Below are 209,533 nucleotides of genomic sequence, written 5' to 3'. Positions count from 1 at the left end.
GGATGTTATTTAACTGTTAGCCAAACAGCCTTTTTTCCCCCATTCAATGTTTTTATATCTGGTAAAGAGAAATATTCAAAGAAAGTGACAAAAAATGTTTTTAATGTGCAGATGAGTTTTCCCCAGAGCTGCAAACATCAGTGTCCTGATTGATCTTCAATTCCTGGAGACCCCAGGCCAACCTTGGAGGGCTGACAACCCTCTGTTGCACTGAAATATTTATCACTTGGTGGTTTGTTAGATTTCCACGTGAGATGTAACCTTGCGTAATTATAAATTCAGAGTCTTGTTTATAGATTATAGGATTCTAGATTTCATGTCACCATTTTGCCAAGTGATTTAGAATTTAATGTTTGAAAGAAGTGCTTTGAACTTGATGTGTTTTATATATATATGTATATATCATTTCAATTTAATGCATGAATAATTCTGTCTCTTACCGTTGCATTATTAAAATTTAAACAATCTCATTTGACTGTTAAATTCTTTAGTTATGTTTGTGATTAATTGATACCAGTATTGTGCATCATCAGCATATGCACAAGTATCGGAAGATGTGTAAAATATAAAGACCATTAAGTGATGTATGCTTATTGAAATGAAATCTAAAAATATATTTGAATATTTTCTGATTCTAAGATCAGAACCTTTTTGGGGGGACATCAACGATCATACAAATCAATTTATTACTCTGGTAATCTTATGCCAGCCCAAATGAATTCAGAGTACCATTGAAAGAAATAAGTCCATTTCATTGTTCTTAATACTTTGCCGTGTTGTGCTGGGCTAAAGGAGATCATGGAAAGAGTGCGAAATGTCCTGCATAGGGAAGGGAGTGAGCCAGAAGTTGCATACATCCATACCAATGACACAGAGAGGGCAGGTATTGAGGTCCTACAGTCAGACTTTCAGGAGCTAGGGAGGAAGTTAAAAAGTAGAACCTTGCTGGTAGTCATCTCTGGATTATCCCCAGTGCCATGCACCAAGTGAAAGAGTAGGAAGATAAGGAGGATCAATGTGTGCTTCGAAATATGGTTCTGGAGGAAGGCTTCAGGTTCTTTGGGCAATGGGGCCAGTTCTGGGGCAGGCAGCACCTATTCAAGAGGGTCAGATTACACCTTAACAGAACTGGGATCAACGTCCTTGCAGGGAAGTTCATTAGTGTAGTTGGAGAGGGTTTATGCTAAATTTGAAATGGTTGGGATACAGTTCAGGTTGGGCACCAACTTATGGCAGTAGAAAAGAGGACTAAGGTACATAAAGAAGTGAAGATGTTGGATAAATAGTGAGTTTTTTTGCTCAGCATGTGGGTGCGCGCCCAACACGCTCATGCGTAAAATAGCGCATGATGACATCAGGTGAGCATCCCGACATCGTGCATTCGCGCAATATTTCGCTCGGCAGGCACACACAGGGGCTGGAGCCACGCCCACCATTAATTAAGAGGCCAGTTAAGGCCATTAGAAAGTCAATTGATGTTGATTTTTTTTGTTACCCATGTGATTGCGTGCTCGCCACACGGGCAACACGGGCAGGCAGCCAACCGACAATTTCAAAAGCCTCATCCATAGGCAGGATAAAAAGGGTCAGCAGCATCGCCAGTGTGAGCAGTGAATTTGGTAGATAGTTTGCTGCTGGTGCCTTAATGGTATATGGCAGCTACATCTCTGTTTGGGGCTTCATTTTTAGCATTTCCAGGCTTCATTTCAGGGTTTCTTGGTGTCTCCAATGCCCCTAGAGGATTCAGACCATGTGGACCCTTCCAGGTATCAGACAGCCTTCTGTTACCCTGGTAATGGTCTCCGCTGGTGGCACCTCCTCTGAGGAGGAAGAGAGGGGCAGAAGGGAGAGGAGGCCAGGAGTCCCAATGCAGCCTCCAGGGGAGCGATCTCTGGGAGGAGAGGCACAGGCACAAGGAGTGCAGGGCCAGCAGGAAGTCCAAGGCAGAAAGGGCCACATAAGACGCCACTATCCTGCCGCCAGGGTTTACAGGCGGCAAAGCAGCTACCTCAATATGTCTGAGGTGCAATGCCGAAGTAGGCTCTGCCTCTCAAGGGAGACTGTGACCCCTATCTGTCAGATGATTGGGCCTGAGATCATCAGTGACAATATGGGTGGACACCCCATGCCAGTGGCTCTGAAGTTCACAATGGCCTTCAACTTCTATGCCTCCGGCTCTTTCCAGGGCTCAGCGAGGGATTTGTGTGGAGTCTCCCAATCAGCTGTCCACAGTTGGGTCAAGTTTGTGACAGAAGCTCTTTTTAGGCGGGTATTGACTTTCATTCATTTCCATATGGATGAGGCCAGCCAGGCTGACTGAGCCTTGCAGCCATTGCTGGCTTCCCCTGCGTCCAGGGTGCTATAGCCTGCACACATATGGCCATCAAGGCGCCAGCAGGTGAGCCCAGTGCCTTCATCAACAGGAAGGGATTCCACTCCATGAACATGCAGATAGTGTGTGATCACAGGATGCTGATTCTACAAGTCTGTGCAAGGTACCCTGGCAGCTCCCACAACTCCTACATCCTCAGACACTCCCAGGCGCTGAATCTGTTCAGTGCTCCAGTCTGACTGGATGGATGGCTGCTGGGTGGCAAGGGTGATCCCTTGAAAAGGTGGCTTATAACGCCTCTCCGCCTCCCAGGAACAGAGGTGGAGCAGCTGTATAACAGAAGCCATGCCTCCTCAAGGGTAGTTATAAAGAAGACCAATGAAGACTCGCTACCAATGCCTGGGCTTGAACAATAGCCCCCAGAGTGGGTGTCACTGATAGTGGTTATATGTTGCGCTGTCCACAATCTGACACTGGCAAGGGGGGATCCACTGGAGGAAGAGGATTTTGACATAGCTCCACAGGCCACAAAGGATGAATCCAGTAGTGAGTCAGAGAAGGAGCATGGTGAGGAGAATGCTGAGGGTGTGGAGCCAGGCCTCGGTAACCTGTAGGCAGGCAGAGACACCAGGGACGTCTTGATCCAACGCTCTTTCAGCTAGGCTACCAAATAAGCACTACCATCTCATGCCAGGGCTGCCACCTCCATCCCAGATGTCTGAAATGGTCCTTTTCTTTGACCTCAGAGTCCACTCAGTGCCTGTGCAATACAGTTTTGAGCTACCCACATACAGCATTACATACTGGCGTACCCTGCACCACATTAAATAAAAAAGGTGAAGCATTCTCGGGCCAATCTCCGCCAGATCCTCCCACACATCTCGCTGGACATCTTGCATCTGCCACCTAATGGACGATTCCAGAGTCTCATCATCTGCCTTCGACTCAGCTTTGTCCTGGTCCCCAGCAGGCCTCTGACTGCTGGCACCCTGGGCACTCTCTGCCTCCGCCTGCACCTCAAGCATGTGGAAAGTGCCCTCAGCACTGTGCACTGACATTCTAGCCGAAGACTAAACACCGACTGAGGTGCTGGTATCTGCGCTGGTGCCTGGTTCAGAGAGTGGGTGTGACATAGGCTCATCTGGAGCCAGGCGGTCCTCTGGCATCAGGGGTAGGTTTTCAGGGTCCTGCGATTGGGTGCGTGGTAGCAAACTTATGCGAGAACAATGACATGTCATTAATTTCAGTCATCACACTGTCACTGTGCATATCAGGCACCCTGCTGAGACGATGGAGATCTGAATTATGGTGCCATCATCTATCAATGATCAATTCAGTTTTGAGACTACATCAATGATGAGACTACACTAGAGTGTTTGCACCATCAGAAACTCTCACCTCTGTGCACTTCACTCTTACCTTCGTCTGGCACCCCAGCCTCTCTGCAGCCGGTTGACCAAGGTACGTGATGCCTCTCCAGCTCAAGGGCGTCCTGCTCATATCTGGTTAGGATTAGGAGACTCAGGGGGTCTGTCCACAACCTTTCAATGTTGTTATGGGCCGTCTTCTCCTGAAAGGATAGAGGAGCATGGATTAGTTCATTCTCTACCTGCAGCGCCATTGTAGTCTGGCCAACCCCACCTGAGGAGCACCTTGCAGGGCTCACCCAAGTTGTGGCCCTTGAGCCACAAAACATTCAGTCCAAGCAGCCAGGGCTCACTCCCTTGGCCAGCTCCGGTGTGATTGACAATTGGCACTCAGACTCTATTGCTCCAGAGCTCCACGAAGGAACGGCCAGCCCTTAACACTTCAGCACACATGCCAACAAGTTACACACCCTTCCTGAGAGCAGCAGATCGTTGAAACTCTTGCGGCACTGACCCAGTTGCGCCACACCACATCACGGCTGCTGACCAGCACTGCCACCTCCTCCCAAGCTCTTTTTGTGAGGTGCAGTGGCCTCCTCCTTCCATCCATGGGGACAAGGGTGTCCCTCCTGGCAGCCACCTCCTCCAGGTGGACCGCAAGGCACTCATCAGAAAAATGTGGGGCAGAGTGCCCACACGACTGGCCTCCCCCCTGGCGCCTGCAGCCGCATTTGGATCCATGATTTTTAATCTCCTGCTGACGTCACCGAAGATGTCTTTGTCGCTGGCAGCCTTCCAGGGCTTGACTGCCGATTTTAAACCGTCCGCCCAGATGCCCTTGGACGCGGCAGCCGACAGGCCCCTGCCCCTGTCCACCCCTTCCCAACCATTGGGGAGCTGCCATTCATGCTTGGTGGGCCTCAATTTGCCCACCTGCATGAAATCCCAGTCAGAATTTTAAGCTCATCAGGCGGGCACACACCCGATAGAAACGAGTGTAAAACGTCATGCGATGACATCGTACATGTATCCTGACATCATCAGGCACTTGTATGATATTTTGGTCAGTGGGCACATGCGGGAGTCGGCAGCATGCCTGCCAACAATTAAAAGGCCTACTAAGGCCATTAAAGTGATAATTGAATTAAATTTTTCGCTGCCCGTCCAACCTTACAGTTGCGGGCAGGCGAAAAGGCCAAGCGGCCTTTGGATTTTTTAGGAAACCTCATTCACGGGTGGGATGAGGCTTCTAACAGCTATTAAAAATTAAATAAAAAGTTTAGCATTTCATTAATAACGTATCCCTGCTCATGTGACAGAGTTACATGAAGGGACATGCTTTATAACGTTTTAAAGTTCTTTATTTTTAATTTTTAAAATGTTCATCTCCCTGATGCAGTGCTGTGCCCAGGGAGCTTTTCATACGTGCGTGTGCAAAGTTCCCTGCTCACCCTCCTACCCAACTCTGCCACCCTCCCCCCGTCTCCCCCCCTGCCCCGCAAAGGCAGTGCTGAGCACTGCAGCATGCGTTTTGTGCTGAGCAAGCCTTAATTGGCCTGCCAGCGTGAAATCGCAGTCAGGCTCCAATCGTGGCTGGCAGTCACCTTCCCGACCATTCCCGCCTGCCCCCACCCAGCTCACCCATCGAGGGCAAAATCCAGGCCAATAGTTCTTTCCCCTTTGGTCTCTGTACTGTAAATCTTTCTTTTCTCTATCCCTCTCTTTACGATCTGAATATGAGGAGGATGTTATGAACCCTCTTTCGCGTTTTGAGTGTGTGCAAATAAACTAGCCTTTTGAGTTCATCCTACTTTGGGTTTTCTGTGGGGTTATCACTAGAAAATTGGATCACACAAAAACAGAGGGGTTGAGAAAATATCCCACTGCTTATAAAGAGGGAAACAAATCAAAACTCCTTTCTGCTTATAGACAGGTGTTGGGACGAGAAATTATGCTGTTTAAATTAACCCTCCTCCTGTCCATCACAATACTACAAGATATCTGTAGAAGCAGAAACGGTGGAAGTAATAGATGGGCTAAAAATTAATAGGCAGGGTATACTGGAAAGGCTGACTATGCTTAGGGTGGATATGTTACCTGCATCACTTGCATTTCAGGTTGCTAAGGGAAGGGGGATGGAGCTAATACAAGGGTTGGCCATAATCTTCCAATCTTCCCTAGGTCCAAGGGAAGTGTTAGAGAATTGGAAAGTGGCAAATGCCTTGTTAAGAAAAGGTGTAAGGACATGGCTAGTGTCTGCAGGCTGGTCAGTTTGACCTCAGTGGTAGGTAAGGTTAGAAACAGTAGTCAGAGTGTTATGTATAGTTATATTACCTGTAAATATCTGTAAAGAGCTAGGAGCGAATTAGCTAGGAACTAATTGTTATGTGTAAGTGTTCCAGGGGCCATAATTCATAGCTGCACTAAAGACTGATGTGATGTGTAACAGAACCAGTTCAAACTGGTCCTTCTAGTGTACAAGACAGCATGACAAGTTAAAGAGTTCTGATCTTTACAAGTTTAATGTGTGATTATGATCAACATCAGGGATCCAAAAGACAACAAGAACGCATAGCACAGGGGAAAAATGAAAAGGAATTTGAAAAGATTTGAGGTAAAAAGATCCAGCATGGGTTTTTAAAAGACAAGTTGTGTTTATTAATCTAATTGAATTTTTTGAAGAAGTAACACAGAAGGTTGATGAAGGGAAAGCATTGGATATTGTCTATATGGGTTTTAAAGAAAGTGTTTGACGAAGTACCACATAAAGCACTAGTTAACAAAATTGAGTCTTGTGAGATATTAAGGTCTGTGTCAGTTTGGAGAAAAAATTGGACTAATGTAAAGGAAAGGTCATTTTTTCCTAATATTACTGTGGGATACTTTAAAGCAGGCTTATTTGAACTGTGTATGTGTTTGTGTGTGTGTCTAGTTTAATTAAAATGCAGATAGTTAGATTGCAAGGTTTGAATCATCAAAAGTGATTAGGTATAAAATAGGCATTTGAAATGGAGTTAGGTAAGTTAAGATGAAGTCTCAGCAGATACAGGGTGAATGAAATTTGCATTTTTAGATAAGCTGAGAGGTTGTTTGAATTTCAAAGGGACATGATAAGATTTCTACAACTGGCAAGATAAATAAGACAAAGTTTAAAGTTTATTTTTCCCGAAATTGTTGGCCATAATGACAATATGAAAGATTTTTATATTCTAGGAAATGTAACTTCCAAAGAAGGGTTGAAACAATGGGATTTACAAATCAAAAGGGGGAAACATATTTAAAGAAAGATGGAAAGCTTTACCAGATGTAGCCATGTGAGATCTTGGAAGGTGAACTGTGTGAAATAGACCTGTGGGAAAAACCTGTAGCCACACTGGGAAAGTTTGCTGTTCCAGTAACCAAGTTTTTGTTAAAAGCCTTTGGAGTTCCATTGTCAAATGAGAGGAAGAAAGAAGCTGTGAAATATCTCCCTTACAGCAACAGTGGGTGCTGTGTTATTTTGCTGGATGTTTTATAGATTCAGGGTGGCATTTTCCCAAATTTGCACTAAATGTGGTAGTGGGCGGGTAAAATGGTGCCTTACCTGCCAGCCGCGATGGTAGGTTTACACGCCTTATCGTCCCGAACCCGCCTCATTATTAATGCACTCCCGAGAATCATGCCAGTTCCATGCCAGGTGGCTCTCATTCGCCCGCCCGCCAATACCCCACTGCTGCATCACGCCAGGCACCATGCTTAAAGTCTAGCCATAAGCACACATGTCAGTGCTTCCAGCTCACCACTGCTGCATGGAAGTCATGGCCCTAAAACTGAAAAAGACTGCAGCACCCAGGTTTAGTGACACACCTCTCGAGCGACCGTGTTGTCCTCTAACCCCGTTCTGGCCACAGGATGGGCAACAACAGCACCAACCAGGCTTGGGAGGCAGTGGTCAGTGCCAAATGCAAAAGATGACAGTCACCCAGTACCACAAGAAGATGAATGATTTCCTCTGTTCCGCCAGGTTAAGTCATTCATCTCATCACTCTCAACTCACACACTTACAAACCCATCACACATCCACAGGGCCCGCACTCACTGCCAGTTCAAGGGAGATGACCATTCACTCTCTCACACTCAACGTCATTGTTCTCATCCCGTTCATGGGGCCACTCAACACCCACACAGGCCAGGCATACTTATCATCTGACCTGGCTGACATCCTGCTTACATTCTCTCCATCTCTATCCATGCAGGACAAGCTGGCACACAACAAAAGAGAGAGGTCACAAACCAGTGGTGGAATGCCAGAAATCAAGGTCCCCATGTACTTGGAGAACAGAGCTACCCAGCTGGCCGGTGAGAATCCAGACCGGTCCTGTGCTGACAGTGAGGTCGGCCCTGCTCTACCAAGTGAGGATCCAGCAGTGCAACATCCATCAGACAACCACGGTATGAGTGATGTGTCCTGTTTCATAGGCCACTGCCGTGCACTAGTTATCACCCCTTGCTTTCGCAGGAACATCTGCCAAACAGCCAACAGAGTCCATGACCCAGGGCCTCCAAACAAGCCCCGAAGAAACCTCTGAAGAGGAGTCTGGAGGCACCCTCCCTGAAGCCCCGTCACAGCACTCACCCAAACCCTCAAAGGTTCCCTCAGAGGCAAGGCTGCACTTTCCCCCGATCCCTCCCCTGCCACCAGTCGGGAAGGGCGGCACTTAACCTCAGCCCCTGGGCGCCACTGAAACCTGCAAAGCAACAGATGACCCTGGTGAGCTCTGCAGAACATTGCTGTGCACTCACTCCAGTTCACCCAAAACACAGGCTGCCAAGTGCACATTGCCTCTGTGCTGTTGTGAAACATGTCAGCCTGCTTTCCCGCCGACTGAAGGTGGGAAACATGGTCTGCCGTTGGCAGGCTGAGCAGACAATCTCCATCTGCCTTCCCACCATCATGAAACCGATTATGCCATATTGTCCTGTCATGCCATCTATCACACCCGCTGCCAGCGGGCACAGAAAATTCTGCCCTAAGAATCTATTTGGAGTGTTGCCTGAGTGTTGGGAGCCTGGTTAAGTGGAAATCTTGTGAGAACTCTTATAAAACTAAATGTAACAGTGTAACTGTAATCTTGTGTGTTGAAATTTTCTTTTCTTTCATTAATAAATGTTTTAATTTAATCTTTAAAATTTCTAAAGGTGGTAGTGGACTCATTAGTCCTGACTTCTGTGCACAAACTTTCTTGTAGTAAGTATAAATTGCAAAATCATTGTGCTAACCTGACCAAGTTCCCCTTTGGGATTTGGACAGCCCGGCAAATACCATCTGCTGTATTATAACACTAAAGACAGAAAACAGAGAGTCGTGATAAATGATTATTTTTCAGACTGGAGGATGGTGAACAGTGGTGTCCCCACGGGTCAGTGCTAGGGCCACTGTTTTTCATGATAAATATAAATGAATTGGATATTGGAATATAGGGTAAAATTTCAAAATTTACCCAAGATACGAAGCTTGGAGATGTGGCAAAGGTGTGGAAAGGATGAGGTGGATATCAATCGACTGCAACAGAACATAGATAAGTTGGCAGAATGGGCAGACAAATTGCAGATGGAATTTAATACAGAGAAGTATAAACTGATGCATTTTGGTAGAAGGGATAAAAAGAGGCAAAATAGACTTAAGAGTACAGCTCTAAAGAGCTGGATTTTTCCAATGGAGCTGGGAAGCAGGAGCCAGGTCTGCTTTTGGGTCAGGGAGTCTCTTCTGGTGGGAAACTGATTAAAGTTCACATTTTCATGGGGATGAAAATCCCTCATTGATATAAGAGCCCTTTATTGAAATGGAGACAGGTTTCCTGACAATGTAGAATCAGAATGGAGTTGGGTCAGATGAAGCATGGAACTCATTTAAACAATCCACGGCAACCCTCACTGAGGCTGTTGGTTGTCCTGAGGGAGAGATCTTGGATTGTACCAAAACCTTCCATTTCACAGGGAAGCCTGAGGGCTGGCACTTAGGGCACAGCTGACCCTCGCTTCATCAATGCTCGCCTGGATCTAATGCTGGAGGCTCTGAGTGAGAGGAAAGAGGTTCTCTTCCCAGAGAGTGGCAGGATGAGGCCACCACATCATGCAGCAGGGGGCACATCTCTATTCATTGTTTTCTCCCTCCACCTCCAGTTCCTCCTCCTCTCTGACTTTCTGCTCCTCCCCTGATGAGATGTCTCCTTTCAGGGCCTTACCATTCTCAAAGTCCACGCTTCTTTGGAGGACAATGTTATGGAGAGCGCAGCAAACCACCCCAAGGTCCATAAGCCTTGCAGGAGGGCATGGAAGGGCACCATCCAAATAGTCCAGGCATTGGAATTGCATCCTCAAAAGCCCAATGGTCTGCTCAATAGTTGTCTTGCTGAGCAGGCGGCGTTGGTTGTATCACCTCTGTGTCTCTGTCTGAGGCTTCTGTAGAGGGATCAGTAGCCATATCGTCATGGGATTTCCTCCAACTCCTGGGATTCATCCACTCACTATAGGGTTTGGAGTAAAGGCCTGAGGTAGCCTGGACTGGCAGAGGATGAACGAATCATGGTAGCTGCCAGGAAAGTGAAAGCACTCATGAAGGAAACTCTTGTTGTGATCATAGACCAATTGCTTGAGGAAGCGGAAGCCCATCCTGTTGATGGATCTCATTGGCCATTCCCTCAGTGCCTTGATGGTCACATGGATGCAATTGATGATGCCTTGTACCTCACGGAATCCAGTGATGGGGGTAAAACACTATCCTCTGTCACTGTGAGGTTGTGTCTATTGTTAAATTAATGTGTTATCCAGCTCTGGCAAAGAGGGCACCAGTGACCTGCGAGATGCAGTGGCGTGCAACTGTTTTTGAGATGCTGCTAAGGCCACAGCTGATCCTTGTAAGGAGTCAGAAGCTCAGAAGTTCAAGGCCACACTGACTTTGACAGCTTCTGGAAAGGCATGGCGAGCAGTGTTGCAAGGTGCCAGGTGTTTGGTGATGAGGCACAGATGTTTCTGGCCATCTGCCAGGAGAGGCACAGTGCTGCACTGGTTCTTGGTCATCTTCAATAGCTGCGGTTGAGCCTGTGACAAGGTTTGGCCTCTTTCCTGATTTTCTTTCCTCTCCTGTGCCCTCCTGATGCCCAGGGTTCTGCACTTCCTGTGAAAGATGTTGCCCCTCATCGCCATAAGGCCCAGAATCTAACTGTTGTGCCATCTTTTGTTAGATGGAGGCTATCTTCTGGGCATGTTGGTTCCCAGTCGCCCTTAGCACCCTTGCCCCCTTGTCGTCTGTCCTGATGATGCCAGGGGGTTGCTGACAGCATTCAAAACCTGGGCTAAAAGCAAAAAACTGCACATGCCGGAAATCGAAAACAAAAACAAAAATACCTGGAAAAAATCAGCAGGTCTGGCAGCATCTGTGGAAGGTAGCACAGTTAACATTTCAAGTCTGCATGACTCTTCAACAGAACTAAGGAAAAATAGAAAAGGGGTGAAATATAAGCTGGTTTAAAGGCGGGGGGGTGGTTGGGACAAGAGAGCTGGATAGAGAGCCAGTGATAGGTGGAGATAACCAAAAGATGTCACAGACAAAAGGACAAAAAGGTGTTGAAGGTGGTGATATTATCTAAAGGAATGTGCTAATTAAGGGTAGAAAGCAGGATGAGCAAGATACAGATAGCCCTAGTGGGGGTGGGGTAGGGTGAAGGAATCGAACAAGGCTAAAAGGTAGAGATAAAATAATGGATGGAAATACATTTAAAAATAATGGAAATAGGTGGGAAATGAAAATTCTATATAAATTATTGGCAAAAACAAAAAGGAGGGGGAAAAATCAGAAAGTGGGTGGGGATGGAGGAGAGAGTTCATGATCTAAAACTGTTGAACTCAATATTCAGTCCGAAAGGCTGTAAAGTGCCTAGTCGGAAGATGAGCTGCTGTTCCTCCAGTTTGCGTTGATCTTCACTGGAACAATGCAGCAAGCCAAGGATGGACATGTGGGCATGAGAGCAGGGTGGAGTGTTGAAATGGCAAGCGACAGGGAGGTCTGGGTAATGCTTGCGGACAGAACGAAGGTGTTCTGCAAAGTGGTCACCCAGTCTGCGTTTGGTCTCTCCAATGTAGAGGAAACCGCATTGGGAGCAACAAATGCAGCAGACTAAGTTGAGGGAAGTGCAAGTGAAATGCTGCTTCACTTGGAATGAGTGTTTAGGCCCTTGGACGGTGAGGAGAGGGGAAGTAAAGGGGCAGGTGTTGCATCTTCTGCTGTTGCATGGGAAGATGCAGTGGGAGGCTATGGGAACCCGCATGGGCCCCAGCTATGCCTGTCTCTTTATGGGGTATGTGGAACATTCCATGTTCCAGTCCTACTCCGGCCCCCTGCCACAACTCTTTCTCCAGTACATCGATGATTATTTTGGTGCTGCTTCATGCTCTCATCTGGACCTGGAAAATTTTACTAACTTTGCTTCCAATTTCCACCCCTCCATCATTTTCACATGGTCTATCTCTGACACTTCTCTTCCCTTCCTTGACCTCTCTGTCTCAATTTCTGGTGATAGACTGTCTACTAATATCCATTACAAGCCTACCGACTCCCACAGCTACCTCGACTACAGCTCCTCACACCCCGCTTCCTGTAAGGACTCCATCCCATTCACTCAGTTCCTTCGCCTCCGTCGCATCTGTTCTGATGATGCCACTTTCTAAAACAGTTCCTCTGACATGTCCTCCTTCTTCCTTAATCGAGTTTTTCCACCCACGGTGGTTGACAGGGCCCTCAACCGTGTCCGGCCCATCTCCCGCGTATCCGCCCTCACACCTTCTCCTCCCTCCCAGAAACATGATAGGGTCCCCCTTGTCCTCACTTATCACCCCACCAGCCTCTGCATTCAAAGGATCATCCTCCACCATTTCCGCCAACTCCAGCATGATGACACCACCAAACACATCTTCCCTTCACCCCCCTGATGGCATTCCGTAGGGATCGTTCCCTCCATAACACCCTGGTCCACTCCTCCATCACCCCCTACACCTCAACCCCCTCCCATGGCACCTTCCCATGCAACCGCAGAAGATGCAACACCTGCCCCTTTACTTACCCTCTTCTCACCGTCCAAGGGCCCAAATACTCATTTCAAGTCAAGCAGCATTTCACCTGTACTTCCTTCAACTTAGTCTACCGCATTTGTTGCTCCCAATGCTGTTTCCTCTACATTAGAGAGACCAAACGCAGACTGGGTGACCGCTTTGCAGAACTTCTTCGGTCTGTCTGCAAGCATTACCCAGACCTCCCTGTCGCTTGCCATTTCAACACTCCACCCTGCTCTCATGCCCACATGTCCATCCTTGGCTTGCTGCATTGTTTCAGTGAAGCTCAACGCAAACTGGAGGAACAGCACCTTATCTTCTGACTAGGCACTTTACAGGCTTTCGGACTGAATATTGAGTTCAACAATTTTAGATCATGAACTCTCTCCTCCATCCCCACCCCCTTTCTGATTTTTCCCCCTCCTTTTTGTTTTTGCCAATAATTTATATAGAGTTTTCTTTTCCCACTTATTTCCATTATTTTTAAATGTATTTCCATCCATTGTTTTATCTCTACCTTTTAGCCTTGTTCGATTCCTTCACCCCACCCCCACTAGGGCTATCTGTACCTTGCTCATCCTGCTTTCTACCCTTAATTAGCACATTCCTTTAGATAATATCACCACCTTCAACACCTTTTTGTCCTTTTGTCTGTGACATCTTTTGGTTATCTCCACCTATCACTGGCCCTCTATCCAGCTCTCTTGTCCCAACCCCCCAGCCCTTAAACCAGCTTATATTTCACCCCTTTTCTATTTTTCCTTAGTTCTGTTGAAGAGTCATATGGACTCGAAACGTTAACTGTGCTCCCTTCCACAGATGCTGCCAGACCTGCTGAGTTTTTCCAGGTATTTTTGTTTTTACTTTCAAAACCTGGGCATTGAGTTCCCACCAACCTTGTCACCTGTACAGTGCCAAGAGGATCCCCTCACTAAATGTCCAGTTCCCCTTTGCCCGGCTGACTCTCTCATGAGGCTGGGGTGGTGCCTTGCAGCAGCCATGACTCCTTACTATTAGCTGCGTCCCCTTACCTGTTCTAAAACTGACAGCTTCTAAAACCCAATGGGCAAAACTTTTACCTTGGCAGGTGGGCGCACACCTTACCCACTCAAGCGTAAAATTACGTGCATTGACATGGGTGAGCGTCCCGACGTCAATGCGCAATTGTGCGATAATTCGGTTGGCTGGCACTCGCCGGAGTCCTCAGCGCACCCGCCGACAATTAAAAGGCCTATTAAAGCCATTAAAGGATCATGTTCTGTTGAAGAGTCATACAGACTCGCAATGCTAACTGTGTTCCTCTCCGCAGATGCCGCTAGACCTGCTGAGTTTTTCCAGGTATTTTTGTTTTTGTTTTGGATTTCCAGCATCTGCAGTTTTTTGCTTTTAACTTAAATTCTTCGCTACCCGTCCAACCTTATGGATGGTGGCGGGCAAAAAGGCCGAGCAGCCTTTGCACCTTTTTGGAAACCTCAACCATGGGCGGGATGAGGTTTTCAACATCAAATAAAAATAAAATAAAATTTTTCAAATTTCACTTATAACATGTCCCTGTTCCTGTGAGAGAGTCACATAAGGGGACATATTTCATTTCATTTTTCTAATCTTTATTATTATCTTTTAGAACTCTTCATCTCGCTGAGGCGCAGAGCAGCGCTCACTCGCGCACATGCGTGAAGTTCACGCTCGCACTCACCCCCCGCCCGCATAGGCAGTGCTGGGCGCTGCCACTCACCTTTCACGCTGGCGGGCTTTAATTGACCCACCAGCGTGAAATTGCCTGCCGGTCTTGATTGCAGGTGGCGGTCAGCTTCATAACCATCTCCACCCGCCCCGGCCAAGCCCGCTTGGCCGGACAAGGGCTAAATTCTGCCCGTGTGTCCCTTTAAATATCCCACCCTCCATCTTCAACAAACTCTAGATGAGCTTTTAAACAAGTTTAATAGCTTTCAATGGAGCGTACAGCATGATTCCTTTCCCGCCTTCTCAGCCCTGGTGATTATTGCCAGTACTGGGTTCAGTGCTTTAAAATTAGCGCACTGTCCTGTACTGGTATTTTTGGGTTTCCTCCCTCACCTTTGTTTCTGCTTTTGGGGGGATATTCAGTCCAATGAGTGTTCAGAAACAAAGGGACTTGGGGGTTCACGTGCATAGATCTTTGAAAATGGCAGGACGTATTGACAAAGTATATTGGATTTGGGCTCCATAATTTAGGGATTGAGCACAAACAAAGAAAGTAATGCTGAACCTTAATAAAGCTCTGGTGGGTCACAACTGGAGCATTGTATCCAGTTCTGGCCACTGCACTTTGGGAAGTTGTGTAGGTCCTTGAGAGGGTGCAAACAGACTTATGTAAATGGTTCCAGGCATGTGGGAATTTAGCTACAAGGTTAGGTTGGAGAGGCTGGGGTTGTTCTCCTTGGAGCAAAGGAGAGGAGATCTGTTAGATTACGACATGTTTAAGTAGGGTAGAGAAAGAAAAGTTGTTCAAATTAGCTGAGGGTACAAAGTCTAGGGGACATGGATTTAAGATTTTGGGCAAAAGATAGAGGAGGAATGTGAGGAAGAATTATTTTACTCGATGAGTGGTAATGACCTTGAACTCACTGCCAACAAGGGAGGGGGAAGTAGAGACGATCAATGATCTCAAAAGGAAATTGAGGGCACATGAGGGAAATAACCTTGCAGGGCTTCAGCAGAGATAGAGCTGGAGAATTGGACTACGCTCTATTGCACAAAGGAGAGTCGGCATGGTCTCATTGTGCTGAAAGGCCTCATTCTATGTCATCATAGCTCTATGATTACTGGCTGAATTTTCCATGGTCTGAGAAGGCAGGATGGAGGAGGGCGCGCAGGTAATTTGGTCCAACAGAACACCATGCCAGTTTGTTGGCATGCCTCCACCTCCAGCCTCCAGGCCAATTTGGAAGAGGCTGTGTTAAGGAGGGGGGGGCTGTGGGTGTGACAGCTATCTACTGGCAAGCAGCGAACAGCCAATTAGGCCACATAAAGGGCCTATTAAGGCAATTCTCCTGATGCCAACTGGAATCTACTAGTCAGTACGCAAGCCCCTCACTGAAGCCAAGACTCAGCAGGTGAATTAAGTGGCCTCCTGGCAGCAGACTGGGGAGGAGCATGTCATCATACAATTTAAATCCCACCTCCCCCCCCCCCGTCTTGCCAGCCATAATTGCTATAGGGTCACAGCTGCGGCCTCTTTGTGTTTGTAAAATTTGAAAATGCATCAGAAGGTCCCTCCATCTTGAGGTGCCCCCTCACTCTCCACCCTATATTGGCAACTCCATCTTCTGACAGTGGAACTGACAATCTTTCAGCGCTAGAGAGTCTTTTATTAACCTTCCAGCCTCGGGTGCCCGCCCGCCATCCTTAATTGTCTGGCAAATAGTGAAACGCATCATCTGGCCACTAATTGGCCATCCTCTTGAACACTGCATCAGGCAGCAGATACTGATGCAGTTCAGGATCTGGAAATGCTTCCGACATTGGTGTCCTGATTGAGAAATGAAAATTCGGCTCTAAGTGTCTCTGTATCTTAAAAAGGTGCTTTCCCCTGTGAAATTGTACGAAGGGCATCCTTTACTAATTCGTACTCTACGTATGTGACTGATCAGCCAAAAGAGACGTGCTGTAATTGGCTGTTGGGATTTAGCCCTTGCCTGTTAAGTTAGAGGTACTTCTGCAATTTCTGGAATCACTGGTGATGCTGTAGTGACTGCTTCCTGCACCCTATTTGGCACAAAACAAGTCACTCGAGCATGCCAGCTAGGTGGACAAATGTCACATCACCTGGGTGAGAACTCCACCATTTACATAAATCCCTGCTGCTGGACACTTTTTTACCATCCAGTGCTTTGCCTTCTAGGGTTTTCTCCTCCTGCATACTTACAGGATCAAAAGAAAAATCATGCATTACAATATAATCAGTAAAACAGCTCTGAAACCAGGTATTGTTTAGCAAGAAAATGTGCATTATGCTACTGAGGTACCAGTGCTTGACTATGTCAGTGAGTGAATAGGGGGAAGAAAAAATAAGCACTGGCCTGGAGTTCAGGATCGGCCGGACTTCCTCATCGTCTCCTACCTTCGCTATAGGTTTTTTCAATGATAAATATTTTTATTTTCAAATACAGCAATAAATGTAAGTGGGAGTAGAGCACAAAACATTCAGCCAGTTAGATCACACTTCATTAGGTTCAGTCAACGCAGAGTGAGCTTGTCAAACAGGTACTCTCCCATGCCATTCTCAGGGGCTCCTGGTCTCTTCAGGTTGATGATCTGATCCCCAAGCTTCCCAGCCACTTAATTTGCAGGGTACTCAATGGATGCAAATTGTGACAGTTGACCCCTCCCATCCCCCCAACACACAAGTGCTTTAAGAAACAACACCAAAGGTGAGAGTGACATTCTATTGATGCTCATCATTAACATTAAAATAGGCAGATTGTGCATAATTTTAATTTAGCAATCTTCAAAGGTTCAGATTTTTGTTTAAAATTTGCTCGCACAGTGTATGGACTTCGGAAACTGAGCTCCCTTGCTTGACCTCACCCACCCAGGCAATTTTAAAACAGGGCTCCGGAGCAGATGGTTCTTATCAGCAACAAAGAGGGCAAAGTTTCAAAGCAGTCTTACTTCTGGCTAGCCTTAATTCCATTCTCAATTGTCATTAATGTACAGTTCTGCTTCAATTGTAAGTAGCAGTCATTTTGAGATCTGCTTATTTCCTGGAAATCCAATATTATCTTCCCACAACCTCTCTGCAGCACAGTCATTACAAATAATTCAATGAGTGACCACATAATTAATAAGTTCATCTTGTGAAAGCTATGGTCAACAATTAAACTCAGCTTCGAGACAGTGGGGATTGCATAATCAACTATATAATTCTTCCCTTATAAAATAGATTTTCTAGATTTTATGGTGCATTTGCAACTTTAGAGCGTTTGCTGAAAGCATTCAATAATGCATTTCCACATTTAGAATGCAGTATAAGTAACCATCTCAGATGCAATGTGCCAATCTGCTTCTTGTCCAAGCAATGGCCCTCTATGGGCATCTGGATATAATATTTCAGTGTAGCAGTAGTGTAGGGAATGTATATTTAGAATTTGCCATTTAATAAATTGAACAAAGTTGTTAGAAGAATGTTCTAACTAGTCCAAGTTCTCCATTGTAGGCCACAAATCTATTAGAATCTGCTTGAGAACAGGTTCACACAATGTTTAAGAATACTTATTATATAGGACGGTTGAACCAAGGACAAGCTCGTATTTCTGTGTCACAAGGCCCTGTGAAGCTTATGAATAGTGTAGCGAACTCAGCGATTGTCAAATGTACTGATTATTGGATAATCTTATCTGTGTGATTGACCAAGTAGCTAATGGAATAGTGGGCTGTATTTTACTTGCCTCCACTGGGTGTGTTTTGGGCAAGGGGGGGCACGTAAAATAGGACAGGTGCCAACCTCACTATCTTCACACCCACCCCCGAGCACACCCCCATAGTAAGGTGGGAGTGGGCACCCCGATCCTCATATTGTGAGCAATTTTGGGCCCCGTATCTCAGGAAGGATGTGCTGGCCCTGGAGAGAGTCCAGAGGAGGTTCACGAGAACAATCCCAGGAATGAAAGGCTTAACATATGAGGAACGTTTGAGGACTCTGGGTCTATACTCGATGGAGTTTAGAAGGATGAGGGGGGATCTGATTGAAACTTACAGAATACTGAAAGGCCTGGATAGAGTGGATGTGGGGAAGATGTTTCCATTAGTAGGAGAGACTAGGACCCGAGGACACAGCCTCAGAATAAAGGGAAGACCTTTTAGAACAGAGATGAGGAGAAACTTCTTTAGCCAGAGAGTGGTGAATCTATGGAATTCATTGCCACAGAAGGAGTGTATTTAAGACCAAGATGGATAGGTTCCTGATTGGTAAGGGGATCAAAGGTTATGGGGAGAAGGCGGGAGAATGGGGTTGAGAAACTTATCAGCTATGATTGAATGGCGGAGCAGACTCGATGGGTCGAATGGCCTAATTTCTGCTCCTACGTCTTATGGTCTTATGGGTAGGAAGAAGGGTAGGTTCAATCTTCGGGTCTGCCTTTTGCCAGCTAGGGGTTGGCTCCCCTAATATCAAACCCCTCCTTTTTTTTTACCTGCCTGCAGCCTTAAAGCCACCCCCTACCCCCTACCCCCGTCCCTGCCCAGCCCAAACCCTCCCAGCCCATGACCCTGCACTTATCTGCTTCAGGGATCCATGGGCCTTTTTTCTCCTGCAGTCCCAGCAGCAGCCACTGACCTGTTCCTGACGCTACTGAGACTGATGGAGCTGCTGGCCGACCTAGTGAGTGGTGGAAGTCCCGCTTGGCACTCATTTGGCCTCCCCACAGAGCTTTATGACTGTGGGCAGGTTGGTGTGGAGCATGTTGGCTCCACATTGACATTGCTTCTTGGGATGGGGGAGCTGGGGCAAACCTGTTTCTTTCCCCCATATTATTCAGCCCAATGTTTGCTGCAAAGCTACATTCCACCTAACAAAGATCATGAAGATCTGGATGAGAACCTGATCTGTTGCAAGTGAAGAAGTTTGACAAATTGTTCTGATCAGAATAGATCCTGGTGAGAGCAACAGGCACGAAGGAACAGCATCACCTTCAACATAAGCCACATAAGCAAAGTCTTGCAATGCCGGAAATCTGAAGTAAAAACAGAAAATGCAAGAAATGCTCAGCTGGTCCGGCAGCATCAATTGAGAGTGAAACAGAGTTCATGGGCAGAACTTTGTTGAGGTGTCGGGGGTCCCGCCTGCCAACTGGAGTGCCGGCAAGAGACCGTGCTGCCTCTTTTTGGGAAGGCCCACCAAACCATATGTCAATCAGGCAGTGATCGTTCCCCTGGAATCATGACCTGAAAGCTGAAGTCTCGCCGACTGAGATCTGGGCCTGCAGTTCTTGTGCTCAGCAGCGCCACTGGGAGGCTGTGGCCGGAAGGGCAGGTACTGGAGTCCTAAGATCGCAGAGTGACCCAGGCCACAGGTAAGTAATGGGGTTGGGGGGTGGGGAGGCAGTGCTTTGCAGGGTGGAGGTCATGGGGAGAGGCATGCAGGGGGGGTCAGCAACAAGGACAGGGGTAGTCCCTAAGTGAGCCCCCCGCACCTTCTGGAGTCCCTCGAACAGCCTTTGATCAAGAGACCCTCCCCCATCCCCAGTGGTGACAAGCTGACTGCAGTTTTAGATGCCGTGCACACAGCATGGCAACAGATCTGCCTGCGACTGGGTTGATACCAGCAGCAGTGGGATGAGGCCCGTAAGTGGTCATAAATTAGCCACCTAATGTCTTCAATTGGTGGTTCGGCAGGAAAGTCGACCATTGGCCTTCCAGCCCAGAACTTAATTCTGGCGCAGCTGGGAAGGCAGCGTGGTTCTGTTACACCACCAGCCTGCTTAATTACATGCCCTTCCCGCCTCCAAGCTCGCCACCAGTGACAGCACAAGATTCTGGCCAACATTTCAGGACAACAACCTTTCATTGAAAATGGGAAAAGTTACAAATATATTCGGATTTAAGCAAGTGAAAGGGGATGTGGAGGGCAGGTGTGGAATGCAAGAGATTAAATGACAAATGAGTGGTGGTGCAGGGCCAAAAGGCATGAATGACAAGATGAGAGCAGGATGAAGAATCAAAATGACAGTCAACAGAGCCAAACTGATACTGGCAGAACCAAACAGAGCCAAACAGGGCTAAGCGGTCACCCTATCTGCATTTGGTCTCCCCTGAGTACAGCTGACCGCATTGTGAGCAGTGAACAGTATACTAAATTGAAAGAAATTCACATAAATCACTGTTTCACCTGGAAGGAGTGTTTGGGTCCTTAGCGAGGAGAGGGGAGTCAAAAGAAATGTGTTGCATTTCCTGCATTTGCATGGAAAGATGCCATGTGTGTTTGGGGGTGTGATTGAGGAGTCGACTAAGACGTCATAGAGAGAACAGTCCTTTCAGAATGCTAAAGGGGGAGAGGAAGGTGTGCTTGGTGGTGGCATTGCACTGGAAGTGGCAGAAATGGCAGAGGGTGATCCATTGAATACTGAAGCTAGTGAGGACAAGAGGAATCCTATAATGGTTCTTGGGGGGAGGGAAAAGAGGGAGAGCAGAAGTGCAGGAAATGGGACGCACATGGTCAAAGGCCCTGTCAACCATGGTGGACTGAATCCTTGGTTGAGGAAAAAGGAAGGCCTATTAGAAGTGCTGAAATGGAAGGTTGCATCATCTAAACAGATGTGGTAGAGATAGAGAAATTGGGAGAATAGAATGGAGTCCTTACAGGAAGCAAGGTGTGAGGAAGTGTGGTTGAGGTAGCTGCAGGAGTCAGTGGGTTTATAGTGAATTTTCAGAGATAGCCTACCCCTTAAGTGGAGACAGAGAAGTCAAGAAAGGGAGGGTGAGTTGGGATAAGTGTCAGATATGGCTCAGTTGGGAGCACTCTGAGTCACACGGTTCTGGGTTCAAGTTTCACTCCAGGGCTTGAGGACAAAAATCAGGATTGACACTAGTGCAGTACTGAGGGAGGACTGCACTGCTGGAGGTGTCATCTTTTGGATGAGACTTTAAACCAAGGCTCCATGTGCCTGCTCAGGTGGATGTAAAAGATCCCATGGCACTATTTTGAAGAATAGCAGAAGACTCAACCCTGGTGTCCTGGTCAATTTTTATCCCTCAATCAACATCATGGATTATCTGATCATTATCATATTGCTGTTTATGGAAGTTTGCTGAGAGCAAATTGGTGCTGTGTTTCCTACAAAGTGACTATTCTTAGAAGTACTTAATTGGCTGTAAAGCACTTTGAGACATCTGGTGGTTGTGAAAGGTGCTATATAAATACAAACTTTTTTAATGGACCATGTGAAGATGAGAGAAGGGCGTAAATTGAAAGTAAAGTTGATGAAATTTAACAGTTCAGGGCTAGAGGAAACTGCATAGATAAAGCCATCAATGCACTGGAAAAGAGATGAGCGAGGGAGGCAAGTAGAGAAATTGGGAGGGCCAATGTTATGCTGGCAGTTAGCAATGAAAAGATCAAGAGAGGGTAAGAGCATTAGCTTCAAGTTCCTTTCCAAGTCTCATAATGCCCCGAGTTGGAAATACATTGTTGTTCCTTCTTTTGTCAATTATGTCAAATCCCCATATCAACTGTGGAGATACATTCACCACACGGATTCCAGACATTCAAGAAAAAGAATCATCACCACCTTCATTTGGGCAACTAGAGATGTACAGTAAATGCTGGACTTGCTAGTGATGCCATATCCCAAGGGGAAAGAAGGCTGTACATTCAAATGATTTAAAGATCCAGGGGGAAGTATGGTCACTGGACTCTTACAATTCCAAAGCCAGCAACAATTCTTGATATCAGACATTGGATTCTATTATGTTTGTCTTTAGTATGCAAGGACTGTGTTTGCTGTTCGTGAGCAAGACATTTCCTTAGCTTCAATAGTAAAGCCAGGTCATGATCAAGGTAGTGGGTAGGCATCTAATTTAAGCTTTTGACAGAATCCTCTTTGGAACCTTTATGGATTAGGTTTGAATACTCTTCAGCCTGAATCAGCTAACAGAGCAATACATTGAACTTTACCTGGACTGAATTGGTGGAAGTGCTGATGTGGAATATTGAGCCATTTGAAGTCTTCCTACCTTACTCAGATCTCACATCTCAAAATGGACACAAATGTTTTATAACATTTATTGGTTTGGATAAGGAAATTTCTCACAAGGCCAGTATTTATGCCCATCCCAATGCTTTTTAGAAAGTGGTGGTGAACCACCCCTTCTTGAACTGCTGTAATCCATGTGGTCCAGGTACACCCATAGTGCTGTTCAGGAGGTAATTCAAGGATTTTGACTCAATGATGCCAATGGATTGGCAATATATCTCCAAATAAGGATGGTATGACTTGGAGGGGAACTTGGAGGTGATGGCATTTCCATTTGTCTGCTGCACTTTTCCTTCCAGGCGAGAGGTCACAGGTTTGAGATGTATTGAAGAAACATTGCCACAATTCTACAGTGTACCTTGTAGATATTATACAACATCTATGACATGCTGGTGGTGGCAGGGGTGAATATTTGAGGTGGCAGATGGGCTGTTGGTCAAATGGCTGCTTTGCCCTGGATGGTGTTGAGCTTCTTCAGAGTTGTTGCAGCTGCATCTATCCAAGTATGTGGAGAATGTTCCATTACACTCCTGACTTGTGTCTTGTAGGTGGTTGGGAGACTTTGGGGAGTCAGGTGCTGAGTCACTTGCCACAGGACACTCAGCCTCTGACCCGTTCTAATAGCTACTACATATATATGGCTTGTTCAGTTTATTTCCTGGTCAATAGTGACCCACAGAATATTGATGAGGGATTTGCCAATTGTAATGCCATTGAGCTTCAGGGGTGGTTAGGCTCTTGCGTATTGGAGATAGTCATTATCTCTTAAGTGGCACACAAGTAGCAGGCAATAATTGAATGTTGTCCAGGTCTTGCTGTTTGCAGGTACGAACTGTTTCATTATCTGTGGAGTTGTGAATGGAACTGAACACTGTGCAATTATCAGCAAATGGCCTCTCATCTGACCTTTTGATGGAGGGAAAGTCATTGAGGTAGTAGCTGAAGACAGTCAGTTAATGCTGCCCCAAGGGATTCTTATTGTGAAGCCCTGAAATCATTGGCCACCAACAATTATCTTCACAAGAAACAAGCCCAGCCAGTGGAGTTCTCCCCTGATCCCCATTTACTTCAGGTTTACTAGATGTCTTGATGCCAGACTTGGTCAAATGCTACCTGCTGTCAAAGGCAGCCACTCCCTCATCAACTCTTAAATTCAATTTTAAAAACGTATTCGTTCATGGGATCTGCGCATCGCTGCCTAAGCCAGCATTTATTGCCCATCCCTAATTGCTGCTGAGGTGGTGGCGAATTGCTTTCTTGAAGTGCTGCAGTCTGTGTTGTAGAAATACCCATAGTGCTGTTAGGAAGGAAATTCCAGGATTTTGACCCAGTAACAGTGAAGAAACAATTATATATTTTCAAGTCAGGATGATGTGTGACTTGGAGGAGAACCTACAAGTGCTGCTCTTGTTCTTCTAAGTGGTGGAGGTTGTGGGTTTGGAAGGTACTGCTGAAGAAGCCTTGGCGAGTTGCTGCAGTGCATCTTATAGATGATCAATACTGCTGTCACTGTGCATTGGTGGTGGCGGGAGTAGATGTTTAAGGTGGTGAATGAGATGCCAATTAGGTGGGCTGCTGTGTCCTGGATGCTATTGAGCTTCTCGATTGTTGTTGGAGTTGCACTCACCCAGTTAAGTTGAGAATATTGTTATGATGTGGCAGATGATGTGTGTCGGGCAGACCAAATCCACAAGGGAAACTTGGCCACACTATCACAACGGTTTTTCAATTTGTATTTATTATGAGGTGTGTGCTGAATTCAGGAGTAATGAGTCCACCAAGACCTTTAGAGATTTCTATATTTCTTAGTTCTGATGAAGTATCATTCAGACTCGAAACCTCAACTGTATTATCTCTATCTCTGCCTTTTAACCTATTTCGATCCCTTCCACCCACCCCACCCGGGCTATCTGTACCTTTATCATTACATTCCTTAGATAATATCACCAGCTTCAACACCTCTTTGTCCTTTTGTCTATGACATCTTTTAGTTATCTCCACCAATCACTGGCCCTCTATCCAGCTCTACCTGTCCCACCCTCCCTTAAACCAGCTTATATTTCACCTCTTTTCTCTTTTTCCTTAGTTCTGTTGAAGTCATATAGATTCGAAACGTTAACTGTGTTCCTCTCCACAGATACTGTCAGACATGCTGAGTTTTACCAGGTATTTTTGTTTTTGTTTTGGATTTCCAGCATCCGCAGTTTTTTGCTTTTACCTTAGTTTTGCTCATCTGGCTCGTTGTAAACAGACCAACATCCCTTTTAAATCCAAACAATCCCTTCACTTAACTAAAAATGCAAATTCCCATCACACCTTACATGCTAAGATAGCATCCATGTTTACTCATTAGCATTTCAAGTACATTTCTACACCTAGCTTCTTTTGATAATTTCAAGCTTGCAGTGTACCTGACTCAAAGTAATTAAATCACAGACAGAATCATACACCCACCCATAAACCTACTTGACAATAAACCAGAACAATATTATGAAAATTATACTTTTGTAACAATATTCCATCACAATTCTGAATTGTGCCTTGCAGATGATGGTCAGGTTTTAGGGATTCAGGTGAGTTAACCTCTACAGAATTCCCAGCCTCTGACCTGCTCTTGTAGCCATAATATTTACATGGCAGGCCTGATTCAGTTTCTGGCCCTGGATGCCACCACTCGATGGATTACCCCTCCAATCACCAGGGCCTGGTTGCGTGGTGCCAGCATGGCAACAAATTTTTTTACCTTCCCTTCGTGGGTGCCTCAAAATGGAGGTGCACTCTTACTTTCCATGCAGTCTCAGCAGTAGCCACCTCTCTGGATGGTGTTATTGAGGTTGCAGCCCAAGAGTGGGCTGGGCTGGGCTGGCAACAAGGGGAGCCAGCTTGCCATCCTTAATTGAACTGCAGCCCGATGGCAGCCTTTTAACTGCCACCACCTCCAAGATTGTTGCCCTGGTCCTGTTGACTGCTCGCAAGGGATTGGGACCTGCACATCGTCCCAATGTCAAGTCACACTGTGCTCTGGGGAAATCCTGGCTGAAATCTCAATCTTTCTCCTCAGCCAAGGTAGCTCCTTTTAAAATTGTTGAGGAGATAGTAGGCAGCTACTGAAGATGCTAATATCACTTTCTACCAGCCATGATTAGCATCTGGAAAGGCTGTGAAGGAAAAAGGCCTAATGCAATTCATGATTTGTTTAGTTTTTGCCAATGTTCTGCTATTTTATAAGAGATAGATGAAGAAGAAAAGACTGAAAATAAATGTTGTCAATTCAGATGTGATCAACTTTCCCCATTGTAGATAAGCTGCACCGACATGGAATCCCAAACAGCAACATAGATCATACAGGACAAAAAAGTGTTTAATAGAGGTAGGACAGGGGGTCACAGGACAATAAAGAAAATTAGACCTGGAATTCTTTCCTTTGATTATCTGGGTTTATGAAATTAAAAAACATTGCATTGTATGTACAAAACATGCTTCCAAAGTGTGGATACACATTATATGACATTAATACCTTTGATAAGACAGAAGCCTGATATTTTCAAATCCAGTTCAGAATGAACTAAGAGCAATGAATTTGGAAAAAAGGTTGACGCTGAAATTGTATTGCAAAGTTAATACAAAAATACTGTAATAATAGTGATTCTTAAATAACTGACAAATTAAAAAATGTAAAGAAATGATACATGAAATTCTGTGGATTTGTTATTTTTATTGGCAAGTTTAAAATACAGATTTATCTGACATATTGATAGATCAAAACTTTCACAAGCAATTACAATTATGAGGAAACACAAGGAAATCAATTACAAATTAAAATTATAACCACAAATTGAATTAAAATTATTTAAAAATCCCAATAATGAACCATCACCCCTCATGCAATCAAGCTACATTTAATTTTAGCATCTCTGGGGTTTCTTCCTAAATAACTGCCAAAAGAAGCTTGTATTTTATGAAAGAGGCTCTTTGAGTTCAAGTGGAAAGTCATCTGCTCTGTCATTTTTTGCTTGCAATAAGTTAGTTCAGCATCTGGAGAACTGAGGGAGTGGAATCAACACATTTTAAATCTTAAGTACAAGCATCAATAAACAACTTAAGACCAAAGTGTTTTCTTTAATTAAACATATTCTATAGATAAATATGTTTAATAAAACATGATATTTCATCATCCTCCACAAAGTAGAACTTCACAAAGCTATTCAGATGACAGAATGTTGTTTAATTGCCATCCATTTCCACATATTTCAAATCAACTTGGTACACAGAACTCTAATCTGTGCATTTTTTTTACACAAGGTCTAAAAGTAATTCACAAATCACAAAATACAGTTTTACAATTCTTTCATGAGATGACCTTTAACTAACCTTGACCTCAATTGTGGCAATATAAATAACATTTCAGGATTCCCCATGAAGTATCCTAACCTTGCTAAATTCTTAATTAGTGCTTAAATAAACACAGACAAAAAACTTCACTCTTTACAACTGAATTAGATTTTATTTGCCTTGGGCAATCAGATACACCAAAGACATTGTGCAAAGAAAGCAAGAATTAAGTACACTTAAGGAAAAGCTTATTACCAGCACTGGTTGCAAAACAATATTTTCAAAACAAATTGAACTAAAAAGGGATGTGCATAATGATACAAATTTTCCACTTGAATTATATTTGTCAGAATTTAAAGCTGTGGAGACATTGACCTTTAGGAACACAAAAAAAGCTATGACATGTTTTAATGTATATATAAACTGATACAATTCAAAAGCCTTTTTATTCAATTTGACAAGCATAAAGCAAATATATGGTGATGCAAACAGATGTATACTTAGGAAATTATTTTACTGCAGTCATGCCTACATAAAACTAAACTAAAGATTATACTGTTCTACTAACAGATTTACTTTTTTAGATAAAGGACAAGCTGGGAAGGGTAAAGGAGGAGGGGGAGGAATTATGGATAGTTGTGCAACAAAACAGTTGATAAAGTTACTGAAAGCATGAAGCAATTCACATTTTTTTTTCATTAAATCATTCATCTTCACTTCCACTGATATCAGATTGGTCCTGGGAAGGAAAGAAAATTAACAATTTACTGAAATTTGACAAAGCATTTTTGCAAGAGATTATGACACACAAATCTGGGGGCAAGACCTCGGTTGCAGCTTCATATCAGTTGTGGCAGCTTGATGTTGACACATTTGGCAAAACTTGCAATGTTTTTTCTAAATAAGATGAATCCTCATTAAATATCACATGCAGAACAACTGCTGTTGTTAGCTTCCATATCCTTTAAAGCAGTTTAGCTGGCATTACAGTTTTCATATTTAAAGCTAAATTATGTATAAAATATATGCAACATTTGAATTTTCCTGAATTGCAGCAGTCTGCTATATATATATATAGTACCACAGGCACAGACATTTAATGCACATATAGCTGATCTGGCAAAATGTACATTTCAGGAAACATTTGCATTCCACATAATCTTTGCTGGACTTTGAATCATTCCTGCTGATGTCAAGTCACAGCCAAAGTTAAAAATTGAAAGAGATGGGATGTCATGATTCATTTCATGTTTCATTTGAGAAAATCAAATTACTGAATACATAAATCCCAGGTATTGGAACTTCAGAACTAGAAGGAAAATAAGCTATTTTAAAAATGAACCATTTTGCAGAAAGATGACGTTTAGTTGTATGTAAAGGAAACTGGAGCATAAATAAGTCTATTTCCATATGTTTTATTACTGTGCAAGTTGCAATTAATGTGTTTAATATTTGATTCAGAGATCCAAGATGATGCCTTCCTCCAATTGAAAATTATAAGGAAAGGGATTAAGAACTGTGAACAGTATTTACAACCTGTAATGACATAAAATGTGATTTTGACGTAATATCTACAAACTATCCTTACAATAAGATTCCACAAAGACTCTGTCCTAGGTTTCCACTTAGCATGTGGACCTGCTATAAAGATGTGCTTGGACCCATTAGTTTTCTGGTATTGAGGGTAGGAGTTGGACCCTGGTGTAAATTAATGCAGTGTGATAGACAGCATCCTTGATGCTTCTTTAAACAAATAAAAATGTTTATTCAAATTTACGAGAATGGGACTGATGGTTCGAATCTTTTGGTCATTCACATTTTAAACAGTTCTTCTACCACCTATTGCAATCCTGGATGTCAGGACGAAATACGCGCCTTGTGTTGAGCACTGGAATGGCAGAAATTATGAGTGCTATTTGCATTTAATTACATCTGGCAATATCAGGATGGTTGTAATTTATGCTGCTCTGCCCATCACTCCCAGCCAAAACAAAGAGATGGAGCAGAATCTGACATGCATTGTTCTGAGCTTGACATCAGCAGAAAATCTAAGCCTGTTCTGTATATTTAAAACAGCTGGCTCTGGTACAACACTAATCCAGAGGGAATGAAAGGTGCAATATTGAGTTTAACAAACCTTTGAATCACATGAATGTGAATGAGTTGCGATGAAGATGCAAAGAGGCTCCAAGAAGATTTAGATTGACTAAATGAATGGGCAAGAACATGGCTAATGGAAAATAATATGGAAAAATGTGATGTTATCCACTTAACCAGGAAAACAAAAGTGCAGAGTATTTCTTTAATCGGGAGAGATTGGGAAAGGGCCCTGGGTGTTCTTAATCATTAGTCACTGAAAGCTAACATGCAGGTGCAACAAACAATTTGGAAGGCAAATGATATGTTAGTCATATTGCAAGGGGTTTGAATATAGGAGTAAGGAAGGCTTGCTGCAGTTCCATAGGGCCTTGGTGAAACCACACCTGGAGTAGTGTTTGCAGTTTTGGTCTCTTTATCTAAGGAACGATAAACTGGCTATAGAGAGGGTGCAATGAAAGTTTACCAGACTAACTCCTGGGATGGCAGGATTGATCTATGAGGAAAGAGTAGGGAGACTGGGCCTGTATTCTCTAGAGTTTAGAAGAATGAGAGGCAATCTCATTGAATTGTACAAAATTCTTAAAGGGCTTGAAGTGGTAGGTACAGGAAGGATGTTTCCCCTGGTTGGGGGAATCTGGAACCAGTGAACACAGTCTCAGAATAGGAGGTAGGCCATTTAGGACTGAGATGAGGAGGAATTTCTTCAGTCAGAACATGGTGAATTTTTGGAATTCTTTACCCCAGGAGTCTGTGGGGGCTCAGTCATTGAGTATTTTCAAATCAGAAGCCAATAGATTTCTAGCTACCAATGACATCCAGAGATACAGGGCTAGCATGGGAAGATGAAATTCAAATAGACGATCAGCCTTAATCTCCTAAATGGTGGAGCAGGCTCGAGGTGCCGAATGGCCTATTCCTGCTCCTATGTTCTTACATGCATTGTGTGAAACCAGGGTCAGCTGAATGATAATAAATATTACAACTTGGTAGCAGAATCTAAATTATTAGCATTTCTAACGTGAACAGAAATCCTATTCTTAATTTATTTACAGTCTAAAACAAGTCAGAATTTCAATGCTATTTCAGCTATTGTCCACTAACTAAATTGTTAGCAAACATATCAGAGCCCCGAACAGAAGTGTTTCTTGTATTGCAAGGAGCACTAAATGTTTAATGAGCCAAACAATGGGTACATAAATATTAAAGCGTACATGAACAAGAAGAAATGCATAGGCAATGGACTCCAAGCTCAGGTGCATTTTTCTCTTATTGGGATGTGAGGATCGATGGCAAGGCCAGCGTTTATTGCTCTTCCCTAATTATCCTCAGGAAGGTGGTGTTGATCCACCTTCTTGACCTGCTGCAGTTGTGGTGTACATGTGGTTTTAGGGAGAGAGCTCTGCGATTTTAACCAGTGAGTATGAGGAAATGGTGATATGGTTCCAAGTCAGGACGGAGGGGAATTTTGCAGGTGGTGGTGTTCCCATCTGTCGGTTGCCCTTGTTCTTCTAGTTAGTATAGTTCACAGGTTTAGAAAGTGGAGCTTTGGCGAGTTGCTGCACGGCATCTTGTAGATGGTGCGCACTGCTGCCACTGTGAACTGGTGGTGGATGGGCACCAATCCAGGTGATTCCTTTGTCCTGAATGGTGTTGAGCTTCTTGAGGATTGTTGGAGTTTTACTCATCCAAGCAAGTGGAGAGTATTCCATCAGACTCTTGACTTGTGCCTTGCAGATAGTGGAAAGGCTTTGGAGAGTCAAGAGGTGAGTTACTCTCTGCAGGATTTCCAACCTCTGACCTGCTCTTTAGCCACAGTACTTATATGGCGGGTCTAGTTAAGCTTCTGGTCAATGGTAATCTCCAGGATGTTTATGGTGGGGGATTCAGCAATGGTAATGCCATTGACTGTCAAGGGAAGATGATTATACTTTCTCTTGTTGAAGATGGTGGTGCCTGGCACTTGTGTGATCCAAAAGTTACTTGTCACTTATCAGCCCAAGTCTGAATGTTGTCCAGATCTTGTTGTATGCGGGATGGACTGCTTTATTATCTGATGAATTGCAAATGGTACTAAGCACTCTGCAATCATCAGCAAACCTCCTCATTTCTGACCTTATGTTAGAGGGAAGATCACTGAGGAAGCAGCTGAAGATGGTTGAGCCCAAGATGGAGATGACTGGCCTCCAACAACCACAATCATCTTTAATTGTGCTAGAAGTGACTCCAGAAGTGGAAATCAGGAATAAAAATCTAAATCTTGCTAGTGCTCTTTGGTGCCACACTCAGTCAAATGATGCCTTGATGCCAGGATAGTTATCCTCAACTCACCTCTGGAATTCAGCTCTTTGTTCCATGTTTGGACTGAGGCTGGAGTTGAATGGCTCAGGCGGAGCCCAAACCGAGCATCAGTGAGCATGTTATTGCTGACTAACTGCTGCTTTAAAAAAAAAATTCATGGGATGAGAGCATCGCTGACAAGGCCAGCATTTGTTGTCTATCCCTAATTGCCTTTGAACTATGTGGTTTGCCATGCCATTGCTGAGGGCAGTTAAGAATCAACCACATTGCTGTGGGTTTGGAGCTACATGTAGGCCAGGTCATGTAAGGATAGCACATTTCCTTCCCTAAAGGACGTTTGTGAACCAGATAGGTTTTTATAACAATCGACAATGGTTTCATGGTCTGAGATTAGCTTTTCAATTCTAGATTATAACTTGAATTCAAATTCCACCAGCTGCTGTGGCGGGATTTGAACCCTTATCTTCAGAACATTAGCCTGGTTTTCTGGATTACAAGTCCAGTGACATTGCCACTAAGCCACCATCTCCCCCTTGATAGCACTGTCAATAACACCTTACCTGAAACTATATTCAGGATGCAAGACTCAACAATGGATGAACTTGTAGGAGCATCTTAATTTAAAACTTTATATATATATATATATATATATATATATATACTTGTAAACAGATATCATGGCAGAGGGGAAGGGGAGCTAACAGTTCTTTCCCTTCATGAGTCACATGAATAGGGCATAGTAGAAACTCAGAGCAAAAAAAAAAATGGAGGAACAGCCATAAAATCAAATTCTTGATGAACTAACACCATAGATATGTAGAACATTCAGGGAAATTATTTCTGCTACACCATGTAAATGATCTAAAAAGCTACAAAAAGAAACTGCTCTAATTTGAATTCAAAGGCTCATAATGGTTTAAAGTAATGTAGCCAGGCTACACATAAAAATTACCTTTGCAAACTAAAGATTTTTGTATTCCAAACTGTCTTTCATGCAACTCTACAATAGTAAGTTACCTTAATTAAAAACTTACATTGTCATCTTGGTCATCATCGCTGTCATCGTCACTAATGACAGGCTTGATTTTAGTACGACTTAGTCGTTTCTTGCTTTTTCCTTTCTCACGGCTTTTGTCACTGTCCTTTCGACCAAGCTTTATTTTAACTTTGACTGATTTTGCTGCAGGTTATACAGAAAAAAATGTTTTTGAAAGCCTATTTATTGAACAGGTAAACATTATTACAAACATCTACAAAGAACTGCAGATTGGTAGGTGTGTGCTACAAGACTGTAACACATTCACAACTTCTGTAACAATATTTAATCTGTATGCTGTGCAAGCCAATTTTTTTTCAAACCAGTTATCAATCATAACTGCATTATTTTGCCTTATAGTTCTGTGCCGGATAACAAGGATAGAAGGTGCTTTACAAGCTTGGAGCACTATCCAATGCTACCATCTGATTTCTAACATAATCTAGACCAAAAACTAAAATATAATATAATTTCAATTAAATCTCCCCTTCTGCCTATATCGATTGAAGGGAATCTAAATTGCCAACCAGCAAATCAAAAACATATTGATGGCATTTCCATTGAAATGAGAGAAATAAGATCAGGTTATAATAGAATAAAAAGTAATTGGAGCCTGTTCAAAATGATGTCAAAAAACATATGAATTGGGTGAGGTAACTGAAATGGCCAAGATGGAATCTTCTTACAGGGGCGGCACCTCAAGCAATGTTTCCTTGTTTAACAACATTTATATTGTTATAAAGTCAATGTTTCATATCAAAAAATGATTATTTATTGGGCTGAAATATTGAACAGCAGCATATTTTAAAAATGGCTTAAACAGTAGCTAAGATGGCCAAACATATGCATAACTGTAGCCTACAAATTCCAAAGCCATTAAAACAGAGTCAGCCTGTCTAGAGATAGCCCATCCGAGACTATCACTTAGAGGAGTGTGAATGAACCATCTTCCAACCCATTCGCAAAACATCCAGACAACCTGTATATTCAACTGGATGTGGACCAAACCATCAAACACAATCACTTTGGACAATGGACCCTGACTAAGAAGGGAACTCCGCCAGCCATGGACCTGGAATCAACTTGCTATGACCATACCTGGGTAATTCAGTTTGTGAAGGGACCTCATGAGATGTGCTTTAAGGAACTGTTTTTTCTCCAAGCCAGTCATAAGAACAGATGCAAAAAGAAAATGACCCAGCAGGGGCACTCTTTCCCTCTCTCCCCAACCATATTGCAACATGAGCCCTGCCTGTTGTTCGACAAGTCATACTCTACAGACAGCGTCCAAGACATCAACCCAGCAGCTGCTGACTCCAGGAGACCAATTAGAAATCATGCGTCAACATCTTTAAATCTTCCCGTCGCAGGATTCGGAAAGCCCATTGAGCCCAGTATTAAACCATCCAAGTCAATCTACTAGATCCATATCCAAATAATTTTCTTCTGGACTCTTTGACCCACTTTGTAATTTGTGTGTGTACTTGTGAATTCTTGAATGCATGTGTGAGAGGGGGTTGGGGTGTTTTTATTATTTTTATTTAGATTGGGTGGTAAGTACAAAAATGTTATCCTCTTTTTTATAAACTTACAAGGAAACCCGTCAGTGTGTCCCCTTTATAGTCACAGCACTTAAACACTCACTGAATTGGAAAGAGCATTCTTTTAAAAAACCTGTTATGGTCAAACGAGGGGTGGAAAGGGGGGATCCATTCTGCCACTTCTCACCTGACCATAACACTACCTATATGTGTAAAATTAAACATAATTCAATTTTTCAAGATAAGTACTACTTCTTTTACCTCACATTTTCCACTTTTTTTGTACTGAAATTGGTTCTTCTACATTGATCTATATTGAAAAACATTTACAAATGTTGATCAAGAACTTGTGCACCTCAACATGTCGAACTGGAACCAAATTGGGATGCAGGGTTTATTCTATTAGCCTCAAACCAGGCTGGTCAAGGGCACTGCTTTGAAGTTAGCCAATGAAATACAGCTGACCAAGAGCTGTAAAAAAAAATGAAACAATGTTGCAAACATCTCATTTCAAAATAATGATGTTACATTAGCCAGTTAACCTTGGCTTCAACATTGTGGCGTGATACAAAGTATCTGTAAAGTATTTAAAACTAGCTGTGATCTGCAAAACATTTGCAGCCAAATTAGTATCTTTATTGCAACAGTACCTTAAATACAGGTTTTCTAGTTATTCTTTCAAAGACTTTAATAGCATCAAATCTTCTCACTCTGGAAATAGCTATGTAAAGCTTATCCATGTAATCCAATATAAAGCTTATCCAATATAAATACAAATTTTGTCGAGAGTCTGAGTTGAAGACAGGTTTATACCTGATGGGCTCAATATTGTTTGAAACAATATTTCAAATAGTTGTTTGGTACTACAGAACTTGAGTATTGCTGAAGAGATATGTCATAGCTTTTCATCTTGCACTCAACAGGACAGTTCGCAAGAATACCAATATGAACAACAATTTATATTGACTGTGAAAAGAGTGCTGATTGGTTGGCAAGTGGACTCTGATTGGTAGAGGTGTTGCCATGGATGGTTAACTGCCAAGCATTGTTTGAAATTTAAACCAGGCAGCTTGACATATAGAATAAATTGTTGTTTTCCCTTTATACTGGTACTCTTGTGAAGTGTCCTGATTAGTACAAGGTGAAAAGCTTCGACTTGTCTCTTTTTTCAGCAATAAACATCATTTCCTTGAAAACTGCCATTTTTAATTTCAGCATCTAGCATTGAAGAAAACAGTTTCCTAACTACCAATCTTGTTCCATGATAACTGCCTTGTTTAGGATTCAAGTAATGGAGCAAGATTTTAACTGCTTCTTCCTTGAGACTAAGTTTGTGTGGTGGCATGCCCATTGGCACCAAGCTATGTAGAAACTCCAACGGTACAGTCTGTTATCTTCTTCACCTATAGAATTAGCTTTAGCTCACCTCTCAGCTTTCTTCAGCTTTTTCATTCAAATTTCGTGAATCTTCATTTTCAGCACAAAGAAAAGCTTTTGAATAACAAGTTGTATCAAATGATTGTCTCTGTCAATTTGTACAGTTAATGTATACCAACCTTAACCCAACTCCCCACCTTTCAATGCCATTCCACCCCTCCCATGCCATTCCCATTCCTCATGGAAATAATCTCACCAGCTAGAATGACTTGGTTGTTCAGCTCCCCTTACTCCTGCTGTTTTTGTTCTCTACCAATCCCCACCGCTGCCACCACCAACCTTCTGCAGCTGCACATGTAACACATTCCTCCGTGCGCCTCTTGTGCCTCCAGGTGCACCAGGTTCCGCGCACCAAATTAACCCACCAACAAACTGACCAATCGACAGGCAAAAAAAAGACAGGCAAAATCTGACTATCATGACAATAAATACTAACATCAGAATAGTAGCATTGCAAGACTGTTTCTCTGACCCTTTTCCTTGACCTTGTTATCTCCAGTTACTCAAACTAGGTCCTGCTCAATATTTCCCAAGCTGCGCAGCTACCCAAAACCCACTGCGGAGGCTGCGTCCCTTTAAATTATCAAAAATTTAAATGGGCTGCACACTTAAACAAATAGTCTGTGTACTTCAAAACAAAATGGAGGGATTGTTGGTCCTGCCCATTGTCTGTCAGTTGGCTGCCCAATAATTGTACTAGTTCTGTGGTTAAAACCCTGTGAGATGAAACTCTTCAGGTAACTTTTTCTCCCCTCGTTCATGTGAATCACTTGAATGAAATACCATGTTGTCACATCAGCAGAATTCTACCCAAAATTGATGGCTTTGAATGAATTCTAACTAACAAAATAGCATATCAACAAAGGATGACTGAGGCAGCAAATGTATAGATTAACATTTATAGAATTTGGCAATTCATCAGACCGTTCTTTCCATTGAAAAGGTCAACTGTTGAAATTATATCAGTGCGGTTGAAGCCAGGATGTCTTTCAGTTGTATGGTGAATTTAATCTCTGCTATTTGCTTTCACTTTGTAATGGTTAATTGTTCATCTCCTGTTTCAGATATCATGTAATCTGTTTATACCTTCAAGGTCTAAACCTTCATGATGTTATATCCTCAACAAGAAATAAAATATTCACACACCATTGTTTTATTTTTGGATTGAATGAACGCTTCTAAACCTTATTTAACCTATATAATTTATGTTAGTTTGTTCTTCTATCCAAGAACTTTGTTTTGTGCAATACGTTTTCCGTAGTTGCAGCTTTTGGATCCAAAAATCAGATATTTAAATATGAAGTGCTGTGAAGAGTGAAAGGATTTTTTTAAACCCAAGATTTTCACATTGTAATTGCATTGTAACTTCATTAGAAAAACAATTTTCATTAGCGTGATGCAGCCGAAGAGTCACTCCTCAGAAGCTGATACCATGTTGCCTTTACTTTGGCTGGGTTTTATGTATGCAAATTCCCACCACACCCAGGCAAACTTAAAATGCAACGTGATGGGTCAGCAATTCCACATCATCATGCCGGTCTCAAATATTACACAAGGCAATTGGGCACGTAAATTGGAAGCCCGCCATTTTTGAATAATCGATTAACAAGCTGTTGAACTTGTTAAAAAACCAATTGTGTGGAGCTTTTTGTTGCCAATTGCATTTTTCAAGCCTTGAACAGGAAAAAAAATTGAGTGCGCTTTATGGTAACGAAGCAGTACAAGTGCGGAAGAAAGGCCTACCAACTGGACCATGACCACATGTGGCAGCTGATTCTGGTGACGAAGGTAGCAACATCTGCATGTTTTCTCAATTCATTTTTGAGTTGTCAAGAAAAAATAGGGAGGCTTTCAGAGAGCAAAGGACCTTTAAACTTTTAGCCATGACCAACTTCCTTTTCACGGCATTAATCCTCTGCTACATGACGTCCCAGCCTACAGCCCTGATTGGCCATCCAGCTGAAAGGAGGTCACAGACACTTGAGTGGATGAGTTGAGATGGCAGCAAGCAGAGTACTGAGTTTTCGTTCCACCACCCTCACCCCACTAAAAAAAAGCAAAATCCAGCTCTATTTCTGGGGATTAATTGGTTTTGAGCTCAGTGCGGTGCCTGCACACACATTTTAACAGGGATCACAGTTTAGTTATGAGAAACAGAAACTGTAAATAATTTTTGCTTCTCCCATTTTGGGAACATAGAGACCAATTTTTAATGGCCTACAGACAACATCAGTTTTAAAAAAAAATTTGTTCACAGGATGTGGGTGTTGCTGGCTAGGCCAGCATTTATTGCCATCGCTCATTGCCCTTGAGAACTTGCTGAGTCAATTTCTTGAGCCACTGTAGTCCGTGTGGTGTAGGAACACCCACAGTGCTGTTAGGACGGGAGTACCAAGATTTTAATCACTGACAATGAATGAATTGAGATATAGTTCCAAGTTAAGATGGTGTGTGGCTTGGAGGGAGCGCTTGCAGGTGGTGGCGTTCCCTTGCAACCTCTGCCCTTGTCTTTCTAGGTGCAAGAGGTCATGGGTTTGGAAGGAGCCATGGTGAGTTGCTGCAGTTCATCTTGCAGATGGTACACACTGCTGCCACTGTGCATTGGTGGTGGAGGGAGTGAATATTTAAGGTGGTGGATGGGGTAGAGTGACCAATCCTCCCTAATTTTACGGGACTGTCTCAGGTTATTTGATGCCAGGACGGTGTTTACCCATCATCACTTCAGAGACTGCACCTGACTCATCACTCCCTAGTTTCCAGAGTTCCTTGATTTGCATGCATGCGAACTGTACTCTCCTCACGGTGGCCTGCTGCTGCAGTCTGGACAGCACTCCCTTCTCTCACAGTGTGGACAACCATCCCTCCCAGGTTCGCCAAACAAAGTGTCCTTTATATCCCCCCCCTATGGGAGTTGGTCACCCTTTAAGGAGGTGTCAATCAAGTGGGCTGCTCTGTCTGGATGGTGCTGAGTTTCTTGAAGATTTTTTGAGTTAACTCATCCAGGTCTGACGCTCATGTGATATTCCCGTGACGTTATGAAAACAATGGTTTATTTTCTGAACGAACAGCATGGCATATGGACAATTTACCCTGACCAAAGATGGAGTCCGGGGATCAGGTGACTCCGTGATTTCTGCACAGACAGGAGCTAACTTATGTTTCTGGAAAGTCATCAAAATGTAAATGTCCGTGGGTGGAGGACCCTCCCTTAAAAAGACATTCAACTGTGAGACCACTTTTGGAACTTCCAGCTCCTACTGTCTGGGTATTTACAGATGCTCAAATAAAATAGTCTCCCAGATGCTGCAAACTAGAAACCTAACAAAGATATGAATAAACCAGTTTATCCCAAGCAGGTGCGAACGGCCATCTTCATCCCTCATTGTGTGGCAATGGCTTCTAACATTTAAAAAAATCCTTTCATGGGATATGGGTGTCGCTAACTAGGCCAACACTTATTGTCCATCCCTAATTGTCCTTGAGAAGGTGATGGTGAGCCATTTGTGTGGAAGATTGAGTAATTGATTTTGCAGTCACATGATCAAAACTGACTACAGATAACCTATTATTCCAAGGCCCGGCCAGCAGCAGGTCAGTCTGAACAAACATGCAGTGAGGGAGGGGCTATTTTGTCCCCACCAGCGAGAACATCTCGGCCACAACATTGTAAGAAAACCCAGAGACAGAGACATTCAGCCTCCACTTATCTTCAAAGAACTAAGAGAAGGAATCCATCAGGCATGCAACGTCTTCATCTTAAAGGACTCATTTAAACCAAGTGAGTGGTTTCTTGTTATTCTGTTAATAATCTAAGTGTATGTGTCATCCTTAGAACTCTTTTTTTGTGTGCCTGTGTTGGTATTTGAGGGAGTGAGCGTTTTCATTGTGTCTACATTCTGGGTTTTGCGTAAATAAACTTTTATTCCTGCTTTTTGATTTAAACTCACAAGAAAGCCTGTTTGCACCTATCCTATAAGTCACAAACCTCAAAGGGTTTAAAACATCCCCTCTGAAATACTGCGAACAACTGAGAGGTGGGAAAAAAAGGGGAAAAGTTTCCCACCACCTCGCCCCATCCATAACACAGGCAAGCGGAAAGTGCTCCATCACACTCCTGACTTGTGTCTTGTAGAAGGTGGACAGGCTTCAGGGAGTCAAGAGGTGTCACCACAGAATTCCCAGTCTCTAACCTGCTCTTGTAGCTAGTGTTGATATGGCTGGTTGAGTTCTGTCCCTGGTCAATGGAAGCCCCCAGAGTGTTGATAATGGGAGATTCAATGATGGTAACGCCATTGAATGAATTGAGATCAGCCAACAGCATAGATCACCACCATTCACACTAGATAATTAGTTAATAGGACAAACTACACTTAAAATGTATAAAGATAACATTTCAAACTCACACTCAGATCCTGACTCCTCATCATCATCATCGTCGTCATTACTTTCCTCCTCACTTTCTTCTTCTTTAGCAATTTTCTGCCTTGCACTTTTGAATACAGATTGAAGAACGATGGAATCTTCATAAATCTGTAACAAATCAATGTTTAAACAAAAGGAACAACATTTATTTACATATCAAATTGAGAAACAAAATGATTTCCCCTGTGCCTTTTCTCATTTTAGTGGGCCAATATTTGGTCACAATTCATTGTGAAGGATACTAATTCAAATATGTTCTTCAAATACTGTGCAATGTTACATTATGATATACAAGTATAATAACAGTGAAAGCTTCAAGAAACAAATTTTCCCAACTTTCCGGCGAATTCAATTAGTAATTATAAGCCTCTGATTAGTGGGTAACTATAAGGTGAATATACAACTATATAGGCCAACAGAAGCATTACCATAGAGACCTTGTCTGAATCACTCACTTTTCCAAACGTCTTAGAATTAAAAATCTCCTTTGATGATAAAGCAAAGTATAAGGGCTTGGGCAACATAAATCTTCAGTAATATCATTAGAGACAAAAAAACTGATTTTGATAGCACAGAGCTGAGAACTGGGACATAGCAGAGTTTAGGTAATTCTAAGTTAGAAACATATGTACTTATATAATACCATTATTTCCATAGTTTAATTTAAACTCAAAATGTGATTTGTAAACGTTTCCCCTCCTTAAACAGTATTGGCCATATATCAGAAAGGGTGAATATTCTAAAGAGGAATGCTATAATCAGATAATAGATATCTTAGAATCTCTAAAGAGATTAACAAGTTTGTACGGTACAAGAGCTAGGAACAAGACAAAAAAGACTTGTAAGTTCTGACTCTAGCAAGAACTGAAAAGAATAAATAAATAATGAGATCATCTGTTTTCAGGGTGGCTGAGGAATTGGTGCTGGAAAGAACATTGGGAGAACTACCTTCCTCTTCAAGCAGCACCGTGTGATCTTTTACATCTGCGAGAGGGGGCACAGAGTGTAAAGCACCTTGTCTAACATTTGAAGCAAGATGGCACCTCCAACAGTACAACTCTCCCTCAGTGCTGCATGGAATGCCAGCCTGATGATTATGGCCTCGAATTGTTGCTATGGGCAAAATTGGGAAATACACTGTACATGGGCAGGCTCTGCCAAGGTGGAGTTACAGCCAAATTTCCATTCAAACCTTTTTATACAAGCCCGAATATAAAATCTCCTATGACTCAGCACAATCGAGCAGGGTTATCAATCAGAACCAGCTCAAGAATATTCAGCTAAACCAAGTTAAAATGAAAATGTGTTCATACATTTACTGAAAAACTAGTCCAATTGGCGGTTTCAATTGATGGTTGGTTACAGATCTTATGTGCCAAGGGCAGATCAACTGAATGACTGCAAATTCAAAGTAACTGTAACATCCGAATGAGAAGCAGGCCTGATTGAGGCTTCAATTGACTATTGGTCACTGCAGCTGTAGGTCATTAACAATGGATTAAAGTAAGCACAGGCGTAATGTGATAATACATATCACAAATGGGCAAAACCAGAAGAAGCTTACCATGCTTGTCTGGGAGTGTAGTCAGATTGTGGGTGGGGATTGATAAGGTGAATTGATTAAAGAATCACCTAAAGGATTGCAGAAACTCCAGTGCAAGTGTTATAGTACTAATATCAAAGTTAATGAAGTGCAGTCTCTCCTTTTGTACTAGAAGTATGTCAAGGGAAATCAGCTGTGCTGATCTTTTGCTATTGTCTACTTGATTCCTGTAGCAAATCTAATTCGCAGTTTATAGCTCAAGTCACAAGGTCTAATAGTGTTTATCTCTCTGCTATCTTAAAATAATACGAACATGAAAGTGTGTCAATTCAGTAAGCAGATTACAGTAACAAACATTTCTTTGACTTGTACAATCTGATATTATATGTATCATCATACTTGAGTTTGCTTACAGGAGTAAGCCTTGGTCTCAAGCAGAGAAACATCGATAAAAATATATTTTATGATAATATAATGGTAAACATACAAAGTGAATGGGAGCTGCAACACTACATTCTGAAGTAATAACATTGGCAATTATTGGTATTGTCAATCTCAAATGCTTAAATCTAGAAACATACATTTCTACAGGCCTCAGTTAGAGTTACTTACTCATATAGAAGAAAAAAAATATAAACTTCATTATCTGTTACACTGTTGTAATTCTTGTCAATTTATAACAGGTTTTGAATACATTTTATGGGTCAGTCTCCATCAACTAGTCCTTTTCCTGCCAGCAGTTCAGATCACAGGATCAGCATATTTACACTTTACAGTACAACTTATTGACACAAAAGGTTCAGTAAATTCTAATATTAATTGAGTGAAACACTAACCTGTGATCCTTCCAGGTTAAATGTCTGAGCATTATGACATAACAACATTACATCCTTTTCTAGATCCCCCAGGCTCCGATACTTATGGTTGCGAATACGGTCCTATACAAATTTAACAGAATTGATATATTATTAGAATCAAAGAATCCCATAACACCTCAGGAGGAGATCATTTGGCCCATTGAGTCCATGTCACCGCTGCAAGGATAATCCAGCTTGACCCACTCTCCCACCCTTTGCCCACAGCCCTGCAAATTCTTCCTTCCAAAGTACTTACCTAATTTCCTCTTGGAAGCCATGATTGGCTTCATCACACTTTCAGGCACAGCATTACATATCATAACCATTTGCTGAGTAAAAAAATTCTTTCCTCATGTCACCCACCTTAAATTGGTGGCTTCGGATTCTGGACCCCTCTGCCAACGAGAAAGGTTTCTTTTATCTACTCTGTCTAGACCCCTCATTATTTGAAAACCTCCATCAAATCTCCTCTCAACCTTCTCTGCTCTAAGGAGAACAGCACCAGCTTCTCCAATCTATCCATGTAGCTCATCCTTGGAACCCATCTGTGCCCTCTCTAAGGCCTTTACATCCATTCCATAGTGTGGTACCTAGAATGGTTAAAAGCCTTGTGTGTGGTGCACATTCTCTATTTGTGAGGGGCTAAGACCTCACACTGTATTTTATATACCTATCTGTGACTCCAGAGCAAAATAAGCCCCTTTGTAGATTTGTGAAAATAAGTCCCTCTGCAGTTATCTCTGAGGAGCCACTAACCTGGGGACTGCATAGCCCAACTTCAAAGACAGCTATACAAAGGCCATTTGCATTTGATAACCCAGGATTACCAGCAGGAAACTGAGGGTCTGCTAAGACAAAGGCTCTTCCAACCTTCCTTTCAACTCATAATAGTTAGGATGTTTAGCAGAGACCCAGCTGAATTCCAGACAATGGATACACATATTTTGTTAAAGGCCTGATGGAAAGGTGGGGGGTCATGTGACATAGACCTCTGGCCTGTTGAACAGGTAATATTGCCTTGCTGGGCTGAAAAGCTCATTTTGCTGCTTTAACATCTGACTAGCAAGCCATACTGAAGGAGCTCTGGTCCAGGTTGGACACCTGGTCCCATCTATCCTGCTTCTGCTAGAGATTCTGTACCATTGTTTACAAAACTGATTCATCTTTGAGTTCCTATTTCATCATGTGAAGTCAACACCACCAGAAAAGTGCATTATATCACATCAGTTTTTAGCCAGCCGACCTCCATGAAGGAATACTGCAAAGGGTTTTGATTCTAGACTCTGAAACCCACGTGAAACAATATTTATTTTCTCTGTGGTCTCTGTACTGTTAATCCTCCTTTTCTCTATCCCTCTCTTCATTGTCTGACTGTGAAGGCTCCTCCCATATTTTGAGTGTATGAAACTAAACTAACCCTTGAGTTTGCTGTGGGATTACTAATAGAAAATTGGATATCACATACAAAAAAAGGGGTTGGGAAATACGCCACTGCTTATAAAGGGGGAAACAAATAAAAACATTTTTCTGTTTATGGACGAGTAGCGAAAGGAGGAATTCGTGCTGTTTAAGTTAAGCCCACGCCTGTCCGTAACAGGAACCTCAATTACTTTCTATTTGCATTTATTCTTGTGATTTTGGAAATATTACTCAGGCAGAAGTTATTGTTCATTCCAAGTTGCCCTGAGGGCAGCAAGTGAAACCATATGGTATATGCTGGACAAAAACAGAATTACCTGGAAAAACTCAGCAGGTCTGGCAGCATCGGCAGAGAAGAAAAGAGTTGACGTTTCGAGTCCTCATGAGCCTTCGACAGAACTAGGCGAATCCCAGGAAGGGGTGAAATATAAGCTGGTTTAAGGTGGTGGGGGGGGGGTGGGGGGAGAGAAGTGGAGGGGGTGGTGTGGTTGTAGGCAAAAGCAATGATAGAAGCAGATCATCAAAAGATGTCACAGACAGCAGAACAAAAGAACACATAGGTGTCGAAGTTGGTGATATTATCTAAACGAATGTGATAATTAAGAATGGATGGTAGGGCACTCAAGGTATAGCTCTAGTGGGGGTGGGGGGAGCATAAAAGATTTAAAAATATTGGAAATAGGTGGGAAAAAGAAAAATCTATATAATTTATTGGAAAAAAACAAAAGGAAGGGGGAAGAAACAGAAAGGGGGTGGGGATGGAGGGGGGAGGTCAAGACCTAAAGTTGTTGAATTCAATATTCAGTCCGGAAGGCTGTAAAGTGCCTAGTCGGAAGATGAGGTGTTGTTCCTCCAGTTTGCATTGGGCTTCACTGGAACAATGCAGCAAGCCAAGGACAGACATGTGGGCAAGAGAGCAGGGTGGAGTGTTGAAATGGCAAGCGACAGGGAGGTTTGGGTCATTCTTGCGGACAGACCGCAGGTGTTCTGCAAAGCGGTCGCCCAGTTTACGTTTGGTCTCTCCAATGTAGAGGAGACCGCAATGGGAGCAATGAATGCAGTAGACTAAGTTGGGGGAAATGCAAGTGAAATGTTGCTTCACTTGAAAGGAGTGTTTGGGCCCTTGGACGGTGAGGAGAGTGGAAGTGAAGGGGCAGGTGTTACATCTTTTGTGTGGGCATGGGGTGGTGCCATAGGTGGGGGTTGGGGAGTAGGGGGTGATGGAGGAGTGGACCAGGGTGTCCCGGTCTGTCCTTGGCTTGCTGCATTGTTCCAGTGAAGCGCAACGCAAACTGGAGGAACAACACCTCATCTTCCAACTAGGCACTTTACAGCCTTCCGGACTGAATATTGAATTCAACAACTTTAGGTCTTGACCTCCCCCCTCCATCCCCACCCCCTTTCTGTTTCTTCCCCCTTCCTTTTGTTTTTTTCCAATAAATTATATAGATTTTTCTTTTCCCACCTATTTCCATTATTTTTAAATCTTTTATGCTCCCCCCACCTCCACTAGAGCTATACCTTGAGTGCCCTCCCATCCATTCTTAATTAGCACATTCGTTTAGATAATATCACCAACTTTGACACCTATGTGTTCTTTTGTTCTGCTGTCTGTGACATCTTTTGATGATCTGCTTCTATCACTGCTTTTGCCTACAACCACACCACCCCCCTCCACTTCTCTCCCCCCACCCAACCCCACCCCCCCACCACCTTAAACCAGCTTATATTTCACCTCTTCCTGGGATTCGCCTAGTTCTGTCGAAGGGTCACGAGGACTCGAAACATCAACTCTTTTCTTTTCCGCCGATGCTGCCAGACCTGCTGAGTTTTTCCAGGTAATTCTGTTTTTGTTTTGGATTTCCAGCATCCGCAGTTTTTTGTTTTTGGTATATGCTGGAGTCAATTGTGGTTCAAATCAATGGGAGAAAGTTCCCTCAAGGACATGAATCAATCAGTTGTTTTTGTTAATCAGTTGCTGGTTTCTTAGTCATAATTCTGGAACTAAGCACAAATTACCAGATTTATTCAATTTTGCAGATTGTCACAATGGGATTTGAACTCTCATCTACTGGGCTGGTTCAGTGTAATAACTATTACACTACTTTATCCTTGTAATTCTTGTATCAACATTTAAAACAGAACCTCTGTCTATAACCTTACATATCTCACGACGGCTGGAGTACAAAGGGAAAAAAGTTATGTTATAGTTGTATAAGGTTCTGTAAGAACCCACGTGAAGTGCTTATTCAGTTCTGGGTATTGCAATTTAGGAAGAGTATATGGACTTGCAGGGGGTGCAGCACATATTCACACCAAGGCTAAATGGATTAAATTTCAGGAGTGGTTGCATTGTGTAGGCTTGTATTCCTTTGAGTGTAGAAGATTAAGGGGATGATCAATTGGAGGTGTTTGGGTAGATAAAGAGAAAGTATTTCCTTTAGAGCGAGAGTCCAGAACAAGGGGACATATCCTTGAAATTAGAGCTAGGCTGTTCAGGAGTGAGTCAGGGACCATTTCTTCACATAAAGTATAGAGGAAATCTGGAACATTCTTCCCAAAAAGCTGAGGCAGCTAAACCAAGTGAAAATTTCAAAACTGAGATTGACAGGTTTTGTAATCCCAGATTAGTAACAGTTACAAAACCAAGAGGGTAGATGGAATTAAGAAGTAGATTAGACATGATCTAATTGAATGGAGGAACCAGCTAAAAGGGTTAAATGATTTACACCTAAAACCTTTTTGGAATTTCCTGGCAGGTTTGCATCACCCTAATGCTGCAGTCACAATATAAATGCAGTTTGAATTTGTACCAGGGCATTTCTGAATCTTCACCAGGGCACAATTTACACCAAAACCAGCATGGAAGAGATAGAGCAATTCAGCTTAACTTCAGAGTTGGTTCAGATCTTGGTATCCAATCTACATCAGAAGTGGAACAATGGTTTAATAGTTTAAGTTTTCACTATTCACTTCTGGAATGTTAATGCAATCTAAAAGGAATTAAACAGCACCGAAGATATATGTAAATTTAGAAAAATGTAACACTAAATTCTATAATTAGTCTAATTTACACTTTCTATCTCATGCATTGGCGTTATCACAATCCAAAGCCAAATGACAGTATATTTTTGATCTCTCTCTCTCTAGCTATAGAATACACTAGTTGTACAATGTCTTCAACAACTTATGTAACCAAGCAATCAAAGCCAGGATTCTCAACAGCAACCTACCTCACAAATGGTATATACTAACCATACACCATTTCAAGAGCACAGAATGATTATACCTTCTGATCGCAATTATTTATTTTACATGGTATAATGGCTGTCCTTACAGAACAGTGTATCTACTAACTTAACATGATCAATCCCACTGTAGACTCACTGTATTTTAAATATGGAGCAAAACTACTGCACTTAGTTGCACAATATAGAATGTGTTAAATTAATTCTAAAAAGATCTCAACAATATGATACAACTGTGTTTATTTCACAGCAATGTGATGTAAGGTATCATTAATAGTACTATCAGCAGTATTTACTCAGCAATAAACTTGCTTACTAACACTCAGTTTGGGTTCTGCCAGGGCCACTCAGATCCAGACCTCGTTGGAGCCTTGGTCCAAATGTGGATTAAAGAGCTGAATTCGAGAGGTGAGGTGAGTTGAGCATGACTGCCCTTGACATCAAGGCAGCGTTTGACCAAGAATGGCATCAAGGAGCCCTAGCAAAACTGAAGTCAATGTTAATCAGGGAAAAAGCTCTACGCTGGTTGGAGTCATACCTGGCATAAAGAAAGACAGCAGTGATTGCTGAATACCAATCATCTCAGTCCCAGCATATCATTACAGGCGTTCCTCGGGGCAATTTCTTAGGCTCGCCCAACTTCAGCTACTTCATTAACGACCTTCTCTCCAACAAAAGGTCAAAGGTGGGGGGTGTTCGCTGATGATTGCAGAATGTTCATTACTATTTGCAACTCCTCAAATACAGAAGCAGTCTGTGCCGCATACAGCAAAACCTGGGCAACATTCGGGATTGGACTCAAGTGGCAAGCGACATTTACGTCACACGTGAGCCAGGAATGACCATCTCTAACTGGAGAGAATCTAACCATCTCCCTTCGAGGTTCAATGGCATTACCATAGTTAAACACCCAATCACCAACATCCTCAAGGTTACAGACCAGAAACTTAACTGAACCAGTCATATAAATACAGTAGTCACAAGAGTAGGTTGGAGGTTGGGAATTCTGTAGCATGCAACTCACTTCCCAATCCCCCAAAGCCTTTCCACCATCTGCAATGCACAAGTGTGATGGAGTAGCTCCCACTTGCCTGGATAAGTGCAGCTCCAAAAACACTCAAGACAATCAACACTATACAGGACAAACAGCCCACTTGATTAGTCCCACATCCACCACTTTATATATTTACTGCTTCCACCGCTGATGGATAGTGGCAGCAGTGTGTACCATTTACAAGATGCACTGCAAGAACTTGCCAATGCTCCTTCGACAGCACCTTCCAAATCTACCATATGGAAGGAAAAGGGCAGCAGATGCACAGAAATATTACCACCTGCAAGCTCCAATCCAAGTAACACACCATTCTGACTTAGAATTCTATCACCATTCCTTCCTTGTCACTGGGTCAAAATCCTGTAACTCTCTCCCTAACAGCACTGAGTGTACCTATACCACATGGAATACAGCAGTTCAAGAAGGCCACTCACCACAACTTTCTCAAGGGCAATAAACACTGACCGTGGCATCGATGCTCACATTCTTTGAAAGAATAACAAATAAAACCCAAAAAATCTAAGGCAGCCCAGTTACCAAGAGTTTATCTAATCGTTAAGAAGAGGAGTGGGACTTGCGTAAGGAAAAGGTTAATCATACTATCTGGAGGATGGCAATATTGATTAAGGATAACATTGTAGAGCTAGAGAAAGAGGAAGGGTCAAGAACAGAATCTATTTGGCTAGAGGAAGGAACAAAAAAGGTGCAATTACATTGATTGTGTAGTCTATAGACCATGAACTAGTGGGAAAGACGTAAAGGAAGATATTTGCAATGAAATTACAGAGAGGTGCAAGAGTTATAGAATACTATGGAGGAACTTAATTATCTGAATATAGATTTGGGTTAGATGTAGTATAAAGGGCAGAGGGGTGTGAAAAGGGTAGTCGGGTGGGGGTTTAGTTGTTGGACATTGTCTCAGCACACGACGAGTTACGGAGATGGCATAATGCCAGATGACCCTCACCTATAGCCAGTGGAAAAGGTTAACTCAAGACTATTTCAAAATGAGGAATGAGACAGTCAGAATAAAAGTTGAAAGCTCAGAATTCCTTGGTATAATTTCACCATCACTTTTGTTGTGTAATTCTTCTGTGACACAGCTCAATGTAACATCAATTCAGATACAAAAGGCGGCATAGCCTGTGCTGGCAGCACTCAAGGACTCCTAGGCTTTTGAGGGATTAAAAAATCTTTCATGCTGTCTTCACTGCTTTTGTTAAGTATATAAAACATCTTGCTTAATAAATTCTACTCGGTTCATAAATGTTGCTTGTTCATAATTGTTAGGTTAGGCACAATGGAAGACCCCATTGTTATAAATTTAGGATCTGGAACATAGATATGCGAATTGAAAGGGTTTCATACCTTAAAACCCATAAAATCTACAATGAGGGGTCTTTACAGAGTAGTCCTCCCAGTCCCCCCAGACTCCCCCACCTGCTTAGTCCGTCCCCCTTCAGACACCATTAGTCCTTCCTCCAGCCTTACTCCTTCCCCGACTCCCTCAGACACCCTTACTTCTTCCTCCACCCTTACTCCCTCCTCTCTCCACACACCTTCCTCTACCCCACTCCCTCCCCTTCTTTCTCCCGGACTACCTTCACTCTCAGCACTCCTTCCCCCCTCTGAACTCCTCCTCTTATACCTCCCACCTCTCTTACATCTACCTCCACAGTTGCCTTCTCCTCCCCATTACTCCCTCCCAATCTCACCCCGACATCTTCAATCTCTCCCTCTTAACCTCACCCCGCGACACCTTCATTCCGCCTTTCCCAACCTCACCCCCCTGACACCTTCATTCCCCCCTCCCAGCCTATCCCCACCTGACACCTCTTCCTCTCCAAGTCAATCTCAGACCTTTCTCTCCCACCCCTCGACCATCATCTGTCGTAAGCATCAATGGTGACTTTCTAACTTTTGTGAGCTGCTTTGCAGCAGAGCCATATCCATGAGAATCCACCCAGCATGCCATGCATGTTCCTCCATTGTGCCTTTGGTGTTGGGCTCCACCATCTTCTGCTCCTTGGATGTCTGCAATGTGAGCAAGGCCCTGTCAGATAAGTTCCAACTTCAGTACGTCACAGTTGTCAAGACATGTTCTGCACTGGCAGATTTGCCTGATGACGTGGGTGGACGTTCCAGCGGGCTGCCCTTATAACAATATGCTGATGTATTACAATGAGGTTCCCAACATCCGACGGCAGGGAATGTGGCCCGCCATCGACTGGCTGAGCAGACGATTTGTAAACTGGTTTCATGACATTGTGAAACCGATTTTTGGCCTCCTTGCCATACTGTCCGCTCACGCCACCAAACATGCCGGGTGCCAGCAGGCACGGACAATTCCACCCAGAGTCGGAATAAACGGGTCTTTTTTGGAGTGGCAGGCGGTGAAGAGTTGGGTACTGCAAGGACTAGTGCCCAGGCTCTTGCTATTCACAATATATGTCAATGATCTGGATGGGGGAGCCAAATATAACATTTAGAATAAGAAATAGGAACAGGTGTAGACCATTTGGCCCCTTGAGCCTGCTCCGTCATTCAATATGATCATGGCTGATCCTCTGTTGTTTCAATTTCCACATTCCCATCTAATCCCAATCACCTTTGATTCCCTTGCCTCACAAGAATCTATCTACCTCTGCCTTAAAAATATTCAATGACCCCGCCTCCACCACCTTCTGAGGCAGAGAATTCCAAAGTTGCACAACCCTCAGAAAGAAAAAATTTCTCCTCATCTCTGTCCTAAAAGGGCAACCCCTAAAAACAGCCCCCTAGTTCTGGACTCACCCACAAGAGGAAACATCCTTTCGACATCCACCTGGTCAACGCCGTTCAGGATCTTGTATACTTCAATCAAATTACCTCTCACTCTTCTAAACTCTAGTGGAAACAAACCCAGACGGTCCAACCTTTCCTCATAAGACAACCCACTCATTCGAGGTATCAATCTAATAAACCTCCTTTGAACTACCCCCGATGCATTTACATCCTTCCTTAAATAAGGAGACCAAAACCGCACACAGTATTCGAGACGCGAGCTCACCAATGCCTTGGAAAGCTGAAGCATAACATCCTTACTTTTACGTTCAATCCTTCTCGTAATAATAGCCTTCTTAATTACTTGTTGTACCTGCATACTAATTTTTTGTGACTCATGCTACAACATTTAGATCTCTCTGCACTGTTCTCCATTTTACAGCTGTTCTCCATTTAAGTAATACTCTGCTCTTTTGTTCTTCTTGCCAAAGTGAACAACTTCACATTTTCCCACGTTAAACTCCATTTCCCAGACCTTTGTCCACTCACTCAACCTATCTATATCTATCTGCAACCTCATGTCCTCTTCACAACATACTTTCCTACCTTTGTGTCATGTGCAAATTTAGCTACCACGTCTTCACTCCCCTCATCTAAGTCATTGATGTAAATCGTAAAAAATTGAGGCCCCAGTACAGACCCCTTTGGGACGCCACTCGTCACACCCTGCCAATCAGAAAAAGACTCATTTAAGGATACTCTTTGCTTTCTGCCAGCCAGCCAATCTTCTATCCATTCTAATATGTTATCCACTACACCATGCGCTTTTATTTTCCGTAATCATCTTTGATGTGGCACCTTATCAAATGCCTTCTGGAAATCCCAGTATGTCTACAGGCTCCCCTTTATCCACGGCATATGTCACTCCTTCAAAAAAAAACTTGAATACTTGGTTAAACATGACTTTCCTTTCACAAAACCATGCTGGCTCTTCTCTATTGCCATGAGCTCTTCTAAGTACCCTGGTATAACCTCCTTAAATGATCAATTCTAATAACTTCCCCAAGACAGACATCAAGCTAACTGGCCTATAGTTTCCCGTTTTCTGCCTCCCTCCCTTCTTGGATAGAAGGGTTAAACTTGCTATTTTCCAATCTGAAGGAACCTTTCCAGAATCTAGTGAATTTTGGAAAATTATCAGGGCATCGACTACCTCATTAGCCACCTCTTTTAAGACCCTAGGATGTAGTCCATTGGGACCTGGAGACTCGCCAGTCTGCAGCTCCAGCAATTTGTTCAGTACTGTTTCCCTGGTGATTTCAATTTCACCAAGTTCCTTTCTCCCGTTCACCTCCTGATTTGCAGCTATTACTGGAATTTTTTTTGTTTCCTCTATAGTGAACACAGAAGCAAAATATTTATTCATTTCTTCCATCATTTCCTTATTATCAAATATTGACTTCTCACTGTCACTCTCTAGAGGACCAACACTCACTCACTCACTCAAATTTCCAAGTTTGCTGACGACACAAAAATTGGGGGAATGTGAGCGATGAGGAGGGTATTAAGACACTTCAAAGCGATTTAGACAGGTTGAATGAGTGGGCAAATACAGTATAACGTGGATAAGTGTGAAGTTATCCACCTCGGTAGGAAAAACTGAAGGGCAGAGTATTATTTAAATGTGATCAATTGGGAAATGTTGATGTTCAAAGGGACCTGGTTCCAAGTGTCTATTGATAACCACTATTTAAAATAAAAACTCTATTCATAAAAACCCATTCAATAGATTTAAATTCCTTTAAGTGCTTAATTTGTTATGAAAACAAACATTGATATTCATAGCCCCACATCAAATACTTTATAACCACTTAAAGCTGTTAGTCAAACAGTAAGCTTACAGTAAGCCCCATGCTGTGATGATAGCTTGTGGAATGAGTTATGTAGCACTAATCCTATAATGATAACTCACAGGCTTATATCAATAGACAGCTAGTGAAATTGCAAACACTGATTTTGTTTTCTGCTACAGGCTTTTTTTCCCAAAACTTTAGAGAGCTTGGGGATTTAAATGCCTTGACAACTTGGCAGTTCCACTGAGTTTATCCACTTTTTACACAAATTCAGGTCTAATTTTAACAATCCCAAAGGACACCTGATCTCTCCCAAATAGGCAGCTGACCTCTCCCAAATGGGCACCCTACCTCTCAAAATAACTCCGGCAGCTTTAGACTTTTTGCTCAAATGCCTAAAGCCCACAAGTTGTGTTATGGGCATCCCACTAATAAAAATTGCATCTGCCTTGCAGCTGCCTCCGAGAATCACAGATGTGCAAACTATAACCCACCCCGGTTTCTCCCATAGTAAAAATGGTGGGTGCTGGGTTCGGGGGCTGAATTTCTGGAAACTGGGTTCTAGCACCATTTTGGCTGAGGCGTGGAGGCCTTCCGTCATTTATGAAAATTCGGGCCTTGGCCCTACAAAACTGGGTATACATCATCCAATTTAATTGTCCAGAGTCAAGACATTGACTGGTACTGAATGATGCATAATCAAAGACAGACTTATAATTATATGCTTCGGTGTGAAAAACAGAAAGGCAGAGTATTATTTAAATGGTGATATATAGACAAATGCGGATATGCAAAGGGACCTAGATGTCCTTGTACACCAGTCAATGAAAGTAAATAGGCAGGTGCAGCAAGCAATTAGGAAGGTAAATGGTATGTTGGCCTTCACTGCAACAGGATTTGATTTCAGAAGTATGGGTGTCTTACTGCAGATACACAGGGCCTTGGTGAGACCACACCTGGACTACTGCATGCAGTTTTGGTCTCCCTACCTAGGAAAGGATATACTTGCCATAAAGGAATGCAGCAAAGGTTCACTAGGCTAATAGCGGGGGTGGCAGGATTGTCGTATGAGGAGCTATTGGTTCGACTGGGCCTGTATTCACTAGAGATTAGAAGAGTGAGAGGGTATTGAAAGATATAAAATTCTAACAGGGCTAGACAGACTGGATGCATGGAGGATGCTTCCCCTGGTTGGGAAACCTAGAACTAGGGGCCACAGTCTCATGATAGAGGGCAGGCAATTTAGGATTAAGATGAGGAAAAATTTCTTCACTCAGAGGGTGGTCAACCTGTGGAATTCTCTACCAGAGAAGGCTGTGGAGGCTGGGTCACTGAGTATGTTCCAGAAAGAAACTGATAATTTTTCGGATATTAGGGGCATCAAGGGGTATTGAGAGAAAGTGGGAATATGGTATTGAGATAGAGGATCAGCCATGAATGGCTCGAAGGGCCAAATGGCCTACTCCTCCTCGTAGTTTCTATAAATAAAGGTTTCAGCTGGTAAAATAAAAATGATAAACAAGGAGGAAGCTACTGATAAGGTAAAAATTAAGGAAGTTAGAATAAGCTGATTAGCTCAATGGAAAATTAAGAAAGGAAATCAGTTTACAGATTGGAGTAATTGCTTAGGGAAAGGTTCAAATAAATTCTCCTCGTATGGAGTTGTATTTTAACTTCTGTATAACCACTGTGCAGAAATGGGTAGGTTGTCATGTAGTTAGGGTTAATATATAAAAAGTGAGTTTATATAGAGTATTTGGGCTTATAAAGACCCGAGTTCAGAACTGTGGCGTGTTTAGATTCTCAACTAAATCATCTTTTGCAGGTACTCTGCTAAGCACATGTTAAATGCTATTTCATGTACTGTATACTTAATTTATTATCTATGACAAATGACATAAATGATTAAAAACCTTATTGGTTTGAGTGGATAGAACATCTAAATCACAATTAAAACTATCCTGAAAACATTTCAGTCCGAATCTCGTGCAAGTGAAACATAAAGCAAACATAGGTAGCTATCAATAACATTATACAGAACTAATTTAAGCACTTTTAGTTTCAGTTCTTTGTGAGCACATGTCTTTCATAGTAGTTATGCAATCTCACTCACAGAGAACATTGCCAGAACTGGAAAGATGATGCTGGTGCAATCTGGAATAGGAGGATAGGGAAAGGAGAAAACAAACAAAATCCAGATCTTTGAACAGTGTAATAAAGTTCATGCAATATCCCGTCCCTCTTTGTCTTTAAAACAAAGAGGAAGATGGTGCCAAATTGGCAAAACTCCTCATTCAGGACATTCCTGCCTCCAAAAAAAAGCAATTCCATATTTCATTCTTGTAAACTTCTCTCCAAGGCCACTTGTATAACCATTTATTTTTAAATAGCATCTTTAAAATATCCTTGAAATATTTAATTTTGAATGCAATGTCCTACTCTACTTAAAATTTCTCATGTTATACTGGAAGGTGAAAATTTGCATGAGCTCCTCCCTTCAACTTATCAGAACACAATGGTGTTTCAAATCAGTTTTAAAGTAAAATCTGATTATTTGTAAGTTGTTTTAAAAAAAAAACACAAGTTAGAGAAGAGAAACATTTTAAAAAAATGTAACTTCTATATTGTGGCTATTTAACCTTGTTTATGGTCTATCCCACCTTAATTTTTTTGAAATCCACAGGTTTTCTGATTAGCTCGTAGTATTCAGGTAGCTCCTTTCGTGAAGGCAATTGGATAAAAACCTCACTCAACTGTCGGCTCAAGCTAGTTTCAAGGCAAAAGTAAATTAAAAAGGATCAGTTCTACACACACGTCACCAATACATTACAAAAACAATTTGTATGAATTCAATTTAAATTCCATTTGTACCTATATCAGACATTCACTTTCTTCCAACAATAAATTCACTTTGCACTGACTGTTACAGTAAAAGCAGCCCCAAATTCTATTTGATTGACCGGAAAATCTTCTCCCTCACCCAATCTACTGCTATTAGTCACAAAAAATGGTGGATGTATTCAGCAGATGAGACGGCATCTATGGTGGGAAAAACAAAGTTAAGGTTTTTAGGTTGATGGCCTTTCATCAAAATAGATGCTGCCTGATTGTTGAGTATTTCTAATATAAAAACAGAAAATGCTGGAAAACTCAGGTTTGGCAGCATCTGTGGAGAGAGAAACAAAGTTAACCTTGAGTCTGTATGACCCTCCTTTAGAGCTCTGGATGTATTGTGAACTGTGAGGAGGCCAGTGATAGACTTCAAAAGGACATTGAAACGCTGGTGGAACGGGTGCCCTTCATATCCCTGCTGCACTGAAAAAAATTGTACGGCTATGGGGAATGGGCAGGGAAATGGGATTAGCTGAGTTGCTCTTGCAGAGAGCTAACATGGACAAGACAGGCTAAATAGCCTCATTCAGTGCTGTAACCATACTATGATTCTATGACCTCATAATTGAAGGTTGCTGACCCAAGAACTGGCCTCTGAAAAGAACTACAATTAAGATCAGTTCTGAAGAAACAATTGTGCATTTTTGACTTATCTCTTATATAATTCAAAGATGGTTGCTGCTTTTTATATTTCATTTAACATTTTCACCAATGCAAGTTTGACATTGGAAACTAAGGCTTAACACCTTAAAATACCAATTTATATGCTGCTGGGAGGTTGAATTTTTGGAGCAATTGAAATGCAAATGAGGTGCTTTTATTTCAAAAGGTAAGAATCTAAATGTGGAACTGATCTTACCTGTCTCTGTAGTTAATAACTGTATCAATGATCACATTCATCTGTTTCGTGATCCTTGGTGGATTTGGAGACAATTTTTCAGCTGGAGGTCTACCTCTCTTTTTCTTCTTCTTTCCATCGTCTTTTGATGGATCTTTATCGACATTTCTTCTGCGCTTTCTAGCTTTCTTCTGACGTATTTCTTCTTCCATTTCTTCTAAATTGCCGTCTTCAATTGCCTAATTGAAAATGGTACAAGCTTACTGTCCTCTTCAAAATTTTGAAATTAAATTTTTATACAAGTTTACTATGAGAAGAGAGTTGATGGTTGCCCCTTTAGTATCTGGGCTTAGAAATTCCACTTTGTGGTAATTTCACTTTTTAAATCATCAGCTTCCTCCAATTATACAGTTCATTCATTATCTCTTATTTTTGTCACCATGTGTTTCAACCTAGGAGAAACAGCAAGAAATGCAGATCCGTCAGGACTCCCAATTATAGTCCAGACTTGATTCTGTTCTACTCCACAAAAATAAACTGTCAAAAGGTTATCCCACAAGGGATATTGGATCCCTGATAGTTCACAACAGGTTAATTTATTTCTACCAGCTCTATAACTAATAAATCAGTGAAAAATCCTCAAACCTTTAAAATGCAAGGTTGCACATCAGTGATATGATCCCTACATCATTCCACAAAGTTCAGGTCTTCAGTTTTAAACAAAGTTTGTAAGAAAATTCTACAGTTCATTCAATTTTTGGGTTTCCAAAAACAATGCTCTTCAAGGTCAAAGATGCAGCATAAATTAACTATTGAAAGGCACCATAATGAGCAATTTGTCACACATTTTCCAGATCCCAAGGCCTTAAACAGTAAATTCAGAGGTTCCCCTCAGGAAAATGGCCTTTTACCTGTCTAATTTCCACATCATACAATTTGTTCAGTTATCCCAAAGACAACCTGCATCTGGTCTCCTTTAGAAATTTGGTAAAGGTAAGGAAACCAGTGCTGTGTTTTCGGAGAATTATAGATGCGAAATAGGAGTGCCAAGGATAGATCTTTGGTAAAACCGGAGGTAACTGTGCAGGAGCAGGACGAGATGTCACTGCAGGTGATTCTCTGGCTGCAACTTGGCTGACAAGAATGGAACCAGGCGAGTATAGTCTCACCCAGTCCGCAGAGGAGAGGCAGTAGAGCAGAATTTTGTGATCAACTGTGTCAAAGCCTGGAGGAAAGTAGAGAAGGGTGAGGAAGGATAGTTTACCATGGTCAAAGCCACATAGGATACCATTTATGACTTTCATAGGGGTGTTTTTGGTACTATAGCGGGTTGAAACCCTGATTCTGGGGATTCAAATATGGAGTTCTGGGAAGATGGGCAAGGATTTGGGAGGCAAAAGAATGTTCAAGGACTTGACAGCAAAGGAAGATTGGAAATGCAATGGAAAACAAAGGGGATGCCTTCAACTACCTTGCTTTCCTCCACTACTCAATTATTACTCTTTGCCATTAACATTTTCTCACTTTAATTTTTCCCATTCCACTTTCTCCACAGCTACAGGATGGGAAAATCCCTAATAATGCAAAATTTTGACATCATAACCAGTGATCGGGCATCTAATGCATCACATGGGTTATACATTATTGTAATTTTATCCAAATATATTCGAAACTTTTGAATTTAACTATGGAAATTTCGAAATATACCCATATCATCTACTTTCCCTGAAACAAATTGCACCAAATCTATAGTTCAAACTAGATTCATACATTTCCTATTATTGTTCTTCAGTGTGTATGTGATTTACATCTATCAGTTGTGAGCTATGTGCAGTGAGATCAACTCTGCCAGTCAGCGCTATCAAAGAGCAGCCAAATCTGAAGAGGGTCACATTCTCAGGATTAAAGTGGCAGGCTTTGTGGGGAAGTATTTTGGCTTTTTGCTGTGTTTTTATTTGGAAACACATGAAACTATGTTGTTCAAATGCACCTCAAACTGTCATAATGAAACAGAATGTGACACCATTAGACTGAAATTACTTAAGTTTCACTGAACAAAATTACATTCCACACAACTGACCTTCATAAATCTTACTCAGGACAAAATTCAAAAGAAAAAAGGCAAATAAGTGTCCTAAATACACAACTTTCCTTGTTCATGAACCTTTTAACAAAAGTTCTTTGAACCATGCACATGCGATCACCCAGTCAAGCAGTAATTCTACAAGGATAATTAAATGCATCACCTACCCTTAGCCATTGCTTTTCTGTAAGAGCATCACTATAGTCCACATCCCTGCGCATACGGGAACCTCGCCCAAACATCTTCTCCTCCTCCTCTTCACAAGTCAACCGTTCAACCTCCGCATCATCTTTGACAATCCACGAAGGCAAGTCGTCTTCCTCCATCAGCCGTGGTTTACGTTTTGGATTGCGTGCGTCTTCTCTTCGCCGTTCCAGATCCATGCGCTAAGATTGACGGCAGGAGGGAATGTGGCAATTGTTAATTTTAAAACAACTCTGCAATGCCTTTCTTGTGATTAAATAAAACCAATACTTATACACTGTTTTTGCATTTATACTTTTTTTTAAAAGTGACTGAGGCATACTATAATCAGAATTTGTTATATGGGGTAGTTATTGGCAAACAATTTTGCTACTTGCTCCTCCTTCGATAATGTCAAAAATTTCATAAAATGCCAGAAGATATTTTTCACTAGATTTTTCACTAGTTAATTTAAAAAAGCACAGAAAATCAGAATGAGGTCACTTGAAGTCCAGAATGCAAAATGAAATAAAAAATGTCTACATTCTCTACCCTGAAACAAATTACACCAAATTTACAGTTCAAACTAGATTCATACATTGGAAAAACTCAGCAGGTCTGGCAGCATCGGCGGAGAAGAAAAGAGTTGACGTTTCGAGTCCTCATGACCCTTCGACAGAACTTGAGTTCGAGTCCAAGAAAGAGTTGAAATATAAGCTGGTTTAAGGTGTGTGTGTGGGGGGCGGAGAGATAGAGAGACAGAGAGGTGGGGGGGGGGGGGGTGTGGTTGTAGGAACAAACAAGCAGTGATAGAAGCAGATCATCAAAAGATGTCAACGACAATAGTACAATAGAACACATAGGTGTTAAAGTTAAAGTTGGTGATATTATCAAAACAAATGTGCTAATTAAGAATGGATGGTAGGGCACTCAAGGTATAGCTCTAGTGGGGGTTTTTTTATATAATGGAAATAGGTGGGAAAAGGAAAATCTTTATAATTTATTGGAAAAAAAAAGGAAGGGGGAAACAGAAAGGGGGTGGGGATGGGGGAGGGAGCTCACGACCTAAAGTTGTTGAATTCAATATTCAGTCCGGAAGGCTGTAAAGTCCCTAGTCGGAAGATGAGGTGTTGTTCCTCCAGTTTGCGTTGGGCTTCATTGGAACAATGCAGCAAGCCAAGGCCAGACATGTGGGCAAGAGAGCAGGGTGGAGTGTTAAAATGGCAAGCGACAGGGAGGTTTGGGTCATTCTTGCGGACAGACCGCAGGTGTTCTGCAAAGCGGTCGCCCAGTTTACATTTGGTCTCTCCAATGTAGAGGAGACTACATTGGGAGCAACGAATGCAGTAGACTAAGTTGGGGGAAATGCAAGTGAAATGCTGCTTCACTTGAAAGGAGTGTTTGGGTCCTTGGACGGTGAGGAGAGAGGAAGTAAAGGGGCAGGTGTTGCATCTTTTGCGTGTGCATGGGGTGGTGCCATAGGAGGGGGTTGAGGAGTAGGGGGTGATGGAGGAGTGGACCAGGGTGTCCCGGAGGGAGCGATCCCTATGGAATGCCGATAAGGGGGGTGAAGGGAAGATGGGTTTGGTGGTGGCATCATGCTGGAGTTGGCGGAAATGGCGGAGGATGATCCTTTGAATGCGGAGGCTGGTGGGGTGATAAGTGAGGACAAGGGGGACCCTATCATGTTTCTGGGAGGGAGGAGAAGGCGTGAGGGCAGATGCGCGGGAGATGGGCCGGACACGGTTGAGGGCCCTGTCAACGACCGTGGGTGGAAAACCTCGGTTAAGGAAGAAGGAGGACATGTCAGAGTAACTGTTTTTGAATGTAGTATCATCGGAACAGATGCGACGGAGGCGAAGGAACTGAATGGGATGGAGTCCTTACAGGAAGCGGGGTGTGAGGAGCTGTAGTCGAGATAGCTGTGGGAGTCGGTGGGTTTGTAATGGATATTGGTGGACAGTCTATCACCAGAGATTGAGACAGAGAGGTCAAGGAAGGGAAGGGAAGTGTCAGCCTTCCGGACTGAATACTGAATTCAACAACTTTAGGCCGTGAGCTCTCTCCTCCTTCCCCACCCCCTTTCTGTTTCCCCCTTCCTTTTTTTTTCCAATAAATTATAAAGATTTTCCTTTTCCCACCTATTTCCATTATAAAAAAAAACCCCCACTAGAGCTATACCTTGAGTGCCCTACCATCCATTCTTAATTAGCACATTCGTTTAGATAATATCACCAACTTTAACTTTAACACCTATGTGTTCTATTGTACTATTGTCGTTGACATCTTTTGATGATCTGCTTCTATCACTGCTTGTTTGTCGCTACAACCACACCACCCCCCTCCACCTCTCTGTCTCTCTATCTCTCCGCCCCCCACACACACACCTTAAACCAGCTTATATTTCAACTCTTTCTTGGACTCGAACTCAAGTTCTGTCGAAGGGTCATGAAGACTCGAAACGTCAACTTTTTTTCTTCTCCACCGATGCTGCCAGACCTGCTGAGTTTTTGCAGGTAATTCTGTTTTTGTTTTGGATTTCCAGCATCCGCAGTTTTTTTGTTTTTGTTTTTATTTTTTTAGATTCATACATTTCCTATTACTATTCTTAGTGTGAATGTGATTTACAGTGATCAGTTGTGAGCAACTTTTTCTTATTTATTCATTTATGAGGTGTGGGTTTCACTGGCTAGGCTAGCATTTATTTGCCATCCTTAACTGCCCTTGAGAAAGTGGTGGTGAGCTGCCTTCTTGAACCGCTGCAGTCCATGTGGTGTTAGTACACTCACAATGCTATTAGGGAGGGAGCTCCAGGATTTTGACTCAGTGAAAGTGATGGAACGGCTGTCTATTTCTAAGTCAGGATGGTGAATGACTTGGAGGGGAACTTTTAGCTGGTGGTGTTTCCATATGTTTACTGCCCTTGTCCTTCAAAATGATAGTGGTCGTGGGTTTGGAAGGTGCTGTCTAAGGAGGTTTGGTGAGTTTCTTGCAGTGCATCTTGTGGATGGTACACACTGCTGCCACTGTTCAGCAGTGGTTTAAGGAGTGAATGTTTGTGGATGGGATGCTAATCAAGCAGGCTGCTTTGTCCTGGATGGTGTCAAGCTTGAGTGTTGTTGGAGCTGCACTCATCCAGGTAAGTGTATTCCATCACACTCCTGACTTGTGCCATGTAGATGGCAGACAGGCTTTGGGGAGTCAGGAGGCAAGTTACTCATCGCAGGATTCCAAGTCTTTTGCCTGTTCTTGTAGCCACAGTATTTATATGGCTAGACCAGTTCAGTTTCTGGTCAATGGTAACCCCAGGATGTTGATCATGGGTGTTTCAGTGATGGTAATGCCTTTGAATGTAAAGGGGCAACTGTTAGATTCTCTCTTGTTGGAGATGGTCATTGCCTGGCACTTGGGCTGACAAGTGGCAAGTAACATCCATGCTACACAAGCCTGGATATTATCCAGGTCTTGCTGCATCTGGGCATGGACTGCAGTGAGATCAACTCTGCCAGTCAGCATTATCAAACAGCAGCCAAATCTCAAGAGCGTCAAATCTCAAGAGAGTCGCAGTCTATGTGTGGAAGCAGTTTGACTTTTTGCTGTGTTTCCATTTGGGAATGCATGAAACTGGGTCATTCAAATGCACCTCAGACGGTCAAGATAAGATGGTACGTGGGTCTATACACCATAGCCAGAAATTTAACTGTGTTGGACGGGCTGAGTGAGAGCGGGAGCGGAGCCGATCACCGCCTGCTGTCATTTTACATGGGCAGGCCAATTAAGGCCCGCCCAGCCTGACACATGGCCGATAGTGCTACCTGTTCTGGCGGGTGGAGGAGGAGGGAGAGTCAGGACCTGTGCTTTTTCGTGCATGTGTGCGAAAGAGCGTAGAAATCTCCCTGAGGCTCAGAGCTGCCTCAGGGAGATTAAGTTTATAAATAATAAAGTTAAAAATTATTTAGACGTGTCCCCTCATGTGACAGTGTCACATGAGCTGGGACATGTTTATGAATTTTCCAAAAATTAATCAATAGTTTTATAAAACCTTCAGGATACCTCATCCGGCCGTGGATGAGGTTTCCTGAAAAACACAAAGGCAGCTTGGGCTCTTCGCTTTCCCACCAACCTTAAGGTTGGACGGGCAGTGCTATTAATTGTCTAAATTACTTCACTAGTTGCCTTAATAGGCCTTTGACAGTTCGGCGGGCACACAGCCGCCTCTGGGGCGGGCTGAACGAAAGACCTAAATGATGCGCGATGAGGTTTATGAAGAGAAAATGATTGGTGAAGACAAATGTAGGTCCCTTACAGCCAGAAACAGGGGAATTTATAATGGGGAACAAAGAAATGGCTGACCAACTAAATACATACTTTGGTTCTGTCTTCACAAAGGAGGACACTAAGAACATACCAGAAATGTTGGGGAACACAGGGTTTAGTGAGAGGGAGGAACTGAAAGAAATCAGTATTAGTAGGGAAATGGTGTTGGGGAAATTGATGGGATTGAAGGCCAATAAATTCCCGGGGCTTGATAATCTACATCCCAGAGTACTTAAGGGAGTGGCCCTAGAAATAGTGGATGCATTGGTGGTCATCTTCCAAGATTCTATAGACCCTGGAACGGTTCCTACAGACTGGAGGGTAGTTAATGTAACCCCACTATTTAAAAAGATCAGTCAGCCTGATGTCGGTATTGGAGAAAATTCTAGAGTCCATTATAAAAGATTAAAAAGCTGAGCACATGGAAAACAGTGGCAGAATTGGACAGAGTCAGCACGGATTAATGAAAGGGAAATCGTGCTTGATAAATCTACTGGAACTTTTCGAGGATGTAACTAGTAGAGTTGATGAGGGGGAGCCAGTGGATGTGGTTTATTTGGACTTTCAGAAGGCTTTCGACAAAGTCCCACATAAGAGAGAGGCGTGTAAAATTAAAGCACATGGGATTGGGGGTAGTGTATTGAGATGGATAGAAAACTGGTTGGCAGACAGGAAATAAAGAGTAGGCATAAACGGGTCTTTTTCCAAATGACAGGCAGTGACTAGTGGTGTACCACAGGGATTGGTGCTGGGACCGCAGTTATTCACAATATATATCAATGATTTAGATGAGGGAATTAATTGTAATATCTCGAAACTTGCAGATGACACAAAGCTGTGTGGGAGTGTGAGCTGTGAGGAGGATGCAGAGATGCTTCAGTGTGGTTTGGACAAGCTGAGTGAGTGGGCAAATGCATGGCAGATGCAGTATAATGTGGATAAATGTGAGGTTATCCATTTTGGTAGCAAAAACAGAAAGGCAGATTATTATCTGAATGGCTATAAATTGAGAGAGGGGAATGTGCAACGAGACCTGGGTGTCCTTGTACACCAGTCGCTGAAGGTAAGCATGCAGGTGCAGCAGGTGGTAAAGAAGGCAAATGGTATATGTTGGTCTTCATAGCCAGAGGATTCGAGTACAGGAACAGGGATGTCTTGCTGCAATTGTACAGGGCCTTGGTGAGACCATACCTGGAATATTGTGTGCAATTTTGGTCTCCTTATCTGAGAAAGGACATACTTGCTATGGAGGGAGTGCAGCGAAGGTTTACCCAACTGATTCCTGGGATGGCGGGACTGACAAATGAGGAGAGATTGAGTTGATTAGGATTATATTCGCTGGAGTTCAGAAGAATGAGGGGGGATCTCGCAGAAACCTATAAAATTCTAACAGGACTAGAAGGGTAGATGCAGGAAGGAGGTTCCCGATGGTGGGGGAGTCCAGAACCAGCGGTCACAGTCTGAGGATATGGGGTAGACCATTTAGGACTGAGATGAGGAGAAATTTCTTCACCCAGAAAGTGGTGAGCCTGTGGAATTCGTTATCACAGAAAGTAGTTGAGACCAAAACATTGTATGCTTCCAAGAAGGAGTTGGATATGGCTCTTGGGGCGAAGGGGATCAAGGAGGTATGAGGAGAGGGCGGGAGCAGGCTACGGAGTTGGGTGATCAGCCATGATCATGATGAATGGCGGAGTAGGATTGAAGGGCTGAATGGTCTACTCCTGCTCCTAGTTGCTATGTTTCTATTTTGCGCGTTGGGCCTGCTCCTGATGGCAATATTCAGGCCCGTTAGTCTGAGATTACTCAAGTTTCACTCTTGCTGAGAATGGTGTTTGACTGAAGTGGTCTCACTGTACCGTACTTCATAACTGATCAGTGTAGATTCTAGACACAAAGAACACTAGACACAAAGGAGGACACTAATAACATACCAGAAATGTTGGGGAACACAGGGTTTAGTGAGAGGGAGGAACTGAAAGAAATCAGTATTAGTAGGGAAATGGTGTTGGGGAAATTGATGGGATTGAAGGCCAATAAATTCCCAGGGCTTGATAATCTACATCCCAGAGTACTTAAGGGAGTGGCCCTAGAAATAGTGGATGCATTGGTGGTCATCTTCCAAGATTCTATAGACCCTGGAACAGTTCTTACAGATTGGAGGGTAGTTAATGTAACCCCACTATTTAAAAAGACCAGTCAACCTGACGTCGGTATTGGGGAAAATTCTAGAGTCCATTATAAAAGATTTAATAGCTGAGCACGTGGAAAACAGTGGCAGAACTGGACAGAGTCAGCACGGATTAATGAAAGGGAAATCGTGCTTGACAAATCTACTGGAACTTTTCTAGGATGTAACTAGTAGAGTTGATGAGCAAGTTGATGAAGAACAGGAATAAGAAATACAAATAACACACTTTTTAAACTCAAGGTGTTTAGTCTTGCTAGATATTAGAGATTGTGCAAGTAAATTAATAATGACAACCACCTCCCGCTCCTCCCCCCCCACATCACCTGAACTCACTCATTCCCCTGCATCACCACAAAGTAACAGAGACATTGGATTACTAATGAATACCATACCTGCCTGATAGTGTTAGTAGCAGTTTCCAGTATACAGTTAAACTAAAATCATAGGATGTAGCAAATGCTTATACGTTTAAGTAGCAGCCAGTTTTTAACCAAGGAGGTGGGAATCAACAGAATTTCATTGTTATTTTTACTTAAAGGCTGCATGAGCAGTGTGTCTGGCTCTAAACTGTATCCACCAGATGGGAGCCTCTTCTGTAATTGGATGTTTTCCAGGGTCCAGTGCAAACAGGAGGTAGAAAAGCTGACTATTTGCTCTAAAAGAACTGGTTGGCAACTATGCCATTAGTATTTGGTCTTACATGTAGTTACAATTTGGAATAGTTGATTTCAGTATAACTTTAATACTTGTGAAATGCAAGTGACTAGCTATATACCTTTCCTCTCATGCATTTTAAGATTGTACAATTAGAGACAAAAATCTGAGCTTTTAACTTCTTCACATAATTTTATGTAATTACCATAAACAATTCAAATTCCTCTTCGTGCCGAGCAATCATCTGATTCAGTGTCTCATCATCTGGAACCTCGTCTTCTTCCTGTAAGTCAAGGAGTTAAGATGGCAATTAAATATTTTATTCGCCGTTGTAAGCCAACAGAACTAGATTCATTCTATTTACTGAAACAAAATTTTCTGGTTGATGGAAACATCAACTCTCTTCTAAGCTATAATTTTATTTGAAAACTTGTTTTGCAATTGTACTTTTTAAAAAAAACAATTAATTTAAGAGGCTAGGGCCACTCCACACTAATGAGTCCAGAAACAGGGACAGGGTACACAAAAATAGGATGCTGCTGTTATCTTAAATCTCAGAATCTTCAGTAAGCATTACGTGTAGCACAGCCAATTAGATATCAGAATGCAAACACATTTGAATTCCATGATTTATGAAAGGTTAACATAGCGATGCCCATCAAATTTAATGTGATATATGAATCAATAGCAGCAACAAGCTGAATACCGGGGAGATTGGATAGTTTAGCTAAATAACAATGCTTTAATAAAAAAAAAATGTTCTTCAGTTACCATACACTGACAAACGTGGTTTTTTTTGAAATAGAATACATGGCAGTGTGGGACACTAAATGTGTCTTTTGGGTGACTAACTAATAAATGGTACTTATATTTGAGAGCACACCCGTGACTCTCTGAAATATCGATTCATGTAGTTATGTTGCTACAGCTCTGCAAGTTAGGTATCACACGATTCAACAAACCATCCAATTGGCAACTGCCATGTTGATCTGTCGCTGGCAATAAGCCAAGTCCGGGAATCAGTTTCTGGAAAATTTCTCAATTCTGCTTTGATGAATACACGAATAGGTTTTCAGAAATTTCCCTTCGTCTTTCAACACGCAAACATCGAATTGGTGGGGATGGGATGCATTGCCAGGCTACAGCAAGAAGCCCAGAAACTTTCTTACATGGATACAAAGCAAGCACTATAGGTGGGTCAAGATGACAGTGTGCTGGGCAAATTTAAAAAAAAAACAGCACATTTGACAAGAGAATTGAATTGCTGGACACATTCAGAAAATAACAAGATTGTGCCTTCTCCTCCATAGCTTCTCCACTATTAAGTCAAAACTCCAGTGTTTACCATTTGTGCAGAAAGGAGTGGGCATGATATTTGACTTTTAGTTTATTGAAGATCAAAATTTGATGTTGGGTATGGGTTACTTAAACATTATCAGCGCGTATTTTCTAAGTACCAGAAATAAAGACTGTACATTCCTGTGAACTAGTTTGACTTTATAGGAGGAGAGGAATATTTCTAGCGCCGAGCAAGGTGCATTTATTTTGAGTTTTCCACCAAGTTTGAAAGACAAAATAATTATTTCAGCAAACACTTTTCTTTTTGTCTCCTGAAATTTGCCAAGTGTCAAAAGGACAAGAATATTTCAGAAATTCAGCTAAGAGGATAGGATTTCATAAAGTATATTGTTATGTAGCAATCAGCAAAACATGGAAGTAAAACTAAAATCCAATGAAAGGAAATTCCTGGTGGATACACAATTTTTCCCAAAAGTATCTAACTGACATCATATTCAGTATGGTCAAGACTTTGAGAGTACTGAAAATGCAACATGGTAGAAAGGCCTGAATTTCACAAACACTTAATTTTCAAAGCCAATGGATACAATGAAAGTAGTGCCTGTGTATGCTGCATTCGATGAAATTCAAAGATTTATCAAGTTATTCAAGAGGAAATGTAAAACAAAGGCATACATTTTGATAGTCACCAGAATTAAATTGCTTTCCTAGCCTTTTAGATACTCAAAATCAGCTCAGGATTGAAGTGACAACTATATCTCAGTTCCCTACTTCATTCTATCTTCAACTGTCTCCAGTGCATGGTACAGTGGACCTCCATTTGCAACTATCAGTGTTGATGTCAGGAGTGAGTGAGTAGGCAAATTTGTGTCAAACAATTAACAAAAATCATGTCTACAAGTCCACAAAGAACTTGTAGCATTGGTGAAACCACTAGAATAAAGTAGAGTACAAGATAAAAAGTCTACATTATTAAAATAAAACATCTTTTCATACAGAAATCACCAGCACACAAAAATTATATTTTTTTCATCATCTACGTTCATATTTCTGACGATTCAACTTAACGTCACTTTCATTTAACTCTACACAACTGGTGCTACATACCAAACATCAAATTCCAGGCACTATAATCAGTCTTTATTTTAAAAGAAAAGAATATCTTAACTCCAATGATGGGTTTTCACTCTAGACAATTCTGTACCACTTATAATACCACTATGTGATGATGCAGAAGTTTTTCCTTTACACTTCTAAAAAAGATCATGAAGTCAGAGACATGGCTGAGTAAATGCAGCATGGTTCCATTCAAACTCGTTATGCATCCCCCTTCCCTGGTCCATGATGTATTTTGAAACTGCAGCTTCCTTGATAGCCTACTGGCTAAATACTGTGGTGCGGTGCAAAGCCATAGAAATCAGGAAGGTTCCAGGCTTAATCCTTGCGGCTGAAAACTGGGGGCTACGATTGACTTCACCCTGGACTGAGTCAAGTCAAGGTCCCCTCTCCCGATTGCTATCCTGCTGGAAAGCATGAATGTTGATTGGGGTGAAATGGAATGGCATGGAGGAGAAAAACACGTGATCGTGCTCAGACACTCTTGCCTCCACATTCAAATAGCCTGTTGATTGTGTCCAGATTTGTATAGGAAAAGTGGCCGCTTAAGGGCTGCTCGTGCGAATGGAACTATATGCAAGCAAGAGTCAGCATATTCAGAGAAAACAGGTGAGAGCACTGGCCAAATTTAGAACAAAAGCTTTTGAAATATAATTTTAGGCCAATGGAGAAAATAAAAGGGAGGAAATGAAGCACATATCAAATCACACAAACATGCAAACACATAGTAATTAGGGCATCCTTGCAGAATATAACACAATTGCTATGTGTCAAGAGGCTTTTTAGATTTATTTGTTCATTTCATTAGTTACAGTGGCACCTCATTAGTGTGAGTGACCTATAAAAAGATCTTAAGTATAAATTTTCTGGATTATTAACATTCTTTTAAATTTTTGCAGATCTGATTAATTAGAGCTAGCCAATTTCATTGGTCATTATTTGTAAGAATTGAGATTCAATGCTGAAAAAAAAACTGTAATATCAGTATCTGCCAAAATTGGATTTAAATCTATATTGCAACAAAAAGGCAAATTGCATGATTCAAATGGTTACATGCTTGCATGTTTTTATTGGTTCTAATTTAAACAATCTTGAAATTATCCCTAGGATGGCCTAAATATTGTGTGGAAATTTAGAAACCAGTCATCATAATATGTCAGTGCAATTAAATTACATTGATCTGGTTTTTAAAAAAAAATACACTGACCTTTTGATTTTTCCTCATTATTTTATCTTACTAACGTCCTTACTGCAGATTTCTCATTTTGCATCTCTCTACCTGAATCTCTCACTTAAGCTCTTTGTTTCTCATTCCCCCAGTTTCTACAATTCGTGTTTTCTTTCCTCCCCATCTATAATTGGCTGGGAGGACAGCCATTAAATATTACAAATCCTGCCCATCCCCAAAAATTACATTTATTTCTACAACCCACAGTCAATAGCTTATAATTGCAGATATAAGAACATAACATTGTTGCCCAATCGCATTGCTAAATATCATGATATATGGTTCAAGCTTTTCAATAAGCTTCGAGGTAACAAATGTTATAAAAGACAAACTAACAAGGATTTCATAGTAAACATACTTTCTGGTTAACAGTACCATAGGATTAAGCCAATGTGTATTTTGTGCATAGCCATCCATTATTCAGAGTTGGGAGTTTTTCAGCATGTTTAATTAGATCTTTAACTATTTATCACTTTTGGTTACAAGACTGAATTGACAAAACGTAATTTTACTGAAAAACTCCAACTCCAATAGTTATTATGCTATTAAAACTAAATCAGCTGATTAAGTATAAAATACAGCGTATAAATAAGACACTGTTTGTAGCATATACTCATTTTTAAAGTTATTGAGCACAGCTATAGATCAAAAGCCGGCCAGTGATGTTATCCTACCCAGGTAGTACTGCAGGAAGGAGAAGCATTGGTGTCCCCCTGGTGGTGAAAGAATGCAATGTTACAAGATTGATTTCTCCAACAATACAGCAGAAGATGCTTCAGAACACTTGAGGAATGCACATGAGTAAACTGAAATTTTTCATTTTATGGGGAAATAATTGGTTATGACTGTTTTGCTGAATTCAGGCAACTTAAAACTTTGGACAATGGGAATGGTCACTCCACGTCACTTTAAAAATAGGAGCTATGTTAGCCGTCGGATTAATTTTAATCCTTTGCCTTTCAAGGAAAAATTTTAACCAAGACGCCACTCCAATGAAAAATATTTTGATGTTTGCAAACAGAGGATTACAGTCTCAGAGCAATTTACATGCATATTTGCAGCTATAACATCACTAGAGCATTGGTTCTCTTAAAAAAGGTGCTCTAAGAATAACATTAAAAAAAAATTAACTAAACTCAGGCCAATATTAGATATTAGCTTGATGAAATTCATTGCATTATAGGTGGCCTACTCAAAAAGAAATCCCATAAGAACTTGACTTTCTGGCATAGGTCAAGCACGGTAAGAATTAAAGTTTACCAAAACAAAAGCACATTTGTTTTATTACCAGAAACATCCCCGTAACACCTAAGTGCAGCACTTTGCTTATGGTCTCCATCCCTCCACAATTAGCTTCTACAATACAACTGAAGGAGAAAATACGCTTATTTATTGACTTTATGAATAGGGCCATTCTTTCATGAAAAAAATGCAAATTACTTTAAGTTTTATTTAAACCACGTCTATTTGTTTTTGTTCATCAGTATTAGCAGCACAATAAAACAGGTCTCCTTATTGTCGGGTTTGCAGCTAAAGCGAATGCAAATTCACTAAAGTGAAAACTTATTATCGCAAGTAAAATTGAAAATCACGATATAGGGAGACAACACTTTGACAAGAGAGATGTAGAACTCGAACACAACCAATCGCTGTTGTGCAAAATTGCTCACTGCAGCAAGTTTTCAGATTTGAATAAATCATCCCTCTGCCATCTTACCTGAAATTAGCAATCAAAATCTGAAAGCTGTGGCCCAATTTTAAACTCTGCACAGAAGTGCTGGTAATTGAACATAACACAGCTTCACATTAAAGATGTAACTGGATGGAAATCGAATAATCCACATTTCTGTCGCTAATTCATTTTAGCATATGCCTCAAAATCCATGATAAAGGCACATTCTACAAATATGCAGAAGGCAGATCTTTGTAACATTTTTTGAAGATTTCATGTCAATATTTGTGGCTTTGAGAGGCAAATAGATTAGTCCTAAAGATATTTGTTCAATTTTGATGGCAACAAATCACAGCTTTGTTTGCACAATCACTGAACAATTTGATCTAGTGTAATTTATATATGACATAATATACAAAGTCTTGCACTCACATTGACAGCCTGGAAATATTTACTTTACACATTCACTATAAACAAAGGACCGAATAGCAAGAGCCAAACTGATATTAAAAATAAGGTGTTTTGTACTTTAACGAGATTATTTTAAAAAACACATTAGGTCTCATAACATTTGTCACTGAATATGAATACATGTGGTTTTTAATTCTACAAAGCCTACATGCATGTTACTGAGATTTACAGATCTTTAACTTACAGAAGCCTTTCTCTCATTTCATAGACTAGTGAAGGTTTCCTCTAGCCATATGGGTGACAATAATTGAGTGTACTGCAGAAATTCATATTGTTCCATCTAGATCTTAGGATGCCTGCACATAGATGAACATAACTTTCGCCTTTGAAATTCTACTGTATACACTTTAAACTAAGATTTACTGTTGGAATGAAGAATATCTAATTTATATAAACTATCAGACCTTGTCACCTTAGATATAATGTGCTCCAACAATAACAGGACACATTGTCAAAAGTACACATGCAAAAATACTAGTTTGTTCTTTTCACTACTTTCATTTACCCAAGGTAATCTTTCAGTTCCAGGATCTTTTGATAACAGACAAGGACTATAGCTCAATCAAGAGAGATCCCCTTCCCTCATCTCAAAAAGTAAGGATGTTCTGCATGTATGATCAAGGCAAGCTAATAGCATCTTACAAAAGGCACAAAGCATCTAGTCCAAAGACATGGATGTATAATTCTTTAGCTAAAAAAAAGACATACATTATTGTTCCGCAGTTTACCATATGATTATCAAGTGCTTAATCTACTTGACTTGCTGGTTTAAAATAAACTAAAACTAGTTTTAAAACAGCAACACAATAGAATGCTGTCAATCACCTGCCACCACATAGGATCTATGGGTATTCTATAAGCAATGCTCTATTGATTGAAGTGATGTAATGAAGGCTGCATATAGCTAGAGGAACAAACCATGCTAAAATGAGAGTAAACCATGAAACATTTCAGTAAGGAAAAGCTAAATGGTACAAACTGATCAGATACTCTTTTCCTTCAAATAGTCTCCCGAACTCGGTTTATAGCTACAACTGGATCATGCAGTATATTTTATAATTGCGATAGCACTTCCTAGTTTGAAAGAATGCTATAATTTTCCATGCTGAAATACTAATGATGGCTTTAAATTAAATTCTAACAATTTAAATATTCTCTACTTATAGCAAGGTATTTAACACATATCTAATGTCTCTCATTCCTTTTATAAACATCAATTCTCATACCATTTAGTGAGGTGATGTTTTTTGAAAAAATAAAATTAAACGTATCCTGGTGCAAATCCTTGCAGATGTATAGACTTTGCTTCAAACAGATCTCAGATTTTAATCATTGTAAAAGGTTACACATACCTCATTCTGCTCCTCATGCTCCAGCAAAGCCTGCAGGAAAGCTCGGCGCTCATGACTTGAAGATTTTTGATCAAACATACCAGCCTGGATAACTTTCTGGTCCACATTAAGCTTGTATTTGGCAGCAGCAAGAATTTTCTCCTCCACACTGTTGACTGTGCAGAGACGCAAGACACGGACTTCATTCTGTTGCCCAATACGATGAGCCCTATCTTGGGCTTGTAAATCCTTGGGAGTGAGCAGGGGAAGGAGGAGAAAGGCAGATAAAGGAAAGAAAAGAAGTTTCAGCAAAATTTGAATCCAATAGCATTAGTCAGAGAATCTACAATTATCCTTAATATCCACAAATGCTGCTCTTAATTTTTTGAGATTTCTCTCCCTTTGGAGATGACCCAGCTCAACATAAAAGGATAGGATGATTTATGCTTTTGATGCTGCACAAGAGATAGCCAAGAGACAAGACAGAAGCAGCTTTGTTATTGCATAGAGTTGCAGAAGTCCACAGAGGATCAACAAAGTGGATTGGCAAAGAGGGTTGTTACACGAATAAGTATAATTTGATTTCTAGGTGCTTTAGGATCCAACTGTTTCAGGAACAAGCAACAGGTGGGTCCAAACTGCCAAATAATTTAAACCTACAATTTGTTATTCAATGATGAGCTGCAGTTGAAAATTCTGCAATGCTCTTATATAGTTCCTGGCAAACAGCTGGATTGAAGCTCTCAGAAAGGAGGTGCTTTTCAAACTCTCAACTAAAGTTTTAATGCAGTGAGAAAAATATCTTAAACAATTTACACTTGTGTAGTGTATTTAATATGGTAGAAACTCCTAAGTGAATAACTTGTTTAACAGGGGCGATAGTAATAATAAAAAAAAAATTGACACTGAGACATTGAGATAAAAATCAGGGTAGATAAAGAAAGCTTTACCAAAGAGGTAGGCTTCAAGAAGCATCTTAAAAGAGGAGAGAGAGGTACAAAGGTGGAGAGGTTTAGGGAGCATTCCAGATTTTAGGGCAAAGGCAGCTATAAGCAAAGCCTTATGGAGCAATGAAAATCAGTGATACTTGCAACTCCCACCATTTGTGGGATTTCCGCTCCTGTGAGATCTTGAGAAGGGCAGAATTGTGAACAGTGAACAGTTTATATTGGGACCGAATCAGATATTATCCAGCCATCCCCAAATTTCACATTTTGATATTAATGGAGTCGATAAACATGCACCATGGAGACTGCACATGCACAGTGAAGTGACATTTGCAATGCACATTTTCTTCAAGGAAGAGGACAAACAGCGTTTTTTTTTGGGCAGAATTTTGCCCTTGATGGGCGGGCCCCACCGGCTCGGCCGCCGAAACAGGCCCCGCCGCTATTTTAAGTGGGCGGGCCAATTAAGGCCCACCCAGCGGCCTGCCTGATGGGAAGTGCTATGTGCTTCCGGGGTGGGGGTGGGGGGAGGGATTCCCCAACTGTCAAAGCGGGTGCTTTCGCGCATGCGCACGAAAGAGCACTCATTTCCTTGAGGCAAAGTGCTGTCTCAGGGAGATCGCTGAAAGGCTGGCAAATATAAAAAAATAGAACAATAAAAAATTAATTAACATGTGCCCCACATGTGAAAATGTCACATGAGATGGGACATGTTAATGAAATAAACAAAAAATTTATTAAACGTTTTTAAAACTGCTTTCAAACCTCATCCCGCCACTGGATGAGGTTTGTAAAAAAATCACCTACCCACCTGCCCGTTGGGCCCGTGCGCCGAGCCGAAGTTCGCACAGGCCCCTCAAAATCGTAGACGATTGGCAAGTTAAGGGCCTTAACGAGGCCTTTAATTAATGGCGGGCGGGCGTCCTGCTGCACAGCGCGCCCACTGACTGAAATATCACGATACCGCACGCTGACACCCACACATCAGCCAGAAAATTCTGCCCTTATGGTTTCAAGAGAATTTTACTAAGTAAGCTCTTTATTAACCTTTCGGGACCACGTGTAGAAACTTGAGATGCTTGCTTCTGTAAGTGCTGTTTAGTTTGTGTTACAGTATTTTAATGGCTGGAGGGCAAGGGAGCAGCGACTCTTTGACGTTCAATGTTTCTAAGTGTGCAGTGACGCCAAAGCTTTAGGAGGGTTCCAAAATGTGGGATTTGACAACCCAGGTGTGTGCTGTTTAAATGTCACCGTGAATTTGTGGCTTTCTACTGGTTTGAAAGGCTGCATGAGCTTGAAGCACAGAAGCAACAAGTTTGTCAACAGCTCGAAGATCTGCAAAAAGAGGCAAGTTTGTGCCTCTCAAATGCCTGTAATAATTGGTGTCTTTTTATTTTTGGTTTGACTTTTTAAATTGCTTGCACCTGGATTGTTACATTTTTAATTGTAGATGAGCAAAGTTTCGGGGGTGTGAACTGCAAATGGATACACAAACAGATTCGCGAGGGTAAGCAAAATTGTGATGGGGGGGTGCACGAACAGTGAGAGTTGACTGTATTCAAGAGATCAGAATTGGAGTGCAGAGATCTCACAAACTTATAGGGCTGAGTTTTCCCATTGGGGGGGCAGTTGATGGGCGGGCATGCTTCTGATCGGCGCCCCCAATTGGAGGCATGCCTCCATTTTACGTGGGTGGGCCAATTAAGGCCCGCCCAGTGTGACGTCTGCACAGAAGCGCAACGTGCTCCCTGTGCACGTGCACGAAAAAGCACACTCATCTCCCTGAGGCTAAGTGCAGCCTCAGGGAGATAGGCTGTACATGTAAAAAAGACAAAAATAGAAAAATAATATTTCCCTTACATGTCCCCTCATGTGACAATGTTACGTGAGTTGGGACATGTCCATAATTTGTACAAAATCTTTATGAAAATTTTTTAAAGCCTACATGAAACCGCCCGTGGATGAGGTTTCATGTTTTTTCTAGTTCCCGCCGGGGCTCGTGGCATGCCCGCCAATGTTAAGGTTGGACGGAAAGGTCCTTTAATTACTTAATTGACCCTGTCAATGGTCTCAATTGGCCACTAACAGGTCGGCAGGCGTGCAGCTAATTTCACTGGGCTCCTGCCTTTCTGAAAATTTAAATTGGGCGTGGTGACATTGGGAGCTCCCCCTGATGTCACCGCGCATCATTTTATGTGTCGGCGAGCGGGCCCCACTCCCGCTCGTAAAATTCTGCCCATAGGCTAGAGGAGGCTACGCAGCTAGGGAAGGGTGAGGCCATTGAGGGATTTGAAAACAATGAGGACTTTGAAATTGAAGCAGTGTCACACAGGGAACCTGTGTAGCTCAGTAAGCACAAGGTGAATGAGATTTGGATCCAGTTAAGATATGGACAGCAAAGTTGAGCAAAAAACTATGTAGGGTGAAAGTTTAAGTGCAGCCAACATAGCAATGGAGTGGTTAAGTCTCGAAGTAACAACAACATAGATGAGGGTTTCAGCAACAGATGACCTAAGGCAGGGTTGGAGTTGAGTGAGGTTATAGAGGTGGAAGTAGCCAGTATTGGAGTTAATATAACAAAAGTCTTTGAATAAGTCTCCTGCAATTATATTTATGTACAACCACAACTTAAAAATGACAATTATTCTCCACAGGCATTACAAGATGAACAATTTTTTAAAATGGGCACACGTCATATTGATATAACATTAAACAGCCACTGATAATTTAAAAATTCTCATGCTTGCTGTTTTTAATACATATAAAGTTAAAAACAGCCAATCTCTTTGCATTAAAACAAACATCACACCTGATGTGGATTCCAGTCACTGTCAAAGATGATAACAGTATCAGCAGCTTGAAGATTCAAACCCAGACCACCAGCTCGGGTACTGAGCAAGAAAATGAAGTACTTGGAGTTTTCTTCATTGAACATTTTCAGCAAAGCACCACGGTCCTCTGCCTTAGTTGTTCCTACGTGTACAGGATAGAGAGATTGAGGGATCAAGACAAAACAGCTTGGGAATGCATACTTTACCACAAAAATAAGTCAATTCTCAGTTCTTGTGAAATTCACAGGTGTAAAATTCCAACCACATAAATCTAAAAATAATTTGTTTTCAGGTAATAAAAAATGTCCGAGCCAAGAAAAGATTATTCACTCTATCAAGAATTCATTTGTGGTTATTCCATCATGGATGTCTCTCCCACTTCACATGTTTACCCCCTCCCTTTCAGCGAATCTAATTTCTTCTACTATGTCCCATAGGGAAAACAAAATCAAGAGTCTGTAACAATTATGTTAGGCTTTTTTAAAAGAAAGATTATCAATCAAGCTCCTTTAAAAAAAAAACACAAATTGACCCAAATTAAATTGACTTTGCTTCCCACATTCTGTTTCTCCCGAGCAGGAAAATTCCTTATAGATTAAAAAATCCAAATAACCTGTCTCAGAACAAGATTCATTCTACATTTATATGCTATTAAACACATATCACAATGTGTCAATGTAAATGATTACAAGACAATTTTTGTTCTCTTAAATTGTACTCTGGCTATCCAAAAATATTTATTGTGCAGATTTCGGCATCAGTCAAGGTGTGAGTTTTGAAATGTGATCAGCATAGAATGCTCACATTTGTGCCTTTTGCAAATGTCTGCTGCAGGTCAGCAAATATATTCACAAGCCTCTAAATAGCTTGACACAATGACAACATGGGTTGAAACAAACTGGGCTTTTGAGTTTAATGTGACGTGTGTGGTGGGCTTGACTGGAGTAGGAGTCAGGGCAGCTTCCAGGAAACCTTGTGCACACATGCACTATGAACTATGGTGATTACAAACAATCTGCACACAGAGGATGAAATTCCTTCCTGGTGAATAAACAAGCCAGAATTATCTGATGGTGCCTTGATTGTTACAAGGTGCAGTCCATGATGCCTTGAACCTGTGGAAATCCAGCTACTGCAACATAGGCAAGAGCTCTCCATGTCAAACTGGCTTGAGTATCAAAATGCACACAATGGACAGTCTTGGCAAACATGGCCTCTGTTAATTGGGAGACAGAGTTGTGGGCTACAAATAGTGAGATTCTCATGTCCTCAGCTTGAGCATGAAAAGGAGCCAGAGATGAAGAAATTCAAGGTTCAGCGCCCCTGCTATTGTTGGTGTTGCTGGTCCTCCTGTTCCTCTTCAGAGGTTAATATAATGGCTGCATAAGTTGTTTCCATTCTGCAACGAAGGCTGAGAACAGTTTAGATTACACCAAGGTAAGTAAGGTGCAAGGGTAAGACAACTGACTTCCAAAAGGTTGTGTCTGTCTTGAAATGAATGAATGAACCAACACAAATGCTAAAAGTGCAAACCTTTATCATCAGCATAGCTGCAATTTCTCTATTTAAATGTTTTCTAGCATGTTAGTTTCAATGCTTAATAACTTCCTGCTGTGCTCTCACCTTGTACATTGTGGTGAGGTCCACACAGCACAGGAAATCCATGTGATGGGTGTTAATGCCAGAATAGGTTATACTGTCACTTAATCGGTATTTAACATATTTAAAATCTGACTCTTACACCTTCAGGGGGACTTCCCACTTGCTTCCTAGACTCCCATGTTCATAAAAAAAAGGAATAGGCCATTTGGCCTATCGAGCCTACTCTGCCATTCAATCAGACCATGACTGATTGGATTGTGGCCTTATCTCCACAAGCCTGCACCATAAGCTTGTAGGACAAAAGTCGGTCTAACTCAGCCTTGAATATATTATGACCCAGCCTCCACTGCTCTCTGTCGAAGAGAATTTTCATACGTTTGGTGATTTGAATACCAATGGGGAAAACTCAGTGGGCATGGGGGAGGGGGGCCATGCTGCAATTTTACCAGCAGGAGTAGGAAGGGCCGTTGAGTGGCCCGTGCACCCGTGGGTTAATTAGGAGGGCAGGGTCCCTCCTTAATGGGCTACTTTGGGCCCCATCAGAGGGCACCCCAACACCCTAGGTTATCCTACTCCACTCCCCGCCTTCCTAACCCAGCCTCCCAACCTCTTGCCTGGGCCTGCCATCCTGGCCCATGTGAGGTCCTCATACTTACCTCCAGTCCCAGCTCCAGCACAGCACTCTTCCTGCAGATCTTGCTGAAGTAAAAGCAGTGGCCACTGCTTCTCCCGACTTTTAGCCTAGGGTTGGGCTGGAGGATGAATAACTAGGTGCCCCACTAAATCCAGCCCTTTGTGTGGAAAAGGGTATGGGTGAATTGTGCCCATAATTAACAATCATGTGATGTGCCAACGTACCTCATGCTGGAAGCCTTAATCTCCAAATTGAATACTCAAGGTCAGAATGTAATCAATTATAAGCAAAGGTAAGTTTGCCCTGTGGATTCTGGTCTATCCAGGACTGATTGGAGAACACCAAACACATGCTGAAGTACTGAACTCATTTTCCAGTACGCATTTCTACTGGACAACTAGAATTTTGAAAGAATGCCTCATCATATGATTGAAAATATGAAACAGACGATGATTAATCAGTGCAATTTTAACAGGCATGCTTGTTTATAGGAAATACCTTATATTTAATGAAAAATGTCAGATTAAAAGATTTCATAAACAAATGAACACATAGCCAATAATAAACTGAGTTGTAGCAGCATTTGGGGAAATTTTGGTTTTGAATTAAGAACAATAGCTAATGATGCCCAAATTATAAATCTATTGCCCTAAGCACTAAATGTGTTATCTCATCTAGCTACAAATTAGTCATTTTCATTAATTACAACTGAGCGGTATCACAAGCATTATTTACCAGTTCATATTGGATTTTCTCTGTGTACACTTCTATATAATTCATCTCACAATGACTTTAATCATAATCCAAGGCTCTATTAGTGCAATTGAGATGCAGCCAAGTTCCCACGAGTGAAACATACCATCAAGTCGCAAGTACGGAAAACTTCTGAATGCAAAATAATCTTCCATAATGGTCATCAGTGAGGTCATTTGGCAGAACAGCAGTACTCTGTGGTTAGAAACTCGCAGTTTTGGCAAAATGCGGTCCAATAATTCAAATTTTCCTGAAGCCCGATATAGGTCAGGACTAAATGGAAATAACGGAAGCATCAGTATATTAAATTGTTGTATGGTTAGACAAATGCAATAACTTTGAACATTTATTTGCCCAACATTTAATCAACATAAAGACATAGTCTGTCTAACAGGGTAGGCAAAGGTACCAAATTTAGCTAATTACGGCATAAAACAATGAGCTAGAATAAATAGCATTGCTCCAGCCATCCTAAACCATTTTTCTCCTTTATTATTGCAATACATTCTACTGATCATATTTCAAGAGAAGTACATCAACTATAAGTAACTAAATACGGTGATCCATCTTACTTTTCCTGCAAAAGGACAAGGCATGAAACTGCACCATTAGGAAAATTTTGAAATTGAAACCAGTCTTCCTAATGATTACATGATGCAGCACAAGACAAAGTCAAATTCTGTTGTAAGCAAATATCCTTGCTCCAAGCTTCACCTAAAAGAGGGGTCCATTCCCACAATTCAAACATAAGTTTATAGGATTTGATCTCCATCCACACAATAAAAAAGTATTTCAAGTGCTTTTCTAAACATTTAAGTGTTAAAAGGTTGTGTCCTTTAAGCATTCTCTTATCTTCTCACCACGCGTACAAAAATAAAAAGCAGAGTAAAAATAAGCAGCCTTGTATTTTTTTTTCTCTTCGTCAAATATGAAAAACCTGATGATAGCAATATGGGTGGATGAAGGAGAAAACATTTCCCACATACCCTTTAACTTAGTGTAAAAGTCAATTAAGTTTATGCGTGAAGTACAAACAAACCAAAACTGGCTCTTAAACACAAACGCTACACGCCACGTTGAATTTAACTTTCAGCATTTGGGGTTACATCACAACTTTCAAAATCTGTACAACACAAAATGTTTTACCACTTACCCAGTAATAAGCCCGCCATTATAACCCAGGTGTTCAGCAAAAGATTCCTGCAACAGGAAAGCAAAAAAATGGTCACTGCAGTGTGTAGTTATTAAGAGCAGTGTAATTTTTTTTGAAGAATATTAGGAACATCAAACCTAAAAAAAATTACATAAAAGAGGCACTTAGAAAGGAATGAAAGAAATCAGTTTTCATTTGCCCTAATAAGTGTTATGCTATACGAGTGGGACTGGTGGAGGTAAATAACTGTTCTTTTACTAGGCTGGCAGATCAAAATATAATTAAGCTATCTTCAAAAAGCACACCATTGCATTAGCAAACTATTTAACAGCTAAATTATACAAAAATGGAAAGCTTCCTTGTTGCACTTTGTGAAAAAAAGTACTCCATTCAAAGCCAAGTCAATTTTTTTTGCCCATAAACATATGGGGGCACAGGTTTGGCGAAATGTATTTTTCAAAATAAAATAATTTTTCCTTTCTCTAGCTTTTTTTATCCTCCACCCCACTTAAAAATCAGGATTTCTTGCTGGAATACAATTCCACAAGTTGACATCCCTCAGTTCCCGATTCATGTCCAAAATCAGACATCAAATGTCAGGTCAGGTGGGAAGGAGAGGAAATTACATCCTCACCTCCTCCCATACTTCACACATTCTCACTTGTAACTCATTATATATCCTCCCTAATTGATAAAAAGCTTGCAAGGAAGAACACCAAAACCAAGGCAACATGTGCATTACAAGGATGAAGTGCTTTACTGTTTAATTGATGAATAGGAGCATGTAGAGTTAGTGAAATAAATTAAAAACAGCTTCTCCAAATGCGATACATGCTGTTTTTTGAGCCTTGCTCAATCCATAAAGTAAGTCTATTTAAGATCTTGGAAAGATCGTTGAAAGAGGACTTAATGCTGAAAGACATCAGTTGATCTATACTCAGTTCTGAAAATAAACTCGATATGAAATAGTAATGTGTTACAATTAAGGTTTACAAAAATAAGTTGTCATGGATAGTTCTGACTGAGTAACCAAGGAGAAATATGGCAGAAGGGCCAGTGGCCAGAGGACACAAATGGAAGGTTATTGGCAAAAGAATAGGAGGTAACATGAGGAAGCCATATTTTACACAAGGAGTTGTTATGATCTGAAATACACTGCCTGAAAAGGGTGGTGGAAGCAAGGTTCAATAATTATATTCAAAAGAAGTAGATAACTATGTGAAGGGGAAAAAATGCAGAGTTATGGGGAAAGAACAGGAGACTGGGACTAACTGGGTATCTCTACAAAAGAGATGGCACAGGCACAATGGGCTGAATGACACGTTAAAGAAGAAGGCCATTCTATAACAACCTCCAATCTTCCAGTCTATTAAGTCTAAGCTACATTTGCCCTTTCTGCCATTTATTATGGGTTTAAGCAAAAACAGTTTAGGAATAATCCTGTTAGATGGCATTGGGAACTTACCTCTATGTGCTGAAACATGAAGGGATGATTGCATATTTTTCTGAGCTGCATTATGGTATTCATGAGGGTTTTAGCACCACCTTTACCCTAAAGGAAAACAGAAGAAATTTTAAACATAAACAAGATAGCATAGAGGGACCACTCCCAAGTAACCTTTAAACATATATGTGAGCATTTGACTAGTGGAAGGATCAGCTCAGTTTGAAAAGTGGCTACTTGACTTTGACCCTGCAGGATAAGTTAGTTTATTGTTTATTATTTACCTTTAATAGGACACCACAGGTAAATTGGGAGCATCACAGCAAATATACATGAAGGAACAAACAAATCAGAAATAAGAACAGAAAATGCGGGAAACACTCAGCAGGTCAGGCAGCATCTGTGGAGAGAGCGAGAAAGCAGTTAATATTTCAGGCTGATGACCTTTCACGGAACAGGGCAGTTCCACAGCTGCTTTCTGACCTATTGAGTGTTTCCAGCATTTTCCCTTTTTATTTCAGATTTCCAGCAACTGTAGAATTCTGCTTTTAAACAAATTATCAGGTTTGTTACTTTAATCACATAGTAGAAGGGAGTGGGACTGATGGAAAATGCTGTAATATTAGCTAACCCATTATTAACTGATTGCTCATACATTTTAATTGCTTAATCCTATGTTAGAAGAAATGTGAAAATCGCAGCACATGGGTTTAAACAGAGTACATTCAACTTGCATACCAATAGGGGAAAAATTCGATTGCCCCCCAACAACTGGCATAGGAATTGTGATGCAGGATTGACCTGCGCTAACTGCCCCAATGCAGACAGCACGTGGACTTCATGCTGCCTGCTAAGTATAGCAAATTTCTATTTTAAGTTGTCCAATTTAAGTTGTTCTGCTTTAATGTCAGTTAGTAGGGCCGGTGTTTTGTGTCAGGAGTTTTGTTTTAATGTTGCTTCGTACTGGGTCTGGCATAGGTTCGTGTGACCCGATTGACACATTTTGGATCAGTTTCTCCCCCTCGCTGACCCTCCCAGTCGTTGCAGATCTTCCCTCATGCTGCCTCTCCTGCTTGCAGTTTACCTGTGTAACCCTGCAACTCAAAGCTGCTCTTACTCCAAAGCTGTTCTTCCTGCCTCTCACTGCTCATTTTGCAAGCCCTTGCTCACACCGAGGGTTCGGGAGGGGGAAACGGTAAGTGGGAGGGTTGGTGAGAGGGAGGGTCAGGGAGCAGGATGTATGGTGAGTGAGATGTTTGGCGAGCAAGATCGGCAGCGAGCTGGAATTAAGTAGGGAGTGTCAGCATATTTCTTTTATATTTTCTAATTTATTTTATTTTCAAAATTATTTCATTTGCAAATATAAGAATTTAGCAATGTTAAATGTTTCAACTTACAGGGTTGAATGTTTCAACTTTTTTTCCAATGAGAAAGGTCCTATAGAACCTGACTACAGCTTCTACAGTAGTTATAATAGGAAAATCTGGTTTGCTTAAATTTGTTTCACTTAAAGTTGCATTTTTCAGGAACATAATTACAATGTTAAGCGAGGACTTACTGGAACATGATTGCAGGGTCCAGAACGTGCTAACCACACTGCTGATTAGCTACACATCTCAGCAAGAAATCAAAAATCATGAAACGATAGCATCAGTTAAAGCTAGCCACACTACTTAAAGCTAGCTTGTATCTCTCAAAGCTTGCATTTTTACTGAAGCAGGTGATGGAAGTCATTTTGCAATTGATTCTGACCTGGGGAACACTCAATAATACCACAACATGTGAGACAGCAGACTCCAAGATTTTCCTTCTTGGAACTAGAGACCCTGATCGAGAAACTGCAGACACTGGAGGCCCTCTGGACAGTTATTGCAAAGGCAGTGAGAGCAGATAGCTACGGCAGCCAACACTGGAATCAAGCCTCGAGAACTTGGATGCAATGCTGAAACAAGTTCTATGGCTTCGCATGAGTGATCAAGGTCAGCGAATAATCTTTAAATGCCACATTCCACCAACTACACCATTAACCTCACACATTGCTCAATGAACCACATCTTCACTCAACTACCAAAAATGACTATTAATCAAGACTGAGACACAACAATTGTAGCTTCACCTCACCATCACACACAGCACTGCTGCAAGCTGCACTCAACTTATACACACTTTCAGCTATTCAACCGTGACAGCAGTATCACTCAAACACATTGCACCACACCCAATGGCACACTTCCCTCTTTCTTGCAGAGAAAGATGGCATAAGGGGCAGCAGATGCTAACTTGCAGGGCAAAGGCACAACTGCATGTCCTTTCCCCAAAGGAGGAGACAGTTTCTGCCATCACTGGAACCCAGGACTGAGGCTGTGGCCAGCAATGGTGCTGAAACCACAGAAAATGGCGTCATCCTCATATGCAATTCTCCTTCTCACACCCCATTTCCCCATATCCCATAATCTCTTCTGATTTAGGAGCTGCAGATGGTGTAAGCACTCCGCTCTTACTTTCCTCACATTCCCTCAACACAATCCACCCTTCTCTTTTCAGATATCCAAGAGTTACCACTGGCTAGGCAGTGATGGAAGAGAAACAGGAGGAAGCACAAGATAACAATGATGATGAAGAATCATCACTTGATCTCACTCACAGCACCTGCTCAGATACTGACTGTGCATCTAAATTAAAGGATAACTCAGTGGCAGGATCTGTAAGCAGTTAGGCAAGCATAGAGGCATGCAGCCAGAGCAGGGGATAAGGGAGTACAGATGCCAACTTATCAGATGGCGAGATTGTACATGAGGGTGAGATTGTATATGAGTTCTATAGCAGAGAGCACAGATGAGCATTTCGATGGGGTAGGCGACAAAAGAAGACTGATGGGTACACACAATGAAATGTTTGCCACACTGACAGCACTGTCAGAAAGCCTGAGTGCATGTCAAGAAGCATGGAAAAGTCTGGCACCATTTTTCATAGGCCTTTGCACAGGGCCTTTTCCAGCATGGAAGTGGCAGCCAATTTCATTAGCGCACTTGTGAACTCAACCATTAATAAGCGTCTCATATTCGATGTCTCAGCTTCCATTGCCACACAAGCGTAAATTTGCCCAACTATGTCCTATTCACAAAAAGCAGGACAAATCCAATCCAGCCAATTATAATCTCATCAGTCTATGCATCAGCAAAGTGATGGAATGTGTTATCGGCAGTGTTTTCAAAAGCCACCTATGCAGCAATGACCTGCTCACCAATGTTCAGTTTGGTTTTCGCCAAAACAACTTGGTTCCAGTCTCAGTCCAAAGGAAGACAAAAGAACTGAACTCAAAACTTGAGGCAAGAGTAATTGCCCTTGACATCAAGGCAGCATTTGACCCAGTTTAGCATCAAGGAAGCCTTACAAAATTGAAGTCAATAGGGATCCAGGACAATTCTTTATGGCTGGAGTCATATCCAGTACAAAAGGAAAATGGTCGTGGTGGTTGGAGGCCCATCATCTCAGTCCCAGGACATTGCTGCAGAAGTTCCTCAGGGCAGTGTCCCAGGCCTAATCATCTTCAGATACTTCATTAATGGCCTTTCCTTCATCATACAGCTGAGAAGTAGGGATGTTCGTTGATAACTGCAAAACGTTCAATAGCATTTACAACTTCTCAGGTACTAATGCACTCCGTGCGCACATACAGTAAGACATGGGCAACATTCAAGCTTGAGCTGATAAGCGGGAAGTAAAATGTGCGCCATGTGCCACATAATGGTCATCTCCTAGAAGAGTGTCTAACCATCTCTCCTCAACATTACAATGGCATTGCCATCCCTGAATTCCCTGCCATCAACAATCTGGTGTCACCAGCTTAACTGGACCAGCCACAAAAATACTGTAGCTACAAGAGCAGAGGCTGGGTATTTGTATGTTCATATTTTCCTGACTCCCGATCGCCTTTCTACCATTTACAAGGCAAAGTCAAAAGTGTGATGGAATGGTCTCCATTTACCTGGATGAATGAGCTCCAACAACAATCATTGAGCTTGACGCCATTCAGGACAAAGCAGTCCAGTTGATTAGTACCCCATTCACCCCTCCACTATGACCCACTGTGGCTGCAATGTATACCATCTACAAGATGCACCACAGCAAATTACCAAGATTTCTTTGACATGCAAGAATATAGGTAGCAGGTGCATGTGAACACCACCAGTAACTTTCCCTTTAAGACACACATCACCCTCACTTGGAAGTATATTTCCATTTTTGTTTCATTGCTCAGTGAAGTTCCTGGAACACCAACTTAACAGCACAACGTATATAGCTACACTACTCGTACTGCAGTAACTCAAGGTGGCGGTCACCATTGCCTTCTCTAGGGCAATTAATGTTACGAACACACTCATACCCCATTACTAAGACCACATATCCCACCACTACAATCGCTGACATTCACCTCCGTAATATTGTCAGATTCCATCCCTGGCTCAGCTCATCTGTTATCGTAACCACCCCCCATCTATGCCTGTGTTACCTCTAAACTTGGCTGTTCCAGCACATTCCTGGCTGGCCTCGCATGTTCTATCTTCTGTAAACTTGAGGTCATTCAAAACTCTGCTTCCCATGTCCTAACTCATACCAAGGCCTTTTCACCAGTCACCCTGTGCTAGCTGACCTACATTAGCACCTGTGAATCAATGCAGTGAATTCAAAATTCTCATCCTTATTTTCAAAGCCCTTTGAGTTCTCCCCCTTCCTAGGCTCTTTAGTCTCCGCCAGCCCTACAACGCTCCGAGATATCTGCACTCCTCCAATTCGATCCTCGAATATCCCCAATTTTGATTGCGCCATTGTAGGCAGCTGAAGGCCTGGCTACCAAAGCCATAAACCCTGGAATTCCCTTCCTCAGCCTCCCCAACTCATTTTTCCTCTTTAAAAGCTACATCTCTGGCCAAGGCCATTTGCCTGAATATATTGGACAGCTTGATGTAAATTTTGTTTGATAACACTCCTGTGAAGTGCCTTGGGACATTTTAATATGTTAAAGCTGCTAACACAAGTGTTGTTCTGGAATGCACTACCTGAAACTTCCCAAGTGATGGAAATGGAATCAATAGGGACTTTCAAAAGCAAATTAAATATATGTTGAGAAAGGAAAAAATTACAGGGATTTGGGAAAGGAGAAGAGTGAAACTAATGGATAGCTCTTTCAAAAAGCTGGCACGGGCACAATATGTATAAAGATCTGTAATTTTTTACATGATATATAGTTGTGCCAGAAGTGATAAAAGTAATACAGGACATAATCCAAGACAATGTTTTTAGTACATCATCTTTTGCATCCTTACCTTCTTGTCTTTCTCAGAACCATCTGTTAGAAGAATTCCCTTAGCTTGCATGTGACGGTATAGAATCTTCTGTAGAGAAGACATGTCACATTTGATGACGTACTCAACCTGAGAATAAAATTTAATTTGTTATTACACAGAAATAATACAAAACAATATAAAAGGTGAATAAAATAATTTTGAAAATGATATTAAAAATATTCATTAAGAAACACTGAAGCTAGCAGGCTAGAAGTAAATCTAAACTCTAGTTAGACCATTTTTTGCAAATTACGTCTTTGGGGGAGAAATTTGTTCATGCAGGGTCACTTCTAGCGATTCTATGTAGATTCCCCCAGGGCAGGCAGCACCATGGGCCACGCAGATAGCAGCCTGTGCGGCATTTTTAAATGATACCAATGAAGAAAGTAGGTGAACCATGGTGCTATTTCCCCCAAAGAATTGACTAGAAGCGGTGCTACACAAATGTATTTCCCCCACTATTATTTCTAATGGATTTTACATCTTTATAATGCATGGAGTGTTAGAAAAAATTGAATTAGTATAATTCAATTGTTTGTAATTAAAGCAGGCAAATAGACTTGGCAGAAAAAAAGATACTGAAAAATCAAATACGAACATTTAAACATAATACCCCAATACTTCCTTAGACTATTAATATAAATAGGTGAATGACAGCAGTTGATATTTAAATTTGATCGTTTAGCCAGTATTGGGCACACTAATGACAAATTTTCTTCATAGGAATAGGAGTGGCATTAATACGGTAATCAACCAGAAATCCGCTGATCGCTTGGGGTGGGGGTAATGGGAGTGAAAATTAAAAATGACAGATCAATTTCCTAGTTATGTGCCCGCTATTATTGCACTAAACACATTTGAGATCTAACCGGCAAGAATATTTAATGAGGTACAAGAATGATTATTTCTGGTGATAAAAGCAATCCATCATCTATTCCTGCTTTACTGTTTATTCTACCTTTTATTCTAAAAATGTAGCACCCTATTCAGACTGGTGTAAAATACCATGAGGAACATTTTTATTACAGTAAAATCTGCACTCCAGGAACTTTGAGTAGTTGCCGCCATAACGCTTTCAAAAACAGCATTACTTTGTTTAAACAGAGGAAAAGATTATGTAGGTTACTGCACATCATTAATGGAACAGCTTCCCAAATTCCACACACCACAAATCTCATTTGGTATCTTTTTGGCAATGCAACATGTTTTTAGATGCACGTTAACTAGTCATATAATTCAGAAATCAATAATAACTTGCACTTAAAAAGTCACATGGTGTTTCACAGAGATGTAATCAAAAATTGATGCCAAGCTAAAGGAGCAAATTAGGCAGAGCAAAGAAAGTTTGGCCAAATTGAAGGTTTTAATGGGGTGCGTGGGGGAAGTCTTATAATGGTTCAAAAGGCAGACGGAGTTAGAGAGAAAATAAGAGAGCATAAGGCCTTGACAGTGAAAGCCCAGTCGCTAATGGTAGGGCAAACGGAGTAGGGGATGCACAATAAGTATTAGTTGGAGCAACACCATGTTTCTAGAGGGTTGTAAGACTGGAGGAGGTTACAGATAGGGAGAGGAAGTGCCACAAAGGAAGTTAAATGAAAAGATGAGCATTTCAGGTTTCAGGAAATGGGGAAGACTTGAGATAATGCTGGCTAGCAAGGACAGAAGACAGAAGATGAGCAAAGCTTATAGAGGAAAAGGGTGCAGGCCACTTGGTTGTAAATGAGTTGAAGTTTCATCTTGGGGGAGGTTTGTGGCAAAGGATGGGAGGCCAGCAAGAGAGCAATGGAAAAATTGAGCCTGGAAGTGACAAAGCTGGACGAGAGTTTCGGCAGTAAATAGGGCAGGGATAGGCGACGTTAGAGGTGAAAAAAGGTAGTCCATATATGGAGGGGAAATGCGGTCAGAAGCACAGCACAGGTCAAACAGGATATCAAGCCTGCAGAGTCTGGTTCAACCAGAGGCAGTAACCGCAGAGGCGTATGATATCATTGGTGAGGATGCGCAATTCATGGCAGAGGCAGAACTATGGGCAGAATGAACGAGAATAAAATAGTGCGCAATGACGTCAGGCGAGCGTCCCGACATCATCACGCACTCTTGCGGTATTTTGCTCGGTGGGCTCGCACGCAAGGCAGCAGCACGCCCACCGACAATTGAGGCCTATTAAAGGCCCTTAATCAATTAATTAAATTGTATTTTTCACTGCTCGTCCAACTGTTCGGTTGGCACGCTGGCAAATAGGCCAAGCGGACTTTACATTTTTTATAAAACCTCATCCACGGGCAGGATGAGGTTTTAAACTACTAATTAAAAAAAACTTTTAAAACTCATTTTTAACATGTCCTTGCTTATGTGACAGTGTCGCATGAGGAGACATATTTTAAACCCTTTAACATTTTTTCTTTATGTTTTACAAAATCTTCAGCTCCCTGAGGCAGCTGTGTGCCTTCCAGGAGCTTTCAGTGCACCCTCCCGCAAGCATGCACAAACGTCCGCACTTGTGCTCCTCCTGTTCCCACCACCCCTCCCCCAGCAGTGCTGTGTTTCAGTGCACAATTCATGCCAGTTGGCTGTTAATTGGCCAGCCAGCGTAAAATCGCTGGCGGCAGTTAGTTTCACGCTCGCTCCCGCCTGTTGCCTCCGTCCGACGAGGGGTAAAAATCCTGCCCTATGGGTTTGATCTTCCCAATATTTAACTGGAGGAAATTGCAGCTCATCCATGACTAGAAATTGGAGAAACAGTCTAATAATGGAGGCAGTGGAGAGGTACTGGATGTGGGTAGGCCAGCATTTATTGCCCATTCCCTAATTGCCCTGGAGACGGTGGTGGTGAGCCATTTTCTTGAACCGCTGCAGTCCATGTTGTGTAGGTAAATCCACAGGTCTGTTAGAAAGGGAGTTCTACGATTTTGACCCAGGGACAATGAAAGAGCAGCAATATAGTTCCAAGTCAGGATAGTGTGTGGCTTGGAAAGGAACTTGCAAGAGGTACTGTTCCCATGCATCTGCTGCCCTTGTCCTTCTGGGTAGAGGTCACCGGTTTGAAAGGTACTGTGAAAAGAGCCTTGGGGAGTTGCTGCAGTGCATCTTGTAGATAGTACACACTGCTGCCACTGTGTAGCAATGGTGGAGGGAGTGAATGTTTAAGGTGGCGGATGGGTGCCAATCAAGTGAGCTGCTTTGTCCTGGATGGTGTTGAGCTTCTTGAGTGTTGTTGGAGCTGTACCCATCCAGGCAAGAAGAGAGCATTCCATTACACTCCTGACTTGTGCCTTGTAGATGGTGGACAGGCTTTGGGGAATCAGGTGGTGAGTTACTTGCCAAAGAATTCCCAGCCTCTAACCTGTTCTTGTAGCCACAGTATTTATATGGCTGGTCCAGTTTAGTTTCTGGTCAACTGTAATCCAGAGGATGTAGATAGTTAGGGATTCAGTGATGGTAAGGCCACTGACCTGACTTAATGTCGTTGAGTATTATTGTCTAGGTGCAGATGCAGATAGGGAAGAGGAAGGGGGGTCAAGAAAGATCTTTTGAGAGATTCCAAAGATGGCGGTGTGAGATGGAAAGAAAAGCCATTGCTGGAATACTCTGGCTAAATTGGATTGATAAGAATGGAACCAAGCAAGGGCAGTTCCACTGAGCTTGACAATGCTGCAGAGGCACTACAAAAGGATGGGTTGGCCAAGAATATCAAAGGCTGGAAAAAGTTTTGAATAGGATGAGGAGACATTGCATTACTAATATACAAAGGATGCCATTTGTGATTTTGATTAGGCCTGTTTCAGTGCTGTGGCAGGGAGGGCTGGACTACAAAGGGTTGGAAGTTATATTACAGCTGTACAGAGTGCTGGTTGGATTCCATCTGGAGTACAGCATTCAGATTTGAGTACCGCTCCCAAGGGACAATAGATTGGCCTTAGAAGGGGCACACCATACTTAGTAGAATGATACTGGGGTGAGAAAGTTTAAATTATGAAAGCAGGTTGCACAGATTACGCTCGGGGTGTTTAAGATGATTAAAAGATTTGATAGTTTCTCTCCATCTGCTCTACTTCATGGGCAATTCAGAACAAGGGGGCTTAAACCTTAAAATTAGAACCAAGCTATTTAGGGATTATATTAAAAAGGACTTCACAAAAAAGGTAGTGGAATTCTGGAACTCGCTCACCCAAAGACCTTTCCAGCTAGGTCAATTGAGAATTTCAATATTGAGAATGATAGATGAGCGGTAGGCAAGGGTATTCAGACTTAAGGAAACAAAGTGGATAGACAGAGTGGCAAAACAGATCAGACATGATCCAATTGAATGGCAGAATAGATTTGAGGGGTTGAATGGCCTATTCCTGTGTTCAAATGTGGAGTTGTGAAAAAGATTTGCAGCATTTGGGAAGAGACATGGTTAAAAACTTAGGAAGAAAAGGAGGTTGATGAAGGGGCAGTAGCATGCAAGGACAAATTATGGAGGTGACTTAACAAAGAAAACTTAGGTCAACAATCTTGTAGAAGCTCCATTATTGAAATAATTTTCCAGGTTAAATCCACATGTGCAAGTTTTACTTGAATTTACTCAATTCTGGATTTCTTGAAAGCTTTGCAGAAAGTATTACCTTTTCTGGTAACTGGGATTCTACTTCTTTTTTCAGCCTTCTCAGAAGGAAAGGGCGCAGCACTTTGTGAAGACGACGAATGATCAGGATTGTTTCCTCCTCATTTAGGTCCACCTGCAAAACAAAAATCCAAAACATATACCTCTGGTTACTTGCCCTCCTTAAAGGTTATATAATAAATTTTAAGTTAAAATCAAGTTTTAAAAAGCACACTAAGGCTTCCTCCATCTGGTGAAAAAATAGCCTTAAAAAGAAGATACACATCACCCAGTTGTATGGGCACCATGAAATTGGTTACTCTTATGTTAATTATAAAAAAATTAGGGTGAAAAAGAAGAGAGAGGCAATTGCCTAGCTTATAAAGTTTATTCTTATTTCTGTAAACTAAAGATTTTTTGTTGCTATTAACAGAGCACTCCCTTCAAGGAAATGTGTGTGTGCATGAAGGTGATCAAAAAAATATCCTGCATTCAATCTTTCATTTTAGGTTGGACAAATGAACTGCACAGTACATTAAGAACATAAACCAGACAGGCCAAGTTTAATCCCTGGTCTTTGCTCATTTAGCTGTTCTCGTCTGAGTTATTATAATTAGTTTCAACACACTAGCCTTGGGTGGAGAAAGGTATGTTTTCTCATTTCCAATGCTTATTCCCAATGCAGATATTGGATGAAACAGGATCAGGTTCAGCTTTGCTTTGTGAGTCATCAACGCCAAAGCTAATTGGACTCTTACATGACCAGTTGAGTGCAATACCAGAAGGCTGCCAAGTCTGTAGAATCATATTTAACCTAGATTCAGCACTTGAGATGACCAGGAAGAAGCGTTTGTTAAAAGACCCGCCAAATTCTGATTCTATCTAGCCTCTGCTTGAAAGAACTTCACAACTCAAATCACTCTGATTCAGTGTTTCCCTATTTCTTCTGTAATAAAATTGCTGCCTGTGATTTTATTAAAATTCTTCATTTTAATCCCATAACGATGAGACATGTGCTAATACAGCAAGTTTATTAAACTGAAGACAGTGTGAGGAATACTTGAGCAAATTCATTAGGTCAACCTTTACCGCACTCCCATGAATCCCTCCCCTACTTTGCACTTCAGAAATTGAAATAGAGTAGAAGTGTTATCAATGTTACAGTTGATTTCAAAACAGCAAACAAGGGTCCATCTGCCTCTGAAATCATACAGCAATATTTCAACAGAAAAAAATCACACCACTTCACAGTTGTGCTTTTTTCAGAATTTATAAGGATAGATGATATGCATATGCAGTATAAACTGAACTGAATATTTTTGAATGTTTATATTTGAGTATTGCTGGAAAAAAAGAGACATGCTGTCAAAGCTTTGAGTCATAGAGGTCTACAGCACAGAAAAAGGCCCTTCGGTCCATCGAGTCTGTGCCAGTCAAACAGGTACCTAACTATTCTAATCCCATTTTCCAGCACTAGGCCCATAACTTTGTATGCCATGATATTGCAAGTGCACATCCAAATACTTCTTAAACGTTATGAGGGTTTTTGCCTCTACCACCCTTTCAGGCAGCGAGTTCCAGATTCCCACCACCCTCTGGGTGAAAAAATTCTTCCTCTAAACCTCCTGCCCCTTACCTTAATTCTATGCCCCTGGATATTGATCCCTCCACCAAGGGGAAAAGTTCCTTCCTGTCTACCTTCTCTTTGCCCTTCAATTTTATACACCTCAATCATGTCCCCCCTCAATCTCCTCTGCTCCAGGGAAAATAACCACAGTCTATCCAATCTCGCCACATAATTAAAACTCCCCAGCCCAGGCAACATTCTGATAAATCTCCTCTGCACTCTCTCTGGTACAATCACATCCTTCCTATAATGCGGATTCCAGAACTGCACGCAATACTCTAGCTGTGGCCTAACCAGTGTTTTATACAGTTTCAGCATAACCTCCCTGTTCTTATATTCTATGCCTCAGCTAATAAAGACAAGTATCCCATATGCCTTTTTAACCACCTTATCTACCTGCCCCACTACCTTAAGGGACTAGTGGACATGTACTACCATTCATTGTGTCTTGTTTGTCTTGCCCAAGTGCATCACCTCACACTTGTCCGGATTAAGTTCCATTTGCCAGCCCATCTGACCAGCCCGTCTATATCCTTCTGCAATCTAAGGATATCCTCCTCACTACTTATCACCCCACCAATTTTCATGTCATCCACGAACCTACTGATCAACCCTCCTACATTCAAGTCTAAGTCGTTTATATATGCCACAAACAGCAAGGGACCCAACACTGATCCCTGTGGAGCCCCACTGGACACAGGCATCCAGTCACAAAAACAGCCCTCAACCATCACCCTTGGCTTCCTGCCACTCAGCCAATTCTGGATCCAATTTGCCAAATTGCCTTGGATTTCATGGGCTCTTACCTTCGTTAACAGTCTCCCATGTGGGACTTTATCAAAAGCCTCTCTGAAGTCCAAGTAGACTACATCAAATACATTGCCCTCATCTACACACCTGGTCACCTCTCTGAAAAATTCAATCAAATTGGTCAGACATGACCTCCCTTAACAAAACCATGCTGACTGTCTTTGTCCCTGCCTCTCCAAGTGTAGATTAATTCTGTCCCTCAGAATTTCTTCCAATAGTTTCCCCACCACTGAGGTTAGACTGACTGGCCTGTAGTTCCCTAGTTTATCCCTTCCTCCCTTCTTGAATAACGATGCCACAATGGTTGTCCTCCAGTCCTCTGGCACCTCTCCTGTGGCTAGAGAAGTATTGAAAGTTATTGCCAGTGCCCCTATTTCCTCCCTTGCCTCACTCAACAGTCTGGGATACATTTATCCGGGCCTGGAGATTTATCTACTTTTAAGCCTGCCAGACCACTTAGAACCTCCTCCCTTTCAATGCTAATTTCTTTAACTATATCAGTCTTTCTGCCTGATTTCGATATCCATGTCATCCTTCTCACTTGTGAACACCGACACAAAGTATTCATTTAGAACCCTACCTACATCTTCCGGCTCCACACACAAATTACCTTTACGGTCTTTAATGGGCCCTACTCTTTCCCTAGTTATCTTCTTACTCTTAATGTACTTGTAAAATAACTTTGGATTTTTCTTTATTTTACCTGCCAACGTTTTCTCATGCCCCCTTTTTGCTCTCTGAATTTCCTTTTTAAGTTCCCCCCTGCAATTTCATCTTGCACCATCAGGATAGATTCACAAGAACATCAAATCTCAAAGGGAACAACAATTTATACTGCATGAGAAGAAGGTGCTGATCCATTGGCAAGTAGACTCTTGATTGGTAGAAGCATTGCCATGGATGGATGGGTGGCAACACCGCTACCAATCAGAATCCACTTACCAACCAATCAGCACCCTCTTCTCATGTAAACTGTTGTTCCCTTTGAGGTTTGGTATTCTTGTGAATCTGTCCTGATGAGTGGAAGACAAAAAGCTTTGACAAACATGTCTCTTTTTTAAGCAATACTCAAGTTCTGTACTACCAAGCGACTATATGAATATATTTCTTAAAGTTATATTTTAAACCTGTAAATGCAACTGTAAAATACTAGTGACATTATCTTTACCCTTTCTCCAGTCATGGCAAATGGGGCATTAAACCACTGTTCAAAGGTGCTGCAGCTTTTGAAGATAGTAGGCAAAAGAAAGTTGAGAAGGGCCCAAAGTTCAGGAAGTTTGTTCTGTAGTGGAGTTCCAGTTAAAAGGACTCGACGAGGTGCAACATAGTGAGTATTCAACACCTGGGTCAATTTACAATGGTGATTCTTCATACGATGACCTTCATCTACAATCATGTATTTCCATCGAAGCTGTAACAGAGGGACATCTGGTGAATCAAAAGATCTGTCACAAATTCAACAAAAGGTTGAATTATGCAACTGGGAATGTACAACAAATTAAGATAGCTGCAGCATTCAATGGGAAAATCTTAATATGGTTAGCATCTTTCCTCTTACAGACAAAATCATCAAATAATTAAAGTTATCAAATGATTAAAGTTCTGATTTTGTTAGAAACCCTCATTCGTCATTTCTTTACTTGAAATTCCTAGTCAATGATGCATACAATTCTAAAACTGATTAAGTTTGGAATCTTGTCTGCAAAAGAAAATTAGCGTTATATAGTTAAACAAAAATAGAATTAAGGTTAATTTCTGACAGTAACCATCATAATAATCAAATGATAGCTCAAGATACCCTGTCACTTACAACTTGTGAATAGTTTGTCAAATATGCCGAAATCGGTCTTACCTTAGCAAGCACATGTTTGTCCTTAATAATATATTCGTATGTGGTTAGAAGAACATTGAATTTTCCACTACGCAATTGCGGAATAAATGACCGGCGGAGAGCTGGCGTACCCTTAGACATAATGAGAGCTATGTCACCATAACACACCAACAAATATTTACCAGTTTTTCTACTATAAGCTGTCAAATTTATATAATAGAGAAACTGTGCACTTAGTGCAAAATTACAACATATTTGCAGCTGCAGTAATACTAAGTTACTCTCCACTAATTGCTTTCTTCAGAAAAAAAAATACATTGATCACTACTAAAAGCTTTAAATACAGCTTTCCAGTTAAACTGTTCCATCATGTTTACTCATTGTAGTTCAGTCCGCACTTATCAGTACAATTTCTTCCCAGTGCCATGCTAGTGCTCAACCTGTTCACTGCAAAATATAAAAAAACTAACGTATAATAATGTTTTTAAATATGCCAATACACGATTGACTGTATTGCTCACACAAATGTGAATTCCAGTCAAAATTTTTATTATAATTAAATAAAAAAAGAACATCTTGATAAATAGTCAGTCCAATACTTATTTTTACTTGGATCTGAAAAGGAGCATGTAATATTCACCTGAAAATGCCAAATAGCTCACCACAGCATTAACTACTTCAGAGTAAACGAATAAAATAAAACTTGTATAGAGAACTGAAAGCAACAGGAAAATCACAGTACTACTTATACCAAAGGCAGATTTAAAAAAACTAACCTTGTAAGAAATCTTCACAACAGATGGGGCCCACTTATCAAACTCATATACCCAGTTGGATAAAGTTCTAAAAGGGAGGGAAAATGTCTAACTTAATATTACTTCCAAAACATAGTTATTCCATTTCTAAATATTACAGCAAGTTCAAATTGGAAACAAGCTTTAAATCACAGTCACATTGTCAATGTATATATTGTCCTAGCATTTTGAGGATTAAGATATTTCATGCACAGCATAATTTGATTATATATTCAGTTCCCAACAATTGGGAACATCAACAAATCCTCAATCAGACACTAATTACATCAACAATCAAGAGTAAAATCTGGAAGTTGGACTGGTAAAATGTACGTGAGAATTGAGCTTTATTCATTTCGCTGAGCAATTAGTTTGAAAATGCTCGTAACCTTTTTCCTGTTTTAAACTGACCAATTTTCATTGAAGATTGTTTGCAGAACACTCAGGACCTTTTTGTATTTAAGTTGCAAGCAAGGGTGCATATATATAAAAATAAAGTCAAAATTGAAGAAATAGCTGTGTGCTTAACAATATAAGACAGCTGCAAGTCAAAAAAGCAAAGCATGCAAGGCATGTTTCATATTTTAATTTTGGGAAAAGAACTGTGCAACCATGAGCCACAAAAGTAGAATATGCCTTCAGAGAGATAGGGCACTAGAGTTCTTAATATAAAATGTATCTATTATATAAAATGTATCTGTTAAGTTTCTTTAAAATTTCCTCAGCTTTATTTTGCAGGTTTATTTGCACAGGGGTCAGAAAAAGCATCCTTAAAATGATCTTAAAGAAATTATTTCAATATGCACAACTTCTAATTAAGGAAAAATATCTAATAATTCCTTAAGTTAGACATTTCTACACATGAGCAGTTAATCCATACACAACTATTTCCAAAGTCCTCAGGAATAGTCATTTTGCATCAAAAGCTAGAGTTAGTTTTCAGGCATGAAATGTTTTGATCTAATTTTATGTAAATAGTCTAATATAATTTCTTAATGTGTTATATACAGTCTGAACCTGATCTTGCAGTGAGTGTCAATTACAGTGGTCCAATTCAGCTTCTGGATCATGTGACCCCCCAAGATGCTCAGTGGCAGTTTGGTGATGGCTAAAGGCCATGAAGAGATGACTGGACTTTTTTTTTTGTTTGAGATGGGCATTTGACACTGGGTGGCAAAAATGTTACCTGCCATTTGTTAGACCAAGCTTGAATGTTATGGTTAGATGTAAGGTGACATGAGCTTCTTCATTATCAGAGGAATGAAGTCAAACATTGCAGCATTATGAGCAAAAAATCCCACCAGGAGGTCTGGCAACCATGCTTAGATCAAAGTTATGGTAACAGTGGTTCTGGCAAAACCCAAACTGAGCATCAAAAAAACTGATTACTGGTGGGGATATGTTGCTTCATTATAGTACTAAAGACTTTTTTTTTAAAAGATGATCGGGAGGAAGTAAACAGGGAAGTAAGGACACATTAAATTCATCTTGGAAGTTATGAATAGGAGAAATCTTGTGCATGTTTGGGTAGATGCCAGTGTTTTGGCTGTGCTGAAACAGGCTAACTAGGGGAGCAACTAACTCTGGCACAAGATCAAGTGGTTGGTTCCATCTGTCAGTGTGTCCCAAAGTCACTACTATCCAAGTAATTATTTTCTGATAAGCAATCAGACATGTAGATAAACACAGCCAAAAAATTGTACAGGGCTGTGGTTGCACAAACAGCAAAGAAAAAGGTATATCAATCAGTTTCTGGTCATGTTTGTTGGAGATAAATGTGGGTAAAGACAAGAGAAAAAAGCTGCTCTGCTCTCCTCTTAAAATAGTCCCCTGAGGTCTTTCACATGCCTGCAACAGTGGCTACATTTCAAAAGTGTTTCATTGGTTGTGAAACACTTTTGGATGCTCAGAAGTGAAAGGTACATGATGTATTTTTTTTTAAAAAACCCAACAAAATAGGCAGTCTAGCCCTCAGCTTTAATGTCGTGCCAAAAAGACAACATGACAAATGATACAACACATTTAGTACTGTACTCAAATATCAGCTTAGATAATATGCTTAAATCATGACCCAGAAACCTACGACACATAGCATGGTGCAGGGTGGCTATTCTAGTTTTATCCCATTTTTATATCATCGTGGTACTGGGAGAACTCATGCAGGCAATCACCACCTGTTCCAGATTTTCCTAGTAGTATGCTTATGTGGTTCCAACAAAGTACAGAAGTCTATGTTTGTAGTTAACTTGAAAGGCAGGGCTTGGAACTTATCCAAGTATTTATACTTGTCCACACAGAAAAGGTCCCCCGTGGCATATCTGATCAAGAAAAATCAACATGACAACCAGTGGGACAGATTAAGGACCTACTGAAAATATTAACCCAATAGAAATTCAGCAAGGAGTTTATAAGCATGCTAAAAAATTGTTAAAAGGCAGGAAGGCAGCAAAGGAATGATGGGGCAATCTAGTCACGATGGATGAAGATATGTTGTGAAGTATATGTACCTTTAAGGGTGCACATCTTAAACTGCTGTCAATCACCCTGTCATCACAGGGTGCGATGTATTAGTCCCATGACTTAAATTCAGTCTACAGCAGCAGATGGTTGGAGTCAAAAACATATACTTAGCCCCCTTATTATTATTTGGACGTAATCCTTTCTTTAAATAAAGAGCCCACATTATTGTTTCACTAATCCTTAATGTGTGATTGGTACATTTACATTGAAGAGAAGAACGTAACGGATATGACCAATAATTTGTATCAGTTTTCACACATGGTGGAAGACAGAAACAGATCTACAGGCTTTAGAAAAGTTTCAGAAGAAAGACATGAGCATGATATCCAGCTTAAAACACTGTTATTCATAAAGGCTGAAAAACAGGGTCTCGGTGCAACAGGTCATAAAGTTAGTTACAAAACGAAGACATTCAGCCCATTTATGGCTCTCCATAGAGTAATCCAGCCAGTCCCATTGTCCTGCTCTAACCCCATAGCCCTGCAAGTTTACTTCTTTCAAGCGCCTATCCAATTTCCTTTTGAAATCATTGATCATCTCTGCTTCCACCGCGCACTTGGACAGCGAGTTCCAGGTCATTACCACTTGCTGGGAAAAAAAGTTCTTCCTCACAATCACCTTGCATTCCTTACCCAAAACCTTAAATCTGTGCTCCCCAATCCTTCATTCCTCATCCCTGCAGCCATGCTGGTAAATCTCTGCACCCTCTCAAGGACCCTCACATCCTTCCTAAAGTATGATGACTTGAACTGAACAAAATACTCTAGCTGTGGCCTAATCAGAGCTTTAAGGTTCAGCATAACTTCCTGACTTTTATGCTCTATTTTACTTTTATACCCTATTTATGAAGCAAAAATCTCCACTTCTCATCTTAATGTTGAAGGGAAGGTCATTGATGAAGCATCTGAAAATGGTTGGGCTTAGCACACTATCCTGAGGAACTCATGCAGCAATCCTGGGACCATGAGTAAAGGTTACACAACCACAGGATTAGTTTAGATGTTTACAGGTTTGTCATTTTCCAAAGAGCAGCAAACCAATGCAACAAGTGCTAATTTGCAACACCCTTGGAAATAGAGCTAGATAACTTCTTGGCTGGGGCAGTGCTCACATGAGGTAATATATATATCATGGATAATGCAGGGCCCCAGGTTTGTTTTAGTTGCAATGGGGGAGAAAGAGGAAGTTCTCTTTCCCTAAATTGGTCTTGGATTTTTTAATATTTTGTTTTCCTCTCCCTGCAAATTGCCATAGCAGTTAGCGGGTGGGGACTTTGTGAATCATTATGTAGGGTAGGCTCAAGTGACCAGTTGGTCTTTTCCTGTCCATTACTTTCTTATGCTGATATGTAGGTGCACTAGAGGAGGATATGGAACTGTTGCTAGAGAGAAGCATTAGAGAACCTTAGAGGGAATTGGTTCTGAGAAAATTGGCAGAATTCCAAGTGATAAGTCACTAAGCAGTGATGCGATATATCTTGGCTGTTGAAGGGAGTCAGAGGAAAGCTGGCAATGTTTACAATTTTTCAATTCCCCTTGGATATGCAAATTGTGCAAGGGGACTGGAGGATAGCCACTGCAACTCCTCTGTATAAGAGAGAATGATAAGCCAAATGATTATTTAATTGTTAGTCTATTATCAGCTCTAGGGAAACATTTAAAATCCACAATATAAAATAAAATTAGTGAACACTTAAAAATGGATGGTTTATCAAGGGCAGCCAAAATGTATTTGTTAAAAGCAAATCATGATTGATAAATTTAGAAGCTTTTTACTGAAGTGACAAATTGAACACATGAAAGGAAGGCAGACAGTAAATGTCATGTGTATGGATTTTTAGCAGTTAAGATGTTTATAATGAGAATAATTGCAAAAAATTAAGCTTGCGGATTAAGAGGAAATGTAGCACTAGGGATGAAAAAGAATAGGTGACGGACAAGGGGGCCCTGAGGTTGGAGGAGTTCCGTACTATAAAGTTAGAAGTGGTTTTAATTCTAATTTTTTCTGAGTAACTACTGCTGTAAGACAGTCAAAACCATCTGAAGTTTGCGATTTAAATTGGAGTTTCGGACAGTTCCCATTAATGGAAGTTTGAACTTTCTGGGCAATTGCTGTGCAATCCTTATGTGGGGACTTCTGGGAGGGATGGAGATGAGGGTCCCAAGCACACCTTTAGGGTTCCCCCAGCCCAGTGGCAATGCTCCAAAGCTCGGAAGTTATGGGCGGTTGTCTAGGACAAAGGGAGCATGATATCAAATGTAAAGCATTTGGGATACAAAAAGATTTGTAAAAGACTTCTGAAGAATGTATATAGGTTAATGGAATGGACAGACAGGAAGCAGAAGTAACTTCATGTGGAGAAATATCAGATAATACATTTTAGGAGGTAGAACATGAAATGGAAAAGCTCCAGAGAAGCATATGGATGAATAGAGAAAGTCAAAGGTTCAAGTGTAAAACTCCAGAAAAGTGCAAGTCCAGGCAGATTTTTGTAAAAAATCATTCATGAAATGTAAGCATCAAGGGCAAGGGCAGAATTTACTGCCCATCCCCAACTGCTGTGAAAAGTAGGTGTGAACTGCTTTCTTGAACCACTGCAGTCAATCTGGTGTGGGTACTCCCTTAAGAAGCGAGACCCCAGATTTTGAACAGCAGCAGTTAAGGAGCAGTGATATACTTGCAAGTCAGGATGGTATGTGGCTTGGAGAGGAACTTGCAAGTGGTTGTACTTCCATGCACGTGCTTTCCTTGTTCTTCTAGCTGTTAGAGGTCAAGGGTTTGGAAGATGCTGACTGAGACGCCTTGGTGAGTTGCTGCAGTGCATCTCGTATATGGTACATACTGCTGACACTGTGCGCCATTTTTAACGTTGAAAGTAGTGGATAGGGTGCCAATCAAGCAGGCTGCTTTGTCCAGGATAGCACCGAGCTTGAGTGCTATTGGAGCTGCACTGGAGAGTGTTACATCACACTCTTGACTTGTGTTTTTAGATGGCTACTTGCTTTGGGGGAGTCAGGTGGTGAGTTATGCACCACAGAATTCCCAGCCTCTGACCTGGTCTTGCAGCTACAATATTTATATAACTGATCCAGTTCAATTTCTGGTCAATGGTAACCCCAGAATGTTGATGATGGGAAATTCAATGATGGTAACACCATTGAACATGAAAGAGAGATGGTTAGGTTCTTTTTGTTGGAGATGGTCATTGCCTGGCACATGTGTGGGACAAATGTCATTTGTCACTGATCAGCCCAATTCTGAATGTTGTCCTGGTCATGCTGCATGCAGGCGTGGACAGAGTATCTGAGGAGTTGAGATCACCATTGAACATCCCAGCTTCTGACTCTTGGGTCTAGAACACTACCCTGAGGAACTCCTGCAATGTTTGCCTGGGGCTGAGATAATTGACCTCCGACAACCACAATCATCTTCCTTTCTGCTAGATAGGATTCCAACCAGTGAAGTGCTTTCCCTTATTCTCATTGACTTCAATTTTATTCCTTGATGCCACAGTCAATCAAATGCTGCCTTGATGTCAAGGGCAGTCACTCTCACCTCACCTCTGGAATTCAACTCTTTTGTCTATGGTTGGGCCAAGGCTGTGTTGAGGTCTAGAGCTGAGTGGCCCTGGCAGAACTCAAACTGTGCATCAGTCAGCAGGTTGTTACTGAGTAAGTGCTGCTTGCTGGAACTATCAATGACACCTTCCATCACTTTGCAATGATTGAGAATAGACTGATGGGGCAGTAATTAGCCAGATTGATTGTTTTTGTTTTTTGTGGACTGGATATACCTGGGCAATTTTCCATATTGTTGGGTGGATGCCAAGATTATAACTGTGCTGGAACAGCTTTGCTACGTGCATGACTAGTTCTGGGCCACAAGTCTTCAAATATTACAACCGGGGTGTTGTCAGGGCCCATAGCCTTTGTTTTAATACAAAATAATGTAAAACAATGCTGTTTTGAAGTGGCTTTTGATGAACAGCACATGGATCTTGCCCAAGCACGTATTTATAGATTGGCAGAGATTTACAACTACCAGGTTCCTTTTTGTGAGCCTTAACAACCAACACAATTTTCCAAAACTGCACTTTGCTTCTTGAGAATTTGTTTTAAATTAAACTTAAAAAGCTGACGAAATGGGATGAAGTTTCCTTTACTTGCACCCCCACCAACCAACTCAAGAGAAAACAATTAACTCTTCTGAGTTTTTCTCCCTCCAAATAACTTGGGGTTGCAATCCACAGCCTTTTTCATAATGTATGTAAAATAAAATGATAAAAAAGCCAGGTTGCACATTTTGGGGTTTATAACCAGGGTCATTGTGTAAAGAGATGATAACTTGGTAAAAATGATTGTGTCAATTAGAGGGCAGTTATAATTCTGGAGATCCAATTTTGCCAGGCAGTGAAAAGACTGCAGTTTCACTGGGAAGAGCAAAAACAACTGAGAGTAGGTCAAGTCCCATATTACTCAATTACAACTCATGACCAACTGATCAGAAGTATGAATCAGCTCACACTTGCAAGAAAATAAATACTTGTAGCACAATGCTTTTAGTGACTTACGAGAGGGGTACAATAATGAGATAGGGTCCGTTGAGTCTCTTGTGTTCCATCAGGTAAGTAATGAGCCCAATAGTCTGGATCGTCTTTCCAAGTCCCATCTCATCAGCCAGAATTCCATTCAGATTGTTATTGTAAAGAGAAACCAGCCACTCTAGCCCTTGAAGCTAAAGGTTGCAGTAAAAGAACGATTATTTATCACATAGTACTTGGGATAGGACTAAATTTTCTTTTTGGAAAAGTTATAAATTAACATTTCAATTGTAATCAGAAACATTATACTTAACTATTGTCCATGTCTGTTTAAAAGTGGCTTCTGATGAGCAGCACATGGATTTTACTCAAGGATGTATTTATAGATTGGCATGAGAGATTTACAATTACAGACTTCTTTTTGCAGGCCTTAACCAATACAACTTTGCAAAACTTCAGTTTGCTTTTTGGGCATTGAGAATTTGTTTCAAACCAAATATAAAAAGATGAAATAGGGTGAAATTTCCTTTAACCCACCCCACCAACAACTCAAGGCAATTAACTCTTTTAAGCGCTCCTTCCTCCAAATCCCTGGGGGTTGCAGTCCACAGCCTCTTTCAACCAGGATCTGGATGACACTTAAGGGGTGTAGATTTTTGTTAACATCACAAAACCAAACCTTGATAAGCTGGATAGAGATATAAGAGAGTAGGTAATTGCAGTTCCACTTCCACTCAGTAAGGGATACACATTCTACAGTTAAGTTTAGAATGGGCAATTCTCATCAAAAGAGATGGATTTTGCATTCTTAAACATTACGCTCCAAATGTTTGTAACACATTCTTTTATAATTTACATTTCAAAAACTTCAGTAGGACCCAGAAAGCTATGAATCATTTCAAGTTGATTAACTTTAAGCCACAAAGCAATACTCTAATGTTGTGTATTTATTCACAGTAAAATGGCAGATGTAATGGAATAAATATTGTACTGTACTGCTAACTACTCTCCCTCAATTTTCATCTCTCTGATAATGCTGCCATCTGTTGCACCACACACTGAGTGCCTTGTACAGTAACCATTTCTGTCTTGTTTGAATAGTTATTGTTGACATGATGACCTAAACAATCAGTCCTGAGAGATTATTCAAGCACATGAGGGGCTTTCTCAACCATGTAAGTTCTGGCGAATAGCAGAAAATTTTCTGCTGAGCTCAATTCGTCAAGGTAATGTACATTTAATTTGGGCAAATAAAAACAGGACTCATTGTAATTGGGAGAACAAAAACTTCCAACATAATTACTTGCTGGAACTATTCACACATAATACTTATTCTCATCTCAGTACTTACCTGGTACTGTTTAAGTGATCCATTGATCAGCAAAGCTGATTGTTTTTCTACCCTCTCCGTGACAGCATGTGCCACTGCATAATATGACTGGGAACCTTTCATTCCTGCTCGCATGCTGTATTCATCATCAACATCTTGTTTAGCACACCTAAAATGAACAAGAAATAGTAATAAACAATCACGTCAGTCCATCAAATCAAAAAAATCCTCAAACAACAAACCAAATCATCTTATGGGGAAATCCAGAATTACTGTTCCACAAGTGAAATAGACCAAATGCCATATTTACAGAATACTGATCATTGCAAAAAGTGATCATGCATTTTTGCTGCCACTTTCAATTCTGTTTTTCTCCTGTGTCATTTTCTTACTACCCTTAAAAGATGCAGGCTCTGGAAAAGCTGTGGGGTTTAACTGATCGCCTTGGTGAGAAACCAGTGGAACCAAGGAAACACAGGTGCTCAGTTATGATCCTGCCAGTTGTCACAAATGATAGCTGTAGGTGGAGACTTCCTCAGCTTTTCCCACAGAGTCATGTCAGGGCCAGATAGTTCAATGGCAGACAGTACACCAAAAAAAAAGTGTGTGGCCCCCACATGGATCCTTGTATTCTTCACTGATGGAATTCTGGTCTAAAAGGACTTTTGCTTTTGGAGAGAGGGCTGGGCCTATAGGAATTGTCCCAGTCTCCTGATAACAGGCAAAGGAATTATTCCAAGTAGCACTATTGTCCCACTGGTCATGAGCTGCCTTCCCACTGATCTCAAAATCTGGCACTGTGCAGTGTTGGAATATGCCAACAGGTATGACCTGCGCTCAACCACCAGGATGGCTGTCTGGAGAATTCTGGAGCCAAAGTTTGCAAATGGAAGCTTACATCAGCTACGTACAAACCCAATATCATAATTCTACATATTAACCCTTCCTCTTGAACTGCACTATGGGCAGTCTGGGTTGGGCAGAGGGAAGGAAAGCATTTCATTAAGATGCAGTACAATACAGGAGATTTCTCTCTACTGACATCTCAACCACAACCCTAAGTGTCTCCTTCCAAAGCATACCAAATTGTACCCATATTCGTAGTAGAAGTGGAGAATAAGATCTTGCCTTTGTAAAGCACCGGTGGCATTGAAACATTTTCTAAAATGTTTCACAAGGGCATAATCAGACAAAATGGATGCTGAACCAGAGGAAGAAATAATAAGGAGCAATGACTAAAAGCCTGGTTAAAGAAAGAAAGAAAAAGAAAGGAGTTTGAGAGGCAGAAGTGTACAGGAAAAGGAATCCAATGCATGAGGGCCTTGGTGACTGAAGGCACGACCACCAGTGATTGATTAAAGGCAGGTATCAAACGTACATTTGGCCAAAGAAAAAGGAAGAACTTGGGAGGAATTTGAACACGATATTTTAGTTTTTGGAGAACCAGGAACCAATATAGGACTTCAAGGGCAGAAATGATAGGTGAGTAAGACCTAGTACAAGATACGGGCAACAGAATTATGGATGAACTGAGTTTGCACAAGGTGGTTAACGAGAGGTTGAGCAGGAGAGTAGATGAACAGCTAAATCTGGAGGTGACAAATGTTAGTTTTAATAGGCAAATGTGTTGATGCAAGGGCAGAGGCAGTACTTGTGACAAAGAAATGGGCCAGAATATAATGGCCATAATAGGGGACTGGTCCATTAGCTGGAAAACTGGTGACAACACAGCCACAGCTGTTTCGGAGAGGCCCAATGAGATTTAATACCAACCTGGCACCTACCTGATTGCTGGCTCGTATGAAGAGAATTACCTCCTCCCTACCCCATCCCACTGGAAATCCTGGCAGGGGGATGGATATCACGTTTCTGAGAGTTGCCAGCCTGAGGTCGGCAGCTCTCCAATACCTGCAGTGCCAGTGGGAGCAGTGGCCACTGCTGGTATTGCAGTGTGGCCTACACCAAGGATCAATGGTGCATCCCAAGGAAAAAGACTTTGCAAGGGGTGGACAGGAAAGCTCGGCAAGGGAGGTTGATTTAAAGGATGTTTTTGGTTGGTGGGTGGGTGGGTGGGTGCGGGTAGTGTGGGTCTTACTGGCCTCTGGACAGCAATGACATCTTTAAGCCTTCTCACGCTGGACTAAATCAGAATGAGTTGGGAAGGTGACGGGGTTTTCACCCTGCACCTAAGTTAGGGTTGAATAGAACAAGACTGTCAACAGTCTGGGTCATTCTGACACTGTTGCGAAGGAGGATGAATTGATGCCAAGACTATGGTGTTTGTGCCAGGAGCCAAAATTGATGACTTTGGTCTTACCAATGTTTAACTAATGAAAATAGCGGTTCACCCACAACTGGATACTGCTCAACAGCAGAGACAAAGTGGAGCAGGTGAGAAAGATAGTGAAGAGGTAGTGCTGGGTGTCATCAGCAATCATGAGAGAGCTGACCCCATGTCTGCAGATGATGTTACTAAGAGGAGACGTGGATGGAGGAGGACAAAGGATACATCCTTCGGAGACTCAAGATAACAGTGGCGGCTGAAACAGAAGCCATTGCTACTGATCTTGGATTTGATGGATGAATTACTTTTATGATTCTGTAAAGTGAGAGCAATCCCACTGATTTGGGCAATGGAAGATTGTGTGATCAGAAGTTTCAATGGCTGAAGAAAGGCCGAAGAGGGATAACGCCTCATCAGTCATAGGATGCCATTTCTGACTTTTATTAGTGCTATGGCAGGGATAGAAACTTAGCAATTTACCCACTTATTACGATTTTCCCCCATTTTAGACATTTCTGGATCAACCAGGAACTTGCCTTGAGTGCTCAAGTTTCCAAACAGAACAACTCCCTAACAGCAATCAAAACAGAGGAGTTTTAAATGTGTCTCTTGCTCAGTTTCAGGTATTACATTGAGAGTTTTCTTTTTAAGATGTGGTAAAAAGGTAGAAAAAGCTTCTACTGGGAGGACCCAACCCTATATTGTTCTCTTTTTTGAGTGTTGCATGCAATTGTTTGCATATATATTCTGTATATGTCTGGTTATAATAATAATTAAGTGAACAAATGCTGCTCACTACACATTAAATTTAGATGTTTTGATAAATTGATTCTGACCAACAAGAGAATCTAGTGGATTAGCAAAATAACACCACATATATTAGTGATATAAAGACAAACAGTATATGCTAGAGACCTCTTTTAAAAAAAAGTTATCCTGAAAATACACAGATTGGCATGCATCTCAGAAAGAGAACACAGATAGCACTTGGGGTAGAATTTTATAGACCCCATTTGCAGATTTGCAGCAGGTGTGGCGGGTGGGGGCTGCGGCTGGTCTGTAAAATTCCCCAGGTGGCCTTTCTGCCCCCCACCCGGCTGGTGCAGTCCCCCCTCACCCTAACTGAAATCCTTAAGTCGCCCATAAATGCTGCTTCCCACCCAACCTCAATTTTGAGGCTAGCGGAGGAGTCTTCAGGGGTGGGAGCGCCTTCCGCCACGGCCCCCTTTCCATATTGGATGCTTTCCCCACCGGTCTGTCCCCCATAGCTGTGCCCTCCTCCACAGCCTCTCCATCAAGACTGCCCCGCCCCCAAGTGGACCTCACCTTCCCCTCCATGCTGTGAGACCTCACCGCCCTCCCCCGACCCCAACACTTACCTGGTCCTATTGTTAGAATTTGGGAAGTGCGCCATTGTTGCTGCTGGCCAATTAGATCTGAATGAGGGCAGGAGTCCTGGCTCTAGCCAATTAACGCTTCTCTGAGCTTTGAATGGCTGTGGGGCTGCAGTGATCAGCAGCGATGTATTTCCTGCTGACTCTTCCGGTGGTGGGGTGGGAAAATAAAATCATGCCCTTGGCGTAGAGATTGAAATAATGTGAGAAAGGGTCTCAGTCTGAAAAATTTAATTTTCTTTCAGATGTGGAGGGATTTATACATGCACAGACAGGATAAGGAAAATTTCCCCTCAGTGCATTAGAGGGTTACAGGAGTTCTTATTTGGCAACATCATTCTTAGTCACACTTGCAGCTTCACACCTGTACCACTCGATGGCACTTACAGCTTACACAGATTTTCTGCTGTAGACAAATAAATATTTGAAGAATTCGTTTGGCTCACTTCTTTAATTGTTAGTGCTGGCTGCCCATTTTGGATCTGTAGTTTATTTTAAAGCTTGTGATTGGCCATTTTCACTCCTGTTAACTCCTTACAAATAAGATCATAAATAAATTGCAACAGGTTCAAGTTTTAATACATACTCAATTATCTGCTTTGCAAAGAAGTCAGATACATCTTCGATGTTAGGAACAATAATCTTCTTTTCTTCACTCTCTGGTGCAACTGGGGCTTCTTCATCTTCCTCCTCAAAACAAAAACCCAACAAACCTTATATTCAAACCAAATAACACATGGAGGCAGAATATCAATTAGAATTCATATAGTCTTTTTTTGCCTCGGTGCACAAGCACTGGGGTGAAATAAATTAAAAGGACATACTGAAGAATGACATCCAACAGATTTGATTCATCAAATGGGGATGTGTGTCTTTGACAATAAACTCTTGAACACAAAGGCACAAAACACATCTAATTTAATAGGTTGCAACATGACTTGACATGATGAATGTTCACATCCACAATCTCCTATCCAGAAGTTCCTGAACTCATACAAGCAATTTTCAGGAACCGGGAAAATGTCAATCAACCCAGGCTGTTCTTCCGTTCAGCATGCCACTGGATCATGTTTTACCAGGAGCAGGTCATTCAGCCCGTAGGCTGGTTCAGCATTCAACGAGATCTGTGTCGCAATCTCATTTATCTGACTTTGCTCCATATTCCTCAATACTCTTACCACACAAAAATCTATTAATGCTAAATCTTAAACATCTCAATTAATCCAGCACCCATAACCATTTAAGGTAAGAGCTTCAGATGTCTACCATCCTTTTTGTAAAAAAAAACTTGTTTGAATACATAATGTTGACCGGTTTTTTATACTATTAATGCAGACTCAAAATAATTAAAGCAATATTCCTCAATATCTTTAGAATTCCAAATGAGTTTGCTAACCATAAAGGAGGAGCAAAAAAAAAAACAACAAACCTTTTAGATGCTGAGATTTTGTAAAGCAGACTGGAAAAGCTCAATTTTTGTTTGTAACTGGCAATAAATCAAGATGGCAATTAGTGGTTCAGGTGCAATTTGTGCCAAAAACAGTGCTAGTTTTATGAAGTTCCTCTCAAACACACTGCACATCACCAAACACAAAACCTGCTATGCACTTATGCAATTGGGTACGTTTCAAAAGGTTTTTTTGGAAATGTTGCTTTAAAAAATATTTTTAAAAACTCAAAACAGTGTCCAACATTAAATGTGATTCCGCAATCGGACATTTGCTAAATAATCCTTAGCGTGCTAAGAATTACGCTGACAACCAATTTAAGATTGCCAGTTGGGCTAGCATTGTGGCGCATTTGTGTGTACTGGAAGCTTCATATATTAATACACAGGCCCTGATATTTGCAGACAGAAAGAACATGTACACATATTGCACCCGTTTCAGCTAGACAATGTAAGTGAAAGCCCTTTGCTGGTTCACTCCCCAGGGCAATGCCTTGGCCAGAGTTAAGCTGCTTGATTTAAATTTCAAACAATGCTTAGCTGTTAGCTGTCAGCCACCAACAGCTGGTGCATTTTGCATGGCAATGCTCCTAACAGGGTCCACTTGCCAACAAATCAGCACTCTCTTCTCATACAGTATAAATTTGTTGTTTCCTCTGACATTGGCATTTTCTTGTGAATTGTCATGAGTGCAAGATGAAAAGCTTCCACGAAAATGTCTTTCACCAAACAGCTATAAAAATATTCCTCAACATCTTTAGGAATTACTTGCAGTTTAATACAGCTGAAAATGGACTCATCGAAAAACATAACCACTTTTAATCACAGTTTAAATCCATTAGCTATAAGTAACAATTTTTAGAGTCTTCTTAAAGTCCAGCAAATGAATACAATTAGTGGAAATGCCCAACAGTGATTATTTCTTTCTGGGGAGGTACCAGTTTTATGGGCAGATCCAGCATTTAACATCTTTAAAAAAAAAACAAGCTCAAAAGATTGCAGAAACTAGACTTGTGCTGGATGTAATTAGCGCTAAAAATTCTGCAGTCTTTTACACTGGTTTTGCTAATTCAGGTGAACTAAGAGAAACTAGCAAAGCTCCAGGCCAGTAAATAAAAGCATTAGAAAGGAAAGTTCACAGCAGTGTTTCTTCATCTAGAAAAGTAAGCCATATTTTACTGTGTTTTAATGCATAAGTCAGGGTAACTGCTACTCAACTTAAATAGTATTAAGAACCTTGAGACCACTGTTTCAAAGTACTTTATAAAATCACTGTTTGAAACCATCTTCAGCCCATACAGTTGCTTCCAGCATGCTCAACCTAAATAAAGTTGGCAAGCAGCCAGAAAATAAATCTTTGGTCATAGCTGCTAGCTTTTTCAAGGGGCCTTGAAGAAGTACTAAGTGGACCTCCCATAGCATGCTGCCATATTTTTTCAAGCACAGATTTTGGATTTCTTTTTAAATGAAACTATTGTATCAACATGCACAACAGAACTTTTAAACACAAAACCAAACAGGCCGATTGATGCAAACCTTTAGTATGTTTTAAATTCGTTCATGGGATGTGGACATCACTGGCAAGGACAAAATATATTGCCCATCCCTAACTGCCCTTGAGATGGTGGTTATGAGCTGCCCCTTTGAACCCCGGCAGTCCTTGTGGTGTAGGTACACCCACAGTATGGAGAGACTGTGGAATGGTGGTAATGTTACTGGACTATTAATCCAGAGACCCAGGCTAATGCTCTGCGAGCATGGGTTCAAATCCCACCACGGCAGTTGGTGGCGTTTAAAACTTAATAAATAAATCTGGAATTGAAAGCCATGAAATTATCATCAATCATCTTAAAACCCATCTGATTTGCTAATGTCCTTTAAGGAAGGAAATCTGCCGCCCTCTAGATCCACAGCAATGTCGTTGACTCTCAACTGCCCTCCGAAATGGTTTAGCAAGCCACACAGTTCAAGAGCAATTAGGGATGGGTAACAAATTTGGTCATGTCAGTGACACCCACATCCCATGAAAGAATAAAGAAGAAACACAGTGCTGTTCCAGGATTTTGACCCAGTGGTAGCACAGGGTAAATCATGGGTCATTCCAAAGGCATCAAAAAAACAAACGCACGCTGTGGATCTACCTTCACAGGCAATTATTAAAACAAATCAAAAAGAGGACAGCTAAAAGTAAAGTCTTCTCAAAGACCATCTCAAATTAGTTAGCAGCCAATTTGAAAAGCTTAAAACTGTAATTAGAAATAGCACTAACAGGTTCCACCAACAATGGGCTTACAATAAAAAGCTAAGCCCAGCCTATTCTGAGTTAGCTGATGTCAAACAAGGGAGTACTATAATTAATCTCAGCGTTCCTGAGTTAGGAGGGGAAAGGATTCCTGTTTTTGACCATAATATAGTCATCCCTGCCGTCAATTCAAGCTTGCGGGTGTCAGTTGAGAACAGATCAGGCTTAGTCATGATGTCCCTGTAAGTCAACATAAGAAATAGGAACGGGGTAGACAATTCGGCCCTTCGAGCCTGCTCCATCATCCAATAAGATCATGGCTCATCTTGTGTTTCGATTTCCACATTCCTGTCTAACCCCAATAACCTCTGATTTCCTTGCCTAACAAGAATCTATACAGCTCTGCCTTAAAAACATTCCCTTAAAAAATGACCCACCTCAACCACCTTCTGAGGCAGAAAATTCCAAAGTCGCACAATCCTCAAGAGAAAATTTCTCATCTCTGTCCTAAAAGGGTGACCCTGGACTAGTTCTGGGCTCATCCGGAAGAGGAAATATCCTTTTGATGTCTACCTTGTCAAGACCGTTCAGGGTCTTGTATATTTCAATCAAATCACCCCTCGCTCTTCTAAACTCCAGTGGAAAGAAGGCCAGACGGTCCAACCTTTCCTCATAAGACAATCTTCTCATTTCAAGTATCAACCTAGTAAACCTCCTTTGAACCACCTCCAATGCAAATAGTCTATTGACACAGAGTACAAGGGCTCTCACAGGGATAATGGTCATTTCAGACAGGTACTGGAAAGCAACTGTACAGCAAAAGAGAAGAGATAAAGCTCTACTGTAACATAAAATTGAAAGAAAGCACATACCTCCTCCTCATATTCTGATCCACTCTCCTCACTGTCTGATCGTGGAGCTACTTCATACCTAAAGGAAGTTTTAAAAAATGTCAGGAAGTTATTACTACAATTAAAAGATTTAAAATGAAACAGCTAAAGGTTTATCACTATAAATACAAAATCATTAATAAGCTTAAAAAAATGATGAATTGTGGATAACCTGAACAAACATATTTTGGTTCTCACTGTAAAGCTTGAAAATTGTTTTTCATTTCATTAGTTATTATTTTTACATAATTGAAGGACGTGAGCTTCTGCTTACTAAATTAAATATTTTTTTCAGAATATATAACAAATTAAACCATTCTTGCCATAAATACTATAAGCATCTATTTGAGTTTCCTATTAAAAGAGTTATTGCCAGTTTTGTAGTTATTGTGGTTCATAATTTCAGATGACCAGTTCAAACAACTTGTCTGACTTGCACTTTTACTTAATCAATAAATTTGGAAATTTATGCCCTGGCAGATCTCTTCGGTAATCCTGGGTTTGAGTATAGTTATTATGCTCAACTTCTGACCTGATCTATCCATATGACGCCACTGTCCAAATATCCCCTGTGGGGATGTAATCTGAAAGAGATAAACTGCCCAGTTAACTGCCTTTATTTACAACTGCAGAAGTAAGGGGTAATTGTAATTGCTTGTAAATTTCCAGGTCACCGTCAGAAACACCTTTTGTGAAATGCTTCAAAGATTCGAAAACTAAAAAAAAACTGTTCGCCATTTGTAACAAAGTGTGACGCACGTACTAGATGCAATTAAAATAACTAGCCATCCTACCAGCATTGCACATGGTAAATCTGTTGATTCATAAACTTCTCCAATAGCATCTTGGCCTATTCCAAGCTGCACTCGTTGACTTGCATTGGCACCCTAACCCCAATGTGCTGAAATTAAAATCCTGAGACAAAACACGCCATAGTTTCATCCCACCCAATCACTGCAACCACCACTGCTTTAAACCTCCTCCTGCATCATTCCTGTTGATTTGTCTTCAACCTTCGCGCTATAAATGGCAGAGCTTCACTTTTTTAAATTCCATGGCCAAACTCTCGTAACTCTCCCACCTTCCTCTCCAGCTTTGGAAAGATATTCAAAAGGATATTTGACGAAGCTTATGGTCAAGTTTTCTAACCCTCCTATAATGTCTTGGCATCTTTTCCTTTCTCTTCTCCCCTTTAAAGTGTAGTGGGAAGGTATTTCTAAATTAAAGATGCTTTATAAATGCAAGTTAAGTACAAATATAGTTACAAGGCCATGGATTTGTAGTGTTTGAATAAATTATGGTGCTTTTATTAGAATATTGTAGGAGAGTTTTCATACTCAAATTACAAGATTATATGCATGTGTGTGTGTAAATTGTAAATAAACACCATTAATCAATATTAAATGGCAGCTTAACTGTGCTATTGTTATCTCAAGAATATTTTTCAAAAACTCAGGATACAAATTAGATATTATGCCCCCACGATCAAGTACATTAATCATGGGTGACTTTAATCTTCATGTAGATTGGGAAAATCAAACTGGCAGAGGTAGCCATGAGCAAGAATTCACAGAGTGTATTTGGGAATTTGGGAAAGTTTCTTAGAATAATATGTTGTGGATCCAACCAGGGATCAGAATATTTTGGATCTGGTAATGTGTAATGAGGCAGGTTTAACAAATGATCGTAGAGTAAAAGATCCCCTAGGCAACAGTGAATATAATATGGTAGAATTTAGCATTCAGTTTTAGTGAGAAACATGGATCAGAAACAACTGTGCTAAACTTAAATAAGGGTAATTACAAAAGAATGAAGGCAGAGTTGGTTGGAGTGGGCTGGGAAAGGAGCTTAGCAGAAAAAACAGTTGGTGAACAAAAGCAGACATTTAAGAAAACAGTTCATGACTCACAAAGATACGTCCTAGTGAGGACGAAGGATGCTAAGAGGATCAGCCAGCCATGGTTAATGAAGGTAGTTAAGGATAGTATCAAATTGAAAGAAAAAACATACAATGTGGCAAAGATTAGTGGTAAGCCAGAGGATTGGAAAAGTTTTTTTTAAAAAGCAAAAGACGACCAAAAAAATAATTGAAGGAGAAAATAAGCTTTGAGGGTAAACTAGCAAGTAATATAAAAACAGACAGTAAGAGCTTCTTTAATATATAAAAAGGAAGAGAGAGGCAAAGTGAACATAGACCCCTTAGAGAATGAGGCCAGGGAAATAATGGGAAACCAGGAAATGGCAGAGGAGTTAAATAAATACTTTGCACCAGTCTTCACAGTAGAAGACACTAATATCATTCCAAAAATACTAAATAAGCAAGGGGCAAAGGGGGAGGCGGAAAAATAAGGAAATAAATACGATAACTATCACTAGAGAAAAAGCACTAGGGGAGCTAAAGGCCGATAAGTCCCCTGGACCTGATGGGTTACACCTTAAGGTATTAAAGGAAGTAGCTACAGAGATAGTGGATGCACTGGTAGTGATCTTCCAAGAATCTTTAGATTCTGGAAAAGTCCCAGAATTTGGAAAGCTGCCAACCCTTATTCAAAAAGGGAGGCAAAGAAAAAACAGGTAACTATAAGCCAGTTAGCTTAACATCTGTCATTGGGAAAATGTTAGAGTCTATAATAAAGGATGTAATAGCAGAGCATTTAGAAATGCATAATATAATCAAGCAGAGTCAGCATGGCTTTATGAAGGGGAAATCATGCCTGGCAAATTTATTAGAATTCTTTGAGGAAGTAACAGGCAGGATAAAGCGGAACCAGTAGATGTAATATATTTGGATTCCCAGAAGGCATTTGATAAAGTACCACACATAAGGCAGCTTAATAAGATAAGAGCCCATGGTGTTGGGGGTAGTATATTAGCATGGATAGAGGATTGGCTAACTAATAGAAGACAGAGTTGGGATAAGGGGGTCATTTTCGGGATGGCAACCTGTAATTAGTGGAATGCCACAGGGATCAGTGCTATCTAGCTATTGTACTGCTATATGCTATATATTAATGACTTGGATGAGGGAAGCGAATGTATTATCATCAAGTCTGTGGATGACACAAAAATAGATGGGAAGTCAAGTGGTGAGGATGGCAGTCTACAGAGGGATATAGATAGGTTAAGTGAGTGGGCAAAAACTTGGCAGATAGAATATAATGTGGGAAAATGTGAGGTTATGCACTTTGGCAGGAAGGATAGAGGAGCTGAATATTATTTGAATGGAGAAAGACTGCAGAAAGCTGCAGCACAGAGGGTTTTAGGGGTCCTCGTGCATGATTCACAAAAAGCTAACATACGCTCAGCACATAATAGGGAAGGCAAATGGAATGTTGGCCTTTATGTCAAAGGGAATGGAGTATAAAAATAGGGAAGTCTTGCTAAAACTATACAAGTTACTGGATAGACCACACTTAGAATACTATGAACAGTTTTGGGCCCCTTCATCTGAGGAAAGATATACTGGCATTGGAGGCAGTCCAGAGAAGGTTCACTAGGTTGATTACGTATATGGAGGGATTTTCTTATGAGGAGAAATTGAGTAGGTTGGGCCTGTACCCATTGGAGTTTAGAAGAATGAGAGGAGGTGACCTTATTGAAACATAAGATTCTTAGGGGGTTTGACAGGGTGGATGCTGAGAAGTTGTTTCCCCTTGTGAGAGGGCCTAGGACCAGAGGGCATAATCTCAGAGTAAGGGTTTGCCCATTTAAGACAGAGATGAGGAAGAATTCTCTCAGAGGGTAGCGCATCTGTGGAATTCCTTACCGCAGAGGGCTGTAGAGGCTGGGTCGTTAAGTATATTCAAGGCTGAGATAGACCGATTTTTGATCAGTAATGAAATCAAGAGTTATGGGGAAAAGGCAGGAAAGTGGAGTTGGGGATTATCAGATCAGCCATGATCTCACTGAATAGCGGAGCAGACTTGATGGGCCGAATGGCCTACTTCTGCTCCTCCGCCTTATGGTCATAAGTCCAAATTACTTAAGAAAAAGCAATCATCCCTGCACTAATTTTGGAGGACACCACAATTTATAAATCTCTAACCCAAAAAACATTAGCTAGCTTATTGTTTCCAGTCATTTAGCCAACGTTCGACCCATACTACAATATCCCTGTTAATACTTCATGTTTAATCTTTATCAAGTCTCTTATGTGGCATCTTGTCAAATCTCTTTTTGGAAACCCAGAAAGATAACTTCTATTGCATTTCCTTTTATTCATACACTTCACTGACTTATCAGAAAAATCTCATATTTACAATGAATGATAAGTCTTTCACAAACCCACGTTACCTGTCCTTGAGTTAACCCATTCTCTCCTAAGTGAGCACTAATTTTACCTTATAGCCTTTAGAAGCTTACCTCATACCAATGTTAGACTGAATGGTCCATAGTTTGCCAATATACCATTCATATTTAAGAAATTATTAAATTGGCTATCTTCCAGTTCTCTGGTCCAATTTTCATATTGAAGAATAATGAAAGACTATAGTCAAAACATCTGCTATTTTCTCCCTGACATTTTGCAGCATTGTAGGATGCTTGAAATCAGGGTCATTTCCAGAGTTGTGCTGACTTTTTCATAACTAATTCCTTATCAATAGCTAGTTAATTGTTTCACCTCTTTTTTTAGTTCCTAACTTTCTATGAAAACAAAGGCAAAATACTCATTTTGCATTTCGACAAGGCTTTTTTTACAAATTACGAACCAGACACTTTAAAAATCTTTCACTTTTTATATTTACAAAATCCTAACTGCCCCTCTTACATTCCTGGTTATAAGATATAGGTGATCTCAAGGTCAGAGAAAATCAGAAATGTGTGGGGGCATTTCTGATGGTTAGGTACCTGGATCTGATGAAAAAAAGCTACCAGAAACTGGTAGAAGCGAGATTGAGCTGCAAGATAGGGTACTTAGACAATGGTCACTAGAAGGCAAGTGAAAAGGCAGATATAGGGTGTGGCAGCACAGAAGTGGCAGATGGGGGACCATGAGTGGTGCATTGTTAGGTGTGAGAGGACAAGAAGAATTGATGCCGTCGCCAAAAAAACAAAGTTGTTGATTGGGATTTTCTGGATGAGGAGAGCACCAAATGACAATAGGTGCAGGGAATGGAAGGTTCCAAATAGGTGCCCCCAGTGATTACTTGGAGAAAAGCTATTATTTAAAAATAGATACAGCTGGCTATGTGTTCATCCTTAATTCTCTCCCCAACCCTTTAGCCTACTGCTGGTGACCAGAGTCTCAGGAAGTCTCTAAATCACAAGAAATGGCAGCAAGAGGGAGGAGGAGTCACATAGCATCAGAAGGATGGTGTCTGGAGCTAGAAGGCAGATGCAACTATGACCAGCATAGCACTACCCATGTTGGTGACAAAGGGAGATCTCAGCAGTTTTTAAAAATTCATTCATGGGATGTGGGCATCGCTGGCTGGGCCAGCATTTATTGCTCATCCCTAATTGCCCTCAAGAAGGTGGGTGTGAGCCATCATCTTGAACTGCTGCAGTCAGTGTGATGTAGGTACAGCCACAGTGTTGTAGGGAGCGATACAGTTCCAAGTCAGGATGGTGTGTGGCTTGGAGGGGAATTTACAGGTGGTGGTGTTTCCCATGCATCTGCTGCCCTTGCCCTTCTAGATGGTGGCAGTTGTGGGTTTGGAAGGTACTGTCCAAGGAGACTTGGTGAGTTTCTGCAGTGCATCTTGCTGCCACTGTGCGTCAGTGATGAAGGAGTGATTGTTTGTGGATGTGGTGCCAATCAAGCGGGCTGCTTTGTCCTGGATGGTGTTGAGCTTCTTGAGTGTCGTTGGAGCTGCATTCATCCAGGCAAATGGAGAGTATTCCATCACACTCCTGACTTGTGTCTGGTGGACAGATTTTGAGGAGTCAGGAGGTGAGTTACTCCCTTCAGGATTCCAAGCCTGGGACCTGCTCATGTAGCCACAGACAGTATTTATATGGCTAGTCCAGTTCAGTTCTGGTCAATGGTAACCCCCAGGATGTTGATAGTGAGGGATTTAGCGACGTTAATGCCTTTGAATGTCAAGGTGCGATGGTTAGATTCTCTCTCGGAGATGGTCATTGCCTAGCACTTGCGTGGCATGAATGATACTTGCCACTTGTCAGCCCAATCCTGAATATTGTCTAGATCTTGCTGACAATAAGTAAGTATCTCTGCAGGCCAAGCTTGGAGGACTTGAATTTACAAATTCACTTTTATGTCAAATTGTGTCAGAATAGCATGAGAAGACAGCAGTGCCCCCACTCTCAAAGCACACTCTCAAAACTATTTTATTGCAGCTACACAAAATGCAAATAAGATTTACTTACCCAGGGTTCATTTCCAACCATGTATCCAGTTGGACAGCTTTTGGAGCATCAGCTCCCTGAAGGACTTTCCCAGTTTCAACATGAATAACTTTGACTGGCAAATCACTCATCTGGCTGCTTTCATCCAAAAGCTTAACAAATAAAGAAATTTTCTTTTGTAAATAAAAATCAATAAAAGAAACTGCACTACACCAGTTCAAGACATTATCAATAGATTTTCAATAAATTTCTGGTCATTTATTTTTGGGAAGGTGGAGAGAAGCTAAAATGTATGGATTAAAGTTAAAGTGTATGACACCCCAATTGGTCAAAGAAATGCATAAAATTCCACACAATATATTAAACTAATTAATACCTAAAAGCAAACAAAACTTTTAAAAAAATCCACAAAGCAGTCTTTCTGCTCTGAGGAAACATCCATTGCATCAATTTCGATTAGATTTAGCAGTGTGCTAACTGCAAAATCCTATAGGAAGAAATTTTAGACACAAGACAACAGCATAAATGTCAAAAATGGCCAATTTCATTAACAGAATGACTCCTGTAGAAAATGTTGTAACAGTGCGGCAAGAGAAGCTCTTGGAGGTTCGAATAGGAGTGCGAATGTGCTCAAAATTTTTTCTCTCTCTTTAACTAGCAAAGGTTAGTTCATTATCTCATGCAGAACATTTACAATAACTGAACCCATACTTCTTGGTTTAGCAAGTTTAAATATGCTGTGTAGACAGTAGGTGGGGCAATTATCCAGGAATCACTCCTTGCTCCAAAATTAAGGGAAGATCTGGCTGCTTCTCAAGTCTTTGGCAGCATAAAATCCAAGCTCCTCTTGGCCTATTGGCTGCTGTCAGAATAACAGGGCATCTTTTGGATGAATGGATGGAGGATAATAAAAAATTGACATGGCTTTGAAGCAGGTTGCTGAATATTTACTATAGATCCTCCAATAGAAAAGGTTGTCATACTTTGAGGTGGGGGGGCGCGGGTAGTGATTGGGGGAAAGAGCAAACATATGCCAGGGTCATTCCCCACCAACTCCCAAAAAAATGACATGGAGTGATGTCATAATGGTACATGCATTCACTTTAAAATTCACATTTTTCAGCTAAGACCTTCCCATCCATACCACCTATGATGTAGGAAACTGAATATTGCTGTAAAGAGAGCCATGTTGCTGAAATTTTACATCTTGCACTCATCAGGGCAAATGCAAGAATGCCAAATTTCAAACCATCACAACAATTTATATTACAGGAGAAGAGTGTGTCGATTGGTTGACAAGTGGACTCCAATTGGTGGAGGCATTGACATGTAGAAAGCAATGGGAACGACAGGCTCTCCAAGCTCCTGAGTAATTCAAAAAAGTCTCAAGGCTTGAACTTATTCCTTTTGTTTGCAGAGACCAGATCCATGTATGTCGCTTCTGGCAAGCAAAGCCGAGCCATGTTATGAGCTCGACTGATTATGGTAAATTGGTTGCTAGAATAGCCATCAGCTCACCGAGGATCAGCAAGTGCACCCAATCGCGGAATTGCATCAACAGTAGATGTTTTGTTTTGGGTTTTACAAATATGGGTTGAGTACAGTCTGTACTTTGCCTATCACAAACAAAGGAACATGCTGTTGCATTCGATTAGCCAATTGTTGGGACTTCAACCTAAATGTCTGGCATCGCACTGACATTAAATTCATACAGGACATTATTCAATTGTGTAGTATGCAGAACATCATTTTGGAAGCTCTTGTTAGTAGAAAATGCTACTTGCATAGCCACATAGTAGCAGCAATGAATTGTGTGCTTAACCTGTTGTTCACATCTTTCAGATATTTGTCCGTTCCAGGGTAATCTGAGGTGGACCAGATACTTTTCAGGTCTGAAAGTGGCAGCCTTCGGTCCATTTGCAAGTTTGCACGATACACAGCAAACAACGATCTGATCAGGATAACCACTGTCCCGCTGGATAGCTTTGATGCTTTCTGTTCTGTGTTAGGCTTGCAAGTGAGCAAATGGCAGGGCCCCATTTACAAGATTGCTGCTATACGAATCCCAGTGCGTATACTTGCCAGTGAAGATAGGCTTGCAGTAGACAGCAGTGGCGAACCCATCTGTGGATTTCTCAATTAACACAGAGGAAAGTGAGCGCGTTAGACTGTTCAGTCTTAAAAGTAAATTGGAGCATGGGATGGAGCATATTAAGGTGTGTAAGGAAAGCTGCGTGGCTGCAGATTCATAAATCACAAACATATCATCTACGTATTGGGAATATGCACAGGATAGAGCACGTTCCGTAAAAACAATGTGCTTCCGCGATTGGGCAGCACTTGCTGAACAATCCTGACTGTACTAATAGCTACCCTAACAACCAATTTAAGATAATCAGTCATGCTCACAATGTGGCTCATTTACGCTTGCTAGAAGTGACAAAGGACAGGATTTTACAGTTGGTGTGTGGGGGCAGGCCCAACACACCAGCGCATAAAATGACCCCCGATGACGTCGGGCTTGCCCTGACGTCATCGTGATGTTTCGTTCGGCGGGCGTATGCGGAATTGGCTAGACGCTTGCTGATAATTGATAGGCCAAGTAAGGCCATTAATGAAGTAATTAATGTCAAGTTAACAATGCCCGTCCAACCTTACGGTTGGCACACAGGCAGAAAGGCTAAGCAGCCTTTACGTTTTTAGGGAAAGCTCATCCAAGGTTTGAGCGGGATGAGGTTTCCTAAAGCCTTTATGAATTAAATAAAAGTTTTTCTGAAAAATAAAAACATGTCCCATCTCATGTGACACAGTCTCTTGAGAGAGTATGTTTCATTGAATTTTTATTTATTTTATTTATTGTTTTGAAAAGCGATTCAATCTCCCTGAGGTAGCTCCGTACCTCAGGCAGAATGAAGCGCTCTTTTGCGCATATGCGCGAAAAAAGCGCTGGCCCCGAATCTCCCTCCTCCTCCTCCTGCCCGCACAGGTAGCGTCGAACGCTCGCATATTACGCTGGGCGGGCCTTAGTTGGTCCGCCTGTGTAAAATGGCAGTGCGGAGCAGATCGCCGACAGCGGTTGACTCTTGAACTGTCCCCGCCCATTCCCGTCGAGCCCACCCGATGTGGGAAAAATTCAGGCCATACATTCAAACATAGGGCCTGTTCTCTGCACATATAAAGTTTTGCATCTTTACTGAATTACGTGGGAGCTTGGGGGGCATTTGGTTCCCCACTGTTTTCTCTATGGCAATGCCTCAGGCAGTGTCGAATTACCAACCAGCTAGCATCCTTTTCTCCTGTAGTATGAATTGTTGTGATGGTTCGGCCTGATAAGACTCAAAGTTTTGGCAACATGTCTCTCTTCAGCAATATCTAGGAAAAACTTGGTAAAGGTAAATAGGTTGGCAAGCTAATGGCGTGGGTAACCACATGTATTTCCTCTCCTGACTTACGAACTGACACTGGCAATCAAAAATAAAAAAAATTGCCCACTGGGTATTGAAAATAAAAAAAAAGTACTGCAAAGCTATTTTAATTTTTCATATATTATAGGCCACAAAAATCTCATTTCAAAGAAGTTTGCAAGCAGTGATGAAAGCAACTCACCTCTCCATCAGGAGCAAGGCTAGAACTTGCACCTTCTGCAGCTTCCTCAGTTTTCTGTTGATTTGGAAAAAGGATAAAAATATTACTTAGAATAGAAATGTTATTGTGAGGGGCAGCTTTTAAAGACAATTTTAATAACAACACCATAACATTTACATCAGCGGAAGAACAGAAGGGAACCAAGCCAAGTAAAATTCTTACAACATTTTCTTCAGGTCAACTATATCAAATGAGAAATGTATGGATTAAGAAGGTATTTGCTGCCACCATTACTAATTTCAAAGCAATAGCAAAATAAGAGCCAGACACAACTTAAGTAGCATGGAGAATACTTGTACTTTTGTGTTGTAATTGAAACTGTTTGGTGAAGTTATGTTTGGAGGTGTGGTGTCAAGAGAGAGCAAGAGTGAGACAACACAAAAACAATTTTGAAAAGACAGAACGGAGACAGACCAAAGGGACAGAGAAAGAATTTGCACAAATTTTGATGTGTGAATGCCAAAAGCACTTTGTAGCTAATTAAGTATTTATGAAATGTAGTCACTGTTGTAATTTAGGAAACATGACAGCCAAATTGCACACAGCCAGTTCCCACAGCAACGAGTTAATGACCAAGTATTCAATTTTATTGACTGAGCAATAAATATTGGTCACACCAAGGAGAACTTCCCTATTCTTCTTCAAGTAGGGCCATGGAATTTTTTACATGCACCCAAGATGGAAGACATGGCCTCGATATAACATCATTTGAAAGACAGTACTTTCATCAACATAGCAACTAAGTGCCAGCCTAGGGTGCTACTGAGTCAAGAGTAATACTATATGGAGGGGAGGAGCTGGAGATAAAAATACAACGGTCCAAATCTTCTGATCAGGATAGGAATGCCTATATCTGACCCTGATCAGACAAAATAAAAAGAACACACTTGCCTTCCTCAGATTTTTGTGGGCAATTTTCTGTTGGATGATCTTTCCAAACTGACTCAGCACAGGAAAGCTCAGAAGAAGCCACACCACTGCCACCTAATCCACCCCACCCTCTTTAATGGCACTAGCTACCATATTCTGGTAAGTAAAGAGTTTAAATGTCCTAAACTTTCTATGAAAAGCTATGGAGAGGACGTAATTGGGTAAGATAAGTGGGTAAGGTTGGCAAGGGTAGGGTAGATAAGGTAAGTGGGAAAGAAGATAGGTTGGTGAGGTTGGGTTGAGGAGGTAGTCATGTTGGTGAGGTCAGGTGGTGGAAGGAAGAGGAGTTTGGGGGTTTGCTGTAAGAGTGATTGAGGGAGGTCAGTTGTATAGTTACCCAAGAGTTAGACTACGATTTTTCTGTCTAACATTTCCTGGGTAACTATTCAGTTACATAAGTCGGAAGTCTCCAGTCTCAGGGTGCATGGGATGTGAGGTCAGGCCGTCCTTCAGGGAGCGGGGGGGGGCAAATCCCATGGGTCAAGAGGTCTTGTACATTGAGGGTGGTGGGAGTCCCATAGGTGTGGGGGGAAAAATAGGTGGTCAGAGGGTGGTGGGGTGGAGGGAGAGACCTGAGGATCGGGGGAGCAGGGTCATTGTGGGGCTATGCAATAGTTACCCAGGATTTAGAAGAGATTTTAATTCTTCTAACTTTTCCTGTGTAACTATTGATGTAACCCAGTGGGAACTATTCGAACTTTGTGATTTAAAAAAAAAAATCACATTTTCGGATGGTTCCCAACTTTGCGCTTCTGGGAAATTGCCACGCAAACCTTACCTGTAAACTTCCAAAGAGGATTCCCCAGTGCATCTTTGGGGTAACCCCCCAATACGACGCCCTGGAGTTCGGAAGTTACGGCTTAATGAAGAACAAAGGAATGGAGAGGAAGGAATGAAAATGGAAAATAAGAAATATTGATTATTACAAAAACAAAACTTGCAGCAGGTACACTTTCCAGATACCTAGAGAATCGTTGTCTAGCCGTTTCTGCCCAACATCAGAGATTAAACAGGGATGAGATCAATTTTATGTTTCCATTTAGATGACTGAGTAGCCAGAACAAAATTGTCCCTGGCCACTGCATATGTGCATTAATGTTTAAATGGAAAATACAAACCTTCTTTTTCTTCTTCTTTTTCTTCTTTTCTTTAGCAGCCTGAGCAGCTTTATGCTCATAGACCAGTTTAGTAAGACTTGCAACATATTCATCTGTTTGCTGAAGCAGGTATGCCAAGCGTTTATCCTTTTTCTGGTCAATTAGTTTACGATAGCCTTCTTCATCTTCAGCCTGTTTGCAGAAAATTAATAAATTAATTTACACAGTTCACATGGTATTTTCAAACAGAAAAAGGACATTCAGCCCAACAGGTTAGTGTTTATGGTCCATATGAGCCTTCTTCATCTAACCCCATCAACATACCCTTCTTTTCCTTTCGCCCTCATGTGCTAAGTGCACTTACACCAATCGTTTCAACAACCCTCGGCAGTAGTGAGTTCCACATTCTAACCGCTTTCTGAGTAAAGAAGTTTCTCCTTAATACCCTACTGGATCTCTTGGTGACTATCTTTCATTTATGGCTCCCAGTTCTGGTCTCCCTCTGCAAGTGGAAATATCTTCTCTACTCCCCTCAGCAAACTCATTCATAATCCAAGGATCTTTATCAGGTCACTTTTCTGTCTTTTTTACTAGAGAAAAGTCTCAAGCTGCTTTAATCTGTCCCGCAAGGTTTAAACCTCTTAGTTCTGGTATCACTAGTAAATTTTTTTTAGCCTTTGTGAGCACCTCTATCTCCTTTTTGTAATATGGAGACCAGAACTGCTCAGTGCTCCAAATTAGTTTTGTCTAATCAGTGTTCTATTTTATCATAACTTCTCTGTTTTTCAATTCTGTCCCTCTCGAAATGAACCCTAGTGTTTTGTTTGCTTTTTTTAATAAGTTCATTAGCCTGCTTCACTTCTTTTAGTGATTTGTGTAACTGTGTCCCCAGATCCCCACTTCTCCTCTATTTACTCTCCATGGAGTGTGTGGTGTGTGGCTGCTATATCCTTCCTACCATAATGCATCACCTCACACTAATCTATACTGAAGTTCATTTGCCACTTTAACAACTTGTAGAATGGATGTGTAATTTATGTCATCCTGCATTTTGTCACAGCCCTTTTTTATTAACTACAACCCCATTTGAAGTCATCTGCAAATTTTGAAATCGCATTTTGAATTCTAGAGTTCAAATCATTGACATAAATAGCATGGTGTTTTCAGCACCGATCTTTTGGCGGTATGAGGAAATAGCTTTAATCCTTACGCTCAGCTTTGCCATCAGCTTGCTATCCATTCAGCTATTTGTCCCCGGGCATCACATGTTCTGATCTTAGTCATAAGTCTACTATGTGGTACCTTATCGAAGGCCTTTTGAAAATACTAGTATATTATGTCTACTGCATTTCTCTGGTCAACGTTGATACTTTCAAAAGAATTCAATAGGTTGGTCAAGCATGATCTTCCCTTTTGAAATCTATGCCTAGTACTCCATTTTATTTTTAGTTTCTAAATGTTTGAGTGGGGGTCCGGTTAGCCCACTTGGCTAGTCACCAACATACGGGGTTCAATCTCCAATTTGGCTGAGTAGACTCAGAGTCAGCCTCCTCACCCAACCAGTAGTAAAAATTCATGGCACTTTGCTGCAGATTGGTAAATCATCACTAAGGACATCTCTTCGGGCAAAAAGTTCATGAAGAAGTGTTTGAGTAAAGGATTTCATGATCATTCCTACCACCCGCATTCAGCTAATTGGTCTTTGATTAAAATTGACATTAGGAATTGATGTGCAAACATTCCAACTCCAGAAGATGACTAAACCAACCGAATGTTTATTACAGGATAATAACTAAAGAAGCTACGATCAGTTATAAAGCAGGCATTGCCCAATTACCCATCATTTTATATAAACCAGATATTACAAGTACAATATTATAAATTGTAGCCACGGATGCTTCTGAATTTGGACTCCAGCGCTTGGTGTGTGCAATCTGGCTCTTATCACAGCCATTAAATCAAACTCCCATACCTGATTACAGAAACATCAACCAACAAAAAAACCACTCAGTCAAGGGAGCCAATTTTAAACAAAGCAAGGACAGCAAGTTTGCTTTTACACACTGTTCTTCCAGAATCCAAACTAAACAAATGCCAGTGTTGCCTTTAAATGCACGTGGTTCAATACTGCAACTAGTTCTACAGGCACAGCTTTTAGATAATAGTTCTATTCTCTATCTTTACAAAAGGTCATGAGAACACTGGTAAATGAACACTTTAAAAAAATGTATCAAAGTTGAATCCCTCACATTCTAATGAGCACATTATTTACCCAACAGGATTCAAAATTGCCAATTTCAGAATGATAATGCCCATAACCCAAATTACCATTACCTGGGCAGATTTGTTCACAATTGAAGTGTACAAATATGTTAGGCATTACATTCTTGGAACTAAATAATAAATAAAAATAACAGATAACAGTTTTTATTACTGGTGTACTTTGGGAATAGCCTTTTGTGCGTGTGTGTGAGAAGTAGCCCGTAACAGAACTTTGATTGCTAACACTTGTCAAGGAACTTAACTTCTTCAATTTCCAAATGCTAATAGTTCAGAAAAATGCAGCATCACAGAAACCAACAGCAAACTTCAAGCTAAGCAGTAAACCACTCAAAGTGGTGGTTCCTTTGGTAACTTTCAATTTGGTAACCGCCAGCCTATTTTCTATATGCAGCATGCGTATTTCACACAAGACTTCTGCTGCTCTGCATATGTTTTATTAAATAGAACCCTCTAAAATAGAATAATACAAGAACAACCAAAACAATTTATTCAACATTACCATCAGCCTCCTCATTCTTTCTTTCTCAATTCTCTCAGTTTCTTTCTTCTGCTCACGCTCTGTGTTGGCATGCCAAGTACCAATTGCTCTGGAAAGTTTCTGAATTTTTCCAGTGACTGAACGGTGATATTCCTTGAAGTCTTTTGCATGCTGCAGTATGCTGTTGAGATATTCCTAAAGCACAAATATATCAGTGAACAAAGAGTATTGAAGTATTGTGTCTTCATATCCTTTGACAATAAATTACTCTTGAAGTGCAGACACTTAGTGAAAGAGGTAAACAGCAAGGCCCTACCACAGCAAATAAGAAGAATGACCTCCTTTGCTTTATGGTGTTGGGCAATGCTCTCCCTAAAGTGCGTGCATGCACAACCATGCAGTAATCTGCAACGTACTGCGCACTGAAATAAAATCATAGAAAGTTTAGCACAGAAAGAGGGCACTTGACCGATCATGTCAGTACCAGCTGAAAAACGAGCCACCCAGCCTAATCCCACTTTCCAGCATCTGGTCCATAGCCCTGCAGTTTACAGCACTTGAGGTGCATATCCAGACACCTTTCAAATGAGTGGAGGGTTTCTGCCTTCACGACCTTTCAGGAAGTGGGTTCCAGACCCCCACAACCCACTAAGTGAAAAAAACTTTTCCTCATTGCCCCTCTAATCCTTCTAGCAATCAATTTAAATTTACGGCTCTGAGTCACTCACCTCTCTGCTAAAGTAAATAGGTCATTCCCATCAATTCTATCCAAGCCCTCTACAATTGTGTACATCTCAATCAAATCTTCCCTCAGTCTCCTCTGTTCAAAGGAGGCCAACACAAGCCTATCCAATCTTTTCTTATAGCTACAATTTTCCAATCCTGGCAACATCCTTGCAAATCTCCTCTGTACCCTCTCGAGTATAATTACATCCTTTCTGTAATGAGGTGACCAGAACTGCATGCAGTACTCAAGCTGTGGCCTAACTAATGTTTTATATAGTTCCAGCATGACCTCCACTGCTCTTATATTATATGCTTCCACTAACAAATGAAAGGATTCCATATGCCTTAACTACCTTTTCAACTACCTTTAGGGATCTGTGGACATTCATCCAAGGTCCATCACTTTCTTTACCTCTCTCAATGTCCTCCCATTTATTGTGTAATCCTGTGCTTTGTTTGACCTCCCCAAATATATCACGCCACATTTCCCTGGGTTAAATTCCATTTGCCACTTTTCTGCCCACCTGATCAGTCCACTAATATCTTCCTGCAGTCTACTCAATCCTTCTCTCCATCAACCGTGCTGCGAATTGCACTGTCTGCAAAATTTCTTGATCACTCCCATTACATTTATGCCCAAATCATTAATACATATCACAAAAAGCAGGGGGCCCAGTATCCCCACTGGAAACAGCCTCCCCGTCACAAAAAAATCCGTCAAAAATTACCTTGTTTCTTGTCACTGAGTCAATTTTGTATCCAGCTTGCTACATTCCCCTGGATCCCATGGGTTTTTATTTTTATAATTAGTATGCCATGTGGTACTTTGTCAAAAGCCTTGCTAAAATCCATGTAGACCACATCAACTGCACTACCCTCATCAATCCTCCTTGGTACTTCTTAAAAAATTCAATTAAATTAGTCAAGCATGACTTTCCCATAACAAATCCTTACTGACTATCCTTGATTAGTCCATGCCTTTCTAAATGACAGGTTATCTTCAGAATTGATTCCAATAATTTGTCCACTACCAAGGTCAGGCTGAATGGCCTGTAATTATTCGATCTATCCCTTCCTCCCTTTTTAAACAAAGGTACAACATTAGCAGACATCCAATCCTCTGGCACCTCACCTGTATCCAGTGAGTATTGGACAATGATGATCAGATCCTCTACAAGTTCCTCCCTGGCTTCTTTTAACAGCCTGGGGCACATTCCATCCAGCACTGATGATTTATTCACTTTCAAGGATGCTAACTGCCTTAATAATTCCTCTTAATGTTTATCACATCCAATAGATCACAATCCTCCTCCTTAACTACAACGTTTGCATTGTCCCCCTCTCCCCCTCTTTTGTGAAGACAGACGTAAAGCATTCAGGTGCAAATAAATGGGTCACTCACAACAATGAACTTGAGCAAGCGGTAGGGATGAGTTTCAAACTGCAAATGCAAAAGCATAAACAGTTGGAGAGAGGTTTTGGGACAAAGTGCAGCTGTAGTGGAGGAGCTGTCAGCACAGGAGATAAGAATCTATGATCTGAGGAGCAGTATATTTGAGTTAGTTGGGAGTGAGTGCTTGTCCAGAAGTGAGCAGTGCACAGGAAAAAGGGCAGGTGAGGGAGCCCTGGAAGAGACCGTGCTTCAGAAGGTGAAGGTGCTCCAAAATCATCAGTCCATGATTGTGGGAATGGGAGAGACTCAGAAATTTGCCAGTAGCCAAACACACTGTGATGGAGATTAAATTGGTCAGATGATTTAGTCTCAATGAGCACCCAATATCTTCTGATAGGCAAATTCCTGATGCAGATTAGGTTATTGATCATGTATATACATATGCAGCATTGTCAATGAAGGGCTACCTTTAGCATTGTCTGAGCTACATGCACCAAACTGGAAACTGTAACTCAATTTAAGGCTATTGGACTAAGGGATAATAATGACAGGTGCCATTATGTGATTTTTCTCTTCACTATCTGGTGAGGTGAATGGATGTTGAAGGTTGTTTATGATCCAAGTCCAGATTTCAAGCTACATGCATCCTCCCTGCTCCTGTTACATTTCATCTACTCTCATGAAATCAATAAGAGTTCAGTGACTTTTAAAGTGTATTCTGTCCGTGGACAAAAAAGTAGTGCTCAGAGGAGTTTGTAGCCTGTCCAGTACATCAGGGTTGGGTGAGGAAAGAATGATATTCAGAACTGCCTACTTCGGGTGTTCTACAAATTTCATGATTATACGTTTTAACACTATTTGGTTCAGTAGTTCATTGATTATAGAAGATTTACTGCATTCAGTGATGAATTACTTTTCCTTTTATAAACAAGAGCTAGGACTATCCGGATTGCGAATTTTTTTTTAAAACTACAAGTAGGGTGGTACAGATCGCAGAGAAGGGGTATTCAGCAGCTTTTTTTTTTATAAAAATACATCTGAATTGAAGACAGAGACAATTTTCCTCTACTTACTTATTCTGAACGGCTGGCCCAATCATAATTTCAAGAAAGACTATGAGCATACCTGATGTTTCTGCCTGCGCTTGCGCTCTTGTTCGATCTTCTGTTGCTTCTCCAACTTTTCTGTGATACGAGCCTCTCTCAATGACTGCCGTTTACTACGTTTGTAGGCCTTCACATTGAGTGCTGTCTCCAGAGTTGTGTCACGGCGCATACAGGCAACCACTTCTTGCCTCAGCTGTGTTGTTTTAAAAAACAAAAATTCCAACTTTTTTATGCAGTCTGTTATGAAACATTGAGATTATTTGCATTCTAGTTAATTTTACCTTCTGCAGTTCTACTTAGTCAGTCAGTAGGGAAATATAAAATTATAATTAATATGTTTACACATTAAAACAAACAATTATGTGAATTATGCTACTGTTTACACTCAGAGAAGCTTATAGATTACAATATAAATTTGAAAATTAAAATGGTTCAACATTCAGAAGGTACGAAAGATAAATGTTGTACATGAGTCAAGCCTCCAACATAGCTGTAGATTTGAAGCTTACGATGTGCTTAATCTGTATTGGGAATTAAAATTATTGGTGAATCTGAGCAGCACTGCAGCAGTTCCGCAAGGTCTGTTACATGCCAAGCCAGTTTAGTAGGGTTCGTGAGGTATTTTGGCATTGTAATGTAAAGGTTCATGATGAGTATCATGGTAGTTCAGTAGAAGTTAGCCGAATGCTTAAACTGCACAACTCACAGTAAATCTTTTAGGCTAATAAAGATTTGTGAAATTCTACTTCCTATTTCTGAACAAAACAAATTAATGCTACAATTTTAGAAACCATGCAGGAACAGAGACACCTAGGGTACATGCACACACCTAGAGGGTGGTGGTAATATCACTGTCTAGTAATCCAGAGCCCCAAGCTATGGGGGCATGGGTTCAAATCCCATCGCAGCAGCTGGTGGAATTTAAATTCAACCTAGAATTAAAAGCTAGTCTTAATCACCATGAAACCATTGTTAATTGTCATATCCTCCAGTTCACTAATGAATCTGCCACACTTACTTGGTCTGGCGTACCTGTGACTCTAGACCCACAGCAATGTGGTTGACTCTAAAGCACCCTCTGAAATGGCCTAGCAAGCCACTCAGTTGTATCAAATCACTACAAAGTCTAAAAGGAATAAAACCAGATCAACCTAGGCACCGAAAACAACAACAGCAAACCCACACCTGTTGACCCTGTAGAGTCCCCCTTACCAACATGGCGAAGCAACCAACAAGAGGGGAAATACTACATCCTCACCAATCTACTGGGTACAGATGCATTTGTCTATGGTAGGAATGACCACTGTGGAGACAAAGTCCCGTCTTCACACTGTTTTTGCTATGCTTTGTGGCATTACCACTGTGCTAATTGGGATAGCAACTCAAAGCTGGGCATTCATGAGGCGCTGTGGGACACCAGCAGCAGAACTGTATTCAACCACAATTAGTAACCTTAGGGCCCAGCATATTCTCCACGATACTATTAACATCAAGCCAGGGGATCAACCCTAGTTCAATGAAGACTGCAGAAGGGCATGCCAGGAGCAGCTCCAGGTATACCTAAAAACCTGTCAACCTGGTGAAGCTACAACACAGGACTATGTGCATGTCAAACAGCAGAAGCAACATGTAATAGGCAGAGCCACACGATCCAACAACAAATGGATCAAATCGAAGTTCTGCAGTCCTGCTACATCCAGTAGTGAACGGTAGTGGACAATTAAACAACTGACAGGAGGTGGCTCCACAAATATCTCTATCCTTAATGATGGGGAAGCCCAGCACATCAGTGCAAAAAAAACAAGGCTGAAGCATTTGCAGCCATCTTCAGCTAAAGTACCAAGTGGATGATCTATCTCGGCATCCTCCTGAGGACCCTAGCATCACCGATGCCAGTCTTTAGCCAATTCAATTCACTTCACGTGACATCAAAAAACAGCTGAAGGTACTTGATACTGCAAAGTCTATGGGCCCATCAACATTTTGGCAATAGAACTAAAGACTTTGCTCCAGAACAAGCTGCGCCCCTAACCGAGTTGTTCCAGTATAGCTATAACAAAGGCATCTACCCAGCAATGTGGATAATTACCAAGGTTATGCCCTGTCCACAAAAAGCAGGACAAATCCAACTCAGTCAATTACTTCCCATTAGTCTACTCTTGATCATCATCAGCAAAGTGATGGAAGGGGTTATCAACAGTGTTACCAAGCGCACTTACTCAGCAATAATATGCTCACTAGATGCTCAGTTTGGGTTCCAGTCAGAGCCACTCAGCTCCTGACCTCATTACAGCCATTGCCCAAACATTGACACAAGAGCTTGACTCAAGAGGCGAGGTGAGAGTGTCTGACCTTGACATCAAGGCAGCATTTAACCTAGTATGCACTACCAGCACACAGTATCATCAACAAGATGCACTGCAGCAACTCACCAAGGCTCCTTTGACAGCACCTTCCAAACCCACAACCTCTACCACCTAGAAGGACAAAAGCTGCAGATGCATACAAACACCACCAGCTCCAAGACATATATCATCCTGACTGGAAACTATATCAACTATATTCATTCACTGTCACTGGGACAAAATCCTGGATCTCCCTTGCTAACAGCTGTGTATGCATCTACAACACATGGACTGCTGTGGTTCAAGAAAGCAGCTCACCACCACCTTCTCAGGGCAATTAACGACAGGCAATAATGCTGGCTTAGCCAGCGATGCCACATCCCAGGAACGAATAAAAAAAAAAACTTTTGAAGGTGGCAGGACAAGTTGAGAAAGCCGTCAAAAATTTATAGTAGACCTGTGCTTTATAAACAAACAGAGGCACACAGTACAAAGACAAAGAAACATTTATAAATCAATGATTAGACCCCATCTCTCATATGGTGTGAGATTCTGGACAACACACCTCAGGAAGGATACTGAGGCCTTAGAGAGGGTGAAGAGATTTTAGAATGGCATCAGGGATGCAGTCCTTCAGTTTGTGGAAAATCTGAAGAATCTGGGATTGTTCTCTCTAGAGCTTAGAACATAAGAACGCAAGAACTTGGAGCAAGAGTAGACCATGTAGCCCATATGGACTGCTCTGGCATTCAATACATTTGTGGCTGATCCTTGGCTTCAACTCCACTTTTCTGCCCATATCCCTCATTTCCCAGAGGTCAAACATCAGTCTCAGGCTCGTTGGAAGTATCCACAGCCCTGTGGGGTAGAGAATTCTAAAGATTCATATCCTTTGAGCAAATAAATTTCTCATCTCAGTCCTAAATGATTGTCCCCTTACCCAGAGACTGTGTGCTTTTATTCTAGATTGCCCAGCCAGTGGAAACAACCTCGCACTATCTAACCCGCCAAGCTGCTTCATAATTCTGAATATTTCAATGAGATCACCTCTCATTGTTCTAAAATCCAGAGTATAGGCCCAATTTACTCAGCCCTTCATCATAGGACAACCCTCTCAGCCCAGAGACCAATCAAGTGAACCTTGGTTGTACTGCCTCCAATGCAAATATATTCTTCTCTAAATGTGAAGACCAAAACTGCACATAATGTTTCAGGTGTGGTTTCACCAAAGGCCCATAGAATTGTAACAAGACTTCTTTATTCCTGTACTTCAATCCTCTTGCAATAAAGGCCAATATGCCATTTACTTTCCTAAGTGCTTGCTGTATCTGCATGCTAACTTTGTGTTGCCTGTACAAGTGCACCCCGGTCTCTCCGAACAGCAACAAGTTTCACGTCTTTTAAAAAATATTTGGCTTTTGTTTCACCACATTATACTCCTTCTGGCACCTTGTTGCCCACTCACTTAACCTGTCTATATTTCTTTGCTGCCTCTTTGTGTCCTCCTCATATTTGTATCTTCAGCAAACTTAAATACATTACTGTCTCTTCATTTAATCATTAATATAGATTATAAATGGCTGAGGCCCCAGCACTGATCATTGTAGCACTCCACTAGTCACAGTTGTCAACTTGAAAATGCCCCATTTATCCCTACTCTCTGCTTTTTGTACACTAACTAATCCTCTCTCCATGCTAATGTATCACCCCTAACTCCATGAGCCCTGAGCTTGTGTATTAACCTTTTGAACTGCATCTTACGGAATGCCTTTTGGAAATTCAAGTATACTACATCTACTATTTCTTTATCTAGCCTACTAGTTATATCCTCAAAAACTAATAAATTTGTCAAACAGGATTTTCCTTTTGTAAAACCATGCTGAGTTGTTCTAATCATACTATGCTTTTCTAAGTGCATTGTTAAGACTTCCTTAATAACAGATTCCTGCACTTTAACAATGACTGATGTCAGGCTAACTGGCATCCAGTTCCCTGTTTTCTCTCTCCCTCCTTTCTTGAATAGGGGTGTTACACTTGCTACCTTCCAATCTGCTGGGATTGATCCAGAATCTAAGGAATTTTGGAAAATCAAAGCTGTAGAGATAGTGGTGAAGGTGGGCGGAGAAGAAAAGAGTTGATGTTTCGAGTCCTCATGACCCTTCAACAGAACTAGATGAATCCAAGGAAGGGGTGAAATATAAGTTGGTTTAAGGTATATGTGTGTGTGTGTGTGTGTGTGTGTGTGTGTGTGTGTGTGGGGGGGGGGGCGGGGGCGGGGGTGGGGGGGCGGGGGTGGTGGTTGTAGGGACAAACAAGCAGTGATAGAAGCAGATCATCAAAAGATGTCACAGACAACAGAACAAAAGAACACATAGGTGTTGAAGTTGGTGATATTATCTAAACGAATGTGCTAATTAAGAATGGATGGTAGAGCACTCAAGGTATAGCTCTAGTGGGGGTGGGGGGAGCATAAAAGATTTAAAAATATTTTAAAATAATGGAAATAGGTGGGAAAAGAAAAATCTATAAAATTTATTGGAAAAAACAAGAGGAAGGGGGAAGAAACAGAAAGGGGGTGGGGATGGAGGAGGGAGCTCAAGACCTAAAGTTGTTGAATTCAATATTCAGTCCGGAAGGCTGTAAAGTGCCTAGTTGGAAGATGAGGTGTTGTTCCTCCAGTTGTGGTCTCCTCTACATTGGAGAGACCAAACGTAAACTGGGCGACCGCTTTGCAGAACACCTGCGGTCTGTCCGCAAGAATGACCCAAACCTCCCTGTCGCTTGCCATTTTAACACTCTACCCTGCTCTCTTGCCCACATGTCTGTCCTTGGCTTGCTGCATTGTTCCAGTGAAGCCCAACGCAAACTGGAGGAACAACACCTCATCTTCCGACTAGGCACTTTACAGCCTTCCGGACTGAATATTGAATTCAACAACTTTGGGTCTTGAACTCCCTCCTCCATCCCCACCCCCTTTCTGTTTCTTCCCCCTTCCTTTTGTTTTTTCCAATAAATTATATAGATTTTTCTTTTCCCACCTATTTCCATTATTTTAAAATATTTTTAAATCTTTTATGCTCCCCCACCCCCACTAGAGCTATACCTTGAGCGCCCTACCATCCATTCTTAATTAGCACATTCGTTTAGATAATATCACCAACTTCAACACCTATGTGTTCTTTTGTTCTGTTGTCTGTGACATCTTTTGATGATCTGCTTCTATCACTGCTTGTTTGTCCCTACAACCACACCACCCCCCTCCACTTCTCTCCCCCGCCCCCCACACACCTTAAACCAGCTTATATTTCACCCCTTCCTTGGATTCACCTAGTTCTGTTGAAGGGTCATGAGGACTCGAAACGTCAACTCTTTTCTTCTCCGCCGATGCTGCCAGACCTGCTGAGTTTTTCCAGGTAGTTCTGTTTTTGCTGTAGAGATAGTGGATGCACAGGCTCTCTCTTTTAGAACAGTAGGATGTAGGCCATCAAGTCCCAGAGATTTTTCAGATTTTAGTCCCTCAAGTTTCTTCAGTACTTCGTCTCTGCTGATGTGTCTTCTACCAAGACGACAGACACAAGTTTCTGCTGTTTCCTCATTCCCAAGGGTAATTTCTCCTGCTTCTGCTTCTAAGGGACCAACATCTACTTTAGCTGCTCTCAGAGAAGGCCAAGGGAGTATTTAACTGAGGCGTTCAAAATCATGATGGGTTTCAATTGAGTGAGTAAGAAAAAACTGTTTCCCATGCTAAAATGATCAGTAACCAGAGGACACAAATTTGATTGGTCAAAAAACAGATGAGACAGGAAGGTTTTTTTTTTGAATGCAGTGATTTCTCATGACTTTGAATGCACAACCTGAAAGGTTGCTGAAAGCAGATTCAATAGTAACTTTCAAAAAGGAATTGAATGAACAGTTGAAGGGAAAAAGATTACAGGGCTGTGAAGAAAGGGTAGGGAATTGGGACTAATTGCATAGCTTTAAAGGCATGATTGGGTGAACAGTATTCTGTGCTATATCATTCTATGATTCTACGAATACAAACCTGCCGTTGGAAGTTCAGTAGTCGAAGAGCTTTTAATTCAACAGTAGCTTTATTGCGCAAATCCGGCGGCAAAGAACCAGGCAAATTTTCAAGCTCTTGAATACGATGAGCAATTCGAGCTTGAAGTCTTTGTGAAAAGAAAATTAAGATTAATCGTACTATTAAACTTGCAAAAGAGGTTCAGGTTCAAGTAACATAACTTAATATAAATGATTTTTAGAAGTTTAAAGAAGTTAAAACAGTATATTCTCAAATATTATGTAAGTGATTTCTACACCATTTTCTTCATCTAATACAATTAGATAGAACAGGCATCACATAAACAGGCAATTCAGCCCAATTAGCCTGTGCTGGTTGGTGTTTATTGTCCACGTCTCCTACCATTCCATCTCTCATCTCAACTTTTCAGTACATCTTTCCACTCCTCTTTCTATCATATACATGTCTAGTTTCCTTTCAAAAGCATTTAAGCTAACTGCCTCAATTACTACCTGTGGTAGTGAGTTTCACATTCTAACTACTTAGAGAAATTCCTATTTTCCTGTTTGTTTTATTGATAATTATCTTGTGCTTATGGCCCCTATAGTTTTGGATTCTCCCAAAAGTAGAATCAGTCTCTCCACATCTATGCTGTCCAACACATTCATAATTTTGAAGACTTTATCAGGCCATTTCTATGTCTTCTATAGTAAAAAGCCCACTTTGTTTAATCCTACCTGATACTTGTTTAACCATGATTGGACTTGCAAGGCCATTTTAAGAGAAACTACCTTAGGAAGTATAAATTAAATCAACATTATTAAAGTTGAATATCAATGGAGCTATTCATGCAAACAAAATTATGGAATTCTGTTCTTTTTCAACAGTGTGCATTAAACTAATTTAGCTTCTTCACACTGATGGATTTTTTCAACCCAGTTTGCAAAGAGAGATCACTAGCATTCAGCTTAAATAAACAAATGTGCAAATGAAGGGTATTGAATCGTTAGGAAAGTTCCCAAAACTCTCAAAAATTTTTGATGGTATTAGCACTATTCAAAGTGAAGTAAATACAAGGAGAAACAGTAAGTTTTTTACTACCAGTAAAACATCTAGGCAAGCATGCAGACTAAAACAAGCAAAAATTAGTCTTAGTAGTACACAATATATTCCTACATTAAAAAAAAGTTCTGCAGAACATCTGATTCATGTATCTAAACGAGATAATATTAAAAACAGGTGGACATGATGCCTGGTGAACAACAGTGATCCCAATAGTAACAATTCAACTCACCTGTACTCACGTTCTTGAAGAATTTCAACAGGATCCAACCCTTGTGGTTTCTGGATGGGTGTTATACGGTTTTGCTTCTGATGGAGTTGGATGGTTGGTGAAGGCTGGACAGCAGGCTGTTGCGACAGTGAGGCCCCAGGGCCAGATGGAGCTGCTTGTACAGCTGGTGCAGGAGAAGGTCTTCCACAAGTAGCTTGAGCAGGCATTTTCTGAGGCGTATTAGGAATGCCCATTTCATTAACTTGACCTCAAAAATTAAAGCCAAATGAAAGATGGTTTATTACTTTATCCATTTAAAATGCAGCGTGATAGAAAATGTATCTATTCTAACTTGAACTAATCATTGGCTTTCAAATTATTCAGCTCAAAACTTAAGCTATGTCTCAATTGGTTCACCTGGTACAGGAGTAAAAATAATCATGAAAAATCCATGGTGGCATGGATTGAAAATGAAGAGAAACGACCTTTCTATGCCTTATAATGCTGGAAGTAGGAATGATCAGTAGACTAGACTATCAAATTATCCTAACCTAGGATAACACAGATGTAAACTGAAGTATCACATATTTCCCCTTTTCATTGCATTTTACAACATACCAAGGCTGCTTTGCTTTCAGCAAATTGAGCAATTTAATTGGATCAATGTACACCTCTTATGGACTAATGGAAGGAGGAGGGTGGGAAGGGAGGGGGCAAAAACAATTAGACAAATGCATCCTATAATGATAAATTCTAACCCAGAAACTGAAGCACCACTACCCAAGTTTCCTAAAGCAGCTATATCAATATAACAATTAGAATACAACTAAAACTCATTTTCAGCTAAAATGTAGCATGCATTTATTTAGCAGGGCCATCAGTAAGCTTCTGTACTCTGCGTCTCAATGACATGACAGCTTATTCTGAATACCAGTTTGTTGCTAAAACCAATAGTTGCACCAATCAACCAATAGGTAAATTTAGGAAACTGACCTAATAATTGTTAATTTTAAATAGTAAAATATACATAGTTAACAAGGTTCAATTACAGCAGATATGCAGTACAAAAACATCAATTAGTCTGGAGGATTTACTTACCTTCTGTCCAAGGCTTGGGAACATTAGGAACATGTCCTGGCATTATTTGTGAGGGTCCTACAGCTTGGCCAGCCATTGCATGCATGCCCATGCCTAAAAATTTAGGAAATGTATATTAAGTCTTAACTCTAGATCAAAAAAAATCTAGTAAATCCACTTTTGGGGGAGGATAAAATACCACAAAAAGTTGGTATGCAGGTACAGCAAATGGTTAGGAAAACAAATGGTATGTTGTTGTTTATTGCAAGGGAAATGGAATGAAAAGTAGGGATGTTTTGCTACAACTGGACAGGGCATTGGTGAGACCACATCTGGTGTACCGTGTACAGTTTTCGTCTCCTTACTTAAGGAAGGATATAATTGCATTAACAGTTCAGAGAAGATTCACTCAACTGATTCCAGGGATGAAGGGGTTGTTTTATGAGGAAAGGTTGAACAGGTTGGGCCTATATCGATTAGAGTTAGAAGAATGAGAGGTGATCTTATTGAAACATAAGACCTTGAGGAGACTTGGCAGGGTAGATGCTGAAAGGACGGATGCATCCCCTTATAGGAGAGACTAGAACTAGGGGACACATTTTCAAGATAAGGGTCATTAGTCTGTGGAATTCTCTTCCCCAGAGTGCAGTGGAGGCACGGTCATTCAATATTTTTAAGGCCGAGTTAGACAGATTCTCGATTGATGAGGGAGTCAAAAGGTATTGGGGGTACACAGAAAATTAGATTTGAGGCCACAATCAGATCAGCCATGATCTTATCAAAGCAGGCTCGAAGGGCTGAATGGCCTAATCTTGGTTCTAATTCATATGTTCGTATTTATGAAGTAAACACATTTTAAACTGTAACCACCCCATGGTCACTAAAATACAAATTTCTCTATATTGATAAATAATACAATAATACAATGTGCTGTTAAATAAATTGTAAATTTTAGATATTCAACATAGATATGACTATCCTTCATATGTCAATTAGTGTTGGGGCGGTGACAGTTGGGGGTTTGGGGGGAGGTCACACCAGCAACTAATGGGACCATTGCTTTTAGGAAATTCATATTTATTGCAATGATTTTGCTCAACTGATGTTTTACAAACTGCCCTGCTTCATTGCATAGAAGGTTCCTTAGTTCATTAACCAACAATTCAAGAGATTAAAACAAAGAATGTGTAATTATATAGCATCTTCGTGACCACACAATGTTCCAAAGCAGTTTACAGCCAATGAAATGAAGCATAATCACTTGATTTTTAATCCATATGCAGCACCAACTTTGCACACAGCTAGATCCCACAAACAGCACTGAGATAAACAATCAGTTAATCTTTTTTATTTGACATCAGTTGAAGGATAAATGTTGGTTAGCGCACCAAGAGAATGGTCTTACTCTTTGAATAGTGACCTGTGGATTTGAATTTTCAATTGCCTTAAGGGCGAGTTTGGGTGTGGGCCAGCCAAAAAATCATGCGCCTGAAGGCATCACTGGATTCTGACACTTTCAATAGGTGGTGGTGAGGAGGGAGCCAGCAACCCAACTACCTTCAAATTAATTGCTTGTTGAACTCGTTAGTATGGGGAGCAACAGTTAGCAATTTTCAAAAGGCACGAGGAACAAGGAGGGTCTGGGACACATTTGGGCATAGCTGTCAGCAACACAGCTGGCAGCTATCAGTGCTCATGACTGCAGTGTGAAAAAGTTGTATAAAAAGGGAAGATTTAAACTCAGCTGCTCATGTAGCGGCACAGAGTTGCCACCTCTAGGGCTGAGAGGCTTGATTTTTGAGCAGAAAGTATTTGGGCTCCAGAAGAACACGAGGCTGCTGGAATTCTTGGCCATTTCCAGTCACGTCTGTTTGGTCTGGCTTGCTGGAACTCTTTTTCCAGATGGAAGGAAGAGTACAGCTCTTCTACCAGCCTCAACCAGGGCCTCAAGAGAAGCATCAGAAAAACATGGGGCTGTCCGAGGATGGCTGTCCAAAGCACCACTGGCCCTCTACTCTTCCAGCTCACCCATTTCCAAAGCCAATAGCAAGTCCATGCCTGTCATTTGCCTTTTAAAACCATACCTCAAGTGCTTTACTACTGTCAGCACCAGATACCTCCCCCAAGTAGCGCAAACACAGCTCTGGGCCAATTAGTGGCTGACACTTTGAAAATTGCATTGCATCACTGATGCAGTGTGGGGTCAGAAACCCAGAAATGTTCTGTGCAGAGATTTCCAAACCCAGGTGAAATTCTGCCCGGGAAAGCCTCAAGTTAACATTTCGTCTGAAGATAACGCCTCAGACGATTCAATACTCCCTCTCCAAGGCGTACGAGTCAGCCTAGATTATGTGCTCTAGTTCTAGAGTAAGGTTCGGCCCCAGAAACCTTTGTCTCAGAGATAGGAGATCCCCCAGTGACTGACACCTCATTGCAAAAAAAAAATCCTAATAGCTCCGAGAGGCTCTGTCAAGAGAGAATCAAAGAGCAGTTGGTTGGTAGCTTTACAGGTGGTTTGTCAACTTCCTCCAATGAACAAAGTTCATGACTAAGATTGATGATTAGTATTTGTCCTTATTTATTCACCTGCCAAATAAATAAACAGATGTATACTAAATTAGCCTGAAATTGATTTGGAGCACTGATGAGATAAATGTTCAAACTTGGGCTTCAGGACATCAATAAATGCTTCCAAGTGCGATCTTGCAGATGGCATCAACAGTAACCCTTCAAATGTTGGCTCATACTTTCCTCATCATTCTTCCCCAGCCAAGAAATTGAAGGCACTATCACAATTCTATCACAACTCTGCATCTCTGTTTCATGATTATGGACTATAACTTTCTCAAAGGACCACAGGCATCTCTCTCCATTAGAGGGAGACAATTGATTATATATAGCTTGAAGGGCAGTACACCACAACCATGGGGCAAAGCAAGGAGTCAGTCCTCCATGAACTACCATAGCTGGAATGAAGATTGAACCTAGTGCAAGATGAAGTAATGAAAATTTAGGCAAGATATGCTCTCAGGTTCAAATGGTTTAACATTTGATCAGAAAATTTCAAATCTCAGCTACAATTTAATTGTCAAATGAAGGACTTAACTTTCCAGGCTCCCTTCATAAATCATGGACCACGGAAAATTTTCCAACCAACAATGCATCAAAAACAGGCAATAAAAAGTAGCTGTAACATGAATTCTAACAAGAATATTTTTGATCTAAGATATTGATAATAAATTTCTGCAAACATTAAATGACCACAAACTACAGTTATAGTCATAATATCAGTTCAGAAATCTTTGTCATTTAGCATTCTGAAATATTCTGGTTGAGGCTTTCCACTTTAAAGCAAGATGTATTATAATTAAAAAGTGTTTAAAAAAACCCTTCATTGCTACAAAAGTTGTGTATAATAAAAAGCTTGCCAAGTTACATGCTAAATGCAAGAAGTTTGGTGCGAAGGTCACAAAAACTTATGCTTCAATCAATTGAAAATTAGGCACAGTTTCCACATGTTCATTGCTCCATAGACAGATAAGAACCTGACCCCATCTACAAAATTGGCTAAGATCACAGATCAAATTAATCACCATTGCAAATTTCTACTAATTGTGCCTTTTTTGGTTTTTGGTGCAAGGATACAAATAGGCACCTTTTAAAAGCTTTTAATTTAAGAAATGGACTTGCACACAAAAGTATCAAACAAATGTTTTTGTGTAACTTTTTATATTGATTCTCAATTTTTTAAAATAAGGTTACAAGTCGTAGACTCAACAACGATTAAAAATGCTTACTTTTATGATAAACCCATTTTCAGCTGTATTCATAAACTGTAAATGCTTCAAATAATTTTTTGATGCAACTTTTTAAATTGTGCTTGAAAAAATTGCCAGATTGCACTGATTCATGGATGATTTTAAACTTGTCTGCTATTGCTGAATGCTGGTAGAAACTTAGGCAAAACCAAAGGGACAATGGACAATTGTGAACTGAAAGAAGCTACAAACCGAGGACCAATTGATTTAAGTTTAAAGGTTAAAACGCCAAAGAATTATAGAAAAGGTGGAAAAAAGCATGCAATGTCTACAAAATAGTGAACGCATGGAAAACATTCACAACTGTAAAGCGTGCCTAATTCTCAACTAATTCAAACACAAGTTTTGTGACCTTTGAACCAAGTGTTAATATTTCTTATTTAACATGTACTTAGCAATTTTTTTTAGTCTACAAAATTTAATACATTTCAAATGTGTCAAGCCACAAACTATTTCTGTGCTTGAAATTTCAATGTCTAAATCACATAGGTGCTCATTGAAAGATTTAAGTTAAACATGATGATGTAAATGCATTACACATTTTTAAATGGAGGATTTGCAAGGTGATAATTATGCCTAGATAACTCTCATGTTCATGACTCTAAAAAAAACTAAAACAAAACTACTAGTGTGAGCTTAAACACACAAGTTTAAGCACATCTAATTAAGTACCGAAACATATGCCACCATTGCTCCATAGCTATCACTAATTGTAACACTCATATCAAAAGTATACTTGTTGGCAGATAGGATATTTAAATGTATTTTCGTCATTTTTTAAATGCACATATCAATATTCAAAAAAGCGTGTTCACACTTTGATAAAATGCAAAACTGAGGTATCAAACTCCATTTTCAAAAGTGCATACTTCTAAAGTACACATGAAAATGCTGCTCACAGCCACACAGCTCCCTGAAGACAGCATTTTTAGGTACCTGAATAAGCCACGAAAATACTGCAAAATCCAAATTTAGAATTTAGATCAATATGGACATGAAAAAACAAGGTAGAAATCTTAATTTCATCTAAAAATACTGGTTACCAACACTTCTATATATGTTAAAAAAACTACACAAATAGGTTTGCTGGCAAGTAGCCAAAAACAAGCACAAAAAAAATAGGTTACCTCAGGGAAACATACTCCGAGGTTCAGCTAAGATTCAATGACACTGGTTAATTTAGACAATTAGGATTTGACCCGCCTGAACTAAGCCTTTAATTACATTGTAGTAGACTCATGCTTACAGGAAAAAGTCCAGCTTCAAAGTATCATATATGATGCAGCATTTTGTAATTGGAACTGCCAAGTCCCATCAGCAACGATTCATGCCACCTCCTAGAGTGCCAAATATGTGTATCCCTTGCAACAGGGTTTCTCTTTGCTTTCCTGCAGATTGTGAGTGCATCTGTCAGTCTCCCTTCTCATTATGTATACAGACCTAGTCAAACAGTCACCACCTCAACATAATCCATCTCCAAACAGGATTTCTATCCCCTTCTCTCACCCCTGCTCAAAAAGGAACTCTCTCTTCTTCATATCACTTCCCAACAGACCATGTCAGGGCTTCGCTGCCTGCCCTTCTCCATTCCACCTTCCTCCGATGCAAGTCCCAACCTTTTCCTTCCTTTGTTGTTCCCAGAGTTGCAGCACAACCATAATGGCAGTCAGAAGTTTGTTCATTGCACACCAATTTCTCTGCATACTATTTCTCCCACTTTGCTCCCACTTTCCCTCTTTGCTCTTGTTATAGGAGAAAGAAGTGAAACAAAGTAACTTTTTGCAAAATTACCCCTACCCAAAAACACATTTCCTGCTGTGTTTTCATATTGCTGAGGAAAGTGGTCACAAACAAAAATACAAATTGGGAGGGTCAGGTCTGCAGCAGCTTTGTAGTCATGAAATCCACATATGCAGAGAGCAGATGATCAGCACATGGTTCCTTCTGGGAGTTTGCTGTTAAGACAGCACACTAAAAAACGTTAGTAGATAAATTTTTAGGGGTATTTACTGAAGGAAAGGGGAAAAAGTGGGTTGATCCTAGGAATTCTTCTGCTTAATAAAAAGCCTCCATGGAATGTAAACAACTGTTATACAGTAATTTGCCAGGAGATGTATTTAGATGTTCAGAAGCCTGGCAGGTTGCATCATGCTACTTATGAAAAACAGGGAGTCATTGGAGCCAAGTTTGGATTATGAATAAAATTTGTGTTAAGTATTTTTTTACTAGTTTGAACTGATGTGAGTGAAGGATTACCATAGTGCCTACATTTTGTAGAATGAGAATGTGCAGCCTTTGTTCTTGGAGGGATGCAATTGTTAAAGTTAAAATTGGAGAGAAAGGTCATGTATAATATGGTAATGAAGTAGAAAATAAATTAATTTGATTTGCTGCATAAATTATTTAAAAACTCAGATCAAATTTATTACGGGGCTGGTCCCTTAACTCCTAGTTTGATTTTCTCCAAGACAAAAGGAAAAAAAATAGAAATCTATCCTCAAAGTTACCTGCAATTGTTCATCTCTTTCAAGAAATTAACACCTGCAAGATCCACAATGGCAAGAAGATTATTGGCAATATCTTCAAATGTACAGTTTAACAGTACCTTATAGAAGTATCTAAGATGAAATTAATCAAATTTAATTGCCATATTATTAGTGAAATTTCTAAATCTACAGGCTTGGCAATATTTTGGTGTCCCTTTCCTAGAAATCATGGCTGTAAGCAACTACTCAAAGAAAAAAAGCTTTCGACATTTGCAGGAATTGGTGCTATATTAACTGGTAAAGAAAACAATGGCATATGCATCAAGGCCTCAATTCTCTAATTTTAAAAAAGTTAAAATTTGCTTTCAAAAACACCTTAATTGAGTTGTTCCAGTGTAGAACAAGAAATAGACCCCTACAATGCTCAGTAGTCATAACATAGCTTCCCTAAACCCTGAAATTTTACTACATCCTCTAGAAAAGTGAATGGAGACAATCCTTTAAAAGGAAAGGGAGCTTGTGAATAGATTATCAACCTTGTAATATTGACTGATAACTACACTCAATCCAATATATCCAAGTTATCCAAACATCACCTATTCAGATAGTTTCATCATTTGAATTCCGTTTAATTCCTGAATTTTAAAGCAAGTTATACATTTTTTTAAACATGTATTCTTTCATGGGTTGTGAGTGTCGCTGGCAAGGTCATTTGTTGTCCATCCCTAATTGCCCTTGAATTGAGTGGTTTGCTTGGCCATTTCAGAGGGCAGTTAAGAGTCACAGAATGGAGGATTTCTTTCTCTAAACAGCAATAGTGGAATAAATGGGTTTTTATGACAATCGATTATAGTTTCATGGGTTACTACAACTGGGACTAGCTTTCAATTCTAGATTTTTAACTAATTGAATTTAAATTCCAATTGCTGCTGTGGAGGGATTTGAACCCATGGCCCAAGGGCATTAGTCTGGGCCTCTGGGTTACTAGTCTTGTGACATTATCACTCCACCACCATCTCCTCGATGCCAAATACTCTCCCATTAGCAGTAACAACATGACATTAGCAAAGTTCTAAAAAAGTGTCATTGTTTGTATCAGGAGAGAGGAAACATGCAGCTATTTTGAAAGAAACTTGGATACTAAAGGCCCTCTATATTCATTGCAAACAATCAAAATTAAACACTAAACTTAAAATTATTTCCACAGCAAAATCATACAGGTATATTTGAATATCAAACTATGAAAATACTCTTCCATACAGTTTTGGACAGCTGGGCCATACAATATTTTATATGCAATCAGTAACAAATCACATAATCTCAACATTTTAAAAGAGGCCAATACTTCCAATAAGAGGTCAGTAATGCTATATGTAACAGAATAACATCCAGATTTTTAAACTGTTTGACCTTGAGAATTCTAAACTTCTTAGTGTATTATAATGGCCCATATCTACTGCGCTACCCAGCGTCAGATTTGAGGTGTACCCCAAAAATGGGCTGGGATATCCCTCTGGCAGGTTCGCAGGTATGGATTTGCATGGCAATTGCCCAGAAGCGCACACTTCCTCTGGACAATTGCGCTGCGCTGGCAACCATCCTAAAATGCAAATTAAATTGCAACCCAGATGGTTCCACCAGGGTTATACCAATAGTTCCCCAGAAAAAGTTAGAAGAATTAAAACCTCTTCTAACTTCTGAATAACTATTGTAAAGACCCATACCGACTCCTTGGACACCCCACCCAACCCCTAGGCTTTCAACACCCCCCCCCCCCCACCACAACCACCCCTAGGACCCCACCACCCAACACACCCCCGGCCACCCCACCCCACCCCAGCTCGTGCATTAAAAAGGGGCACGTGGCCTCCTTGAACACCCTGGAGCTAGACTTTGCTGGGGCCTCCAAGGATTCTTTTGATTCAGGCCCGAAGCAGCTCTGACGAACGGAAGTGTCAACGTTATTTTCAAGACAGTTAGGTAGGTATTTATTTCTAACTTCTACGGGCCAGCGATTTCTGATGCAAGTCAGAGGTTACGGCCCTGTATGTAAAATCCATGAATCTTTAATGAAAATCTCAATACAAAATATACATTTTTTTGTCTGGACAAGTTCAATTCCATGGAATTAAGAGCTAACTTACACAAATCCAGCCTCTCTAGCTGTTCATTTCAATGTTTCAATGGAATTGGCACAATTGCATCATTGCTGGCCTTAATTTCCTGAGATGGATGAGCAAGTTACATTTCAAGCATAAAAGTCTGCAAAATGTCCCAGCAGTTTAAGCAGCACCAAAAAATTGTTGGCAATTTAACATTGATCAACTTGATCAGTTACATTCTACACGTGACCTTACCATAGCCCCAACAATACAGCAACAATGGTATTCCAACAGCATCTGTTCTACATTTAAAATGAGGAGTGGTCTCATATTTTCAATGACTTTGGCAGCAGTTAAGCAGATGCAATATTACGTGACAAATTAAAAACAGTGGGACAAATCAAATGTTAAATGACAGTCCTAAGTAAAATCTTATGTCTTATTTACACTTCCCTGTATCCATTAAATGTAGCAGAGAATAATGCAATCAATAATTGTTTTGAATTAAGTTGAAAGTAAAGTTTATATGCGAATTGCATTAAACAGTCTTTGAAAAGCCAACAAATAAGGTGGCAGCTTGAAACAGAACAATGCAAACAGGAAATGAGAGGGATGAAATTGAAACCGAATGGAAACGGAGACCAAGTGATATTCAGTGAAAGCCATCATTCCCTCACTGATAGCTTCCCCCACATCAAGTTTCCCCCCCACTCCACCCCAACCCACCCTTTCTTTACTGCAGCCAAGAGTATATGTCTGCCATTCAAGAGCTAACACTACTCATTGCCCATCACTTTAACAGAAAGTCAAGGATCACAAAATTTTTTTCTGCATTGAATTAGAAATCATTCTGAATTCTCAGACCAATATTACCTCTTGCAGTTGTCTCTGGAATTGGAATTTGCTAGAACTTCCTTCTGAACAATGTTGGGATCTGGTGAAGGAAAAGGTATCTGTCTACACTACTCCCCCCATCCGATCCCAGCCACCCATAACACCAAATGGGTGGCAGAGGTATGGAAGGAGTACATCTTGCAACCCTTCTCCCATACTAAGCAAAAGTAAGATATTGTGGAGGAAAGGGACCTTTTCTGAAGAGTAGGAAGCCCAAGCAAGACTGGTGAAGTGAATAGCAGCAAACCTGACCCACCATTCAAGTTATACTTTGTGAGCCAATCCCGCTGAAATGGGAGGAAAGGCAACATTGCTCCCCACAAATTACAATTGCGAAACTTAACCCTGCTGAGAGTTTGAGGCCCTTCCAGTGCTGTCCCCCTATTTTTCGCTTGTATCCCTTCCCCATATTCTTGCACAGTTCCATGCCTTCTGAGTTTTGTTATGAAAACTTTACCTGCACTACCCCTATATACCATTACAAGAGCTGAGATTAGTAGGAATGTAGAAATTGCTAGGTGAGGAAAAAACTCATGGCCCATCTAGTTTCTAAATCACAAAGTACAATGAACGACACAATGAAAACCCTGGTGGTGAGCTTTGGGAATCATAGGTCCAAACCCAGCTTTTTCCTTCCAAGCATGCAACACTTACTAAATCATGTCTCAAAAATATTTATATACTGCATCTCAAAATTATGTTCACAAGAAATCTATCCAATTTGCATTAGAATGAATCAATGCCAACTGCTTCCAACATCCAACTTGAACACAACGTCTCTAGCTATCCAAACGTCAAATGTCTGAATAACTCAATTATAAGAACTCAAGATTTCAACTTTTAAGTCAGATAAGTAAAAAATATTTTCCTACTGCAAGTAAAACAACCCTCAATTCATTAACAACTTTACTGCCTGGATGCTAGACTAATTCAAACTGCTTTAGTTTTGAAAAATCTGATAATACATTTAGAATAAAGACACTTTGTTTTCCCTGATATGAAAGAAATAACAACATGCATACTTACTGGGTGGTCTGTTGTACGCAATGGGGGCTACTTGCTGTTGCATACTTGGTAGTGACCGCTTTCCTTGAACAGCAAGCTGCAGGTTATCCGGTAATGGTTGCCCTCTAGCGAGCATTTTATAAGCCAGAATTTGAGCCCTTAATTGATGAAGCTGAACTGGATTGAAAGGTGAAGGACCTCTGTTCTGCTGGCTCATAACCTGAGGATCTCCTTGCAACATTGGTGTAGCCTGGGCTGGTGGAATCTGAGGAGGAGTAGGGCCACCTGCTGACATTGGACTGGGAACATGCTCTGGTACGCTCATAGGAGATGGATGAGGAGATAGATAACCTGCACAGAAAAATATTTTTGTGACCAGATTCTAAATGCAAAGATGAACAGAAACTAATTGTACCATTAATTTTATATTACACTAGAAGATCTGTGATATTGTTCACAGGTTGTTAAGCTTGGAGTGCATTGTTCTGTATGCAACCCACAATAACTGAACTCACCAATCAAGGTCTTGCAGTTGTCTCAAAGGATTCAATTACTCACCAGAGATTAGAGCTAAGGGGTGGATTTTGGGCAAGCCAAGATATAACTTGTTCTATTTCTTAACCATTTCGTGATTTCTGGAAGAAATATTCAGGAACCCCAGGCTTGTAGGCCTCATCAAGAGGGTTTTTGGGGTACCTACGGTTGTATTGCTCTTTGTATTACTCTATGACAATCTAATTGTGTCTTTAATCTTTCTTTGCTAATCTGTTCCTATTTCTGGATTACTCTTTCCACCTGGTTCTATCAGTTATCTTCTTCCACATTTCTTTCTGCAGTTAATTGCTGGCTGTCACTTGCTCCTAGTACTTATATCTGTTTCCTCCAGTCATCCTCACAATGGGAATAGAGTTACAGGAATCAGAATCAAAATAGCAAAGCTGAAGAATTGAGAGAATTGGAGTGGACACCAAGAGAAAAGCTGTGAAACTAAAGAAGTAAGAGAGTATGGAGTAGTTGGAAGCTGCTTCGGAGTGGGAGGGGGGCGAGGGGAGAATTAATTGACAGCACATGTCTTTGGTCTGTTAAATGTCCATTTTCAGTTTGAGCCTTAGGTTTCAGGTTCACATTTAGCTAGACCATGGAAAGCAAGGGCAAAAATGTTGCTGTGCACGAACAGGGCCAAGGCTGCTGTTTTTGGATAGAGCTTGGATAAGGGACTAGAAAGGAAGAGCAAGTGGAGAAGTTAAATTAGCATGTCTGAGGGTTTTTATTCTGTATTACTGAATTGTGCATGTGCGTGTTTTTAGGGATATGTAATGGGATGGATGAGGAACCATCTTGGCAACTATATGAAATTTGATACATTGAAGGTGAACTGGCAACAGCTTACCTAAGCTAATCTCAGATAAGATAGTTAAAATACATTACGCAGAACACCAAAAATGTTGTGGAACTGAAAGCTAATCAGCCCCATTTGAAAGCTAATGAGTCAGCCAGAACTCAATTTCAATGCAGCCGAAAATCAAGTAGGGTGCAAACCAGACGTCCAGTGTGAATGCACCTGGTCTGCCAAGCACATTAAATTAAAACTAGGGTTCTGGTTAAACTATGTGATGGGCTGCAAGTACATTATAGAATCATACATTGAATCTTTGCGTTTTCCTCATAAACATTCTTTTGGGGATAATTTTTATTTGGCACATATCCAAATGATTACACACCTTATTTTGAAAATAAATGTTGTTAGAATTTCTTTTTATAACACTTTTTAAAATTGCAGCTTGTATTTTGCTAATTAATTCTAAATCAATAGAATTTTGCAATTTAAATAACATTCATAAAGAAGAAGAACTGCATTTATTTAGCACCTCATTGCAGTTCTCAGAAATACCTCTAAGCATTTAACATCAAACGAGAACTTAAAGGCAGTTTAAATAAACACTATACATGCTGATTTAAAAAAGAGATACTGCTCTTAGGATAAAGTAAAAATTAAGTAGGGGAAGAGAAAAAAAAAGTAGAATTCCAATCTATTTACAAGAGTGGGAACAGGAGTGGATATTATCATAGCAGATTGTGCAAAATCACAGGATATATCAGCGAAGATCATGCCATAACAAATTACTAGTCCTAATTATTATGCATGGCAGGTCACAGCCTCTCAACATGGCTGTCCAAAACCAGTGGAAAAAAATTAGTATTTTTAAACTAATTTTCTGACTCAAATCAGTCATTGAGGAAAACATAAAAATATCTGAGTGGTTTACAGAAAGCCACATGTGCTATGGCTGACATTAATTTATGATCACTACTCAGGAATCTTTATATCTACTAACAACCTGCCTTCAATTAGTGACTGACACATACCCACCCACCCCTCACACTGAAAAATATATTAGTTATCCTAGTCTTAGAAGAAGGATCACTGCAAATTCTGATACCAACATCATTTCTTTGTCTGGCAGTGGGGCAAGGAGGAAAGGATAAAAAGGAAGCAGAAAACTAAGAACTAATTAGAGAGTAGAACCATTTTATCCAGAAATATAACTGGGATAAATTTTGCAAACATGTTCAAAAACAAGGTGACTGTTGACACTGACAATTTATCAGAATATGATATTGTAATTACAAGCATTTAAAATTATCCCAAGGTAAGGATGCAACAGCAGTTCTCCTGTGGCACTTCTCCCAGCAAATTGATGGATACACTGTTTTACAGTAAGTGGGTATTTATGCCATTTGCAGCATAACATTAAGACCGAATTATGATGACTGAATTCCATGGTTCTCAGAGATTTTTTTGTCACAGCTTTGGGGATTGAATTCTGCATTTTGTCCATTATTCAGAGAAAACTCTAGAAGTGACATATTTCTTTATCACTGCATATTTAATTTTTAAAGCTGAGGATCCACAGCAAGATGGTATGCAAGATGTACCAGCTGGAGGTAGCTACCTGGTATTCAGCAGTACTTGGGCGATCCTGGGATTTGGCAGAACTGGGCTGAGATGATGGAATCCTGGCATCACAATGAAGGGAGAACCAAGCATTTGGCAGAACTGTAGAGCACAGAATGTGCGTTTTGGCTCATTCAAGTATATCTCCTCTATATCTCTCACACAACTGTCATACGAAGGCTTACATTTTCTAACTATCAACAGAACACAGCTGAGTACAATCAGAGACTGTTTGCTTGAGAAAATCCAAATATTAAACTCCATTTCTTAGAAGAGAATTCAAATTAGGGTGATGAGGAAATGATGGCATATAGCAGCTGGGTGCCTTTATTGAAGCAAAAAAAAAAGCTTTGATTTTAAGTTTAATTGAAATTTTACTTAAATTCACCATCCAGTTTGCATTCAAATCCTTTCCAAAAACATAAAAGTCAAATTGTGTCCATAGTAAATGAATTGTTTACAATTCAAACATAATGATACTGTGTGTAAGCATCATTTTATACATTAAGTGAGACCGTGCCATTACACAATGCAAAGTTTAGTTGCGTTGGCCTTCCGGTTGCTCACTATTTTAATTCACCATTTTGCTCTCGCGCTCACATTTCTGTCCTCGGCTTGTTGCAAGGTTCCAGTGAAGCTTGATGCAAGCTTGAGGAACAGCATCTCATTGTCCAATTAGACACTTTACAGCATTCTGGACCCAACACTGAGTTCAATAATTTCAGACCATGAACTCTGTCTTCTTATTTTGATTCTTATTTTTTGCCAAGTGCCAGCCCGTACCTTGTTTTCACGTTTTACTTTTGCATAGGGCTGTGCTTTATTCTGACACGAGCACTTACTCCAGGCTAATGCCTCGTTTCTTTACTACAATCATTATATCTCTCTTTGCCTTTTGTTCCATGACATCTTTCATTTAATCTCTCCCACCCTCTAATTTATCTGACCTTCCTTTTTGTTCTACTTGATCCTCTCCCTTTTTTTCTCCCCAATCGGCATAAAACCCATTACACTTCTACCTCTCTTCAGTTCTGAAAAAGAGTCATATTGGACTCAAAAGTTTCTCTTTCCACAGATGCCACCAGGCCTGAGTTTTTCCAGCACTCCTTTTATTTCAGATTTCCAGCATCTTTAGTATTTTGCTTTTATTCAGATTAACACAAATATGTATAAAACATACCTTGAGAATGCTGATCCATAGGACTCTGAGGTGGTCCCATTCCAGCATGAGCAGCCCTCATTCCCATGCCTTTCATCTGACCATAATGTATCTCGTCAGCCATTCCCTTGTCATGCATTGCATCTATAGGCTAAGGAAGAAAATAAGCCAAGTAAACAGACATTTAACATTTGCTTGATAAATATTACCATTTAGCAAATTATTTTGCGCAGCTTTAGGAAAAAATAGAATTAGATAATATTTCAATAATACGGTATTGTCTGTAAATGATTTAGCTTGAAGTTACAGTTAATTGTACAAATGGTAGTTTTCCAGACAAACAGGGACTACTATTGAGTACTATTCATGAACCATGAATATTCTTGAAGGTCCAGACACCATGTCCTAATGTAGTTATACCTTGTTCCCATTGCAAAATATTTGAGCCAAACGTGAAAAAAATCTAATAAACTTGATTCGTGGAAACTGGATACAAACAGTTAAACTAATTAATGGTTGAAATGTACTGTCCTGCAGATTCTTCTCCCCCATACCCCACAATTGCCACCTTGCACATACCAAAATCAACAGGATAGACAAGCAAGCAACCTCATATCAAGAGCTGGGTAAGAAGATGCCAGGAGTTACACAAAAACTCAAGGCTTCTCCCTTTCACTCTCCATCCCTTTGGGGAAGTGGTGGCATGTGTCCTGCATCTTTCCCTAATTACAAAAGGTCGAGAATAAAATATAATGTAGGTAATTAATTAATCAATGCAGGCCAATACACTCAAATACACTGTCCAATGTCGTTCATTTTAAAATGGAGCTGTGTTCAAAAATAAGACTATAAAGCTGTCAAGGCATTTGGGAGACCACTTTATAGAGAATACAGAAACAGAAGCAGAGTACTCAGCCCAACTAGCCCATGCTGGTTGTTTCTACTACACAAGGCTCCTGCCATTCTAGATGTCTTTTCTCAGCCTTTCAGTATATCATTCTATTCTCTTTCCTCTCATGTGCTCTTCTAGTTTCCTTTTGAAAGGATCCACTTAAAACTGTAGGCGTTTACATCATCAAAGCCTTTAATTAACTGGAGACCTTAACTGCAGTGAAGTTTCTCCAACACATTCCAAAATTATTCCCAGCATTGGTGGTGTGCAGCCATGTGGATGTTTTAACACATCACCTAGGCATTACATAAGACTTTAGGCTGCAGCAATGAGGTGCGTTAGGGCCTGCAAAAGCTTCAGAATCAATATTCACACTTGATCTTTGAGTGCCAGCTTGGTGTAACTCTCATCTCCAAGTCAAAAGTTGTAGGTTCAGGCTCTATTACTGTATTTCAAGCACATAACCTACATTGATACTTAAGTGCGGTAATGAGAAAGGATTCCTTTTTCCTAAGCACACCTCTACATCAGAAAAAGAATCAAGGACAGATTTCTGGAATCTTTAATTTATAGTGGTGATCCACTTCAGGTAGCAAAAGCAGAGTGAAAATACTAATGTTTTACAGGATTTGTACGACTTTCAACTCCCTTCTTCGCTCTTTCGCTCTCCATCCCTTTGGGGAAGTGGTGGCAATGTGCCCTGCACCTTTCCCTAATTACAAGGTTAAGAATAAACGATAATGTGGGTAATTACGGGTACAAACCTAAGATATGTGGGGCTCGATGTTTGCTGCACCTGACACTAACTAGAGAGAGAAAGTGAACTGAGTCAATGTTCCCAGTGATAATACAGACATGATGTCTATTGAAGATTAGACTTATGATGATATAACCACCAGTATACTGCAATCCTGCCATGTAATTTTTACAACCTTGCCGTGAACAAAATTTAAAGGAAATGACCTTGCTTAGTAGAATATACTGTTAAATACAAGTTTCATAAATGTGGAGAGAAATCATTTGCATGCATTTTCCAAAGCACATTCTTAAAAAAATGTCTTTGTCTGTTTCTCAACATATAGCAGGTTTTGTGGAGGTTGCAGTGCAAAAGCTTTGCCTTGATACCAATTCTAGTACCAATATCAATAACTTCTTGTCAGAGTTTTCCTAAATTGCTGCACTATATGAAACTAATGATCCAAAAAAATGGTCTCAAACACTAGAGGAGCCATATTCCTTCAGGAAACACTTAACCTCAATACTCATAAAATACAAAAGACACTAGTCAGTGATTATTGAATGTAGTTCCTGTATTTTTACCAAATTGGGGCTCTGTCTCTGACACTAGCAAAGATTCTGTTCTCAAATTATGCCATACATTTTTGTATTTTCATACACTTGAATTTTTTGAAAAATTCATTCTTGGGAGATGGCCATTTCTGGCAAGGCCAGCATTTATTATCTATCCTTAATTGCCCTCGAGAGGTAGTGGTAAGCTGCAACCCATATGGTTATAGGCATAACCTATACCTATAGCATGGTTAAATAGAGAATGCTGTTAAATAGGGAATTCCAGAATTTAGACCCAGAGGTGAGGAAGGGACAGTGGTGTATTTCCAAGTCAGGATAACGTGCAAATTGGAGTGGAACTTGGGAGGTGGTGTTCCTATGTACCTATTGCCCTTGCTCTTCTAGGCAGGAAAGGTCTCAGGATTGGGAAGTGCTTTTGAAGATGCCGTAGCATGTTGCTACACTGCATCTTTTAGGTGGCATTGTGTGCTGGTGTTGGAGGGAGTGAATATTTAATACAATGAATGGGGTGTCAATTAAGTGGAATGCTTTCCATTGGGTTAATAGTAATAGTCAAGTGAGGGATATGATAGGCCACGAGGTTAGACTGTGTTGAAACACACTTCTGCTGCTGCTGAAGACCCACAGTGGCTCATGGATGCCGTTCTGAGCTGCTAAATCTGTTCTGTACCTGTTCCAATTAGCATGAGTGATGCCATAGTACAATGGAGGGTGTCCTCAATGTGAAGACTCTACTTTGTTTACACAAGAACTGTGCAGTGATCACTCCTACCAGTGCTATCATGGATAAGTACATCAACAAGTAAATTTGTGAGGATGAGATCAAGTAAGTTTTTTCCTCATGCTAATTCTCTTACCACTGCTGCTGGCTCAGTCTGGCAACTGTGCCTTTCAGAGCTCAGTCACTAGTGGTACAAATGAATCACCCTTGGTGATGGACATTGAAGTTCCCAACCAGAGTATATTAAGTGCCTTGCTACCTCCAGTGCTTCCTCCAAGTGGTGTTCAACATAGGGGAGTACTGCTTCATCAGTTGAGGGCAATAGGCGATGATCAGTGGGGGATCTCCCTCCCTATGTTTCACCTAATGCCATGAGACTTTATGGGGTCCAGGGTCAATGTTGAGAAATCCTAGTGCTACTCCCACCCAAATGCATCACGACCTCTGGTGGATCTGTTCTGCAAGTGGAATGGTGCTGGAATCTGGAACATTGGCTGAAATATATTAATCTCCAAGTACAGCTAGGTTAGGCTGTTGCTCAACTAATCTATGGGACAGCTCTCCCAATTTTGGCAGAAGTCCCCAGATGTTAGCGAGGAGAACTTTGCTGGGTTTATTGGGCTGGGTGTACCTTTCTCCTGCCTGGTGCCTTGGTTGAGGTCAGGTTGTACATTTGATTTTATTCTTCAACTTTTCATAATGGCTTGATAGACCCAAGTGATTGCTTGGCAATTTCAGAGGAGTTAAGAGTCATCCACATAGCTGTCAGTCTGGAGTGGCACACAGATCAAACTAAATAAGGCCAACAGATGATATTCCCTACTAGGACATTACTGAACCAGATTGGTTCTTATGACATAAGAACAGGAGTAGGCCATTTGTCATGTCAAGCCTGCTCTGCCATTCAATAAGGTAATGGCTGATCCTTCTGTGTTTCGATTTCCACATTCCCATCTAACCCCGATAACCTTTGATTCCCCGCCTAACAAGAATCTATCTACGACTACCTTAAAAATATTTAATGACCCCCATTTCCACCACCTTCTGAGGCAGAGAGTTCCAAAGTCACACAGCCCTAAGAGAAAAAAATTCTCCCCATCCCTGTCCTAAAAGGGCGACCCATAATTTTAAACAGTGCCCCCTAGTTCTGGACCTGCCCACAAGAGGAAACATCCTTTCGACGTCCACCTTGTCAAGGCCGTTCAGGATCTTGTATACTTCAATCAAATCACCCCACTCTCTTCTAAATTCCAGTGGAAATAAGTCCAGTCTGTCCAACCTCATAAGACAACCCACTCATTCCAGGTATCAATCTGGTAAATCTCCTTTGAATCACCTCCAACGCATTTACATCCTTGGTTATATTTGCTACTTTCCAGGCTGATGGAACCTTTCCAGAATCTAGCAAATTTTGGAAAATTAACATCAGCACATCAACATTAGCCACCTCTTTTTAAGACTCTAGGATGTAATCCATCTGGACCCGGAGACTTGCCAGCCCGCAGCTCCATCAATTTGCTCAGTAGTTTCCCTAATGATTTCTATTTCACCAAGTTCCTCTCTCCTTTTCACCTCCTGATTTCCAGCTATTTTTGGAATGTTTTTTGTATCCTCTATAGTGAACACAGAAGCAAAATATTTGTTCATTTCTTCTGCCATTTCCTTATTATCTACTATTAACTCCCCACTGTCACTCTCTAAGAGGGCCAACACTCACTTTACTTGCTGCTTTCATTTTTAAATACCTGTAGAAACTATTACTACCCGTTTTTACACTTCTACTAGCTTCCTCTCATATTCTAACTTCTTCTTCCTAATTAATCTTTAAGTCATTCTCTGCCATTCTTTATATTCTATCCAATCATCCGTTTTGCTACTCATCTTTGTGGAGTTGTATGCTTTTTCCATAAGTTTGATGCTTTCCTTAACTTCTTTAGTTAACCACGAATGGTGGGTCCTCCCCTTAGAATTTTTCTTTATAATAGGACTGTATTTATTCTGGATACTCTGAAATATCCCCTTAAGTGTTTACCACTGCTTCTCTATTGATCTATCCTCTAGCCTATTTCCCAGTTCACTTCAGCTAGTTCAGCTTTCATCCCCACACAGTTGCCCTTATTTAAGTTTAAGATACTAGTCTTAGACCCACTCTTCTCCCTTTCAAACTGGATGTAAAATTCAATCACATTGTGGTCGCTGCTACCTAGGAGTGCCTTTATTCTGGAGGTCATTAATTAATCCTGTCACATTACACAATACGAAGTCTAATATAACCTGTTCACTTGTTGGTTCCAGAACATGCTGCTCGAAGAAACTCTCTTAAAAGCATTCTAAGAACTCATCTGGGCTACTATTGCCAATCTGATTTTTCCAGTTTTGTGTGTAAATTAAAACCACCTATGATTATTGCCGTCTCTTTATCACAAGCACACAATATTTTCTCTTGAATACTTTGTCCTACATTGTGGCTACGGTGAGGGGGCCTGTAGACCACTCGCACCAGTGACTTTTTTTCTGCATCAATGCCCTCTTTGTTTAACAGTGCTACTCCTCCACCTTTACCTAGCTTCCTATTCTTCTTGAATGTCATGTACCCCTAACAACCCAATCTTTGTTGTCCTGCAGCCACGTCTCCATAATTCCTATCAGATCATATTTATTTACTTCAATGTGGGCCATCAATTAATTTACTTTGTTATGAATGCTACATGCAGATAGAGAGCCTTCAGTTTTGTCTTTTTATTACTTTTGTAACATCAAGTCTTGACTGTTGATGTACTGTTAGGTTTTTTCTCTCTGTCCCTTCCTGCCATTCTCTGACCCTCATTTCTCATTTAACTGCTTTGCTCTCCTGTGTTGACTCTACACTTTGAATTACTACCTCTACCTAAGCTTGATCCCTCACACCTCGTTTAGTTTAAAGCCCTCTCTACTTCCCTATTTATACGATTTGCGAGGACACTTGTCCCAGTACAGTTCAGGTGTAAACCATCCCAATGGTACAGCCCCACTTTCTAATTTGATACCTAGCTCCTCATATTGACTTTTCAGAACCTCTTTCCTAGTTCTACCTATGTCATTGGTACCTACATGGACTACGACATCTGGCAGCTTCATGGTCACTATCACTCATACTAGCTTTTTAAATTTCCCAGCTGCTGTAGTGGGATTTGAACTTCTGTAGCTGAATTGTTACTGTGGTAAATACTGTTGATGTTAGTGAAAGGTCACCGAACTAAATTGTTAACTGTTTCTCTCTCCATAAATGCTGCCAGACTTGCTGCTTATTTCCAGCATTTGTTTTTATCTCTGGATTACTAGTTCAATAATATAATTGCTAAAATTGTTTGTGATTTACCACAAATGGAAGTTAATGAACACCTTTAGGACAATTACTCTTTATTCCTCATTTCAGAAAGTAGTCTAAATCTGATCTAAGCATTAAAATAAATCTTTGATCAGTTTAAGCTAGCTTTCTCTAAAGAAAATGGTTAACTGGAAACTTTGTTTGTTGTCAGTTCATTGAAATATGCAGTTCATATACTTTAATCCTAAGAGATATTCTGCATATGCGCATTTTGTGTAAAACTTGTGAAAATTCTTTAGTTACTGTGCTTCATTTGAAATGGACCACATTAAAAACAAATGCTGTTAAGTCCTTCTTTCAAAGTGTATTTCCTTAAGGCTGAACTTTAGATTTAAATAAATTTGCCTTTCAAAATGGAACCAAAGTTTGAGTCGAAAATAATAGTATGGATGTGAATTTAAAAATTAATATATGAATTTTAAACTGTGAACAAGGGATTGGCTTTCATATTTCTTTGATAGCACAAAAAAAATTATTGGTCATTATTTTCTTGGTTTCACAATTGCCCTGACAGCATACCATTGTACCGCATTAAAAATTAGTATTTTTAATCTTTGAGGAGTATACAGATATTTTCACACCGAGGGAGAAATGTATATCAATTCAGCTCAAATCTTGTGTCAATTGATGGCTACAAAATCATTTTGTGAGCATCTTACTTTATGATTAACAACTCTTAAAGTAAATAATTTCTGTTGAAGGGTCATGAGGACTCGAAACATCAACTGTACTCTTCTCCACCGATGCTGCCAGACCTGCTGAGTTTTTCCAGGTATTTCTGTAACTCAAAGTAATCTTGAAAGCGCTTCTTCTCTGTACATCAAGTTTCTGATCGTCTCTTTTCCCCTGCCTCTTGATTTTTTGAAGCAAATACACATTTATGTAGCAACTTCCATGTACTCAGTGCACCCCAAAGGACTTCTTAGCCAAAGAAATATTTCGAAATGCACTCAGTATTGTCACAAACATTAGTGAGAAAATGGCGAGTTAATCTATTTTCATGGTTTTGATTGAAGAATAAAAGTTGGCCAGGACAGCAGGAGAACCAAAGAAAATTGCAACAAATTAATAAATCTTTGAGTTGTAATCATGTGTTGCATGGGCAAACATGGCAGTCGATTTCTGCAAAACAGGGAATGAACCAATGGTCAGTTGAAGCAAGAATGGCCACCCGAACAACTGAGAGAACTCGCATGCTCTTCAATCTGTGCCATGGAATTCTTTATGCTCAACTGAGTAGATACTTTAAACATTTCATCTAAAAGACTGCAACAATGCAGCATCCATGGTATTCACTGCAGTAACAGCTAGATTAAATGAAGTCCAATGTGGTGCTTGAAATCATAACCTTGTGAGTCAGAGGGAAAAGTGCAAACAGTTAGACTAAATCAATATTCAAGGCTAAATTTTAAAAGACGCTGCTCATTGTGAATTTGGGGAAGTAGTCGTTGTAAACTCAAGAAAGTACATGGGTTTGTGTAATATTTTCATGTTCTCAAGACATTCCAAAGCACTTTACAGGCAATTTTTATTTTACATGAATCCATTACCCTGTTGACACACAAAGCAGCCAATTTACACTTAGTAAAGCACCACAAATGACAACGACATAGATAGCTATTTAATTTTGTTTGGTGGAATTGGCCGAGGAATAAACACGGATCAGGAATTCTTCATAGAGTGCCTGACAATGCAGGAATTCCCTAATGCTACACCGAAGTGTCACCCTAGGTAATTTTCCCAAGTTTTTTAGTGAGCACATGACCAACTATTTCAGAGGAGAAAATGCTACTGCTGAGCCAAAATGATACTGAGGATTTAACTGTGGGCAGTGGATATCTCAGAGAACCTGGAACACGCTTTAAACGTTGCTGACATTAAGCAATCAAACAATATTCAAACCAGAATAGAAAAACAGGTGTGAGCTGGAACTAAAGTTGTTTCAACCAGAAAAATACTCCACCGACTGAGTTGCAGCATTGATAACTTTTCTATAAAGTGAATAAAATTTAGTAAAATCAGCTGGAAAAAAACCACCCCCCTCCCCACTGCCCAAAATACCAAACCCTCGTAAGGATACAAATTTAACTGCACCAGAAAATCTCCAGTACCACTTCCAAGTCACTATTCTTCATAAATACTGCATAGTGACTATGAAGAAGATTTGAGGGCAAGCCGGCTGACTTTCTTAGTTCTCCCACCAAAAACTAAACACACACAACACTTTGCAACAGTAGTCAGTCACTAGATGATCAGTAATGGGAACACTAGCAGGTTTGCTACTTCCATAACCTAGGTGCCAATTGCTGCTCTGGTTGAAATCAGGAACTTTAACAGAGACCTACTGACACTGGCCTTTATCATGTGGACTGCTGCCCGAGCACATCTACAGAATTTTTCTAAAGTAAAAAACAAACAAGAAAAATAAAAATTAAATTAAAAAGTATAAAGAAGCATATATTTAAAGAAACAAAAATAAAAATAGCTGGAAAAACTCAGCAGGTCTGACAACGTCTGCGGAGAAGAATACAGTTAATGTTTCGCATCCATATGACGCTTCATCAGAACCAGTTCTGATGAAGAGTCATACGGACTCAAAATGTTAACTGTGTTCCTCTTCGCAGATGCGGTCAGACCTGCTGAGTTTTTCCAGCTATTTTTATTTTTGTTTTAGATTTCCAGCTTCCGAAGTATTTTGCTTTTATATATTTAAAGAATACTTGACTGGGCTAAAAAAAACTCAAGTGTTTCCTTGTACATAATAGTTCCTGTTAGAGATTGGAACAGGAAAATAGTGTGGTTCAGAAGAAAGGAAAAAGCACTGACTCAAGATACCCAATTAGCTATTTCTTTTCCCCTCTCGTCTCCCTTTTTTCTTTAAAAGGTCATTTTTATTGTACGAATGCTAAATATGTAGGGCACTGCCAACACTCGCTCCAAGTATTCCCACAAACAATGGGGCAGAGTTCCTGATTTTAGAGCATTTCGGGCACAAAATTGCTCAAAACTGGACTTCTTTCCCAAGAAATGATTTTGTTTTGCTCAGGTATCTGCTCAAATTCATTTGTATTTCGCCGAACATAAAATCCGGCATGAACCATCTTTTGGTTAGGAACATTACAGCCTTCCGGACTTAACATAGAGTTCAACAATTTCAGACTGTAATCTCTGCTTTCCTTTTTTTGTTTACTTTTCTTTGCATGTTTCAGTTTTTCGCTTATTTTTGCTTTCAGACAGTAGCACATCTACTCTCAGCATATCTTTTGTTTCTTATCATGTCCTATCACCATTCCCTTTGGCCCTGGAAGACTAACTCTTTAGTCATTCAATCTCTCCTGCCTTTTACCCAATCACAAAGCTTCCTTTTGCCCTTGTCCCAGCCACCCCTTGCTCAAAGCTTATTACATCTTTAACTTTTCCCAGTTAAGATGAAAGGCCATTGACCTGAAATATTAACTCTGCTCCTTTCTCCACAGGTGGGGCCTGACCTGAGTATTTCCAGCATTTTCTGTTTTTATTTTAGCATTTTAGAATTTTATTTTGCATTAAAAGAATATTCCTTGATTTATTTAAGAGTGATAACTTGGCACAGTTTGATTAATACAGCTGAAAAGGGTTTAACAAAAACAATTGTTTTAATCAGAATGACTAGTCCACCTCCTGTGACGAACCTGATTTATAACGGAAAATTATTTAAAAACTGTACAGAAATATTTACTAATTTCTTGAGTGTACAGTAATCAATTTTAGTAAATTAAAAATATTTCAAAGTTTTAAAAAAGGTGTCTAGTAATGCTTTTGCATGTAAAAATAATTTGAAGTCTCCTCAAAGGACTGCAAACAAGTGCAATGGTGAAGAATTCAATCTGAGGACATGGCCAGTTTTGTGGCTGAGCTTGCCCCCAGTACAATTACATTGTGCTGTATTTATAGCACAGAAGCAGGTCATTCGGTTCAACAGATCTATGTCAGCCTTTATACTGCATACAAGACACCTCCTACCCTTTTTCATCCAACTCACTGACGTATCCCTTTTTTCTCTTTTCCTTCATGTACTCATCTAGCTTCCCCTTAAATGCACCCATGCTAGTCACCTCATCTACTCCTTCTGGGAGTGAGTTCCACATTATAATCACTCTCTGGGTAAAGACATTTCTCCTGAATTTAGTATTGGATTTATTCATGACTCTCATATTTATGGCCCCTAGTTCTGGTCTCCCCCTCAAGTGAAATCATCACGACAACCACTCTATCAAATGTTTCTATAATCTTAAAAATCTTCATCTGGTCACCCCTCAATCTTCTCTAGTCAAGAGAAAAAAGCCCGTTCAATCTATCCAATAGACATAACTTCTAGCAAATCTTTGTACCACCTTTCCAATGCTTCTATGTCATTGGAATAATATGAAAACCAAAACTGTTCACAGTGCAAGGCTCTATGTAAATTTAACATATCTTCTCTGCTTTTCCAATTCTATTCCTCTAGAAATGAATGCCAGTGCTTGGTTCACTTTTTTTACAACAACTTATATAGCTCATTTAACGTAATGAAACCTCCCAAAGTGCTTCACAGGAGCATTTTAAAACAAAGTATGACACCGAGCTACATAGGGAGATATTAAGTAAAATGTTCAAAAGTTTGGTCAAAGAGGTCGGTTTAAAGAAGTGTCTTAAAAGAGAAGGCAAGGTAGAGAGGCAGAGAGGTGCCAGGAGGGAATTCTAGAGCTTAGGGCTTGGGCAACTGAAGGTACAGCTACCAATGGTGGAGCAATTATAATGTGCAATAAAAAAGTGGATTTATCAGCCTGCATTTTACAATAATAATGATGACAAAACTGTCACTGCTCACTGACATTACTTCTCTGAAACTGACAGCAACTTCTGCAGTCCATGCACGTACAGTTAAATGTTACAATCCAGAGGTTTGTGTCAGCAACACTACACTTTCCCACTAGGTTCACTGTTGAAGTCCTCACCAGACTGCAATCAAGTAGAAATCACTGGATGACAAGGATTTCCACCCTTACACTATTAAAAACGTAAAAACGCTTGAAAAAGTAAGAGCTAATTAAATGAGATGTAACTAGATTTTTTAATGGTTTATTAAGTTCATAACTGCTGCTAAGCAGCTTTACAGGGCCTGAAGAACCAATTTTTTAAGTTTTTGGAATGTCAAATTTCTCCATTGTGATATTAAAAAAAAATCACATTTCTAAAATAACTTGAAGTTTATGATACTCCCATGTGAAGATCCAATCATTCCTTTTGCTTTCTGAAAAAAATTAGTGCATTTTACTTCCTGGTTTGTTTTCTGTCAGAATGCATCAATCTGATTGGTTGCTTGCCTTACTTGATGGCATCACTGTTGTTGGATGCCTGGAGATCCCCTTGACTTGACACCAGATTCAAATGGGTGTCAGGAAAATGGAAAATTAATGTCACAAAGATCAATAAAACTTTGTGGATAACTTTCTTCAAGGTCAGCGGCAAGTGCAAATGGCAGTGAAATCTAGGCCAATAGCTTCTGTCGCTACTTTTAGTGATATATGTGATCCCTCTGCTCTTCTACCCATTTAGACAAATATTTTCCAAGAGTATGTGGCCTCCCTATTCTTCTCATCAAAACCTACCACCTCATATCTTTACTGAATTCAATTTGCCAATTACACACCCCTCTGCAAATTTGTTAATATCGTCTGTATGTTGTTGCCTTTCCCTATTAAGAGCCTCCTAATTTGGTGTCATCCACAAATTTTCAAATTGTGCATTTGATTCCAGGGTCCAAAGCATTTATGTAAATTGTGAACAATTGTGGCCCCAACACTGATCCCTATAGAACACCATTTCCTACCTTCTGCCAGTCTAAGGTACTAGCTTTAAACTTCCTGTTTTGTGTTTTATAACCAGTTTGCTATCCATTCTACTCGTTGCCTGCCTTCACACTTTCATCAAAGATTTACCTTGTGGCATCTTATTGAAGACCTTTTGAAATCCAAATATATTACCTCTATTACATCACACTTATCTACATTTCTGTTACTTCTTCATAGAATTCAATAAGGTTGATTAAGCATAACATTCCTTTTTGAAATACCTAGTGATTACTCACTATTGTACTTTGTTTCCAGATATTTTTATATTATATCTTTGGATTCTCTTGCCTTTTCTACCGCCGACATTAAAGTAATTGGTCAATTACTTATCTGGACTTCTCTCTTTTATATATAGGAATGATATTAATTGTCCACCAGTCCTCTGGCACTGAACCCTTCTGATGATTTTTTATATGTGTGATAATGCCTTTGCTACCTCTTCCTTAAGGTAGTTTTGAAAACACAGTTGCAATCCACTGGACCAGGAGGCTTATTCTTCTCCCACCCCGTTGAAGTTTGACAAGTTTATCAATTGTCTCCTGCCTTCCAACCATAAATGTCTTTAGAAGAATAAATCAGAAAGATATGGGCTGGGATTTTCCAGCCCCATTGCGGCGGGGCCGGAAGGTCCCAGAGGGGGGTGGATGCGGAAAATCCCGCCCATAATGTTATGTCCACCACGTTTGTCTTCCTGGCAAATACCAAGGTTCAATCCTTTAATACTTTTGCACTGCATTGTATTATCTGTGTTTACAGTGTGCATCTCCAATAGACCTTTCCCTATACGATTTTTCTTTTGCTGTTTAAGCACCTGCATGTTTTTTTTTCAAAACTAGCGCAAAAGTAGTCAATTTGTGCTTAATGAAATTTGCATTTGAAATTCCTCGATTGTTTGTGGTGGGTTGGGTTATTTCAGGCAAATTGTACTGAAAAAACACAGTGCAAAAATACAGCACAACCTAGCAGAAACTCTAGGTTGATAATTGAAAGATAGAATTCTTTTACTTTTAAGTGTACTCACCATCCAGAATGTGGTCAAGGTTCAAAAGAGCATACCTGCATATTGCATTCTGCAATATGCTGCATTATCAAATGCCCAAGCAACCTCAACAAAATTTAAACCTAAAAGCATGTTAAATAAGCATAAACACAGTACTGGGAATTGGAAATAAGAGAATTCTGGAAAAACACGTGTCAGAATCAAGAAAAAGAAAATCTAGCTTTTACACACTGGGTACAGTCCTTTGTCGGAATTGCATTGCTTAAAAATGTCAAATTTCAAGCTTATTCATGTACTATGTGCTTTAGTACATAGTTCATAAGTGATATTTTTGATTTTATTCAGACATTATTACCTTATGCATCTGATGCATGCTGTCCTGCTGGTACTCACTCGGACCCTGGGGTGGTATCGAATGGGTTACATTTGACGGCCCTGGACTGGGACCCATCATACTATGTACTGATCCTGGTGAAGGCCCCGGTCCTGGGCTTGGACCTAGAATAGGTCCAGGAGATGGACCTGGTCCTGGAGAAGGTCCAGGGTGAGGCATCCCACCAGAGGGATCTGTAGGAGTCGACATCTATGCCAGTTTTGCTCGTTATCTTGAAGAATTCTATTAGAAAAAACAAACATTAGAACACAAATTTCTTACTTGAGTTTATTTTACGAAACAATTTTCTTCTACCCCTAAACACAATGGTTTGAACGGCAAACACAATAATATTTTGAAAGTCCTTTCATTGTGCGATCTCAATTAAGAACCAAAAGGAAAATTGAAAAAATAAAGAGACATGTCTAAGCTTTTCATCTCGCAATCAGGATACTTGTAAGAATACCAATATAAGGGGAAAAACAACAATTTATACTGTATGTGAAGAGAGTGCTGATTGGTTGGCAAATGGGTTTGCCATGGAGAATGCACCACTGATGGTGACTGACAGTTTGCAACAATGCTTGGCAGTTAACTGTCAGTCACCATCAGTAGTGCATTCTCCATGGCAACCCCACTTGCCAACCAATCAGCACTCTCTTCACATTCAGTATAAATTGTTGTTTTCCCCTTATGTTGGTATTCTTGTGAGTGTCGTGATGAGAGCAAGAGAATAGCTTAGACATGTCTCTTTTTCAGCAATACTCAAGTTCTGTACTACCAAACGACTATTTAAAAATAAACATTCACACTTGCATGCAAAAGTACAGGAAGGTAGCAAAAACGATTTTGTACCCCCAGAATTGCTGCAAAGTAACAAATATCATGTAATAGCTAGCTTAGTCAAAAGAAATCTTAATATGAAAAATAGATGGTGGCAAAAACAATGTTACACCTGACATTTTACATGAACACTATCAGATTACATTTATCTAATGTGCCCATTATCTTACACGATGCAATATTCAATGGTGGCTTTTTTCTCCCCTATGCTAAGGTGCTATTTTTAGTCATTGAGATTTCCAAAAATTCACACTCAAACTGCAGAGTATAGAAGGCAGCGCAGCAGTTTACATACATAATGCAATTATGCATACCAACATCTGTGCTTTCATGCTAGACTACCCACAATCTCAGATCTCTGAAAAACAAAATAAAACACTGATGCTGGGATAATACTATATGCATAAGACATCAGGGCTGTCATTTTAGAAACTGTTTCTCTATGGCAAGCTCTGAAGCAGATCTAGAAAATGTCTTTATCCACCATATTCCTGATTACTGCCAGAGCCCCAAGGCCCTTAACTTATTGATGCCACCCCAAAAAATTGCTGTATTGTAAATGTGATTGACTGTCCACAGAAACAGGACAACCAATAAACAAAAATAAAAGGATTCAGCAAAATAAAGGCAAGGACTGATGCTGAATTTAACATTCTTTGCAGTACTACCGCACATAATATTGTCCATAGTATGAATATGAAATCAAAACATCCTCATTACAACAGCCTGACAATTGGATTGTTTAGAGAGGCTGCATCATTTTTGATGGCTCCAGTCTACAGATAACAGTTATTAATTGTCAATTATTTAGTAAAATCTCTGTTAAACCAAATAAACAGAAAGAACACACACTGCAAGTATCTGGTGGTTTCTATTCAGTCATTTTATTCAAGATTTGAAACTAGTAGCTGCCAATCAGAAAATGTCAATTAATGTTTGGACTTTCGTTTGAATTCCTGACCTTCCAGGAAGGGGAGGGGTGGTGTTGGGGGGAGAAGGGAGGAGAGAGAAAAAAAAAATACAGCAGCAAATCTCCAGTGAAAATTTTAAACAGTTCACAGTTTAATTTCACATTCATCAAAAACCATAATAAGGATGAAGTATTCCTTTCCCTGACAGTCATTACTGAAAATAGCTTATGCTAATTAAAAACGAAAAAAAAAACTGACAAAATCAACAACCTCACAAGGTGTATGTGAAAGGTTACATTACGCACAGTTGACTGGTTCTCAAGGTTTGGGTACATCATCTACAAACCCTAGAAAATCAAACTTGTGCCGTGAATATATTTGCTGCTGTCACCAAATGCCAAGTTTAAAATGGCTCAAAACTACTCTTCCAAAGGAAAACAAACAGAATATAAGAAATTAAACCTAATAAGCTCCAGGTGCATCAAGTAACAGGTAAAACAATTTGTTTGCATCTCTTTATTCACTCTGGAGGGAGCTCCACCAACAGGATAGCAACTTCCTGCAGTGTAAGAGATTGATGTGTCAGTTTACTTTTCTCCCTCAGGGTTCCCTAACACCTATTCCTGCACGACCAGCTGTTCCGTTGAGAAATTGTGCATGTACAGTAGTGGGTTTGAGTGACAGTCACTGGTGTGCCTCAAACCTAAGGCCACAACTGTTCAAAGCAACTGTCCTTAACTGCTTATATTAGGATAGTCTGGGCAAAATAGTTTCATGCATATCAGAATTCATCAGAAATTTATCCAAAAAATAAAGACTTCCATCAGGTTTCTGCTAATGAAGAAAGCCTTGGATTTCCACTTTCTTACTTCTTTCACAAACTTCTGAAGAATAAAATTGCATTTCTATAGTATCTCCCACATGCTAAATTAATCCCAATGTTTTACAGCCAATGATTTACGTAATGACAGTTGTCACAAAAGCAAACAACTAATTTGTATCCAAACTCTGACAAAATAAAATGAATTACCAATTAACCTGCTTTTGATAGTGTTCATTGATAGATAAATGTTGGCCAAGACACACAAAAACCCTGTGGCTCTAATTACCACCACTGGCATCCATCTGATAAGGTGATGGCATCAATTTAACCTCTCATCCAAAAAATGCCAATGTTGCATTTCCAAAGTATAGCACTTAAACACCAAGCTAGTTTATTTTCTCAAATCCTAAATCCTTGAATGTATGACCACCTAACTCAGAAGAAAATGAACTACCACAACACCATGATTAACACTTAAAAGAAAAAAAGTAAATGCTACATATTTTAAATATACTAACATGCAGATTTCAAATAAATGGTTTGGTAGTAAGTACTACAATATTGTGATCAGTAACACTGCAATGCAAATCACCAGCAAGAAATTACATAGATATTGCATCTTTAATTTAAGAAAACTTTCAGAGGCAAGAAAATTGATGCTCGAAGGAAAAATTAGCAGAAGTAGCCAGAAACTTGGTTGAAAAGGTGATTTTCAGGAGGATCTTTAAAAGAGGGAGAGCTTGAAAGTGGGGAATTAAGAGCAGAATCAACACAACTAGCAGACATTATGACAATAGGTACAAGAGAGGTGATGGAATGAATTAAAGACAAGGACAAGTACTTTACATTTGAGTCATTGAGACCTGAACCAATATAGATCAACAAGGCTCAGTGACAGGCAAGTAGAATCCATGCAGAACTTTTGAAAAGCTCTAGTTTATGAAGCATGTAGGTTGAGAGACCAGCGAGAACACTGGAGAAATCAACATCAAAGCTGATGAAGTCCTGTACGTGGGCTTCAATGGCAAATAAGCTGAGCATTACCTGTTTCTGCCATACCTAAGAGGTTAGTCACCGATGGAACCAACATGGGATTCAACAGAAAGCACAGGCAGTCTAGTTCAGCCCCAAAACCGTGACCAGAAAGGCAAATGAAGTCAATGGTAAGCAAGCAGAAGACAATGTCTTTATTTTTGTCCACTGTTCAACTGGAAGAGGTGAAGACTCATCCAAAACTAGATATCAGATAAGCAACCTAACACAGGCAGTTAAGGGGTTGTGAAAGCTGGTGGGAAGGCGAAGCTGGGTGTCACGAGCAATAATGTTGAAGCTGACCTTTTGGCTGTAGGTAATGTCATCAAGAGACTGCATATAAATAAAGAGAGGATTAAGGATGGAGCCTGGGGACATATTAGAATAACTGTGCAGGTATGGAAAGAGAAACCATTGCTATAAATCCTCCAATTAAGATCAGTTCAGCAAGAGTAGAATCAAGAATGGGCAGCTCCAAGAGCTAAGCAATGGAGGAAAGGCATTTGTATTCGACTTAAAGAATCAGTATGATGCCAAAAGACCCAGCCTGGCATTTATAATAAGAGAAGTAAGATAGGTTTTACACCTACTGTATTGTTACTATAAAATGTTTAGCATAGGTTTGCATAAATGTTTTTTGCTAGTACATACAATAGTTTTCCAGGTTTCCTCAGCAAGGAATATTGACAAAGGCTAGATTATGCAGACCTGAGCTAACCTTAGGCATGTATGCGCAAAGTAAATCAGATTTAGAATATGTCACGATTTTGTTTTAAAACTGAAGCTAAATGTCAAACTACAATATACAGATTACTGGAACAATTGTTTTCAAGTAACTAGTAGTCAGCTTTTAGACTTTCCCTTTTGAACACAAGAATGCAGGAACATATCTACCATATTTACCCCTTCTATCAGAAAGTGGTGATCAGATAACAATAGAAATTCCTAAAGATTTGAACAAAAACCATTCAGACACAAGTGCTACTCAACTGACTTTACGTTTGGTTCTCTGGGTGTAGCATTTCATTATTTGCCACATAGATTAAAGAAACACCACAGCCGAATGCTTTAATGGTCCTCAACAACAAGCTATGTTAGCGACAATAATCTCCAAGTTTGAACCAATTTTTACCACTACCTTTGGTTTGAAACTAACCAAACTAGACAACTGTAACAGGAAATCCTGGAACAGAATCTAGCATGTGTTTGGGTTTATTTCTTCAATCAAATTCCTTTTAAAAAGGTGAAGATAATATTGTACTAAGTTATAGGTAGAATAAAACTTGTCTGATAAGACTAGTGGGCATGCAGTAATACACAGTCTAAACCTCTTTGTGAGCATAGTAAGCTTCTTACACTTGTTGGAAGCTTATACAAAATAACAAGACATCAAAAAAATCTTAAAGGCACGAGTGCATTCTGCTTGTTAGTGCTAAAGGTTTGTCAACTTGATTCTGCCCTGCATGTTCTATGCAATTCCATGTTTGGAAGATTCCTCGGTAACATGATTTTCAAGTATGATAGCCATTTTATGACGAGGGATGTGGCATGATTTCATAAGAATCCAACTCTCCTTTAGTGACAGCTTCTGAAAATGAAGGTTACAGCCACATAGTAGTGAGAGCTGCTATATTTAAAAATTAATGGCATATCAGACCCAATTGCAATAATTAAAAAAAAAAACTGCTGGCTGAGATGTGTCAGATTCAACCCTCTCAGTGCTGAATTGCAGCCTCTGCACATCACGTTTTTAATCAAATGGTACAGCACCTCCAGTTTCTGAGCTGAGCATACTGGTCAATAAGGACCAGACAACTTAATTCTATAAGTATTTGCATTTCCTATTTACTGTTTTCTCCCACTTTTACTTTGTGGCACTGGAAGTTTTTTTAAAAACACAATTCTTAGCAATGTTGCCTCAGCAGTGGATACATCCTAAAGCAGAAGGGCAAAATCTGTTTGTATGAGCTATTTGAGATATATGCAAATTCATGGAAACATGAAACTAAACTTTATATCTAGTCCCCGAGGCTCCTTGGTATGCACATAAGTGGCCCACCTGGACAAACAGCAGGAAAGCAAGCCAAATAGTAAGTCCAGAGAAAAATAATGCTACGTCAGGTTACTAGCTACAGCATTGCAGTAAATTTCATCCGAAAGAATTAATTCCTTGACTATCGAGTACACATCAGTATATTTAAACAAACGGGATTACATTATCTTCCTTTTTCAGCACTGATCCATCAGTGGAATACAGAACTGTGTAACCAAACAACCAGTGAGCAGTACAAGCAACAGAAATAGACTCCAGTAATTTATGACCAACAGCCCTGAAAATTGAAATGTGAACTTGCTGCCAGTTTTTTTTTATTGTACTTAACATAGGTATCAATACGTGTACATAAATACATTTCTGAAATCTATTTTCACACAAATATGCAGTCGGCATATGTAACTGAAAAGGGAGTGCAGTGCGGCTGAAGAGGTAATAAAATGAGCGATGTGGCTGAGGGTGAAGTTATTCAACGCAATTCCTCCATCCCCCTACCTCCCCACATCGCCTTTAATCCACTTTGCAGCAAAATAGGTTATACAACACACCGCAACATGTTCAACAAAACTTTATAGTGACTTTTACCCTTAAATTACATTTTTCGGACGCAAAAGCGCCACCGTCAAAGACACTGCTCGCTGATTATTTGATCTTTTGTAGGTGGTTTACAAGCCTTTTTGGATTACGCTCAAACTTCCATTCATGCAGACCAATGAAACAAAAATGAACACAAAACAAATAATCTCCGGGGGGAGGGGATCATGGAGATGGGAGAGAAGCTGCATTAATGACCCAGGCGATTCACCAGGAGGAGCCCAGAGGCCGGGGACGGAGCTCACGGCACCCGGGCCTGCTTCAAACTCCAGGCTCGGCGAGAAATCCACCCACATCCCCGGCCTCAAAACAAAAGGCGGCGGGATGGCGGAGACCGGACCCTGTTTTGTCGAATAAAACGCAAGATAATCCCCGGCGCTGAGGAGCGGCCGGGCCTGCAGCCGCTCACAGACACTGAGGAGGGTAAACCGGCCCCGGGGCCCAAGGGAGAGAGGAGCCGCCGGAACCTTCCCTCGATCCCCGGGCTTTTGGGGCCTAAAGACTGAACCGCCCGGAGAGAAAATTAAACAAAAAAAACCCCAGACAACCCCCAGCGGAGCGTCGGGTTCTTCAGTTAAAGATTAATTCAATTCGCCTTCGCCATTCCTCGCCCGGACTCCAGTCCGGGGCCGGGAACCGGCTCCAACAAACCTGTAGCTTCAGTTTATCAAGGCGAGCGCGGCACAGGCCCGGCGAGGGAGGGAGGGAGGGCGGGCGGGAGGCCGAGGCCAGTCAGGACCCGCACACCGAACACGAGTTAGGACTGGAGGCGGAAACGAGTCGGAGAGAAGCAGCTGAGGGGAGGAGGAAAGGGTGGCGGCAGAAACCGGGCCCCGGCTGGGATAAAACATTCCATAAGCCCGGCCGTCCTTCCCTCCGCCTCCGAGTTCCCGGTCCCACCCCGGAGCCGTGGCTCCGATACCCCCCAGCCCCGTGCCGCCAGCTCCGGCTCCAGGGTCCCAATCCCGCCCCGGAGCCCCAGCTCCGAGCCCCCGGTGCCAACGCGAAGCTCCAGCCTTGTGCTCCCGCTCCAAGCTCCGGCCCCTGTTGCGGTGCTGAGCCGCTAAGTTAAACAAGTCGCCAGCTTCACAAACCACCACCGGCCCCGCCAAAAATAACATGCGCCCACCTCTGAAAGTGCAAAAAGGTTAAAACTGCAATAGTTTCAGATTTTTGAAAAAAGAAACACTACAGCAGAAAAATTAAACTGCATCGAACATGGAAATCTTACCCTTCAATATCGCATTCACTGACTCACTCCAGGGCATCGGAATTTGTGAAAACAGTTGGGGGCGCTTTTACTTATATATTTATTATTTTTTTATATATTGTAACCTTTTTTGAGGAGTTTTTTTAATTGAGTGGCAAAGAGTTGTTCTCATTGGTGAAGTGACAGCCATCAACTTCCTCTTTCCTTCAATCCTCTTCCTCCTCTTATTTCGTTATTTTCTCCAACTGGCCATCAACTCGCTTGGCAGGAAATCCCGCCTCTACACACCACGTTCATTGGATACTGTACTTACAACACCCATCATTTTATCAAATCCCACAAACCCTGCATTTGTTCAGAAAATACCAGAAGTTTTGTATGTAAAAAAATCAAATGTAAAGAAATCTGTCTGTTCCCTCTGCTTCAGTCCCATTCTTTTTCTCCTTACTTTCAATATCTTCATGTTTTCTTTTGCATTTCTACATCTGCAACAGGAGGAATAATGTATTAAATAGATAATCATGATACTAGATTGTGACCATGCACTTTTGGAAATGGGGAGAGGTTGCAAATCTGCAGAGAAGCTGGTCTCTATTTTGCCTGGGTCAGTGGAGAATCACTGAACATGAGTCAATGAATTAAAACAAAACATGGAGAGAAGCTGGCATCTGTGGAGTGGACTAAGGTTTCCAACACTTCAGGACTGTCCTGGAGTCTCCAAGAATTGAAGATTAATTTCCAGGGCATCCCTGGACAAAAATCAAAGATGCATTTTCTTTGAATACTTTTGATGATTAGTTTTTAAAATATTGGAAACTGAAAGACTAATAGTCAAGAATCATCCAATACACTTTTGAAGACAGTGGTAGTGAGGGTTATGGAACCAAGTCAGGTGGATGGAGTTAAAACTTGATGGCAGCACAAGTACTACCCTGTTTCTATTCTATGAATAGTCTGTTTGTGGAAACTAGATAGATAGATATAATTGGGTTTATTGAAAAATCATCATAATGCACACACTGAATTGTGATGACAATACAAAAAAATAAGTAATCATAATTCATAATAGTTATAGACAATAATTAAAATAATAATAAACAAATTAAATATAAAAGGATTGCCCAGTTGCAAACATTTAAGTATAAAAATGATTATAATACATTGAAAATGAAGGTGTCCTTAATTTATAGAATAAAAATTTTGTGTTATTGTCCATAAATCATAAAAATCAGATTGAGTGCATTAAATTCTCAATCATTTATATGCTTACTTTACAAATTGTGTGGGAAAATGTAATGCCATAATGATGGATGTTTGGAAGACCAATGATGGGAGTGAGGGGGTGATGTTTCTGGAAGTGGGAATACATCCAACCAGAATTGGTAACCCTAAAATAGATTAGGATTTTAAATTTCAGTTGATATATTTTGTGAATCACAGAATATTTACAAAGAATTTTAGGAGACTAAATTGGACAAAATCCACAATGCATTGCCTGAAAGCAGGTTCAATAATAACCGTTAAAAGGGAACTGAACCTCTGAATAGAAAGGAAACATGTCCTGGTCTATGGGGAAAGGGGGATTAATCAGTAGTTCTTTCAAAGAGTTGGCACAGTCACAGCGGGCTGGATGGTCTCCTTTAATAGGGTAGAATGTATATGGTCTACAGAAGGATGATGAAATTAGGGTTGCCCATATTTGATTGCACATTCAACAGCAATTTGCACTTATATTGCTGGAAGTATTTTTTTACTAGCTCATTGGATGTGATCATCACTAGCAAGGCCAACATTTATTACCCATCCTGAATTGCCCTTGAGAAAGTGGTGGTGAGACGCCTTTTTCATAGGTAAACCATAGGTATACCCACAATGCTGTTAAGGAGTTGCAGGATTTTGACTCAGTAACAGTGAAAAAATGGCCTAATAGTTCCAAGTCAGAATGATGTGTGGCTTGGAGGGGAACTTGCAGATAGTGGTGCTCCTTGTATCTGCTGCCCTTGTCCTTCTGGGTGGTAGAGGTTGCAGGTTTTGAAGATATTTTTGTAGGAGCCTTGTTGAGCGGCTGCACCATATAGATCATACACACACTACAGCCAAGGTGCACTAGTGGTGGAGAGGTTGATGCTAAAGGTGGCAGATAGGGTGCAGTTCAACAAGTTGCGGAGTTACAGAGTGTCAAATGTGGGAGGCCAACAGTTTCTGTTGGAATAGTCAAGCCTGGAGGTAACAAAGTCATGGAAGAACTAGGGCACGGGTAAAGATGGATGGTTTATAGAGATGAAGATAGACAGTCTTAGTGAAGAGGTCATTTCAGGGTCAATTATTGACATCCAGGTTGCAAACACTCAGCTCAGCCTCAGACACATGCCAGGTAGAGGGGTGAACTCGGTGAGGGAACAGAGTTTGTGGCAGGAAATGAAGATAATGGCATCAGTCTTCCCAATATTTAATTGAAAAAAATTCCTGCTCATGCAATACTTGATTTGAATAAACAGTCTGAGAATTGAAACCGTGGAGGGATCAAGTGAGATGGTGATAAGGTAGAGCTGGGTGTCATCAGCGTACATGTGAAAATGGACATATTTTTGGTTGATGTTGCTGAGGGGCAGTATATAGATGAAAATTAGGACGGGACCACGGATAAAGGACAATCCTTGTGGATTGGCAACCTTAAATGAAAGGCATAGCATTAAGTTCTAGATAAATAACATTTCATCAGTGTAGATGGAGAGCTAAGTAGCTCTTTCATGAGTCTCCCTGTACCACATGCTTTTAATGAGTATTTTTTTTAAATCAAAGGGAGGGCTTGAGCAAATGTGCTCAGTATGGCTAGGTTATTTGGAAAACAGACATGCCAACTTCCTCATAATCAATATAGAAAAGGTTTACTTACACTAAAACAAAGAGTAAAATACTGCACTTCTGAAAATTGGGTCTCCATATTATAAAAAAAAATGGTAATAGTGAAGGTCAATAAAAGATTCATATAGATGATAGCAGAACTGAGAGGATATACTCGGAAGAGTCTGAACAGCTTGGAGCTTGTTTCTCCAGAAAAAGTGAGGCTGAAGGGTAACCTGATGGAGGTTTTTTTTTAGGGTACAAGTGGAGTAAATTTTCCCACTTGTAGGGAAAGGAGAAAACTAGAGACTATGAGATAGTCCTGAATAATCCAATAGGATATTCAGGAGGAAGGTTTTTTAAATCTAAGAATGGTAAAAATGTGGAACCCACTATCAGAAGATGTAGTTAAGGTGAATAGCATGGATACATTTAAGGGAAAGATGGATAAGCAAATAAGAGAGGGAGAGGAATAGATGGGTCTGTTGTTGGGACTTGATGAGTAACAATGCTAGTATGATTATATGGAGTATAAACATTGCATAGACCAGTTGGGATGAATGAGTTTACAGCAAAGAAATTGACCAATGTAACCCAACAAAAGAACATAAGAAATAGGAGCAGGAGTAGACTACACAGCCCATTGAGCCTGCTCCACCATTCAATACGATCATGGCTGATCTTGGGCTTCAACTCCATTTTCTTGCTCGCTCCCCATGGAATTGAAGCCCAAAATCAGCCATGATAACATTAAAGGCTGGAAAAATTCAAGAGCTTATGCAACATTGGTAGGGAGACTTTTCATCATCAGACTGAAACATCTTTACCTCTGCTGGAGTTTAGAAGAGTAAGAGGTGATTTAATTGGAACATAAAAGATCCTGAGGGGCCTTGACATGGTGGATGTGACAAGGATGTTTCCTCTCATGTCAATCTCTCAAAGGGTAGTAAGTCTTCCTCAAAAGGCAGAGGAAAGAGAGCTTTTGAATATTTTTAAGGCAGAGGTAGATGGATTATTGATAAGAAAGGGGGTGAAGGTTTATTGGGGGTAAGCGAGAAGGCAGAGTTGAGGTTACAATCAGACTAGCCATGATCTTATTGAATGGCGGAGCAGGTTTGGTGGGCCGAGTGACCTACCCCTGGTCCTAATTCATTTATTCGTATGTTCCCTCTCTCTAGAAGTACTACCTGGCCTGCTGAGTATTTCCAGCATTTTAAAATTATATTTCATTTACAATAAAGTTAGTTAACAATGAAAAATTGGGCATTTAGTAGCAATTGTGCTTAACTTAATTTTTTTTTGATAACTTGCAGGGCAGTCAGCCAAGTTATCACCGATTGACACTATTCCTCATCCTGTTAGATCTGCATGGAATATATACTACTGATATGTCAAACTTATAACAAAAACTAAAACACTTAAATATGTCACTTGTAGTCACCATTAAAATGTATTTGCAATTTATGCACTGCTCAGTGGGCAATCTTACCTAAAGATGCCAAATTACACAAAATGTTCAAATTATTTGCAATGTTCTTTGCAGGTTACCTGTTGGCATCATAAATGCCAATTATTACTAGAGTATCACAGAATATTTACAGCACAGAAGGAGGCCATTCAGCCCATCGAGTCTCCACTGGCTCTCTGAAAGAGTATTCCACCTAGTCATACTCCCCTGCTTTATCGCGGTAACCTTGCACATTCTTTCTTTTCTGGTAGCTGTCCAATTCCCTTTTGAATACCTTGATCAAACCTGCCTCCACCGCCCTTTCAGGAAGTTTGTTCCAGACCCCAACCACCCTCTGGGTGAAAAGCCTTCTCACATCACATTTACTCCTTTTGCCAACTTATTTGATTCTGTGCCCTCTAGATCTTGATGTTCTTTTGAGTGGGAACAGTTTCTCACTACTTACCTTGTCCATACCCCTCAGGATCTTGAATACCTCTATCACATCTCCTCTCAGCCTTCTTCTCTCCAAGGGAAACAGCCCCAACCTCTCTAATCTATCCTCATAGCTACAGTTCTTCATCCCAGGAATTATTCTTGTGAATCTCATCTGTACTCTCTCAAATGCCTTCACATCATTCCTCAAGTATGGTGCCCAGAACTGGATGCAGTACTCCAGATGAGGCCTAACTAGAAGTTCAACATGACCTCCTTACTCTTGTACTCAATGGCCCTATTAATAAAGCCTAAGATACTATATGCTTTATTAACTGCTCTCTCAACATGTCCTGCCATCTTCAATGACCTATGTATGTATACTCCGAGGTCCCTCTGTTCCTGCACCTCCTTTAGAGGCTGTTTCTTTATTTTACACTGTCTCACCATATTCTTCTTTATTTTACACTGTCTCACCATATTCTACACTTCTCTGCATTGAGCTTCATCTGCCACCTGTCTGCCCAATCCACCAACATGTCTAGGTCCTTTTGAAGTTCAAGACTATCCACATCATAGTTGACAACATTTCCAATCTTTGTATCATCTATAAATTTTGAAATCATGCCCTGCACACCACAGCCTAGGTCATTAATATATATAAGGAAGAGCAAGGGTCCCAACACTGATCCCTGAGGAACCCCACTATAAACCTTCCTCCAATCTGAAAAACAACCATTCACCACTACTCTGTTTCCTGTCACTTAGCCAATTTCTTATCCAAGTGCCTACTTTTTCTTTTATTCCATGAGCTAGAACTTTGCTCAAGTCTTATGTGGCACTGCATCAAATGCTTTTTGAAAATCCATATACACCACATCAACAGCATTTCCCCTATCAACCTTCCCTGTTACCTCCTCAAAAAACGCCAGCAAGTTAGTTAAACATGATTTCCCCTTAATGAATCCATGCTGGCTTTCCTTAATTATCCTGCATTGTCTAAATGACTATTGATTTTGTCCCAAACTATAGTTTCCAGAAGTTTCCCCACCACCGAGATCAAACTGACTGGCCTGTAGTTGCCAGCTTTATCCTTGCACCCCTTTTTGAACAAGAGTGTAGCATTTGCAGTTCTCCAGTACTCTGGCACCTCTCCCATGTCCAAGTAAGACTGGAATATTTTCACTAGTGCCTCTGCAATTTCCAGTCTTATTTCCCTCAGTACCCTTGTACGCATCTCACCTGGTCCTGGTACCTTATTTATTTTAAGCAAGGATATATTTTGTAATGCCTCCTTCCTCTCAATTGTAAGTTATTCTTGTGGACCGGTTACCTCCCCTCTCACCTCAGCCTCGGTACAAGTTCTTCCTTTGTAGAGACAGATGCAAAGTATTTGTTCAACACCTTTGCTATTTCTCCAGCCACCACGTGCAAGTCCCCTTTTTTGTCCCTAATCAGCCCTACTCTTTCTTATACCACCCTTTTTTTTATTTACATTCTTTTAGAAGACCTTGAGATTCTCTTATATGTTCGCTGCCAACCTCTTTCCTTGCTTTTTTTTATTAGTTTCTTCATTTCCCCTCTGGTCCTTCTATATTCAGCCTGATTCTCCATTTTATTTTCTACCTGACATCTGCCGTATGTGCACTTCTTCCTTTTCAACTTTACCTCTATCTCTCGCGTCATCCAGGGCGCTCTGGATTTATTTATCCTACCTTCCTACCATCAGAAGCTGCCAGTCAAGCTTCAACCCATATGTCAGCTTGTTAGCATATCACAAGCAAAATTAGCTTTATCACTGGTTGGAGGTTATCAATATCAACCAATTCAATCTGTTAGAAAATGGGGTGAGAGGCTGTCAAATCCAGACTGGTTGGAAAGCAGTACTTGAGCTTGTCAGTTGGGAGCAGGATTGATGGCTGTTAGAACAAATCAGGTCAGTTGAAGTGCAGGACTTAAAGCTGTCAGAAACAGATTGGTCGAAGACAATCAATTCCAGGTTATTGCCTCCCATGTTATCAAAAGAAGAGCTGATGGTTATTGAGAGTCACAATTACAGATTTGTTAATTTAGTGTTAGTCCCAAAATAAACAATCTGCTATAAATATTTCTTCGAATGAACTTTCTGAGATGTGCAGCTCTTGACTGTAATGTGCATAGGTTTCCATAATCAGGATTTTATTATAGCGTACTGTAGTAACATATCAAGCAGACTTTTTGTCTGTTTGTGGATGATTTGCAACAGGTATTATGTTCTATAATTTGTAAAGCTATCTTCAGTTATGATTATGAATTGATGATTAAGTTTCATTTGTTATTATGTAAAAACCGGAGAGAACCCACATTATGCATATTAGATCAGGCAACAGCTGCCAGAAATGTAAAACATGAAATGAACCAAGAACAGTATGAGATTACAAAATTCATACTGAAAGCTCCCCATACCTGTTATTAAAAACCACATTTTACATCTTTTTTACTAATGATTACAATATACAATGATTGCTAGTTCCAGTCCATTTTGAATAGCATCAAAAGATCACTAAAGGCTTGAAATTATGATTGGTAATAATTGTGCACAAACTCTTATTGCATTCCACTGTTCAGTATTTTAACAGCTCTATGAAAGTGAATAGAGGAAGGTCCTACAGTGTGGTAAATATTTGTCCACTATTATCACCAACACTAAATTCTAAACTCATCAGGAAATGTTTAAAATCAAGAAATGTTTGAAATTCACAGCTGGTTGATGGACAACTTGCATTCATACAGCACCTTCAACATAGGTATACATCACAAAGCACTTCATAGGAGCATTATCAGACATAATTTGATGCTGCATCACATTATATTAAGACAAATAAAGAGGTCAGTTTTAAAGAGTATCTTAAAGGAAGACAGAAAAGTAGAGAGACAGAGATTTATGAAGGAAATTCCTGAGCTAAGGGCTGAGAGGTCTGAAAACAGCCACCAAGTGAAGAGACAAAGGGAATCTAGCTGCACAAAAGACCAGAATTAGGGAATGCAGATATCACAGAGGATTGTAGGAATGGAGGAGGTTGCAGAGATATGTAGGGAAAAAGCTGCTTTGCGTTTAAAGCAGCAGTGCTTCTCAGTGTCAGGACTTGATTGAACTAGTCTCAGTGTCAGGACTTGATTGAACTAGTCTCAAGATAGCAGCTTCCTGAGAGACGGCCTCATGGCATAGTGACATGACTATGGCAAGCCAGATAGGACAGGTAGAACAGATTGCATTTCAAACCCAAACATTCCCCATTTCATACCGAACAAAGATACAAACACCCTCCTTTTCCTAGCAAACAAAAGACAAATTTGCATGCACGATCATATGTAACTGTGAGTTACCCGAGCTACCCACTTTTCTCATGCAATAACAACTGTTTGTTCTACTAATCAGTCTCTGCTGGGCTGGGCCGATGACGTCCAGATCATGTTGGTAGCTCCTCATGTTTTTTCATGTCTATATATTGATTCTTCAAGGAATCTTTCAGGTAGCAACTTCTTTGCCTGTCTTTTCTGCCTGTCATTTTGCCTGGCTGTACATCTGGCTGAGCTTTCTCAAATCTCACTTTGTTTTTGCCAACTGTGGAATTGAGGGTCATTATTTCCTCCTCATACCTTTCTGTCTTTGAAATTTGTTTGTTCAGATCTTGCACAGCTTTGTTCATTGAAGACTTCAGTTTATTATGTGTTTTCAATGGTATATACTCAGCTTGAATCTTGTGCTTCAAATCACCCAGTTCAGCTCTGATGTGATTATTTTCCTGTAGAACTGCTTCACTTACCTTAGGCATTTCATTGCACTGACATCTTTGGCTACCATCTTGTGGTTTAGTTGAATGTTGTCTCCCTCTCTCTGGGGTTTTCTGTCACCTTCTCTCCAGGACCTTTTGTTGCCCTCCGTCTGCAGTCTTTTGCTGTCCATTCTCTGGGGTTCTTTGTTGTCCTTTCTCCGTTGGCACATTAAGTGTTACCAGTCCAAGTTTTAGACTTGCTTCAGCGGAGATGAGTGGCTGTTGTATCCCATCTATGACCTGAAATTCAGGACTTCCTTCTTGCCATTGCATTGGGATCTCAGACTAATTTGTCTTTTGGTATGAGTATCGTGCCATCATATAGCCTCAACCTTACTTTTGAGGGCTTCATTTTTGGATTGCCATGTTGAAGGTTTGTGAAGGTCATTATGTTGCATGATGCACCAGTGCCTATCTGACACTTCTTGTTCACTGGATACTCTCCTTTTGTGATCGTTATTGCAGCGGTCACAAACCATTTATCCCCAATCGACTTGATGGAACCAACCTTTTGGATCACGTATAGTTCTTCATCAGACTCTTATGTTGATATCTCTCCAGTGGCCTTCTGATTTTGTTTCTTTCTTGCCAAACATTTATGTGCGAAATGATTCTGCTTTTAGCTGTTAAAACATTACTTCCCCCAAGCTGGACAATCCTTCTTTTCCTTAGTATGATGTCAACCACAGTATGTGCATCCTGCCCTTTGTCTGCAATTACATCTCTCAACATTATGTATCTCCTGGTATGCTTTGCCATACATGTGCTCTAACTGATGTTTTACAACTTCTGCATCTATTGTTTTCTTGAGCATCAGTTTCTCATCTTTCAGTAGAGTTTCTCTCATCAAAGGTTCTTGCATGCCCAAGACTAATCTATCTTTAATTAGATCATCTTTTAGTTGTCTGAATTCACAGGATTCTGCAAGATGTTTACTGCAGTCACATACTGATCTATGGGTTCTGTTTCACCTTGAGCTCTCACGTTGAATACACAGCACAAATAAATTCACTCAGGGTTCCAAGCATTCATTAAAGGCTTTTGAAATCTATGCTGTCTGTTTTCTTTGCTTGTCAGTTAGATTGTGGGTGGTATACAACTTGTAGCAGTCTCTTCCCAGCAGTGTTAGAAGTATGGCTACTCGTATCAGTTCTAGCTTGTTAATTGAATCTGTTGCTAGCTCGTAGTTTTGCCATGGCAAGTGGAAAACAGCTAATTCTGCCACATATCGCCTTTCATTTTAACAGGAGCTGGGAGGGGAAAGTTTACAGCAGCTATGTTACTCACTCAGTATTTTACTTGCAGCCTTTGGTTTGTTTGCTTTACCTTATCCTTTTTCAGTAGCTTTTAACAGATTTGAACATTTCTATGTGCCTGGGTTTCCAGTGTCTTATTTGAAAGATTTCAAATCTCTATTTTATTTTCACTTCCTGACAGCAGTGCTTCTCAGTGACAGGTCTTTATTGAACTGATCTCAAGATGGCAGCCTCCAGAGAGACTGCATCACGGCATAGTCACTTAACTATGGCAAGCCAGATAGGACATGTAGAACTGATTGCATTTCAAACCCAAACAAAGGTTATGGAGGGATTAGAACACAAGGAAGTAAATTTTAAGTTTGAAGCATTTCTGAACTCAAAGCCAATATAGGTCAGTCATGATGAGTGAATGGAACTTAGTCCGAGTCAGTATACAGCCAACAAAACTTGGGATGAGCTCAAAGTTATAAAAAAGGACGATAAAAGGCTCAGCAGAAGAACACTGGGATAATTGAGTACTAAAAGCATGGTTGAGAGTTTCAGCAGCCCATGGGCTTTAGCAGGGGTGGAGACGGATGATATTATGGAGGTTAAAGTAGGTGGTTTTAGTGATGGATGGGATAAGGGATCAGAAGTGCAGGTCAGGGTTAATGAAGTTGAATTTTGATGTGACTTCTAATCAGAGCCTGGCCGTTCAGAATCTGATATCAAGTCACACCTTGCACTGGAAGGAAGTTAAATGAAACTTCTTGGAGAAGACACTATCAGCTGCATCTATGGATAGAAAAGCAGAGTTAATATTTCAGGTCAATGATAGTTCTTCAGAATTCAGTCATTGGTCAAAGTCAATGGCCTGAAATGTTAACTCTGCTTCTTTCCGCAGGTGATGCCCAACCAGCTGAGTATTTACAGAATTTTCTTTTCTTAGTATTAGTGCTCCAAAGTGCCTTTGTGTAATTTAGTTTTTTAACTCTGCAATTAAAAGTGATTGAACACTGGATAAGTCTGCAGTTTAGGATGTAAACTTTCAATATAACTTCTCCAGGCTTATTTTATAGTATTTATTATTTTTTAGTTACAAGGTTAGGTTGGAAAGGCTACAGTGTTCTCCTTAAAGCAAGGGAGAGAAGGGAGATTTGATAGAGGTGTACAAGATTATGACAGGCTTAGATAGGGAAGACAACGAAATATCTTTCCCATTTGCTGATAGTATAAGGACTAGGGGGCATAGATTTTGGTTTTGGGCAAGAGCTGCAGGAGGAATGTGAGTAAGCGCACAGTAAAGATCTGGAACTCACTGCTCTCAAGGGTGGTGGAAGTGGAAAAAATGAATGATTTTAAAAAGAAATTAGATGGGCACTTAAAGTAAATAAACTTGCAGGGCGACAGGGATAGACTGGTGGAGTCGAATTGACTGGTATAAATGACTCTACGGGAAATTTTATGGAGACCGTAAGAATGGGAAGTGTCGCGTGTGGGGTGACTGAATTAGGCCAGATGCGAAATTTCGATTTCCTTTTGGTGGGTTGAGATTCAGAAATAAAGTCAATGGTGTGTTAAGCCTCATGCTGGCCTCTGGAAGGTTTGTACTTGCAATACATTTGCATGCCATGGATACTTATTAGCGTAAAACAATTTTTAATAAAGTCCTGCCTTCAAGATAAAGTCAGCAGTGCGTGAGAACCTCGCCGCACCCCCAGTTCATGTTTGTTTAAAATTAGTCAGCTTTTTGCGATGTGTCTGAGGCCAGCTATTTACTTTGTTTAACTCTGTGGCATAAGGGAGAAGAGCAGGAGAATGGCAGCTTGCATGGAGGCTTGGGACAAACAAGGGTGAGTCAGTAGTGAGGGGGGTGGACTCTGTGCAGTTGGGTTGTTGGCATGGAGGAGTGAAAGAGGGATCCAAAGGAAGACAAAGAGTGGGGTCCAGGCACGGAGGAGTGATTTAGGAAGGGCTTGGCCTCCTGGGTGTCAGTCAGTAAGAAAATGAGGGGACTAAAGGGCAGTGTTAGTACTGTTCAAATGTGGGTCCATCTCAGGGTGTTGGCTTGCAGAATCCTTGCAGGGCTTTGACTTGACTTACAACATTTCAATTATCCCTGCTCGAGTGATCTTGGACAATGTCCTTTACAATGCAGAGAATGGAGGGCCAGATGAGCATGCAAATTCAGCCAGGTCCCACAGAGGGGCAAGTACAACACTAGACACTAGCATGAACATTCACTAAAGAGTGAACAGAAAAACACAGCATTGTTTCTTCCACAATAAAGGAAATGCCTCTTCCATCTATCCATCAATGTGTGTCAACCATGAGGTGTACCAGTACATTTAGCTCTCTGACTAAGCTAGTCTCAACAAATAACAATGCTACACATGAATAAAATGATACCAATGTAATTTAGTTATATACAAGTGAAATTTTAATTTGAAAAAACATCCATGCCACTGCTGTACTCTCAATAAGTCTTATGAGAATGGCAATGGAGTTGGACAAGAAAGTTTTGACTGTGATGCAGAGACTCCCTGTTTGACCAGGAGGCTATTTTATAGCCCACCTGTAGCTGCAGCATTGTCAGCTGACGATGGGTTTCAGCACTGCCTAACTTCCTCCACTGCGTGATCACATATGTCTCCCATGCCCAGCGCCAGCACTTTAAATTTTAATTGTAATTACATGGTAAATGAGAAAAAGTAAGACGGCAAAACTGGCGCACCCTTCTGTTACACCGTCAGGAACCGCCATTGACAAAATTCTGCCCTTTGATTCTATGAATCTATTTTTCAATTGTAAGTTTTTGGATCTTTGTAATCTTTTCCTCATGTTGTTGGTTAGCTTTTAACTGATTTTCTAGGTTGGTGTGCATTTAGTACTTACCAGGAATAGTAGCACTGAAGCAGTGACATATTTTGCATCTGGTGTTTGTAGTAACACTAACACTTTGAATGGAATAGTCAGTGATAGAATAGACAAAGAATGGCAGCAGTGGACTGCAGACAGCAGGGAAGCAGATCATAATGGATGTTTCATTAGGTATGAAAAAATGTTTTATTTGTACCTATAGCACCCTGAGTTTTTTTATATATGAGCTTCAACGGAACAGTGCTCATATTATTGTCAACGCTCACAATTCCTATGATATTTGGACTGCTTTAGATTCCATATCTGTCTAATCCACAACTGTTTTAATCATATATGACGCATGGATACAGCATCTTGTTCCAATAGATTGGTCATCTCTGCCTTATAGTAACAATGCAGAACAGCCATCTTCATATATGCCCAAAATTCTTATTAAATAAAGCATCATCAGCATAGGGCCTATCTATAGGTCAACATCTATGAGTGTCATATAATTTATCCCAATAATCTCTAACCAACAAGATAACTGTTATGGCACATTGCAGAATCAGCGAAAACAACTTTTATTAACACCTAGGTGTTTTGCCCGAGCATTTCCCTAAATGAAAATTTATGTTGCAAATTTTCTATTCCTTAACCACATTCTCTGACTAAGTGTATACCAAGTAGGATGAAGAAATGAGTTGGATGGCTGCTGGATGTCATTGTATGTATCTAGGAATGCAAATGGTACTGTACCTTCTTGTGTTTCATCAGTAAATGAAACTACTGCAGGTGGTGGGGTGACTGAAGCTGACTGAAAGCTTATGTTATATAACACATCTTCTTCTTCAGCTCTCTGCCCAAAGGCAGGTCCAACCTACAGTCCCACAATCTCCACCAAGGGCAGGGCAAGGAGGCAGGTCCCAAATTCACCCTAATCAGAATGGGGATCGAATCTTGTGCTGTTGGCATCAATCTGATCCATACCGCCCATCCAGCCAACTGAGCCAACCCAAGGAGTCAGAGTTGTGGCAACATGCACTTTTAAAAGCATGTTGTAGCCTGGAGCTATGAGTAGTGATGGTAGAGGCCCCAATTTCTTTCCATCACATAGTTAACCAGGAGTCCCTTCTGCTCTTACCACCTACCATTTGCATACGTTGGAAAGATTTACAAGTTGATACTCAACCTATTTGGCCACATTATGAACACACCTTCCTTTGGTTATCAAGTCCTGGAGTAGGGCTTGAACCCAGAGCTTCTTGCTCAGAAGCAGGGATGCTACTACCCCACAAGACCTCTGATGACATTTCCACCATCATTTAAGTGGCATCTGAATGTGAGGGATGTGGCTTCAGCCTGAGGGACCTCAACATTCATGTCAACTCTTGCCATTCCATTGCTGCTGGGAACTCCCTCAATGTGGTCAGAATGTATGAACAGAATTTTCAACTGATAGTTCCAGTTAAACGAGGAGACCTGTAATGGGTTGGGAAGCCAGTTGCTGCTGGAGTTGGTATTGGCATGTCTGTTTAACTCAATCACAACAATAGCATCGCACTTCTGGGTTTCACAACTAATCAGAGAGCAGAGGCCATGATGGAAGCATCGAGGTCCAGGACAGAAGTCCTTTTCTTTAAAGAAAATAGGAAAAGGCAGAAGTGGCAGAGTTTGTCACTAGAAGTAGTGTGGTAGTCAGGACCTGGAATTGGAGCCAGAAAAATCATAGGCTGGTGCAGCACAGAATGAGGCTATTCACCCCACTCTCTGACTGTCATTCCAGATCCTAATCGCTTGATGTGTAAAATAGTTTTCCTCATATCGCTGCTGCTGCTTTTGCCAACCACCTGAAATCAGTGTCGTCTGGTTCTTGACCCCTCTGTCACCAGGAACTTCCTGTCTACTCCATCATGATTTTGAACACCTCTATCAAACCTCCTCTCAAACTTCTCTTCTCTTAGAAGAATAGCCCCTGTTCTATCTATCTGTCCTGGAACTGAAATCTCTCATTCCTGGAACATTTCATGTAAACCTTTTCTGTACCATTCTAAAGACTTCACATCTTAAACTGTGGTGCCCAGAATTGTATACAGTACTCCAGTTGAGGCTGAACCAACATTTTATAAATGTTCATTATAATTTCCTCGCTATAGCACTATTTATAAAGCCCGAAATCTGATATGCCTTTTAACCACTTGCTCAACCTGCCCTGCCACCATCAACAATTTGTGCACATATACCCCCAGGTCCCTCGGGTCCTACATTCACTATTGAATGATACCCTTTAGATTGTATTGCATCTTCTCGTTCTTCCTATTAAAAAGTATCACTTCATATTTCTCTGCGTTAATATTGATCTGTGATGAGTCTGACCATTCCATCATCTTGCCTATGAACTCTTGAAGTCTAACACAATCCTCACAGTTTACAATACTTCTAAGTTTTGTGACATCTGCAAATTTTGAAATTGTGCTCTGCACACCCAAATCTTGGTCATTAATATATACCAGGAAAAACAATGGTCCTATTACCAACTGCTTTAGATTCAAAAACAACCATTCACACCAGTCTCTGGGCAAAATTTTGCCCTGGGCAGGCGGGCTTGGCAGGGGCGGTCGGGAAGCTGACCACTGCCCGCAATCGGCAGCACACCACGATTTCATGCTGGTGGGCCAATTAAGGCCCACCCAGTGTGAAATGCAAGCGGCAGCGCTTAGCGCGAGTGCACTAAGTGAGAAAGGGCGAGTAGTCGAGCACAAACCTCGTGCATGCGCGCGAGTGAGCATCTCTGTGCCTCAGGGAGATGAAGAGATATAACAAAAAATAATAAAGAAAATAAAAATATAATAAAACATGTCCCCTCATGTAACTCTGTCACATGAGCAGGGACATGTCATTAATTCAATTGCAAAACTTTTATTTTATTTTTATTTGCTTATGGAAACCACATCCCGCCCGTGGATGAGGTTTCCAAAAAAATGCAAAGGCTGCTTGGCCTTTTTGCCTGACCGCCAACCATTAGGTTGGATGGGCAGCGAAAATTTTACCTTAATTGATTATTTAATGGCCTTAATAGGCCTTTTAATTATCGGCGGGCACACGGCAGAGTCAGCAACGCAGCCACTAACTGAGCTATTGCGTGACTGCGCATTGACATAGGCATGCTCTGCTGACATCAATGTGTGTCATTTCAGGTTCAAGCGGGTCGGGCGTGTGCCCACCCACCGAGTGAAAATTCCTGCCCTCTGTTTTCTGTCACTCAGTCAACTTGGTATTCATGCTGCCATTGTCAATTTTATTCCATGGGGCTTTGAGTTTGCTGACACACCTATTATGTGCTGCCTTGTCAAATGACTTTTGGATGTCCATGTACAACACATTAACCGCATTTCCTTCATCAGCCTCCCTGTTACTTCATCAAAAAGCTCATTCAAGTTAGTTCAGCACAATTTTCCTTCAACAAACCATTGCTGCCTTTCCTTAATTAATCCACATTTATTTTGTCTTCGATTTTCATTTCAAAAAGCTTTTCCACCACTGAGGTTAAACTGACTGGCTTATAATTTCTGGGTTTATCTTGCACCCTTTCTGAACAAGGGTAGAACATTTGTGATTCTCCAGTCCTTTGATACAACCCACTACCTAAGGAGGATTGGAAGATTATGGTCAGTAACTCCACAATTCCCACCCTTACTTCCCTCAGCATCCTCAGAAGTATTCCATCTGGCCCTGGTGACTTATCATCTTTAAGTATAGAGGCAGTGTGCACCCTTGGAGTTCCTCTCCAATATGAGTACCATGATGCCTTAGGCATTTGCGCTGTTGTCCACCTCCATGGAAAGAGTGGTCACCCTCATGGAGAGTCAGACAAGGCAGATGACCAAAAGCATGCTGGCTTGGATCAATGGCCTGCATACTGTAGCTACCATATCCACTGGATGGAGCAAAGCCTCGCCTTGGTGGCTCAACATCTTCCTGACATACAGCCAAGTGCCCTCCACCTCTTGGTTAACAGAGAGGTGCAGGCGGGCTCTGAGAGGGAAGATGGAGAAAGGATACATGGCAGTGGGAATTCTTCTTAAGGCGCCCCATTTCTAGGCCCTGATGATTGAGTTTGCCCTTGCACAGGTGCAGGTAGAACAGCGTTCGATGGAGATCTCACAGCCTCCAAAACCCAGAGGACATCTGCCAAGGGCATCTCATGTCTCAGAGTAGTAGAATGAACAGCCAGCCTCCAGCTCTGCTGAAGCCATTTAGGGTTTCACTGTATAGAAGTAAGAGGGAATAGATCAGAAAAATGCCTTATTTGCACAAAGAAATTCACTTGGGTGCTTATATCAATGTTAATGAAGTTATAATGATGTTTATTTTAATGAATGAAACACTCAATTTGAATTACTCATCTCATGGCCTCCACTTTATTCCAGTCGCCATTCACCCTGAACAGTAGCCTTCAGGTCACTATGATCAGCCTTTATGATAAGGAAAGACTGTGAATGTGATGATTGGAGTGTTGACTGTTGGAATGAGACATATCTTGGAGGGCAGAGGGTTTCTGATGGAACTCTGAGATAGCTGCATGCACACATATTAGGTGAAGCATGCATGGATGAGTCCTTAATGGGCTTTTCTGTCAGTCAGGTGAGTAGCTGCAAGCGTTAATTGCACATTTGGGTCCTCCACTTCATCATCCTCCTCTTCTCCCTCCTCCTTTGCCTTGGAATGTACCAGCCGCTCCCCACCTTCCTCTTGCTGCAACTCCACTCCTCCCTGCAGCAGCATGTCTTGGAGAACTTTCTAGGCATCCCTAGATTTGTAGAGGCAACTGAAGTGCATCTTGAGAAAGCCAATTGCTTGCTCTATTATTTCCCTGATATGGCTCCTGTTGTACTTGTCCCCTGAATTAGTGGTAGATTTCCTCACATGAGCCAGCAACCAGGTCTTCTAAGGGTAGCCCTTGTCCCTAAGGAGCCAGCCACTGAGACTGGCAGACAGAAAACCTATGGAGTTATGACTGAATGAATGAAACATGGCAGCTCCCTGGATAGCTAGCGCAAATTTGTCTGATCACATTACAATGGTCACAAGCTATCTAAACATTGTGGGAGTGGAATCCCTTTGCGATTTATGAAGACTCCAAACTGATCAGAGGCCGCTTTGATTTCCACATGTGCGTAATCAATGACTCCTCGCAACTGTGGGAATCCAGCCACTGCAGTAAATCGGATAGCCCTCCATGTTTGGGTGGCCTAATTTGTGGCGAGGTTGATATAATTGGAGGCTTTGGCAAACAAGGCAGTGGTGATTTGCAAGGTTCACTTGCTTGCTGGTTTCAGTCTTTAAAGCCTTCCAGCATGCCAATTTCAGCAAGCAATCACTATGCACTGCCCTCTGACTTTATGGACCTTGGTGCAATGCAAAGAACTCAGGAACCTGTGCACTGGCTGTTAAAGCCAGGATGCAGGCTTACAGTTAGACTTAATCACCTCTGAATATTTTAGTTTCCTGGCAGCTGCACAGGTGTTCCCCACTCACCTCCGAATCTGTATGAGTCATACCCGAAAATAGGCAGCATAACGTCAGGCTTCCCACCCACTGCCACTTTTCAGGGGTTTCACCCCATGCCCGTCTCCCCTTTTCCCATTAAAATCCCTCCGTATGTGTGAACAGACTAGCTGGCTGTAGTCAACTTATTGAAATATTGTGTTACGACTGTCCAATTCAATTCTTCAACACGTTAAATCCAGACAAGATAGAGTTTTGGTGCTTATAGCCATTATTGCCCAAGCCAGAGTTGTTGCTGTGGAAGCAATGCCTGTACCTAAGACCTGAGTCAATGAGGGCCTCATTACAATGATTTCTGCATGGATTGACCAAGTTGTTCCTGGTGGTCTGCAACCTCAGTTGGAAGTCACGCTTCAGCTGCACAGATGTCCACAAACTTTCCAGATTGCTGGAGCAATCTCAAAAATCTCCATGAAATGTTGATTGTCAAATGCCAAACTTTGTTTTAATGCAAGCATTGTGAGATCGGAAATCTTGGATTCAGTACCTGAAGAAGTCCTTGATGTAGTTTTCTATCTATCATCTTTGGATTCTGCCAGTACCACCTTCACTTTCTCCTTGTCACTTGTGCTCTGTGATTCACCAAGTTGTCCCTCCTGCAATTAGCTAGCTGAAAATCCTCCCAACCACTGCCCCTTCCCCTTCTCCTCTCCACTTTTCAATGGAGTGGATATGCCTGTGATGATATTTTCTAGGGCTATGGTGAGAGAGATCAGCTGGTATAGATGGTGGCAAGAGGGTGGTCAGTGGCTACACTGGTGACTTAATTTTGCTCCTGGGGACAGGAAACAGAAGTTAGAACTCTTTTCAGGTGCCAAACCTTACTCGGGATAAATTATGATTTTTCGGGGGCATCCCCTAATTGGTATGGAGACAGGTTCACCATCCAATTAAAGGTTATTGGTGGGCTCTCCAAGATGGATGGCCTTCCAGCTGGAAAGGAGCAGCAGACTCAAAGGTAAGTAAGAGAAGGGCTGCTTCAAGATGTATGTGCCCCCTCTCTAAGATCTTTAAATCTTTAATGAAAAACTGGCTTTGGCAGCCAGGCTACCATTGTGGAGGAAGAACCTCTCTGCAGGGCAGCCTGTGGTTGTTGCAGCAGCCAAGCAGGCAGGGAGGGCTGCCAAGCCTGCATGGAGCGCTGGTTCCCTGGTCCACCAATGAAAGGCTGATTCTGGGCACCTAAACTGGCTCCTGCCGTCTGTGGGAGCCTGAAGGCTGACTGGAAAATTCACATCACCTCCTTTAATTGGCCTCAGTTAAGGTCTAAATGATTCTGATAGCCTACCCTGCTTGCCCTCAATCCCGCCTCTGCAAAATGGAAACTGGCACGCTGGCCAGCAGGGAGTGATTTTTAGCATCTACCCACCTATGACCCAGGCCCCCAGCACTGGGCTTCTCCATGTTGCCACCCAGAGGATGAAAGAAAAATGCATTTTCCAATGACAGGACAAAACCCCATCAAAATCTGCCTATAATAGAGCTAATTTGGCATTCCTGTCTTCTTAGCAGGGAGCAGCACTTTCAAGGAACACATGGTGGTAAATCATGGGCATACAGCCTGTGATCTTCCATCTATTAATGTTAATGCATAGAAATAAACAAGCCGTGCACCCATGATTTATTGCAATGTATTTAATGTGAGCGCTGCTCCCTGCTGGAAGCTCAGGGGTCAGCTTTATTATTTGTTATATTGCTGTGGCACAGTGTATGCCTTTAAATGAGGAAAATAGTGAATGAGCTGGGTGGAGAGAAGAATGAAAAGGAAAGACTGGTACTATCATGAACTTGAGCAAACCTCTGACATTTTCCTCTCTTATTTAATCTATTGCTTTAGTCCTTGGGTTTCCTGGACCTCTTCCCCCTAATAGCTTTCTCTTTGGCTCAACATCCTTTTTTGTCTGATTGTCCCTTTATGATGTACCTAGGGACATTTTTCAAGGTTCTGTATAAATGCAAGTTGTTCTCATTAGTAAAATAGGAGCAGGAGTAGGCCATTCAGCCCATCAAGCCTGCTCCACTATTCAATACAGTCATGGCTGATCATCCACGAATTTTTCCCGCACTATCCCCATATCCCTCTCTGTCATTGGCATTTAGAAATCTGTCAATCTCTGCTTTAAACATACTCAATGACTGAGCTTCCACAATCCTCTGTGGTAGAGAATTCCAAAGATTCACAACCCTCAGAGCCAAAAAATACCATCTAGTTGAATCCATTACAGTTTAACAGCACGTAAAATTTTGAAGAGATTTGATAAAAGATTTTAATAATAAAAGGCTAATTATAATAAATAATGAGAAGGTGCATTACTTAAAAGGTTGGCAGCATTCAATGTAGAAAAGTTACCTGGTCTGGCTGAAATACATCTTATATTGCTGAGGTGAATAAGGATGGAGATAGTGGAGGCTCTGTCCACAATCTCCCAATCCTCCTTAGCAAAAGAGGGGAGTGGGATAGCTACAGCAAGTACAGGCCAGTCAGCCTCATGATTGTGACAGGGAAATTTTCAGACAATAACACAAAATAAAATTAAATATCACTTGGGAAAATATGGGTTAATAAATGATAGCCAGCATGGATATATTATAGGCAAATTATGTTTGATTATCTTGACTGAATTCTTTGATGAAGAGGTTTGATGAAGGTACTGTGGCTGAGATTGGGTATATGGACTTTCAAAAGGTTTTTGAGATAACATTACATAATAGACTTGTCAGAAAAATTGAAGCCCATGGATGTAAAGTGGCAGCTTGGATACAAAATTGGCTAAGAGACAGAGAGGAGAAAGTAGCTTTTCTTTAATTCTTTTATGGGTTGTGAGCATAGCTGACTAGACCAGCATTTATTGCCCACCCCTAATTGCCCTTGAGAAGGTGGTGGTGAGCCACATTCTTGAACCGTTGCAGTCCATGTGGTGTAGGTAGACCTACAATGCTGTTAGGTTTGGTTTAATATTTGCAAGTTTCCTTTAAAATTTGTCTTTGTTTTTGCAGTTTCCCTTTAAGGGGCTGCTTTTTATTTTGTCCCTGATTTTGTTAATTTAGTTTATTTGGTTGACTCAAAAGAGTTACAATGCTGTTAGTGAGGGAGTTTCAGGATGGACAGTAGTTTTTCAGATTGGAGGGAAGTATACGGTGGTATCCCTGAGCTATCGGTATTAGAACCACGTTTTGATATTTATTAATGATCTGGACCTGAACATACAGGACATAATTTTAATATTTGTAGATGACACAAGACTCAGGAATATAGTAAACAGTGAGGAGGATAATAGACTTCATGAGGACAAAAACAAATTGGTGAAATGGGAAGACACATGCCAGATGCAATTTAAAGCAAAGAACTGTGATGCATTTTGATAGGAAGAATGAGAAGAAACAATATAAATAAATGGTAAAGGGATGCAAGGAACAGAGACACCTAGGGGTGTATGCACACAAACCTTTCAAAGTGACAGGACAAGTTGAGAAGGCTGACAAAAGGCAGACAGGATCTTTGGGTTTAAAAACAGAGGCAAAACCTTTTTAAATCACTGGTTAGGCCCCAGTGGAATGTTAATTCTGGCCACCACAATTTAGGAAGAATATCAAGGCCTTAAGAGAAGGTGATTAACTAGAAAGCTAGTTCAGTTATGTGGAGAGGCTAGAAAAAATAGGTTGTTTTGTTTAAATCAAAGAAAGTTAAGGAGAGATTTAAGAGATGCTCAAAATCATGAAGTGTTTTGATAGGGTAAATAAGGAGAAAATGTTCCCACTGGCAGAATGTTTGATAACTAAAGGACATAGATTTAAAGTAATTGCCAAAAAAGAGGAGATATGATCAGAATTCTTTTCAACACAGTGGACAGAATCATCCCAGATTTGCACTAAGTGCATAGTTTTTCCTATCTGCTGCAAAGGCGGCTTTTCATGTTGTATCATCCCAAACCCGCTGCATTAATTATGCTTTCCTGGGATACATGCCGTTTTGATGGTGGGCTCTGATTCGCCTGCCACGTTGTTGCCTTGCCGCTTCATCACACCAGGCACCACACTTAAAGTACAGCTGCGCTCAGCACTTCCAGCCCAGGACTGCAGCAGAGAAGACATGGCCCTGAAAGGCAGCCCTCGAATGCCTTTCGGATGCCAAGGAGGCCCTCTGTGATGTCCTCTGCTCCTGCTCTGGCCACAGGAAGGGCAGCAACTTTACCACTCTGGCTTGGTAGGTGATGGCAGTGGTGATCAGCACCAATGTTGCACAAAAGTTGGCCATCCAATATGGATAGAGGATGAATGATCCATCTGTGCAGCCAGGGTAAAGCAACCATCTCATTACTCTAAACTCACACTCAAGCCCATCACACTTTCACTGGCATCTCACTCACTGCCAGCTCAAGGGACATCATTGCCCATTCTCACACACATATCCTCACATGTCCATTTGGCCTCATCCCCTCTGGAGACTGCCTCCTCAGCCCTTGCCATCTTGAGGCTACTTGCACAGATCAGCATATGACCCCCCACACAGTCTTGGATATCCTCCTTCCCCAGTACAGCTCTCATCCTACAGCCTCTTCCCTTGCCTGGGGCCACTTCTCCCCCAACCTCAAGAAAGACCTTAGCCTGCAGCTGTTGAAAAGCCTTCCACATATGGTTAATCTGGTAGGTAGAGACCTGCCCGTGAGCCCCCCTAAAATCGATGTGGTGCTGTCTGTGAAGCCTGGCGCTGATGACTGTGAGCACTGCCTGAAGCAAGGTAGGCAAACAACCTTGAAGTCCTGAGTGAAATGCAGCCCACCAAGTGCACACCTTATATATGCTGTTGTGAGACAGGTCAGCGTGATTTCCTGCCGATGTCCAGTGGGGGGATGAGTCAGGCTGTATAATGATGTGCTGATGTGTTACAATGAGGTTTCTGACACTGGATGGTGGGGAACACGGCCCGCCATCGATGGGCTGAGCGAACATTTGCAAACTGGTTTCACGATGTTGTGAAACAGATTTTTGGCCTTCTCACGTCCACTCACATTACCAAACACACCTGACGCCAGCGGGCACAGAAAATTCTGGCCAGTGAGTTATGATGATTGGGAATACACTGCCTGAAACTGTTCAGGTATAGATGCTGCTGCCTATAGGCATCTCTGTCCCAACACAGCTGTCCACAACCTTCATGCATCTGCTGCCTGTGTGCAGATTCTTAATTGAGGACTCCCAGGTTCACAGCCCTGTCCCTATTGCCAACTCTCCATCCCCAGGGCTTGGCAAATGGACTCTACATGTGACTTTGTTTAACATGGGGACCTTGGGGTGCCATCATTGTCCACACAAACCTGAAGGGTTGGTGATCAGATTTTGGTGATCTGTCAAACCACAATGACCAGGATTACCTTGCCACTGCAGCTTTCATCTGCCTTCGCAGCTGGCAAGATATACATTGTTCCATTGCTTGTTCTGATGTTTTGGGCTGCACTTTGTCTGGCACCTCCCCTCGACCTTGCCAATATAGGTGACCCTACCAGGAACCAGAAGTTCCAATGACATCGCTCAACGAACTGTCAGAGGCACATGCTTCTCCACCACATCAAGTTCGTGATCCACAGAGAAGGTAGCATCTTCAGGTAGCATCCTCTGCTCACCCCAAGTGGCAGGGCAACAAGAAAAGGTGCCCTAAAAATAGGTTGTCCCGCTTTCTCCTGCTAGGGAACCACACCCTGTGGGATCACTATCTTCGTGGTCAAAGGAATAAAAGTTTGAATTTCGCAACTTGGAATGTTAGAACACTCATGGATAATCTCAAGAGTGACTGTCCAGAATGAAGAACTACAATCGTTTCATGTGAGCTATCAAGGCTTCAAATTGACATTGCCACCCTCAGTGAGAACTGCCTTTCTGGGGAGGGGTAGCTGAAGGAATAAGCAGGGGGATACACCTTCTACTGTAAAGGAAAGGCTGACAGCAAGCCTCATGTCCACAGAGTTGTTTTTTCATCTGCAACTGTCTTAATTGGGAAATCTGAAACAAATGCCTTTAAAATCTGGACTGGGGTCAAGCAAAGCTGTGTGATAGCCCCCATACTATTTATACTCTGCCTGACAGTGGCTATTGACCTCATCAAAGATCAACTTCCCTCCTGTGTCAGTGTTAAATATCATCTAGATGGAAAACATTTTAACCCCAGTCACCTCTATGCCAAAACGAAACTGACCACCATAGGTAATTCCTGATCTAGAGTTTGCGGGTGACTGCACTGTCATTGCCCACTCTGCACCAGATTTACACCAGGTGGTGGCAGTGTTGATCAGTGCCAACGCCCTTCAAAAGAGGACAGCCACCCAGTGTCGCAAGAGGATGAATGGTCTCATTCACTTTTCTCATCACTCTCATCTCATACTCTCGATCTCTTCATTTCGGGATACAAGAAACGTGGTTTCTCCTTGAATTTTGCCAAAGCAAAACTCACATATCAGACTAAACCTGGTCAGCCAAATATTCCACCTCTCATATATATTGAAGGAGGGACTCTGGAATAAATTAGGCACTTCCCAAACCTTGGCAGCCACTTCCCCCAAAAGGCTGCCATTGTCAAGGAGATCCAATACTGAATCAACTGCATCCACTCAGCCTTCTGCAAACTATGATAGCGACTGTTTGACAACACAGAGCTTTGCAAGGACAAAAGTGCTAGGGCAGAATTGCCCCAGATTTGCACTAAGTGCAGCAGCATGTGGATAAAATGAAGTTTTACCCACTGGCCGTGGTGGTGGTTTTTCATGCTGTATCATCCCAAACCTGCCATATTATTTATGCATTCCTGCGAAAGACGCCGTTTCCATGGCGGACGGGCTCTCATTCTCCCGACTGCAATCACCTCTCCACTTCATCGGCCATATACAAACATCTCAGGTGCTTCCAGCCCACGGCTGCTGCAGCAAAGATGCCCATGAAAGGCAAAAAGACTGCAGTCCCCAGGTTCAGCAAAGTGTCACTGGAATGCCTTTAGGATGCAGTGGAGTGCCGCCAGGATGACCTCTAAACTGCTCTGGCCACAGGATGGGCAGCATCACCAACCAGTCTTGGGAGGTGGTGGCAGTGTTGGTCAGCGCCAATGCCCTTCAGAAGAGAACAGCCACCCAGTGCCGCAAAAGGATGAATGGGCTCATCCAATCCTCCAGGGTGTCACTCTTCTCATCACTGTCATCTCACACACTTACAAGCCCAGCACACATTCACAGGGCCCTCACTCACTGCTGGCTCAAGTGACATCACCATTCATTCTCTCGCACACACCATCATTGTCCTCATCCCATCCTTGGGACCACTCACCACCCACGCATGCCAGGAATATTTATCATCTGGCCTAGCAGGCATCCTGCTTACACTTTCTCCATCTCTATTCATGCAGGACAAGCTGGCACACAAAAACAGGGAGAGCTTGCAAGCCGGCGGAGGAATGCCTGAAATCAAGGTCCTCACAGACTTTGAAAACAGAGCCATCCAGCTGGCCGGCAACAATCTGGACCAGTCCTGTGCTGACGGTGAGGTTGACAGTGCTCTACCAAATGAGGATCCAGCAGTACAACATCCATCAGACAACGATGCTGTGAGTGATGTGTCCTGTTTCACAGGCCATTGCCATGCATTAACTATCTTCCCTTTCTTCCGCAGGCACATCTGGGAAACAGCTGACAGAGTCCATGACCCAGGGCCCCTAATCAAGCCCCAAAGAAACCTCTGAAGAGGAATCTGGAGGCACCCTCCCTAAAGTCCGGTCACAGTGTTCACACACACCCTCCATCAGTGCAGAGGCACATACCTTGGTAGGACCTAGCTTTAGAACAGCCTCAAGATCATAATCTGGTGAGCACATCACACTGGCTGATTCACAGCAGGTGGAGACAGGGGCTTCCCAGGTTACCGGCACTCAGAGGATGTCTGGAGGCCAGAAGGTTGCTGAGCCCGAGTCAGATGATGAGCCTTTGGATTCAGCCATGCCACAGTTGCTGGAGCTGCAAAGTCAAACTAGGGAACATCAGGAAGGGATGTCCACTGCACTCCTCAGATTTCAAGGCATGATGGAGGAGTCCATCCACCTTCAGTCTGAGATGATAGCATCATCATGCCAACACATCAAGGTCAGCACTGGTAGGATGACAGCTTGGTCCAGGACGTCGCTCCTGCACTGCTGTGCAGGCTGAACTCCATCACTGAGGCCATGGTTGGCTTCCAACAGTGTGTATGTGAGATAGTGCTGGGCAGCTTGATCTCACTGCAGCTACCCCTTCTCCTCAAGCAGTCAGCTTGGGGGCTCGGGCACCCATAGAGAGGAGGATTAGCAGGTACTATCCACCGCAGGGCTATCCACCCAGGTGACTCCGGGAGTGTCCGGCTCATCCAAATCCCCCCTTCCTGCAACCTCAGCAGCTCCAGCTCCACAGGCCGAGGAGGGTGTCACTGCCACTACCACACAACAGGAGCCCTAAAGCAGGCCTGGCCCTCCAAGTCTTGGCTGTCCATGAGATGCCCACCAAAGTCTTCACAGTCAGCAGGCTGCATCCACCTCCACTGTGGATGTCTGGGGAGCACCAGGAGGTAGCAGCAGGGTTAGGAAAGTTAAGAAGTATTCGTTGTACAGCCTGGGCACGGGTATTAATCACTTGTCCATACTGTTCAATATTGTCAATAAACTCCCAAGAATGCCTCCCTGCCTATGGCTCCTTGTTCTAATGAGCAGTGTTCTCGTCACTCAGATGTGAAACCTTTCTGCACAAGATAAAGGCAGGTGTCTCATTCCGGGCCTCTTCCCTGTGCTCTGTGCAGCCTTCAGACCAAAGTGATGGTCCAGCCTCACACTCCCTGGACACATTACCGATGCCTGTATCTCGATGGTGCTTGTCATTGCTGCCAGAATGTTGAGGGCAGGTCCCACAGAGTTCCGTCATTCTCTCTGTGTGCTCACAGCACCTTTAAGAAGGGGCTGGCCCCTATCTCTTCAGCATCTGTGACCACTGATGCTGTGCTCCTGAAGGGCTCAGGTGCTGAAGGCGGACAAAGGATCAGACGTTTTTAAAGTTTCATGGCTGCGCCTCCAAGATATGACCCTGATCCCAGAGTGCAAGTGAGCTGCCCTCGGCTAGACAGGAATCAGACATTCTAAGAGAATATGTGATGATCTATGGAGTGTCCTCATTGCATGTCATCATCATCCTCCAGCAATCGAGCCACTGTTCGGGCCTCCACTGTGTCTCCATGACAGGAGCATTCTCATAGAGGATATTTGCACTGCCATAAGCCAGACTAGAGTCAAACGTTCACAGATGCAATGTGAGGATCTGTGGGGTCACCTCACTGAATATCAACATCATCCTCCAAAAATCTAATAGCTATGAGGGCCTCCCAAGCGTGCCTGCCTCATCTAGACAATGCAAGGACATCATCCCCATCATCATTGCCTTCGAGGGCCTCTGCACCCTCATCCCCATTGGCATTCTCCTTATTAAAAGAGACCTCCAGCTCCTCCCCCTCCTCCTCAGCCAGCTCACCTCCCGGTAGCAGCGCCAGGCAGCAGACAGTGACAATGTGTGATACCCTCTTTGGACTGTATTACAGGTCCCCACCAGATCAGTCCAGGCACCAGAACCTCATTTTCAGCATCCCAATGGTTTGCTCCACCAAGTTGTGAGCTGCAGCATGAGCCTCATTATAGCGTCACTCTGCTGCAGTCTGAGGCCTCTGCATGGGTGTCATCAGCCACATTCTCTGCAGGTGGTTCTTGTCACTGAGGAGCCATCTTTTGAGACTGCAAGACTTCAGAGATCTGTGACCGACTGAGGATGTAGGAGTCACACACATTCCTTGGAAACCAAATGCAAACTGCAGGATTTGTTTCCGGCGGTCGCACACCAGCTGCACATTTAGCGACTGGAAGCCCTTGCGGTTGATATAGTTTACCGTGTGTTTCGATGGAGATCTGAGCACCACGTGAGTACAGTTGATCGCACCCTGCACCTGTGGGAAACCCGAGATCTGGGCGAAACCAATCACTCTTACATCCTGGCTGTCCTGGTCCCGGGTGAAATGCACAAAGTTCTGTGCCCTTGCAAAGATGGCATCTGTGAACTCATGGATGCATTTGTGGGTGGAGGCTTGTGATATCCCACCGAGGTCACCTGTGGAGCCCTGAAAGGAACCACTGGCATAGAAATTGAACGCCACGGTCACTTTCACAGCCACTGGTAGTGGATGCGCTCCATGGCCCCATGGTACCAAATCCTGCAGGAGGTAGCAGATATAACCAATCAGTTGCCTAGACATGCGCAATCTTCAGCGAGACTGGTTCTCAGTCATCTGCAGGAATGAAATGCGATGTCTATAGACCCTGGTTGTCACGAGGCACCAACCAGTGACGGCTTGCTGTAGCTCTTCGTTGGTGAGTATGGGATCCACAGCCACTCCTTCTTCCTGAGGTTGCTGCTCCTGCCTCGGCACAGCCAGGAACCTCAGTTGCTCTCTCCTCCATCGTCTTCACTCTCTATTGGCCATCAGGCATACAGCTAGTTCACCGGGCTCCATGATCCTGATGTACTCCTGCAGGATGAAAGAGAGACACGTGGTTGGCATGGGTGTACTAAGAATCTGTCCTGGTTAAGTGCGAAGGCCCCTTAACACTTCCTGGAGAGTGCTGGCCACCACTTGGATGGGCCAGAGTTTAGTGCACTGCATGGCTGCCTGAAACCCCGCCCACCTCCTCCCCACTCCACCCGACCAATTGGCAGCAGCTTTGTCCACTGGATTGCATGCTGTGCTCTCAGCTCAGGTGCAGGAATTCTCCTAACCGTCACTGCAAGGCTGCACTGTTAGCTTGAACCATGGGGGAGACTGGAACAAACCGGGATACTGACATTTCAACGGGACTGTGAGCACGTCCAGCAGTGACTGTTCCATGGCCAGCTTTAGCAAAGAGATTGTACAACATGTGCAGTCATCTAACTGTTCTTCAGTCTACTAAAGCACTCATAACTTTGAAGTCTGTGCCAGTGGGGGGGAGGGGGAAGGGTGAAAAGCTTTGAGGACTTGGTGGCACTTTGATGCCTCTGTGCTGTTTGAGTGGGCAGATAAGCTAGAAGCCCGACTCCAATCATATCAGTGTGGCTGCGGCTGAACTGTCTCAGTTGCAAAGGAATGGTCACTTTATACAAGACTTCCCTAAGGTGTGATCACATCCCTCACCCACTACCCTCCACCCTAATGCTTGTGCACTATATCCAACGGCAGGGCTGCCCTTGCCCCCTCACAGGTTGTCTCAGCGGCAGGGCTGTCCTTGTCCCCCACAAGTCGTCTCATCCATAAGGCAGCCCTTGCCATCCCCCCCTCTCCCAACACAAGTCACCTCAATGGCAGGGCTGCCCCTGACAGCCCCCCCCCAACACTTCTCAAGCTTGAAGTCCAACAGGCGACTCTGGAGAGCGCTGCACAACGTTACTGTGCACTCACTTCCGAGTTCCTGCCAAGTGCACACCTTTTATGTGCTGTTGTGAAACATGTCAGCGTGCTTTCCTGCTGACGTGGACAGACAATCCAGCTGCGGGGGGCGGGGAATGATTCTGGTGGGATGACTTAATAATGATATGCAGATGTACTACAATGAGGTCCGCGACGTCTGATGGCGGGAAACGCAGCCCGCCATTGGCAGGCTGAGCGGACGCTTGCGAACGGGCTTCACGCCGTCATGAAACCAATCGTGCTATATTGTCTGCTCATGCCACTGAAAATCCCGGCCATAGTGTACAAAGCAGTGTAATCACCGCACTCTTGTACTGCAGTGAGACCTGGACTGTGTATCAGTGACACATAAGAGCGCTAGAGAAATTTGTTCAGCGATGCATCCGCCGCATCCTCTGGATTCAATGGGAGGACTGTTGAACAAATGCTACTGCCCTTCTTGAAACCAGGTCCAGAAGCAAAACTTTTAAGACTTAACTTGGTTGGACTGGATGCTTTGTCCAGATGGCCGAAAACCATCTTCCCCATTAGGTCCTCAACTCTCAAATGGCCAATGCTTCAGCGGAGGACAAAGAAAATGCTTCTAAGACACTTTGACGCACTTCTTGAAGCATGCCAGCATTGACCTTAGTGATTGAGAGGAACTTGCTACTAGTTATTTAGAATGGCAACATCTTCTCCATCAAGCTGCATCATGCTTTAAGTCACAACGCCCTAATGATAAGACAGAATGGTAGCAAAGAAGGGAAGGAAAAGGAGCAACACCTGCACTATGGATCCCATGAATTCATGGGAAGTCCTGCCCTATGTGTTCAGAGTTATGCTGGCCTAGAATTGACCTGCTTACTCAGTTACATGAAGACCTATGTTAGAATTTCATGACTCCGACTAGACATTATCCTCAAATCGATGTTGACAATTGCCTGAAAGAGTAGTGGAAGGACATTGATTAATAGTTTTCAAAAGAGAACTAGATAGATACTTGAAGGGGAAAGATTTGCAGGGCTTTGGGGCAATGGCAAAGGAATTAATTGGATAACTCTTTCAAAGAACTTGCAAAGGTATGATAAGACAAATAGCCCCCGTCTGTTCTATATCGTTTTATGATTCTATGATTAGATGGAGATCTCACCAGTGAATCTATTCAAATTATTCACCATGAAATCAACATAGGTTTTAAAGTTAATGAGAGGAACAGTACTGACAAGAGTAGAAACAGGTAATAAAATATCTTTAAGGGTTTTAGGTGCAATAAATGGATACAAGCCTAGCACATGAAAGGGTCCATAATCTGCCACTACAGAACATAATGATCATAAAGATGGATGATGGAAAAGCATGGGCCCCAAAATTTCAAGGTGATGTGATGATCTTGCAGGTGTAAAAAGGGGACTGAAGTGCTGGCTTGAATTTGTTCATTGCACTGGTCCCCATATTGATAAAGGCTCCAGGATCCACAATCAAAACCTTTGCATATGAAAATAGAGGGCCTCATGCCTATTTGAGATCTCCTCTGCAAAAGACATTTGCAAGTAACTGCAGCCAAAGTTGTGTCTGTTGTGGTCAGTATTCTCAGGTGGATGGCAACCAAATCAGCAGCCCTTAAGGGTAAGTTCTTATTTTTTACCCACCTTATTGTGGAGCCAGAAAGAGCAGGTGTACTACTTGTGGCAGCACATTAAAATCATTGGCCACTGTCAGTCCCTGCATCACAAAACCCATTTCCTCACCCTCAGTTGTCTGACTACTTTCCCAGCACTCCACTTAAAACTTCCACTGGTGTCTGAGCCAGTTGAAATTGGTACCTGTGGGGATCAGTGAGCTGCCTGTGTTGCTGTTACTGGTGTCTGCGCTTCACCATTAATAAACAAATGAGGTCAATGCATCAAATTTCCTGTGATCCTACAGTTGGCCTAATTATGTGTGTGTGTGTAGCAACTATCTCTTGTTTTCTCAATGGATGCCCTCCACCCTGCTAAGCATCTCCAGCAATTTCTCATTTTATTCCGGGAAACTTCCAAGTTGTTTCTTGCATGCTGTAGAAATATAGGAGATGAAATCGCTCAAACCATAAAACAGAAATGTAGGGAGGGAATTTCCAAATCCAATATGGTTATATTAGTCAGATTCATCAGTAAATTAGCATACCGACTCTTTCAGAATAGTCTTGTACCTGATTGCTTTCCCAAAGTTTACCAGGACAAGACAGAAATAAAACAATCTACAGTCTTTATGTGTATATTAGATATTTCGGGGACACCTACATTGCCCTTTTTGTCTTTCATTCTCTTAGTGTATTGAAGAACAATTCCAAAAAGAAAGCTTGCAGTACAACCTGAGCATATCAGTGCTGTGGCATCTGCCCCCTTTAAATTGTAGATCCTGTTTCTGAGTCTCGAAGCAAGAAGCAAATAACTGCAATTATTTGGAGTTTCAATTTCACAATTTTAACTGCTTTTATATTGCTAGGTTATTGCTACCAGCTCCTACCCAGTGTGTCCCATGCACCCAGAGACAGCTCCATAGTGAACTTACGGATTTGCTAAGGCTGGACAGTTAAGAAGAAGGGTGCTCCCAACTATCAGCCTTATTGAATGTGTTTTAGTTCTATGTATGTGAGGATGTATCACTGTCAATAGCAGTCTTGCCTCTGAATTAGAAAGTTTTGTTTCAAACTCCACTTTCCATCAAGAACATATTATAGATCTGCATTTGTATAGGCATTTGTTTAAGTTGGAAATTGGAAGATAGGTGAATGTGAGCTGGCTGCCTCAATTTGCACTGTTAAATCAGTCTCTTGGACTGATCTTTCAGACTGCCTTCTATAGTTTATGACTATGGCCAGAATTTTCTGTCCCCGTTGGCAGTGAGTGAGATGCCAGTAAAAGTGTGGCCTTGTGAGTGTGTGAGCCTAGAGTGATGAGATGGTTGCCTTACCCTGAGATCATTCATCTGTTTTCTACACTGGATGGCTGACATCTTGTGTGCAGCATTGGCACTGACACCCAAGCTGGAGTGGTGAAGCTGATGGGCCTTCTGCAGTCATAGTGGGGATAGAGAATATTGTGGCAGGCCTCCACAGCGTCCAGAAGGCATCCAAGGGATGTGTCACTGAATCAGGGGGTAGCACTCTTCTTGGCTTTTGGGGCCATGTTTTCACTGGTTCCCTCCTGGGCTGCAAGCATTGAGAAGAATGGACGCAGCTGCAGTTTAAATATGGCATCCTGCGTGAGGAATCAGCGAGGTAATTGCGTGGCGGCCAAATCAGAGGCTGCCCGCCAGGGCTGCAGGTGTGTTTCTGTGGCTGCATAATTAATGAGGTGGGAATGGGAGGATAGGGCATGAAAAGCCACCATTGGGGCTGGTGGGTAAAACATCCCTTTTCCCACCCACTACTGCACTTAGTACAAATCTGGAATTATTCCATCCTCCCTCCTTCATCCTGCAGAAGGAATACTTCAGGAGCATGGAGCCGGGTGACACAACTGTATGGCTCATGCCTTACAGGAGTGGAGATGAAGGCGAAGAGAGTGACGCAGGTGCCTGGCTGGGCAGAGTGAGGAGCAGCACCCTCAAGAAGAAGGGACGGCTAAGCCATAGCAAGCTGGCGCAGGTCGGTGCCTAGCTGGACCCAGGGTCTATAGATGGCGCCTGTCATTGCTGCAGATGACTGAGAACTAGTGTTGCTGAAGACTGAACATGTCTAGGGAACTGGTTGGTCACATCCACTACCTGCTGCAGGATTTGGCGCCACAGAAACATGGAGGGCATCCGCTGCCAGTGGCTGTGAAAGTGACCGTGGCACTCAAATTTTAGGCCAGGGGCTCCTCCTAGGAGTCTACAGGTGGCGTCTGTAGGATTTTGCAAGCCTCCATGCACAAGTGTATCAATGAGGTCACGGACGCCACATTTGAGAATGCACACAACTTTGTTCATTTTGCCCAGGATCAGGAAAGCCAGGATGCAAGAGTCCTGGGATTTGCCCAGATCTCAGGTTTCCCACAAGTGCAGGGTGCCTTCAACTGCACTCATGTGG

The 209,533-nt window shown here is 41.3% G+C and overlaps 1 protein-coding gene across 6 annotated transcripts; it reads right to left on the bottom strand.

The window, feature by feature from the left end:
• Positions 1–26,217: 26,217 nt before the first annotated feature.
• smarca2 (SWI/SNF related, matrix associated, actin dependent regulator of chromatin, subfamily a, member 2) lies at positions 26,218–176,006 on the bottom strand. 6 transcript variants are annotated; one of them, XM_041185755.1, is made up of 35 exons: positions 175,829–176,004; positions 168,324–168,584; positions 154,826–154,955; positions 150,711–151,040; positions 140,406–140,498; positions 139,329–139,575; positions 138,056–138,182; positions 131,688–131,861; positions 128,465–128,638; positions 125,704–125,874; positions 123,617–123,670; positions 120,032–120,162; positions 113,684–113,741; positions 109,709–109,812; positions 105,466–105,613; positions 104,145–104,308; positions 97,037–97,103; positions 96,282–96,392; positions 95,598–95,840; positions 92,015–92,128; positions 87,387–87,494; positions 82,081–82,167; positions 80,616–80,662; positions 79,569–79,735; positions 76,452–76,615; positions 72,717–72,944; positions 69,896–69,934; positions 65,784–65,861; positions 58,401–58,619; positions 56,172–56,389; positions 55,081–55,186; positions 42,063–42,164; positions 39,665–39,791; positions 32,282–32,427; positions 26,218–27,588 (listed from the first exon to the last, which is right to left on the bottom strand). In XM_041185755.1, the coding sequence occupies exons 2-35, from the start codon at positions 168,549–168,551 to the stop codon at positions 27,553–27,555; spliced, it is 4,740 nt and encodes a 1,579-aa protein (XP_041041689.1). In that variant the 5' UTR covers positions 168,552–168,584; positions 175,829–176,004; the 3' UTR covers positions 26,218–27,552. The 6 variants fall into 6 exon arrangements, with proteins under 6 accessions (XP_041041689.1, XP_041041693.1, XP_041041692.1 ...); XM_041185759.1 differs by having other exon boundaries at positions 109,709–109,809; XM_041185758.1 differs by lacking the exon at positions 175,829–176,004 and adding an exon at positions 175,249–175,306.
• Positions 176,007–209,533: the final 33,527 nt, after the last annotated feature.

The sequence above is a fragment of the Carcharodon carcharias genome, chromosome 4, assembly GCF_017639515.1.
Source record: "Carcharodon carcharias isolate sCarCar2 chromosome 4, sCarCar2.pri, whole genome shotgun sequence".
Classification (NCBI taxonomy): Eukaryota; Metazoa; Chordata; class Chondrichthyes; order Lamniformes; family Lamnidae; genus Carcharodon; species Carcharodon carcharias.
The sequence above is the reverse complement of the archived record's forward strand: the minus strand, read 5'-3'. Positions and strand labels throughout refer to the sequence as shown.

Coding starts and splice junctions, on each gene's coding strand:
- smarca2 (XM_041185755.1), bottom strand. CDS start 168,551: ATGTCGACTCCTACAGATCCCTCTGGTGGGATGCCTCACCCTGGACCT. Junction 138,183..139,328: donor CTTCAAGAACGTGAGTACAG/GTGAGTTGAATT, acceptor CTTTTCACAAAG/ACTTCAAGCTCGAATTGCTC. Junction 39,792..42,062: donor TTAACCTGGAAGGATCACAG/GTTAGTGTTTCA, acceptor GATTTGTTACAG/ATTTATGAAGATTCCATCGT.